Source organism: Anomaloglossus baeobatrachus, chromosome 2 (genome assembly GCF_048569485.1).
Source record: "Anomaloglossus baeobatrachus isolate aAnoBae1 chromosome 2, aAnoBae1.hap1, whole genome shotgun sequence".
Lineage (NCBI taxonomy): Eukaryota > Metazoa > Chordata > Amphibia > Anura > Aromobatidae > Anomaloglossus > Anomaloglossus baeobatrachus.
Window position 1 is genome coordinate 396,271,440 of NC_134354.1, and position 288,358 is coordinate 396,559,797.

A 288,358-nucleotide genomic window follows, 5' to 3' on the forward strand; every position below is an offset into this window, starting at 1 on the left:
CAGTATCTGTAATGGAGTGGCCAGCCCAGTCACCAGATCTCAATCCTATTGAGCTGTGGTGGGAGCAGCTTGACCGTATGGTACGCAAAAGGTATCCATCAAGCCAATCCAACTTGTGGGGGGGATTCTGGAAGCATGAGGTGAAATATCTCCAGATTACCTCCACAAATTAACAGCTAGAATGCCAAAGGTCTGCAAAACTGGAATTGCTGCAAAGGGAGCATTCTGTGACGAAAGCAAAGTTTGAAGGAGAAAATTATTATTTCAAGTAAAAATCATTATTTCTAACCCAGTCAATGTCTGGACTATATATTTTTATTCATTATGCAACTCATTTGATAAATAAAAGTATGATTTTTTTCATGGAAAAGACAAAATTGTCTGGGTGACCCCAAACGTGAACTGTAGTGTACTGTATTGTAATCATGAGTACATCACTGGTCACGTTCCCATGTAGTGAAACCACAGCAGCCTTACAGTTCAAGTGGATGTGACTTTCTGAAAACCTATGCATACTGTATGTTAAAAGACACTGGAGAATTCAGTCTATTTTGGTGCTTCCCACATGTGATTTTGAAGTTTTTTTTATATAAAACCAAGTAAAAAAAAAAAAAAAAAATTGGCAACTGCCTTTCTGCCATTATAACACTGCATAAATCACAGAAAAAAATTGACTCCTAAAATACAAAATTTATTGCGGTACAAAGTTGTAAGGAATAAAGAAAAAAAACAAAAACAAACTCTAAATAACACTAAGTGTGGAAAGAGCGCCCTCTAACCAAAAAGGAAGGGGGTATGGTGAAGAAAACCAGCTGATTGAAAGTGAACCAGTGGATGATCTATCCGAATAAGGATAACACAACACTGATTAACTTATGCTAAAATCTTTATGACCAAATTTGACAAAAGTTACCACTACCAGACAATCACCCAAAAAACATTCAACCCAGTTGATATTGCATTAGTCGGACATAGACAATCTTGTCACAAGTCAAACAGAGCAGTCTGTAATGTGTAGTCATCAATTACATAGAGTCAAGATATCAAATTTGAACATCCCCAAAAGATTAATGGGGCAAAATAACATCAAGAAAAAACCCAACGCGTTTCACCTCTCAGAAGTGGTTCATCAGGGGTATATACATATATAGAAATACTCATAGATAAGGGTCTTCTTTCTCTCTTAAAAGCAGAGATTATATAAATATGGGACCACCATAAAAAGATTATCTAAAGATAGTAGGCTAGGTGCTTCTGATGTATCAGCACCCGAAGTGCTCCTTTATAACATAGCTTGCTGGATTAGGAAGCCTCTTTTCCAGGAAAGTCCATTATCATCTCATCTCCAATAAGCAGAGTTAAAAAAAAAATCATAGATTCACTGTAACAGCCAACCGGTGGTATTTTTATTTCCTACAAGGCTTGTAACATAAATGTATTCAAAAGGAGGCTGACAGCACAGCTAACAATATGTGTACATCATAAATCCTCACAATCTGCTGTGTATCAGATCAAGCACCAGAAAACAAGAGACGGTCAGTGATACATCACTGATGTGTGCGCAGACCCATTCATTATAATGGGTCTGCGTATGTCAGCGATTTTGGTACGTATAGATGATAAAAAAAAACCCACATACGTCCCAGAATCACTGACGTCTGAAACAGGCCTTAAGCCCCTGTCACACATAGCGAGATCGCTAACGATATCGCTGAAACGTCACATATCATAGCTGTGTGTGACAAGCAGCAGCGAGCGGGCCCCTGCTGCGAGATCGCTGATCGTGACACAACGATCAGGACCGTTTTTTGCTAGTTGGTCTCCCGCTGTGCAGCATGCATCGGCGTGTGACAGCGGGAGACCAACAAGCGTCAGTTCTGAGTGTGCAGGGAGCCGTCGTTACACAGGTCGTTGGTGGCTGATGGCTGGTCGCTGTGGAGATCTGCCTAATTGACAGCTCAACAGCGACGCTCCAGCGATCCCTGCCAGGTCGGATCGCTGGTACGTCGCTATGTGTTCCAGGAACTTTAGGCTATGTGCGCACTAGAAAGTGATTATTTCTTAAGAAAAAACTGGACCCTCTGAAAGAATCCTAAAAAAACGCAACAAAATCCGCATGTGGGTTTGCCGCCTTTTTTTGCGGATTTGCCGCAAGTTGGTCCCTGCGGATTTTTACCATTATCTATGGAAAAAACTGTGACATGCTCATTAATTCCGCAGCGGAAATTCCACGGGTACATCCGAAGGTATAAAATAAAAAAAAAAAAAAAATATGCAGTGTCTGCACAGCATTTTTTAAAATCCATAGGATTTGCTGGGGAATGACTGCAGCAATATTAGACACAGTTTCTGCAGCAAATCCGCAGCAAAATCAACGGTAAATCGCAGCGTGCGCACATAGCCTTAAGCAGTAATTGGAGACCAATTGGTCTGTAATTATTTAACCCCTAAAGCTGGTGTCACACACAGCGACAACGACAACGACGTCGCTGCTACGTCACCATTTTCTGTGACGTTGCAGCGACGTCCCGTCGCTGTCGCTGTGTGTGACATCCAGCAACGACCTGGCCCCTGCTGTGAGGTCGCCGGTCGTTGCTGAATGTCCAGCTTCATTTTTTGGTCGTCACTCTCCCGCTGTAACACACACATCGCTGTGTGTGACAGCGAGAGAGCGACGAAATGAAGCGAGCAGGAGTCGGCACTGGCAGCTGCGGTAAGCTGTAACCAGCGTAAACATCGGGTAACCAAGGGAAGACCTTTCCCTGGTTACCCGGTATTTACCTTCGTTACCAGCCTCCGCTCTTGCTGCCAGTGCCGGCTCCTGCTCTGTGACATGTAGCTGCAGCACACATCGGGTTAATTAACCCGATTGTGTACTGTAGCAAGGAGAGCAAGGAGCCAGCGCTAAGCAGTGCGCGCGGCTCCCTGCTCTCTGCACTGTGACATGTAGCTGCAGCACACATCGGGTTAATTAACCCGATGTGTACTGTACCTAGGAGAGCAAGGAGCCAGCGCTAAGCGCGGCTCCCTGCTCTCTGCACATGTAGCACAGCGACGTTATGATCGCTGCTTCTGCTGTGTTTGACAGCTAAGCAGCGATCATAACAGCGACTTACAAGGTCGCTGTTACGTCACCGAAAATGGTGACGTAACAGCGACGTCATTGTCGCTTAGTGTGAACCCAGCTTAATGTGCAACAGCCAATTGTGGTCATCAGATAAGCAAAACAACTAGTAAAGGTCCAGTCACACTAAGCAACTTACCAGCGATCCCAACAACGATAGGGATCGCTGGTAAGTTGCTAGGAGGTTGCTGGTGAGAGGTCACACTGCGACGCTCCAGCGATCCCACCAGCAACCTGACCTGGCAGGGATCGCTGGAGCGTCGCTACACGAGTTGCTGGTGAGCTCACCAGCAACCAGTGATCAGCCACACGTGCAGAGAGCAGGGAGCAGCGCACACTGAGCGCTGGCTCCCTGCTCTCCTAGTTACAGCACACATCGGGTTAATTACCCGATGTGTGCTGCAGCTACATGTGCACAGAGCAGGGAGCAGCGCACAATGCTTAGCGCTGGCTCCTTGCTCTCCTAGCTACAGCACACATCGGGTTAATTAACCCGATGTGTCCTGCAGCTACATGTGCACAGAGCAGTGAGAGCTGACCCGGCACTGACAGTGAGAGCGGCTGAGGCTGGTAACAAAGGTAAATATCGGGTAACCAAGGACAGGGCTTCTTGGTTACCCGATGTTTACATTGGTTACCAGCCTCCGCAGAAGCCAGCTCCTGCTGCCTGCACATTTAGTTGTTGCTGTCTCGCTGTCACACACAGCGATCTGTGCTTCACAGCGGGACAGCAACAACAAAAAAATGGCCCAGGACATTCAGCAACAACCAACGACCTCACAGCAGGGGCCAGGTTGTTGCTGGATGTCACACACAGCAACATCGCTAGCAACGTCACAAAAGTTGTTCGTTAGCAGCGATGTTGCTAGCGATGTTGCTTAGTGTGACGGGGCCTTAAGACCCTGGTTCAGGTGCCACATCAGTAATCTGTAACATATAGATAAAGTCTGGCTCAAACCACCATACGCTAGGTGCTTGTAGGGTAAACAAATCAATATCAAATAGCAAATACCCAAGCACTCAAAGGAAAGGAGGAGGAATTGTTTTCATGCAAGTGTTTTATTGGCAAACTGCAAAAATGTGAAACTCAACAGTAGCAACACCAACGTTTTGGTTGTAACACCTTTAACAAGATTGTTGCTTAATGTAGGGAAGCTATGATGCACGGGTCTCCATGGTCAACCGTCAGTGAAGTCAAGTAGAGAGCATCACATTTTGCAGAAACAAGAGTCAGAGTGATTGAGGTAAGCTGGGAGAGAGCAGGGGTGTGAGGAAAAGGACGCCTGTTGAGGAATGACCAGGATGAGCTGTAAGGCTATGTGCGCACGTGTGCGTATTACATGCAGTTACGCTGCAATCTGCAGCGCAGCGTAACTGCATGCATCCTGCGTCCCCTGCACAGTCTATGGAGATTGTGCAGGAGCCGTGCGCACGTGGCATATTAGAGCGAAGTGATTCGGCTGCTTCCCGAATCGCTGCGTTCTAAGAAGTGACATGTCACTTCTTCCGTGCGGTTTGCATGCTGTCTATAGGGAGAGGCAGCATGCAGAGCGCACGTTCTCTGCCGGCACCATGCACTTCAGAACAGAGCTTTTCAGCTGCGCTCTGAAGCGCACCTTTTAGGTGCGGTGCAGAGCGCACACGTGCGCACATAGCCTAACAGCGGTGGTTAGTGTAGCGGATGTGCAAAATGTGAATTTTTTGGATTTGAGGATTACAACTCTGCCCGATGGCCTTTTGTCCACACAAGTTTTTCGTAAGCCCACTGCTACTAATTCGCTATTGCTTGCGTCGTCTGCTCACCCTAAAAATACCATCAAGGGGATTCCTATCGGCCAGTTTCTCAGAATTAGAAGGATCTGTTCTGATGATAACAGCTTCATGACACATTCGGAGGAACTGGCTCATAGGTTTGAGACGAGAGGCTATACTCGAAGGGTAATTAAGCATGGCTTTAAAAGGGCAGCAAAATCATCTAGGAACTCTCTTCTTTTTTTTTTAATACTATGAAAGCTAAGAATGACCAAACGGTGCGCCTTATCACAACTTATAACAATAAGTGGGATAGGCTGAGGACAATTGTCCAGAAGCATTGGAACATCCTTAGGGTAGGTTCACACACTGCGTTTTTTTGACACTGCGTTTGTGCATTTTTTCCAGCAAAAACCGCACAAAAACGCACCCGCGTCAAAAAACGCACGCGTTTTTGCCGCGATTTGGTGCGTTTTTTGCTGCGTTTTGGCTCACTGCATCTTTATGCGTTTTTTTTATCAGTGAACAATGCCATTAAAGATTGTCGAAGAAAAAAAAAAAGGTCTAATGTCATTTCCTTCTTCAATATGTTCTTAATTCTCCACTAGTGTATACAGGAGAGCAGACAGCTGCAGAACTACAATGCTCAGCATACTCCATCCAATAGTGTATGCAGGAGAGCAGACAGCAGCTGCAGAACTACAAGGCTCAGCATCCTTCATCCGGGACTGTATGCAGGAGTTTTTTTCCCCCCAAAAAAATGACGTGGGCTACGCCATATTTTTGTATGCTAGCCAGGTACAGCAGGCAGGTACGGGTTGCCCCCAATCCCCAGCTGCCTATTTGTACCCGGCTGGGAACCAAAAATATAGGGAAGCACTTTTTTTTTTATTTCATGAATTTCATGAAATAGAAAAAAAAAAAAAATGATGTGGGCTTCGCCCAATTTTTGAGTCCAGCCAGGTATAACTAGGCAGCTGGGGATTGGAATCCACAGTTCAGGGTGCCCATGCTTTCTGGGCACCCCCGCTGCGAATTGCAGTCCGCAGCCACCCCAGAAAATGGAGCTTTCATAGAAGCGCCATCTTCTGGCGCTGTATCCAACTCTTCCAGCTGCCCTGGTGACGGGTGGCTCGCTTGGTGATAATGGGGTTAGGGCTAGCTGTATATTATCAGCTGGCCCTAAGCCCGAAATTTTTTGGTGTCACGCCAATATTAGACATGGCCACCATAAATTTCTAGTAAAGATTAAAAAAAAAAACAACACACAAAAATATTTTATTAGAAATAAAACACAACACAATTAGTGACTCCATCTTTCTTGAAATAAAGCACCCCCCTCCGCAGTAATCCTGGGTCAAGGGTCCCACGCCGTCAATCCGGATCCAATATGTGCTGATTACCGGCAGCTCCTGGAGCGGAGTCTGATCCCGTCTGATCGCTGCAGGAGCTGCCGGTAATCAGTGATGATGAAGTCATCTAACGGCATCAGCTGATAGGTGAAGCCGGCCGGGCGCCGGCGTCACCGCGAGACTTACGATCAGCTCATGCATCAGCTGACTGCATCAGGTGATCCATCGCCAGGTCCTGCAGATATCGGAGGTGTCCCGGCCGTCTGCACACAGCCGGAGCGGCGGTACCGGGAGAGGAGCCAGGAGCGGGCATGGTACCGGGAGAGGAGCCAGGAGCGGGCATGGTACCGGGAGTCTGCTGACAGGTGAGTATGACATTTTTTTTTTCTACTGTTTACTTTTGTTTTCACAGCTGCCTCCACCTCCCGCCCAGACATGGCGCCGCACGGCAGCAGACATGCACAGGACTGGAGGTGGACGCAGCGGTGACGGTAGCGGGAGGATTCACGCTTCTGTATTTACTGACCGAAGGAATCCTTTTCCTGTACATGTCACTTTACTGCCCACCCCTTGCGTCTATAGCTGCGTTTTTAGTCATAGAAACGCACTATAACGCAGCTATATTTGCAATTTGCTGTTTTCATTGTGTTTTTGAACATCTCATTGAACTCAATGGGTGGAAAACGCAGTGAAAAATGCAAAAATAATTGACATGCTGCGTTTTTGTGGGCACCACAAAAACGCAGCTAAAAAAAACGCTGTGTGCAGACAGCAAAAATGAAAACTCAGACTTTGCTGGGGAAGCAAAGTCATGCAGTTTTCTGAGCAAACACACACCCGAAAAACGCGCAAAAACACAGCGAAAAACGCACTGTGTGAACTTATGACGGACCCGGTTTTGAAAAAAATCCTCCTATCACGTTCATCTATGGTGGCTAAGCGTGCCAAAAATCTAAGGGACAGGTTTCGTCCATAGCCACTATGAACCATCTCGGGTGGGCACATCTAGTCAACAGTTATCATTTGTTTTTTTCCCCCTTGCGGTTTATGCAAGGCGTGTGCCAATCTTGTTAAGACCAAGAAATTTCATAATTTTGATGGATCACGTGGGTTCGATATCAGACACCGTATCACGTGTTCCTCAAAAGGGGTAATTTACAGGATTAAGTGCCCGTGTAAAAAAGGTATATATCGGTTTGACCACGAGGGAGTTGAAAATTAGGATCCGTGAACACTGTTTGGACATAGATAAAGCCAAAAGTATAACTGATGAGAGTCTGTTAAAAACCATCCCTTGACATTTTAAAAAGTTTCATGGCTGTAACTCAACTTTGTTGAAAGCAAAGGGTATAGATTTTGTTTCAATGGGGTCTAGAGGGGGTGACTTGGGCAGGATTCTTGCCCAAGTCGAAAGCAAGTGGATATATAGGCTTGGGTGTTGACTCCCAGTGGCCTCAATGAAGATATGGTGTTTTCAGCTTTTCTGTAAGGAGTTCACCAGCCGTTATTGGGGTTGTAGTCTTGAGTCCATATGGTTCTTCTTTAAAGGGGTTATCCGGCTTCTTTTGACTTTTTTTTTTTATTACCCTATTGGGCTAGATTGGGGCAGGTAAGTAGATAGAGAGCACTTACCTGCCCTGCTGACAGCCCCTCTCCGCCGACTCAGAGTGGTCATGTGACCGCTCCTGCCGCGATTTTGCTGCTTCCGGTCATTTCATGTCAACATGGGCAGGGCCATGTTGACATGCAAATCTGGAAACAGCATGTCACCGCCCTGCTGGGCGGGTACAATACGTGGAGTCACCGCCCCCTTCCCTTCACCCTCCCACACATTCCCCCGCACCCTGTACTCTGCCCACAACCTCCCCCAGCACTGCTGTGGGGTCCGTGACCTGGCGGCGGCTGCCGTGGTGTCAGCGCCAGCACCGGGCCCCTGCTCAGAATCGCACATTTAAATATACCGGCATCACAGAACACAGATGCTGGTATATTTGAAAGCGCTGATGAGAAGCAGCGCAGCGCTGCTTCTCATCACTGTCCCGCTGTCTGTGCTCTCTTCAGCACAGCGCCGACGTCACTACTGTGCAGATATGGCCAGATCACAGACGGCGCGCGAACGTGCAGGAGCGGCGGGGACCGAGGACGGGTGAGTATGTACTCCCTACATGTGTTCCCTATGGGGGGGGGGGGCGGTCGGTGCCCAGCCCTATGTGTATGCGGTGCAGAGCGCCGTGTGTGCGTGCGGTGCAGAGCCCAATGTGTGCGTGTGTGTGGTGCAGAGCCCGATGTGGAGCTGTTATTTGCAATGCTGTAGTGAGAACAGGTCAGGTGCTGGGGCAGAATATACTGACAGGGAATGTGTGTGCAGGGGGTGGGCAGAGGGGTGGGGCTGGACAGTGAGGGCGGGCGGTGCCAGCTGTGACTGGGAGGTTTAGCACAGGAAGTTATCATGTTTGCTTGTGCTGAATGTAAACAAGGAGCTGCAGAGAATAAAGGGATAATTCAAGAGGCACAAAAGTTACAAAACAAAAAATAACAATGTAGGGGTGTTTTATATGACAATACAGCACAGATTAGCTTAAACTCAAAAATTTTTGTTATGTCGGACAACCCCTTTAAGTCATTTTGATGCGTCCTTATATAGATGTACCTGGTTTTAGTCAGGTGTTTGTGGTGGGTTTGTTTTTATGTGATTTTAATTTTTTGTTTTTTCAGTATATTAGGTTACCACATGTGCGGTTTGTCCTTATTCATGGAGTGTACCATTTTTACATCTTGAAAGACACCTTCCCGTGGCAGCTATTTGACGGCTATGAAAAGAAGGGAATTTTGTTTACTTACCGTAAATTCCTTTTCTTCTAGCTCCTATTGGGAGACCCAGACAATTGGGTGTATAGCTTCTGCCTCCGGAGGCCACACAAAGTATTACACTTTAAAAAGTGTAACCCCTCCCCTCTGCCTATACACCCTCCCGTGCATCACGGGCCCATCAGTTTTGGTGCCAAAGCAGGAAGGAGGAAACTTATAAATTGGTCTAAGGTAAATTCAATCCGAAGGATGTTCGGAGAACTGAAACCATGAACCAAAAGAACAATTCAACATGAACAACATGTGTACCCAAAAGAACAACAGCCCGAAGGGAACAGGGGCGGGTGCTGGGTCTCCCAATAGGAGCTAGAAGAAAAGGAATTTACGGTAAGTAAACAAAATTCCCTTCTTCTTTGTCGCTCCATTGGGAGACCCAGACAATTGGGACGTCCAAAAGCAGTCCCTGGGTGGGTAAAAGAATACCCCAATAAAAAGAGCCGACAACGGCCCCCTCTTACAGGTGGGCAACCGCCGTCTGAACGACTCGCCTACCTAGGCTGGCATCTGCCGAAGCATAGGTATGCACCTGATAGTGTTTCGTGAAAGTGTGCAGACTCGACCAGGTAGCCGCCTGACACACCTGCTGAGCCGTAGCCTGGTGCCGCAATGCCCAGGATGCACCCACGGCTCTGGTAGAATGGGCTTTCAGCCCTGACGGAATCGGAAGCCCAGAAGAACGGTAGGCTTCAAGAATCGGTTCCTTGATCCACCGAGCCAAGGTTGACTTGGAAGCCTGCGACCCCTTACGCTGGCCAGCGACAAGGACAAAGAGCGCATCAGAACGGCGCAGGGGCGCCGTGCGAGAAATGTAGAGCCGCAATGCTCTCACTAGATCTAACAAGTGCAAATCCTTTTCACATTGGTGAACTGGATGAGGGCAAAAAGAAGGTAAGGAGATATCCTGATTGAGAGGAAAAGGGGATACCACCTTAGGGAGAAATTCCGGGACCGGACGCAGAACCACCTTATCCTGGTGAAAAACCAGGAAGGGGGCTTTGCATGACAGCGCTGCCAACTCTGACACTCTACGGAGCGAAGTGACTGCCACTAGAAAGACCACCTTCTGCGAAAGACGTGAAAGGGAGACATCCCGCAGTAGCTCGAAAGGTGGTTTCTGAAGAGCCTTTAGCACTCTGTTAAGATCCCATGGTTCCAGCGGCCTCTTGTAAGGTGGGACTATGTGGCAAACTCCCTGCAGGAACGTGCGGACCTGCGGAAGCCTGGCTAGATGCTTTTGAAAAAATACGGATAGCGCCGATAATTGTCCCTTGAGAGAGCCGAGAGACAACCCCTTGTCCATTCCGGATTGAAGGAAAGAAAGAAAAGTGGGTAAGGCAAAAGGCCAGGGAGTAAAACCCTGATCAGAGCACCAGGATAAGAAGATCCTCTAAGTCCTATGATAGATCTTGGCGGACGTTGGTTTCCTGGCCCGTCTCATAGTGGCAATGACATCTTGAGATAAGCCTGAGGACGCTAGTAGCCAGGACTCAATGGCCACACAGTCAGGTTGAGGGCCGCAGAATTCAGATGGAAAAATGGCCCTTGAGACAGCAAGTCTAGTCGGTCTGGGAGTGCCCACGGTTGACCCACCGTGAGGTGCCACAGATCCGGGTACCACGACCTCCTCGGCCAGTGTGGAGCGACGAGGATGGCGCGGCGGCGGTCGGACTTGATCTTGCGTAACACTCTGGGCAGCATTGCCAGAGGAGGAAATACATAAGGCAGTCGAAACTGCAACCAATCCTGAACTAATGTGTCCGCCGCCAGAGCTCTGTGATCTTGAGACCGTGCCATGAATGCCGGGACTTTGTTGTTGTGCCGAAAAGCCATGAGGTCGACATCTGGCGTCCCCCAGCGGCAACAGATCTCTTGAAACACGTCCGGGTGAAGAGACCATTCCCCTGCGTCCATGCCCTGGCGACTGAGAAAGTCTGCTTCCCAGTTTTCTACGCCCGGGATGTGAACTGCGGAGATGGTGGAGGCTGTGGCCTCCGCCCACAGCAGAATCCGCCGAACTTCTTGGAAGGCTTGACGGCTGCGCGTGCCGCCCTGGTGGTTGATGTACGCGACCGCCGTGGCGTTGTCCGACTGTATGCAGATCTGCCTGCCCTTCAGCCACCGATGGAACGCCTTTAGGGCTAGGTACACTGCCCTTATCTCCAGAACATTGATCTGATCTGAAGGGAGGACTCTGTCGGAGTCCAGGTTCCCTGAGCCCTATGGTGGAGAGAAAACCGCTCCCCACCCTGACAGACTCGCGTCCGTCATGACCACAGCCCAGGATGGGGGCAGGAAGGATTTTCCCTTCGACGGAGAAGTGGGAGGAAGCCACCACTGGAAGAGAGGTTTTGGCTGCCAGGGAAAGAGAGACGTTCCTGTCTAGGGACGTCGACCTCCTGTCCCATCTGCGGAGAATGTCCCATTGGAGTGGACGCATGTTCGTCCCCGATGGCGAAACGCAAGAAGCGTTGATGCTCTGGTGCCATCGGCACATGGAGATAGGCATCCCTGATGTCGATTGATGCTAAGAAGTCTCCTTGTGACATCGAAGCGATGACAGAGCGGAGGGAGTCCATGCGAAACCGTCTGGTTCTCACATGTCTGTTGAGCAATTTGAGGTCCAAAACGGGACGGAATGATCCTTCCTTTTTTGGCACCACGAACAGGTTGGAGTAAAAACCGCGACCACGTTCCTGAAGGGGAACGGGGATCACAACTCCTTCTGTCTTCAGAGTTAATCTCAGACAGACAAGCTGAGATAGCTTGGAGTGCCCACACGGCTGCAAAGGCCGGGGCGAAAGACGCGCCTGTGGCTTCAAAGATGGATTTCATTAGGAGCTCTATCTGCTTGTCAGTGGCATCCTTGAGCGATGAACCGTCAGCCAGTGCTACTACGGATCTAGCCGCCAGTCTAGAGACTGGAGAATCCACCTTGGGTCATTGAGCCCAACCCTTGACTACGTCAGAGGGGAAGGGGTAACGTGTGTCATTAAGGCGCTTAGAAAAACGCTTGTCCGGAAAAGCTCTGTGCTTCTGGACAGCATCTCTGAGTTAGAGTGATCGAAAAAAGCACTCAGTGTACGTTTGGGAAACCTAAACTGGTGTTTCTCCTGCTGTGAAGCCGACTCCTCCACAGGTATAGGCGGGGAGATAGATCTAGCACCTGGTTGATTGACGCTATAAGGTCATTTACTATGGCGTCCCCTTCAGGTGTATCAAGATTGAGAGCAACGTCAGGGTCAGAGCCCTGGGCTGCGACCTCTGCCTCATCCTCCAGAGAGTCCTCAAGGTGAGCCCCCGAACAGCGTGATGAAGTCGGGGAAGATTCCCAGCGAGCCCGCTTAGCCGGTCTGGGACTGCGGTCCGTGCCGGAGTCCTCCACGTGATACCTAGGGGCCACCCCAGGAGCATGCTGCGGCGCAGACCGAGAGGGGCCTGGGGGCGATGACCCCGCAGTGCCTGGATCCTGTGTAAGGGCCGGTCTGGACTGTAAGGCTTCTAGTATCTTAGCAGACCATTTGTCCATAGACTGAGCCATGGATTGTGAAAGTGACTCAGAGAGTTTCTCAGCTAAAACTGCAAACTCTGTCCCTGCCGCCTGGACAGGGGAGGCCGGCGGTTCTACCTGGGCCGAGGGTCCCACCAGTGTCCGAGGCTCCGCTGAGCGAGTGCCACAGGGCCCGAGCATTGCTCACAGTGAGGGCAGGTGGAACCTGCAGGTAGCATAGCCGCACAAGAGGTACAGGTTGCAAAATAACCCTGTGTCTTGGCACCCTTGGTCCTTGTGACCGACATGCTGTTCTCTCCTAGGAGAGTAATCACTGAGGTTATATAGCCAAAGGCTAAACACTGCGGCCGAACCTAGAAAATGTATACAAATATAATATATATATATATATATATATATATATATATATATATATATATATATATATATATATATATATATACACAGTTCGGCACCCTAGGGGGACCAGCACCGTGTGACCGGTGCGGCTTACCGACCGCCCAGAGCGGTGTGTGCCCACCAGATCCCCTGCCTTGGGTCTCCCAGATCTGCAGCCATAAGTCCTCCACCGGCAGAATGTGTTTAAAACATGGCTGCCGGCGTTCTAAGGGGAGGAGGGAGCCGTGGGCGTGATCAATAAAGTGCGGGAATCTGGTGCCCCAGAGTGATGAGTGAGGGGGGAGGAGGACACTAAAGTATGCTCCAGCCCTCACAGTCGGCGTCATGCCGACCGTCCCGCCCTTACCCCTGACTGGCAGGCCCGGGGGCGGGAGTTTAATGCACTAGGCCGCAAAAGCCGGGGACTAAATTTAATACCGCGGCATCCGCTGGACGACGCAGCGTCGTTATTTTGACGCTGCATCGGGCAGATGGAACGCAGCATGTAACGTTTTTCTGCACTTGCCGGAGTGTCAAAAAACGCAACCTGCAGGAATCCGTTTGGCATCCGTTTTTATAATGGACGCCTATGGTGGCGGATTCCGTTAGAATGCGTCATTTGACGGATTCCGTTAACGCATCCGTCTTTACACAACTGCGCATGCTCAGATGTGTAAAGTCAAGGAAAAAAAAAAAACCTATAACGGATTGCGTTATTTTGTACGATCCGTAGCATCCGTTATGCCACTATATGCAACGCATCCGTTGCATGCGTCACACAACGCAATGCTACGGATCCCGTCCAACGCAAGTGTGAAACTAGCCTTAGTAGATTTTTATTTTTTTTTGTCCGTGTCTCTGTCCATTCGGTGCCTTTATGCTTATTTTTAACTGTTTTAATGATTAATAAAGATTGTTTTTTATTGCAATTTGTGTCACTCCCCTGATTTGGTCATCCATTGATGTCCAAAACTTGTGTTTGATTATGGCATTTGGAGTGCTATTTATTACTTATTAGGACATGCAGTTGTGGACCAGGCACTTGCAAATGTATTTGCTCACCCGAAGTGGTCAGGTCTTTTGTCAGTAATGTTTCATCCTGCAAGTCAGTTGGTGAAATAGAGAATCACCTAAAATTGACTTCTAACCTATAAATCATTAGATCCTTCTGTGACAGACTAAAATGGAAGGTGCCAGAAGTGACCTATTTAAAATCACGTTGGTGTTAAATGTATTTGTTAGTCATGCTACAATTTGCATTAAAAATTCATAATCTTGCAATTCTCACACTGGGACGTTTTTTTTGTTTTTTTTAAAGACTTCTTCAGTTTCAGGAAAGGCGTGTACATAGCTATAACGGTCAGACCCCAAACCCATCTTTGGTATTGAAGCATCTAATGAGCCTGTGCAAAGGTTATTGTGAAGAGAGGGGGGCAGGGGCATTGTTACATTGCCTATTGAGATTGTGGATACTGTGTTAGCAGTTGCTTATTGCAAGACAACCAAGTTTGTTTTAAAATAAAAATTAAATAAAATTGCCAACCTTTTTAAATACATAACAAAAATGGATTTCCTTAGGACACATGCCCTTTTTTTGAGGACACAATTGGGGGGGGAAGGGGGTGGTCAGATTGTTTTACTCTACAGGAGGTGTGTGTGGTGGTGTGTGGGGGGGTGAAGGAAGGTTGAATGCACACCACCGGCAGGCTGGTCAGAGAAAGGACTCTGGAGTGAACTGGAGGAGGGCCAGATGGACTTTTCTCAATCCTTTATCTTACAGATCCAGCTGAGTGGATGGATTTAGAGAAATCTCCTGCCTGCTGTGCTTCTTTCATACTCAGCGTAAAACGGACTGGATTATTTTTCAATCTCCAAAAAGTCAGTTACTTTTGTGGGTATGCTGAGAATCATGGAATGGATGGATTTTCCCCATAGAATTGCATTATATGTAGAAAATCCACAGGTACAAAACCTGTATGTTTAGTGCATTTTAGCTGCGCAAAAAAAAATATGGAAGCTGCACATGACTCAGTAAAATGTTAAAGCAACAAACCAGGAAGGTATATATAAAAAAAAATGTATATAATAAAAGGCAAATTTAACAATATCAAGAGACAAAAACAGCATTACCAATAAAAGCTCAAAAAGGAAAAAAAAAAAAAAAACAAAACTGTGGGTCCAAGTTTTCTATAAATCCTATCCCCTTTGCTAGATCCTATAAATCCTATCCCATTTGGGGAGGGGGGAATTGTGGTGTGTGTGATGTTTGTTTTGGGGCCATCTCCAGATAGATTGTTGTTATCTTGGTTATTAATAAATAACAGGTCTATAAGAAAAAAAAAAATTCAGAATGGATCTAGAGTATTTGGAGGGTGCTGAATTAAAAATGCCATTTAAGAAAATAATGCATTCCCCCAATGTGATGTGTGTGTTAACAGATGCAATAGCTTTTGACTCTATACAGCGTATTACGTAATGAAATATCCCATAGATTTGTATATCAATATATAGTCCTACAATTCTATAAGAGAGACCCTTTGAAGCCAGAATTCTGCTGTGAATTTCCTGGGGGAAAGAAGTCAGCTACAGTAAAGGTAGTGTCACACACAGCGACGACGACAACTACATCACTGCTAAGTCGCCATTTTCTGTGACGTAGCAACGACCTCAACAGCGACGTCGCTGTGTGTGACACATAACGATCAGACCCCTGCTGCGAGATCTCTGCTCGCTCCTGAATATTCCAGGTCATTTTTTGATAGTAGCTATCCCACTGCACCATGATGATAAGCTCAGCAATCCTTGTGTTTGACACCGCAGCAAGGACGCTGAAGGCAGTGACGTAGGACTGAAGGCAGAACAAAGGTGTGTTTTTGCGGTGTATTTTGCAACGCCCCTACAACTCCGATTGGTGGTTACAACAGCATTCCGATTGGGTACCTTGCCGAAGGAGTTACAGTGATTTTATTCTTTAAGTTCCATTCTTTGTTCCACTTAGTAGATTCTCTGTCTGGTGTCACTAGTGTGTCGTTCTTTGTGGATCTCAATGAAATGAAATAGAATGAAAGCACTACTGAGTCTTCCTTTGTTTAGCACGATCACCCAATCAGGCGCCGCTGTAGCGATCACCAATCGGAACAGAGGGGCGTGAAAAAAAAGCAACGCAAAACATGTCTAGGGGTAAACACCACGCCTCTATCAAGGTCTTAGTCGTCGCATAGCGACGCGTATGACACCGCACAATGACCGTCGAGGTCGCTATGATCGCTGCTTAAAATTACATGTTTGACAACTTACTAGAGATCATCTAAGGTCGCTGTTACGTCACAGGAAATGGTGACGTAACAGCGACATCGTTGTGTGTGAACCCAACTTAAAAGTTCATCAACCCAGTCTTTGCTTATACCCAAAAAGTTCTGTAGTAATAAGTATATAAATACATGTAAAAATTCTGTCTTCATCAAGAAGAAGATCAACAATCCTGACTTATTCTGCGACATCTGTGAACAGTACATGGTTGAAAAACAGATGAAACACCACAGACTTTGTTAATAGAGTGTACCTGGCTTATTTTGGGGTACAGCTTGGAGAGCAGGATAAATCTTGGGCTCCACATATGGTGTGCAAAACAAGAGTGGAGCACTTACAGGAGTGGAAGAAAAAGTTTAAACTTGTGTGTGCCAACGGTATGGAGAAAAACCAAAAAACCACCATGACGCTTGTTATTTTTGTGTTGTAAAGATTAGACTTTAATAGTTACAATAAAGCTATTGGAGATCTTGAGAATTATACGGGCTCATTCAGATTTCTGTGTCAATTGATATGAGCACGGACCACTAAAGCACAGGCGAGATATTTATAGACCTACAAAAAGGCTGCTACGCTTGGGCCTGACCACCAGCGGCCAACGATAGGACCAAAATCCACTTGGGGCTCATTCAAACAGGTTTCTGGGCTTAGAGTAACTGGACAATTACCTGACCTTTTTCATGTAAGTGAACCTGCAGTTACACATTGGTACATGATCTAAAAATTGCAAACATGATATAATTAAACAAAAAAAATAAAAAAAAATCTGCAGTTGCTCAGATTCTGTAGCTAAGAAATAAAAGTGATCTGATCATTTTTCTCCTTAACAGATTATGTATTTTTTTAGTGCTACTCTCTACGCTCTTAATTTTGTGTACAATAGTATGTGTTTAACGGGACGATCAGTACAGAATGACTGTTCAAGCCAATCAGAAGCGCTGATGCATGGCCAAATATTTATATACACCTTACCACCTATTTTCCATCTATCATCCCTCTTCTCTGTGAAGCCAGACCTGTCAATTAAAGACAGGCAGGTGGAGATTGGGGGAAACAAGCAGGTGGGAAGGCACACCTAAATGTTTGGCTAATCCATGATGCACGAGCGCACCTGTACTTTGTTTGAACAGTCATTCTGGGCTGACAGTGTCCCTGTAAGATGTTATTTTGCCTCCAGTTACAGAAATACAATGATATCAGCCTGGGAAAGCTGCAAATTCATATCTCCTACAGTTTACAAAAAGCACACCTGAACATGATTTCTACAAAGGAATTTACATGTGAAAGTAGTGTATGGCTGTATAGCCACTGATCTGTTGTACACCCATCCATACTTTATAAAAAGGTACATTACTGTAAGGATACTATATTTATGGCTTTGTGTGTTTAGTACAATAAAAATTAGTCATTGTTTTTAAACCTTTGAGTCTTCACTTTTTCTTAGCAGGGTATACCAGTCTAAAGGGATTTTTTTTATTGGTTAAAAATTATACCTTATAGTATATAGATGGGATTTTGGATCTAATAATTTTAGACTATTGTAGCAATCCATTGTACCATCCATAAAATTTAAGCCAAATGCAGATCAGGCTGGAAGTGCACTGGGATCGGGTCAATGTATTGGGAAAAAGCAGTGGCAGGCCCTGTGTGCACACTGCGTTTTTTGCTCATAACTTTCCTCCAGTCCTTCCCCAGCAAGATCTGTGAGAAATCCAAAATGCTGTGCTCACACTTTAACCTACAGGTTTCACTGCAAAATTTCAGCAGCAAAAAGAAGCAACATGTCACTTCTTTTCCACAGGTACCTGTGGTTTTGCCATAGATAATTGTTAAAAACTGCAGGGACCAACCCGAAGAAAAAAAAAGCACACCAAAAACACATGTGGATTTTGGGTGCGTTTTTTGGTGTGTTTTTTTGCCGCAGGTGCGGAATTTTGCCAGAGGGTGCAGAATGTTCTAAAGAAACGTTTTCCCAGTGCGCACAGACCCTTCGTGCACTCAGGCTAATGTGCAGTTGGCGTGTATGCCTTTGAACCCTTGCTACGTGCACTGGAAGTGATGACTCCCCATTTGGCAAGTCACCTTAACAGAGGCCATTTATTTGCTGCAGGGTCAGGATATCCTGACAACCGGCGGTCAACAGGCGCTTGAACCTGCAGTACGATGAATGAATGGATGGACAGTCATCACTGGTGGCAAGTTCAAAGAAGGTGGAGGGATGAGTTGAAGCAATACAGGCCAGTTAAAGCATTGGACAACTTAGTTGGATGTAAAGTAACTTAAAAAAAAAAAAATGTATAAAATAAAACATTACACTCCCCTCCCATGTATAAATCAATTCAATTTCCACACAATCTAAGGCTTTCAACCTATTTGTATTACTAAGGAAGTCACCAAACTGTTGCTGTAGACATTTATTTCTGACCGGAAGCAAACAGTATGTGTGCCCAAAATATATTAGATTCTAAGGTTATTTACATATCCAGTGTATGAAATCAGAACCATTCTTATTCCATTATTCAGGACGCTTTTCATCTGTATGAGGTTCAAGCTGTGCAAGCTGCAAGAGGGAACAGAAAAAGAATCAGTTACTGCATATGGAAGTAAATGTAGTAGACTTATGGAATGGTAGTCACACAGCACAACCCCCCCTCCTGATCACCCTTTACCACCACTTGGAGTAGCTCACTTCTCACTCCAGCACAGATAAGCAGCTGCAGAACCCACTGACTCATCTCATCTACAGGTAAACAAAGGATTGAGCAAGCTAAAAGCCAATCACACCCTCCCCATTTCCCCGGAGGATAGCAGAGCAAAAACACAAGAGCATATACAGTAGGTGGTATAGAATGAGAAATCTCCAATTTTGACAGAATCCTGGTGTCAAACAGCTTGAAATGATGCAACAGTCCTGACCGGCGTATACCACCACAGGGGTTCTCACCCCTGTAGGACACAGACCCGGTAACCGGAGAACAAATGCCTCCAGAAGAGCCCCTTAGGCTCCAAAAAAAAGCTGAGGCCTCGGGCTAAAAAACCCAATGACCCCAACCTAAAGCTGTCCGTCACTGTGGCATGCCACAGCATTTCTGGGTCAGGAAACCGAACTGATGCGGTAGAGAGGAGCCGCCATTTTATTTTAGTGGGTTTCCTGTCCAAATTGAGGGGGAGGACCCATCTCTGGTGGCGCTGTTGTGGCGACAGGAAAATCTCCAATTTTGACAGAATCCAGGTGTCAAACAGCTTGAAATGATGAAACAGTTGGCCTATTTTATGCCAGTCATTAAGAGGAGCATGCATAATGAGTTTTGTGCATCTAACTTAAAAGGGTTGTCCACTTGCATTCCCAGGGCTCACAGGAGGTTGTTACTAGTGTTGAGCGAGTACTCGCACATTTGTTACGAGTAGCGGACGCAAGCCAAGTACTCACTAAGTAGCGATTAACCCGAAAACTGTACTTTTCGTGCGAGTAATGAATAGTACAGCTTTCGTGTTACTCGCTACTTAGTGAGTATTTCCCATTGACTTACATTGCGCCCACTACTCGTAACGAATATGTGACTAGCGGACAGTACTTGCTAACAGCATAGAGTACGAATAGCTAACTACTCACGCAACGCTAGTTGTTACCACCAGCTTCCTTCTCCCCACCTTCGGACATACAAGCAATTAGCAAGAAGTTAGAGCTGTGGCTGGCCACTCTGTTCTTGGTAATTACGTATTTATACTTCCAAAAGGCAGGGAGAGAGAATATTGAGAGTGGGACTCAGGTGACAACCTCATGTGAGCACCAAGAACAAAAACGCCAACCGTGCTGGCAAGGGAGCAGAATATAAACTTATTTTAAAGGGGGGGGGGCAAACATGGTGAATGAGAAGGGGGTTTTCCAAGTGGCGGATAGCCCCTTTAAGTGTACAGTTCGTCACGGCTGGAGTCTGGATCAGTCAAGAAACGTGTATGGCAAGCTTTATGTTCATTTGGCTGACATTTATCTAAAGTAGCCAACCTTTCCCCCAACCTTTGGAATTGCTTATCCCATGTCAAATTCAGGCTACCCATTTTAATGCATTGTTACTTGATCACAAAAGCAGAGATCTAGGAACAATCAGGCTGTAACCTTTGTACACTGTTGGCAGAATAAATTAACGTTTCTCCAGTGTGTATATGTATATTGCATACCTGTGGTCACGTGACTGCCCGCTGCCAACATGCAGCCTATGGCGAGGATTCACAAGTCACCAGTCAGACTGCAGACTTGTAGCTTAAAGGCCCAGTCACATGAAACAACTTACCAGCGATCCCAACAACGATACAACCTGATAGGGATCGCTGGTAAGTTGCTAGGAGGTCGCTGGTGAGATGTCACATTAAGCGACGCTCCAGCTTACTGCAGATAAGGCACAAGTTGTTCACATGAATGTCTTCACCCACAGTTTTTATTGTCTCCATCCACATTTAATAACCTAATGCTACCAGCCGAAATGTTGGAATTTAAACACGTCCATCACACAATAAAAAGCATTACTAAAAAGTCTTCCATTTTCTCCATTTTTTTGAGTGCCGAAGTATAATCTCTATTGTAGTAATTTATTTTTTTTTTTACTTCTGAGCAACAACTCTACCCTAGAGAGCCAGACCTATCCTCACATTGGCAAAATGTACTTCAGTCCTCTGTGACTATGTATGCCCGAAACTTTTGTACAATTTTTCCAACATTTCAGAGGAACATGCGACTCTGCACTAAGAGGTCGCAAGACAGAAATGAAGAACATTTTCAATTTTGTGCAAGACTTAAGAACCAAGTGTGCCATTCTGATGAAGTCAGGAGACAATTAGGAATGTTAAATCCAAGAACTCAATGTTCAGTATTGTATATTTCTGCTTAGCCACAATATATGAGTGTATAGGTTTTGGAGGTGCAGTCCTCGTCTTTTCTTTATAGCTATACCAATCTTGTTATATGACATTCATGCTATCTAGTGGGGGAAGCTTCTATATCAGGAATGCTCAGCCATTTTGGAGAAAAATACAAATATATGGAAACAGAAAAAAAAAAAAAAAAAAAAAAGACGGAGAAATTAACCTTTGCTTTCAGTTCTTTATTCTCTTCTAGAACGGCCTCATATTTCTGTTTCAGTTCTGCGATTTCCAAGCGTAAAGCCTCTACATCTGGCGTTTCGGGGCCTGCAGCTCCCATGTGCTGTTTTAGAAAGCTGGATTTACTATTAAGGGTACATGCATTGTGATAAATATATATGGCCTCAAATATATAGAATACTTAGACTAGACTCCGGGGGAAAGTGGGGGGGCGGCAGGTTGTGCTGACTCGAGTCACATTTTTTTGTCCACATCAGAGAATGAAATGATAGATCAACTAATTTGTAATGGATTTGTTTTACCTGCATGTAGCTTTTTTCTTTCATAAAGGCAGAAATATATGCAATTTGACTGCAAACTTGACTATTAATGTATAATGCTGCATTTAAAGTCTATGGAGCAGAGTTCCAGCAGTAGGACACCTATTCATCGCTCATGGAGAGGTGATAAGTGTCCTTTGTGGAAAATCCTGCTAACTTCAGCTCTCCAGGCACTCCGTGTTAGCAAGGCATAGGCCTAACACACACGGCATGTAAATCGGACCAAGTGGAATGCGATAAAACATCGCATTCCACTCGGTACAATATTACCCTATGTGCCAGCACACATGAGCTATTATTTTCTCGGCCCCAATCGGACAGAGAAAACAATCGCAGGATGCTGTGATTGTAATGAGACTCTCTCTCACACTCATTCAAGTGTATGGGGAGAGAGAAAGATCACACTGCACTCGCATAACATCGGTGTACCGCGAGGGCAGGGCGATAATGGCAATAGCCAGCTACTGAGGAGAGAGGGAGATAAATCCCTCCCTTCGCTCCTCAGCGCCAGCCCACCCCCCGCAGCTGAGGTCCGATCGCATCTCAGTTGCAGTGACACTTGCATGACACTCAGCTCTGCTGTGCTGCCAGTGTGAGCCAAGTGTTATGCAAGGATCGCATTAGTCCCTGTGTGGCTCCGGCCTTACTGGCAAATACATCTGTCTGGTGTGTAGGCAGCAATTTCAAGATTTTACTGTGTCGTTTGTAAGAAGACTGGGATGAAACGCTTAGTCTAGTCATTTGTTATAGAAAGAAAGGATACTCCAATGCATTATTTGGCTTTTCTGGCTCTTCGTACAATTCAACTAATACTGAAACAGAAAATGAACATCAGTTAGCATTTTAATTACATTTCTGGAACACATTCAGTGTTACTTAAGGGGGTCGTACCAAGTTTAAAAGTTGTTCCCCATCCATGAGATGGAGGATAAGTTCCCAATTGTTGGAGGGGCAGACTGCTGGAAATCCACTAATTCCAAGAACAGGAGGCCGGGAATGGAGTGGATCATGCGCACCACTACTCCATTCATGCTTAATGGAACCGCCGAAGCTTTCCTTTCTGATAGTTTATTTTGTGTATATAGGTTTCCATAGTTTTTATGCTAGAAGACCCCAGAAGTGTATACTGTTCACCTTTAGTGAGCGTGTCCAGCACACCAGCCTTCTCCAAGTATCTTCTGAATTGTTCCCTTTTAGAATCAGCTGCCTAGGAGACAACACAAGTCACATCAAAATATTCTTTGTTTTAAAGCATCATTCCAGCAGGTTGGGTTTTTTAGCGCTGCAGTGTCATTTTAAATCTAACCCCCCTGTCATAGTCACCTTCTGGAGGCTTCCATTTTTCAGTGTTACTCCGGTCCTACAGTGCCACCTTGTCCCTATAACTTATGACAGTCCAGAAGTCAGAGGGTTACATTATAAAATGCAAGTCTATGAGAGCCATAACGATGCTCTCAGACTTACTTTGAGTTGTAACCTCCGGCGTGCTTCGCAGTGACTTAGCCTTAAACCACCACTCCAGAGGTGCAAAATAAAAATCAAAAACACAGAGGCAGGTTCTTGTATTTTTAGTATCGCTTTTCTTCAGTATGTCAATAACAAGTAGTAGAGGAATTACATAAAATAATTTTATAATATATATATTTATTATATAATTATATATACGGTACACACACAAGAATTAAGCAAATGAGTTTTGCTCACATGATACTTTTTATACATGTTGTCCTACTCCAAGCTGTATAGGCTTGAGAGCCAACTACCAATTAAATAAATCAGGTGATGTGCATCTCTGTAATGAGGAGGGGTGTGGTGTAATGACATCAACACCCTATATAATGTGTGCTTAATTAGGCAACTTCCTTTCCTTTGGCAAAATGGGTCAGTAGAGAGATTTGACGGGCTCTGAAAAGTCCAAAATTGTGAGATGTCTTGCAGAGGGATGCAGCAGTCTTGAAATTGCCAAACTTTTGAAGCGTGATCACCGAACAATCAAGCGTTTCATGGCAACTAGCCAACAGGGTCACAAGAAGCGTGTTGGGAAAAAAGGCGCAAAATTACTGCTCATGAATTATGGAAACTCAAGCGTGAAGCTGCCCTGATGTCATTTGCCAATAGTTTGGCCATATTTCAGAGCTGCAACGTTACTGGAGTATCAAAAAGCTCAAGGTGTGCCATACTCAGGGACATGGCCAAGGTAAGGAAGGCTGAAAATGATCACCTTTAAACAAGAAACATAAGATAAAATATCAAGGCTGGGCCAAGAAATATCTTGAGACTGATTTTTCAAAGGTTTTATGGACTGATGAAATGAGAGTGACTCTTGATGGGCCAGATGGATAAGCCAGAGGCTAGATCAGTAAAGGGCAGAGAGCTCGACTCCGACGACAGCAAGGTGGAGGTGGGGTACTGGTATGGGCTGGTATCATCAATGATGAACTTGTGGGACCTTTTCGGGTTGAGGATGGAGTGAAGCTCAACTCCCAGACATACTGCCAGTTTCTGGAAGACAACTTCTTCAAGCAGTGGTACAGGAAGAAGTCTATCGTTCAAGAAAAACATGATTTTCATGCAGGACAATGCTCCATCACATGCATCCAGCTACTCCACAGCATGGCTGGCCAGTAAAGGTCTAAAAGATGAAAAAATATATGACATGGCCCCCTTGTTCACCTGATCTGAACCCCATGTGGTCCCTCATAAAATGTGAGATCTACAGGGAGGGTAAACAGTATACCTCTCAGAACAGTGTCTGGGAGGCTGTGGTGGCTGCTGCATGCAATGTTGATTGTAAATAGATCAAGCAACTGACAGAATCTATGGATGGTAGGCTGTTGAGTGCCTTTGTAAAAAAAGTTGGCTATATTGGTCACTAATTTTTTGGGTTTTGTTTTTGCATGTCAGAAATGTTTATTTCAAAATTTTGTGCAGTTATATTGGTTTACCTGGTGAGGATAAACAAGTGAGATGAGAATATTTTTTTTGAAGAAAAAGACCTCACTCCTTCCACTGTGCAGGATAACTCGTTTATTCAAGTAGGTGCAGGGTAAAAGGCTGGAGGCAACCTGTGAGCCGGCTCCTAAACGACGTCGACGGCCGTTTCGCCTATTGATTAGGCTTCCACGGGTCCACATGTGGAGCTGAGACACCACGCCTTATGTAGGAGTGCGCACGGGTTGCGTCACAAACCACATAAAAACAATGGGGAATGTACGTACATATAAAATCAAGTGGTTGAGCAAAACATTAAAATGCAAATACAAAATAAAGCTCATACACCACAATAGGACATGAGGTAGAACTATAGAGTACTCAAAAAAAAAAAAAAAGTCAACGCGGTCATTTAAACCCAATGCACATATATATTTTTTTTTTACCTTACAGCCAATTCTTGAGGGTGTGTAGGGTTAACAACACTGATTATTCATTTCTTCAACAGTCATGCGATTTGAAAAGTAGGTTACAACAGAGGGGTTATCCCAATAAATTGATTAATACGGATTTTGAGAGTGAAATCCGGTCATGCCCAACCTGCCCAGATCAATCGTATCAATGTCGACAAGAACAATCCTGGGAGATTCATCTTTAGTTTCAAATTTGGACCACTGGATGAGGTCATAAGGAGGACTTTACGGAAAAAATTGGCATATCTTGGAGAAGGATTCTGACTTGACTGAAATGACGAGGTCTAACCCCCTGGTCACGTTCAGACGTAACAACCTGCGGGACATGCTAGTTAGGAACAGACTCACCAACCCCTCTACGAGGCTTGTTCGGTAATTACCCAGGCGGGCATAATTGTGTGGGAACTGTAGGTTCTGTAACCTACATCTTACTGGCTGTTCCCTGCAGGTTGGTCCACACATGCACAAGGTTCACCAATTCATTTCTTGTAAAACTAAGTTTGTTGTCTATGTAGTCTTCTGTAATTGTGGAAGGTTCTACATAGGCAAAACCATAAGATGTTTGTATACAAGATTTAGGGAACACTACAACTCCATTGCATCTGGTAAAGGCTCCCCCAGGTTGATCACTCATGTACGCGATCAGCATGAGGGTAACCCAAACGTCTTGCACGTCACTGGCCTCAAGAAAGTCACCCTTCCTCCTAAAGGGGGTGACTTACACAAACTCTTGTTACAAACAGAGGCCAAATTAAAAATTAACTATGGGGCGCAAGGCGCATTGGGTTTAAATGACAGTGTTGACTTGACGTTTTGTTTATGAGTACTCTATAGTTCTACCTTGTGTCCTATTGTGGTGTATGAGCTTTATTTTGTATTTGAATTTAAATGTTTTGCTCAACCACTTTATTTTATATGTATGTACATTCCCCATTGTTTTTATGTGGTTTGAGACGCAACCCGTGAGCACTCCTACATAAGGCGTGGTGTCTCAGCTCCACATGTGGACCCGTGGAAGCCTAATCAATAGGCGAAACGGCCGTCGTCCTAGTTTAGGAGCCGGCTCACAGGTTGCCTCCAGCCTTTTACCCTGCACCTACTTGAATAAACGAGTTATCCTGCACAGCGGAAGGAGTGCGGTCTTTTTCTTCTCACCCTGCTTCTCGTGGATTCTGCTTTGTGACTAGCACCCCGCTTTGTATTAAGAAGATCTACAGCTTTCCTCCTGAACGTACGCGGTACCGCAGGTAACACGCAGTGGTACAGGACCATTCTTGCTCTTCGTGATATATTTGGTTTTTATTAAGTTGCCTAATAATTCTGCACAGTAATAGTTACCTGCACAAACAGATATCCTCCTAAGATACCCAAATCTAAAAACCCAACTCAGACTTCCAAAAATATTAAGCTTTAATATTTAGGAGTCTTTTGGGTTGATTGATAATATAGTTGTTGATCAATAATAAAAAAAAACCAAAACTCTAAAATACAACTTTCCTAATAATTGTGCACACTGTATACACACACCCCCTATTCCAATCAATAGAAGGAGATGTACAGTAGCTGTAGCGTTAAGAGTTCGCAACTGAGCACATCACCATGGCTGATCGGTTGCCACTTGTCACATGAATAGATAGAATGCTAAAGAATTCTAAACAACGGCCATCAATATAAAAGCCCCAGACAACCCCTTTAACTGAGAATCCATCGACAGCCTGCTGTGACAGGCAAATGCAGTTAGTAAAGGTACCGTCACACTAAGACGCTCCAGCGATCCCACCAGCGACCTGACAGGGATCGCTGGTGCGTCACTACATGGTCACTGGTTAGCTGTCAAACAGGCAGATCTCACCGGCGACCAGTGACCAGCCCCCAGCGACGCGTGGAAGCGATGCTGCGCTTGGTAACTAAGGTAAATATCGGGTAACCAAGGAAAGCACTTCTCTTGGTTACCCGATATTTACCTTAGTTACTAGCGTCCGCCGCTCACACTGCTAGTGCCGGCTCACTGTTCCCTGCACTCCTAGCCAGAGTACACATCGGGTTAATTACCCGATGCGTACTGTAGCTACGTGTGCAGGGAGTCGGCACTGACAGCGTGAGAGCGGCGGACGCTGGTAACAAAGGTAAATATCGGGTAACCAAGGAAAGGGCTTCTTGGTTACCCGATATTTACATTGGTAACCAGTGTCCGCAGAAGCCTGCTCCTGCTCACTGCACATTCAGTTGTTGCTCTTGCTGTCACACACAGCGATGTGTGCTTCACAGCAAGAGAGCAACAACTAAAAAACGGCCCAGGACTAGAGATGAGCGAACCAGTCCCGGTTCGGCTCGAGGTCGGTTCGACGAACGGAGGTCCCGTTCGAGTTCGGCTCGTCGAACCGAACTCGAACTGCATAGGAAACAATGGCAGGCAATCACAAACACAGAAAAACACCCTCAAAAGGTGTCCAAAAGGTGACAAACAACTCACAACACAACACAAACACATGGGAAAGTGACAAGGACATATACTCATGCGAAAACAAAAGAGCTGGACAAGGAAAAAGAGGAGGACACACAGATATAGGCATGGCACGCCCCTCTAAAATCATGTAAAACACCGCAAGGTGACTCCAAGCGTAGTCTCCCTTTTTTCTAAAAATTGTGCCCCACACACACCCACCCCTTCAGTGGCAGCACTTGTGCCCTAGTTGTACACTTCACAGCTAGATTTGCATCAAGCACATTGAAAAATACGCTATTCTTAACCGTCCCCAGGATGACACCGGGGTAGGTAGCAAAGTCTTTCCTGATCCCAGCTCTGTTCATCTTGGCTTCTTTTAAAAACACATCAAGCAAGGGTTACTCCAAGCGGAGTCTCCCTTTTTTACAAAAATTGGGCCCCACACACACCCACCCCTTCAGTGGCAGCACTTGTGCCCTAGTTGTACAATTCACAGCTAGATATGCATCAAGCACATACCAAATCCACAAGCATTTACTCTCCCCAGGATGACACAGGGGTAGTAAATTCCTTCTGGATCCATGACTTGTTCATTTTGATGAACGTCAGTCTGTCCACATTGTCACTGGACAGACGCGTGCGCTTATCTGTCAGCACACACCCAGCAGCACTGAAGACACGTTCAGAGACAACGCTGGCAGCTGGACACGACAAAATCTCCAAGGCGTAACTGGATAGCTCTGGCCATTTTTCTAGATTTGAAGCCCAAAATGAGCAAGGCTCCATTTGCAAAGTCATGGCATCGATGTTCATTTGTAGATACTCCTGTATCATCCTCTCCAGCCGTTGACTATGTGTCAGACTTGTTGTCTCTGGTGGCCTTGCAAAGGAGGGTCTAAAAAAATTATGAAAAGATTCCATAAAATTGCTGTTACCAGCACCAGATACGGTCCTACTGGTACGGGTAGACTGTTGAAGATGACGAGACCGTCCCATGTTTGTCAAGTTACAACTGGGAGATTCACTCCCTGCACCTGCACGGTTGTTTGGTGGAAAAGCGGATCTAAGATCGAGTAACAGCTTCTGCTGATACTCCTGCATACGTGCGTCCCTTTCTATGGCTGGAATTATGTCACAAAATTTGGACTTGTACCGGGGATCTAATAGTGTGGCAAGCCAGTAGTCATCATCACTTCTAATTTTGACAATACGAGGGTCATGTTGGAGGTAGTGCAACAAGAAGGCACTCATGTGTCTTGCGCAGCCATGCGGACCAAGTCCACGCTGTGTTTGTGGCATAGAGGTGCTAACCATTCTTTCTTCCTCTGACATCTCCCCCCAACCTCTTTCAACTGAAATTTGACCAAGGTCTCCCTCACTCGCTGAGTCTTCCATGTCCATGGACAGTTCGTCCTCCATTTCTTCATGTCCTCCTGCACCTTCCTCAACATCTCGCCTGCTACCATGCGCCCTTGTTGATCCCTGTCCCCCATGCTCCCATGCCTGGCGCCTTGGTGATGATGAACGTCTGGACCTTGGTGATGTTGTTGTGTCTTGCGCATATGAATCCTCCTGTAGTTCATCCCCTTCCTGTTGTCCCACCCCCTGACTCCGAATAGTGTTTAGCGTGTGCTCCAGCATGTAAATGACTGGAATCGTCATGCTGATAATGGCATTGTCAGCGCTAAACATATTCGTCGCCATGTCGAAACTGTGCAGAAGGGTGCATAGGTCCTTGATCTGAGACCACTCCATCAGGGTGATCTGCCCCACCTCTGCATCACGTTGGCCCAGGCTATACGTCATGACGTATTGCACCAGGGCACGGCGGTGCTGCCACAGTCGCTGTAATATGTGGAGAGTTGAATTCCAGCGTGTCGCCACATCGCATTTCAGGCGATGAACCGGCAGGCCGAAAGACTTCTGGAGCGATGCAAGTCGCTCAGCTGCGGCGCTTGAACGGCGGAAGTGAGCAGACAGTTTTCGTGCCCTGTTCAGAAGGCCATCTAGGCCGGGATAGTGTGTTAAAAATTGCTGCACGACAAGGTTCAACACGTGAGCCATACAAGGTACGTGTGTCACCTTGCCCAGGCGAAGGGCCGCACCCAGGTTTGCAGCATTGTCGCACACGGCCTTACCAGGCTGCAGGTTGAGTGGAGACAACCATTTATTAAACTCGGACGGCAGAGCTGACCACAACTCCTCAGCTGTGTGACTCCTATTCCCAAGACATGTCAAGGTAAAGACCGCCTGATGCCGTTGCGCTCTGCTGCCAGCATAGTAATGAGGGGTGCGTGATTCCTTCTGCGCAGTGAGAACGCTGGTGGCCTGACCAGGCAGGCTTGGGGCGGAGGTGGAGGACCCAGATGAGGTGGAGGATGCAGAAGCAGTGGCGGAACTTGGACAGACAGAAGATTGACACACAAGTCGTGGGGACGGCAAGACTTGTGCAGCAGACCCTTCACCATCTATCACCATAGTTACCCAGTGCCCAGTGAGCGACATGTAACGTCCCTGTCCATGCTTACTGGTCCAAGTATCGGTGGTGAAATGCACCCGTTCACACACAGTTTCTCAAGGAAGCGGTGATGTTGTGTGCGACATGCTGGTGTAGCGCGGGCACACCTTTCTTAGAGAAGTAGTGGCGACTAGGCATCTGGTACTGGGGCACAGCGATAGACATAAGGTCTCTAAAATCCTGTGTGTCCACTAGGCGGAAAGGCAGCATTTCGGTAGCCAACAGCTTACAGAGGGATAGAGTCAACCTCTTAGCTTTGTCATGGGTCGCAGGAAATGGCCTTTTATTTGACCACATCTGAGGGACAGAGATCTGGCTGCTGTGTGTAGACGGTGTTGAGTAGGGTGTCCCTGGAAAAATGCAGGTTTGTGAGGAAAGTGCAGGCGGAGACATGATGTTGCCTTCATCCAAAGTTGGTGCTATCGATGTCTGAGAGAGCTGTACACACTCACTTGTTTCCCCTTCCAAAACAACTGACGACCTACCAAGCAAACTGCCTGTTGCGGTTACAGTGGTGGAAGTTGTGGGTGGAAAAACAGGTGCGACAGCTGTCCCCACAGTCCTAGAAGATGACGAGCGCGCGGATGCACTGGAAGGGGCAGGCGGTGGATGGTTCGCTCCGCTAGGCCGCATTGCAGCACGGTGAGATTCCCACCGGGCCATATGATATTTATTCATGCGACGATTCATGGAAGAAGTTGTCAAACTGCTGAGGTTTTGACCTCTACTAAGAGAACCATGACAAATTTTACAGATCATATAATTTGGGCGATCTTTTTCTATGTTAAAAAAGGAACAGGCTAGGCAAGGCTTAGAGGCCATGCGACCTGTTGATCCACCCCGAATAATGCTCAGAGGCAGAGTGGTGGCTGAGGATGCAGTTGTAGACGTGCTACCAGTACTCCGACTCTGTCCAGGAAGGCGCAAGGTAACTTCGTCATCGTTGCATCCTCCTCCACCACCTCTGTTGACCTCCTTGAGTGCCTGACTGTGGGTTGACAGTAGGTGGGATCTAGAACTTCATCATCAATTGTTGTGTTTGCACTCCCCTCCCCCTCAGACCGAGCCTCTTCTTGCCCTGACCGAATATTTAAGTTGTCATCCCAATCGGGTATCTGCGTCTCATCTTCATCAGTATGTTCCTCATTGTCTATAACCACAGGTGTTAGTTTGTGACAAAGGGTCAACATTATGCTCAGAAACTTGGTCCTCACGGCCTGAATCAGTCACAAAGGTTCTGGACATCACTGCAGACCATTTCCTGTTCTGTACTCACTGTAGCTTGGGAGCAGACCTCTGATTCCCAGGCTATAGTGTGACTGAACAGCTCTGCAGACTCAGCCATCTCAGTTCCACCATACTGTGCAGGGCTGATGGAGACTTCAGAGCTGGGAGAAAGCAAGTTTGATTGGGATGACAACTCAGAGGACTGGTGTTTTTTGGATGCGGTAGTTGAGGTGGAGGAGAGGGCACTTGTTGGACCACTTGAGATCCATTCAAGCATTTTCCTTTTTTGGCCATCATCTACCTTTGTTCCTGTTCGTGTCCGTAAAAAAGGGAGCACATCGGATTGTCCACGGTAAGTAGTAGACATCTTACTTTTGCTGGTAGATGGTCTCTCTTCAGCAGATGATAATGGAGCTTTGCCACCTTCCCCACGGACAAAACCTTTTTTGCCTTTTCCACCACGCCTCTTCCCCTTTCCACCAGCATCTGTCATTTTGCCACTCATGTTGATTGCGACAAGATTGGACTGAAAATGTGGTAGTAAAAATTGAGAGGTGGTGTAGATTGCAGTGGTGGTCTAGCTTTATTAACAGCAGAATAATAAAGAATAAATATCCCTGACAATGCAACTACGGCCCTTAAACTGGCAGCAAAAATTGCTAGTATAATGGCTTAGTTATAATGAGTTGGAGTGTGCAATGCAGGCAGAGGTGCTGCAAATGTCTTTGCACTAGTGGGACTATAGCAAAGTCCAATAGCCACGTTTAGGAAGCCACTAGGTACACTGAGTGTTTGCTAGTATAATGGCTTAGTTATAATGAGTTGGAGTGTGCAGAGGACAGGAGGGTACAGTGCCAGGATTGTGGGGCTCTGGGTAGAGGAAAGGAAGCCTGCCTTTCTATTCCCTCCTAATAGGGAAATGCAGGGAGGAAATCCCTGACCTTTGCTACACAGACGCTGTCGCTGTTTTCAGGACCTGTCACCTATGGCTCTGACCCTACCGGTTTGAGCCCTTAAAAGGACTGATAGAAAGTGCTCTCCCTAAGCTGTCCAGCGCTGTGTATGGAGCGCATACAGCTGTATCAGCGATAGGACAAAGGACGGAGCTGCGACAGTGATGTCTGACACCAAAGACGCAGAAGAGATAATGGCGTCCTGGAGGAAAATGTCCGGTTTTATAATGCAGGGACATGTGACATGGACATCCTATCACACATGCCGTTGCTTCTCTGGCTAAAAGTCCACTTAGCTGTGTGTGTGTCTGGGATTGGCTGACATGCTGGCCCGCCCCACAAGACGCACGCGCTTAGGGAAGGAAGACAAGGAAAAAAAAAAAAAAAAAAAATGGCGATCGCCATTATAGAAACAGCAGTGATCTGAAGGCGCTGTTCCCGCACACTATACACTGAAATGTCATAATAGTGTGATTCACAGAGTAACTTACACTATTACAGCGGAAACCAAGCTAGGAATTAGCTGTTTTTTTGCTGCTAGAACCGTTCTCGAACGTTTCTAGAACTATCGAGCTTTTGCAAAAAGCTCGAGTTCTAGTTCGATCTAGAACAGGCCCCAAAATCACTCGAGCCTAGAACTGGAGAACCTCGAACCGCGCTCAACTCTACCCAGGACATTCAGCAACAACCGGTGACCTCACAGCAGGGGCCAGGTTGTTGCTGGATGTCACACACTGCAACATCACTGCTACGTCTCAAACGTCGTGCCTCAGCAGCGATGTTGCTTAGTGAGACCTGGCCTTAACACTTCTGTCATCATTTTCTGAGATCCTCTCAGTTGATTTAAGAACACAGCTCATATCAAAGTTGAATGTGCAAGGAAACACAGCTTGTAGAAAACAATATTGTGCAAAGCTTTTAATTAAAAGCCCATTTAAAAATTTCTCTATAGATTGACAACCCCTTTATGGCACAGCTGATAATTCCATCACCTATGCAACACCAAGGAAATCCTGAAAACATGCACTGTTGCTGGGCCTGGAGGACTGGAGTTGGGGGGAACACTGCCTTGAATTGGTAAAGTGGCAGGCGCACGAGTTGTGCACAAGCATCCTCCTCCACTTGATTTCTCACCTAACGCTTCAAACTGTCAAATAGGAGAGAAATGGCCTCTTAAGCTCTCCCCAGGTCACCCGCCTTAAAGGGAAGGTATCGCGTTTTTTTTATTTTTGTATTAAAAATAGTGATTATGAAAGCAAGTATTTCTAATACAAAATGAAAATCGCAGCTTTAGTTTTTATGTAATTCTTATTTTACTGGAGGCACTGGGGGCTGCCATGCTGGATTTGCCTTGTGTGTAATGACAGTAACGCCTTCCTTTATGGCAGCCCCTGTGCATAGACTGATAGTCGGGCTCCGACCCCATGCCATACGTTACAGTGGGCGTCTGCTGTGACAAGGACGCGCCCCCTGGGCTGTCCAGAACACAAGAGGGAGGAGTTCAGCACCATTATTGTGGAGCTCACAGCGTGTGCTGTTTGCTCCACTTTACCCCTGTCAACCGCCGGGATGTGTGAGTACGGGCCGCCTCCCCTCCTTACTGTCTCCGATGACATCCCATCCTTCCGTTCTCCCCAGCCCCTGCTCTGCCCCAGCTACTGCCGCCGTTACCGTCCCCAATGACGCCCCCCTCCCTCCGTTCTCCCAAGTCCCCCCTCTGCGCGCGCGTGCGTGTCACAAGGGCCCCATCAGGGGTGATTGTGTGTATGTGCACGCGCGCGCCACTGCATGTGAGTACCTGTGTGTGTACCGGTGATTCTGTCTGCTGAGCCGTGTATCTAATCCTCTGTGTGATACTCCTGCTGTCCTTGGTGACATTTTAGGGTACCTTCACACTTTAGCGATGCAGCAGCGATCCGACCAGCGATCTGACCTGGTCAGGATCGCTGCTGCATCGCTACATGGTCGCTGGTGAGCTGTCAAACAGGCAGATCTCACCAGCGACCAGTGCCCAGCCCCCAGCGACGTGCAAGCGACGCTGCGCTTGCACGGAGCCGGCGTCTGGAAGCTGTGGACACTGGTAACTAAGGTAGACATCGGGTATGGTTACCCGATGTTTACCTTAGTTACCAGCGCACACCGCTTAGCGTGTGGAGGGAGCAGGAGCAGGCACTGGCAGCATGAGAGCTGCGGAGGCTGGTAACGAAGGTAAATATCAGGTAACCACCTTGGTTACCCGATGTTTACCTTGGTTACAGCTTACCGCAGGCTGTCAGACGCCGGCTCCTGCTCCCTGCACATTCAGGATTGTTGCTCTCTCGCTGTCACACACAGCGATGTGTGCTTATCAGCGGGAGAGCAACAATAAAAATAACAAAAAAAAAAAAACGAACCAGCACTGTGTGTAACAAGCAGCGATCTCACAGCAGGGGCCAGATCGCTGCTCAGTGTCACACGCAGCGAGATCGCTAATGAAGTCACAAAAAACGTGACTCAGCAGCGATCTCAGTAGCGATCTCGCTGTGTGTGAAGCACCCCTTAGGCATTTCTGGTCACCATGGAAATGGCTGTGCATTGTGTCCTTACATGTCATTCTCTGTTATCTGTTGTAAACACTCAGATTAGGAGGGGGGAGGCGACACACACAGGAGAGCAGACTCCTCCCACTTTACGGCAGGCTGTAATCTGAGCTTTTTATACAGTGGAAATTCAGTAGGATTTCAGAAGCTGCTCCCCCTAGTGTTTAACAGTGGAAAATATCAAACTTTAATTTTTTTTTTATATTTTGCACAATTAAAAAAAAATAATTTAAACAAAACATTTAAACATTTATACATTTTTTTCAGTTATTTTTTTGACGATACCTTCCCTTTAACCCTATTAGAGCGCCATCCCCCCTCCCCCCTTAATCGCTGAAAATGGTGAGCGCATGCACACTGCGCAGAGAGCAGTCTCATCTGGCACTCTGCAAGGAGTGCGTGTGCGGTGACGTCAGTGAGGTTACCACAGGTCACACTGCCCTCTGTGTGAGCCTGAGTGTGATCTGCAGTAACCTCTTTAAGGACACTGCAGACACTCCTCAGCTGCACTTCCAGTATAAGGGGATGTGTTCTCTGAGCGTGCCACCCACGTGCTGGAGGACGAGTCATCGTGGATTTTGGCAGACCTGGATTAGGGATTTTGCAGGGAAATAAAATAAATTGGTGAAAAAGACATTATACATCTCGCAGGTTCGCTTTTGGGGAGTATGTTAGAATCCCCGGATTTTTTTAAATTTATCTTTGTTTGGGAGGGGGGGTGGGGGGGGGTTATTGTGAGAAAAAAAAACATAAGTAACGGAGTGTTTTCTCCTTTTTTCTGTGTTACTAAGGTTGGGTATCCGATAGACACCTCTACATTACTAACCCCTTGGGCTTGATGCCAGCTGACATTACACAGCTGGCATAAACCCCATACCGCACCAGGGCAATGGGATGAGCCACTTCTGGAATGGCTGCAGATTGCCATGGGCCTCACCAGGCTGAATACCAGCCATAGCTTTACCTTGGCTGGTGATCCAGTTTGGGGGGGGGGGGGGGGATAAGGGGGAAGCACTTTATTTTAAAATAATTTATCTAATATAAATTGAAAAAACAATGTGTGTTTTGGATTACCTACCAGTGTGCCATCTGCCCAGGTACCTGCACACACAGGCATCCTGTCACATGCCTTGAGTGTGGCAGGTGGAGAGCAGTGCCATCTGCCAGAGAACATGCACATACAGCCCACCCCAGTCCTCCTAACCGTAGGCCCTCTGCCCAGGTGCATGTGTGTCGGGCCTGAGGCTTCAGTCGCCACAGGGTACTGTGTCTGAACTGGGTGCAAAAAACCTAAAAAAAAACATCACTATGGGGAGATAAGGTATGCACACCAGTGACTATGGAAGGGGAATACATGGAAGCAGAAACTGCTGTGTGAATACTGACATGAAAAATTCAATAGCTATTTGTATGAATGAAATGTGAAAAATGGAACCTGCATTACTGCCATGAATATATGAATAAAGAGAAATTTAGCTACTGAATTGATCAATGCAATAGAGCCCCAACACTACGCCAAAGTATTTCTCTACGTTGGGGTCCCTAGCTTGTGTGTGTCCTCTCATGCAGTTAAAAAAACTTACCGTGTATGGGAGGCTGAGACCCAGGCTATATATACGATGTGGATTGGCAATAGGTGTGTATGGGGAGGGTTCACAAACGAAAAACTACTAACATTAAGGAATAACGTTTGGAACTCCATTCTATGTCTGAACTGGGTGCAAAAAACCTAAAAAAACATCACTATGGGGAGATAAGGTATGCACACCAGTGACTATGGAAGGGGAATACATGTAATAGCAGAAACTGCTGTGTGAATACTGACATGAAAAATTCGTAGTGTTGGGGCTCTATTGCATTGATCAATTCAGTAGCTAAATTTCTCTTTATTCATATATTCATGGCAGTAATGCAGGTTCCATTTTTCACATTTCATTCATACAAATAGCTATTGAATTTTTCATGTCAGTATTCACACGGAAGCAGAAACTGCTATGTATTCCCCTTCCATAGTCACTGGTGTGCATACCTTATCTCCCCATAGTGATGTTTTTTTAGGTTTTTTGCACCCAGTTCAGACATAGAATGGAGTTCCAAACGTTATTCCTTAATGTTAGTAGTTTTTCGTTTGTGAACCCTCCCCATACACACCTATTGCCAATCCACATCGTATATATAGCCTGGGTCTCAGCCTCCCATACACGGTAAGTTTTTTAACTGCATGAGAGGACACACAAGCTAGGGACCCCAACGTAGAGAAATACTTTGGCGTAGTGTTGGGGCTCTATTGCATTGATCAATTCAGTAGCTAAATTTCTCTTTATTCATATATTCATGGCAGTAATGCAGGTTCCATTTTTCACATTTCATTCATACAAATAGCTATTGAATTTTTCATGTCAGTATTCACACAGCAGTTTCTGCTTCCATGTATTCCCCTTCCATAGTCACTGGTGTGCATACCTTATCTCCCCATAGCCACAGGGTACTGCACCTCACTTAAGGTGTGGTACTCATCCTGGATCCAGAGGAGGTAGTCAACGATCCACTACACACAAAAAACTCATACATACAAACAGGTTGCCCTCCCCATTGGGGACCGGGCTAGGGTCGGGTGTTAAGGTAGTCACCAAACATGGGGGGGGCTATCACCCACTAGTGACAGGGACCCGGGGGAGGAGCGGCCACCAGGGGGAGTTAGGAGCTAACGTTGAAGTAGAGAGTTCTCCAGCAGGAGAAGACAGGAGCGAACTGGTTTCTCGGAAGCTAATGTGGGATGTAGGAGACAATACGGTTGCCGAGGGGAGAGCTTCATTGCTCCCTCAGGACGGCGCACCTCAGGGTGCAGAGCCCTAGGTTGGAACAGACTTCACATTGTATCACCAGAATCTGCACGACAGGGGGATTGTATGTCCCTCTGGCCCCCACAAGATGCCGGAGCACAGTGGCACACAGGGTCCAGAGTCGTGATCAAGGTCAGGCCCCATCACAGATACGCGTCACCTGGACACGGGATGGGAGTCAACACAAGAACCAGGGTCCCCAAGCAGCTTCAGGCCACAGGGATCCATCTTTTAAAAGCATAAAGGAGGAAGGGCCCACAGAGAAACGTATCTGTTTTGACCTCCAAAGGATCCGGGATCAGCTGGGGCCCATGACGGCAGAGACCAGTACTCTGAGGGCAGCACTTAAACTGTGAGGAGAAAAAAAAAAGAAGAAGACGACCTGGACCCGTAGCAGCTGACTCAGCCATTTTATTACCGGCACCTCGCACTTCGGCGCCAACAGCCACTACTACCTCAATCATCCTCCCTGGGGCCCGCTCCACCTGTGTGGACAGAACCACCCTTGCTGCGACACCATCCGCCCCGGAGGCCAGCAACAACAGCAGCAGCGGCTAATCCCTGGCCGTGTACCACAGGTGGCGTCACAAGACAACTACAACTCCCCTTAGCCACCATCATGCCACCATTCCCATTCTCCATCCACCCATCACTTTTTGTGGGCACCTCGGGGTCACGTAACTGGGCAGGGCCAACCCGTGAGATCCCCTGACCCTTCACCAGCCCAGTGACAAGTACCCCCCCCCCCCCCCAGGCCCCGTGGGGAGCTCCACATGCACAAACAGGCACCCTGTCACATACCCTGAATGTGGCAGCTGGAGAGTCGTGCCATGTGTCCTGGTACATGTGAATACAGCCCTACCTAAGTACAGTCACATATAGGCACCCTGTCCGGCAGGTGGAGAGCCGTGCCATGTGTCCTGGTACATGTGAATACAGCCCTACCTAAGTACAGTCACATATAGGCACCCTGTCCGGCAGGTGGAGAGCGGTGCCATGTGTCCTGGTACATGTGAATACAGCCCTACCTAAGTACAGTCACATATAGGCACCCTGTCCGGCAGGTGGAGAGCGGTGCCATGTGTCCTGGTACATGTGAATACAGCCCTACCTAAGTACAGTCACATATAGGCACCCTGTCCGGCAGGTGGAGAGCGGTGCCATGTGTCCTGGTACATGTGAATACAGCCCTACCTAAGTACAGTCACATATAGGCACCCTGTCCGGCAGGTGGAGAGCGGTGCCATGTGTCCTGGTACATGTGAATACAGCCCTACCTAAGTACAGTCACATATAGGCACCCTGTCCGGCAGGTGGAGAGCGGTGCCATGTGTCCTGGTACATGTGAATACAGCCCTACCTAAGTACAGTCACATATAGGCACCCTGTCCGGCAGGTGGAGAGCGGTGCCATGTGTCCTGGTACATGTGAATACAGCCCTACCTAAGTACAGTCACATATAGGCACCCTGTCCGGCAGGTGGAGAGCGGTGCCATGTGTCCTGGTACATGTGAATACAGCCCTACCTAAGTACAGTCACATATAGGCACCCTGTCCGGCAGGTGGAGAGCGGTGCCATGTGTCCTGGTACATGTGAATACAGCCCTACCTAAGTACAGTCACATATAGGCACCCTGTCCGGCAGGTGGAGAGCGGTGCCATGTGTCCTGGTACATGTGAATACAGCCCTACCTAAGTACAGTCACATATAGGCACCCTGTCCGGCAGGTGGAGAGCGGTGCCATGTGTCCTGGTACATGTGAATACAGCCCTACCTAAGTACAGTCACATATAGGCACCCTGTCCGGCAGGTGGAGAGCGGTGCCATGTGTCCTGGTACATGTGAATACAGCCCTACCTAAGTACAGTCACATATAGGCACCCTGTCCGGCAGGTGGAGAGCGGTGCCATGTGTCCTGGTACATGTGAATACAGCCCTACCTAAGTACAGTCACATATAGGCACCCTGTCCGGCAGGTGGAGAGCGGTGCCATGTGTCCTGGTACATGTGAATACAGCCCTACCTAAGTACAGTCACATATAGGCACCCTGTCCGGCAGGTGGAGAGCGGTGCCATGTGTCCTGGTACATGTGAATACAGCCCTACCTAAGTACAGTCACATATAGGCACCCTGTCCGGCAGGTGGAGAGCGGTGCCATGTGTCCTGGTACATGTGAATACAGCCCTACCTAAGTACAGTCACATATAGGCACCCTGTCCGGCAGGTGGAGAGCGGTGCCATGTGTTCTGGTACATGTGAATACAGCCCTACCTAAGTACAGTCACATATAGGCACCCTGTCCGGCAGGTGGAGAGCGGTGCCATGTGTCCTGGTACATGTGAATACAGCCCTACCTAAGTACAGTCACCTATAGGCACCCTGTCCGGCAGGTGGAGAGCGGTGCCATGTGTCCTGGTACATGCACATGTCCAGGTGGCTCCACACTGTGGCGCATGGCTATGTAGGACCTGGGCCCCCCAGAAGGACTCCTCTATACACCCCCTGTGCTGGGTTTCCATCAGACACATTGCATGTATGAAGTATAACTCTAGACGTGATACCACGGCGGTGACCTGTGATATACCTGTATCTGAGCCACTTACACACATGGGCAATGCTGCAGTGTGCACCTAGACTGAGGGTCTCCAGGCAGCTGACAGAAGGAAGCCCACCACTAATACCCCTACCCGCCTCCTCCCGTCTCACCTTGTAGGTCGCCATCGGCTCTGCTGTAGCTTCAGGTTTGTTCACCAACAATCACCCCAGTAACCAACTAGGAGGGTGAACACGCATGCGCAGTTATTAGCGTCCGGTACAGAGGGTGTGTTACTGACGCATGCGCAATTAGGCGATCGAATAGCTCATTACCAGCTCAGCTGTGAAGCGAGCGCGCACTGGGTTGTCTGATTACAAGATGGAGAGACATAAGAAGGCGCAGACTGCCTGACATTGTGCCGCCATTGTGTACCGCACCGGGCGTTATATCCGGCGGCTGCAGTATAGCCTGCCTGGGGCAGAGGCAGGACACATGGCCCCGGGGTATCAGGGCTGACCACCTGGTGCTCACACAAGCACACCTGTCATTCACCCTAATGGCCGCTGCACACCTGCCTGGCTCTATACTGTGGACAGATGAGCCCTGTAGATTATGGAGTAAGAAGGCAATGCGTCCCAAAATGTTTAACCCGTGCAATACCAGGACACTGGCCCCATTCCTGACCAGGCACATTTTATTTTTCATACATGCGGTTTTAAGAGCTCAAAAATGTTATCTCAATCGGATATTCAAATAATGTGTGCACCCTTCTTTTGTTAGGCATACTTGTAGTATTGGACACCAGGCGTGGCCTATCCGGGGACTAGCGTGGTGCCCGATAAGCAACAGTCAATAAGCGTCTGGTGCCCAATACCACAAATAGGCAACGCCACCCAGTCCTGATATGCGACAGCCAAGAAGAGTCTGGTCCTCAATACTGCAAATAGGCAATGCCGCCCAGTCCCCAATAAGCGACCTCAAATAAGCATCTGGTCCCCGATACTGCAAATAAGCAACACCACACAGTGGCCGATACGCAACAGCCAATAAGCATCCGGTCCCCAATACTGCAAATAGACAACGCCGTCCTGTCCTCAACAAGTGACAGCGAATAAGCGTCTGGTCCCTGATACTGCAAATAGGCATCGTGTCAAGTCACTAATAAGTGACATCCAATAAGCATCTGGCCCCAATACTGCAAAATAGGCAGCACCACTCGGTCCCCAATAAGCAACAGCAAATAATCGTCTGGTCCCCGATATTGGAAATATGCAACACCATCCGTTCCCCAATAAGCAACAGTAAATTAGCGTCTGGTCCCAGATATTACAAATAGGCAATACTGCCCGGTCCCCAATAAGTGACAGCAAATAATCGTATGATCCAGAATACCACAAATAGGCAGCGCCGCAGAGTCCCATTATGTGACAGTCAGTAAGCGTCTGGCCTCTGATACTGCAAATAGGCAGTAGTGCCACCCGGTTCACAATAAGCGACAGCCAATAAGCTTCTGGTTGCACATAGGTAACACCACCCAGTCCCCAATACGCAAAAGCAAATTAGCATCCGGTCCCCAATACTGCAAATAGGCAACTCTGCCCGGTCCCCAATAAGTGTCTGGTCCCCAATACTGCAAACAAGCAACCTTGGAGAAAAAACAAAAAGCCAGCACCAAATGTGCACTCCAGCACTAAAAATTCCAAACTGTACTTATTATAAAATTTTGAGATGTTTGGCAAAAAAATTGCAATTTCTTGAGCTACCTCGCCACGTCACGGCAAATCTCATTTGGGGCAGTCCTACACTAAAATATTTTTATAAAATGTGCCATACGGCCTCACATATGAATAGTAGAACTGCTCTTAGCAGCACTCACCTGGTCTATTTCAATCCCGTACCCATGACTGAGTCATGGCTGTGGGCGGGACAGGTCCAAGCAAATGCTGCATGAAGTAAATAGCCTGTGGACAAAGCCTGATGACTTAATGTGAACAGTCACCAACCGCCAAAATCTAGACAGATGGAATACATCCCAAATTGGGGTGCATAGCAAGGTGGAGGTCAACCACCGACCAATTCAATGAAGAAAAAACAAAAAGCCAGCACCAAATGTGCACTTCAGCACTAAACATTCCAAACTGTACTTATAAAATTTCATGCAGCATTTGCTTGGACCTGTCCCGCCCACAGCCATGACTCAGTCATGGGTACGGGATTGAAATAGACCAGGTGAGTGCTGCTAAGAGCAGTTCTACTATTCATATGTGAGGCCGTATGGCACATTTTATAAAAATATTTTAGTGTAGGACTGCCCCAAATGAGATTTGCCGTGACGTGGCGAGGCAGCTCAAGAAATTGCAATTTTTTGCCAAAAATCTCAAAATTTTTTATAATAAGTACAGTTTGGAATTTTTAGTGCTGAAGTGCACATTTAGTGCTGTCTTTTTGTTTTTCTTCAAACAAGCAACCTTGCACGGTCCCCAATAGGCTCCAGCCAATAACCATCTGGTCCCCGATACTGCAAGTAGGCAGTGCCACTCGGTCCCCAATAGGTGACATCCAATAAGTGGCTGGTCCTCAATACTGCAAATAGGCAACGCCACTCGCTCCCAAATACTGCAAATAGGCAACGCTGCCTGGTCCCTGATGCTGCAAATATGCAACGTTACCCGGTCTCAGATACTGAAAATAGGCAACGCCGCCTAGTCCCCGATACTGCAAATGGACAACGATGCTCGGTCCAAAATAAGCGACAGCAAATAAGTGTCTGGTCCCGAATAATGCAAATAGAAAACACCACCTGGTCGCCAATACGCGACAACCATTAAGTGGCTCGATCCAGATACTGCAAATAGACAACGCCAGCTGGTCGTCAATACTGAAAATAGGCAATGCCGCCCGATTCCCCAATACACGACAACCAATAAGCAGCTGCTCCCCGATACTGCAAATAAGCAACACCGCCTGATCCCCAATAAGTAGAGCAGAATTTGGGGTGCACAGTGGAATGAATCCGAGGTGCTAGTGGACTAGTTGTAGTTTACACCTTATGATAGTTCAAAATTCACCACTGCACTCTCTATTTCTGATGCAAAGTGCAGTCTTTTAATGGATGCAGATATAAAATAGACAAGCAACAAATAGAGTTTAACATTTCGACCAGTGTGGTCTTGTTCACAAATAGTCGCTAGAAAAAGATAAAATATATACATTAAGTGTACAAAAAATTATTACAATATATACACAATTATACGAGTATCTACAAACAGATGCAGATGAAAATAAGGCAATAATAAATGCTACATGCTGGTATATTCCATTTCCTGAATGATACTCATATTGTGAGAAATTACAGCAGCTTCAATACATTTGTACAGGATTCTCCTGTGTTTTCAGATCATAAGTACTTAGTACGACGCACAAAAGAGCGCAAACACAACATCATAAGATTTTCATCATCAGAGAATATTGGAACAACATTATAACTGATATTATGACATTATAACTGATCAACTTGATTCTCACATAGTCAATAGGTACAGTGTGACAGTACCAATTATGGGATACAAGCAATATAAAATTGACATGAATGAAAGCAGTTACAGGGACTTTAACCTAATCCAATATGGACATGAATTCTGTAGAATTTTGCCTAGATGTATTAGGTATTGTACTCAAAGAAATGTTTTGGGTTTTTTTTGCAGTGACTTTTACATACAGACATGTGGGAGACCGCGATGGGGTCGAATGTGGCCCCCGCATTTACAAACCTATACAGCAATACGTTCGAAAAGATGCATATTTCAACTAACCCCCTGTATAGACAGCACACCAACTGCTGGTATCAATTTATAGATTAATTTGGTAAGACCAGAATTGACCTTCTCCCTTAATTTCAATAAAACTGAAATAACATTCCTTGACACAAAAATCCTCAAAAATGGAGAAGGCCTCTTGACAACAGACATCTTTGCAAAACCGACAGACTGCAACGGATTACTACTCTATAGTAGCTGCCACCCAAGATCCACTAAAGATAGCTTGCCACGTTCACAGTTTCATCGGCTTTCACACATAGTCTCGGACACTAACAACTTACCCCTACGTCTGAACAAGATGGCACAAAAATCTTTAGCCCTTAATTACCCGTCAAATTTATTAAAAACCAAAGCAGAAAGAACTGTACGTTTTGGACATCCGTTTGGCCGTCCATGTGTCATCTGTGTGACATTCTTGTGCCGTCCGTGTGACAAGTGTGTGTGTGACATCAATGTGACCGGTAACGGAATAAAATGGATGATACTGGAGTGAATGGTTTTTTTATGTGTAAAAGATGTGCAAAGCCAGAAAAATGATAGATACCGTAAATGCCAGATAAATAAATATATAGAGATAGATAGCTAATAGATACAGCTGATAGATACGTAATAGATAGATAGATAATTGATAGATAACTAGATAGCTTGTACAGCTTTCAGTAGAGCAAACATATAATTTTAGAAACAAGTGACGTGAGGTTCCCCCTAATTTTCATATCCAGCACAGGTACAGCAGCTGTAGGCTGCAACCCCCAGTTGTCAGCTGTCCTTTGGCTGGTTTTGAAAAAAATAGAGGGGATTCCACTCTGATTTTTTTAATTATTTGTAAAAAATAATTTAAAAAAACAATGGCATAGGGTCCCCCCATTTCTTCTAAACCAGCCAAGGGACAGCAGACAACTGGGGGCTGATGTTTTTAGGGTGGGAAGGGCCATGGTAATTTAGTCCCTCCCAGCCTAAAAATAGCAGCCTGCAATCGCCCCAGAGGTGGCGCATCTATTGGATGTGCTAAATCTGGTACTGTGCTTTGCTCTTCCTGTTGCCCTAGTGAGATGGCAAATAAGGTAATATATGGGGTTGATGCCAGCTGTGAATTGCCAGCTGGCATCAAGTCCTGGTATTAGTAATGATATTAGTAATCGGTGATCGTTTAACAGACATTCCCGTTACTGATCCAGTAGTGGAAAATAGAAAAAAAAATATTTTATTTGAACAAACACCCCATGACTACAGCCCTCGTTCACCAATTTATTAAATATGTATTTAAAAAAAGTCAGCTGTAATCCATAGTGATGTCCCACAACGTTCCCAAAAGCAAATCTGAAAGACATTAAAAGAGAAAATGATTAAAGAAATAAAGACAAAAGACACACTCATTCACCAATTAATTTCCCCTGAAAAAACCCTAATCCAAAGTCTTCCGTTATCCAAAAGGGAATCCCATGACAATCCAAGACTCACTGTCCCAGCCAATGAAGAACAGATTGTTCCTCATCATCTGGGAGAGTAGCCACTGCAGTCTCACACATTGTTCTGTGTGAGAATTACTGCAGTGAACTGAGATTACCTAATGAGATCACCCCAGGTCACAACAGCGGGCAGTGTCGAGCGATGATGTCATGAGTTCAACTCAGTTCACTGTTGGTGTCTGTTTCGCTGGTTTCCATCTTTTTAAGTGTGTACAGAGATGTGGTCGTCCACACTTGTGCACTAAAAAGACAGCTAAAATGATGGGACACCGCCAGAACAGAGACCAAAGTGTCTTCATCTGCCTCATTAGAGTGATTGCTTCCGTCAGGGTTTTGTCTAAATCGCGTTTTTTGGCCTTTACACGGAAATCCTGACATCAGTGCTCAGTGGAGAGCACAGGAAAAATGTTAACTGAGCCTTATTCCAATTTTTGTGAGGTAGAATGAACAAATGGACAGCATTTTTGCTGCATTTTGGTGCATTTTTTTCCATGCGTTTTTTTTACTATATTCAATGGAAAAACACAGGGAAAAATGGAGAAAAGAAGTGACATGCTGCTTCTTTTTTCTGCACCCAAAACTGCAGGTAAACACTGCAAATTTTGCACAAAATGCAATAACAGGCAGTCAAAACGAAGCATCTGCGCAAAAAAAAGGTAACATTAAAAACGTCAGGTCGAAACACAAAAAATAAGCCATCACTGAGCCCCAGATTACGAAAAATGAGTCACGGAAAATGGCACAAAAAGTGCTCCACTTTTTCTTGGACAAACTTCTGAATTTTTTTAACCCCTTACATAAATGTAAATTTATACAGGTTTGGTGTCTACGAACTCGTACCGACCTGAGGCATCATACTGACACATCAGTTTTAACATATAGTGAACACGGTGAATAAAATACCCCCAATACAATCGTGCAATCACACTTTTTTTCCGCACTTGGAATTTATTGTCGCTTTTTAGTACACTATATGGTAAAACAAATTATTTAGTTCAAAATTACAACTTGTCCCGCAAAAAACAAGCTCTCAGATAGCAAGTTTGACGGAAAAATAAATAAGTTACGGCTTTCGGGAGAAGGGGAGATAAACACAAAACCAAGAAAATCGGCCAGGGGTGAAGGGGTTAAAGAAAATCTGTTAGAAGGCTTTTTCTGCCTCATCTGAGAGCAGCATTATGTAGGCAAAGAGATCCTGAATCCAACGACATATCACTTGCTTTAGTGGGTGCAGCGGGATCGAACACAGTCAGAGTTTTTAGACTTAGTAATGCAACAAAGTTGAGAAAAGAAAAAAAACACAAAAGGGCGCTTCTGTGAAAAACCTTTTGCACTCTGAGGACGAGGAAGAGAGAGGTGATCATACTCACCTAAACAGGTTGCGCTGCAGGCACAACACTGTTGGGCACATCGAGGGAGCCAGGCAGAGACGTAGTTGTCGTCCTGTGCGGATGTCTGAAGCTGGAGGCTGGTGAATGGGGAGCATTGTCTCCTCAGTGATGGTAACTCCCTCAGATGACAGACAGCAATGTATCAAAATGTATCAAAATATATGTAACTCCCCCAGATGACAGACAGCAATGTATCAAAAATACTGAATCAGAATGATTGCATATCAAAAATAAAGGACAGAACTGCTAACCCGCCACTAAACAATACAATGAACCCCAATGTTAAATATGGTCTGATTACTAGCTTTAACAACTCCTACACAACCGTTAAAAAACTGGTCCAAAAGTATTTATTTTTTAGGAAAAATAGGAATCTGAAAAATCTGTTTGCTCCCAGCTGCACAGACAATAGTAACAAAAACGGTAGTACTACTCCTATCCAGGGTCCTATGGCAATGTTCCGACGTGGTCATACTAAATGCCTTTGTTCTAGCATAGAACATGGGAAAAATCTTTTTGTCCAATGTTACAGGGGAAACATTCCCCATCAAACAGTTTTTCAACTGTAACACCTCCTATGTTATCTATACGCTGGAATGCAACTGAGGCCTACAGTATGTGGGCTGCACAGTACAGACCTTGAAGAAACGCTTAAACACAGGTCCAACATTAAACAAGGTGTCTGTACCCATAGCGTATCCAAGCACTTCTTCTTGGAGCATGGAAAAAACCCTGTAGGCCTGAAAGTCATTATTCCGGAACATATTCCAGATTCTAATTCTAAGAGATTTAGAACCCTAATCCGCAGAGAGAACTATTAGATTTTCAAGCTAGTCACTTTATACCCTGAAGGCCTCAATATTAGTACAGAGGATATCAAATCAAACAATCAAATATTAAAATAATCTCACTATAATAAATGAGATTATTAAATTAAGTTAATAACATCGCTTATTGATAATATATGGTCTACACGCCATTATCCCTGATGTACTAAAATCCTCCATTCAACAATACCCCAACATATGGGGAGGAGGCAACAGGAATATTGTACATATGAATTTAATAAAGTATGTACAAACATACAAATATATTGAAATATACATAAAGTACATGTAACCCTATTCACTAAATCAATGTGCCTGCTCAGTCACAGTGAATTTAACTCTAATTACAACAAATGTTTCACAAATTACCGATGCTCCATCTAGTATGTCCATTTTGATTACTAACTGTGGCTGCCGACACTCCAATATCCGATTTTAATTGTTTGATTTGATATGCTATCGTCTTTCCTCTACACTTTTTCTTCATTTTCATTTTCTCCATTTTTAATTTCTATATTATATTTTATAGTATTTGCATATTGATGTTTTTATATACTCTATATATTTTTAATCAATCGTTCGTATTACTATAATGTGTTTTAAAAATGTACACACACACACATATATATATATGTATATATATATATATATATATATATATATATGTGTGTATATACACATATACAGTACAGACCAAATGTTTGGACACACCTTCTCATCTCTAGAACAACTGTTAAGAGGAGACTTTGTGCAGCAGGCCTTCATGGTAAAATAGCTGCTAGAAAACCACTGCTAAGGACAGGCAACAAGCAGTAGAAACTTGTTTGGGCTAAAGAACACAAGGAATGGACATTAGAACAGTGGAAATCTGTGCTTTGGTCTGATGAGTCCAAATTTGAGATCTTTGGATCCAACCACCGTGTCTTTGTAGAAAAGGTGAATGGATGGACTCTACATGGCTGGTTCCCACCGTGAAGCATGGAGGAGTAGGTGTGATGATGTGGGGGTGCTCTGCTGGTGACACTGTTGGGGATTTATTCAAAATTGAAGGCATAGTGAACCAGCATGGCTAGCACAGCATCTTGCAGTGGCGTGCTATTCCATCCGGTTTGCGTTTAGTTGGACCATCATTTTTTTTCAACAAGACAATGACCCCAAACACACTTCCTTGCTGTGTAAGGCTATGTGCGCACTTTGCTTTTTTTTACCTGATTTTCCATTGCTTTTTCCACTGCAGCGTTTTCATGCCAGAATGCTTGCATTATGCTTTTCAAGCAAAGTCAATGGGACATTGAGCTTTCTTGTGCACACTTTGCTGTTCAAAACGCTGCATTTAATTTGCATAAATTTGGGCAAAAACTCAGTGTTTAAAGAAGCAACATGTCAATTGTTTTTGCCATTTTGGCTGCGTTTCCTATCCATTCAATTTATTACAAAACTGCAGAGTTTCTAAAAGCACCGGAAAAGCACTAAAAACTCATGAAAACCGCAAGGTGCGCATAGGCTACTTTCTTTGCATTTTACATGCATTTTTAAAGCCAAAAGCATTGTCCTTTCTGCCAGGGGATGCTTTTTGAACTGCAACTACCTCAACGCAAAGTGCGCACATAGCCTAAGGGCTATTTGACTAAGAAGGAGAGTGATGGGGTGCTACATCAGATGACCTGGCCGCCACAGTCACCAGACCTGGACCCAATCGAGATGGTTTGGGGTGAGCTGGACCGCAGAGTGAAGGTAAAAGGGCCAACAAGTGCTAAGCTTCTCTGCGAACGCCTTCAAGACTGTTGGAAAACCCTTTCCGGTGACTACCTCTCTTGAAGCTCATCAAGAGAATGCCAAGAGTGTGCAAAGTAGTAATGAAAGCAAAAGGTGGCTACTTTGAAGAACCTAGAACATAAGACATATTTTCAGTTGTTTCACACTTTTTTGTTAAGTATTTCATTCCACATGTTTTCATTCATAGTTTTGATGTCTTCAATGTGAATCTACAATTTTTCATGATATGTCATGTCATGACATGTCATGAAAATAAAGAAAACTCTTTGAATGAGAAGGTGTGTCCAAACTTTTGGTCTGTACTGTATATATATATATATATATATATATATATATATATATATATATATATATATTACATATATACACAAAGGGAGAAAAACCGGGCACAGCTGATCCAAGACAAGTACTGCTGTTAAATTGTTCCTTATAGCAAGGGCCGGGTGCACATCCCAGAGCATAAGCCATACATAAGATCCAAAGGGAGACAGAAGCAGACGGCACTCATCAGCATCCAGGTAGCGGTATTTAATTAAATATAAACATGCAGGGGTACAGGTTGTGTGGGAGGGTGAGGAGGGCTCACAACGCCGGACGACGGCGGGCCGTTTTGCACTCCATGTGCTTCCATGGGTCCAGTGATACATGATGTCAGATCCTATCCTTTTTAAGTATAATGCGGATCCTACGTTATCTAGTGATTAAAATACAATTAAGTAACAAAACAGTTGCAATTTCAAAGATTGAACAACAAGAAAAATTAATTTGACATTTCTGTACAGGTTACATTCTAATATTCTAAAGAAAAACTGATAGATCGCTCTTCTCATTCATTCCCAAGGGGCCTAAAGCTTTTAAATCCATTAGGAGTCTGGATTCTTTTTGTAGCAAGAGGCGATGGGTGTCACCTCCTGCTGGACGGGGATTAACCCTTGTAATACCTGCGAATTTTAAAGAACCAGCATTGCCTCCATAACAATTATGTATATGTTTTATTAGGCGGGGTGACGTTATTCCAGAGGTGATGGACTTATAGTGTTCCCTGAACCTAGCATATAGCGGTCTAATTGTCTTTCCTATGTAAAAACGCTGTGACGCGCAAAAAATAACGTAAACCAAGAATTTAGATTTACATGAAATGAAATAATTTATTTTAAAAACTTCATTTCCAATTTTTATAGTGTCAACCGTGCAGTCATATTCACAGAAAGAGCAATTGCCGCACTTGAAATTTCCCACAGCTCTATCGTAATCCAGCCAAGTTTTTTCCTTTTGTGTTACATAGTGGTTATTAACTAGGAGGTCGTTCAGATTTTTACTTCTTCTATAAGAAATAAGTGGACCATCAGTAGCTATGTCCGAAAGGTCCCTATCATTTTTTTATCAGGTGCCAGTTTTTTCGGATGCTGGATTTTATAGCATCATATAAAGAGCTAAATTTAAAGTTAAATACACATCTCCCTAAAGGAAAGTTTTTATTTTTGCGTGGTTCTTGTCTCACAAGTAGTGTTTTTTGATAGGCTGCGTTTATTACTGCAGAGAGATAGCCGTGTTCTAATAAACGTTGTTTTAACTCATAGGCTTGATGCATGAATCTTTCAGGATCATTATTCACTTTTTCCAAACGTAATAATTGGCTATATGGAAGTGCTCTCCTGGTATGGGATGGGTGTGCGCTATCAAAATGTAGTAATGCGTTCACTGCAGTGGGTTTTCTGGAAATTTCTCTAATGATTTTACCTGTTTCCACCGTTAGCTTCACATCGAGAAAATCCAATTCCTGACCGCCAAACTTAGAGTTCAAAAGCATATTATACGAGTTAGTGGTGTTAAGATAGACTACAAAGCCATCAAACTGTTGTTCAGTCCCATTCCATACCAGGAAAGCATCGTCCACATATCTAGCAAAATTTTAAAAAGGGATTTTTAATACTATAAATAAGATCTTCCTCCAATACAGTCAAAAAAGGTTTTAAAAAATGCAAGCTGAGGGGGTACCCATCGCAGTACCCCCGCATTGCAGAAAACATTGCTCATCAAATTTGAATGCATTATGGTGCAGAATAAAGTCGAAAACCTCGGTTATATAATCTATCAAGGCTGGATCCTGATTGAAACTCTGTAATTCTTGCCTAATTGTTTTAACGCCCAAATCTTGAGGGATACGCGTGTACAAACTTTAAATATCCAGCGAGGCTAGGGCTTCCTCCGTTTTCACCTGGAAAAAATGTAATCCTAGTAATTTTCCAAATAGAAAATTCCATTCTCCTAAAAATTTGAAGAAGGGAGCCAATAAGGTTTTTAAAAAAGGTGCATGGACTACCGATTCCGACTCGAGCGGAACAGATGAGATAGCACCAACTAAAAAGGCAAAAACACCTGCTGATCTACAAGCTTCCACATCAACCCTCCCTTTGGGAAACGCATCACGAGAGGAGGGAGATGGAGAAAGAGAAGAGAGACCAACTCTAGGGAAGAGAAAGCAGGTCTTTTCTTGCCATAATACAAATTCTAACAGTCTATTCAGTAGGACTATCAGCTGTGTATCCACCAGACTTCTGTACAACACAACTGATAGTCCCAACCCCAATTATAAGGCAAGAAATCCCACTTATTAAACCTGACAGGGCACACCTGTGAAGTGAGAACCATTTCCGGTGACTACCTCTTGAGCTCATCAAGAGAATACCAAGAGTGTGCAGAGCAGTAATCAAAGCAAAAGGTGGCTACTTTGAAGAACCTAGAATATAAGACATATTTTCAGTTGTTTCACACTTTTTTGTTAAGTATTTCATTCCATATGTGTTAATTCATAGTTTTGATGCCTTCAATGTGAATCTACAATTTTCAGAGTCATGAAAATAAAGAAAACTCTTTGAATGAGAAGGTGTGTCCAAACTTTTGGTCTGTACTGTAATATTATATATAAATACTGTATACACACACACACACACACACACTGCGTATACATACAATGTTCATACCAATTTCTTGTTGTTTTTGGGGGTTTTTTAAAGAGGCATATGCCTGTTCTGAAGGTCTGCTAAATTACCCAATTGTTAATCTTTCCGTCAGGCAATTATCTCTCTACATGGATCCAGGTATATATAGACCCTTGAATTGTCTCTTCTGAAGACACCTGAGGAAGGGGACAGACCGTCCCAGAAACGCGTAGTGTCTGTATAGCCTCATTGTTATTTTATTTAATTACCATTTAAACCACTATTTTTACTTCACCCTTTTTCATCCCTGTGTCGGTATTAGATTGGTTACGCATCATTAATCCTGCCTTTTTTCTCTTATCTCTGCTTGCTAAATTGAGAAAGTGGCCTTCACCCCCACCAGGCTCTCTGTATACAATGTCTATAGTCAGTGAGCTGCTAATCACAGAAGGGGGTGTGCCGGACTAGCTGACTAGTCTGGCAATGATAATCTTCTGACGCTAAAACAAACATTGTAGGTAAACAACAGCACAGCCCTTGATGTGTTAAACCCCCACAGCATGCTGTCTTCAGATTACTTAGCAAAAACCTGTGCGGCACCCACGCATTTCAGCTACTACTGGGCTGGAAGTTCTCAGATGCCGCCACAATAAAGCAGCTACATTTCTATTTACATTTACATTTCTATAGTGATCAATACTGCAGATCAACCCTATTTAAATTAATAAATATGTAAAATTAAAGTGTGCATGGGCACAGCAACTATAGATTTGCCAAAGCTGCTGTGTTCCAGCAGCATCCAAGAACTTCCACGGGCAATAACTAGTTGGCGGGGGTGCCAGTTGTCCCATTCACATTGTTCAGATATCGATGGCTAAAATAGTAGTGGCCTCTATGATATATTTTTTTCTTAAGCACCTATATGTATAAATGATTGTGGATTTGGCTATACACAATTATTTAAAAGCTCTTCTGGGAAAGAATGTCTAAAGTTCTAAAGTCTAAAGGTCCTCACATAGCTTTCTCATGAGCCAGATCAGACACCCCATACTTTGCACTGACGAGGGGCAAGCACCCCGAAACACCGTGTCTGCAAATTGGGATTCTGATCTGGCTTATATATCCTGAGTCATATTGCAAAGGATTGTTAAAAATCCACTTGTGACTTTTAGGATTGCTACCTCCAATAGGTGGCGCTGTGCTAGAGTTTGTCTCCTTTACTGGAGAGACAATTTAAAGTAGTAGTTTTAGAATGAAACCTTCATTTTAATACTAGATTTCCATAAATTTTATGTTTAAAAAAAAAAAAATAAAGATTTTTTAAAAGGCATTGATTTAATGTAGAAAAAGGCCTCCTTTCTAGCAAGAGTGCAAGTATTTAACTATCTTATGAGAATGGAACATTTTTCTACTGAAGAGCCCAGAAAACCGAGACTTAGATACAAAAGAGCAGACATTTTGAAAAATAAAAATTTACTTTATTTTTACAAAATTATTGATCATAAAAATATCAGCCATCGTCATACAATGTCAAACACCCTAAAATTCTATTGAAACACAAAGTGCAGACAAACCACAATATTTTTATAAAGGAAGCTGATCATATCACTCACTCAGGTTCTCAGATCTAGGTAAATGTGAAAATGCAGTGATCATGAGAACACAGACGTGATGTACTACTGTCAGTCTTTTAATGGAAGAACCACATAAGGAATGGAAGAACCACATAAGGAATGGAAGAACCACATAAGGCATAGGGTGCTTTACACACTGCGACATCGCTAGCGATCTCGTTAGCGATGTGACACGCCAGATCGTATCTGCGATTTGGCGTGTCACATCGCAAACGAGATCGCTAGTGATGTCGCAGCGTGTAAAACACCCTTTAGTAAAACATAACATGGCTGATAACATAGAACAATACATTTCATTCCGCAGCACTGTCAATAACATAGGTTTGTCAAGGTTTGCGCTCCCTTTTATTGAAGAACAATGTTGTTTTTTTGCAGGGCGAGATAACGTCTTGTTTATTGATACCTTTTTGGTATTGGTATGATGTTTTCATCACTTCTTACTGCATTTTTGTGTCATTTTCGCCCCCCACTCTCCCCCACAAACAAAATTTTGCTATGCTGAATTTTTTGTCTTTCCTGATCAGGGTTGTCAGTTTTCTATTTTTACTGATTGGACTTTTCTGGACGTGGTGATACCACATGTATGTATTTTTTATAACTTTATTTTAATGGCAGAAAAAGGGGATGATTTGAACTTCTATGGGTTTCTTTTACATAGTTTTTTAATTCCTAATATATGTCATATATATATATATATATATTATTTCTTCGAGGACTTATTATCTTATCATTTGTACTACATATATATATATATATATATATATATATATATATATATATATATATATATATATATATATATATTTCTTCGAGGACTTGAACATGTGATTATCTTATCATTTGTACTATATACAGCAATTCCACAGTATTGCTACATATAGTAGAAATCATGGTCTCCTTTGAAGCCCGACCATAAGCAGGGTTTCAAAGGAGCTCTGTGATGACCAGTAAGGAAATCTTGAGCAGACCTCTAACTGTCAAATCAACCTATCAGCACCACGCAACCACATCATGGGGTGCATGACATGACGTACCCCCATGCCGACACGCTCAGAGATTAACAGGGGCAATTAACAGATGAACAGTCACAACAAAGCTACGCTCCAACCACGGCAGTTAGAAACAGATCCTGGCTGTATGTCACAGTCAATATCTCCTGGGTAGGTATGAGGCAGGTTCATCCAGTAAGCCCATTCCATACACCTGCTGTGGACATGTGCCATACATGTACAGCATATATCGGTAATTAGTTAATGCCTTTTTGTTTAAAATCCTAGCATATCTGCATGGTTAAGGGGTTTTCTCATGTTCGTAAATGGTGTACATTACAAAGGTCTTGTAATGACAAGAAACTTTGCAATTTACTTATTAAAAATTATTTCTGTTCTCAAGAATAGAGGGTTTTTCATTCTACAGTTTACCTTCCACCTCTGCAGGTGCCCATTTCCTGAGCAAGGAGCGTGCACTCACAAGCTGTTTGCTTTACAGCTTACAAGTGCAGCCAACTTCTTACAAGAGCACCTACACTTTTCGGAGATGCTGCAGAGACAAAGCAACCTCTACACGCTACTCTGAGGAGCACACCATTTAGGCCTGCAACGCAGCAATGCCACCAGTCCAAATAGTTGACAGCACACCGACCCCAGCAAGCAGGAGACCAGAAGAACTGCGCTGCGCTCCTGAAGAACAAGCTTGAGACAAACCCTTTAATATTACAAACAACAGTTTTCAAATTATAGATACATTTTTTTGCTATGTGCTGAATTAGAAAGATTACACCACAGTCCAGGAAGACACAAGATTAGGATATTCGGAGTCTGTAAGAAAGTTCGGTCATGTTTCCTGTAGCTTGTACAGTTACGTGCAGCATTTTTTCATTTCTTTTAAGACCATTGGCCTATAAACTTGCTCTAGACTTTCCATGAATTCCAAGTAGTCGCTAACTTTAAATCCATGTATTGCTTCTTCCTGTAAGGACATAATACAAAGTATTACCATGCTGTCTTCATATCAATACTCTATTCATCCTATTTAACGGAGGAGTTCTCTAGGACTAATCCTAAAGATGACTGTACAAATTAAATATTTTTATTAGGTAGAGTGAAAGAAAGATTGTCCAGTGAACGATCATTATGCAAACGCAGCCATGTACATTTTAGTTCATATTGACAATTAAAAACTAGTAATACACAAGTACAAGCTAGTAATACACATTCAGTGATACTACTCGTAAGAAATTATTTTTCTTTCCAGATGATGATCATATATCATCGATCAGTCGAAATTCTTGGTTTCCCTTAAATTTAATTTAAACTCGTAAAATCATCTATTTGCGGATTTGATCGTATTTAGATTTATGTATATAATCAACTTTTTAGAAAAGTTCATCAATGTTTGTTTGGTGGGAGTCTGACCGTTGAAACCACTTGTATATATCAGTCATTGTCTCTGTGTAAAAAATAAAGGAGTGTTGGACTTTCACCGATAAAACACTGATGGTCTATCCAAGAAGTAGCTTTTTGGTTCTCAACGTAAAATCTGTTTCTTGCAGTTTTCATTATGGGACACAGAACCATGGGATAGTCTGCTGCCACCTGGAGGCGGACGCTATTATATGTAAATAAAATTCTTCTCCCCAGCAGACCTTGCCTGCCAGTGTTAGGGCACCTCAGTTTTGTGAGAAAACAGTAAGAGGAATAAAAAAAAGGTAAAATAATTAAAGAGAAGAAAAAAAAAACATAACCGCATGCCCAGTCGGGCAACCAAAGGAAGGAGCTGTGTCCCCCGATGAATACTACAAGAAGCAGATTTTACGGTGAGTACCAAAAATCTACTTTAATGTTAGTCTCATTGGGGGACACAGAACCATGGGAAGTCCTAAAGCTATCCCAAGGGTGGGGAAAAAATAAATATCATACTGTTAGCACCTAGACTTCTGATCCAATTCAAGCAAAAGTCTGGGCTACTGCCGCCAGTAGTATCTTCCTACCAAAACTTGCATCTGCCGATGAAAAAGTATGTACACTGTAAAACTTAGAAAATGTATGCATCGATGTCTATGTAGCTGCTTTACAGAGCTGCAAAGCCGATGCCTGATGACACACTGCCCAGGAGGCTGCTACCTCCCAAGTAGAATGTGCTCTAACCCTAAATGGAGCCACCCTGGCCTTAGCTTGGATAATCACAATCTTGATCCAACGGGCAATGGTTGCTTTAGAAGTGGCCTGATTTTTATGGGGACCCTCTGGTATAATAAGCAAGGAATCAGAATGCCTGAACAAGGCCGTAGCAGATAAATAGTACATGGATGGTGCGGGACAAAATAAAATTTTAAATAATTTCCTAATTTAGGTGAAAACTTGAGATAACCTTTGGAAAAAAGACATAACTGGACTCGACACTACCTTATCTTGATGAAGAACAAGGTAGGGAGTGCGAAAAAAAGTGAACCGCCAGCTCCAAGACTCTCCTAATCAAAGTGATGGCTAGAGGGAATGCAACCAAGAAAGAAAAAGTATAGCAATCTCTTTGATAGGCTCAAAAGGTGGGGGAATAAAGAGCTTCCAAAACAAGATTCAGATCCCAATGCTCCACGGCAACTTGACAGGGTAGTCTCCACTCCCGGGACCTGGAGGAAGGTCTTAGCCTGAGGTTTAGAAGCAAAGAAGCAAACTCTCTAGAAAACAAAATAGCCAGGGAAGACATCAGACCTTTGAGGGAACTAAGCGCTAGCCCTGTCTCCAATCCGAACTGCAAGAAGGAGAGCAGTGCTGGCACGGAAAAGGACATTGGCAAAGTACTGGTAGATTCACACTAATGGAAATAAGCCCTCCATGTGCTATGATTAACACAATGAACATGGGTCCTGGGGCCTAGTCATAGCCTACTTAACAGATTGAGACAGACCTGCAGCCCTCAAAATCATGGTTTCAACAGCCACGCCATCTAATTGAGCGTTCGTAAATTCCGATGGAAAAATGCACTCTGCAAGAAAAGGACCGGGCAGAACGGAAAAGCCCATGGGACGTCCACCAAGAGATTGACTACCTTCAAATACCAGGCCCCCCGGGAGCCAGTCTGGAGCAATGAGAATGAGACTGGAACTGCCCTGATCTTTTTGAGAAGTTTGGGTAGAAGAGGCAGGAGGTAGAAACAGGTAAGACAGAGAGAACTGGGACCCGAAGATTACTAAGGCATCGACTGCGAACGCTTGAAGGTCCCTGCATCTTGTCACATATTTTGGTACCTTGTGGTTCAGTCTGGATGCCAAGAAATGGACATCTGGAGTAGCCTACCATTGACAAGTTTGTTCGAATACTTCCAGTGGGAGACCACTCCGTCGCAGGTATCCGCTGACTACTTCCCAGTTGTCCACCCCTGGTATATGAAGAGTTGAAATTAACCCCTTCACTCCTGGGAAATGTTCTGTTTTTAGTTTTTCCATCCCTTCTTCCAAGAGCAATAAGTATTTTATTTTTGAGTCAATAGAGCCATATTTTCGAGACAAGTTGTACTATAGAACGACACTATTCATTCTGCCCCATATTGTACTGGAAAATGGGAAAAAAATTCTATGTGGTGAAATTGCAAAAAAAACCCCTCAAATTCCACAATAGTTTTTTGGGTTTTTTTTTTGCTATGTTCAATATAGGGTAAAACGGACCTAGTGATAAGATTCCTCAAGTTAGTACAAGTTCGTTGATACCAAACATGTATAGTTTTACTTTTATCTAATTGGTGAAAAAAATTCTAAAGTCTAAAAAAAAAAATAAAAAAAAAATAAAAAAATTGCGCTTTTACATTTGATGAGACCTGTAGCCTTTTCATTTTTCAGGTTCTCAGAATCAGTGACGGGTTATTTTTGCATCTTGAGCTGATGTTTTTAATTTTACCATTTTTGGGTAGATTAAATATTTTGAGTGCCTGTTTTAGTGCAATTTTGCGGCAAGCAAAAACCCGTAAATTTGGTGTTTTGATTTTTTTTTTCTTGTTACGCCTGTTGCCCGTTGCCAATCAGATTAACTGATTCTATATTTTGATAGATCTGGAATTTCTGAACACGGTGATACCAAATATGTGGGGAGTTTTTTATTTTCAATGGGGCAAAAGGGGGGGGGGTGATCTGAACATTTAGGTGTTTTTTTTGTTTTTTGTTTTTTTAATTTTACTTTTTTTTATTGATTTTACTAGTCCTCCTAGGAGACTTTATGCCTGCACACTCAGATCGATTGTGCTTTACCATCGATTTAAATAGCAGAAATGTTGACCTCCTGTGAATGCGGAGCTCTGCCGGGATTCACAGGAAACACATCACGACAGCAACAGGAGACATCAGCTGACCCCATGCTGTCATGACAACTCACTTGTGCTCCCTTATCGCATCAGGGGGCCACCAATGGTGGTGGGGGAATAGCGCCATCCTCGCTGGAGCGCATTAGGTTGCACTGTCAGAGTTTGACAGTGCGATCTCAGGGGTTAACAGATGCAGATGGATCATGCTGCACATGTCTGCTGATCAGGGAATAGTGTGGGTTCACTGAGCGAGCCTGCATTAAAAGAACAGACACGGCCAAGAATCTATATATATATATATATATATATATATATATATATATATCCTTGGTTGTGAAGGGGTTAATGGAATTTTGTCTTCTGCCCATTTCAAAATCTCTGCAACCTCCATCATGGCAAATGAGCTTTGTGTGCCTCATTGGTGATTGATAAAGGCCACTGCAGTAGCATTGTCTGACTAGTTTCTGATCGGCAACCCTCGGGCTAAGTGCAAATGTAAAAGGGCAAGAATAACTACTCTGAGCTCCAACACTTTGATAGGGAGAAGTTTCTCCTGACTGTTCTAAAGTCCTTGGACCATCAATTGATGGAAGGCCGCTCCCCAGCAGGAAAGACTGGTATCTGTGGTGAGCACCTGCCACTGAATGCTGCAAAACGACAGCCCTGAAGTAACAAGGGAGACGTTCACTACCACTTCAGCGACCACCAACAGTAAAGGGAAAGATGAATTGGCCAATCCAGGGACAGTATTGTCCCAAGAGGCTAGAAGCGTGTTCTGCAGAATTCTTGACTGAAACTGAGCAAATGGAACTTTCGTGAATGCCGCCACGTAAACTGAAGAGCATGCTTGCCCGGAAGTCTCAAGACCCTGATGGAATACTGAAGAGATAATCTCTTCTCCTTCAGAAGAAATACTGATGCTTGAACAGTGTCGAACACCATACCCAGAAATCGTAACTGCTGTGTTGGAATCAAAACAGACTTTGTCCTGCTGACAACCCAACTCAATTGTTCTGGGGTCTGAAGAATGATCTACTGACTTTCTGCAGAAAGGAGAAAACCTGTAAGGTTCCAGCTTCTTCATGACATTTATTGTCTGTTTGCCCTCGTTCAAGATGGAGTCTGTTGCCTCATCCAGCCCTTGAATTTTCTGTCTGCCCTGCTTATAAGCCCCGATCCGGGGTCCATTCCCTGCCTGTGTATTTTTCACTACTGACTCCTAAGTCATGCTGGCTTGCTCTGGACTTACTGCGGCTACTGGAGGGCTTAGACCCTGATCCAAAAGGGTGTCCAGCTGGTGTGGATCTAAAGGTAGCCCCTTCTATGCTCCTGAGGGATCTTCGGTCTGACCTGCTGACCCGACTCCTCATGTGCTGCAAACTGACTAAAGAGGCAAACCTGAAAAAACCCACCCTCTGAAAGGAATAGCTGGTCATGGACTGAGAAAGTAGGGTATTTCTGCCGCCTGTAGCTTCAGAAATGATTTTATCTAGCCTGGTTCCAAATAAGCAAGAACCCTGGAATGGCAGACCTGTTGGTGATTTCTTTGAAGCTATATCCGCCTTCCACACCTTAAACCAGAGCATATGGTGGATCGTCACGCAATTACTTGCCACCTAGGCAGAGAACTGTGCTGCATTTAAAGATGCTGGACAGAGATATTTCCCTGCTTGCACAATCTGATCAGAGATTTTGGCCAACTCGAGATTCTGAGAGCCGACCAAAAAACTTAGAAGCAAATGCTTAGCTCATGCCGTCATCGCCTTGGACAGCCTTGTCGCAGAAAAAGCTGGACAAAGGGTAAAACCTGCTAACTCAAAAGCAGACTTTGCCACAAATTCTATACATGTATCAGTCGGATCTTTAAGAACTGCAACTTCCACCAACAGCAAAGTGGTCACTTTGGATAAGCAACATACCTGCGTGTCTACGAACGGTAGTGTAGAGGCCACCAGCTCTGCTGGGAAGGGATTTAACATCTCTGTGAGACTACACTTCTGAAAGTGTTTCTCGGGGTGCTCCCAAGCTCTCTAAAAAAACCTCTGAAAATTCTTTATGGTTATAAAAAGACCTAGCCACTCAAGTAGCCCTCCTAGAAAAAAAACCACTTTTGTTTATGGGAGGGGGCTGCATAGCTGTTACTGATACAGAGGCATCAAGGGCTGACACAAAACTGTTTACCATCTCCCTCAGTTTTCCCACTTGATATGGATCTTAAACAGGCTCCGAGCTAGAACTGGAATCTGAGTGTTGAGGAGAGTCTCATGAGCACTTGGGTGCAGGATAATGGGAAGAGGATGAAACTCAGAGTCGCCTGGACTGCATTCGCAACCTGCCATACTGATGTAGCTTGGCTCTCATTCACTCACCAGCTCCTGGGGCAGCAGCAGTCAAAGGAAATCAGTCCACAACCAAAACCAGCGTCTTGGACACCCTGGTTAATTTGGCTACAGATTGAGCTAAATCACGAGCTAAAGGATGGGCCATATTCTCCACCGATGTCATAAGGTTCCCTTATGCAGCAGCCAGCAGAGAAGCAGGTGGGGAACAGGCTGTGTAATAGGCTACAGCCTGATCGGTGGAAAACTTAGTATTAAAAGTAAGGGGCACTTTGCACACTACGACATCGCAGGTGCGATGTCGGTGGGGTCAAATTGAAAGTGACGCACATCCGGCGTCGCAGGCGATATCGTAGTGTGTAAAGCCTTTTTGATACGATTAACGAGCGCAAAATCGTCGTAATCGTATCATCGGTGTAGCATCGGTCATTTCCATAATTTGTGGCTATGTGTGCAGGGAACAGGGAGCTGGCACTGGCAGTGTGAGAGCGGCGGACGCTGGTAACGAAGGTAAATATCGGGTAACCAAGGGAAGGGCTTCTTGGTTACCCGATGTTTACTGTGGTTACCAGCGTCCGCAGAAGCCGGCTCCCTGCTCTCTGCACACGTAGCAGAGTACACATTGGGTAATTAACCCGATGTGTACTGTGGCTAGGTGTGCAGGGAGCCAGCGCTAAGCGGTGTGTACTGGTAACCAAGGTAAATATCGGGTTCGTTACCCGATATTTACCTTAGTTACCAAGCGCAGCATGCTTCCACGTGTAGCGACGCTCCAGCGATCCCTGCCAGGTCAGGTTGCTGGTGGGATCGTTGGAGTGTCGCTTAGTGTGACATCTCACCAGCGACCTCCTAGCAACTTACAACCTGATAGGGATCGCTGGTATCGTTGTTGGAATCGCTGGTAAGTTGTTTAGTGTGACTGGGCCTTTAGAGTGCTTATTATCAGCCTTTAGTCGCCAACAGCCTACCCCATCCACATCCCATCCACACAGGGTTGTCTTTTTTCCATCTAAATATTGTATTTTCTATAACTGTTACTTGTTTGTATATGATCCTCCTGAATTGCAAAGCGCTGCGGAATATGTTTGCGCTATAGAAATAAAGATTATTATTATTACATAACAAGATTCTGTTGCACCTGTGAGTTTGAAGAGGAAAACATCGAGGTGCTTCTGTGCCCCACACCACTTAAAAAGTGCCATGCCATAAGAAGGTAGAGGAATAGGCAGAGCCACTTGGGCAGGAATATAGCATGCTGAGACACTGCGGCTGATTGGCTGTAAAAAAACGGCAGCACTGATAGGACGAATGAAACGCGGATACCAATTGGTTGAAAATGTCCCGCTCAATAATTGACTGGGACAGCCAGCTGATTGGCTGAGAACTCCAAACAGCCACATGTGCTTGCGGACTACCTGTAGGACACTACGACAGTGTCCAGCCCACTTCTTCCGGACACAGAGAAAGAGAGGCTTGGAGCTGCATGGCATGGTCCCACTGAGCAGATATTCCAAGCTCAGAAATGCAAGCAGGACAACCAGCAGCAACACCAGTCTTCTGTGTACAGACCGCCCCCAACTCCAGTAACTATCACCCGAAGGAAAATAATAGGGGGGGGGGGGGGGCAGGAGGGAAAGGGTGACTTCTGACATGGCCATACTTACCTGTCCTGAAGATCCAGAACTCCTTATCTTTTGGTCCATGCATACGCGGGTAAGAGCTCATTGGCTTACGGACGTCTGCCAAAGTACTCTACTACCAACAGTGTAAAGGTACAAATGGTCTGGCCACGCCAACAGGAGAAGATCTGGACTGAATAATAATAGCCTATACTCTCCACCGCTATGTGGGTGAAACAGGGTACACAATTACACTCTGTTACCCATGAGCTATCCATCTGAACAACACAAAGCAAAAGAAAAGTTAGCGCATAACCTAAAACACGTCTGGGACAGACCTTGCCTCCAACTGACACTACTAGAAACTGAGGAAGCCTGACTCCGGCAGACGAGGTATAGTCTGCCAGGGAGGAGACCATTTTATTTAAATGCAATAATAGTGTCAGCCTCTAGGTGGCAGCAGACTATCCCATAGTTCTGAGACGAACAAGAAAAATAAATGATTAGTGATCAATTGTGGAAATCTCATTTAATCTTTACTGAATGACCGAAATGTATTATACATTACATTCCCATAACCTACTTCTGTCAAGTGCTTGCAGCATTTATTCATTTACCGAGAAGTTACTCTAACAACTTCCATGAAGATTTGTTATTTGTCTATTCTAGACATAAGATCCCTACATTTTTTAGGATTTAAACTCCCACAATCATATAAAAAGCTGACCTGAGAAAATAACACTTACATAAACATCGCTGTATAATATTAAAAAGCATATTAAATATGCAATAATTAGTAAGTCAATAATTGTCATAATCAGACAGATAATGATCCTTAGCAAAGTTAGGTGTATGTCATTTAAAACTGATAGCTAATAATCTGCATGGAGAACAAGAAAGAGAAAGAATATTGATTCCATTATTGCAGTTATCACAGATACGGAGTACCCAGCTTCAAGCTGAAATGCAAAGTCCATAAGGGCCCCAGATATTATGCGACATTGGGACATTGGTATCAGGAGGACCTTTGGGTTCCCCCAGGCACCAAGAAGTTGGTGCAGCTTCTACTTTTACACTGTTTATTCCCACCTAACCATGTAATTTTGTGCATTGTGATACCACACTGTAATATCCAATTGTTTGGCCATTATTCATCACATAGTTTATACTAAAAAGGGTTGTCACCTTTTACAAGACTTTCTATTATAAGGCGCAGTAGTTCTAAAGAAAAAACCCAAAACTGAATATTAATTACCCTTGCTATTATTTTCAGCTGCAGCTATTTGCCGCTGCCATCACATTGCACATTGTCTGCAGCGCTGATGTCATATCGACAGAGCTGCAACCAATCAGCGGCTCTGCCAGTGTACATCGCACGAACCGCTGAGCTCTGTGATTGGCTGCTGCAGTGTTGTCGCTACAGAAAACAACAAACCCCGGGGCAGTGGCAGAGAGCCAGCGCTGGAGACGGGAAAGATAATAATACTCTGTATTTATAGAACCACGTCAGATTACAGCAAAAAGGGGACAAGGAATGGATCACTTTGATGTTTAATAATTGAGCTAGATACTAATAAATTATTTTCTGATTGTGTATTTTTTAAATACATTTTTTGTACTTTTCGGCTTATAGTATCACCATCTTGCCTGAGTGGTGGTTAACAGCCTTCGTAGATATGCTTTACGCCAGCTACATGGGCCATAGGAAATAGACAGGAAAATAATCTCTACAAATCCAATTCATGTGAATGAACTTACTTTAAGGAAGACTTGTAAATCTTGGGTTTGTGTGTGCTGTAGGATTTCTTGCTGAAGGTGTCTGAATACTGCGATGCACGTGTAGACCTGGTAATCTGCTCCAAGGAAAATACACACTCCCAGGTAATGACAAATCTCAGCCCAGTCCAAGTAGTTCCAGAAACACTGACTTAGCCAGTGTTGACAGATCTAAAACAGAGGACACTCCATTAGAGGCAGGGTTACATTATCAAAACAATTAGACTTTAAACAGATAATCAATGCGTAATGTGAAAAAATTGGACATTTTCATACATCACCCAGTAAGAACTGGAAACGGCATGAAAGCATCACTCACCTGCAGGTGTAAAAAGATGCCTAAGAATGTGGCCACATATCGCACCACAAGAAGACCCAAGTCTGATCCCAACAGACAGGAACGATGTGACTACTCCTAGACTAGCACCCCATGTTCTTATCCTACTGCAGAGGTGCCGTACCTTTGATTTCTTAAGGGTGGCACGCCACGGTGGCTCAGTGGTTAGCACTGCAGTCTTGCAGTGCTGGGGTCCTGGGTTCAAATCCCACCAAGCACACCATCTGCAAGGAGTTTGTATATTCTCCCTGTGTTTGTGTGGGTTTCCTCCAGGTTCTCCGGTTTCCTCCCACACTCCAAAGACATACTGAGAGGAACTCTAGATTGTGAGCCCCAATGGGGACAGTGTTGACAATGTATGTAAAGCGCTGTGGAATTAATAGGGCTATATAAATGAATAAATAAATATATTATTATTATTATTCCTTTCACAGGACACCTTTCTATGAACAACAGATTTGTATCTATACAACTTTCAATTAATGGATTCTTGTTTGTCAATTCTATCCACTTTCTAATTTTGCTATTATTATTATTATTTTCTCCCATTATTTGTTTCCAAATTATCCCAAATTCCATTATTTTTTAAACCCTACAGTTTATTGGTTGTATGTGAAAAAACTAAAAAGGTAATATATTAGTAATCGGTTATATCCATTCATTCTCTCTACCCAGCGCCATGACCTCTGCACAGTGTGTAAGCTCTCTATAGATCACTGTGGCTTTCTGTTATAAAAAAAACAAGAAACAATCACTAATTATATGACCAACTTAAAAAAAAGGCAAAAAAGATGATCAAACATTATTACCTGGGAGGGTGTGAAGCCAGACATCCGAAATGCTGAAAACACAAGGGGTACCTCTGTCTTCATCAGCATCTCTACATAATAAGCAGTGCAAGAATATATGGGATGGATTCCTGCTGCTCTTATATCCACGGGCAAGTGTTTCTATTTCAGAAAAAAAAGGAATACATGGTTAATGGGAGCCAGAGTTTGAAGATCATTCCAATGTCAGAGGAAATGATACTTCACCATGCAAGGTCACTAGAGGACTGACAAGTAATTCAATTACATGATTAAAAAATAGGCTTTTTACAGCCATTCCAGTGGTGTCACTTAGTGGGCTGCTTGTTGTCATTTTAATAAAATCACTGTTTTATCAGTAAGAAAGGATTGGTAGACCTGCTGCCATGCAGTCCTCCATATTTATGAGGTCTGTATAATCCTGACTGATTGCCTATGTACAGTGGACACATATAGGTGCAGAAAGTCTCCAGACATGGGGTTAATTTGCAGATAATAACGTTCCGATGTTGTGCGGCTGCCACATTGAGAGCCCCCCTGCAACAAAGAAATGAACTTTATTCCTCCCCGCAGCCTTGGAGTTTCAGTCATAAAGGTGGTGTCAATGCAGTTTCAGTTACAGTTTAGTATATACTGACCAGCGGCTGTTACCGCACACCGACACTGACTGGCAGCTGGGTGAGCATTGCATCAGTACAAAGCCGGCTGCCAGTCAGTCCCGGGGTTGTGCTCACTATGTACTGAACAGTAACTGTAAATGTGCCACCAGTGCCCCTATGACTAATAGCCTGAGGCTCCTTGGAGGGATAAACTTAATTTCCTCCTGGCAGTGGGGCTCTCAGTGCAGTGGCTGCTTATTATCAGAACGCTATTAACCTGCAAATTAAACCTATATCTGCATAGCGTGGAGCAATTGTAACAACATACAGTCATGACTGAAAGCGTTAGCACACTTGACATTGTTGCAGAATATGAAGTATCTCTCCAAGACAATTATTGCAATCACACACGTTTTGTTATACAAGTTTATTACTTTTGTGTGTATTGAAACAATACATAAAAAAATGAGAAAAAAAGGAAAATTGGACATAATTTCACACAAAACTCCAAAAATGGCCAGGACAAAATTCTTGGCACCTTCAACTTGATATTTGGTTGAACACCCCTTGGAATAAACAACTGCAATCAATCGCTTTAGATAGCTATCAACAAGTTTCTAAAGGGGGCTTTACACGCTACGATATCGTTAATGTTTTGTCGTCGGGGTCAAGTTGTTAGTGACGCACATCCGGCGTCATTAACGATATCGCAGCGTGTGACACTGACCAGCGACCTTAAAAATGGTGAAAATCGTTCACCATGGAGAGGTCGTCCCAAACTCAAAAATCGGTGAGGGTTGTTTATCCAGGTGGTTCGTAGCTCATGCGGCAGCACACATCGCTATGTGTGACACCGCAGGAGCGAGGAACGTCTCCTTACCTGCCGCCGGCCACAATGCAGAAGGAAGAAGGTGGGCGGGATGTTACGTCCTGCTCATCTCCGCCCCTGCACTTTGATTGGCCGGCCGCTTAGTGATGTCGCTGTGATGCCAAACGTCCCTCCCCCTTGAAGGAGGGATTATTCGGCAGTCACAGTGACGCCGCCGTCCAGGTAAGTATGTGTGATGCTGCCGTAGCGATAAAGTTCGCTACGGCAGCGATCACAAACAATCGCATGCGCGACGGGGGCGGGTACTTACACGCTCGCTATCGCTACAAATTGCAAGCGATATCGCTACCGTGTAAAGCCCCCTTTACACCTCTCACCCGGAAATTTTGAACCGCTCTTCTTTTACAAACTGCTCCAGGTCTCTCATATTGAAGGTGCCTTCTCCCAACATCAATTTTAAGATTTCTCCACAGGGGTTCAATGGGATTTAGATCCAGACTCATAGCTGGCCATGTCAGAACTCTCCTTTGGCAATTTTCATATTTCATGATGCTTGCACACAGTCAAGGCAACTAGTTCCAGAGGCACTACAAAACATCTTTGAACCTCCACCACATTTGACTGTAGGTATTATGTTCTTTTCTTGGTAGTCTTCATTCCATTTTTCGTAAACAGTTAAATTATGTGCTTTACCAAAAAGCTCTATCTTGGTCTCATCTGCCCACAGGACACTTTCCCAGAAAGATTTTGGCTTACTCATGTGCACAGTCTGGCAAACTGCAATCTAGCATTTTACAGTGGGTATGGAAAGTATTCAGAATCCTTTAAATTTTTCACGCTTTGTTTCATTGCAGCCATTTGGTAAATTCAAAAAAGTTCATTTTTTTCCTCATTAACGTACACTCTGCAACCCCATCTTGATAAAAAAAAAACCTAGAAATGTAGATTTTTTTGTAAATTTATTAAACAAGAAAAACTGAAATATCCCATGGTCATAAGCATTCAGACCCTTTCCGCAGACACTCCTATTTAAGTCACGTGCTGTCCATTTCCTTGTGATCCTCCTTGAGATGGTTCTACTCCTTCATTGGAGTCCAGCTGTGTTTTATTAAACTGATAAGACTTGATTTGGAAAGGCACACACCTGTCTATATAAGACCTCACAGCTCACTGTGCTTGTCAGACCAAATGAGAATCAAGAGGTCAAAAGGAACTGCTCAAGGAGCTCAGAGACAGAATTATGGCAAGGCACAGATCTGGCCAAGGTTACAAAAGAATTTCTGCAGTTCTCAAGGTTCCTAAGAGCATAGTGGCCTCCATAATCCTTTAGTGAAAGATGTTTGGGACCACCTGAACTCTTCCTAGACCTGACCGTCCAGCTAAACTGAGCAATCGTGAGAGAAGAGCCTTGGTGAAAGAGGTAAAGAAGAACCCCAAGATCACTGTAGCTGAGCTCCAGAGATGCACTAGGGCAGACCTGGGCAAGGGGCGGCCCGCGGGCCACATCCGGCCCGCCTACTCTCTGTGACCGGCCCACCCATCTTCAGCCGGTGCAGTGGGCTGCTGCGTGCCGGGCAGGGAGCGATCCTGCAGCTCCGCACAGTCAGTGCAGGCAGCAGAATGCAGGAATCTCTCCTGTGTTCCCTGCCGGCACTTTCTCTGTGACACACGCGCATGCGCTCTGATGTTGTCAGTAATGCGCGGCGTGTGTCATTTCAAAAGTTCCCGTCCGGCAGGAAAAGAAGTGGCACAGCATTGGACTTCCCAGAGAAAAGCGGAGGCGGGTCCCCTCGCAGAACAGCATCGGCGCAGCCAGGGCCCGTACATGAAAAGGAGCAGCTCAGCGGGGGGCCCGTACGGAGGTTTCTGAGGACGGAGACGATAAGAAGGGAGAGGTAAGTAGTGACTAATAAGCTGAGGAGGGGCAATGGGGGAGGGGGGACTGGTGAGTAATACTGGGGGTGTAATGGTGTGGTTTTACAGGTGTATATGGTGTTGTGTATATAGTGGTGTAGTATATAATGGTGTAGTACATGGGGTGTAGTGATGTAGCTTTATTACAGGTGTAGTATATAGTGGTGTAGTAAATGGGTGTGTAGTGATGTAGTATATTACAGGTGTAGTATATGGGGGTGTTGTATATAGTGGTGTAGTATATTACAGGTGTATTATATGGGTGTGTAGTGATGTAGTATATTACAGGTGTATATGGGTGTGTAGTGATGTAGTATATTACAGGTGTATATGGGTGTGTAGTGATGTAGTATCTTACAGGTGTATATATGGGTGTAGTGATGTAATATGTTACAGGTGTATATAGGGGTGTAGTGATGTAGTATATTACAGGTGTAGTATATGGGGGTGTAGTGATGTAGTATATTACAGGTGTATATGGGTGTGTAGTGATGTAGTATATTACAGGTGGATATGGGTGTGTAGTGATGTAGTATATTACAGGTGTATATAGAGGTGTAGTGATGTAGTATATTACAGGTGTATATAGGGGTGTAGTGATGTAGTATATTACAGGTGTATTATATGGGGGTGTAGTATATTACAGGTGTAGTTTATGGGGGTGTAGTGATGTAGTATATTACAGGTGTAGTATATGGGGGTTGTAGTATATTACAGGTGTAGTATATCGGGGGTGTAGTATATTACAGGTGTAGTATATGGGGGTGTAGTATATTACAGGTGTAGTATATGGGGGTTGTAGTATATTACAGGTGTAGTATATCGGGGGTGTAGTATATTACAGGTGTAGTATATGGGGGTGTAGTATATTACAGGTGTAGTATATGGGGGTTATAGTATATTACAGGTGTAGTATAGGGGGGTGTAGTGGTGTAGTTTATTACAGGTGTAGTATATGGAGGGGGTGTAGTGATGTAGTATATTGCGTAGAACTGAGTTAATTATATTAGTCCGGCCCTCTAAAACCATCCCAATTTCTCATGCGGACCCATGGGAAAATTAATTGCCCACCTCTGCACTAGGGAGATGGGAGAAAATTGCACAAAGTCAACTAGCACTGCAGCCCTCCACCAGTTGGGCCTTTATAGCAGAGTGGCCGACGGAAGCCTCTCCTCAGTGCAAGACATATAAAAGCCCGCATAGAGCGTGCAAAAAATACAAAGAGGACTCCTAGACTATGAGAAATAAGATTCTATGGTCTGATGAGACAAAGATAAAACTTTTTGGTGATAATTCTAAGCGGTATGTGCTGGCTTTTTGTTTTTTCTTCATTGAATTGGTCGGTGGTTGACCCCCACCTTGCTATGCACCCCAATTTGAGATGTATTCTACCTGTCTAGATTTTGGCGGTTGGTGACTGTTCACATTCAGTCATCAGGCCCTGTCCACAGGCTATTTACTTCATGCAGCATTTGCTTGGACCTGTCCCGCCCACAGCCATGACTCAGTCATGGGTACGGGATTGAAATAGACCAGGTGAGTGCTGCTAAGAGCAGTTCTACTATTCATATGTGAGGCCGTATGGCACATTTTATAAAAATATTTTAGTGTAGGAGTGCCCCAAATGAGATTTGCCGTGACGTGGCGGGGTAGCTCAAGAAATTGCAATTTTTTGCCAAAAATCTCTAAATTTTTATAATAAGTACAGTTTGGAATTTTTAGTGCTGAAGTGCACATTTAGTGCTGGCTTTTAGTGATGAGCGAGTATGCTTGTTACTACTCGGTACTCGCACGAGTATCACTGTACTCGGGCTACTCGGCGGGTACCGAGTAATTTCGCGATCCTCGTGCTGTACTCGTGGTCTTCATCCCTGCATGTTGGCGCTCTTTTGAGAGCCAGCCCTCATGCAGGGATTGGCTGGCAGACCACTGCAATGCCACAGCCCTGTTAGTTGTGGAATTGCAGTGATTGGCCGGCCTGCACAGCGTGACCGAGCCTTTATACCGGCGGGCGCGCTGTGCTCTGCACACAGCCATCTCATATTCCATGCTTTCCACGCCCACAGGCGCCTATGATTGGTTGCAGTGACACGCCCCCACGCTGAGTGACAGGTGTCTCACTGCACCCAATCACAGCAGCCGGTGGGCGTGTCTATACTGTGCAGTAAAATAAATAAATAAATAATTAAAAAAACCGGCGTGCGGTCCCCCCAATTTTAATACCAGCCAGATTGTAATACTTATATATGTTCTGAGGATTTCGATAGCGTAGGGCAATGACAATCAGAGACGAGTTCTTGGTACAAGATATTTTATAATATGTAACCACGGTAGATACACAACGGAAAACACAGCGGTACAAATACACACAATACCTTCCCGAAACGGAGCGAAGGGAATTCCCGGGGCCACGCACCGGACTCCCCCAGGGAGACCACCAGAGCGAACCCCTATACAGGGACTGTCCGGCAATCACCCCGGAAGGCCTAAATGCGCAGCAGCCGGGACACAAGGGGCAAGCGGTAAAAGTCCAGGAGTGTCCGTACGGGATGAATGTCCAGAGTGGTTACGAACCAGAGAGAACCGGGCAGAGTGCTGACCGAAGATGGCAGACGGAATCCGGGCACAGCTTGAGAAACCGGGTAAGGTCCAGAGTCGGTCGGTCGGTAGTCTTTAGGAGGATCCAAAGGCAAACAGGATTAGCAGCAGCAAAGCAGGAGCACACAGCAAGCAGTATACTCAGGCACTGGACTAGGCTTAGAGGCGGCCTTTTAAGCAGCTGGACAGGAAGTAGGGCAACAGAACAGTAAACTCCATGTTAACCGAGGGCAAGCTCATTCAAAAGAGAACTGGAAAACCTGGAAACCTGACACAGATAAAGCCATACAGCTGAAGGCTGGTATTCTCAGGATGGGGAGCCCCACGTTATGGGGAGCCCCCAACCCTAACAATATCAGTCAGCAGCCGCCCAGAATTGCCACATACATTAGATGCGACAGTTCTGGGACTGTACCCGGCTCTTCCCGATTTACCCTAGTGTGTTGGCAAATCGGGGTAATAAGGAGTTAATGGCAGCCCATAGCTGCCACTAAATCCTAGATTAATCATGTCAGGCGTCTCCCCGAGATTCCTTCCATGATTAATCTGTAAATTACAGTTAAAAAACACACACACCCGAAAAATCCTTTATTTGAAATAAAAAACACTAACAAAGTCCCTCATCACCAATTTATTAACCCCGACAAACCCTCCATGTCCGGCGTAATCCACGGACCTCCAGCGTCGCGTCCAGCTGTGCTGCATGAAGGTGACAGGAGCTGCAGAATACACCGCCGCTCCGGTCAGCTTCACACAGCAACTGAGGTGAGTAGCGCGATCAGCTGCTGGATCCAGCGGTGCCGCGATTAACCTCAGTGACAGCAGCTGATCGCTATACTCACCTCAATTGCTGCATGGAGCTGACCGGAGCGGCGGTGAGTAGCGCGATCAGCTGAGCTGTCACTGAGGTTACCCGCGGCCACCGCTGCATCCACCGCTGGATCCAGGTAACCTCAGTGACAGCTCAGCTGATCGCTATACTCACCTCAGTTGCTGTGTGAAGCTGACCGGAGCGGCGGTGTATTCTGCAGCTCCTGTCACCTTCATGCAGCACAGCTGGACGCGACGCTGGAGGTCCGTGGATTACGCCGGACATGGAGGGTTTGTCGGGGTTAATAAATTGGTGATGAGGGACTTTGTTAGTGTTTTTTATTTCAAATAAAGGATTTTTCGGGTGTGTGTGTTTTTTAACTGTAATTTACAGATTAATCATGGAAGGAATCTCGGGGAGACGCCTGACATGATTAATCTAGGATTTAGTGGCAGCTATGGGCTGCCATTAACTCCTTATTACCCCGATTTGCCAACGCACTAGGGTAAATCGGGAAGAGCCGGGGACAGTCCCAGAACTGTCGCATCTAATGTATGCGGCAATTCTGGGCGGCTGCTGACTGATATTGTTAGGCTGGGGGGCTCCCCATAACGTGGAGCTCCCCATCCTGAGAATACCAGCCTTCAGCCGTATGGCTTTATCTGGCTGGTATTAAAATTGGGGGGACCGCACGCCGTTTTTTTTAATTATTTAATTATTTATTTCACTGCACAGTATACACACACCCACCGGCTGCTGTTTGGGTGTAGTGAGACACCTGTCACTCAGCGTGGGGGCGTGTCTCACTGCAACCAATCATAGGCGCCGAAAAGCAGGAAAGCAGGGAATACGAGATTGTTTAATCTCCGGCTTTTTCAAAAGAGGAAAAGCCACCGGAGTTTAGTGAACACAGCTGTGCAGCGCCGCGGCAGTGATCGGGGAACGGTAAGTAAGAGAGAGGGGGGAGAATGACCGACAGACTGTGAGAGGGGGACAGACAAGACAGAGAGAGACCGACAGAGCGAGACCTACCGACGGGAGATAGAATGAAAAAAAAAATGACCGACATCGCTAGTAAAAAGCACAAAACGTGCGTTTAGGACATCGGAGTGTCACACAATGTTTTACGTAAAATCTTTCATGTATTAATCTCAAAAAGTAACATACACCAGCTCTATCTCACTATTGGGTATGTGCCCTTAACATTTCTGCCATGAAAATTCATTTTGGTGTCATTTTGGAAGGTTTTCTGGTGAGTCCGTAAAAATGGCGTAAAACGCGGACAAAATTGTTCACAGCTGTGACTTTTGAGTGATAAATGCTTCAAGGGGTCTTCCCCATGCTGTTGCCATGTCATTTGAGCACTCTTCTGAGACTTTTGTGACATTTTTAGGGTTTCTACATGCTGCCGGGGGTCATTTCAGAAAAATACTCGGGTCTCCCATAGGATAACATTGGGCTCGGTGCTCGGGACGAGTACACGAGTATCTTGGGATGCTCGGCCCGAGCCTCGAGCACCCGAGCTTTTTAGTACTCGCTCATCACTACTGGCTTTTTGTTTTTTCTTGGTATGTTTGGAGAAAACCAGGTACCTCGTCACAGTGAAACATGGTGGTGGCAGCTTCATGCCAGGGGGGATATTTTTCAGCTACAGGGACAAGACAACTGGTTGCAATTGAAGGAAAGATGAATGTGGCCAAGTACAGAGATATCCTAGAAGAAAACCTCTTCCAGAGTGCTCTGGACCTAAGACTTGGCCGAAGGTTCACTTTCCAACAAGACAATGACTCTAAGAACACAGCTAAAATAACAAAGCAGTGCCTTCAGAACAACTCTGTGACCATTTTTGACTGGCCCAGCCAGAGCCCTGACCTAAACCCAATTGAGCATCTCTGGAGAGACCTGAAAATGGCTGTCCACCAACGTTCACCATCCAACCTGACGGAACTGGAGAAGATCTGCAAGGAAGAATGGCAGAGGATCCACAAATCCAGGAGTGAAAAATTTGTTGCATCATTCCCAAGAAGATTCATGGCTGTACTAGCTCAAAAGGGTGCTTCTACTCAATACTGAGCAAAGAGTTTGAATACTTATGATCATGTGATATTTCAGTTTTTCTTGTTTAATAAATTTGCAAACATATTTACATTTCTGTTTTTTTCTGTCAAAATGGGGTACAGAGTGTACAGTAATCAGGAAAAAAATGAACTTTTTTGAATTTAGCAAATTCCTGCAATGAAACAAAGCGTGAAAAATTTAAAGGGGTCGGAATACTTTCCGTACCCACTGTATGTCTATGTGTCAGCAGTGTGGGCCTCCTGGGTCTCCTGCTATAGAGTTTAATTTAATTCAAATGTTGACAAATAGTTTGGGCTGATACTGATGCACCCTTAGGCTATGTGCACACGTTGCGTACTAGCCCTGCAGAAATTTCTGCAGCGATCTGAAGAGCACACGTGCGCTTCAAATCGCTGCAGAAAATATCCATAGAGAAAAAGCGCAGCGTAACTGCATGTAATTACGTTACGTGCGCACATAGCCTTAGCCTGCAGGACAGCTTAAATCTCTTTGGAACAGACTATCCTGCATTGCAACCTTTCATCAATTTTTCTCTGCCATCCACGTTCAGGGAAATTAACTAAAGTGGCATGGGTTGTAAACGTCTTGAAGCAGGAGAGAAGCAAAGTCCTGCACCACCGCAGATTACCTGCAATATCGCTTGCGGTACCGCCTGTGCCTGTGCTCGGGTGGAGAGCCTGGAGGGTCCGACGATCCAAGAGCGGGGTGCTGGTCATAAGGCAAGGTCCATTGATGAAGCGTGAGAGTAGAAAGAGACCGCACTCAATCCGCTGTGAAGGATATCTTTATTCAAACACATGCAGAGTGGAGGGCTGGAGACACACTGTGAGCTGGCTCCTCAAGAATGGACGACAGCTGTTTCGCCCAAATTGGGCTTCCACAGGTCCACATGTGGAGCTACGGCTACACCCCTTTTAAAGGAGTGCTCACAGATTGCCCCAGACCACATAAAAACAAATAGGAGATTTGTGTATGCATATAAAATACATGTATCCATTTCCATGCATGAATTTACAACAAATGTAAACATATAAAAGAACACACTTAAATAAAATGAAGCAATGGGTGATAGACAGGCAGAACTATCATAGGAACACAGATAGATCCACACGATCGTTTAACCCTTGGGGGCCCTGTGCCCCATAATTAATAATCAACCTAGCCTCCTCTTGTAGCAACAATTTGTGCAGGTCGCCCCCCTTCAAAGGGAGGGAGACCTTTTTAAGGCCGGCAAAACGCAAAACATCGGGGTCACCATCATGACAATCATGGATATGGGAAATTAATCTGGGGGAACCTTTCCCTGATGTTATCGAACTGTAATGTTCCCTGAATCGCACATATAAGCATCTTATAGTTTTGCCTATGTAGAACCTGCCACAAGGGCAGAGCACTACATAGACCACAAACTTGGTTTTACACGAAATGAATTGATGGACAGTGTGCAAGTGCGGGCCGACTTGTACGGAGCGACCTTTTAAATGCTGGCTGCAAAAACGACACTGACCGCACCGGTAATTCCCTGGTGGGCAGCATTTGTCTAGCCAGGTTGTCGAATTGGTAAGTCTGTTCCTCACAAGTCTGTCCCACAAATTGCCGCATCGTCTGAACGATACCAAAGGATTGGACATTGTCCTATCAGATAAAGTCGGATCATTCCTCAAGATGTGCCAATTTCTGCAAAGAGCAGTTCTAATGGCATGCTCCAGAGGTCCAAATTTGAAATTAAAGACAAACCTACCCAAATTGTCAACACATTTTCTGGTGCGGTTTTTACGGACAGACGTGGCGCCGTCTGATCTAGCTCTCTCACAGGCTGAATCAATCAGTTTTTTTGGGTAACCTCTTTGATGCAATCTAATCTTCAACTCCTGAGATTGTTGAAAAAAAGATTCCTCTGAACTGTTTGCTCTACGTACTCTCAGGAATTGGCTGTAGGGCAAACCCGTCTTAATGTGGAGTGGGTGAGCACTTTGATAATGAAGAAGGGAATTAGATGCCGTCGGCTTTCTGAACAACCTTGTACAAATATCGCCCTCCTTGATAGAAACCTCAATATCTAAAAAATTGAGAGTATCGCCACCATATGAGGAAGTAAAGGACATATTCATAGTGTTACAGGTGTTAAGATAAGACACGAAATCTGCAAAAAGGACCTCAGTGCCAGCCCACACTATGAATATGTCGTCCACATACCTCAAAAAATGGCGAATATATTTCAAAAAAGGGTTGGTGTCAGAAAAAACATATTTGCTTTCAAAGGAGCCCAAAAAAATATTGGCCATGGCACAAGAGACAGGGGTACCCATGGCGGTACCCCTGCACTGCAAGTACCAACTGTCCAAAAACATGAAAGCGTTTTTAGATAAAACGAAATCAAGGGCTTCCTCAATGAAACTGCAAAACAACGCACCTTTTCCAGTCTGCGCCACCAAATCCCTAACAGTCTGTATACCCAAATTCTGAGGAATGCGGGTATACAGACTCTCCACATCAATCGAGGTTAAAGCAAAGCCCTCCTGCCATGTCATACCCTTTAGCAGTGTTAAAAAATCACTGCTATCCTTAACATAAGAGGGGATATGACTCATGATTGGTCTTAACAGCCAGTCCAAATAGTGCGACAAAGGCTCTGTAAGAGAGCCGATGCCAGCCACTATTGGGCGACCCGGTGGATTATCCCTACTCTTATGTATCTTTGGTATGCAATACCAGTGGGGCTTCGTAGGAAAAGGAGGAATTAGTTTATCAGCCTGTGAGCGAGACAGAAAACCCAGCCCCACGTATTTGTCCAGCAACCGCACCAAAGATTTCTTAAAATCTTGAATAGGATTTGCAGAAAGAGGACAATAGGTAGATCTGTCCATTAATTGTCTATTGCATTCCTGGATGTAATCATGTTTAGGAAGGAGGACAACGTTGCCCCCCTTGTCGGCCTCGCGGAACACCGTGTCCTCCCAACCCTGCATGATACATATCGCAGCCTGTTCTTTTTGACTTAGATTCTGGATCGGTCTGGCGTACACCAATGACTCGACATCCTTCAAGACAGCTTCCTGATATAAATCAATCAAATTTCCAGGTACAGTAGGGGGACAAAAATCCGATTTTATCCCCTTAGTAAACCTTTCCAAACCTGGACTACTACTGAAACCCACAATATCAGTTGAAACATTTGGCTCATTCAAGCTGAGCAACAACTCAGCGTCTTGAAGGATCCCAGAATCAAAAGCCCCTATCAGACCGGTCCGAGAATCAGCTATATTGCACGGAACATGTCCAGCAGGCGCTGCATGAGCTGTATTAGGCGCCATTTGGTAATATTTGTGCAGATGGATCTTTCTAATAGCCTTAAAAAGATCCATCTTGAACTCAGCAAAATCGAACTTTTCCGGAATGCAATATTTAAAGCCTTTCATTAATACAGAGACCATATCTGGAGTAAGAGTATGGGATGTTAGATTGATGATCGCATCGGTAGGGGGACAAGAAGTAGATTGGAAACCTAATTCCTCCAAGTTAAAGACTTCCTCTTGCGACCTCTGCCCCGTGTGCCTTTTCCTGCCCCCCCATCGGATCCGTTTCCTAAAGGGGTGGTGGGTGCAGCACCATGGGGATTAATACTAGAGGGGCCTGAGATCACGTCCTCAGATCCACTGGATTCCGAGTCCGTGGTCCAGTACCCCCTGTTAGAGCCAACACTACCTCGTTTTTTTATGTGCGCTCTCTGTCTATAATTATGTGCCCCATCCTTTGTCCAACAAAAAATCTGTTTCTTTTCATAATCCTTCTTGTCCCTCAGGAACTTTTCCCTTTTTCTATGTTTTATTTCCGTCTGTACGGTCACCAAACGTTTATCCAGCCTCTGACTAAAGGTGTTCCAATCATCCGCTGACATCCGTGCTTGGGTGTCATGCTTCAACGTATCTAATTCAGCAACCAATGCAGCATAATTATCTTTGTTTTTGTCTAATACTAAATGCAGTAATTTTCTAGAACACTCTAACTGAATGTTTTCCCACTGCACAGTAAACGTGGGATCCTCCTGAAAATGAGAAAGAGTCTTTATGACCCGGAGTCCACGTGGCACACGATCACAACCGACATATGACTGCAGGGATTGAACAGTCCAAAACAATCTGACTTCTTTTTCCGCCAGAGTCTGTATCTGGAATTCCAGAGTTTTAACACCCAAAACTTCAGTGTCTTTCTTAAAATTGCAATCTCCAAAAAAGGAGCCAGCATCGGCACGTCCAGCTAGTAAGCCCGTGGTAGTGGACGGTACACCACCGCTGCTCTCCATATCCTCCATGTCACAGGTTAAATCACAGTGCGGTAATTGAAAAAACCGCAACAAACGCGGAAAGTCCCGGAAATTCCCAGCGGTGTGCAACAGGGACTGGAAACAACAAATAGTGTAATAAAGCAGGAGAGAAGCAAAGTCCTGCACCACCGCAGATTACCTGCAATATCGCTTGCGGTACCGCCTGTGCCTGTGCTCGGGTGGAGAGCCTGGAGGGTCCGACGATCCAAGAGCGGGGTGCTGGTCATAAGGCAAGGTCCATTGATGAAGCGTGAGAGTAGAAAGAGACCGCACTCAATCCGCTGTGAAGGATATCTTTATTCAAACACGTGCAGAGTGGAGGGCTGGAGACACACTGTGAGCTGGCTCCTCAAGAATGGACGACAGCTGTTTCGCCCAAATTGGGCTTCCACAGGTCCACATGTGGAGCAACGGCTACACCCCTTTTAAAGGAGTGCTCACAGATTGCCCCAGACCACATAAAAACAAATAGGAGATTTGTGTATGCATATAAAATACATGTATCCATTTCCATGCATGAATTTACAACAAATTTAAACATATAAAAGAACACACTTAAATAAAATGAAGCAATGGGTGATAGACAGGCAGAACTATCATAGGAACACAGATAGATCCACACGATCGTTTAACCCTTGGGGGCCCTGTGCCCCATCAATTTTTCTCTGCCATCCACGTTCAGGGAAATTAACTAAAGTGGCATGGGTTGTAAACGTCTTGATCATGTTGTGCACTGTGAACAAAAAGCATCAAGATCTCTCTGGACATGGACTTGTGAGCTTGAGAATGTTCATATTTTTCAACAATTTTGGTTCTTAGTCCTCAATCAGTCCTCTTCTCCTGTTTCTGTTCTGCATTCTTCTGTTCTCCATGCAGACACACAATGCGGAGATTGAGTCATCTTCTCCCCTTTTAATCTGATTTCAGGTGTGATTTTCATTTTGCCCACACCTGTTACCTGCCTCAGGTGAGTTTGCACTAGCATCACATGCTTGAAGCAAAGTTGTTTACCCACAATTTTGGAAAAATGGCAACAATTTTTTTCAGCACATTTTGGGGGGTTTTGTATGAAATGATGTTCAATTTGCCTTTTTTTCTCTATTTTTGTGTTGTTCCAATACATATAAAAAAAATAAAAATGTCTATAACAAAAATGTGTAATTGCAATAATTTTCTTGGAGAAATACTTCATTATCTGAAACAATTTCAAAGGTGCCAAAACTTTTGGCCATGATTGTATTAACACGCTTCTGTAGCTCAGTGAAAGTTAACTGCTTTTCTATTCTTTTAAAGTGTCCCAGGTTCATTATATAGTTCATTAGATTTACATATATGCTAGTCTAGGGAGGTCTTCTGCCTGGACAAGTAAGCACATGCACAATGGTGGTAAAGGTGTAGAGGGTTACTTACTGAAAGATGAAGACGTGGAAGCCACAGGTATGCTGAGGTGAGAAGGCTCGAGAATTTCTGTAGACATGTGAATGTTTTTTCGGTGTCTCCTGACATAATCAAGAACATAGAAGATGCAAACCAATCATGACCAGGATATCCTCCTTGTAAATATTCTACAGCAAGAACTGTTAAGGAACATGTAGCCTGGGCATGATGCAAAAGTAAAGTTATAGGACCAGGAGCATCCAGAAATATTACCTGATATAAAGAATTGGTAACACAACATACAAAAAAATAAGAAAAAATATTTTTTAGTATCCATTTATTTATTGCATTATCAGTGACTTATGTCGCTTCGGTCACTGCTCCTGTGCTTGCACAACAATATTATTGCTGTTATTAGCACACAAACAGCAATCATTACTCATTAGTAGATAAGCAGTAGGATTAATAAAAATATCCACAAGATCAGACACAACAATAAGACTCATTCTTCTTCCTCAGCTAGAGCATGTTAGTTGACATTTATGTTAAAATGGATTTTCCATTTTGGAAAATTCCTCTTCCCAAGCTGCAGTTTGTTTAAAAAATACAAACAAACTGTGCTTTACTCACCCTCTCCAGGTCCAGTGGTTAGTATTTGTACTCTTATTGTCTCATGGGCTGACTTCACATTGGCTGCAGCGCTGCAGCCAATCATTGACTTCAGTAATTCAGTTCAACATTATGTTGACGACATAATCTACTCTGACCCACCAAGCTCAGTCACTGGCTGTAGCTGTGTTAACATGATGTCAGTGCTTCAGACAGTAACAGATACTGAGGGTAGCAGCGGAAAATCAGCACAGAACCAGGGATAGGAGAGTAATCTACAGTTTGTGGTCATAAAACAAACTGCATCTGGGGGACAAGCATTTTGCCGAAACCAGAAAACTCCTTTAATGGAGAATGATAATGACAACTCAGGTATTTGTGCGATGAGCAACATTTGGAATTATTCTTGTTACCTCTACGAAGAAAAACTCAAGAAATTGGAAAAGGATTACATTATTAAACAAGGTCTGCTTCCAGACGATGAAGACATAAGTAATCTTAGGCGGGCTTTGCACACTACGACATCGCAGGTGCGATGTCGGTGGGGTCAAATTGAAAGTGACGCACATCCGGCATCGCAGGCGACATCGTAGTGTGTAAAGCCTAGATGATACAATTAACGAGCGCAAAAGCGTCGTAATCGTATCATCGGTGCAGTGTCGGCGTAATCCATAATTACGCTGATGCGACGGTCCGATGTTGTTCCTTGCTCCTGCGGCAGCATACATCGCTGTGTGTGAAGTCGCTGGAGCGAGGAACATCTCCTACCGGCGTCACCGCGGCTTCCGTAGGATATGCGTAAGGAAGGAGGTGGGCGGGATGTTTACATCCCGCTCATCTCCGCCCCTCCGCTCCTATTGGCCGCCTGCCGTGTGATAATAATAAGGAGGCGGGTCGCCGGCCAGAGCGACGTCGCAGGGCGGGTGAGTCCATGTGAAGCTGCCGTAGCGATAATGTTCGCTACGGCAGCTATCACAAGGATATCGAAGCTGCGATGGGGGTGGGGACTATCGCGCTCGGCATCGCAGCATCGGCCTGCGATGTCGCAGCGTGCAAAGTACCCCTTAGACTGTGAATCCTTAGCAATCACACTGACAATGTTATGGAAAGATTGTGGTTGTTGGATGTATCACCAGTAACAAGACTATCAACTTTTTGTCAACACCTTGCGGACAGTAGATAAGTACATCCCCCATCTCAGGCTAAAGAAGTGCTTAGATTTTTATTAAGTAAACATTTAGGCGAGAAAGTTCTTTAGGATATTTTGGAATATAAGGATACGTAATGGAGAATTGACAGTAGTTTGATGCTGTTGAAGGAAACTTTCACACTGTTGAAGAAGCCGCGTAAGATCTTGCTCTTTGTTACCAGTCAGAACACCGAGATGTCTACCATACCTGGGCAAACAGAAAAGAGAAGGCTCAAGTTAATCTCAGGAATGTGCACAAAAAGCTTATAACTATTTTCTACCTAAGAATTCTTAAAATGCGAAAATCATGAAAAAAGAGAATTTTGTTTACTTACCGTAAATTCTTTTTCTTATAGTTCCGACATGGGAGACCCAAACCATGGGTGTATAGCTTCTGCCTCCGGAGAACACACAAAGTACTACACTCAAACGTGTAGCTCCTCCCTCCGGGCTATATACACCCCCTGGATGACAATCTAACCAGTTCAGTGCAAAAGCTGAAGGAGGACATCCACCCATAAGTAGAGATAGAGTAAAACTCGGAAAGACCAGAACTCTGTCTACTAACAACAGCCGGTGAAACACACGGAACAAAAAACTGCCAACAGGCAACAGGGAGGGTGCTGGGTCTCCCATGTCGGAACTATAAGAAAAAGAATTTACGGTAAGTAAACAAAATTCTCTTTTTCTTTATCGTTCCTTATGGGAGACCCAAACCATGGGACGTTCCAAAGCAGTCCATGGGTGGGAAATAAACCAAACTGAGAAGTAGGCAAAACCTAACTTCACAAATGGGCGACAGCCGCCTGAAGAATGCGTCTGCCCAAGCTCGCATCTGCCGAAGCATGAGCATGTACTTGGTAGTGCTTCGAAAAAGTGTGCAGACTGGACCACGTGGCAGCCTGACAAACCTGCTGAGCCGTAGCCTGGTGCCTGAAAGCCCAGGAGGCACCGACAGCTCTGGTCGAGTGCGCCTTAATCCCTGGCGGAGGAGGCACCTGAGAACACTGGTAGGCATCGGAGATAGCCGACCTGATCCAACGAGCTAGGGTCGGTTTAGAAGCAGCGAGACCCTTGCGCTGACTAGTGGTTAGCACAAAAAGTGAGGTGCACCGCCTAAAAACGGCGGTACGTGACACATAGATTCGGAGCGCCCGCACCAAATCTAAGGAATGCAACGCCTTCTCAAAGCGATGCACAGGGGCCGGACAAAGAGGAGGCAATGAAATCTCCTGGTTAAGGTGGAAAGGAGACACCACCTTAGGGAGAAAGTCCGGAGTCGGACGAAGAACCACCTTGTCTTGGTGAAACACCAAAAAGGGGGATTCCGAAGAGAGCGCAGCCAAATCAGAAACTCTCCTGAGAGAAGTTATGGCTACTAGAAAAACAACTTTCTGTGAAAGTCTAAACAAAGGAACCTCCCTGAGAGGCTCAAAGGGGGGTTTCTGTAAGGCCGTGAGGACCAGATTAAGGTCCCAGGGATCCAAGGGCCGCCGGTAAGGAGGAATGATGTGAGATGCGCCATGCATGAAGGTGCGCACCTGAGCCAGTCGGGCGATACGCCGCTGGAACAATACCGACAGAGCCGACACCTGTCCCTTGAGGGAATTGAGGGACAGTCCTAGCTGTAGACCGGACTGTAGAAAAGACAGGATGGTCGGCAAGGAGAACGGCCAAGGAGCATGGTCGGAAGAGCGACACCAGGACAGGAAAATCCTCCAAGTCCTGTGGTAAATCTTGGCCGAGGAAGACTTCCGAGCCTGAGTCATGGTGGAGATGACCTCAGAGGGAATGCCTGAAGCCGTCAGGATCCAGGACTCAAGAGCCACGCCGTCAATCTGAGAGCCGCAGAATTCTGGCGGAAGAACGGACCTTGAGAGAGAAGGTCTGGGCGGTCCGGGAGATGCCACGGCACCTCTACGGACAGACGGAGCAGGTCTGGGTACCAAGCTCGCCTGGGCCAGTCCGGAGCAATGATTATGACTCGACGGCCCTCCATTCTGATCTTGCGCAGAACCCTGGGCAAGAGCGCTAGAGGGGGAAACACATAGGCCAGACGGAACTGAGACCAATCTTGAACCAGTGCATCTGCTGCGAAGGCTTGAGGATCGTGGGAGCGAGCCACGTAAACCGGAACCTTGTTGTTGTGCCGGGATGCCATTAGATCCACTTCCGGAGTGCCCCACTTGCGGCAGATTGATCTGAACACTGACGGATGCAGGGCCCACTCGCCGCTGTCCACGGTTTGACGGCTGAGATAATCGGCCTCCCAGTTTTCCACGCCTGGGATGTGGACTGCAGATATGGTGGACTTGGAGTCCTCCGTCCACTGGAGGATTCGTTGAACCTCCAACATCGCCAGACGGCTGTGAGTCCCGCCCTGGTGATTGATGTAGGCAACCGCTGTCGCGTTGTCCGACTGAACTCGAATGTGCCTGCCCGCCAACAGGTGGTGGAAGGCTAGGAGAGCTAGAAACACAGCTCTGATCTCCAGCACATTGATCGAGAGGGCTGATTCGGACTGAGTCCAAGTGCCCTGTGCTCGGTGATGGAGAAATACTGCTCCCCAACCGGAGAGGCTGGCATCCGTGGTGAGGATCACCCAGGACGGAGTCAGGAAGGAGCGTCCCTGTGACAGAGAGAGGGGCCGAAGCCACCACTGAAGGGAGCTCCTGGTCTGTGACGACAGAGCTACCAGCCTGTGCAAGGAAGAGATCCGCTTGTCCCAACAGCGGAGAATGTCCAGCTGCAGGGGACGCAGATGGAACTGGGCAAAGGGAACCGCTTCCATTGACGCCACCATCTGACCCAGCACCTGCATGAGGTGTCTGATGGAATGAAGGCGGTGCCTCAGCAGAGAGCGCACCGCCAGACGAAGGGACTGCTGTTTGACTAAGCGCAACTTGACAAGTGCCGGCAGAGTCTCGAATTGCATCCCTAGGTACATAAGCACCTGGGTCGGGGCCAGAGTGGACTTGGGCAGGTTGACAAGCCACCCGAACTGAACGAGCGTGGCGAGAGTGAGAGAGACACTCCGCTGGCAGTCTGCACTGGATGAGGCCTTGACTAGAAGGTCGTCCAGGTAAGGAATCACTGCCAACCCCTGGAGGTGCAGGACCGCAACCACTGCTGCCATGACCTTGGTGAATACTCGAGGGGCCGTGGCTAAGCCGAAGGGGAGAGCCACGAATTGGAAATGTTCCTCTCCGATTGCAAAGCGTAGCCAACGCTGGTGTGAAACCGCAATAGGCACATGCAGATAGGCATCTCTGATGTCGATGGATGCCAGAAAATCTCCTTGGGTCATTGAGGCAATGACCGATCTCAGAGATTCCATGCGAAAGTGCCGCACCTGAACATGCTTGTTGAGAAGCTTGAGATCCAGGATGGGCCGGAAGGAACCGTCCTTCTTGGGGACTAGAAAGAGGTTTGAGTAGAAACCGCTGAACCGTTCCCGGGCGGGAACCGGAACAATTACACCGTTGGCCTGCAGGGATGCCACGGCCTGAGTCTTTTGAGGACGCGGCTTTGCGCGCCAGTTGGATTTACGATCCTTGGCTGCGGTAGTGGACGAGGTCGAGGGCTTAGAGGATGACCAGTTAGGGGAACGAAAGGAACGAAACCTCGATTGGTTCCTGCCCTGGACAGGTTTCATGGTTTTAGTTTGTGGCAAGGAAGTACTCTTCCCGCCAGTAGCTTCCTTAATTATGTCATCCAGCTGTTCCCCAAACAGCCGGGACCCAGCAAAGGGGAGACTCGCAAGGTACTTCTTAGAGGAAGCGTCTGCTTTCCACTCTCGAAGCCACAAGATCCTGCGGATCGCGAGGGAGTTAGCGGAGGCCACCGCCGTGCGGTGAGAAGCCTCCAGGATGGCAGACATGGCGTAGGATGCAAAAGCCGAAGCTTGAGAAGTTAAGGCATCCATCTCAGGAATAGAGTCCCTGGTGAGGGAATGGATCTCCGCCAGAGAGGCAGAGACTGCCTTAAGAGCCCACATTGCCGCAAAAGACGGGGAGAACGAGGCTCCTGCCGCCTCATATACAGACTTGGCCAGAAGGTCAACCTGGCGGTCAGTGGGATCCTTAAGAGAAGTGCCATCAGCCACAGCTACGACTGTGCGGGCTGAGATTCTGGACACCGGAGGGTCTACCTTTGGGGACTGGGCCCATTCCTTAACCACCTCTGGTGGAAAAGGAAAACGGTCATCCGAACTACGCTTCGGAAAACGTTTGTCAGGACAGGCCCTGGGCTTGGTAACAGTGGTCTGAAAGCTGGAGTGGTTAAAAAACATACTCCTAGCTCTCTTAGGTGAGGTAAACTGGTGTATCTCTACCAGAGAGGCTTGTTCCTCTGACTCTGGTGGGTTGAGGTTCAGTACGGAGTTAATGGACGCAATCAAGTCACTAACATCCGCATCACCCTCAGACAAGTCAATGGGGTACATAGAGGTAGCGTCTGAGCCCACAGTAAACGAATCCTCCTCGCCCTGCACCTCGGCACGAGAATCAGAGCCGTGGGAAGAGGAAGGAGAAGGGTCCCTGCGTCTCCGTTTAGGGGGACGGGGTCCTAGGACATGCTCTGAGAGCTCTGCAGAGCTCAGAGCAGCAGGGGCACCCTGAGAAGGGGGCTGATGCATGGTCAGCAGTGTCCGGGACAGCTGCCCCATGGAGTCGGCAAAAGACTGGGAAATAGCTTGTGAAAAGGATGCTACCCAAGCCGGGGGTTCAGCCACCGGGGTTGGAGCAGCCGGAGGGACCCCTGAGGAGGCTCCAGGCTGAGACACAACCATATTAGCACAGGCATCACAATGTGGGTATGTGCTTGGCTCTGGCAGAATGAGCTTACATGCAGTGCATATAGCGTACATGTTTGCAGCCTTGCTTCGGGTGACAGACATGCTGCTGAGGTGGAAGCTCTGCAGCAAGAATACACTCCTGTAGAATGCCCTGAGAGTGTATAATAAAAAGCCCACAACCAGAGGTTGTGGCTTACCAGACCGCTCTCTGTGTGCCCTCCGGATTCCACAGCTCAAAGCCCCAGTGAAGCGTCAGCCTTCCTAAACAGCAGCAGCTGCAGCATCCAGCGCCGTCCAGTGTAAGAACGCTGAGAAAATGGCGCTGGAAGGAGGAGGGGGGGAGGGTATTAGCCCAAGAGCGGGAAAACGGAGGGCCAGGGAGAGATACAGGGGAGGGAACATCTCCCCAGAGAGGAGTGCCCTCCCCTCTGCTGGCCGGGCGGTGGGCGGCGCCACGCTATGCATCCTGTATGCATGACATGCAGAGAAGCCGAAACTAGGCCCAAACTGAAGCCGGGGCCTAGATTTTAACATGCGGCCGACGAGCAGGCACCTTCGGCGCGGTTCTCAGGGGAAACCCCCAGAACCGGCCGGAATTTACAGTAAAGATAAAACACATACTGTCCCCCTAATAAAAGTACCCGGGACCCCTGAAAAATGTCTCAATACTTAGCTTTTGAGACGCAAGGCCAGTCCCTGAGGGGGGGTTGAACGCTCCTTCCAGCAGGAACCAGACAGGGCTGCGGATGGAGACCGGTCTCCTGCAAGCAGAGAGGACCGTGACAGCTCCCAATTCAAACCAGAGCCTCTCAGAGGATGTGAAGGAGCGCGGCATGTGAAGGCTCCAGCCTTGTAAAGTCAACCTTAACAGCACCGCCGACAGAGTGGGGTGAGAAGGGACATGCCGGGAGTCCAGACTGGACCCGCTTTTCTTCCAAATCTTTAAAATCAAAATAAAAATGAAAAAAATATCAGCGAATGCATGTGTGTGTGTGATCCTCCTGACACAAAGCATTGAACTGGTTAGATTGTCATCCAGGGGGTGTATATAGCCCGGAGGGAGGAGCTACACGTTTGAGTGTAGTACTTTGTGTGTCCTCCGGAGGCAGAAGCTATACACCCATGGTTTGGGTCTCCCATAAGGAACGATAAAGAAAATGGCTTTTAGCCTTTGCTGCTTCTTATACTGACTGCCATCAGTTCCCGTCTCACCCAAGAGCACTTACAGAACTGCAAGACTTGTCACCTATTGGTCTTGCTCCAGCCTCCGAGCTACACTCCTCAAAATCCACATCATGGTCAATACACCACACCAATACTTAACTCGGCGTGTGAAAGGATAGTGGTGTGTTAACTGATTCCTTCAGGAATCTTGGCAAAAACCTCATTGTGAGAACATGGCCTATGGCTGCAAGATAAATGGTAAATATCATGGCTTGAATTCTGCTAAGTGCTTTTACCCTTCTATGTTGTCAGAGGGTGCTCAGAAAGAATGGTTGCTTAGGACACACTGCCTAATGGTCCATTTACATTACCCGCATGGCGGCATTAATGATTGCCGATTGCTATTTGTTTGTTGATCGGAGGTCATGTTATAGCCTGTTTACACAGGCAGACAGTGCCTCAGAGGCTCACTAATTACACAGTAATGGGAAGTTCAGTGCACGCAGGCAGCCATTATTCTTAGAAGTGCAGGTCCAGTTTACACAGGATGATGCGCTACCAAGAACGATCATTTCTTTTGTGCAATCTAGAAGATAATTTCACCTGACGAACAAGTGTTTTGCTCCCTTGTTGGATGATTGTCAGCCTGTGCACACAGCAAGATTATTGTGGAAAGAGTGTTCACGGTACCCTTACAGTCTGAATAAACCTTACTGTGTAACTGATGGTCAGGCGATGTATAGAATCAAAGAAACTCACCTCTCCTCAGCTCTCCGAGAAGAGATGATCTGGAATAAAGTGGCCAAGCGCTCAGCTATTTATTTATGATTTCTTATATAGCGCCATTTCTAGTCTGCTACTTTATAGTAAAGATCAGTGGTGGATTCGGCACTCAGACCCCAACTGAGAAGTCACTTTCTTATGACAAAAGTTTTACAATTTAGAATTTCACAGGCCGCAGATTTTATAATTTAGAGCCATCTTCTTCTATCTTGATTTTACCTGATCACAATTTTTACGCCCAGCTGCTGGAATGGAGTAAGGCCTTCATTTGGTATATGTGAATCTAGATAAAATAGAACCAATATGATATTACAAATCCTGTTTTACCAATCTAGTTCAAACATTACAGTTTCTAACTAAGAACTTTTGGTTGGGACGCACATAATGTGAACAATCAGTCATGTTCTGCAGTGCACCCATCAACATCCAAATGCCCCCAAAACTGTACTACGAAGACTCATGAAATAAAGCAATAATTCATGAAGATTTAATTTCAGGAACTTTACTAATAAAAATAACGTACCTTTATATTCTGAATGTTGAAAAGCACAGTTGGAAGGAATGTCATAGATGTAGGATATAAATTTCACCAATAGATCTCCATACACTATGGGAAGCAAAATAAATGCAAGTGTATAGTTATTTAATAGCAGGACATACGACATAATAACTTATAAATGCAAAACCTCTCCTTAGTCTCTTTCTTTAGATCCGATTCAGAATCCGCGGCCATATAAATCAATGGGGAACGGGATCCGGGACGAGAGAGAGAGGGGGAGAGGGAGAGAGAGAGAGAGAGGGAAAAAAAAAAAAGGATCCGGATCGTGCACCCCGGATCCCGGGTACTGGTCGGACTCGGATCGGAATCTCGAACCATGCGGATCCGGATTTTTCAGAAAATAGGTATGGAAAGCTCCAGTAGACCCCACTGACATGGTAAACCACTAGTACCCCATGATCAGGAAGGAAGCCAGTGAGTGCTCTATTTAAATGGAACCGTCAGAGATTGACAGCAGCATCTAAATGTTAAAGGGACTCTTATCAGCCCAAAATGATTGTTCAAACCAAGTATAGGTGCGTCTGTGGGTCAGAGGTGTCTATCGGGAGCACATATACCACCCTCCATAGAGCAGGCCATACAACAGGCCAGTTAGGAGAGGACAACTTTACCAAGTGTTATATAAACACTACTGCCTATATATATTATAGCCCACATCACTTACCTGATCCTCTTAATACACCAGGCTTGGATTTAATAGTTCTACAGAACAGTCTTTTACAATTATCCAACCAAGCTACTTTTTGGTCTGTGCCTCCAGATGAGAGAAAGCTCAAGAGTTCATGGTCTAAGAAAATAAAAAAAAGTCCACCATTAAAAACATGTTACTTTTTATTCACACCACGTTAAATAGGTGTTGCACATGAAAGTCTGTGGTAGGGACCGGGTGGGCTACAGCGGCAGGAGTGGGATGGATGGGAGTTGTAGTTCTAATTGGTGGGTCCCCATGGCTTGAAGCGTTTTGAGGTCCCCTAATGGTCTCACAATCATAATAATAGTTTATCCGGCTCTTTGAATTTGATGATCAATCCTTAGGATAGGCTAACAATGCTAGATCGGCGGGGTCTGACTGGCTGTATGAAGGGCCCAAGAAACTCCACAATTTTCACTGAGTTGTATGGAAGCTCGTTTATCCTTGCAGCAGCTTGCACAGATAAGCCATCATCACCATTCCCCTCCTACCACCCTCATTCACTGGCAAAACATGTGATACAAACTGCACCACAAAACAAAGAAAAACTTTACACCATTTTATGTTTTTGCAGAATCACTTTAAATTTTGTGATTTATTTTTTGGTCGTGATTAGTGATGAGCGAGCACTACCAAGCTTGGGTGCTTGGTACTCGTAATGAGTAGTGATGAGTGAACACTACCATGCTCAGGTGCTCAGTACTGGAATGGAGTAGTGATGAGCAAGCACTACCATGCTTGGGTGCTCAGTATTGGTATTGAGTAGTAATGAGTGAGCACTACCATGCTCGAGTGCACGGTACAGGTAACGAGTAGTGTTGAGCAAGCACTACCATGCTCGGGTGCTCGGTATTGGTAACGAGTAGTGATGAGCGAGCAATCAATACCATGCTTGGGTGCTCTCTACTGGTAACGAGTAGTGATGAGTAAGCACTACCATGCTCGGGTGCTTGGTGCTGGTAATAAGTAGTGATGAACAAGCACTATTATGCTCGTGTGCTCGCTATTAGTAACGAGTAGTGATGAGCGAGCACTACCATGCTCGGGTACTCTGTACTGGTAACGAGTAGTGAGTGAGTACTACCATGCTTGTGTACTCGTTATTGGTAACAAGTAGTGATGAGCGAGTACTACCATGCTCGGGTGCTCAGTACTGGTAACGAGTAGTGATGAGCAAGCACTACCATGCTCAGGTGCTCGGTACTGGTAATGAGTAGTGATGAATGAGCACTACCATGCTCAGGTGCTCGGTATTGGTAAGGAGTAGTGATGAGCGAGCACTACCATGCTCGGGTACTTGGTACTCGTAAAAAGCAGTCGTATGCTCGGATGGGCTCGACTTGTGTACCGAATATAATTGAAGTCAATGGGATACGGAAGTGTGGCGCCCCTGAGGCTTCAGTCATCACAGGGTACGACACCTGATTTTAGGTGTTGTGCTCATCCCGGATTCCTGGGTGATCAGTGCTGGATCTACACCACACTACAAACTACACTCTACAAACTTCCCTCCCCAATTGGGACTGGGACCAGGGTCGGGTCACAAAGGGAGTCGCCACAGCGGTTGGATCTATGGGATGCCACTGCACTTAGGGACTCCCGACCTACTGGGTCCGGGACTCCGGGTCAGGGAGGAGGCGTCACCAGGGAGTGGGAGGAGTCTAAAGAACCATTAGAGAGAGTTTGAAAAGTCAGTCAGCGGGGGACTTTGTGGAGGGAGGAGCTCACCAGCTGACCTAGTGACTTCGGTGGGACAAAAGGAGTACAGTCGCCGGGAGAGAACGGTGTCAGTACTCACAGGACTGAGCACGGATGGGGTGCAGAGACCTAATACAGGAAGACGCTTTAGGCTCACCTGTTAAATCTGCCAGGTGAGGGAATCATCAAGGTTCCTCACCGACTTTAGTGTCTGGGGCACAGCAGCAAAGAGGGAATCCGGGAATTGGGACAGAGGTCCAACCCATTAAGAAGTTCACACTGCCTGCCATACGGGCCAGGATTGTGAGACCATTAGGGGACCTCAAAACGCTTCAGGCCACGGGGACCCACCAATTAGAACTACAACTCCCATCCATCCCACTCCTGCCGCTGTAGCCCACCCGGTCCCTACCACAGACTTTCATAACGGTTGCCCTGGGGTTAACCGCTCCACCTGTGGGGAGCAGAAACACCTCAGCTTCCACAATACCAGCCCCAAAGGTCCCGTCCAGCAGCCGTGGCCTCTTTGCTGCAAAATCACAGGTGGCGTCACAAGCTTTATTTATTTCTTTATTTGCTACAATCATCATCTCCCCTTTAATCATTTAATTGACAATGCCAGGGTCACGGAGCCGAACACCGCCACCGCTGCCGTCCCAGGACTAGTCCGGCCTGGTTCCGAGTACCCTAAGGCCCTGGGTGGGCGTGTCAGAAGCAGTTATCTAGAAGATCTTCTAGAAAAATGCTTGAGTTTTCCATTGACTTCCAATATACTCTGGTACTTCAGTTGAGTCCGTCCGAGCATCCGACCTTTTATTTACAAGTACTAAACACACAAGCATGGTAGTGCACGCTCATTACTAGTAGTGATATTTTACCAATTAAACCATAAAATAACCCACCTTGTTTTGGATCCTCGGTTCCAGTTACTTCTGGTATGTAGCATTTTGGTAATGGATAGGATGAAAACATTGGCCAAGGATATGGATCGGTACTCTACACAAACAAATTACAGATAAAGTTAATTAAAAAAATAATTCAAAATATTACTATAAACATTAATACAGTATAGTAATAATGGTATCTATTTTCTGGCGGCACAGAAGAAACAGTGAATGTGCCAAATATCACTTTTGAACATTATGATCCTAAACTATTGTGGTAACAGAACGCTACTCAGAATAAAGTGATTTTATTTACAGAGAAACTATGGAAAAACTATAAAAGAGACAGTCAATGTACAAAATGTGCTTGAAGGTACGAGTTTGCGTTTCCTATTGTTGCCGTTATACCATTTTAAGCTCCACTTTTGCCATTGTGGATTCAAATCACTATCCTCATCCTCATCCTCAAAATCAATCCAAGACCCGACAGATTAGTAAAAGTACAAGATGCAATGACTGTTAAGCAGACTTAAAAATCATTGCTGTCGGCAGCACACTGTCTTGTGTAAAAAGAACATGCTGCCAATAAAATTATATTGCTTACTATCATTCTGCGGAAACAGAATTTTGGTCAGTAAACCTCATTATTCTTCCCTAGTTTGTATTCATAGGCACATCGATATTACATTGAGAAACAAGGTTTTTCTCAGATACCTTGTGTTGCCAATAGTGCCTGTGAACGGCGCTATTGTGGTCCACTCATCCCCTTCACGTGCCCCCCCCCCCAGGCTCCGTAACTTCTGATGTCCGGTGATGTCACATCAACTTCCTGTTGACCTGACATCACCGCAGCTGGCCCCAGTCTTCCTGACTGATTGAGCTTTCGGCAGCGTTTCACCGCTCAGCACAGCTCAGTGTTACAGCCCAGCATCTCCCTTCTCCCTCCTTCACTGCATAGCACCGCAAGCAGGGGCGATGCTGGGCTGTGATGAGCGGTGGAACGCCACCCACAGCCCAGTCACTCAGGAAGACTGGGTCCGGCTTTGTGATGTCAGGTCAACAGGAAGTTGACGTGACATCACGGGACATCAGGGGTCACAGAGCCCGGCGAGTCATGCGAATGGGATGTGCAGAGCACAGTAGCGCCGCTCACAGGCATTGGCAACACAAAGTATTTGAGAGAAGCCTTGTTTCTCAACATAATATCGATGTGCCTATGAAAACTAACAAGTGAACCACCCCTTTAAGGATCTGTTGGACCAGAAATAGTCAGTCATTCACAAGGCTGCAATATTTATAATTAATGTCATTATGAACACCATTTACCATTGAGGTATTGATAAACGTCATTTTTTATAGACGCACGATCGATAAAAGTGTAACTGATTCTTTATGCTGGCCAAACACATAAGATAGTTGTACATTGATGTGAAAATATGAATAGTCTAAGTAGCAGTAATGTAATTCATAAATTCAATGTTTGCATGTATCTTTGTGCACTTTGTAGGTTATAGCAATGCTGTCATAGCAGCCTGCATCTATAGGTATACAGTCATGGCTGAAAGTGTTGGCACCCTTTAAAATGTTCCAGAAAATGAAGTATTTTTCCCAGAAAATTATTGCAATTACACATTCATAAATCAAAAAGAAAACAGAGAGAAAAAAAAAGGCAAACTGGACATAATTTCACACACAAAAAGAAAATAATGGGCTGGACAAAATTGTGGGTACCTTTCAAAAATTATGGGTAAACAACATTGTTTCAAGCATGTGATGCTCATTTAAACTCATCTGGAAAGTAACAGGTATGGGCAATATGAAAAATCACACCTGAAACCAGAGAAAGGAAAGAAGTTGACTTAAGATGACTAACTCTTTGCACTGTGTGTGCTACACTAAACATGGAGAACAAAAAAGGAGAAGTGAAATGTCTGAGGACTGGAAAACCAAAATTGTTCAAAAATATTAACAATCTTAAGTTCACAAGTCCATGTCCAGAGATTGTGATGCTGTTTCAAAATCACCTGTGGCATGTAACAGGTGTGGGAAATATGAAAGTGACACCGGAAAACAGACAAAAAGAGAAGTTGACTCAATCTTTGCATTCTGTGCCTGCATGAGAACAGAAAGAGGAGAAGAAAAATGTCTGAGGACCTGAGAAGCAAAATTGTTGAAAACATCAAGAAAAGAACACATTACCTACAATCAAATATGGTGGAGGTTTTAAGATTTTTGGGGTTGTTTTGCTGCCTCTGGAACTGGGTGCCTTGAGTGTGTACAAGACATCATGAAACCTGAAGATTACCAAAGGATTTTGGGTCAGAATATAGTATCCAGTGTCAGAAAGCTGGGTTTACATCCTAGGTCATGGGTCTTCCGGCAGGACGATAACCCCAAACATACTTCAGGAAGCACCCAAATGGATGGAAACAAAGTGCTGGAGAGTTCTGAAGTGGCAAGCAATGAGTCAGGATTTAAATTCCATTGAACACCCGTGGAGAGATCTTAAAATTGCTGTTGGGAGAAGGTGCCTTCAAATATTATAGACCTGAAGCAGTTTGCAAAACAAGAGTGCTCCAAAATTTCAGTTAAGAGGTGTAAGAAGCTTGTTGATGGTTATTGGAAGCGATTGATTGCAATTATTTATTCCAACGGTGTGCAACCAAATATTAAGTTGAGAATGCCAACAATTTTGTACACCACATTTTTGCAGTTTTGTGTGAAATTATGTTCACTTTGCCTTTTTTTCATTTTTTGTTTTGTGTTTTTACAATATACACAAAGGAAATAAATGTGTATAACAAAACATGTGTAATAGCAATACATTTCTAGGAGAAATACTTCATTTTCTGGGACAATTTCAGGGGTGTCAACACTTCTGGGCATGCCTGTATTTCATGTGACTAGGAGATACGGAATTTACGGTAAGTAAACAAAGAAGGGAATTTTGTTTACTTGCCGTAAATTCCTTTTCTTCTAGCTCCTATTGGGAGACCCAGACAATTGGGTGTATAGCTACTGCCTCCGGAGGCCACACAAAGTATTACACTTTAAAAAGTGTAACCCCTCCCCTCTGCCTATACACCCCCCCGTGCATCACGGGCTCCTCAGTTTTGGTGCAAAAGCAGGAAGGAGGAAACTTATAAATTGGTCTAAGGTAAATTCAATCCGAAGGATGTTCGGAGAACTGAAAACCATGAACCAAAAGAACAATTCAACATGAACAACATGTGAACACAAAAGAACAACCAGCCCGAAGGGAACAGGGGCGGGTGCTGGGTCTCCCAATAGGAGCTAGAAGAAAAGGAATTTACGGTAAGTAAACAAAATTCCCTTCTTCTTTGTCGCTCCATTGGGAGACCCAGACAATTGGGACGTCCAAAAGCAGTCCCTGGGTGGGTAAAAGAATACCCCGATAAAAAGAGCCGACAACGGCCCTCCTCTTACAGGTGGGCAACCGCCGGATGAAGGACTCGCCTACCTAGACTGGCATCCGCCGAAGCATAGGTATGCACCTGATAGTGTTTCGTGAAAGTGTGCAGACTAGACCAGGTAGCTGCCTGACACACCTGCTGAGCCGTCGCCCGGTGCCGCAATGCCCAGGACGCACCCACGGCTCTGGTAGAATGGGCTTTCAGCCCTGAAGGAATCGGAAGCCCAGAAGAACGGTAGGCTTCGAAAATCGGTTCCTTGATCCACCGAGCCAAGGTTGACTTGGAAGCCTGCAACCCCTTACGCTGTCCAGCGACAAGGACAAAGAGCGCATCAGAACGGCGCAGTGGCGCCGTGCGAGACACGTAGATCCGGAGTGCTCTCACTAGATCTAACAAATGCAAATCCTTTTCACATTGGTGAATTGGATGAGGGCAAAATGAAGGTAAGGAGATATCCTGATTGAGATGAAAAGGGGACACCACCTTAGGGAGAAAGTCCGGGACCGGACGCAGCACCACCTTATCCTGGTGAAATACCAGGAAGGGGGCTTTGCATGACAGCGCTGCAAGCTCTGACACTCTTCGGAGTGATGTAACTGCCACTAGAAATGCCACCTTCTGCGAAAGACGTGATAGAGAGACATCCCGCAGAGGCTCAAAAGGTGGTTTCTGAAGAGCCCGTAGAACCCTGTTGAGATCCCAGGGTTCCAGCGGCCGCTTGTAAGGTGGGACTATGTGGCAAACTCCCTGCAGGAACGTGCGGACCTGCGGAAGCCTGGCTAGACGCTTTTGAAAAAACACGGAAAGCGCCGATACTTGTCCCTTGAGAGAGCCGAGAGACAAACCCTTGTCCATTCCGGATTGAAGGAAGGAAAGAAACGTGGGTAAGGCAAACGGCCAGGGGGTAAACCCCTTATCAGAGCACCAGGCTAAGAAGATCCTCCAAGCCCTGTGATAGATCTTGGCTGACGTTGGTTTCCTGGCCTGTCTCATAGTGGCAATGACGTCTTGAGATAACCCTGAGGACGCTAGGAGCCAGGACTCAATGGCCACACAGTCAGGTTGAGGGCCGCAGAATTCAGATGGAAAAATGGCCCTTGAGACAGCAAGTCTGGTCGGTCTGGGAGCGCCCACGGTTGACCCACCGTGAGGTGCCACAGGTCCGGGTACCACGACCTCCTCGGCCAGTCTGGAGCGACGAGGATGGCGCGGCGGCAGTCGGACCTGATCTTGCGCAACACTCTGGGCAGCATTGCCAGAGGAGGGAATACATAAGGCGGTCGAAACTGCGACCAATCCTGAACTAATGCGTCCGCCGCCAGAGCTCTGTGATCCTGAGACCGTGCCATGAATGCCGGGACTTTGTTGTTGTGCCGAGACGCCATGAGATCGACGTCCGGCGCTCCCCAGCGGCAACAGATCTCTTGAAACACGTCCGGGTGAAGAGACCATTCCCCTGCGTCCATGCCCTGGCGACTGAGAAAGTCTGCTTCCCAGTTTTCTACGCCCGGGATGTGAACCGCGGAGATGGTGGAGGCTGTGGCCTCCGCCCACAGCAGAATCCGCCGAACTTCTTGGAAGGCTTGACGACTGCGAGTGACGCCCTGGTGGTTGATGTACGCGACCGCCGTGGCGTTGTCCGACTGTATGCGGATCTGCCTGCCCTCCAGCCACCGATGGAAAGCCTTTAGGGCTAGATACACTGCCCTTATCTCCAGAACATTGATCTGAAGGGAGGACTCTGTCGGAGTCCATGTTCCCTGAGCCTTGTGGTGGAGAAAAACCGCTCCCCACCCTGACAGACTCGCGTCCGTCGTGACCACAGCCCAGGATGGGGGCAGGAAAGATTTTCCCTTCGACAGAGAAGTGGGAAGAAGCCACCACTGAAGTGACGTCTTGGTTGCCAGAGAAAGAGAGACGTTCCTGTCTAAGGACGTCGACCTCTTGTCCCATTTGCGGAGAATGTCCCATTGGAGTGGACGCAGATGAAACTGCGCAAAGGGAACTGCCTCCATTGCTGCCACCATCTTCCCCAGGAAGTGCATGAGGCGCCTCAAGGGGTGTGACTGGGCCCGAAGGAGAGATTGCACCCCTGTTTGCAGCGAACGCTGTTTGTCCAGCGGTAGCTTGACTATCACTGAGAGAGTATGAAACTCCATCCCGAGGTAAGTCAGTGATTGGGTCGGAGTCAATTTTGACTTTGGGAAATTGATGATCCACCCGAACCTCTGGAGAGTCTCCAGAGCAACGGTCAGACTGTATTGACATGCCACCCAGGAGGGTGCCTTGACTAGAAGATCGTCTAAGTACGGGATCACCGCGTGGCCCTGAGAGTGTAGGACTGCCACAACGGAAGCCATGACCTTGGTGAAGACCCGTGGGGCTGTCGCCAGGCCGAAAGGCAGTGCCACAAACTGAAGGTGTTCGTCCCCAATGGCGAAACGCAGGAAGCGTTGATGCTCTGGAGCGATCGGCACATGGAGATAGGCATCCCTGATGTCGATTGATGCTAGGAAGTCTCCTTGGGACATTGAAGCGATGACAGAGCGGAGGGATTCCATGCGAAACCGCCTGGTTCTCACATGTCTGTTGAGCAATTTGAGGTCCAAAACGGGACGGAATGAACCGTCCTTTTTTGGCACCACGAACAGGTTGGAGTAAAAACCGCGACCACGTTCCTGAAGGGGAACGGGAATCACAACTCCTTCTGTCTTCAGAGTGTCCACCGCCTGAAAAAGTGCAACGGTTCGCTCGGGGGGCGGAGATGTTCTGAAAAAACGAGTCGGAGGACGAGAGCTGAACTCTATCCTGTAACCGTGAGACAGAATTAACCTCACCCATCGGTCTTGGACATGTGGCCACCAGGCGTCGCAAAAGCGGGAGAGCCTGCCACCGACCGAGGATGCGGTTTGGGGAGGCCGAAAGTCATGAGGAAGCCGCCTTGGAGACGGTGCCTCCGGCGGTCTTTGGAGGACGTGACTTAGACCGCCATGCAGAAGAGTTTCTCTGGCTCTTCTGTGGCCTGTTGGACGAGGAGGATTGGGATCTGGCTGAAGGCCGAAAGGACCGAAACCTCGCTTGAATTTTTCGTTGCTGAGGTCTCTTTGGTTTGGGCTGGGGTAAGGACGAGTCCTTTCCCTTGGATTGCTTAATAATTTCATCCAATTGCTCGCCAAACAGTCGGTCGTCAGAAAAAGGCAAACCGGTCAAGAACTTCTTGGAAACAGAGTCTGCCTTCCATTCGCGTAGCCACATGGCCCTGCGGACTGCCACTGAATTGGCGGATGCTACCGCTGTACGGCTAGCCGAGTCCAGGACAGCATTCATGGCGTAGGATGAAAATACCGACGCCTGAGAAGTCAAAGACGCTACTTGCGGAGCAGAGGTACGGGTGACCGCATTAATCTCAGACAGACAAGCTGAGATAGCCTGGAGTGCCCACACTGCTGCAAAGGCTGGGGCAAAGGACGCGCCTATGGCTTCATAGATGGATTTCATTAGGAGCTCTATCTGCCTGTCCGTGGCATCCTTGAGCGATGAACCGTCAGCCACTGCTACCACGGATCTAGCCGCCAGTCTAGAGACTGGAGGATCCACCTTAGGACATTGAGCCCAACCCTTAACTACGTCAGGGGGGAAGGGATAACGTGTGTCATTAAGGCGTTTAGTAAAGTGCTTGTCCGGGAAAGCCCTGTGCTTCTGGACAGCATCTCTGAAGTTAGAGTGATCGAAGAAAGCACTCCGTGTACGTTTGGGAAACCTAAATTGGTGCTTCTCCTGCTGTGGAGCCGACTCCTCCACAGGTAGAGGCGGGGGAGATAGATCTAGCACCTGGTTGATGGACGCTATAAGGTCATTTACTATGGCGTCCCCTTCAGGTGTATCAAGATTGAGAGCAACATCAGGGTCAGAGTCCTGGGCTGCTACGTCCGCCTCATCCTCTAGAGAGTCCTCAAGCTGAGACCCCGAACAGCGTGATGAAGTCGGGGAAGATTCTAAGCGAGCCCGCTTAGCCGGTCTGGGACTGCGGTCCGTGCCGGAGTCCTCCACGTAATAACTAGAGGCCATCCCAGGAGCACGCTTCGTCGCAGACCGAGAGGGGCCTGGGGGCGATCCCGCAGTGCCCGGGGCCTGAGTAAGGGCCGGTCTGGACTGCAAGACTTCTAGAATCTTAGCAGACCATTTGTCCATAGATTGAGCCATGGATTGTGAAAGTGACTCAGAGAGTTTCTCAGCTAAAACTGCAAACTCTGTCCCTGCCACCTGCACAGGGGTAGCCGGCGGTTCTACCAGGGCCGAGGGTCCCCCCAGTGCCCCAGGCTCCGGCTGAGCGAGTGCCACAGGGCCCGAGCATTGTTCACAGTGAGGGTAGGTGGAACCTGCAGGTAGCATAGCCGCACAAGAGGTACAGGTTGCAAAATAACCCTGTGTCTTGGCACCCTTGCTCCTTGTGAACGACATGTTGTCACCCAGGAGAATGATCACTGAGGGATATATAGCCACAAGCTAACAGTACAGCAGAACCGAGACAATGTATACAAATAAATATATATATATATACAGTTCGGCACTCTAGGGGTACCAGCACCGGGTGACCGGTGTGGCTTACCGACCGCACAAGCGGTGTGTGGCCACCAGATTCCCAGCCTCGGGTCTCCCAGAGCTGCAGCCAGAAGTCCTCCACCGGCAGAATGTGCTTAAAAACATGGCCGTCGGCGTTCACAGGGGAGGAGGGAGCCGTGGGCATAACTACAAAAGTGCGGGAATCTGGTGCCCCAGAGTGATTAGTGAGGGGGGAGGAGGACAGCTAAGTGTGCTCCAGCCCTCACTGTCGGCGTCAGACCGACCGTCCCGCCCTTTCCCCTGACTGGCAGGCCCGGGGGCGGGAGTTCAATGCACTAGGCCGCAAAAGCCGGGGACTAAAGTTAAAACCGCAGCCGGCAAGCAGGCGCGGTCGGCGCGGTAGTCCCGGTCTCATACCAACACCGCAGTCGCTGCAGCGTCTGAGGCCAAGGTGCTCCATGCACCGTCCCCAAGGGGACCCAGAGTACCTGTAGATGCAGGGCCATGTCCCTGATGATACTCAGTCTCCTGTCCGTCAGAATCCCACAGGGGCTGCGGAGGGAGCCCGGTCCCAGTGCCTGGATGACCGGATAGGATCCCACTTCTCCCAGAGCCCCTAAGGGATGGGGAAGGAAAACGGCATGTGGCTCCGGCCTGTGTACCCGCAATGGGTACCTCAACCTTAACAACACCGCCGACTTAGTGGGGTGAGAAGGGAGCATGCCGGGGGCCCTGTTAGGGGCCCTCTTTTCTTCCATCCGATACAATCAGCAGCTGCTGCTGACTAAAATGGGAGCATGAGTGAATGTGTGCCTCCTTCAACACAAAGCATAAAAACTGAGGAGCCCGTGATGCACGGGGGGTGTATAGGCAGAGGGGAGGGGTTACACTTTTTAAAGTGTAATACTTTGTGTGGCCTCCGGAGGCAGTAGCTATACACCCAATTGTCTGGGTCTCCCAATGGAGCGACAAAGAAATTCCCTTCTTCTTTGTCGCTCCATTGGGAGACCCAGACAATTGGGACGTCCAAGAGCAGTCCCTGGGTGGGTAAAAGAATACCTCAATAAAAAGAGCCGAAAAAACGGCCCCCTCTTACAGGTGGGCAACCGCCGCATGAAGGACTCGCCTACCTAGACTGGCGTCTGCCGAAGCATAGGTATGCACTTGATAGTGTTTCGTGAAAGTGTGCAGACTAGACCACGTAGCTGCCTGAATTCAGCAGCTGCCGCGGCTTCCGGGAAGAAGGTGCGCTCCCTGCACAGTCCCCTATGGGGACACAGAGTACCTTTGAGTTGCAGGGCCCGGTCCCTGAGGTTGAAGAGGCTCCGGTCCGGCAGGTTCCCACAGGGGCTGCGGATGGAGCACGGTCCCAGTAAATGGTTGATCGCTTAGGATCCCACTTCTCCCAGAGCCGCTTAAGGGATGGTGAAGGAGACGGCATGTGGCTCCAGCCTCTGTACCCGCAATGGGTACTTCAACCTTAACAACACCGCCGACGTAGTGGGGTGAGAAGGGAACATGCCGGGGGCCCCGTGGGGGCCCTCTTTTCTTCCAACCGACATAACTAAGTTGAGAATGCATGAGTGAATGTGTGCCTCCTTCCACACAAAGCATAAAACTGAGGAGCCCGTGATCCACGGGAGGGTGTATAGGCAGAGGGGAGGGGTTACACTTTTTAAAGTGTAATACTTTGTGTGGCCTCCGGAGGCAGAAGCTATACACCCAATTGTCTGGGTCTCCAATTGTCTGGGTCTCCCAATGGAGCGACAAAGAAATACAATATTTGACAAGGTATGTTCGGTATACATTTGGAGATAAATGGCTCCCTCCATGTTGGCTGAGCACTCCTCCATCTGTCAAAGGCTCTTCAATTAGAGCTAGATCATACCTGGCTTTTACATTTGTAGGCCTAATCCCAGGAGAGGTAAGACTTTTAGTGTATGTTCCTGTCTTAAGAGAGTTCTTTGTTGCTGGCAGATGGGCTCACGCAATTTAATCAAAATTTGCTCTAACAACCAATATATAAGTACAGTCTACATAGCAGTAATGCACGGGTCTCAAACTCGGCTGGGTGTATGGGCCGCACATAGAAAAAAAATTATTTGGGGGAGCCGCATTCTTTGCAGGACAAAGAAGGGAATTTTGTTTACTTACCGTAAATTCCTTTTCTTCTAGCTCCAATTGGGAGACCCAGACAGTGGGTGTATAGCTACTGCCTCTGGAGGCCGCACAAAGAACTACACTTAAAAGTGTAAGGCCCCTCCCCTTCTGGCTATACACCCTCCCGTAGGAGTACGGATTCCTCAGTTTTAGTACCAAAGCAAGAAGGAGGAAAGCCAATAACAGTTTCAAAAACAAATTCAATCCGATAACAAGATCGGAGAACTTAAGAAACAACATGAACAACATGTGCACCCGAAAAACGAAACCCTAAGAACAAATAGGGCGGGTGCTGGGTCTCCCAATTGGAGCTAGAAGAAAAGGAATTTACGGTAAGTAAACAAAATTCCCTTCTTTTTCGCTCCTAATTGGGAGACCCAGACAGTGGGACGTCCAAAAGCAGTCCCTGGGTGGGTAAAAAGATACCACATGAACGGGCTGTCAGACAGCCTCTTCCTACAGGTGGGCCACCGCCGCCTGAAGGACCTGTCTACCTAGGCTGGCATCTGCCGAAGCGTAGGTATGCACTTGATAGTGTTTGGTAAACGTGTGCAGACTCGACCAGGTAGCCGCCTGGCACACTTGCTGAGCCGTAGCCTGATGCCGCAATGCCCAGGACGCACCCACGGCTCTGGTAGAATGGGCCTTCAGTCCAGATGGGATCGGAAGCCCAGCAGAACGGTATGTGTGAAGAATTGGTTCCTTGATCCACCGCGCCAGGGTGGATTTGGAAGCTTGCGATCCCTTATGCTGACCAGCGACTAGGACAAAGAGCGCATCAGAACGGCGTAGAGACGCCGTGCGAGAAATGTAAATCCTGAGTGCTCTCACCAGGTCCAACAGATGTAAACCCTTTTCAAATTGGTGAACTGGATGCGGACACAAAGATGGCAAAGTGATATCCTGATTGAGATGAAAGGAAGAAACCACCTTGGGAGAAAACTCTGGAATTGGACGCAGTACTACCTTGTCTTGGTGAAACACCAGGAAGGGAGATTTGCAAGATAACGCCGCTAGCTCGGACACTCTTCGAAGAGACGTGACCGCCACAAGAAAAACTACCTTTTGTGAAAGCCGAGAAAGGGGAACCTCTTTCAAAGGCTCGAAAGGCGGCTTCTGGAGAGCAATGAGAACCTTGTTCAGATCCCAGGGTTCCAATGGCCGTCTGTAAGGAGGAACGATATGACAAACTCCTTGGAGAAACGTGCGTACTTTAGAAAGCCGTGCCAAGCGCTTCTGAAAGAATACGGATAGCGCGGAGACTTGACCCTTAAGCGAGCTAAGCGACAAACCTTTTTCCAACCCAGACTGCAGGAAGGAAAGAAAAATTGGCAATGCAAATGGCCAGGGAGAAAACCCTTGAGCCAAGCACCACGCTAAGAATATCTTCCACGTCCTGTGATAGATCTTAGCTGAGGATGGTTTTCTAGCCTGTCTCATTGTGGCAACAACTTCATGAGATAAACCTGAGGCCGCTAGGATCCAGGACTCAATGGCCACACAGTCAGGTTCAGGGCCGCAGAATTCAGATGGAAAAACGGCCCTTGAGACAGCAAATCTGGACGGTTTGGTAGTGTCCACGGTTGGCCTACCGTGAGATGCCACAGATCCGGGTACCACGACCTTCTTGGCCAATCTGGAGCGACGAGTATGGCTCGATGGCAGTCGGACTTGATTTTCCGGAGAACTCTGGGTAACAATGCTAGAGGTGGGAACACATAGGGGAGTCGGAATTGCGACCAATCCTGAACCAAGGCGTCTGCCGCCAGCGCTCGGTGATCGTGAGACCGTGCCATGAAAACTGGGACCTTGTTGTTGTGCCGTGACGCCATCAGATCGACGTCCGGCGTCCCCCAGCGGCAACAGATCTGCTGAAACACGTCCGGGTGAAGGGACCATTCTCCTGCGTCCATGCCCTGGCGACTGAGAAAGTCTGCTTCCCAGTTTTCCACGCCTGGGATGTGAACTGCGGATATGGTGGACGCTCTGCTTTCCACCCACGTCAAAATCCGCTGGACTTCTTGAAAAGCTTGGCGACTGCGTGTTCCCCCTTGGTGGTTGATGTATGCCACCACCGTGGAATTGTCCGACTGAATCCGAATCTGCTTGCCTTCCAGCCATTGTTGGAAGGCTCGCAGGGCAAGATAGATTGCTCTGATTTCCAGAACATTGATCTGCAGGGTGGACTCTTCCTGAGTCCACGTCCCCTGAGCCCTGTGGTGGAGAAACACCGCTCCCCACCCTGATAGGCTCGCATCCGTCGTGACCACTGCCCAGGACGGGGGAAGGAACGACTTTCCCTGTGACAATGAGGTGGGGAGAAGCCACCAACGCAGAGAGTCCTTGGCAGTCTGAGAGAGGGAGACAGTCCTGTCGAGGGACGTCGATTTCCCATCCCATTGGCGTAGAATGTCCCATTGTAGAGGGCGCAGATGAAACTGCGCGAACGGGACTGCCTCCATTGCTGCTACCATCTTTCCTAGGAAATGCATGAGGCGCCTCAGTGAGTGCGACTGGCTCTGAAGGAGAGATTGCACTCCAGTCCGTAGCGAGCACTGCTTGTCCAGTGGAAGCCTCACTATCGCTGAGAGAGTATGAAACTCCATGCCAAGATAAGTCAGAGATTGGGTCGGGGTTAGATGAGACTTTGGAAAGTTGATAATCCACCCGAAACTCTGGAGAGTGTCTAGTGCCACCTTCAGACTGTGTTGGCATGCCTCTTGAGAGGGTGCCTTTATAAGCAGGTCGTCTAGATACGGGATGACCGAGTGACCCTGCGAGTGCAGAACAGCTACTACTGCTGCCATGACTTTGGTGAAGACCCGGGGGGCTGTTGCCAGACCGAAAGGTAACGCTACGAACTGTAGGTGTTCGTCGTGTATGACGAAGCGTAGGAAACGCTGATGCTCTGGTGCAATCGGCACGTGGAGATACGCATCTTTGATATCTATTGATGCTAGAAAATCTCCTTGAGACATTGAGGCTATGACGGAGCGTAGGGATTCCATCCGGAACCTCCTGACTTTTACGTGTCTGTTGAGCAACTTTAGATCCAGGACGGGTCGCAAATGTCGCCAAAGTGGGAAAGCCTCCCACCGACCGCGGGTGTGGGAATCGGAGACCGCAAGTCAGGAGGACGCCGTCTTGGCAACGGTTCCTCCGGCTGTCCTTTTTGGGCGTGACTGAGACCTCCAAGAATCTGAGCGTCTCTGGTCTTTTTGAGTCTTTTTTGACGAGGCGAATTGGGACCTGCCCGGTCCTCGAAAGGACCGATAACCAGACTGACCCTTCCTCTGTTGGGGTTTGTTTTGTCTGTGTTGCGGTAAGGATGAGTCCTTACCCTTGGAGTGTTTGATGATTTCATCCAAACGCTCTCCAAACAATCGGTCACGAGAAAAAGGCAAATTGGTTAAGCACTTCTTGGAATGAGAATCTGCTTTCCAATGTCTGAACCACAGGGCCCTACGCAAAACAACGGAGTTGGCTGACGCCACTGCCGTGCGGCTTGTAGCGTCAAGAACAGCATTAATCGCGTACGACGCGAATGCCGCCATTTGCGAGGTCAATGGTGCTACCTGCGGGGCAAATGCACGTGTGACTGAGTCGACTCGCGCAAGCCCGGCTGAGATAGCTTGGAGTGCCCATACGGCCGCAAAAGAAGGCGCTAATGACGCTCCAATCGCTTCATAGATGGATTTCAGCCAGAGCTCCATCTGCCTGTCAGTGGCATCTTTAAGTGCCGCTCCATCTTCAACTGCAACCAAGGATCTAGCTGCAAGCCTGGAAATTGGAGGATCCACTTTTGGACACTGGGTCCAACCCTTGACCACCTCAGGGGGAAAAGGGTAGCGTGTATCTTTAAGCCGTTTAGGAAAACGCCTTTCAGGATAAGCGTGGGGTTTCTGGATTGCGTCTCTAAAGTCAGCGTGGTCCAGAAAAGTGCTTAATGTACGCTTAGGGTATCTGAAATGGATTCTCTCGTGCTGCGAAGCTGACTCCTCTACAAGAGGAGCTGGTGGGGAAATATTGAACATCTTATTGATGTTAAATATAAGATCATTAACTATGGCGTCACCATCTGGTGTATCTAGATTGAGAGCGGTCCCAGGATCAGAATCCTGATCAGTTACGTCCGCCTCATCACCCATAGATTCATCTCGCTGGGATCCTGACCATTGAGATGAATGTGAAGGCCCGTCATAGCGAGCCCGCTTAGGCTGCCCGGGGCCAGCGTCCGAGTCAGAGTCTTCACCCTGAGGTGTATATGCCCGTCCCGGAGCTTGGAGGTAATTCAGCTGAGGGGGACCAGGGGGCAATGATTGCACAGTGTCCGTGGCCTGAAGTACAGGCCTAGCTCGCAATGTGTCAAGAATTTGTGACATAGTGAGAGACATTCTGTCAGCAAAAGCTGCAAACTCAGTTCCTGTCACCTGGACAGCATTCACAGGTGGTACACCCTGGGTCACGTCCAGCAGAGGTCCCGACTGTGCAAGCGCCGCAGGGGCCGAGCACTGCACACAATGGGGGTCCGTGGAGCCTGCCGGTAGAAAAGTCCCACATGCGGTGCAGGAAGCATATAATGTCTGTGCCTTGGCACCCTTGCGTTTTACGGACGACATGCTGCTGGCTCTCTGCAATGTGAGAGAGTCTATAGCCAAAGGGCGACCAGCGCTATGTAATACCAAGTATTTGTAGAAACAAAATACTAAGAATACTACTGGCACAAGAGGGGGTGAGCCCTGAGGGCTGCTTACCGCCCGCTGAATAGCGGGTAAGAGGCGCAGAATTCCTTGTCTGGGTCTCCTCGGCTCCCCTCTGCAGCTCAGCGTGTCAGCAGGAATGGCTGCCGGCGTCTGTGGAGAGGGGCGGTCCGTGGGAGTTTCCAAACAAAAGTGCGGGAAACAGTGTCCCCTCTGTGCCGATTGTGAGGGCTGGAGTATGTAAAAACGACTCCAGCCCTCGGCGCTGATGCACTGGCCAGCGTCCCGCCCCTCTCCTGACTGGCAGGTTTGGGGGCGGGAACGAACGGAAGCAGGCCGCAAAAGCCGGGGACTCGAGTTATCAGCGCGGCCGCCGTAAAAGCGCGGGCCGCGCTGAAGTCCCCGGCGCACCACAAGTGCCAGCCGCGCCGCAGTCCCAGCGGCCGGCGCGACCGATTCCCAGAAGTGGCCAGCGTCCCGCCCCTCTCCTGACTGGCAGGTCTGGGGGCGGGAACGAACGGAAGCAGGCCGCAAAAGCCGGGGACTCGAGTTATCAGCGCGGCCGCCGTAAAAGCGCGGGCCGCGCTGAAGTCCCCGGCGCACCACAAGTGCCAGCCGCGCCGCAGTCCCAGCGGCCGGCGCGACCGATTCCCAGAAGTGTGCCTGCTTCAGCGAAGCTGAATGAGGCCATGGCACAAGCGCCGTAGCGCTGATGTCCCCCGGCGCACTACAACACCCAGCATGCTGCGGTGTGAGCGCCAAATGCACGGGGACACAGAGTACCTTGAGGAAGCAGGGCCATGTCCCTGATGTACTCCGCTCCATCCAGCATCTTCTCCAGGGGCTGTAGATGGAGCACGGTCTCAGTGCCTGGAGACCAGTAAATCCCACTTCACCCAGAGCCCTGTAAAAAGGGATGGGGAAGGAATCAGCATGTGGGCTCCTGCCGCCGTACCCGCAATGGGTACCTCAACCTTACAAACACCTCCGACATACAGTGGGGTGAGAAGGGAGCATGCTGGGAGCCCTGTATGGGCCCTCTTTTCTTCCATCCGACATAGTCAGCAGCTGCTGCTGACTAAAAACAATGGAGCTATGCGTGCGTGTCTGACCTCCTGCGCACAAAGCTAAAACTGAGGAATCCGTACTCCTACGGGAGGGTGTATAGCCAGAAGGGGAGGGGCCTTACACTTTTAAGTGTAGTTCTTTGTGCGGCCTCCAGAGGCAGTAGCTATACACCCACTGTCTGGGTCTCCCAATTAGGAGCGAAAAAGAAGTGACATTTTTAGTAATACCATATAATTTTTTCTATACACCTTCAGATCACTTTTTTTAAATTTTTTGCTCGTTTTTGTCTTTTAAAATGGTATTCATCGTATTGGTAATGGTATATTTTATAGCTTGAGCCGTTACAGATGTGGCAATAACATGCACTTTTTTTGTTTATTTTAGTTTATGTATAAAAAAAAAAGCATTTTTTAAAAGGTAAAAATAAATTTCCATGCTTTATTTAGAATTAATTTTTTTACTTGTTTTCTTACATTTATCCCTTTTTGTAAGTAATATTGTTTTACAATTAGCACCATATAGTAATTTTGGCCAACATCTTGTGGTAATTTTCCCATGGGGTCATCATCATGTAGTAATGTCTTCATCCTTGTCTCCATCCTGTAGCAATGTATCCATCCTAGTCCTCTTGTAGTAATGTGCCCCATCCTTGTCCCCATCCTGCAGTAATGTGTCCATCCTGGTCCTCTTGTAGTAATTAACCCATCCTGGTCCCCATCCTCTAATAATGTTCCCATCTTTGTCCCCATCTTGTAGTAATGTGCCCATCCTGGTCCCCTTCTTGTAGTGATGTGCTCATCATTGTTCCTTTCCTGTAGTAATGTGTCCATCCTGGTACCCATTGTGTACTAAAGTGCCCATCCTTGTCCCCTTCTAGTAGTAATGTGCCCATTCTTGTCTCATCCTGTAGTAATGTGTCCATTGTGCCCATCGTGGTCTCCTTCTAGTAGTAATGTGCTCATCATTGTCCCCTATAGTAGTAATGTGCCCATCCTGGTCATCTTGTAGTAATGTGCCTATCCTGGTCCCCATCCTGTAGTAATGTGCCCATCCTGTAGTAAAGTGCCATCCTGGTCCCCATCCTGTAGTAATGTGCCCATCCTGGTCTCTTTGTAGTAATGTGCCTATCCTTGTGCCCATCTGTCACAAACCACCGGGGGGGTCACTCAGAAATCCCCCGCGCTGGCTACCAGTACGTCACAATCGGGGGGTAACAAGTGGGGGTCACCCCTCCTTTATACCTCCCGACCGACAGACAGAGCACGTGACGCGCTCTCTAGCGCCCCTCTTATAGTCAGGCCAATTATGGAATTGCCCGACAATAAGCAAGGAGGCCGCTATACTACTTATGCCGATTATTGAAGGGTCCCCGGTGAGAGTAAGGTATATATTCCCCCGACCTCCGCGGGCGGAATATATAAAATCTCCCCGAATCTCACTGGCCTCCCCACAATAATCCTTGGCACAATTCGCTGCCACCAACCGCTTCACGGTAACTATTAGCCGAACACACAGACGTAGGATTCAAGATCGAGATAACAGAACAGCCCAAGATTAATTATATAATTTAATCAGCCTAAAGCACACTAGAAACTACAATATATACAATAGGGAATCTACAGAATATACATATGTCAGAGTACAGTTACAGTCAAAGCATGGGTTACAAACAGGCATACACAGTTCCAGCAGTTACCTTGTTGCGTCTGGCCACAGGGGGGCGCTGTACCCAGGTTTCTAGGATCCTTCCCACAGATGTTTCCTACACGTGCCCCCAGCGAAAAGAACACTGGAAAATGGCCGAAGTAGGGTTATCAACCTGGGCAATCCAGGTCCCCTCCTACCTTAGTGACCTCACAGGGAGCACTGCTCCACCCCTGGCTGGAGTTATGGACAAAATCCACAACATGGAATATGGCCATAACTTGGCCTGGGAGCGTCGTAGGCGGACGCCAATGCTCTCATTGTGACAGTTATGAATTTAGCTACAGAACGAGGGGACTCATGACCTGCCTGCCAGTTCCCCATTGGCTGATATCACGCCTGGGGCATTTCCCAATGTCCTGCTCCCATAAAAAGGGTGTGCCGGCATCGTCCGCATGCGGAGACACCATTTTTATGGTTGCCATATTTATCGGAAATATGGCTTGCGAGATATGAACCATTTTTTACTGGAGTCGTTCTGTCTGCTAGTTCCATAGCCTTGCTAATGAGATACAACTCTTGTTACAGGGTGACGGCAGGGAGTCATCCTGTGTCCATTGTTCCCACACCACCTCATCTCCATATCACAGGACATGGCCATGGAGGTGTAAGTGGAACACTGAGAACAAGAAGGGAGGGGGCACTGCCAGGGAGTGATGAGGGATTATGACTGGAGTCATAATTCATCTTCATATCCCGGGATTTGCCTCACACCTCCCCCCTTTTGAGGGCGCTAGGGGGCAGCACACTCCGGTGTTCCCCCGTGCGCCCGTCCGCGACCTCTCCTTGTCGGGACAGCCCGTCTGCGTTACCGTGGTCACGGCCCCTTTTGTGGCGAATGGTGAAGTTGTATTGCTGGAGCGCAAGGCTCCATCGCAACAATCGCCCATTCGTCCCAGAGACGGTGTGCAACCAGCTGAGGGGATTGTGGTCCGTCTCCACGATGAAGTGGCGCCCGTATAGATAGGGTTGCAGACGCTGCAGGGCCCACACTATGGCCAGGCACTCCTTCTCCATCGTGGAATAGGCAACTTCCCTTGGTAACAGCTTCCTGCTCAGGTACAAGACTGGGTGCTCTTGGCTCGCAGAGTCCACCTGGCTGAGCACCGCACCGAGGCCGAAGTCACTGGCGTCGGTCTGTACTACAAACGGCCGCGTGAAGTCGGCTGCCTGTAGCACGGGCGGGCTGGACAGGGCGTCCTTTAGGGCCCGGAAGGCTGTCTCGCAGTCCATTGTCCAATCGACTGCAGAGGGCAGCTTCTTCTTGGTGAGGTCCGTCAAGGGCTTTGCCAGGCTACTATAGCATGGAACAAACCTCCTATAGTACCCAGCGGTCCCCAAGAAGGACATCACCTGCTTCTTGGTCCTGGGGGTGGGCCAGGATGCGATGGCTTCCACTTTCTCAGGCTCGGGCTTCAGTGTTCTCCCACCTACCCGGTGACCGAGGTACTGGACCTCGCTCATGGCCAGCTGACACTTTCCCGGCTTGATGGTCAAACCTGCCCGGTGGATCCGCCTGAGCACCTGTGCTAGATGCTCTAGGTGGTCCTCCCAGGTGGGACTGAAGACGGCAATGTCATCCAGGTACGCGGCCGCGTACCCTTCAAGTCCCTTGAGCAGGGTGTTGACCATCCGCTGGAAAGTGGCAGGGGCATTCCTCATCCCGAATGGCATCACCGTGGACTCGTACAGTCCAAATGGGGTAATAAAGGCAGAGCGTTCCCTGGCCTTGCGAGTCAGGGGGATCTGCCAATATCCCCGGCTCAGATCCATGATGGTCAGGTACTGAGCCCCGGCCAACTGATCGAGCAGGTCATCGATGCGTGGCATTGGGTACGCATCGGCGACCGTGACAGCATTGAGCCCCCTGTAGTCCACGCAGAACCGAGTGGTTCGGTCCTTCTTAGGGACGAGGACTACAGGCGAGGCCCAAGCGCTGTTGGATGCCTGGATCACCCCCAGCTTCAGCATCTCGTCAATCTCCTGGCGCATGTGTTGCTGCACCTCCAGGGAGACCCGATATGCTGAACGCCGGATCGGGGGATGATCCCCAGTGTCCACGTGATGGACAGCCAAGTCAGTCCTTCCGGGCTGGTTGGTAAACAACCCCCGGAAGGGGTGTAGGGTGGCCCACAGCTGGGACCGTTGGTCCTCCAAGAGCTGGTGGCCAACCTCCACATCCTCAATGGATCCGCCTGCCCTAACCTGGGCTAGCATATCCAAGAGGGTTTCCGCTTCTCCCTCCTCGGGCAGGTTGCACACGGGGAGCGCACATGCCTCCCGCTCATGATGTGCCTTCATCATGTTCACATGGAAGGGCTTCCGCCTTCCACGGGCAGGGTCCAGGGTGACCAGGTACGTTACAGGGTTGAGCTGCTGGTACACGAGGTATGGGCCTTCCCAGGCTGCCTGAAGCTTGTCCTGTGGTACGGGGACCAGTACCCACACCTTTTGACCCACTTGGTAGGTCCTCTCACAAGCGTTCTGGTCGTACCAACGCTTCTGATCGGCCTGGGCTTGAGCCATATTGTCGTGTACCAGTTGCGTCAAGGCCTGCATTTTGTCCCGGAAGCGCATGACATACTCGATAACCGACACTCCAGGGGTGGCCAAATCCCCTTCCCAAGCCTCTTTCACCAGAGCCAGGGGGCCCCGCACACGTCGCCCGTACAGGAGCTCAAACGGTGAGAATCCTGTTGAGGCCTGTGGAACCTCCCGGTAAGCAAATAACAGGTGTGGGAGATACCGCTCCCAGTCACGCCCATGGGAGTCGACCAACATCTTAAGCATCTGCTTTAAGGTGCCATTGAACCGCTCGCACAGGCCATTAGTCTGTGGATGGTACGGGCTGGCCACCAGATGTCGCACCTGGACTTGCTTACAGAGGGCCTCCATCAGCTGGGACATGAATTGGGTCCCCCGGTCAGTGAGCATTTCCTGGGGAAAACCCACTCGGGAGAAAATCTCCAGCAATGCGGTGGCCACCTTGTCAGCCCGAATGGACGACAAGGCCACTGCTTCTGGGTACCGGGTGGCATAGTCCACTACCGTCAGTATGAAGCGTTTCCCGGAGCTGCTGGGGATGGCCAGCGGGCCGACCAGATCCACAGCCACCCTCCTGAAAGGCTCATCGATGATTGGCAGAGATACTAGTGGGGCTTTGGGGTGTGGCCCCGCCTTCCCCACTCTCTGACAGGTTTCACACGAACGGCAGTAGGCAGCCACATCGGCCCCCATTTTTGGCCAGTAGAAATGCTGGTTTACCCTGGCCTTGGTCTTAGTGATCCCTAGGTGTCCGGCCATCGGAATCTCATGTGCGATCCGCAACAACTCCGTCCGGAACGGATAGGGTACCACCAACTGTCGGTCCCTGGGCCACGCCTCCGGTGAACCCTGCTGGACCGTGGCCCGGTACAGCCGTCCTTGGTCCCAGACCACTCGCTCCGGGTCCGAGTCCGAGGGAGGCTGTGCCGCCTGCTCCTTAAGAGCTTTCAGGCTGTCGTCAGCTTCTAACGCTGCCTGAAACCCCTGACTAGATGTGGCCAGAATCGACGAGACTGTCACATCTTCAGTCAGTACCCCGGGACCTGTGTCCTGGCCTCCACCTGACTCGGCTGCCACTTGGTCAGAAGGGGAAGAGCTATCGGACCTCCGGGAGGCCCCTTGGCTTCCAGCACTCCCACTGCGGGTGACAGCGGCCACAGCCGCTGCGACCGTGGGTCGTGCCTGCTCCTCCTCCGTTCCTGACCAAGTCGCCGGTTCAGGCAGACCTACCTGGCTTCCTGACACCCCGGTTGTGGGGGAACCATGCACCGAGATCTTACCTGGGAGCACTTCCGCTCCTGGACCGGCCCCAATCTCACCTGCCTGTTCCCCTCCTGCAGCAACAGAACCCCGCTGTGAAATCTCTGGGGACCCCACATTTGCTGTGGTAGCCCCCACCCCACACACTGGTCCTCCCCCTGCAGCACCCTGCTCTCTGCTTATCCCTGCAGAGGGCAACAGATCCCAGCTCACAGGCTGGTTACTTGTAGAGGCATTGTCACACCTTTCTCTGACCCCCTCCCCTGTCACAGCTGCAGCTGAGTGTGTGTCTATGGTGTCTATGCAAGCAGAAATATCAGAGTTCACTCCCTCCTCCCTTACATCATTCATAGATAACACATTAACATTGTTAGGAGTCATGTCAGTACGGGCTGAAGGTTCAGCCCTTGGGGGGGGCCCAAACTGGGAGGTTATCTGCCCCAAATCTGTCCCAAGTAGCACGTTTGCAGGGATCCGATCAGTTACCCCCACCTCCCTCACCCCTCGCCCTGCGCCCCAGTCCACATAAATGTCAGCAACAGGCAGCGCCGGGTCAGTGCCTCCAATCCCGGAGACAGCGAGGGTTTTTCCAGGGATCAAGTCTTGGGGGGACACCATCTCAGGCCGCACCAGAGTCACCTCCGAGGCGCTGTCTCGCAGTCCTATGGTCACAGACCGGCCGACGGTGACAGGTTGGAAGCTGTCCAGGGACCTACCACCACCCCCACCCACACAATACACCTTGGGCGGCCCTTGGGACGGGGACGGAGCCGGGACCTTGGGACGCTGAGGGCACATGGCCTTGAAGTGTCCAGGTAGGTTGCACTGGTGGCACCGTCTTGGTTCCGCCACGGGCCTGGAGAGGGGAGTTGAGGGGGACACCCCCTGCAGTCTAGGGGCAGGTGGGGCAGTCGCAGAATTCATCTTCCCCCCTCTCCAGGTGCTGCTGGTGGCCGCTCTCCTGGCCTCAGGGGCCCGGTTGTTGGTGTAGTCATCGGCAAGGGCAGCTGTAGCCGTGGACCCCTTTGGCTTCTGGTCTCGGATGAACTGGCGGAGATCCTCAGGGCAGTTCCACAAGAGTTGCTCCGTGATGAACAAGTCCAGGATCTCCGGTCCGGTGGAAAGCTGCAGGCCTTGGGTCCAGTGGTCGGCAGCTCGGGCAAGTGCTCGCCGGTGGTCAGCCCAGGAGTCCTTTGGTCCCTTCTGTAGGCTCCGGAACTTCTTGCGGTAGGACTCTGGAGTGAGGTTGTACTGTTGGATCAGGGCCCGCTTGATGGTGTCGTAGCCCTGATCTGCCTCAGCAGGCAAGTCCCCAAGGATATCCAGGGCCTTACCCCTTAAACGGGGGGTCAGGTATTTGGCCCACTGGTCCTTGTCCAGATGGTGCTGCAAGCAAGTCCGTTCAAAAGCAGTCAAGAAAGAGTCCAAGTCTCCATCCTTCTCCAGCACTGGGAAGTCCTCAACACGGACCTTTGGAAGTTTGGTGTCTCGAAGGTCACATGTGGCTGATGAGGGCCGGAGCTGAGCTAGCTGCAGCTGGTAGTCACGGTCTGCCTGTCGCTCTCGCTCTTCACGCGCTGCCTGCCGCTCTCGCTCCGCAGCCTCACGCTCTGCGTGCCGCTCCGCAGCCTCAGCGTCACGCGCTGCCTGCCGCTCTGCCCTGCGCTCTGCCAGGAGTTCCTTGTAGCCCTTCTGGTCTCCAGCCTGGAGAAGGGCCATAGCCATTTGAAGAAGGCTATCCGAGCCTCCCAGGCTCGGTGGAATGGCACGTGGTGATCTGCGGCACGCTGCAGAGCTAGGCGATTCACTGTCCCTTTCAGAGCGGAGGGCTGGCATCTGGCTCGTTGAGGAACCTTGGGTGAGCTCCTCCTCATCTTGTCCAGCAGTGCCAGGTTGCGCAATGTCCTCGGCAGAACGGTTTTCTGGCGTCGAGCTCCTGGAGGACTCGTGGGCAACCTCCTCATTGCTGTCCACAGCACCGTCCTCCCTCTCTTCGGCTCCTGCCTTAGCATTGGCCAGTTGCATAGCTCTGCTCCTGGTGCCATCAGCCATTCTTGCAGACTTTTGGTCACTGACACAGAACTGACACCTGATGCCTCCACACACCTTAAAGTATCTGCACTCTGACACTCTAGTGTTGAGCTAGTCTGAAGACCCCAGCAGCCACAGCTGCTGCAGGCAGTCTTTAGTGTCTGGGAGTATGGGTCTCACACTCACACACACTATTATCTCGATCCCACCGCTATGCCACCAATATGTCACAAACCACCGGGGGGGTCACTCAGAAATCCCCCGCGCTGGCTACCAGTACGTCACAATCGGGGGGGTAACAAGTGGGGGTCACCCCTCCTTTATACCTCCCGACCGACAGACAGAGCACGTGACGCGCTCTCTAGCGCCCCTCTTATAGTCAGGCCAATTATGGAATTGCCCGACAATAAGCAAGGAGGCCGCTATACTACTTATGCCGATTATTGAAGGGTCCCCGGTGAGAGTAAGGTATATATTCCCCCGACCTCCGCGGGCGGAATATATAAAATCTCCCCGAATCTCACTGGCCTCCCCACAATAATCCTTGGCACAATTCGCTGCCACCAACCGCTTCACGGTAACTATTAGCCGAACACACAGACGTGGGATTCAAGATCGAGATAACAGAACAGCCCAAGATTAATTATATAATTTAATCAGCCTAAAGCACACTAGAAACTACAATATATACAATAGGGAATCTACAGAATATACATATGTCAGAGTACAGTTACAGTCAAAGCATGGGTTACAAACAGGCATACACAGTTCCAGCAGTTACCTTGTTGCGTCTGGCCACAGGGGGGCGCTGTACCCAGGTTTCTAGGATCCTTCCCACAGATGTTTCCTACACGTGCCCCCAGCGAAAAGAACACTGGAAAATGGCCGAAGTAGGGTTATCAACCTGGGCAATCCAGGTCCCCTCCTACCTTAGTGACCTCACAGGGAGCACTGCTCCACCCCTGGCTGGAGTTATGGACAAAATCCACAACATGGAATATGGCCATAACTTGGCCTGGGAGCGTCGTAGGCGGACGCCAATGCTCTCATTGTGACAGTTATGAATTTAGCTACAGAACGAGGGGACTCATGACCTGCCTGCCAGTTCCCCATTGGCTGATATCACGCCTGGGGCATTTCCCAATGTCCTGCTCCCATAAAAAGGGTGTGCCGGCATCGTCCGCATGCGGAGACACCATTTTTATGGTTGCCATATTTATCGGAAATATGGCTTGCGAGATATGAACCATTTTTTACTGGAGTCGTTCTGTCTGCTAGTTCCATAGCCTTGCTAATGAGATACAACTCTTGTTACAGGGTGACGGCAGGGAGTCATCCTGTGTCCATTGTTCCCACACCACCTCATCTCCATATCACAGGACATGGCCATGGAGGTGTAAGTGGAACACTGAGAACAAGAAGGGAGGGGGCACTGCCAGGGAGTGATGAGGGATTATGACTGGAGTCATAATTCATCTTCATATCCCGGGATTTGCCTCACACCATCCTTGTCCCATCGTATAGTAATGTCCCATCCTGTAGTAATTTCCCCCTATATATTGTTTTTCATATACACATTAAAAAAAAAAGGATTCTTCTCACCTGTCCTCAGTTCCCTCGGTGTCTTGTTTTCTGCTTCTTGCGGCCCGCAGGCTCATGACGATCGCGGCTGGGGCCTGCATTAGTCAGCGCTTTATTTCATTTCAATGAGCTGTTGGTGCTGTGTAGCGCTCTCTGCATCCCTAAACCAATGGCAGCCACTGGCCAGAGTCCAGCGCTTGACATCATATCACTAAATCAGCTGCTGGCCTGTGTGTAGCTGGCGGCTACCTTAGGTATAGTTCTGCACTGCAGAGAGCTCTGTGCGGTGCTAGCAGTTCATTCAAATGAATTAAAGCGCTGACTACTTCCTGCGGCCACCAGCACCGGCCGCGAATGTCATGGGATCCATGGGCCTGCGGGCTGCAAAAAGAAGTCTGAGGAGCCGCATGTGGCCTGCGGGCTGTGTGTCTGATACCCCTGTAGTAATGCAATTCCAAACTGATATATTCAATGTTTGCATACTCCTTAGCCACATTTTTGCATATAGAACAGCTTGCCACAAAATTTCCAACATTCTGATAGCAAAAAACTGACATAAAAACCTTGATAAATTTCCCTTATAAACACGGTTCTTTATTGAGAATAGTTCTTAGAGATATTTCCAGGTATAAGTAAAAAAATATTTATATATTTTCTCTTAGGCTGGGGCAACACGGGGACTTCTGCGATCCTCGCATGACACTCGGCTCACGCTGGCAGTACAGCAGGAGCAGAGTGTCATGCGAGTGTCATTGCCACTGAGGTCCAATCGTGCGATCAGACCTCAGCTGTGGGGGGCGGGCCAGGACTGAGGAGGGGATGGCCGGCTGTGCGGAGGGGCGGGCAGGTGCTGTGGAGGAGAGGAGGGATTTATCTCCCTCTCTCCTCCGTTGCTGGCTATTGCCATTTTTGCTCTGCACTCGCATTACGCCGGTGTAATGCGAGTGCAGTGTGATTTTTCTCTCGCCCATAGACTTGAATGGGTGCGAGAGAAACAAGGATTGCATTGCACCCGCAGCATGCTGCAACTGTTTTCTCCGTCCAGTTAGGGCTGAGAAAATAATCACTCATGGGTGCTGGCACATAGTTTAATATTGGTCCGAGTGAAATTCGATATTTTATTATTTATTATTTTCAAGCCATGTGTCTTAGGCCTTAGATGACCCCTGTTGTCATTAAAATATTTTCAAAATTGCAGTGTTAAAAAATAGTAATTACTATGTATCGGTAAGTAAAGGTATAATCTAGAACTTATTCTAGAAGTTACTGGTCCAGAAATGTATCACCTGAAGCATCACTCTAGATGGTAAAACGCGCTCATGTGGTCCTCCGATGACATTCATCCTCACCAGAATATGGTTTCTCTCTACAGACAGTCCATCAATAATGATATTCCTGCAAGTGAATGCAAATGGTAGCAGTAAATACAGTAAGCACATTTAGGTACAGTGATGAGGAAGTATCACTAGAGACAAAATCGCTAAGACTGCACTAGCATTATCCCAATCAAAGGAGAGGTTACTGTCTCCAACAAGATCAGTATCCCTATCCTGAGATATTGTGAACTACCATAAAAGTCTTGTTACTTCCAAAACTCCCCTGCTCCTATGCTGACACGATCATACAGTTCATTGCCTTCGATAAGATTAGTACAATGCGGTCATAAAATTTTCTGTATTGATTTGGAACTCACTTTTTTCATATTTGCAAAGAAAGTGGGAATGGGAATAATAAATAAATAATTGACAATTAGTAGGGTTGCCTGGAAAAAATTAAATAAAACATAACTGGGTAAATCCCCCACTTTTTCGGTTCCAACAGCAATGATGTGCCAAACTAGTACTACATGGCATGTACCACTGAGAACAGTGGTGTCACATGCCACTATATTACTACTGCAATGGGACGGCAAGAAGTACGGTATTTCAGGTCTGGAGCATCAGTGATGAAACAGTGGGGATTGAAAAGCTGATGGCTGTCCGCAATCTGCTTGTCGGTCAGTGGTCATTTAAAAAAACTGTTTACACAGGCCAAACCAGCTTCAGATCTGCACCGGTAATCTGAAATAGATTGTCCTGTACACAAAGGCTTCCATTGTTCTCGGCAGCACAAGTCTTGTTTACACAGATGGATGGTGCTGCCGAGAATGATGATTTTCTGTACAGCACTAAAGATCATTTCACTTGAAGAAGAAGCATTTTGCTAATTGGTCATGTGACCGGAAGCCTGTTTACACGGTATGATAATCATGTACAGGAACGCTCATTCACAATAATCGTGCAGTGTAAATGGACCTTTAGTTTCAGAAGTTTAATCTATATGTTATTCCACATGAATATTTTTCCTGACACTTACTGTGAACCCGTAGAAGGGTCTGTAATGTTTTCACTTTGGGCATTAAAAAGCATCTCACATACTTTGTACTGGGACTCCAGAAGTAACAGAGTATCGAGACTGCAGCACATGACATTTAATAATCTGAAAAAGAGAGAAAATGTGTATCCTATGCATTATCATTTAATATCTAGTGCTTCAAGCAACAAGCTAGCACAGATGACATCTGCTAATTCTTGTGTGCAACAAGTTTAGAAATCAGAGAAAAATGTAACAATTTCCATCAGTGTCTGGTTTAATAAAGTCATTAGGTATTAGCAGGAACCAACATCCGAGTGGTAAACCCTGGTTCACATACAAGTGCATCTTAATAAATTACAATATCCTCCAAAAGTTAATTTATTTCAGTAATTCACTACAAAAAGGGAAACATATATATATTATATAGAGTCATTACACACAGAGGGATCTATTCCTATATATTATAATATAATAAACCTTGGACCACTGAGCAACAGTCCAGTTCTTTTTCTCCTTGGCCCAGGTAAGATGCTTCTGGCGTTGTCTATTGGTCATGAATGGCTTGACACAAGGAATGTAACAGTTGTAGCCCATGTCCTGGATACGTCTGTGTGTGGCGACTCCAGCAGCAGTCCACTCCTTGTGAATCTTCCCCACATTTTTAAATGGCCTTTTCTTAACAATCCTATCAAGGCTTTAGTTATCACAGTTGCTTGAGCACCTTTTTTTAACCACACTTTTTCCTTCCACTCAACCTTCCATTAATATGCTTGGATACAGCACTCTGTGATCAGCCAGCCTATTTAGCAATGATCTTTTGTGACTTACCCTCCTTGTGGAGTTTGTCAATAATGACTGCCTTCTGGACATCTGTCATGTCAGCAGTCTTCCCCATGATTATGCAGCCTACTGAACCAGACTAAGGGACTATTTTAAATGCTTAGGAAGCCTTTTCAGGTGTTTTGTGGTAATGATTCTAATTTTCTGAGATAATGACTTTTGAGTTCTCATTAGCTGTAAGCCATTATCATCAACATTAACAGAAATAAACACTTGAAATAGATCACTCTGTGTGTAATGACTCTATATATAATATGTGCGTTTCTCTTTTTGTATTGAATTACTGAAATAAATTCACTTTTGGGGGATATTCTAATTTATTGAAATGCATTTGTATGACCTTGTCATGTGCATACAGGGTGCAACAGAAGCCACAGCCTTACTATTGTAAGAATATCTAACAGATGATCAAAATTAAAGAAATCCTTCTGATGTAGTGTCTTAAAACACAAAAATCTGCAATAGACAAAATTACTGTATGGTATCTACAAGATTCATAGAAAAGCAGACACATAATGTTTCCCTACCTTAATCCGAAAGTGTGTGACTGATCATAGTTAAACAATGAATTAATTTTAGCGACTGAATTTACAATGACAAGCCGATCAAATACATCCTTGAAGAAAAAAAAAAGAAAATTATCTACAATATATTTATTCTGTTGTATGACAGATATAATCAAATCCGAAAATACTTTCACGCAATTATATATTGTTGCGAAAGATCTATGTTAATTCTATGATTTCCCATAATCATAAACTGGATATTGATAAGCAATTATTTCTACAAATGTCTTACTTACAACAAAAGATGTAGGGATTTCTCGGAGAGAGTATTCTTCTTTTGATAGCAATTGCTGCTTTCCTAGTAGCTCATAAACAGCATAGTAAGATGACATCAGGTTTATCAAAGCCAGAAAAGACTGGAATTAGAAAAAATTCAGAAATCTATAAGATTTGTTAGATGGGCAAACAAACATACTGCTATAACTTATTCCTATTAGTGATGAGCGCGTACTACCATGTTTGGGAGCTCAGTACTCATAATAAGCAGTCGGATACTTGGATGGGCTCGACTTGAGTACCAACTATAAAGGAAGTCAATGGGGGACTCGAGTATTTAGGAAGTGGGTAACATAACAAAGACAAATCCTTGAAGTGGAATGTAGGTATGTCCGCCCATACAAAAATACAAGGTGTATATAGGGGATTCCCATAGCCTTGTCTATAGTATTGGGAAATGCGTCACATAACTTAACTCGTTAGTCCTGAAAAAAGAATTCCAAACGGAAAAAGGTTTTTCTTTTTTTAATTAGCAATGTCTTATAACCTTCACATTTACCTTCTGGCAGCTCCTGTCTATAGGATCCACAGGAGTCGGTTTGGGATGAATAACTCTGACATCATCCCTTCCACATTCAAGAGCAGCCCACAGCTCGGATACAAAAGTCTGGATAAAGCCTGCAAGAAATGGTAACAACACTGTTCAGTGAGCAATAATCTAATATATAAAGCTGAGTGTATGTGTGTGTGTGTGTGTGTGTGTGTGTGTGTGTGTGTGTCCGCTAAAGGAATCCGCAGCGTCGCATTTACAATCAGAAAATTTTGCACAGACTCCTCATGTGACCCAGGGAGCGTCGTAGACTATGTTTTGATGGGAAAATGTAACCCCGGGCTTTACAGTTACTCTCCAAAAACATGCCTCCATTAAAGTCAAAGGAGCTACAACCTATTAGGTTATTAATAGGAGATGTGATTGGTTGCTATAGGAACAAAATAAACTGTTAGTATAAGAAGCTTATGTGTGAGGTAATAAGATGTCGGTGGGGAGACGGATAGAGAGAGACAGAAAGACAGACAGACACAGATAGACAGGGAAAGAGACAGGCAGACAGGGAAAGAGATAGACAGGGAAAGAGACAGCGATAAGTAAAGAGACTGGGAAAGATACAAAGACAGCCGGGGAAAGAGACAGCCAGGGAAAGAGACAGAGACAAGGAAAGAGACAGACAGATGGGGAACGAGACAAGACGGGGAACGAGACAAGACGGGGAATGAGACAAGACAGGGAACGAGACAAACATGGATCGAGGCAAACATGGAACGAGACAAACATGGAACGAGACAAACATGGAACGAGACAAACATGGAACGAGACAAACATGGAACGAGACAAACATGGAACGAGATAAACATGGAACGAGATAAACATGGAACGAGACAGACCTGGAACGAGACAGACCTGGAACGAGACAGACCTGGAACGAGACAGACCTGGAACGAGACAGACCTGGAACGAGACAGACCTGGAACGAGACAGACCTGGAACGAGACAGACGGGGAAAGAGACAGACAGAAAGAGATAGAGAGAGACACAGACACAGAGATAGAGAGAGACAGAAACAGAGATACAGAGATAGACAGACACAGAAATAGAGAGAGACAGACACAGAGATAGAGACAGATAAAGAGACTGATACAGAAACAGACAGAGAGACTGATACAGACAGACAGAGACAGACATCGGAGACAGACAAGAGTCTGGGAGGGAGACAGAGAGATAGTTACTATTCCGGGCAACGACCGGGTACTCAGCTAGTGGTTTAATATAGAAAAGTTAAAGTCTGGTCCCCATGATCTTTATCGCACAGTCTTCATTTTCTGTGCAGCCCCCTAAACAAATGTATGAAGTAGTGTACATTAATTCTTCAGAACTACTGAAAAGGAGGAGAAAGTGGAAGCATCAGCCAGTTTTTATCAGTTTATAGGCAACTTATAGATGTCAGACTAATGAAAAAGGCTGTTCTATTTATGCAACCTCTTTACCACTGCTGGGACCAGAGACAAACCATACTTCATGAAGGGAATTTGGTGGTCTGTATAAGGAAAAAAGAGCTCCAACTGCCATAAAGATATAGGGCCCAACTCATCAAGATGAGGGGCCATTCTGGAGTCAGATGAGAATTTGTGTGCACCCCACCACTAATCTTACTCAATTACTTGCTGGGGTAAGATTTGTGGCATAACGAGCACCCCCGCTCACCATGAATTTGACGAGTGGCAGTCACCACGATGCCATCCCACCATAGCTCTTCTTACTTTGTCAGAGCTGGGCAAAAATGGTGTGAGAACGCCAAAAGTCACATAATTTTCGCTCAGCCAATAGTCACATCAAGTTTGAAAGACTTTTCAAAGCTTTTTATGCCAAAATACTTGCATAAAAGCTTTGATGAATTGGGCCCATGCTGGTAAATTAAATTGGTGCTCTGTAGCGGCAATTGTCCTGGTTCCTGTGGGCTGGGGTGGCCTGGAGCTGTAGGGGCCTTGCTTTGCAGAATAGGTGCTAAGATGCACCAGGGTTGCTCCCCCTGCTGGTACAGTATCACGTTGGCCATATTCACCATGACGTGGCAGTGGGCTTCAGATAGTCTTATCATAATGTTACATGTAGAATCTCATGTTCAGTTTTGTAAACTTTAGCTTAGCCAAAATAGATCAGTGAATTTGTTTTGTATGCGCAATCCATGTTTTTTTTTCTACAGTTACATTAAATGAAAATAAGGATTTTGTACCTACAGTGCTTGCGAAAGTATTTGGCCCCCTTGAATTTTTCAACCTTATCCCACATTTCAGGCTTCAAACATAAAGATAAAAAATTAAATTTTATGGTGAAAAATTAACAAGTGGGACACAATTGTGAAGTTGAATGAAATTTATTGCTTATTTTAAACTTTTTTAAAAAAATAATAAACTGAAAATTGGGGCATGCAATATTATTCGGCCCCTTTAAGTTAATACTTTGCAGCGCCACCTTTTGCTGCAATTACAGCTGCAAGTCACTTGGGGTATGTCTCTATCAGTTTTGCACATCGAGAGACTGAAATCTTGCCTATTCTTCCTATGCAATTAGCTCAAGCTGAGTGAGGTTGGATGGAGAGCGTTTGTGAACAGCAGTTTTCAGCTCTTTCCACAGATCCTCGATTGGATTCAGGTCTGTTCTTTGACTTGGCCATTCTAACACCTGGATACATTTATTTGTGAACCATTCCACTGTAGATTTTGCTTTATGTTTTAGATCATTGTCTTGTTGGAAGACAAATCTCCATCCCAGTCTCAGGTCTTTTGCAGACTCCAACAGGTTTTCTTCAAGAATGGTCCTGTATTTGGCTCCATGCATCTTCCCATCAATTTTAACCATCTCCCCTATCCCTGCTGAAGAAAAGCAGTCCCAAACCATGATACTGCCACCACCATGTTTGACAGTGGGGATGGTGTGTTCAGGGTGATGAGCTGTGTTGCTTTTACGTCAAACATATCGTATGGCATTGTGCCTAAAAAGTTTGAATTTGGTTTTATCTGACCAGAGCACCTTCTTCCACATGTTTGGTGCGTCTCCCAGGTGGCTTGTGGCAAACTTTAAATTACACTTTTTATGGATATCTTTGAGAAATGGCTTTCTTGTTGCCAATCTCCCATAAAGGCCAGATTTGTGCAGTGTACGACTGATTGTTATCCTATGGACAGACTCTCCTACCTCAGCTGTATATCTCTGCAGTTCATCCAGAGTGATTATGGGCCTCTTGGCTGCATCTCTGATCAGTCTTCTCCTTGTTTGAGATGGAAGTTTGGCTGGCCGGCCGAGTCTTGGTAGATTTGCAGTGGTATGATACTCCTTCCATTTCAATATGATCGCTTGCACAGTGCTCTTTGGGATGTTTAAAGTTTTGGAAATCTTTTTGTAACCAAATCTGGATTTAAACTTCTCCACAACAGTATCACGGACCTGCCTGTTGTGTTCCTTGGTCTTCATGATGCTATCTGCGCTTTAAACAGAACACTGAGACTATCACAGAGCAGGTGCTTTTATACAGAGACTTGATTACACACAGGTGGCTTATATTTATCATCATCAGTCATTTAGGACAACATTGGATCATTCAGAGACCCTCAATGAACTTCTGGAGTGAGTTTGCTGCACTGAAAGTAAAGGGGATGAATAATATTGCACACCCCAATTTTCAGTTTTTTATTTCTTAAAAAAGTTTAAAATAAGCAATAAAGTTTGTTCAACTTCACAACTGTGTCCCACTTGTGGCTGATTCTTCACCATAAAATTTAAATTTTTATCATTATGTTTGAAGCCTGAAATGTGGGAAAAGGTTGAAAAAATCAAAGGGGGCAGAGTACTTTTGCAAGGCATTGTATTCAGATATCAAATTGTATATAGAATAAAATCAATCAAATCGATCAGTAAACATTGAGGAAATGGTGACTGTGAAGGAAGAAGCGCACAATAGGCTATAACCCTATTATATGAGAGGTAGTATAAAAACTATTTTGCTCACCTTGGGTGGTTATGTGAAGACACAACCACTGTAAAGGTTAAAATACCCAGGTGATGCTGCCCCATGGCTGAGGAAAAATTCACCAGATGGAAATCAGCACAAACAGGGTAAAAACACGTGTAAAAATTGGCTGTGCTGCTGGAAAGAAGTCTCTTGCTGTAGTATTCTTTGAAGGTTCTTTATTATCCACTTCTTTGTGAAAACAGACTTTTTACATCAAAACTATGATAATTGCAAAAAAGCAAGTAATTGTTTTATACAAATACTAGCTGTAGTATCCGTCGTTGCCAGGGATAGTATCTGTCTGTCTGTTTTTCTATCTGTCTGTCTGTCTGTATCTGTATCTATCTGTATCTCCTTGTCAATCTGTTTCTATCTATCTGTCTGTCTCTTTCCCTGTCTTTGTCTGTATCTATCTGTCTGTATCTGTCTGTCGTCTGTCTCCCGGTCGGTCTCTCTATTTGTGTGTCTGTCTCTCTCTCTCTTTCCGTGTCTGTCTCTTTCTCTGTCTATCTGTATCTTCCCTATCTGTATCTTCCCTATCTGCCTCTTTCCCTGTCTGTCTGCCTCTGTCTGTCTCTTTCCCTGTCTTCTTTTGTCTGTCTCTTACTCTGTCTGTCTGCTTTTGTTTGTCTTTCCCTGTTTGTCTGCTTTTGTTTGTCTCTTTTCCTGTCTGTCTTTTTCCTGCCCGTCTCTTTCCCTGCCCGTCTCTCCACCGAAATCATATTATCTCACACATAAGCTTCTTATGCTAACAATTTCCCTCGTTCCTATAGCAACCAATCACAGCTCCTATTAACTGTAGCTCCCAGCTCTATTAACTTTAAATGGAGGCAGGTTTTTTGGAGAGTAACTGTAAAGCGCGGGGTTAAATTTTGCCCTCAAAACATAGTCTATGACGTTCCCTGAGTCACATGGGGTGTCTGTGCAAAATTTCATGATTGTAAATGTGACGGTACGGATTCCTTTAGTGGACATACACATATATGCGCGCGCGCACACACACACACACACGCCTTGATATATTAGATTACCTGATTTTTGGAGGGCTACTGCACCAGGCGCTGTCGCTGCTACCTGTGTTACCAAAACCCCATAGCCAAATTTTTCACTTCTGTTAACCTGCAATAAATAGATCAAAATATGTATTTCAGAGCCATGGTACTACTAAGAATGTGTTGGATACTGACGCATCATAAATACTTAACTAAGAAAATATCCAGTTGGCCACTTTGTAAAGCTCCACCATAAAGGCACTACTATAACTGATGTATGCTGCTTAGCTGCAGTGTATGATAAAAGTCTGAGGACACAGCTCAGCGTCTCATTACTAGAGGGGCCAAACACCTTAGATAGCTGTGCTACTCCCAGCCCCCATATATAGACGCCCGCTCATCATCTTGAAAAATAAAGCTAAGGAAAGGACAAAGTACAGGAGGGCTATGATTTCAAGCAAAAGCTATAAATATTCTTATTCCCACAAAGTTGATGTAATCCACTGGCCCATTTTTAAAGTCTCCCTCTTAATTTAATGTTGGTTCAACTTACCTGTAGTTTTTTGGTAAATCTGCCAAACATATAATGTATGCACTCATTGATGGCTCCAGTTTGCTGGAGAAGGAGAAGTCCTCGTGGAGTAGATGCAAAATTTAACAAGCTGTCCAGTATTGATTCCTCCCAAACCAATCTATGGTACAAAAAAAACATTACAATACTGAAACAATACAGTGTATCACAAAAGTGAGTACACCCCTCACATTTTTGTAAGTATTTTATTATATTTTTTTACTGGACAACACTGAAGATATAACACTTTGATACAATATATAGTAGTCAGTGTACAGGTTGTATAACAGTGTAAATTTGGTGTGCGCTCTAAATAACTCAACACAGACATTAATGTCTAATCAGATGGCAACAAAAGTAAAGTAGGTACACCACTGAGTGAAAATTGCCAAATTGTGGCCAAAGTGTCAATATTTTGTGTGCCCACCAATATTTTTAAGCATTACCTTAACTATTTTGGGCAGTGGAGTTCCTTAGAGCTTCACAGGAGCCACCGGAATCCTCTTCCTCTCCTCCATGATGACATCATGGAGCTGGTGGATGTTAGGGTATGTCTGCATGCTGCATTTTTGTGGTAAAAAAAAACGCATCTTGTGGCCAAAAAACTCATGCACTTTTGATGTGTTTTTCAACCATATGTTTCTTATGTGGCTTTTATGATCACCAATGAGTGAAAAACGCAGGGAAAACACAAAAAGAATTGACATGCTGCATTTTATGGTCACCACAAAAATGCAACCAAAAAAAAGCAATGTATTCACATCAAATCTGAAATTCCATAGACTTTGCTGGGAAGGAAAAGCATGCAGTTTGTGGGGACTAAAAGGTCACCACAAAATGCATAAACAAAAGCATCAAAAACTGCAGTGTGCGCATGGGGGGTTAGAGACCTTGTGCTTCTCCACCTTCCAATTGAGGATGCCCCACAGAGGCTCAATAGAGTTTTGGTCTGGTATGTACATACTAGAGTTGGTGCAAACTGGTTCACAATACCCATTGCAGCAGCCAGCTCGGTAATCTGTGGCCGCTGGATGACTGCCCCGAGAACTGCCTCCTACCTCCCAGCATCCATGGCTCCTTTTTTGATTAACTGGTCTGCACAATGTCACATGCGTGTCACTGCACAACGATAATCAAAAGAAGAGATAGATATTTATTTGCAACTAATACCTAGTTGTCAATAAATAGCCAGGAGTGATAACAGAAGAACATCACATTTTATGAAAAAAATGCCCCAGAATAGAATTATTTGTAGGAAAAAGAAACACATATTAGGATTGGTAATAGGTCCTCTTTATTTAGTGTTAAACCACATTAGAATGTATGCATACTTGAGTACCACAAAGAATTCGCATAGTAGCCACTCTAATAGGTTAGTTGCCATTTTCTTAATGCTACATATTATATAGAAAACAAAAACTCCTACCATCGTTAGATTGACGGGTTTGATCATATGCTTTGCACCTTAGTCCACGTTCCACAATTAGTATTTTTGAAGTTGCAGATTTTCTGAAGCATGTAAATGAGGTTCCTTGTGGGGGTTTTAGTTGCGTTTTTATCACATATTTGACACTGCTGTATTTGTCTCTTTTTGGGGTCTCATACTTTAAATAAAGCTGTGTTGTTTTTAATACTTTCTGGTGTTTGGGTTTGCCAAAACTTTATTGATATAGTCATGTACGGATTACATGTTTTTAGTGCAATAATGCAGCGGAAACGCACTAAAAACATACATATACTTTCTTTACCTGATGATTTTACGTACCTAATGCAAGTCTAATGGGAAAGTCTGCACATAAAACACAGAAAAATTGACATATCGTGGATTTGAAAAATACTCCGCAGGCCAGATTACACTGTACTATGGACAGAAGAATTCTCTAAATCCCATCCACTGTGCTGGAACTTTAATACGCCACACAGCGAAAATACGCACGGTCAAAAACTCATCAAGGGAACTTAACGTTACTCTGACAATGCGATCCTCTGTCACGTTTCAATGGCCTATTAGGGAGTCCTAATATTGGAAAATATACTTACGCCCCTTGGGAATCCTGACTAACAGATGATAGAGACATAGCTCCAGCGACAGGGGTTGGAGTTCTTTCAGAAATTAAAACGGTCTGTGAACAAATAATAGTACTAATAGTGTTAGAATATCTATACAAATTGGTCAACTGAAAACATAGCTTTGCAAATAAACTTTACAGATATAAGTAAACAGAATACTCAACCCAATACAGGAGATCCATTTATCAGGACACAAGGTTAAAAAGGCTCTCTGAGGAATGTGATCAAATAAATACATTACATAAAATACTTTTAAATTGTAAACATTATTTAGCAAAAAGTTACACCTTACCTATTGCACTGACAGGATTTTAAAGATGGCAACTACCATCTATCAGTGTGTAGGCCGTCTTAGATTTCAGAGGACACGAAGTAGGATGGGATGTGTGACAAGCATCTACAAAACAGATGTCTGATCTGATGTATGTCTTGAGTAGATGAGTATGTACAGTGCCTACAAGTAGTATTCAACCCCCTGCAGATTTAGCAGGTTTGATAAGATGCAAATAAGTTAGAGCCTGCAAACTTCAAACAAGAGCAGGATTTATTAACAGATGCATAAATCTTACAAACCAACAAGTTATGTTGCTCAGTTAAATTTTAAGAAATTTTCAACATAAAAGTGTGGGTCAATTATTATTCAACCCCTAGGTTTAATATTTTGTGGAATAACCCTTGTTTGCAATTACAGCTAATAATCGTCTTTTATAAGACCTGATCAGGCCGGCACAGGTCTCTGGAGTTATCTTGGCCCACTCCTCCATGCAGATCTTCTCCAAGTTATCTAAGTTCTTTGGGTGTCTCAAGTGGACTTTAATCTTGAGCTCCTTCTACAAGTTTTCAATTGGGTTAAGGTCAGGAGACTGACTAGGCCACTGCAACACCTTGATTTTTTCAATCTTGAACCAGGCCTTGGTTTTCTTGGCTGTGTGCTTTGGGTCGTTGTCTTGTTGGAAGATGAAATGACGACTCATCTTAAGATCCTTGATGGAGGAGTGCAAGTTCTTGGCCAAAATCTCCAGGTAGGCCGTGCTATCCATCTTCCCATGGATGCGGACCAGATGGCCAGGCCCCTTGGCTGAGAAACAGCCCCACAGCATGATGCTGCCACCACCATGCTTGACTGTAGGGATGGTATTCTTGGGGTCGTATGCAGTGCCATCCAGTCTCCAAACGTCACGTGTGTGGTTGGCACCAAAGATCTCGATCTTGGTCTCATCAGACCAGAGAACCTTGAACCAGTCTGTCTCAGAGTCCTCCAAGTGATCATGAGCAAACTGTAGACGAGCCTTGACATGACGCTTTGAAAGTAAAGGTACCTTACGGGCTCGTCTGGAACGGAGACCATTGCGGTGGAGTACGTTACTTATGGTATTGACTGAAACCAATGTCTCCACTGCCATGAGATCTTCCCGGAGCTCCTTCCTTGTTGTCCTTGGGTTAGCCTTGACTCTTCGGACAAGCCTGGCCTCGGCACGGGTGGAAATTTTCAAAGGCTGTCCAGGCCGTGGAAGGCTAAAAGTAGTTCCATAAGCCTTCCACTTCCGGATGATGCTCCCAACAGTGGAGACAGGTAGGCCCAACTCCTTGGAAAGGGTTTTGTACCCTTTGCCAGCCTTGTGACCCTCCACGATCTTGTCTCTGATGGCCTTGGAATGCTCCTTTGTCTTTCCCATGTTGACCAAGTATGAGTGCTGTTCACAAGTTTGGGGAGGGTCTTAATTAGTCAGAAAAGGCTGGAAAAAGAGATAATTAATCCAAACATGTGAAGCTCATTGTTCTTTGTGCCTGAAATACTTCTTAATACTTTAGGGGAACCAAACAGAATTCTTGTGGTTTGAGGGGTTGAATAATAAATGACCCTCTGAATAAACTTTTCACAATTTAAAAAAAAAAAAATAAAAAAATAAATAACATTCTTTTTTGCTGCAGTGCATTTCACACTTCCAGGCTGATCTACAGTTCAAATGTCACAATGCCAAGTTAATTCCGAATGTGTAAACCAGCTAAATCTGCAGGGGGTTGAATACTACTTGTAGGCACTGTATGAGTAGATGAGTATGAGTAAATGTTCTTTACCCAGCCCGCCCTACTGTGTAACAACTGAAATCTGGGATGGGTAGTAAACTGATAGATGACAGTTGCCATCTTTAAAACCCTAACAATCCTGGCTAAGTAAAGGTATTTAGAAACATTTTTAGATTTAAATATGTATTATTCATTTTAGAAAATTTCTCAGAGAACCCCTAAGGCTATGTTCATATTTCTGTTTTTTTGCATCAGTCACCTGCGTTGCTTGACGCTTGTGACTGATGCGTTGTACAACGGGTGACAAGAAATGGAATTGATTGTCAGGAGAAAGCATATTCCTTTGGTGAAATTATTTCAGTATAGAAACAAGAGAGAGAGAGAACGATCAGCTGATCACTATGAAAAGCCGACCACCGGGAGATCAGCTGATCGCGCTGAAAAGCCGGCTTTTCTGAGCGATCAGCTGATCGCCCGGCAGCCGGCTTTTCAGAGCGATCAGCTGATCGCCCGGCGGCCAGCTTTTCAGAGGAATCAGCTGATTGCCTGACGGCGGCTTTTCACGATGATCAGCTGATCGCTCGGCTTTTCAGAGCGATCAGGTGATCGCCCGGCGGCCGGCTTTTCAGCTGATCACTCGCAAAATCCAGCCGCCAGGAGATCAGCTGATCGCCCGGCGGCCGGCTTTTGAGAGCGATCAGCTGATCATTCTCTCTCTCTATCAGCTGATCGCTCTGAAAATCCGACCACCGAGCGATCAGCTGGTCGCTCTGAAAAGCCGGCTTTTCAGAGCGATCAGCTGATCGCACGGCGGCCGGCTTTTCAACGCGATCAGCAGATCGCCCGGCGATGGCTTTTTACAGCAATCAGCTGATCGTTCTGAAAAGCCGCCCACCGGGCGATCACCTGATCGCTCTGAAAAGCTGGCATTTCTGAGCGATCAGCTGATCGCCCAGCGGCCGGCTTTTCAGCTGATCGCTCGCAAAAGCCGGCCGCCGGGAGATCGTTTCAGTTTAAAACCTGCGTGGGGGGGGGGGAGAGAGAGATAGGAACTGATTTTACATGAATTCGGGCGTTCTGCTGGACATGCTGGGCGTGCTCAGTAAAACGTGTTGGGTTCCTGCACTGGAATCTGTAGCGTGATGCAGGATAATGGAATCTTGCACCATAGACTTACATTATGCCTCCTGAGGGATTCCAACGGAATCCTGCAGGGTGCGTTTTTTTGCCACAGCAAAAAACATTGCATGCTGCGTCACTCCCACCTGATGGTCAGTCAGTAAACGACTGATGCGCCGCACAGTGGATGCAACGCAGGGTCATCAGTCACAATCCACCGCTCATACAAGTCTATTGGAAACAACGGAATCCGCCAAACGGATTGCGTTGTTTATCAGAGCGGCGGATTGTGGCTGATCCTTAATAACGGAAATGTGAACATAGCCTTAGATGTCATGACACTTGGACATTGAGAGGACCCTTATTGCATTGTAGATTCGCCACTTCACTAGAATAACCACCATATACAATGGGGGAAATAATTATTTGATCCCTTGCTGATTTTGTAAGTTTGCCCACTGACAAAGACATTAACAGTCTATAATTTTAAGGGTAGGTTAATTTTAACAGTGAGAGATAGAATATCGAAAATTAAATCCAGAAAATCACATTGTATAAATTATAGAAATGTATTTGCTTTTGCAGAGAGAAATAAGTATTTGATCCCTCTTGCAAACAAAACTTAATACTTGGTGGCAAAACCCCTGTTGGCAAGCACAGCAGTCAGACTTTTTTTGTAGTTGATGATGAGGTTTGCGCACATGTCAGGCTGAATTATGGTCCACTCCTCTTTGCAGATCATGTCTAAATCATTAAGCTTTTGAGGCTGTCGCTTGGCAAGTCGGAGCTATAGCTCCCTTCATAAGTTTTCTATGGGATTAAGGTCTGGAGACAAGCTAGGCCACTCCATGGCCTTCATGTGCTTCTTTTTGAGCCACTCCTTTGTTGCCTTGGCTGTATCTTTTGGGTCATTATTGTGCTGGAAGACCCAGCCACGACCCATTTTTAATGTCCTGGCAGAGGGAAGGAGGTTGTCACTATGGATTTTACGGTACATGGCTCCATCCATTGTACCATTGATGCAGTGAAGTAGTCCTGTGGCCTTAGCAGAGAAACACTCCGAAAACATAATGTTTCCACCTCCATGCTTGACAGTGGGGATGGTGTTCTTTGGGTCATAGGCAGCATTTCTCTTCCTCCAAACATGGCAAGATGACTTAAGGCCAAAGAGCTAAATTTTTGTTTCATCTGACCACAGCACCTTCTCCCAATCACTCTCAGAATCATCCAGGTGTTCAATGGCAAACTTCAGACAGACCTGCACATGTGTCTTCTTGAGCAGTGGGACTTTACAGGCACTGCAGGATTTTAAGTCATTACTGCGTAATGTCTTACCAATGGTTTTCTTGATGACTGTGGGCCCAGCTGCCTTGAGATCATTAACAAGTTCCCCCATGTAGTTTTAGGCTGATCTCTCACCTCATGATCCTGGATACCCCATGAGGTGAGATTTTGCATGATGCCCTTGATCAATGTTGATTGACACTCATTTTGTATTTCTTCCATTTTCTTACTATTGCTCCAACAGTTGTCTCCTTCTCACCCAGTGTTTTATTTATGGTTTTGTAGCCCATTGAAGTCTTGTGCAGGTCTATGATCTTATCCTTAACATCCTTAGAAAGCTCTTTGGTCTTGCCCATGTTGTAGAGGTTAGAGTCTGACTGATTAATTGAGTCTGTGGAAAGGAGTCTTACACAGGTGACAATTTAAGACCGCTGACTTTAATGCAGGTAACGAGTTCATAAGGAGCGTCAAAGTGTCTGTAGGAACCAGAACTCTTATTGGTTGGTAAGGGATCAAATACTTATTTCTCTGTGCAAAATGAAAATTAATTTCTATAATTCATACAATGTGATTTTCTGGATTGTATTTTGGATATTCTCTCACTGTTAAAATTACCTACCCTTAAAATTATAGACTGTTTATGTTTTTGTCAGTGGGCAAACTTATAAAATCAGCAAGGGATCAAATACTTATTTCCCCCACTGTAATGCTATACTTTCACTTCCAGTTACAACAGTGGGAAAATGTGTACTACCAATTCTTAATGATCGCACAGAAACTGGAACTGTGGTGATCAGCTGATGACTGTAACCGCAATATCGTTCTTTGGTAGCTATCTAGTGGTATAGTTGTTCTCTTTTTATATATATCATATATAAGTTGCATCAAGTATTTAATTGAAATTGATGTTACCTTTCTCCAGGCTCCTGCAATGCATACATGTAGTTGGTAAGGAACCAACACTTGGAGACCGTCACAGGTTTGGTACATTTGACGACACACAAATAAGAATGATCCTTTCAGGACAGGCAGGAGATCCGATTCCGTTAAAATAGTAATATCGTCATTGAGAAGTTTCTTGGAAAATTGAGCAATCACATGAGCCCCTGCTGAACTGGAATCATATATGCAAGGTTTACAATTGGGTGATTACATGGGGATCTGCAGTGCTGGCATCATACATACACATTTAATCAGCAGAGACATCACTGAAAGAGTGAAATGACTTATGCAATGAAGACAAGAATGCTTTGCCTCATTGTTTCAGTGCTGAAGACAGATTCTTACAAAGAGACAAAACAGTTGGTAAGGTAAGTCACATCAATATGTTCCATGGATGTTTCTGGGGTCTAACGGGTGAGCTATATAGTCAATCCACTTGTTCTTGGATGGCAGAATATCAGGTGCTGTCTATAACAGCATAGAACACCAATGCTCTGGGGCAGCACATGCTGCATAGCTTTATGGCATAACAAAATGCTTTATTGTAGCATATAAAAATACACGAGGGGCTGCTGATAAGTCTTTGGCTTTGTGATATTTTTTTGTTTCTATGGTAACAAATGTTACATCACATCACATGAAAGCCTTATGTGTCTAATATACTGTACGTTTTGAAAATTTTGTGTTTGTTGCTTATGGCAGCAGTGTTCTACGCAAATGGCGGAGTCTAATGCAATATTCACAGCAACAGAGAGCAGAGGAGTGATAAAATTATTGTTTCTGCAAGGAAAGTCCGAAAGGATATTCATGGTGATATGTCACAGACATTGGGGGATCAATGAACTTCATATTCCACAGTTAAGAACAGGGTTGCCAAATTTAAAACAGGCCACTTCAGCACCAGTGATGAGGAACGTCCTGGACGACCGAGACTGGTTGTTGTTCCAGAGATGGTCGATGCTGTGCACAACCTCATACTGGAGAATTGACGAATTTCAGCTAAAGCAATAGCAGACATCATGGGGATTTCCCATGAATATGTTTGTGTCATTATCCATGAACATTTGGATATGAGGAAGCTATCTGCAAAGTGGGTCCCCAAATGTTTGACAACAGATCAGAGAAGCATGAGAGTGAAAACTTCCCGGTCCATTTGTCAGTGTTTCCGGACTGATAAGAACTTCCTGGATCGACTGGTCACTATAGATGAGAGCTGGATTTATTTGTATGATCCTGAAAACAAGAAGCAGTCAAAAGACTGGAGGCACAGTGGTTCTCCTGGTTCAAAGAAGTTCAGGGTGCAAAAATCAGCCACTAAGGGGATGGCGTCTGTGTTCTGGGATAAGCAGGGTGTGCTGCTAGGGGACTACCTTCAAAAGAGTTCCACCATCAATGCAAGGTATTACATTGAACTTTTGGACCAATTGAAGGCAGCTCTGAAGGCCAAAAGGCGCGGCAAGCTGTCCAAAAGAATCTTGTTCCTGTAAGATAACACCTCCGCTCACACTGCACAAGTGACCACAGCAAAACTGGCAGAGCTGGGCTTCCAGCTGGTTGACCACCCACCTTATTCACCAGATCTAGCTCCCTGCACCTATCATCTGTTTTCAAACCTAAAGAAACACCTCAAGGTTACCAAATCACACCATTTCTGATGCCATGGCTGCCACAGATGCCTGGTTTGAGGCACAACCGAAATCCTTCTTTTTGCTAGGCTTACAGAACTTGGAATACAGATGTAAGAAGTGTGCTGATAACAGTGGAGAGTATGTGGAATAACAGTAAAGTTTCATAATCCAATTTCGTTTCTTTCTGGGTAAAGCCAAAGACATATCAGCAGCCCCTCATACAATGCTGAAACCACCACAACTTTGTAACAGTCACGGGGGCTGTGAGAGTAGCCAGGTACATATAAAAAAAACTTCTATGGTCCGGTAATGACCAGAAATGGCTGGTATAGGATTATTGGGATGAGCATTAAGGTCACAAACAGAAGGAGAAATGTGAGGCAGGAGGGTTGTTAAAATACGGGCTAAGGTCAAAGCACAGAAATCAAATAAGCAAAGTAGAGACAAGCAACCAGTGGTGAAAGTCAAAGTGATCAACTGTAAAGGATCAACCATCCTAAGCTATCTATATGGGCATGTAGGTCATAAAAAAAAGTTGAATAAAATGATACCTTGACATCCGTGATCTGATATTTTATTCTAGCATAAGCCACGTTATTCTCAATATGTAAATGAGTAATTAAGATCTTTGGGCAGGACACAGATCTCTCTTAGAGTGTGCCCCTTGAGACATGTACTTTTTCCCCCTTTATGACACTAAAGAATCATAAGCAGGCAGATAAATGCAGGGGAAAGAAAAACACATACATTCAATAGGTTAGAACAGGCTTTTTCAGTGTGAAACATGTAATGACAAACAGTCATTGCAGCATCGCAATGTCCTCCTGTCTGCCGGCTGGTGTGTGGAGAGCGCGCACAGCGATGACGTCATCGCTGTGCTCACCGCTTGCTACACAGATCAGCTGGCCGTCAGACAGGAGGAGATTGCGGTGCTGCAGGGGAACGGTGACGAGCGAGTGTACCGTACTTATTCACTGCCCCCCGCGCTGACGATGATGCGCGGGGGGCAGTGAATACAGCCGCACATGTTCACTCCAGGCTGTAGTTGCCAGGGGTGATCACGGCCGGCTGTTTAATATGCGCGCACCCCCCGCCCGCCCATCATTTCGCCCACCTGTCAGCGCCGGCTTCAGCGCTGAGAGATGATGGGCGGGATGATGGGCGTGCAAATGTAATGAGCGTGCCCATGTGGTCACGGCAGGCGCTGCCACAGCCTGCTCGTGCCGCCGATGACTCGCTCCACTGCAGCACCCTCATTCCCGGCTGCAGCCCTATATTCAGACCATAAGACGCACCCCCCACTTTCCCCCAACATTTGGGGGGAAAAAAGTGCGTCTTATGGTCCGAAAAATACGGTGTGTTCGAGTAGCTATGCTCACCAATCAAATTCATTGGCAAGCGCCAAATTAGTGGAGAAATGACTGCAGTACTTTTCTGGCACTGGAGCATGCCTGGTGCCTTTTAATCAATAAGGCATTTTGTACTCCCGCAAGCTTCTTAATTAAGACTTGTGTGTACAACAAAACCTAAGAAATTGACTCCATAGGGTTTATTTCTTAACTGGCTTGGCTGGAAAAAGAGTACATGAGGATGACAGCTTGTATGTATTGTGGATCAAGTGCAGCACAGAGGACCGTGAGTGGTGAAAGGCAGTCTGATCTGAGAAAAGTGGTGTACCTATATACTGGGTAATGGATTCCCTCAGCTTAGGAGACCAAGCCACCACTTTATATCATTGGTCTGACATGGAGACTAATGTTCCAGCAGAAACTCACCCATCTTTACTAGAATCTGTCTTTTCTCCATAGAGAAGTAAGGAGAGCCCTGCTTCATTAGAGGCAATCCTGGCCAAAATATCAGCAAGAAATGTCAGTGTGCATTCATCACAGTTCTGGTGAACCTGAAAACACACAAATCAGAAGTGACTTTACATAAGTACAAACCAATACATGTCCCCACAAAATCTAAATATCCCCAGTAAAAAATATGTTTTGGTTGTTGTACCACAATCAGTAAAAGCTATGGTTGAATATAAACGTCAACCAACATGGCTCCCATTACAGCTCCCACATGAGTTGTCACCTAAAGTAGAAGGGGGCTCTAAAAATGCTATAATGGCTACCATCTATATTTCTATATTTAACATGAGAATATGTTAATTTAAAATTTCTAGACTAAGGGGTACTTTGCACGCTGTAAGCGGAGAAAAAAGGGGTAGGCAAAAAGCACTCAGCTCACTGAATAATATACAAATATGACAAGAGTTTTATTAAGAAATCATTCAGTGCAAAATATTATAAAAACATTTAAAAACATGACACTAACTCCACGACCTGAAGAATTAATGCTGGAATAGAGCAAAATAGGCACAGAAATAACAGGAAACTACCCACAGAACTGACTGCAGCAATATGGGTTAGTACAAAGCCCAAAAATGCCAACCTGAGTAAAGCCAGCCGCCTGTAGGAAACCAAATAATATGGTATCAGTACAATATAAATCACAGAGCCGGTCACCAAGGCAAGAATAGGGCATAAAAACAGAGCCTAGCACTGTACATCCATATAGGACCCAAAATACTGGGTCTAAGCAGAACAATAGAATATACACATACCAGCAAGGGAATAATAACCCAAAAGAGGTCCGAGGAGAGTTATACCTAAATAAGGGCAAGGTGAAAAGCCATATGGAAGTGTCAAAAAATAGAACACCGCCCGACGCGTGTCGCTCACAAGAGCTGATGAAGCTCTTGTGAGCGACACGCGTCGGGCGGTGTTCTATTTTTTGACACTTCCATATGGCTTTTCACCTTGCCCTTATTTAGGTATAACTCTCCTCGGACCTCTTTTGGGTTATTATTCCCTTGCTGGTATGTGTATATTCTATTGTTCTGCTTAGACCCAGTATTTTGGGTCCTATATGGATGTACAGTGCTAGGCTCTGTTTTTATGCCCTATTCTTGCCTTGGTGACCGGCTCTGTGATTTATATTGTACTGATACCATATTATTTGGTTTCCTACAGGCGGCTGGCTTTACTCAGGTTGGCATTTTTGGGCTTTGTACTAACCCATATTGCTGCAGTCAGTTCTGTGGGTAGTTTCCTGTTATTTCTGTGCCTATTTTGCTCTATTCCAGCATTAATTCTTCAGGTCGTGGAGTTAGTGTCATGTTTTTAAATGTTTTTATAATATTTTGCACTGAATGATTTCTTAATAAAACTCTTGTCATATTTGTATATTATTCAGTGAGCTGAGTGCTTTTTGCCTACCCCTTTTTTCTCCGCTTACATATTGCTTGGTAGGGCTGCACCCTCACTTTTTTCTATTTTTCTTTTGGTATTATAGCTGTGCAGCTCTGTCTCTTGCTTTGTACTTTGCACGCTGCGACATCGCTAGCATCGGCTAGCGATGCCGAGTGCGATAGTACCCGCCCCCGTCGCACATGCGATATCTTGTGATAGCTGCCGTAGCGTACATTATCGCTACGGCAGATTCATACGCCCTTACCTGCCCTGCGACGTTGCACTGGCCAGCGACCCGCCTCCTTCCTAAGGGGGCGGGTCGTGCGGAGTCACAGCGACGTCATACGGCAGGCGGCCAATAGAAGCGAAGGGGCGGAGATGAGCAGGACATAAACATCCCACCCACCTCCTTCCTTCCGCATAGCCTGTGGAGGCAGGTAAGGAGATGTCCCTCGCTCCTGCGGCTTCACACACAGCGATGTGTGCTGCCGCAGGAACGAGGAACAACATCGTATCTCCTGTTGGTGCGACATTATGGAAATGACCGATGCTACACAGATCACCGATTTTCGACGCTTTTGCGATCGTTTATCGGCGCATCTAGGCTTTACATGTTGCAACGTCGTTACTGGCGCCGGATGTGCATCACTTTCGATTTGACCCCGACGATATCGCAGTAGCGATGTCGCAACGTGCAAAGTACCCCTTAGGGTAGGTGCACAAGACTGTTTTCTCCACATCAAGAAAAACAGTCCGATTATGCTGACCGGAGCTGGAGCAGAGTCTGATCCGAATGGGGTCAATTTTTTGGGGAGGTGGAGAACAAGAAAACAAGTTTCTCCACCTCCTCTTTTCTTAAATGTAGGGATTATCCAAGGAGACAACCCCTTAGAATAACAAAATAAACGGGAATGCTATGATGATGGGGTGTCAGACTAGGAACACTCCAGACAAAGCTGATTTTTCTGTTTTGTTCCAAGGTACCCTACAGGCTAGGATGTGTATATTGGATTACAATGATTCCAAGCACTGACCTTTTTTCCTTTTAGCAGCTTTTGGATTGGAGACAGCAGACTCGATATAACAGCCCCAGTGTACAGACATTCACTGGCGCATTCTTTCCGATCACACAGCATTTGGAGAACTTCCATAGCTAGATGTGCTGGGGCAAAGCTGCCTGGGAGTACAACAATGCAAGTTACCAAAAAATAGAATAGAACTCATTATATATAGCATTTTTGATCTTGTGACATCCCTACCTGTGAAGATCCATTACAAAAGGGGAATTCTATCTGAACCTTATCCATAAAGTCTAATATGATATATGGAGGGGAAATGAACTTAAATCGATACAGATTCTCTAAACACACCGGCATCAGTACTATGCGATGTCTGAACCCCATCCGTAACGTAGGAGATATTTGCCACTACAACTCTCAGACAGAAATAAAACAATGGACTTTTACAGAGTGTTGCAGCCCACTGTAGAAAACCATCCATATGGACCACAGTAAAGTAGAAAACGGCCAGCTCCGTGCACTATGATGCGTCAGATAATCTTGTGTGCAGATGTTTTGACACTTGGTCAGACAGTCAACATAGCAAAGAAAAATCCCAGCAGAACAACATGTCTTGCTAATATATCTACGGTAATTTCCAAATTCATAAGAATGCAGAGCCTTCCTATGCATTCAGACTGGGGTGTCCTTACTCACGGCCCACATAAGGACATACAAGAATGACACACATGAAATGGCTTGATGGACTTTTCATAATTTGGAAATAATCATGGTTGTTTTAATGATTTTTGTTTCCGGTTTATAGAACTTTTTTTTTTTTTATCAATGAGGATATCCATGTTTATATGTGAAATTAATCTTTATTCAGATTTCCCAATGGATGGCCCTATTTTATTACCAATACAAGTCATGGCGGGCAGGTGACACCATGTGAGCTCCATGCTCTTGTCGAGATTGGCTATATCCCTCATATTCTCTACAAGTGGTGGCCATGCCAAAGTGAAGATCTACCTATCTATAGCTGTCACACACAAATACAGATGAATCATCTTAATACATTAACAATTAGAAATGTAGTATATTCTGATATAGCCATGACTCTTCCCTCATGTGCAGGGCATTGCAGCTTAGGTATCCATGGTTACAACCACAAGCAACTAACTCACTGTCACTATGTGACTGAACATAAACATGGATACCTGAGCTGCAATGCCCTGCACATGAGGAAAGAGACATGCCTATATCAGAGAACTATACTACATTTCTAATTGGAGGTAATTGATAATATTCTTATTATTACGCCAACAATATATTGCGATATACACGTCTTCATAGCTGTGTCAATACTAATCACAGATATGGGAGCAGTGTGTCACGGCCATCTCTCTGTATTTTGAGATTAGTGACAGGATCAGGACTAGAGTCTCTCATTATTATCTGATACTTTACATATTAAACGTGTTTTCTTTATTTGGGTCTAGCATGGGTTTTTGCGGTTTGGACCACTCCCAGTCCCATTATATACCCTCTGATTCCTGCAGAGGGTGCTGGTTATTATCTTTGCCATTTGGATTCTGAGCCTGGAGGTGGAAGGAGCTGCTGGAGTCCTTGCTCTTGGATACGGTGTACGCTGCAGTACTGGTGTCCGATTGCAGCCTAGTTGTTGGAATTACTCTGTTGTTGTTTCCCCTCTGTCTGTCTTGCCTTCCCTTGGTGTGTTATTTAGTGCTGGGGTGGGACTAGTGATCCTTACCTTCCCATTCACTAGCCAGGGTTTAATGCAGGTCCCTCAGGGCATCAGGTTCCTGATAGGTGACAGGTGAGGAACCTGTATAGGGACTGGCAAGGAGTGCAGGGTGCAGTGGCAGTTAAGTGGAGGAAGTGTCCATCTTCTCTCTCACTAGCATCAGGGCCTACTGTTGTTATTGTGTCCCTGATGTATTCCTTGTTTGTCTTGGTAAAACCCCTGTCTGTTGTGCATTTTACCTCACGCCAAACCTTCCCTATGTCAGTGTTGTGACAGAGTGTGCCAGAATCGCCCTTCTATACAGCAGGTTACAGACTTATTAACAGGGTATATGCACTAAAAACATCAGGAGGACCTTATAAACATTTCAGTAATAAAAAACGTTTGATTGAAGACTTGCCAACTTTAGCCAACTGGTTGGAAAAGTATTTCCAACTGTATAAATACAGCTCTAAATTCTTGTTTATTTCTGAAACCTCCACTAGGGGGAGGTCCATGAATATGAATTTAGTGAATACGTATTTGTTATCTACCAGTGAACTTAGTGGAAGCTGAAAAAAGTGACTTGACGGACGCTGGGCAAATCTAGTCGACACATGCCCGCCTGTATGCACATCGCGTACTTGCAGACAATACCGGTGAATTCTAATGGTTGTGCGCACTACAAGCTGTCAGGATACAGAAGTCTACAATCACATAGAGTGACTGTAAACTTTTTTTTAGAATACAAAACAACTCCTTTAAGATCAGAAAACCTCAAACGTCTGTATAATATAAGGAAATACAAAATATAAAAATTGTTACCTGAATAGGTTGTTTTCTGTCCATTTGGGCAATATAACATAATATGAGTAAACAGTACGACCAGGTCACAGAGGGACACGGATTCTGAAACATCAATTATTATAAAAAAAAAGACTAATAAAAGAGTCATGAAGTTTCAAAAAGATCATAAAATCTATCAATTCAGACTATTCATAATCGCTCTTTTTCTCAAACCAGAATGAATGAGTGGCTATCAGTAGCATAAATGACAGTAGAATCTTATTGGAAGGCCTACTAAAATCAATGGCTAAGGGTGTTGGAAGATCAATCTCTGATTATCGTGCTTGTGATACACATTGAGAGCCACATCACCTGCCATTCATACAGTCATGGCCAAAAAGTGTTGGCACTCTTGCAATTGTTCCAGAAAATGAAGTATTTTTCCCAGAAAAGTATTGTAATTACACATTTTTTGTTATACACATGTTCATTTTCTTTGTGTGTATTGAAACAACAACAAAAAAAAACAGAGAAAACAAATTCAAATTAGAGATAAGTTCACACAACATCCCAAAAATGGGCTGGACGACAAAATTGTTGGCACCCTCAACTTAATATTCGGTTGCACACCCTTGAATAAATAACTGCAATCAATCGCTTCCTATAACCATCAACAAGCTTCTTACACCTTTCAACTAGTATTTTGGAGCACTCGTCTTTTGCGGACTGGTCCAGGTCTCTCATATTTGAAGGCGCCTTCTCCAAACAGCAATTTTAAGATCTCTCCACATGTGTTCACGATGAGATTTAGATACAGACTCATTGTTGGTCACTTCAGAGCTCACTAGAGCTTTATTTCCATCCATTTCTGGGTGCCTCTTGAAGTATGTTTGGGGTCATTGTCCTTCTATAAGACCTGTGACCTAGGACGCAAACCCAACTTTCTCACACTGGGCACTAGATTGTGATTCCAAAATCCTTTGTTAATCTTCAGGTTTCATGATGCCTTGCACATAGTCAAGGCTTCCAGTACCAGAGGCAGCAAAACAACCCAAAAACATCTTTGTACCTCCACCATATTTGACTGTAGGTACTAAGCTCTTTTCTTTGCAGGCCTAATTTCGTTTTCGGTATACAGCAGAATAATGTGGCAAAAACAAAGCAAACATCGCCAGCACTCACTTCTACTGATCCAGGAAATTAGTCCATGTGCCTTCCACCTCTGACCACAGGTAAACCATGAAAAAAAGTGTGTAGGACAGGCACCAGAATAAAAGAAGAAAGTTTATTGCACAAAAATATCAAAACATTTTAAAAAAAAGCATGCTGGTTCTCATACCTGTTTCAAGCGCAAAGTGCACTCTTAGTCATAGTCTATGACTAAGAGCACATTTTGCGCTTGAAACGCATAAGAGAACCAGCACACTTTTTAAAAATGGTTTGATATTTTTGTACAATAAACTTTATTCTTTTATCCTGGTGCCTATCCTACACACTTTTTTCACAGTAGAATGATGTGCTTTACCAAAAATCTCTATCTTGGTCTCATCTGTCCACAAGACAATTTCCCAGAAAGATTTTGGCTTACTCACATACATTATGGCATACTGCAGTCTAGCTTTTTCATGTCTGTGTGTCAGCAGTGGGGTTCTCCAGGGTCTCCTGCCATAGTGTTTTATTTCATTTAATGTCAACAGATACTTTGCACTGACACTGTTCCACCCTGAGCCTGCAGGACAGCTTGAATTTCTTTGGAACTTGATTGGGGCTGCTTATCCACCATTTGGACTATCCTGCGCTGCAACCTCTCATCAATTTTTCTCTGCCGTCCACGTTCAGCGATATTAGCTCCAGTGCCATGAATTGTAAATTCTTGATTATGTTGTGCACCGTGGACAAAAGGAACCTCAAGATCCGACTTGTAACCTTGAGATTGTTGATATATTTCTACAATTTTGGTTCTCAAGTGCTTAGACCTTTCTTATATAGTTACATAGGTTGAAAAAAAACCTAGGTCCATCTAGTTTAACCTTCCTTCTCCAATTATATATTTTGTCACTAAATCATTTATAACGGACAATGTTGTGTAAACTGGGGAAATCATCCAGCTGTTTTTTAAAAGCTGTTATAGTATCTGCCATTACTACCTCTTGTGGTAGGGCATTTCACAATCTGACTACTCTAACTGCAAAGAACCCTTTCCTATTTTGCTGCTGTAATCTCTTTTTTTCCACTCGCAGGGAATGATCCCTGGTCCTTAGTATTTTCCTTGGAAGGAATAAGTCTTGTGCCAGTTCTTTGTATTGACCACACATGTATTTATACATAAAAATGAGATCTCCTCTGAGACGTGTTTTTTCTAAGCTAAACAAATTTAACTTTTTCCTCCTCTTATCATATGGGAGGCCTTCCATTCCTTGTAACAATCTAGTTGCCCACCTTTGAAATGACTGTAACTTCCTCTAACTTTCTTTTTAATATGTGGAGCCCAAAACTGGATCCCATATTCCATATGTTCTCTTCTCCTCTTTCTGTTCTCCATGCTTCGTGTACCACACGTAGACACACAATGCAAAAATTGAGTCAACTTCTCCCCTTTTTATCTGGTTTCAGGTGTGATTTTCATATTGCCCACACCTGTTACTTGCCACGGATGAGATTGTTCGAGCATCACATGCTTGAAACAAAGTTATTTACCCACAATTTTGGAAATGTGCCAACAATTTTGTCTGTCTAATTTTGGGGGGGTTGTGTGAAAGTATGTCCAATATGTCCTTTCTCAGTTTTTTTTTGGGTTGTTTCAATACACATGAAGGAAATAAACGTGTATACCAAAACGTGTAATTGCAATACATTTTTAGGAGAAATTTTCTGAAACAATTTAAAGGATGCCAACACTCAGCCATGACTTTAAATCATTTTTTACCTGCATAAAGTTTGTGTAACACTTTAGATTATTATTGGTCAGTATGTGGCCATTTAATCATGCGTCAAATTTTATGATCTGAATGACTATACTGGCAAATCAGGTACAACAGTGTAAAAGAATGGGCCTGCGTAAAGTACAGAATCATAGAACGTGCTTTTACAGTTTAAGCTGATAGTGGCCAAAGTATCCAACATCACTGATTACATTTCATTACATTACAAAAATCTGTGTAGGTTGGAGACAAACTACCCAAAATCTTCCCAATGTATACCAAGTCCATATGCTGTAAACGTATGATGAATTGACTTTTGAACTACATTTAGTGAAGAAACTAATGTAAAGTTTACACTTTCATTCTGGATCATAGTTTAATAGTTTAGTTACCTTTTCGGTTTTTCAGTTTTATGGGGAACAGTTTTCTGCCGTGTTTATAGATCAGTAGCCTCCCGAGAACGTTAAGTGAATGAACAAAGTACAAATACTGCAGCTCTTTTCTTGAGTAGAAAGTCTTCTGTTTAATGCCTGGTAACAATCAAATATTGAAAAAAAAAAAAATCCAGGGAAACTTCATGAGACAAAAGAAGACCAAAATAATACCCCTTCTCATATACTTTTCATTAGAAAAAGTAGCAAAAGTATCAAATTTCCAGACATAATGATATATACAGTCAGGGCCAGAAATATTTGGACAATGACACAAGTTTTGTTATTTTAGCTGTTTACAAAAACATGTTCAGAAATACAATTATATATATAATATGGGCTGAAAGTGCACACTCCCAGCTGCAATATGAGAGTTTTCACATCCAAATCGGAGAAAGGGTTTAGGAATCATAGCTCTGTAATGCATAGCCTCCTCTTTTTCAAGGGACCAAAAGTAATTGGACAAGGGACTCTAAGGGCTGCAATTAACTCTGAAGGCGTCTCCCTCGTTAACCTGTAATCAATGAAGTAGTTAAAAGGTCTGGGGTTGATTACAGGTGTGTGGTTTTGCATTTGGAAGCTGTTGCTGTGACCAGACAACATGCGGTCTAAGGAACTCTCAATTGAGGTGAAGCAGAACATCCTGAGGCTGAAAAAAAAGAAAAAATCCATCAGAGAGATAGCAGACATGCTTGGAGTAGCAAAATCAACAGTCGGGTACATTCTGAGAAAAAAGGAATTGACTGGTGAGCTTGGGAACTCAAAAAGGCCTGGGCGTCCACGGATGACAACAGTGGTGGATGATCGCCGCATACTTTCTTTGGTGAAGAAGAACCCGTTCACAACATCAACTGAAGTCCAGAACACTCTCAGTGAAGTAGGTGTATCTGTCTCTAAGTCAACAGTAAAGAGAAGACTCCATGAAAGTAAATACAAAGGGTTCACATCTAGATGCAAACCATTCATCAATTCCAAAAATAGACAGGCCAGAGTTACATTTGCTGAAAAACACCTCATGAAGCCAGCTCAGTTCTGGAAAAGTATTCTATGGACAGATGAGACAAAGATCAACCTGTACCAGAATGATGGGAAGAAAAAAGTTTGGAGAAGAAAGGGAACGGTACATGATCCAAGGCACACCACATCCTCTGTAAAACATGGTGGAGGCAACGTGATGGCATGGGCATGCATGGCTTTCAATGGCACTGGGTCACTTGTGTTTATTGATGACATAGCAGACAAGAGTAGCCGGATGAATTCTGAAGTGTACCGGGATATACTTTCAGCCCAGATTCAGCCAAATGCCGCAAAGTTGATCGGACGGCGCTTCATAGTACAGATGGACAATGACCCCAAGCATACAGCCAAAGCTACCCAAGAGTTCATGAGTGCAAAAAAGTGGAACATTCTGCAATGGCCAAGTCAATCACCAGATCTTAACCCAATTGAGCATGCATTTCACTTGCTCAAATCCAGACTTAAGACGGAAAGACCCACAAACAAGCAAGACCTGAAGGCTGCGGCTGTAAAGGCCTGGCAAAGCATTAAGAAGGAGGAAACCCAGCGTTTGGTGATGTCCATGGGTTCCAGACTTAAGGCAGTAATTGCCTCCAAAGGATTCGCAACAAAATATTGAAAATAAAAATATTTTGTTTGGGTTTGGTTTATTTGTCCAATTACTTTTGACCTCCTAAAATGTGGAGTGTTTGTAAAGAAATGTGTACAATTCCTACAATTTCTATCAGATATTTTTGGTCAAACCTTCAAATTAAACTTTACAATCTGCACTTGAATTCTGTTGTAGAGGTTTCATTTCAAATCCAATGTGGTGGCATGCAGAGCCCAACTCGCGAAAATTGTGTCACTGTCCAAATATTTCTGGACCTAACTGTACATTCCCTATATTTGAACTATAGTCATACATTTTTCAAAGAATTAATTATTCTGAGTAGAGATTATTGTCAAAAAATTCTTGCATGTTGCACTATGCTAAGCACTTTACATGTACAGAATGTATGAATCCTTATGTAACTGACCAGCAATATTTTTCATGTGAACATGATATAAATTTTATACATGAATTTGTGTTGAGCACACTACCCTGTGTTGAGGTTTCCCTCTAATTGTTTTATATAGAAATTTTAATATTTTTTCACTTCCTTGCACTGTGTGATACCCATTCATATCTATATTTAATAAAAATAATTTTTTGACAATAATCTCTACTCAGAATAATTAATTCTTTGAAAAATGTATGACTATAGGTCAAATATAGAGAATATTTGCTAATAGGGATCTAGTCTAGAAACATATTGTTAAAATGGATATATTCTATTTATAATAATAATGATATAGACATCCTGGTAGTATGGTCTCTCCTTTTTGGATGGTGCCCAACCTGACGCGCATTTCGACAATCTACCTTCATCTGGGGGTGGTGTCATCAAGAGGGCAGCTGTTTAAATTGTGCAGCAAAATTGTGAAATTTGGGCAAAAAAAAATCGAAGCACATGTCCCATTGATGACGTCATATCTAGACGAAGTCAGATTGCCAAAATGCACGTCGGGGTGGGCGTTATCAAAATAGGGGAGACCACACTAGTAGGGTTTGCGTCCCAATCTTTCACTGCATACCCATTTTTTTTGTACCTTCCTTACTATATTATAAAGATTATTCAATTTTATGTATCTATAATCTTATTTATGGACTGGAATGTTGGCCTTTTTTCACTTCTATAAGTTTTATTTTCTACCTACTGATTTCTCCATCTGGCACACTGTCCATTATTCTTTATGTTCTTATATAATATAATATTATTATTTCTTGATATCGAACCCTATATCATACCATTCAGTCACACATATACACTGAGTATATGAGTCTGCAGATTTACTGAGGTATAACTTTCTCCTATGTCTCATCTGATCCTAGGTGATAATGAGCCTGCTATATACATGCATGGACCCATGATGGGGGACATACATACCAGAATGAGGGACATATACACAAGGATAAGCAACATGTATACCAAGATGAACCCAGGATGAAGGTACATATGTACCAGGATGATGGACATATATACAAGGATGGGGGACATATATACCAAGATAAGGCTATAATGAGGATCATATATACCAGGATGGGAAACATATATACCAGGATAGGGCACATATTTACTCGTATGGTGGACATATATACCAGGATGGGGAAGATATATACCAGGATAGGGGATGTATTTACTAGGATTGGGGACATATGTACTAAAATGGGGGACATATTTACCAGGATGGGCCACATACACTGAACAAAAATATAAATACAACACTTTAAGTGAGACACGCGCATGCATGAGATTTCCATGAGCCTGCGGTGACGTGGAAATCATGTTATTGCACCCACAGGGGCGTCATAACACAGAAAGAGGGCAGACTAGTCAGGGCAAAACAAATGCACCTGCGACTAGTCACAGCCCTCATTAACATAGGGAAAACAAAACTTATAAATCATTTTTATAAACATTGCTTTTACACAATATTATTAAACAGGGATGGTTAGGCAGGGATTTTTGGCGCACACATGTGCTTGCTGCTAGGTTAGAGGGCATATGGGACTTGACAGGTTCCCTTTAAGGTGTTTCAAATCATGAAGCATTTAAAAGAAGTGGCATGATCAAAGTGGTGCAACTAAAAGCTGCTTTACAGGCAGCGACATCGCTAGCGATGTCGCTGGTGAAAGCACCCGCCCCCGACGGTTGTAAGTTACGGACAAATCACTGCCCGTGGCGCACAATATCGCTAACACCCGTCACACGGACTTACCTGCCTAGCGATGTCGCTGTGGCCGGCGAACCGCCTCCTTTCTAAGGGGGAGGTTCGTTCGGCGTTACAGCGGCGTCACTAAGCGGCCGCCCAATAGAAGCGGAGGGGCGGAGATGAGCGACCGGAACAACCCGCCCACCTCCTTCCTTCCTCATTGATGGCGGACGCAGGTACGATGTAGTTCCTCATTCCTGCAGTGTCACACATAGCGATGTGTGCTGCCGCAGGAACGACAAACAACCTGCTTCCTGCAACATTTGGGATTAGAACGACGTGTCAACGATCAACGATTAGGTGAGTAATTTAGTTCGTTAGCAGTCGTTCCTGCGTTTCACATGCAACGACGTCACTAACGAGGCCGGATGTGCGTCACGAATTCCATGACCCGAACCACATCTCATTAGCGATGTTGTTGCGTGTAAAGCCCCCTTTACTCCAGAAATGTATGCCAGTCCATGGCATACAGAGAGAGTCCAACGCGCTGCTTAATGAATCAAATCAGTGTACTCCAGAGAGCGCTTTATTAAGACTGCCATGCTCAATGCCAGTCTTAATAAATCTCCTCCATTATGTACATATCCTAAAGGCCACTTTACATGCTGCGATATCGGAATCAAAATCGCTAGCGAGAGTACCCGCCTCCGTCGGTTGTGCGTCACGGGCAAATCGCTGCCCGTAGCGGACAACATCGCTTACACCCGTCACATGGACTTACCTTCCCTGTGACCTCGCTGTAGCCGGCGAACCGCCTCCTTTCTAAGGGGGCGGTTCATGCGGCGTCACAGCGACGTCATACGGCAGCCGTCCAATAGAAGCGGAGGGGCGGAGATGAGCGGGCGGAATATCCCGCCCACCTTCTTCCTTCCTTATTGCCGGCGGCCGCAGGTACGATGTAGTTCCTCATTCTTGCGGTGTCACACATAGCGATGTGTGCTGCTGCAGGAACGACGAACACCCTGCGTCCTGCAACAGCAACGATATTCGGGAAAGGAACGACGCGTCAACGATCACCGATAAGGTGAGTAATTTTGATCGTTAACAGTCATTCCTGCGTTTCACATGCAACAACGTCGCTAACGATGCCGGATGTGCGTCACGAATTCTGTGACCCCGACATCTCGTTAGCGATGTCGTTGCGTGTAAAGCGGCCTTAAGACCATATGCCCACATTGAATACTTGGTGACTTTTTTTACCTCAGTATTTGTAAGCTAAAGCCAGGAGAGGAACAACCAAAGGAAAAGCATAATAGGAACACGAGCACCACTTCTGTATTTATCACCCACTCCTGGTTTTCACTTAAAATACTGAGGTAAAAAACTCACCAAATATTCAACGTGTGCACGTGGCCTTACTAATATTGAGGTAAAAATCTTATCAAATACCCAACATGTGCATGTGGCCTTACAAATACTGAGGTAAAAAACTCACCAAATACCAAACGTGTGCATGTAGCCTTACTAATATTGGGGTAAAAATCTTACCAAATACCCAATGTGTACATGTGGCATTACAAATACTGAGGTAAAAAAACTCATCAAATACTCAACATGTGCATGTGGCCTCACAAATACTGAGCAAAAGTGCATGTGGCCTTACACATAATGAGGTAAAAAAAACTCACCAAATACTCAACGTGTGCACATTGGCTAAAAAGACCCATCACATGTTCCATCTACTCAATCAGGAGGACAAACAAAGAAAAACATGTATACTTATTATACTGACCAGGATACGGCTGGGAAGATGACGTTTTAGTGTTTTCATCAGCTCCTGACTGTGAGGATTCAAAGTAAGCAAAGCACTGCTCAATGGCTGCAATTATCTGGAAGAAAGCACAATTTCAGGGTTTATCGCTCTCCATGGAGTACACTACCAGCTAAGGAGAAGGGTTTTTTTTTTAGTAAAATAAATATAAAAAGTATAGGAAGAGTTTTCTCAGTCTTTTTGGAATGAACATTTGAACATAGCGTAAGGAAGAGTATGTTGACACAAGTTGTTTTTTTAAGTGGATCTACTATAAAAAAGTTCCATGTGAACAGTCCCAAAAACTCCTAAGAGTATATTTTAGACGCCGGCGTATCCGCATTGTTTCTACTGCAGAAAATGTTCCAGGGAATCCTCCACAGTGTTTTCCTTGAAGCGTCTTTCCTGACGTCTTGTCGGACATATTTTGTAGTGGTGGCTTTATTTTTATTACATATACAGTGTGTACACCCATATCTTGTCCACATCCATTAACTTGAGAAAGGTGGCAGCTGTAGGCATAGAAGTGGTGTCTAGGTATAGTAAGGGGTGCTTCACACACAGCGAGATCGCTGCTGAGTCACGGCTTTTGTGACGCAGCAGTGACCTCATTAGCGATCTCGCTGTGTGTGACACTGAGCAGCAATCTGGCCCCTGCTGTGAGATCGCTGCTCGTTACACACAGCCCTGGTTCGTTTTTTTTATTGTTGCTCTCCCAATGTGACGCACAGATCGGTGTGTGTGACAGCGAGAGAGCAACGAAATGAAGCGAGCAGAGAGCAGGAGCTGGCATCTGGCAGTCTGGCAGCTGCGGTAAGCTGTAACCAGGGTAAACATCGGGTAACCAAGGTGGTTACCCGATATTTACCTTCGTTACTAGCGTCCGCCGCTCTCGCTGCCAGTGCTGGCTCCCTGCTCTCTGCACATGTAGCTGCAGTACACATCGGGTTAATTAACCCGATGTGTACTGTAGCTAGGAGTGCAGGGAGCCAGCGCTAAGCAGTGTGCGCAGCTCCCTGCTCTCTGCACATGTAGCTGCAGTACACATCGTGTAATTAACCCGATGTGTACTGTAGCTAGGAGAGCAGGGAGCCACGCTAAGCAGTGTGCGCGGCTCCCTGCTCTCTGCACATGTAGCGACGTTATGATCGCTGCTGCGTCGCTGTGTTTGACAGCTAAGCAGCGATCATAACAGCGACATACAAGGTCGCTGCTACGTCACAGAAAATGGTGACGTAACAGCGACGTCGTTGTCGCTGTCGCTATGTGTGAACCCAGCTTTAAGTAGCCATGCGCTATGCAATGAAACCACCTATTGCGCCACCTGGTGGAAAACAACGGAGTTAGCATTTTTATCTTGAAAACGGAACAAGATAGAGAAAAAAAGTGAATTACAAAGCTGTAGGGCATCATCAACTCAATACGAATCGACACCTTGCATACAGAAATGCTATGATTCAGGGTGGATAAAAATCAATGTTTTTTTTAAAAAAATTAAAAAAAAAAAATCGGATTTTTTTGATTTAAATCGGATTTTTTTGATTTAAATCGGATTTTTTTCAATAAACTGCTTTTTGAGGAAAATATTTTACCATCCAAAGGTTCTTCCATCATGAGATAAAGCTGAGTTGTTTAACTCAGTAGAATAAAGGCTGTATATGTGTAACATTTACAATGCCATGCTCTTCCAGAGGTTTCTGTAGGATTAGTGGGCAGTTTCTCTCCTATATTATCACAGACGCTCGCTTTACTTACGCAGTTCTCAAAACTGAATTTGACTCCGCAGAGGTCTCAGCCTCTTCTTCACGGCAAAAATATTACAACATGAACAGAGTTGAGAAAAAGACCTTAATCCTATTGTTCTACAAACCTATGAATACAGAATCAACCCCTTCAGTGCCAAGTCCAAGAAGTTAGACAATATGTTTCTGATTGTTTGGAGTGGAATAGATCTGCACAACACAAGAAGAATGTGAATCTAAGTGTGAGGAGGAGGAAGGGCAAGCAGACAAGAAAATGAAAGTGAAACTTTGAGCACAATACTGCAGCATAGCCACAGACAGACAAGTCTGGATCTGTTTGTGTGCACGATCTGAGGTTTATTACATTCTTTCCTTATAATGGCAGCAGGCCGTAAAAGAGACCCAGTTTGGGAATATTTTAATGAAGCTCCTTCGCCTATCGGTAAGGCAGGCATGCGTGCAAAATGCAAACGATGCAACAAAGAGATGCAAGGCCTGGTGGCGCGAATGAGGCAACATCATGAGAAGTGCGGTGATGAAGATGACCAAAGAAACACTTCTGAACAGGCAGGATCCTCAGGTTGGTAAACATTTTTATTGAATCCTATTTCTAAAGACTGAACTGTCATGTGTGAGAATAATTATATTTCTTATTATTACTGCATGTTACTGTCATTTGGTACAGTTATGAAGAAAAACAAATATTCCTTTTGGGGCAGGGGCAGTGATGTGTTGTGTACAATAAGCAGAAATTGTATAATAAACAATAAAATAACAACATTGACTTTTTTTGTTTAGGGGAATTCATGGATTTTGGAAACTATCCACCTCCAAGATCACCATCATCCTGTTCTACAGTTTCAGAGTTATCCATCCAGGATAGTGCTTCATTAGCAGCAGCATCATCATCAGACACCCACAGCCACATATCACCATCACCCAAAAGGAAGAAAAAAACCTTTACCTCCTGGAACCACCATAGATAGGTTTGTGATAAGAACTAGCAGATTAGAAAAAGAGTTGATTGATGAAAAAAATTGCCCAGTTTATTTATGCAACGAACTCTTCTTTCCGTCTGACTGAGACCCCACATTTCATTAATATGGTTCAGTCACTGAGACCAGGATACAGTCCACCCAGCAGAGCTGATGTTGCAGGGAAACTGCTGGATCAAGTGTATGACAGAGAAATGGAGCAATGTGCAACAGCTCTGGAGGGTAAAATTGTTAACCTAAGTATTGATGGGTGGAGTAATGTCCACAATGATCCTATTGTATGTGCTTGTATAACAACAGAAGAAGGTAAAAGTTTTCCTTGCACAAACAACTGATACGTCAGGAAATGCACACACAGCAGAATACTTACAAGAAGTGTCAATAAAAGCTATAACGACATGTGAACAAAAATTCAAATGTCTAGTACGCAGTTTGGTCACTGACAATGCTGCAAACGTATCCAAGATGAGAAGAGATTTAGAAGAGCAGGGAGGGAATACAAAGCTGCAAATAACATATGGTTGCAGTGCTCATTTGCTGCACCTCTTAGCCAAAGACTTAAGTGTTCCAGAAATAAAGGCCAATGTTGTTGAAATTGCTAAATACTTCCGTAATAATCATTTTGCTGCAGCAGCTCTGAAAAGGATGGGTGGAACCAAGCTAATGCTCCCACAAGATGTTAGATGTAACTCTGTGGTGGACTGTTTTGAGCAGTATATCAAAAACTGGCCTATTCTGATGACACTTTGTGAAGAAAATCGAGATAAAAGAGATGGCACTGTCACGGCCAAAATCCTCAACATTGGGCTTAAGAGAAATGTTGAACATATTCTGAGCTTCCTGAAACCCATCTCTCAAGCTTTAAACAAAATACAGAAAAATAGCTGTTTTATTGCGGATGCTGTTGAAATTTGGAAGGAACTGAGTGAACACTTAAAAACAGAACTACACATGGACAGAATTAAATTACAAGCAGTAAACAAACGAATGGGACAAGCGCTGACTCCAGCTCATTTTTTGGCAAATATTGTCAATATCCAATATCAGGGTCAAAACCTAAGTGCTGAGGAAGAGGAGTTAGCTATGACATGGGTATCCAGCAATCATCCATCTTTAATGCCAACTATAATAAACTTCAGAGCTAAGGGGGAACCATTCAAGAAATATATGTTTGCTGAAGATATTTTAAGAAAGGTCACATCAGTAAACTGGTGGAAGTCACTTAAGCGCTTGGATTTAGAGACTGTTCAAGTAATGATTTCACTTTTAACAGCAGTAGCTTCTTCTGCAGGCGTTGAAAGAATATTCTCTTCCTTTGGACTCATTCATTCTAAATTGAGAAATCGGTTGGGACCCAATAAAGCAGGAAAGCTTGTTTTTCTTTTCCAGATTATGAATAGGAACAAAGAAGAAGATGATGATGAAGATGACGACAAGTGAGCTACAGAGGACAGCAGGGACAGTAGTATTTAAGTTTTTCATGTGTCGGCTGGGCTGACAGTCTAAGTTTCTTAAAATATATATATATTTTGTTTAGCTAAATTAGTTAAGCATGGATGTTTGCTTAAGCAAATAACTTATGCTGTAATGTTGTTATTGTTTCAGTTGAATAAATCTATTTAAATTGTTATTAAGGTCAGGATTATTTTTCTCCTTCCTAAGTACAACAGAACAGTGGTGTCCAAATATGAATGATTAACCCATTAAACTGGGGAGAAAAAAGTAATATAAAAAGTGATTCAAAAATCTTCATCTACTTGCATGTTAAAGTAGCAAGAACTAGTTTAGGTAGAAACTTTGATTTAAATCACTGATTTAAATCAAGCCTTACTGACTAGTGATTTAAATCGTGATTTAAATCAGTTAGATTTAAATCAAATCCACCCTGCTATGATTAGAACGTGTAGAAATCACAAAGTAGTGGACGTGAAGCAATACCTCATGGAGACCTTCCTACAAGTCATTGAGTATGGTGGCTCGTGGAGTGACCTGATCCCTTTGGACTTCTTTCTGTGAGGTCACATCAAACAGCAGTTGTATGCAACCCATCCAACATTGCAGGACCTACGACGACGTATCACAGATGCTTGTGCAAACGCGTCATCTACCATATTGCACAACGTGCAGCAAGATACAGTATGCTGTCCAGAGTCCAGATGTGCATTGCAGCTGACAGTGGCCACTTTGAGCATCAAAGTGAAATGAGCGCTATATGCGTGACCAGCATTCAATGTTTTACGGGGGGGGGGGGTTATGGGTTTCATATCATAGCATTTCTGTATGCAAGGTGTCGATTCGTATTGAATTGATGATGCCCTACAATTTTTTAATTCACTTTTTTTCTCTATCTCGTTCCGTTTTCAAGATAAAAATGCTAACTCCATTGTTTTCCACCAGGTGGCGCTATAGGTGGTTTCATTGCGTAGCGCATGGCTACTTTACTATACCTAGACACCACTTCTATGCCTATAGCTGCCGCCGTTCTAAAGTTAATGGCAGTGGACAGGATATGGGTGGACACACTGTATAACCTAATGGAAGCAGCCAGAAGAGTGTTCAGGGCACTTCTGTTTGCCACTTCAAGACTTTTAAAGCCTGAAGCGGTTAAAAGAAGTTACAAAAGAAGGAACAGATGTACATCAAGTCGTTTTGTCATTGCAAAGCATATGTTCATTCTTTGTGCCATTTTTAGTGCTTTTTCAGGTGTGTTCCGGGCAGAACTTGTCCAAAAGATCTTTTGATAACAAACCCTTAGGCTACATTCCCATGATGAGCTTTTGGTGAATTTTTGATGCTGTGTACTTTCGCTTTGTCAAAAATGCAGCATCTTACAGTTCCAGCAAAGTTGATGGATTTATTGAAATCCCCTGCCGGCTGTATTTCAGTTTTATTCAGCATAAACTGACCTGCGGTGCGTGATTCAGATGCACAACATGTCAATTTCTCTTAGGCCCCTTTCACATTGCGTTTTCACCTAGGTTCACTGATCCCATCAGGGCATCCGTCCTAACCCCCCCCCTGCAAAACGTGTTTCGGACGCATACGCCAAAGGGGCCATTGACAATAATGGAGCAGATTTTGTCAGCGTGTGCTCGGTCTTGCTCCATTTTTGGGATAATACGTTTAATGCAGGGGGATACCTGAACGTAGTCTACTACGGTGTACTACTAATGGAGCAAGACAGAGCACATGCTGACTCCGTCTGCTCCATTATAGTCATTAGCCCCTTCGGCGTATGCGGGGGGGGGGAGGGAGGGTGTTCGGACAGATGCCCCGACGGGACCAGTGAACATAGGTGAAAACGCAATGTGAAAGTGCCCTTATGGGTACACTGAGTTTTATGTGCACATTTTTCAAAGACTTGCAAAATCAACAGATAAAAAAGGAAAATGCTTTTTTAGTGCATTTCTGAGGCGGAAACGTATCAAAAACACATGTGATCCACACCTAAGTATATCAATACAATGTTGTTGAAGCCAAATACCAGAAATTATCAAAATAAAAGCAGCTTTATTTAAAGTATAGTACTACAAGAGACAAAAAAAACGCAATAAAAATAGATGTTAAAAAAAAACAAAACAAAAAAAAAAAAGGAAAATGCAAGTAACAGGTGCAGAAATTCTGCAAGATCAAAAACTCCCCAAAATCTCATCGTGGGAACATAGCGTAAAGGAGCCAATTTCATTCAGTAGAATTCCACACAGTAATAACTACAAACGCTCTATTCCCCCTGACAGTGATCTGTAGTCTGCTATGTGACCACGGACTGCAGAACATTATCAGCTGGGTGGTAGTTTAACAAGTAGGTAAATGAATACTCACCAAAGATTTGTATTTTTTCTCAAGAAGACGCAACACCACAGTCCTGCTGTAATAGGCGTGCTGGAGGGGAAACAGCAGAGATGACAGGAGAAGATAAAACAGTGTGAAAAACATATTTACAGGAGTAAACAGAAGTATTTTAGTCATTCGTTTTCATCGTGTTGTTAAACATGAGATTTTCCTGTCAGTATAATATGGATTTCTTACAAGGCTTGTTATGTAGCTTTAGAAGACTCTTAGAAGGCAAATCTACCAAATTACGTAGCGATGTGACCCTTTATTGCTGTATAATTAGACACAATAAGGGTTTGTGCACACAACTGCATTTTCGGTCCAACTCAGATCTGACAAAACTTCAGATTGCACTTGGACCGTTGTTATTCTATGGGACCGTGCGAAAGTCCTAATTTTTTCCCCAGATCGAGACTGTCCAAGAAAAAAAATCAAACCTGTAAATCAGATAGTACTCAGCCATGAAAGTCAATAGGTTCATGAAAAATAAATCAGACCGCACTCGGATGACATCTGAGTGCAGCCCGATTTTCACAGACTGACAAAATGAAGAAGACGGAGAATTTTTTTTCCACATCTCCTCCACATCCAAGAAAATCGGATCACACTCTCATCAGAGTCCTATAGCATAATCGGACTGATTTTCTCAGATGAGACAAAATATGGTCATGCGACCCCCTAGGGTGTGTTCACTCTACCTTTACCCACTACAACCTTAACCATATACAGCAGATATAACAATGTAATAATATACTATTTTCACATTTATTACATTAAAATAATATTTTATATTAGCTTACATAATAAAATCAAAAATATATATGTAAAATATAATAAATAACAAGAATTTTTGCTATTGTACTGAATACAGCTTTAGGAGATGTTTCTTTAAAGCACCACTCTAGTGTTTTGTTCTATTAAGAATTGGAGTGGTGCCTTTAATACATGGTCCCTGCCCCCAGTAATTTACTCATTCTCCAGCACCTTCACCTTTTACTGATACCGCTCCGGTCCTGGAGCGCCACCTTGTGCCCATAACTTCTGACTGGACAGAAGTCAGAAGTTATATCACAAGCTCTAATTGCAACTCTGTGAGAGCCAGAATGAGCTCTCTTGCACCCTATTGCTCCAGGGTGTTGTGTTATTGCCATTAAAAAGAACCTGTCAGCATGATTTTGTAGTGTAAAGTAAATACATGAAGGTTGAACTAGATGGACCTAGGTCTTTTTTCAACCTTAGTAACTATGTAACTATGGCTGTAATTCTGATTAAATTGATAAGTTTGGTGCACAAATCTGCTTTGCGGTTCTTCTTTAATCTGCTAATTAGATTTCGGTGCATAGAGCATGGGATTTCTCCTCCCTGCCTATGATTCCCCATACATTCTTCCTGCCTCTGGTGTGTGAATTACCTGCCTCCTTTGTTTGAAATGTTATCAGTGACCTGTCATTCACAGACTGGAGGCAGGCACAGGAGCTGGGGAATCACAGACAGGGAGGGGAAGACCTAATTAGTAGAAAACTTCAAATACTTATTACAGAAAAACCACAAAGCAGATTTCTTCACCCCAGGTATCAATGTAATCAGTAGTACAGTGTGTTTACAGACATATCTTTACTTTATATTACAAAAGTAAAGATACTTAGTGGAGCAACAGTTAGCTCTTCATAAACATGCTCTCAATTAGAATAACCATCCACATCCATTTTGTCCACTAGTAATGAAGAATGGCTACTTAGTAATATATAACCTCTTATCCAATGTGCTGGTTGGAGACTGAATACAGTGGGGCCACATGATTATAATTTACCATCCATTTCTTGAACCACACAGCCTTGGTATCGATCATTGACAAGTAGAAAACTGGATCAAGGAGCATTTGTGAGCTTGATTCCTGAGTTACTGATAGAAGAGACAATGTGCTTTCTACAATTTCTTCCATATACCTAGAGAAAAATGGTGCTTAGTATTTGGACAGCAAGAGACATATATGATCACATAGAATGGGATATGAGTGGACACACTGTATACAGTATTCTAACATGCTGTATATAAGAGCACAGGCCGCTGTGTGGAACATAAAAAATACTTTATAATAATACTTACCTAAATGGTCGGTGCGGAGCAGATGGACGGCTATTGATGATGACGTCGGAGCGTTATTCACACTGGCTTCAGAAGAAGGAGGACAAAGATGGCCGAAAGAGGAGGCGCCGCACCCGGAGAACGGAGACACCCATCTGACCCATCTGCTCCGCACCGACAGTTTAGGTAAGTATTATAAAATGTTTTTTACGTTCTACACAGCGGCCTGGGCTCTTATATACAGCATGTTAGAATACTGTATACAGTGTGTCCACTCATATCCTGTCCACCACCATTAACTTAAGAACGGCGGCAGCTTTAGGCATAGAATTGGTGTCTACGTAAAGTAAAGTAGCCATGTGCTTAGCAATGAAACCACCTATTGCGCCACCTGGTGGAAAACAACGGAGTTAGCATTTTTATCTTGAAAATGGAACGAGATAGAGAAAAAAAGTGAATTACAAAGTTGTAGGGCATCATCAATTTAATACGAATCGACACCTTGCATACAGAAATGCTATGATTAGAACGTGTAAAACTCACAAGGCTGTGGACATGAAGAGGTACCTCATGGAGACCTTCCTACAAGTATTGGGTATGGTGGCTGTGTGGAGTGGCCTCTACACTCACCTGACCTGACCCCATTGGACTTCTTTCTGTGAGGTCACATCAAACAGCAGGTGTATGCGACCCCCTCCACCAACATTGCAGGACTTACGATGACGTATCACAGATGCTTCTGCAAACGTGTCACCTACCATATTGCACAACGTGCAGCAAGATACAGTATGCTGTACAGAGTCCAGATGTGTATTGCAGCTGACAGTGGCCACTTTGAGCATCAAAAGTTAAATGAGCGCCATATGCGTGACCAGCATTCAATGTTTTGGGGGGGGGATCATGGGTTTCATATCATAGCATTTCTGTATGCAAGGTGTCGATTCGTATTGAATTGATGATGCCCTACAATTTTTTTAATTCACCTTTTTTCTTTATATCATTCCGTTTTCAAGATAAAAATGCTAACTCCGTTGTTTTCCACTAGGTGGACAATAGGTGGTTTCATTGCGTAGCGCATGGCTACTTTACTATACCTAGACACAACTTCTATGCCTATAGCTGCCACCATTCTCAAGTTAATGGTAGTGGACAGGATATGGGTGGACACACTGTATAAGAGCCCACTGGTGGTGGCCGCAGCTTATAGGCCCCAAATCTGGTGACAGGTTCCCTTTAAGTGTGTCATGTTTTAAACTAACCTGCTTTGATCTTGATACATCTTGGTATCTGGCTTTGATAAAACTTTATTGACATACTCATGTGCAGATCACATGTGTTTTTGATGTGTTTCTGCAGCGGAAATGTTCATTTTTACTCGCAAATGTTCTGCATATAATGCAAGTCTATGAGACGAATCCGTACATAAACTCCAGCATACTCGCAGGATAGATTGCCATTCTGTGGATTTGAAACACGCACCGCAGGTCAGATTATGCTGAGTAAAAACGAAGCACAGTGGGCGGGAGATTTCTATAAATCCCATTCATTTTGCTGGAGGGGTAAGATGTGGCGTTTTTAACACAGCAAAATATGCAGCGTCAAAAAACAATAACCAAAAACATATCCTTGGCAGACAGCCTTAGGTTTAAAAAATGCAAATAGTGTGTAAACAAAGCTGAAGATACAGAATTCTGTAATAAAGAAACAGTGCTCAGAACAACGCTCTTCTTCATTCAGAACAACGCTCTTCTTCATACGTATTTTTCTTATTATTTACTATATCATAAGGAGAATAGCACATACTTTTCAGGATGTCTAATCCAAAAAGATGGCACTTCCTTCTGGTAATCATTCAATAGGCGAATCTAAAGAAAAAGATTATAATTGTGAATTAACTGAAAAATGCAAAGATGAATATATAACATAAAGGAGATAGTATAGAACTTTACCTTTTTCAATGTTCGCACAACTTCGGGATTGTTAATATCAAGACCAGTTAATAATATTGGTTTGTGATTTAAAACAAAGGATGATTCTAAATGTTTGGCTGAAATAAACAAGAGAATGCATTTCTTAAAATGAATGTATGATTCATTATAAATATTTTTGTGTTACATTCTTGGTAGTGATTTTTTCTTTATGTAACCATGCATATTAAAAAAAGAAATAGAAAGCTTCCACTTTTCATACCAGCCACTGGAGTACATGTGATAAACATTTTCATTTGCTGCAGGTTACTTTCTAGTTTTACTGTGTAGACTAGGGTAGAATCAAGAGTCAGCTCAATATCATCAGTTTGTGGAATGTAAAGACAAATGGCAGCTTAGAGCCCCCTTAAAGGGTTATTCTCAGTATCATGACTGGTTAAAATTGTAAAGTGCTTGTAAAGTGTGCAAATTACTTATTAAAAATTGTCTCCTGTCTGAAGCATGTAGGAATTTTTTATTTTGTTGTATGCAGCTAAGTGCCTAGATTACCAGCCAATGCTGCAATTTCAGTTTTGACTTGTCTCCTAGGCATGAAGTACAGTGCTTACAACCTCTTTCCAACAGAGCTTGCAGGCTCTATGCTGAAGCTGGCCTAAACAATTGATTCTGGACAGACTTAGTGCCTCTGCGCTCCTCTGATGTATGTGCTGAAGCTGGCCTGAACACTGGATTCTGGCCAGACTTAGTGCCTCTGAGCTCCTCTGATGCATGTGCTGAAGCTGGGCTGAACACTGGATTCTGGCCAAACTTAGTGCGTCTGCGCTCCTCTGATGCATGCGCTGAAGCTGGCCTAAACAATTGATTCTGGCCAGACTTAGTGCCTCCGTGCTCCTCTGATGCATGCGCTGAAGCTGGCCTGGACACTGGATTGTGGCCAAATTTAGTGCCTCTGCGCTCCTCTGATGCATGCTCTGAAGCTGGCCTGAACACTGGATTCTGGCCAGAGTGAGTGCCTCAGGGCTCCTCTGATGTATGCGTTGAAGCTGACCTGAACATTGGATTCTGGCTAGAGTTAGTGCCTTTGCGCTCCTCTAATGCATGAGCTGAAGATGGGCTGAACACTGGATTCTGGCCAGACATAGTGCCTGTGCGCTTCTCTGATGCATGCTCTGAAGCTGGCCTGAACATTCGATTCTGGCCAGATTTATTACCTCTGCGCTCCTCTGATGAAGTAAATGCAAAACTGAATTTCCTTGTGACATCGTAGTACACACAGTTTTGGCTAGCGGCACAAGCCTTTATATTGTGAACATGTTTGTTTTTGGTAGGTAACACTGCAGTACAGGAGACAGAACACATACCCAAGCTTGTGTAGACTTCTCGTGCCATATTCAAAGGAGATGAAGAAAATGTTTTAGCATAAAAGCGCAAAATTCTTTCCTGAAAACAATCAAGAGATCCGTTACTTGAAATAAATTACAGAGCAGGAACTTTAAATGATCTACCTCTCAAAGGTAAAATACACACAGATACATAAGAAGATTGTTTTGGTATGGGTATAGATGACTAAAATACCAAAAGTCGATAGAATAAAGTGTGACTACAGTGGGTACAAAACTACAGTGGGTACAAAAAGTATTCAGAGCCGTTTAAATTTTTCACTCTTTGTTTCATTACAGCCAGTTAGTAAATTCAAAAAAGTTCTTTTTGTTTCTCATTAATGTACACTGCACCCCATATTGACAAAAAACTGAAATGTAGAAACTTTTGCAAATTTATTAAACAAGAAAAACTGAAATATCACACGGTCATAAGTATTCAAACCCTTTGCTCAGACACTCATATTTAAGCCCCATGCTGTCTATTTCCTTGTGATCCTCCTTGAGATGATTCTACTCCTTCACTGGAGTCCATCTGTGTTTAATTAAACTGATAGGACTTGATTTGGAAAGGCACACACCTGTCTATATAAGACCTCACAGCTCACAGTGCATGTCAGACCAAATGAGAATCATGAGGTCAAAGGAACTGTCCAAGGAGCTCAGAGACAAAATTGTGGCAAGGCACAGATCTGGCCAAGGGTAAAAAAGAATTTCTGCAGTATTCAAGGTTCCTAAGAGCACAGCGGCCTCCATAATCCTTAAATGGAAGAAGTTTGGGACCACTTTAACTAGACCTGGCTGTCCAGCCAAACTGAGCAATCGTGGGAGATGAGCCTTAGTGAGAGAGGTAAAGAAGAACTCCAAGATCACTGTGGCTGAGCTCCAGAGATGTAGTAGAGAGATGAAAGGAAGTTCCACAAAGTCGACTATCACTGCAGCCCTCCACCAGTCAGGCCTTTATGGCAGACTGGCCCAACGGAAGCCTCTCCTCAGTGCAAGACATATGAAAGCCCGCATAGAGTTTGCAAAAAACACAAGGAGGACTCCCAGACTATGAGAAATAAGATTATCTGGTCTGATGAGATGAAGATAGAACTTTTTGGTGATAATTCTAAGCGGTATGTGTGGAGAAAACCAGGCACTACTCATCCCTGCCCAATACAATCCCAACAGTGAAACATGGTGGTGGCAGCATCATGCTAGGGGGGGGGGGGGTTCAGCTGTAGGGACAGGACGACTGCTTGCAATTGAAGGAAAAATGAATGCGACAAAATACAGAGCTATCCTGGAAGAAAACTTCTTCCAGGGTGCTTTGGACCTCAGAGTTGGCCGAAGGTTCACCTTCCAACAAGACAATGACCCTAAGCACACATCTAAAATAACAAAGGAGTGGCTTCAGAACAACTCTATGACCATTCTTGACTGGTCCAGGTAGAGCCCTGACCTAAACCCAATTGAGCATCTCTGGAGAGACCTGAAAATGGCTGTCCACCAACGTTCACCATCCAACCTGATGAAACTGGAGAGGATCTGCAAGGAAGAATGGCAGAGGATCCCCAAATCCAGGTGTGAAAAACTTGTTGCATCATTCCCAAGAAGACTCATGACTGTACTAGCTCAAAAGGGTGCTTCTACGCAATACTAAGCAAAGGGTCTGAATACTTATGACCATGTAATATTTCAGTTTTTCTTGTTTAATAAATTTGCAAAAATGTCTACATTTCTGTTTTTTTCTATCAAGATGGGGTGCAGAGTGTACATTAATGGAAAAAAAGAAGGGAATTTTGTTTACTTACCGTAAATTCCTTTTCTTCTAGCTCTAATTGGGAGACCCAGACAATTGGGTGTATAGCTACTGCCTCCGGAGGCCACACAAAGTATTACACTTAAAAGTGTAAGGCCCCTCCCCTTCTGGCTATACACCCCCCGTGGGATCACGGGCTCATCAGTTTTAGTGCAAAAGCAAGAAGGAGGAAAGCCAATAACAGGTTTAAAGACAAATTCAATCCGAAGAAACATCGGAGAACTGAAACCATTCAACATGAACAACATGTGTACCCGAAAAAAACAAAAATCCCTAAGAAAACAGGGCGGGTGCTGGGTCTCCCAATTAGAGCTAGAAGAAAAGGAATTTACGGTAAGTAAACAAAATTCCCTTCTTCTTTGTCGCTCTATTGGGAGACCCAGACAATTGGGATGTCCAAAAGCAATCCCTGGGTGGGTAAAATAATACCTCGTAATAGAGCCGTAAAACGGCCCCTTCCTACAGGTGGGCAACCGCCGCCTGAAGGACTCATCTGCCTATGCTGGCATCCGCCGAAGCATAGGTATGCACCTGATAATGCTTGGTAAAAGTGTGCAGACTCGACCAGGTAGCGGCCTGGCACACCTGCTGAGCCGTAGCCTGGTGCCGTAATGCCCAGGACGCACCCACGGCTCTGGTAGAATGGGCCTTCAGCCCTGAGGGAACCGGAAGCCTAGCAGAACGGTAGGTTTCAAGAATTGGTTCCTTGATCCACCGAGGCAGTGTGGATTTGGAAGCTTGCGATCCTTTACGCTGACCAGCGACAAGGACAAAGAGTGCATCCGAGCGGCGCAAGGGCGCCGTGCGGGAAATGTAGATCCTGAGTGCTCTGACCAGATCCAACAAATGCAAACCTTTTTCAAATTGATGAACTGGATGAGGACACAAGGAAGGCAAGGTGATATCCTCATGGAGATGAAAGGGGGATACCACCTTAGGGAGAAACTCCGGAATCGGACGCAGAACCACCTTGTCCTGGTGAAAAACCAGGAAGGGAGATTTGCATGACAGTGCCGCTAGCTCGGACACTCTCCGAAGAGACGTGACCGCCACTAGAAAGGCCACTTTCTGTGAAAGACGAGAAAGGGAAACATCCTTCATAGGCTCGAAAGGCGGCTTCTGGAGAGCAATTAGAACCCTGTTCAGATCCCAGGGCTCTAACGGTCGCTTGTAAGGAGGGACGATATGACAAACTCCTTGCAGGAACGTGCGTACCTGAGGAAGTCGTGCTAGGCGTTTCTGAAAAAATACAGATAGCGCTGAGACTTGTCCTTTAAGGGAGCTGAGCGACAAACCTTTTTCCAACCCGGATTGCAGGAAGGAAAGAAAAGTAGGCAATGCAAAAGGCCAGGGAGAAACTCCCTGAGCAGAGCACCAAGATAAGAATATCTTCCACGTCCTGTGGTAGATCTTGGCGGAGGATGGTTTCTAGCCTGTCTCATGGTGGCAATAACTTTTCGAGATAATCCTGAAGACGCTAGGATCCAGGACTCAATGGCCACACAGTCAGGTTCAGGACCGCAGAATTCAGATGGAAAAACGGCCCTTGAGACAGCAAGTCTGGTCGGTCTGGTAGTGCCCACGGTTGGCCTACCGTGAGGTGCCACAGATCTGGGTACCACGACCTCCTCGGCCAGTCTGGAGCGACGAGGATGGCGCGGCGGCAGTCGGCCCTTATCTTGCGCAGCACTCTGGGTAACAATGCCAGAGGTGGGAACACATAAGGTAGCCGGAACTGCGACCAATCTTGAACTAGGGCGTCTGCCGCCAGAGCTCGGTGATCGTGAGACCGTGCCATGAAAACCGGAACCTTGTGGTTGTGCCGTGACGCCATCAGGTCGACGTCCGGCATCCCCCAGCGGCGACAGATCTCCCGAAACACGTCCGGGTGAAGGGACCATTCCCCTGCGTCCATACCCTGGCGACTGAGGAAGTCTGCTTCCCAGTTTCCACGCCTGGGATGTGAACTGCGGATATGGTGGATGCCGTGTCATCCACCCACGTCAGAATCCGCCGGACTTCCTGGAAGGCTTGCCGACTGCGTGTTCCGCCTTGGTGGTTGATGTATGCCACCGCTGTGGAGTTGTCCGACTGAATTCGGATCTGCTTGCCTTCCAGCCACTGCTGGAAGGCTTGTAGGGCAAGATACACTGCTCTGATTTCCAGAACATTGATCTGAAGGGTGGACTCTTTCTGAGTCCACGTACCTTGAGCCCTGTGGTGGAAACACTGCTCCCCACCCCGATAGACTCGCGTCTGTCGTGACTACTGCCCAGGATGGGGGTAGGAAGGACTTTCCTTTCGACAATGCGGTGGGAAGAAGCCACCACCGAAGAGATTCCTTGGCCGCCTGAGAAAGGGAGACGTCTCTGTCGAGGGACGTCGACTTCCTGTCCCATTGGCGGAGAATGTCCCATTGTAGTGGACGCAGATGAAACTGCGCGAAAGGGACTGCTTCCATTGCCGCTACCATCTTCCCTAGGAAGTGCATGAGGCGTCTCAAGGGGTGCGACTGGCCTTGAAGGAGAGATTGCACCCCTGTCTGTAGTGAACGCTGTTTGTCCAGCGGAAGCTTCACTATCGCTGAGCGAGTATGAAACTCCATGCCAAGATATGTTAGCGATTGGGTCGGGGTTAGATTTGACTTTGAAAAGTTGATGATCCACCCGAAACTCTGGAGAGTCTCTAGCGCAACGTTCAGGCTGTGTTGGCATGCCTCTTGAGAGGGTGCCTTGACCAGTAGATCGTCCAAATACGGGATCACAGAGTGACCTTGAGAGTGCAGGACTGCTACTACTGCTGCCATGACCTTGGTGAAGACTCGTGGGGCTGTCGTCAGCCCGAAGGGCAGAGCTACGAACTGAAGGAGTTCGTCTCCTATAACGAAGCGTAGAAAACGCTGGTGCTGTGGAGCAATCGGCACGTGGAGATAAGCATCCTTGATGTCTATAGATGCTAGGAAATCTCCTTGAGACACTGAGGCGATGACGGAGCGGAGGGATTCCATCCGGAACCGTCTGGTTTGTACGTGCTTGTTGAGCAGTTTTAGATCCAGAACGGGACGGAACGACCCGTCCTTTTTTGGCACCACAAACAAATTGGAGTAAAAAACCGTGACCTTGTTCCTGAAGAGGAACGGGGGTCACCACTCCTTCCGCCTTTAGAGTGGACACAGCTTGTCGCAGAGCATCGGCTCGGTCGGGAGGTGGAGAAGTTCTGAAGAAGCGAGTTGGAGGACGAGAGCTGAACTCTATCCTGTACCCGTGAGACAGAATGTCTCTCACCCAACGGTCTGTGACCTGTGGCAGCCAAATGTCGCCAAAGCGGGAGAGCCTGCCACCGACCGAGGATGCGGAGAGAGGAGGCTGAAAGTCATGAGGAAGCCGCCTTGGTAGCGGTTCTTCCGGCTGTCTTTTTTGGGCGTGACTGAGTCCGCCAAGAATCTGAGCTCCTCTGATCCTTTTGAGTCCTTTTGGACGAGGAGAATTGGGACCTGCCTGAGCCTCGAAAGGACCGAAACCCCGACTGTCCCCTCCTTTGTTGGGGTTTGTTTTGTCTGGGTTGAGGTAAGGATGAATCCTTAGCCTTGGAGTGTTTAATGATTTCATCTAAACGCTCACCAAACAGTCGGTCACGAGAAAATGGCAAACTGGTTAAACACTTTTTGGAAGCAGAATCTGCCTTCCATTCTCTTAACCACAAGGCTCTGCGTAAAACCACGGAGTTGGCGGACGCCACTGCCGTACGGCTCGTAGAGTCTAGGACAGCATTAATCGCGTAAGACGCAAATGCAGACATTTGAGAGGTTAAGGATGCCACCTGCGGAGCAGATGTACGTGTGACCGTGTCAATCTGTGTAAGACCAGCTGAAATAGCTTGGAGTGCCCATACGGCTGCGAATGCTGGAGCCAAAGACGCGCCGATAGCCTCATAGATGGATTTCAACCAGAGCTCCATCTGTCTGTCAGTGGCATCTTTAAGTGCCGCCCCATCTTCCACTGCAACTACGGATCTAGCCGCAAGCCTGGAGATTGGAGGATCCACCTTGGGACACTGGGTCCAGCTTTTGACCACGTCAGGGGGAAAAGGATAACGTGTATCCTTAAGCCGCTTGGAAAAACGCTTCTCAGGATAAGCGTGGTGTTTCTGGATTGCCTCTCTAAAGTCAGAGTGGTCCAGAAAAGTACTTAATTTACGCTTGGGATACCTGAAATGGAATTTCTCCTGCTGTGAAGCTGACTCCTCCACTGGAGGAGCTGGGGGAGAAATATCCAACATTCTATTGATGGACGCTATAAGATAATTCACTATGGCGTCACCATCAGGAGTATCCAGATTGAGAGCAGTCTCAGGATCTGAATCCTGAACAGCTACCTCCGCCTCATCATATAGAGAGTTGTCCTGCTGGGACCCTGACCAGTGTGATGAAGTGGAGGGCCGCTCATAGCGAGCCCGCTTAGGCTGTCTGGGACTGTCGTCCGTGTCAGAACCGTCACCCTGGGATGCATGTGACACCCCCGGAGCCTGAAGCTGTTCTAACTGAGGGGGACCAGGGAGCAATGAGTCAACAGTGCCCATGGTCTGAGTTACTGGTCTAGACTGCAATGTTTCAAGAATTTTAGTCATAGTCACAGACAATCTGTCAGCAAAAACTGCAAACTCCGTCCCGGTCACCTGGACAGTATTCACAGGTGGTTCTCCCTGGGTCACCTCTAGCAGAGGCCCCGGCCGAGCAAGTGCCACAGGGGCCGAGCACTGCACACAATGGGGGTCAGTGGAACCTGCCGGTAGAGCAGTCTCACATGCGGTACAAGCAGCATAGAAAGCCTGTGCCTTGGCACCTTTGCTTCTTGCGGACGACATGCTGTTGTCTCCTCTGAGTAATCTAGGAGGGAGTATAGCAGAGAATCACCAGCGACCGTACAGTGCAATGTATAGCATGCAAGCATAAAAATACAAATGTACACTTCGGCACTAGTGGGGGTCAGCCCTTGAGGGCTGCTTACCGCCCGCTCAAAAGCGGGTGTGTGGTCGCCAGAATCCCGTGTCTGAGTCTCCCAGTCCCCCTTCTCCAGCTCAGGCTGCACACAGGAATGGCTGCCGGCGTCCTGTGAAGAGGGGCGGACCGTGGGCGTGCCTCAAACAAAGTGCGGGAAACTGGCGTCCTACTGTGCCCAGTGTGAGGGCTGGAGTATGTAAAACAGACTCCAGCCCTCTGCGCTGATGTTCTATACAGCGTCCCGCCCTTCCCCTGACTGGCAGGCCTGGGGGCGGGAACGAACCGAAACTAGGCCGCAAAAGCCGGGGACTCGAGTAATAAGCGCGGCCGTCATATATGCACGGCCAGCGCGGAAGTCCCCGGCGCACCACAAGTCCCAGCCGCGCCGCAGCGAAAAAAACTGAGAACAGCGGCCGGCGCAGCAGTTTCAAATGCATGTCCCCACTCAGCAGAGCTGTAGATAGGAATGGCACCAGCGCGCAGCGCTGTTGTCCCCGGCGCACTAACACACCCAGCAATGCTGCAGTGTGACTGTGCGCGGTCTGTGCGGGGACACAGAGTACCTTGAAGTAGCAGGGCCCTGTCCCTGACGATACTCAGCTCCATGTCCAGCAGATTCCCCAGGGGCTGTGGATGGAGCACGGCCTCAGTGCCTGGAGACCGGTAAGATCCCACTTCACCCAGAGCCCGAAGGGGGATGGGGAAGGAAAGCAGCATGTGGGCTCCAGCCTCCGTACCCGCAATGGGTACCTCAACCTTAACAAACACCGCCGACAAAAAGTGGGGTGAGAAGGGAGCATGCTGGGGGCCCTAGTATGGGCTCTCTTTTCTTCCATCCGACATAGTCAGCAGCTGCTGCTGACTAAACAGTGGAGCTATGCGTGTATGTGTGCCTCCTTCGCACAAAGCATGAAAACTGATGAGCCCGTGATCCCACGGGGGGTGTATAGCCAGAAGGGGAGGGGCCTTACACTTTTAAGTGTAATACTTTGTGTGGCCTCCGGAGGCAGTAGCTATACACCCAATTGTCTGGGTCTCCCAATAGAGCGACAAAGAAAAGAACTTTTTTGAATTTACCAAATGGCTGCAATGAAACAATGAGCGAAAAATTTAAAGGGGTCGAATACTTACCATACCCACTGTATATAGTGAAAAGCAGTTAAAGTTAATGAAAAGTCTGATCTATCTCCCCAACTTCCCCATGCATAGGAATAATCAGCTTGGTCAGGCGTCCGAGAGAGAGCCACTACCAGAATCATCTGGCTTATGTCCCAAAGAACAAAAGGATTGGCTATTGGAAATCCAATAGGTCGTATATATATTCTGGATGCCCCTATACACAATAGAGTGTCAGCCAATCCCATTTGTATCAGTGAGTTTGGCAGAATTTAATCTATTATGTTTGGTGGCTTTTACGATGCAATCGTCTCCCATACCGCTATGATAGGTGCCGTAATCCTTTAATTGCTTTTACACATTCTTACTGTGAATGTGGAGTCCGGATCAGCCAGAGCCAAGGTGAGCTTTTTATGTAGAATATTCCAACACTCACAATTGAGGACATCTGATGGGGGAGCAGAACACAAAGTTTGCATGGCCTCTTTCCGGATCTTTAGAGAGAAAGGGGAATTGAACAATTGAAACATACTATAAAACAATATAGCAGAAAATGCTCAAAATAAATCACAAGGTTGGCAGAGTCAAGGTACATAGGAATTTGCAATCTCAGCATATAAAATAACCTTTATTCCTAAACTTGTAGGAGCAACAAAATTCACTCCAAGACACACAAGTTAGGTACTGAAAGCCATCACTATGAGAGGTGAGTAAACACCCTGGTAATGTCGGTTAGCCCAAATAGGCAGGCGCCCAGAGGGGTCGCATATAGTGATGGCCAATAGAATAACAAACACATGAAAAAAAACTAAACAAACATAAAGGAAATTAGTGTTGTTTGTAGGCAAAGGACAGTGGTCCAATTGGCAGAAAAAACACAACATACAAAATAATACCTAAAAAAACAATCAAAGTCCAATGCACTCCATTTGCTGACAGTGGTCAGTCATACAGATATACGCAATGTAATCAATTTTAGGCATTAAAAAAGGAATGGTCTCACCCAATCCCTTTTGATGGAGGGACACGCAGTCTCTAGATCCTGAGTAGTGGATATGTCCGCCATGTACTGGCCCTACCACCTACCAGATATAAAATAACAAAAGACTGCTGCCCCAGACTTCCGTCCTGACAAGGACGGACCACAACTAGGTCTCAAGCTGGACCCCTATGCTGACCCTGATGACATCCCGGCGTCCCGACGCGTTTCGTCACTAAGACTCCTCAGGGGACATGATAGTCTTCAGTCAGGTCCTTGCTGCCAGCCCTCACCAAACCAATGACACATTGGTTTGGTGAGGGCTGGCAGCAAGGACCTGACTGAAGACTATCATGTCCCCTGAGGAGTCTTAGTGACGAAACGCGTCGGGACGCCGGGATGTCATCAGGGTCAGCATAGGGGTCCAGCTTGAGACCTAGTTGTGGTCCGTCCTTGTCAGGACGGAAGTCTGGGGCAGCAGTCTTTTGTTATTTTATATCTGGTAGGTGGTAGGGCCAGTACATGGCGGACATATCCACTACTCAGGATCTAGAGACTGCGTGTCCCTCCATCAAAAGGGATTGGGTGAGACCATTCCTTTTTTAATGCCTAAAATTGATTACATTGCGTATATCTGTATGACTGACCACTGTCAGCAAATGGAGTGCATTGGACTTTGATTGTTTTTTTAGGTATTATTTTGTATGTTGTGTTTTTTCTGCCAATTGGACCACTGTCCTTTGCCTACAAACAACACTAATTTCCTTTATGTTTGTTTAGTTTTTTTTCATGTGTTTGTTATTCTATTGGCCATCACTATATGCGACCCCTCTGGGCGCCTGCCTATTTGGGCTAACCGACATTACCAGGGTGTTTACTCACCTCTCATAGTGATGGCTTTCAGTACCTAACTTGTGTGTCTTGGAGTGAATTTTGTTGCTCCTACAAGTTTAGGAATAAAGGTTATTTTATATGCTGAGATTGTACCCCATCTATATTTGGATTGCTATTTTACTACATAGGAATTTGCACCTTACTTGTTTTATGTTGTCCACTTTCTTTTTAAATAGAAATTATAAAATAAGAATCCTTTAATGGAGTTGTCTAGAGGTTAAGTTTTCCCCTATCCTGTGCATAGGGGAACTTACCAATTGCTGCTGGTCTGACTGCTGGAACCCCAACACATAGGAATTGATTGGATGTGCACATGATCAACTACTGCTGTAGTCACATGCCCCAGGATAGGTAGGGATCTCAGTGGTCAGACCTTTAGTGATCGTGATGTTATCCCCTAGCTTTGATAACTTGCAACCTTCAGATAACCCCAAGTTGTCCACAATTAATATTCATTTACCCATAGGTTTTCAAAACATAAAAAATTAATACACCAATACTGAGGTATTGGTAGGGTACACTGAGACTGCTGTGTATATGTATATATATATATATATATATATATATATATATATATATATATATATATATATATATATATATATATATATCACATGAGAGACAATGAGAAAATACATCATACAGGAGACACTGAGACTGGTGTATATATCACATAGATATGAGACGGTCATATAAACATCCCATGGCAAATATGAGACTGCTGTACACATCACATAGGAGACACCAAGACTGCTGTATATACACATTGTAAAGAAGACACTGACACTGCTGTATATACATTATCATTATATAGGAGACACTGAGGCTGGTGTATATATTACATAGACATGAGACTGCCATATATACATTACATAGGAAACACAGACTACTCTCTAGATCATAAAAAACACTGAGGCTGCTGTATATACTCACCCAAAACTTGGACATGAAAAGAGCTGTAATGGTGTGAAGGGGACATCTCCAGCCACAAAGAATGTCCTGGCAGTGGTTGTCGGACTTCAACACAAAACACTGTGCGCACATAGACCGTTCTCAAACTAATTAAAGGGATGGAACTGAAAAACTACGCCAGCGTCCCACTGTACCTTGAAATCTGTCTTTGGCCGCATTAACAGCCATCCTGCATGGCATGCTGCCCGTAGGTTGGACACCCACACCCCTTCTTTAGCGTAAAGAAACAGTTGGGCTTCTATACATACACTGTAATCCATTCTAATTATCTATACTGGTAGATATTTGATGTAAGGAAGACATAGTTATCCTTGACAAAATTGCATTTGTACAATGACCTGGTAGGAAATATCACCAATAATAAGTATCACGTATACCCTGTACCTCCTCGGGCTGGCTTGGATCCAGCTGCTCAGCGATTAGCTGTAACTGTTCCCGATTCATGAATGTATAGCTCTGAAAAATGTAAAAATAAAAGTACAGAAACTGAAATATGTGCAAAGGTCTTGAAATTCATATAGTCAGTGACATTGAAAGCACTGTATATCCTCTATACATCCAATAATAGCAAATGAATATCAAAGCTTAATATTTTTGGAAGTTGGAGTGGGATGTTTTTAGATTTGGCTATCTTAGGAGGATATCTGTTTGTGCAGGTAACTATTACTGTGCAGAATTATTAGGCAACTTAATAAAAACCAAATATATTCCCATCTCACTTGTTTATTTTCACCAGGTAAACCAATATAACTGTACAAAATTTAGAAATAAACATTTCTGACATACAAAAACAATGTTACGTCACCGCCGGAGTCTGCTCCAGCGACTTCTGCTCCGATCGCCAGGCGACGCCGTGTTCCTGCCGTAGATGGTGCTGGTGATGGGAGAGAAGTCGATGCCAGCGGCACCAGTGGGCGCAGGCTCCGATCATCCACTGGGCTGGGTTAGCTTGGGATCTGCAGTACCACTGGCTGACTGTGGGTGGCATGTATCTTCCAGCTGAAGTTGCCAGCGTTCAGCTACAGCCAATGGGAAGACACCACACTCTTCTTATTTTCCACTCCTGTCACATGATTACTGCCAGATATAGTTCTGATTTTCCTGGCTCCTGTTACGTCCTATTCTGTTGGTGATTCCTGTGTTGACTTCTGCGTGTTTTGACTACTCTTCTGCCTACTGTTTTTATACCTTGCTGCCAGACCCGGATCTGACCTCTGCTACGTTTGCTGACTACGTCACTGCCTGCCGATTCTGTCCCTGTTCCGCTATTCCTGGTTTGACCCTGCCTGACTACTACTCTCATCGGACTGCAGCCTTCCACAGGTAGTGATCTCCAGTTCCCTGTGTAATTCCAAATCCCTGTATAGGGGTTAAAGGGTTTCAGGTTTCTGGGGGTCCTACTTGGTGAGTGGCTTCCCTCTAGCTTCCCCGTTACAGCCCATCTGAGTCTGTGGATCCAGGCAGGCGTTACAAACAAAAGCCAAAAAAATGAGTGACCAATATAGCCACCTTTCTTTATGATGACACTCAACAGCCTACTATCCATAGATTCTGTCAGTTGCTTGATCTGTTTACGATCAACATTGCGTGCAGCAGTCACCACAGCCTCCCAGACACTGTTCCGAGAGGTGTACTGTTTACCCTCCCTGTAGATCTTACATTTTACGAGAGACCACAGCTTCTCTATGGGGTTCAGATCAGGTGAACAAGGGGGCCATGTCATTATTTTTTCATCTTTTAGACCTTTACTGGCCAGCCACGCTGTGAAGTAGTTGGATGCATGTGATGGAGCATTGTCCTGCATGAAAATCATGTTTTTCTTGAATGATACCGACTTCTTCCTGTACCACTGCTTGAAGAAGTTGTCTTCCAGAAACTGGCAGTAGGTCTGGGAGTTGAGCTTCACTCCATCCTCAACCCGAAAAGGTCCCACAAGTTCATCTTTGATGATACCAGCCCATACCAGTACCCCACCTCCACCTTGCTGGTGTCTGAGTCGGAGTGGAGCTCTTTGCCCTTTACTGATCAGCCTCTGGCCCATCTATCTGGCCCATCAAGAGTCACTCTCATTTCATCAGTCCATAAACCATCAGTCTTAAGATATTTCTTGTCCCAGTCTTGACGTTTTATCTTATGTTTCTTGTTCAAAGGTGGTCGTTTTTCAGCCTTCCTTACCTTGGCCATGTCCCTGAGTATGGCACACCTTGTGCTTTTTTATACTCCAGTAATGTTGCAGCCCTGAAATATGGCCAAACTGGTGGCAAATGGCATCTTGGCAGCTTCACACTTGATTTTCCTCAATTCATGGGCAGTTATTTTGCACCTTTTTTGCCCAACACGCTTCTTGCGACCCTGTTGGCTATTTGCTATGAAACGCTTGATTGTTTGGTGATTACGCTTCAAAAGTTTGGCAATTTCAAGACTGCTGCATCCCTCTGCAAGACATCTCACAATTTTGGACTTTTCAGAGCCCGTCAAATCTCTCTTCTGACCCATTTTGCCAAAGGAAAGGAAGTTGCCTAATAATTAAGCACACCTTATATAGGGTGTTGATGTCATTACACCACACCCCTCCTCATTACAGAGATGCACATCACCTGATTTACTTAATTGGTAGTTGGCTCTCAAGCCTATACAGCTTGGAGTAGGACAACATGTATAAAAATTATCATGTCATCAAAATACTCATTTGCCGAATAATTCTGCACACAGTGTATGTTCACCAAGATTTCTCTAAACTAAAGATTCACTTAAACCCAGTATTTTCCAATTAAAGTTGTGTAAAAAAAATGTTAGGACTACTACCCAAGACATTATTGTGTTTCCCCAAATATAAGACAGGGTCTTGTATTAATTTTACTCCGAAAAATGGGCTAGGGCTTATTTTCAGGGGATTTTTTTTTTTTTAATGACCAACAATACACATTTATTGTGGAACAGAAAAATCAAGATTTATTCAAATATAATCAAACTACATTCTGGAACATCAACACAACTGTCCAAACTGTGTGTAACACATGTGTATCTATCTATATATCTCTTATCTATCATCTATTTATCTGTCCATCTAATATCTATCTATTATCTGTGTCTCTATCTCTTAACCACACACACACACACACACACACACACACACACAGTCTCCTCTTCAGCTTTATATTCCTGCAATGACCTTTAGTCCCCGATGTGATCTTACAAAGGTCCTAAGGCAGTGTTATCATCAGGTTATAAAGTGGGGCCCCTAAGAGAGTTGGTGCCCTGTGAAACTGCCCAGTTTGCTCTCCCGTTCCCCTAATGTCAGTCCTGCATACCAGTCTGTCTCCTGTTCCGTTCTTTTACACTTCTGCAATTAAAAGACATTTGGTCACATGACTGTGAAGTTACCAAAGGTCCTTAAACATTCTTAATCTGGGAATACAACTGCTGGGGTCCCTAAGAGATTGCAAAGTCATACTCCCCCTATCGCTTGCCCTAACTGTAACTAGGATTGATTTTTGGAGTAGGGCTCATAATTCAAGTATACTCCAAAAAACTGTAAAATCATGCGAGGGCTTATTTTCGGGGAAACACTGTGTATAAGCTTACTCAAATATCTAAATTGTGGAGTTGAGGAGAGCATTAATCAAGTCTAAGTACATAGGTGATCTGAACCTTACAGAGTGGATTTCTTACTTATACCCCACATCCAGTGTTTGACAGATAGATATACTGTAATTAAAAAAAGAATATGAGGTGGAGAAGGGGGGAATCAAACTGTGCTAAGTTAAAGGGAATTTGTCACCAGGTTTTTGCTGAGTATTCTGTAGGGGCAGAGATCCTAACTCCAGTGATGTGTCGATTACTGGGCTGCTTTGTGCTGTTTTGATAAAATCACTTTTTTCTCTGCTAAAATCTACCAAGTCCTGAGCTCTGTATAACCCGACTAGACTACTGATTTACAGCTTTCTGTGTACACTGTGCATAGGCAGAAAGTTACCAATCAGAGGTGGAGGTGGGGTTTTACAGAGCAGGAGGACTACATGGCATGAGGCAACTAATCCTGCAGTGATAATTTCCTGCTGATAAAACACTGAGTTCACAGAAACAACAATAAGCAGCCCAGTAAATGACACATCATTATACTCAGGGTTTTTGCCCTTACATAATGCTGCTCTCAAATTACATGCATATATCTGCTGACAGATTTTCTTTCAATAGGTTTGTTCTACAGGCAAGTGCCCTTTTAGTAATTTTGAATAATTTTAATTTCTTTTTTATTATAGTTATGGATGTTTTGCGACTACATAAGACCATTATTGTTCACACTGACAGTGAGTACAGTCTTCATTGGTCCCATCAGGAGATTGGATTATGGTAGCTATTATATGAAGAAGTGGTGAATACATGAAATAGTAAAATAAATTGTACCTGATTAAAAGAGGAATCGCTGTCCGAGCAGTTATCAGTGAATCTACTGCTGTGCTGCTCATGAAAAGCTTTCCTCTGCATCTCTCGGTTCTTGGCCTGATCCTCTTCAAATTTATTGAGAAGAGTCTCCACCACGGCCATCATCACATTCTTCAGTGACAGCATCATCTCCGTGTACCTTAAGTAAAATCAATCATTTGGAGCCAATTGGTTCATGCCAGTAAGCTATTCAGACTCATTTTTGCTATTGGAGCCCAATTTTAAAAATCAATTTAATTCAGCATGTCTCCCAAAATTAGCAGGTGCTATTAGTACTGCTGATAACACCCCAAACAATCAGCTGTCAGATGTTTGCCACCCTAAGGGTATGTGCCCATGGTCCTGGACACAGCGGGTCCTGACCTGCGGGGCCGTGAGTCTCCTCCACAGGAGACCGCAGCTGCTCGTACCAACGATCAGGGTTCAGTGCGCTGCGATCTATCGCTTGTGTTCTCCCTATGGAGGATGCATGCGAATCAGCAGCAAACAGTTGACATGCTGCGGTCTGGAAAGACACACCGCAGATCAGTGTTTGCTGCGGAAAAAACAAGCACAGTGGGCGCTGGATTTCTAGAAATCTATCCACTTTGCTTGTACTGTACAACGCAGCGTTTTGGACACAGCTGAAGCACGCTACATCCAAAACACTGCAAACACTCATCGCGGGCACGTACCCTAAGAAATCAAATGCATTCATGGTGTCAACAATACTCCAAAATAATAACCTTTTTATTCCATTTTGATAAATAAAGCGAGATAATGGAGTTCTTAAGGGGGCTTTACACGGTAGCGATATTGCTAGTAATTTGTAGCGATAGCGAGCGTGCAAGTACCCGCCCCCGTCGCGCATGCAATTGTTTGTGATCGCTGCCGTAGCGAACATTATCGCTAAGGCAGTGTCACACGCACTTATCTGGTCGGCGTCATCGCTGTGACTGCCGAACAATCTCTCCTTCAAGGGGGAGGGACGTTCGGCATCACAGCGACGTCACTGCAACGTCACTAAGCGGCCGGCCAATCACAGCGGAGGGGCAGAGATGAGCGGGACGTAACATCCCGCCCACCTCCTTCCTTCCGCATTGTGGCCGGCGGCAGGTAAGGAGACATTCCTCGCTCCTGCGGTGTCACACATAGCGATGTGTGCTGCCGCATGAGCGATGAACCACCTGGATAAACAACCCTTACCGATTTTTGAGTTTGGGACGACCTCTCCATGGTGAACGATTTTCACCATTTTTGAGGTCGCTTAAGGTCGCTGGTAAGTATCACACACTGCGATATCGTTAATGACGCCGGATGTGCGTCACTAACAACGTGACCCCGAAGATAAAACATTAACGATATCGTAGTGTGTAAAGCCCCCTTAAGTGTAGCCCCATTTATAGAGTATTAATAGTCGTTATCTAATGGGGGCAACCTTTTAAAAGGGGCTGTCCAGTGGGTAAGTGATGGGTGTCTGAACATTGTAGGCCATACTGCAGGACCTTCATCTATGACCATGAATGGATTTGGATTTGTACTAGCCAAAAGTAAAAAATTCTCATGGTAACCAAACCCGGAAAAAATAGAAAATAACTTTAAAATTAAGTTAAAGAGCATAAAAAAAATAAAGTAAATCCATTCTAAATATCACTTGATCATTAGAGATTAATATCAAACTTCACACCTAATTTTATATACATTATACAGTTAGGTCAAGAAATATTTGGACAGTGACACAATTTTCGCGAGTTGGGCTCTGCATGCCACCACATTGGATTTGAAATGAAACCTCTACAACAGAATTCAAGTGCAGATTGTAACGTTTAATTTGAAGGTTTGAACAAAAATATCTGATAGAAATTGTAGGAATTGTACACATTTCTTTACAAAGACTCCACATTTTAGGAGGTCAAAAGTAATTGGACAAATAAACCAAATCCAAACAAAATATTTTTAATTTCAAAATTTTGTTGCGAATCCTTTGGAGGCAATCACTGCCTTAAGTCTGAAACCCATGGACATCACCAAACGCTGGGTTTCCTCCTTCTTAATGCTTTGCCAGGCCTTTACAGCCGCAGCCTTCAGGTCTTGCTTGTTTGTGGGTCTTTCCGTCTTAAGTCTGGATTTGAGCAAGTGAAATGCATGCTCAATTGGGTTAAGATCTGGTGATTGACTTGGCCATTGCAGAATGTTCCACTTTTTTGCACTCATGAACTCCTGGGTAGCTTTGGCTGTATGCTTGGGGTCATTGTCCATCTGTACTATGAAGCGCCGTCCGATCAACTTTGCGGCATTTGGCTGAATCTGGGCTGAAAGTATATCCCGGTACACTTCAGAATTCATCCGGCTACTCTTGTCTGCTGTTATGTCATCAATAAACACAAGTGACCCAGTGCCATTGAAAGCCATGCATGCCCATGCCCATCACGTTGCCTCCACCATGTTTTACAGAGGATGTGGTGTGCCTTGGATCATGTGCTGTTCCCTTTCTTCTCCAAACTTTTTTCTTCCCATCATTCTGGTACAGGTTGATCTTTGTCTCATCTGTCCATAGAATACTTTTTCCAGAACTGAGCTGGCTTCATGAGGTGTTTTCCAGCAAATTTAACTCTGGCCTGTCTATTTTTGGAATTGATGAATGGTTTGCATCTAGATGTGAACCCTTTGTATTTACTTTCATGGAGTCTTCTCTTTACTGTTGACTTACAGACAGATACACCTACTTCACTGAGAGTGTTCTGGACTTCAGTTGATGTTGTGAATGGGTTCTTCTTTTTTACCAAAGAAAGTATGCGGCGATCATCCACCACTGTTGTCATCCGTGGACGCCCAGTCCTTTTTGAGTTCCCAAGCTCACCAGTCAATTCCATTTTTCTCAGAATGTACCCGACTGTTGATTTTGCTACTCCAAGCATGTCTGCTATCTCTCTGATGGATTTTTTATTTTTTTCAGCCTCAGGATGTTCTGCTTCACCTCAATTGAGAGTTCCTTAGACCGCATGTTGTCTGGTCACAGCAACAGCTTCCAAATGCAAAACCACACACCTGTAATCAAGCCCAGTCCTTTTAACTACTTCATTGATTACAGGTTAACGAGGGAGACGCCTTCAGAGTTAATTGCAGCCCTTAGAGTCCCTTGTCCAATTACTTTTGGTCCCTTGAAAAAGAGGAGGCTATGCATTACAGAGCTATGATTCCTAAACCCTTTCTCCGATTTGGATGTGAAAACTCTCATATTGCAGCTGGGAGTGTGCCCTTTCAGCCCATATTATATATATAATTGTATTTCTGAACATGTTTTTGTAAACAGCTAAAATAACAAAACCTGTGTCACTGTCCAAATATTTCTGGACCTAACTGTATATATATATATATATAAATATATACAGTTAGGTCCAGAAATATTTGGACAGTGACACAAGTTTTGTTATTTTAGCTGTTTACAAAAACATGTTCAGAAATACAATTATATATATAATATGGGCTGAAAGTGCACACTCCCAGCTGCAATATGAGAGTTTTCACATCCAAATCGGAGAAAGGGTTTAGGAATCATAGCTCTGTAATGCATAGCCTCCTCTTTTTCAAGGGACCAAAAGTAATTGGACAAGGGACTCTAAGGGCTGTAATTAACTCTGAAGGCGTCTCCCTCATTAACCTGTAATCAATGAAGTAGTTAAAAGGTCTGGGGTTGATTACAGGTGTGTGGTTTTGCATTTGGAAGCTGTTGCTGTGACCAGACAACATGCGGCCTAAGGAACTCTCAATTGAGGTGAAGCAGAACATCCTGAGGCTGAAAAAAAAGAAAAAATCCATCAGAGAGATAGCAGACATGCTTGGAGTAGCAAAATCAACAGTCGAGTACATTCTGAGAAAAAAGGAATTGACTGGTGAGCTTGGGAACTCAAAAAGGCCTGGGCGTCCACGGATGACAACAGTGGTGGATGATCGCCGCATACTTTCTTTGGTGAAGAAGAACCCGTTCACAACATCAACTGAAGTCCAGAACACTCTCAGTGAAGTAGGTGTATCTGTCTCTAAGTCAACAATAAAGAGAAGACTCCATGAAAGTAAATACAAAAGGGTTCACATCTAGATGCAAACCATTCATCAATTCCAAAAATAGACAGGCCAGAGTTAAATTTGCTGAAAAACACCTCATGAAGCCAGCTCAGTTCTGGAAAAGTATTCTATGGACAGATGAGACAAAGATCAACCTGTACCAGAATGATGGGAAGAAAAAAGTTTGGAGAAGAAAGGGAACGGCACATGATTCAAGGCACACCACATCCTCTGTAAAACATGGTGGAGGCAACGTGATGGCATGGGCATGCATGGCTTTCAATGGCACTGGGTCACTTGTGTTTATTGATGACATAACAGCAGACAAGAGTAGCCGGATGAATTCTGAAGTGTACCGGGATATACTTTCAGCCCAGATTCAGCCAAATGCCGCAAAGTTGATCGGACGGCGCTTCATAGTACAGATGGACAATGACCCCAAGCATACAGCCAAAGCTACCCAGGAGTTCATGAATGCAAAAAAGTGGAACATTATGCAATGGCCAAGTCAATCACCAGATCTTAACCCAATTGAGCATGCATTTCACTTGCTCAAATCCAGACTTAAGACGGAAAGACCCACAAACAAGCAAGACCTGAAGGCTGCGGCTGTAAAGGCCTGGCAAAGCATTAAGAAGGAGGAAACCCAGCGTTTGGTGATGTCCATGGGTTCCAGACTTAAGGCAGTGATTGCCTCCAAAGGATTCGCAACAAAATATTGAAAAAAAATATTTTGTTTGGGTTTGGTTTATTTGTTCAATTACTTTTGACCTCCTAAAATGTGGAGTGTTTGTAAAGAAATGTGTACAATTCCTACAATTTCTATCAGATATTTTTGTTCAAACCTTCAAATTAAACCTTACAATCTGCACTTGAATTCTGTTGTAGAGGTTTCATTTCAAATCCAATGTGGTGGCATGCAGAGCCCAACTCGCCAAAATTGTGTCACTGTCCAAATATTTCTGGACCTAACTGTGTATATATATATATATATATATATATATATATAAAATCAGTATTAAGCGTAAATGAAATTCCTAATAAACATAAACCAAATTCCCAGCAGTGTAAGAGCTGAAAACTCATCAATAACCTATTAGTGGTTACAGTATCATGTAATATATTTCTTATCTTTAAACAAGAAAGTATTACGTTACCACACCTTGCATTTGAAGACTATATAAAGAAGCTAACAATTGTTATTACATAATATATTGCTGGTTCTTAAAGGGAATATGTCAGCAGGTTTTTGCTATGGAATCTGATAGCAGCATAATATATAGATTGAGAGCCTGATTCCAGCAATATATCACTTACTGGACTGCTTGGTGTAGTTTTCATAGAATAACTGTTTTCTCTTATGTAGATGTAGCAGAGCTAAGACTTCTGAGCCCACCCACACCCCTGACTGGAAGCTCCCTGTGTACACTGTGCATTGTTGGCAAGCTGCCAAAGACTGGTGGGGGCGGGGTCATATAAGCCTGATTTGTCTATATGTGAGACATAGTCCTATAGTGATAATCTCATGCTGAGAAAACACTGATTGTATTGAAGCTATTGAAACAGCCTAATAAGTGATACATCTTTGTAATCAGGGTCTCTGTCCTCACAGTATACTGCTCTCAGATTAAATAGCATAAACCTGCTGACAGATTTCCTTTAAAGGGAACCTGTTATCTTGAAAAACACTATTAACATGCAGATATGGTGTTAAGGCCCCGTCACACACACAGATAAATCTTTGGCAGATCTGTGGTTGCAGTGAAATCATGGACATATTGTTCCATTTGTACACAGCCACAAACCTAGCACTGATTGTCCACAATTTCACTGCAACCACAGATCTGCCGCAGATTTATCTCTGTGTGTGACAGGGCCTTTATTCTGCAGGTAAATAGTGCTCTAAAACTGCTCAGCTGCAATGAAAGTCCGGTTCTTGGGAGGAAATGAACTTTATTTCTCCTGGCAGCCTCTGGCTTTCAGTCACTGCTCATTACATAGTGAGCAGTGGCTGTAAGCACATCTGTGCACTGCCTGACAGCTGGCACTGCACTGATGCACTGCTGAGCCTGATGTCAAATCAGTGTCGGGAACGTGGTTACAGCCGCCACTCACTTTGTACTGAGCGGTGACTGAAGCTGCTGCAGCCGCGCCTCTATGACTGAAAGCCTCTGAATGATTTTATATTTTGGTCTCTTTTTACATTAAGCTGTTTTCCAGGATGTAACAGGCCATCTTTAACCTTCAGTTTTGACACTGTTTGGTTAGTTGATAGCTGCAAAACCACAGAAGAGAAGAAGGTGGATAAAGCTGAGCCTATGTGCAGTCAATAAAACTTTATGGGAGTAACAGAAACAGCTGAGAGCAGCACACTTATCCTCCCTGTTTTAGGAAGATTACAAAAATACAGGGGCTACTAGTAAACGGGCAGATCACAGCAATGCAGAAACTCACTCCTTGGATTCTCGAGTCCGTTTGGTAACACGTTGTACGAGTGTGTCATAACCGGATCCCTCTCCTTGTGTCTGAGCGGAGGTACACCTCTCCGTTTCCTCATCAATCACTGAACCCAGGGAGCTCTTGATGTAATGTCTCAAGTACTTCACCAGCTCATAGCTATGAAAAAGGGCAGCCAAAAAATACATTAGATAACACATTGTATATGGCCTCAGGCAAATCACATGTCATTGTATTCTATGGAGAATGAAGCAATAAGTGGCTAATTCATCTAACGGGTACAATAAATATTGGGCAGAGGATTACCCGCACTTGACACACATCTAGAACACTTACTTGTGAAAATGTTCATCCGTCTCCTCTAGATGCAGCAGGATCTCCTCCGCACATTCTGCCGATGGTGCACCAGCCAGCTTTTCCTTCACACTTTGTAACAACTGCCTAACCATGGACTGGAGCGAGACCTCATCCTCAGCTGAAAAGCTCGCCATCATACACGTCCGTCAGTGCCACTCACAAGCGCAGCTGCAAACTAGATGGAGAAAACGATAAATTACTTTTTCAACTTTTTGGAACTTCGGCCGTAACTGGTGAGATGTGGAATACCAGTACCAAGAGCCCACAATTGATTATTGGAGGCATTGGCAAGAATTTTTTTTTTTAGCATGGGGGTCAGACTTTCTTTTAGGGCTTGATTCCACTTGCGCATAGCTTCCGATGCAAGATATGCTAATCACCCTCTGCTGTGAGTGTGAGCCAATGGCCATGCGACTGTGATGTGATCTTACGATCGGGTCACAGCTTTGGAAAAGATGGAGGGAACACTTTCTCCCCATCTCCTGCTCTGCATTCCTCGTACTGCAGTCGGATGACATGGGAGTGCAGTGCGAGGTTTCACACGCACCCATAGACTTGTATGGGGTGTGTGTGTGTCAAGACTCACTGCCAAAAGCCAACATGGCATGAGAAATAAATCGCAGATCGACACTGCCCCATAGTTTTGCACTGGTGGGAGTGCAATCCAATACTTTATCGGATGGGGCTCGTCTGTGCACAAAGCAAATGAAACCGAGGCCTTACTCTTATGCTTCTTTTTTTAATATTGAAAGGAACCTTGTAACCATATAACAAATGTGCCCCTACTATGTACTGTGTAATGGTTGTGTCTGACCGTTCAGGGATATGGTCTGAGACTACCAACAAGCACAGTGACTACAAGATACACTTATTTATATGGGACATGTGTTCATTTCCCTGTTATCTGCAAATATTCCATGCTCATTCCCTTCATAAACAGTACCTTACCTGGCTGATTATATCGTCTGCCATATGCATCCACAGAGCAGCACTTGCAGTTTCACATCACTGATCCGTCACCAACAGAACAGACAACATACACAGCTCAACTCTGCGCTACCTAGTTATTACAAAAGCTCAATTGTAGAGAGCTGCAGAAGACTTGAGCTATGCTAGAAACCAGCTAATGAGGCAATACCACACATGCAACTAAGCTGAATTACGTGGCGGAAGATAAAATCGATTAGACAAAGTACAGTACAATAGCACAGAGTGTAAAGAAGCATAAGGGTAATTCTACAGATATATAGCTTGATGATAAATCAGGGTGGGTCTAGTCAGGAGAACACAAGAGAGGAGGAGAACACTGAAGAAAAGCAGGGAAATGTGGTTTAAGCAAATAAGAAAATGACCATCTATTCAGCTATGTGAAGCTAGATGCAACGAGGGGTAGAGAGATAAAAAAAAAAAGATACAAAGTTAAAAAAAGGAAGTTCATGTAAGGCTTAGGCTACATTCACACTTACATAGTTACATAGTTACTTAGGTTGAAAAAAGATCTAGGTCCATCTAGTTCAACCTTCCTCCACCAGTTCTACATTTGGTCACTAAGTCACTTATACCCAACAATGTTGTGTGTAGTGAGGAAATCATCCAGGGCTTTTTTAAAAGCTGTTATAGTATCTGCCATTACTACCTCTTGTGGTAGTGTATTCCACAGTCTGACTGCTCTAACTGTAAAGAACCCTTTCCTATTTAGGTGTCGGAATCGCTTTTCTTCCACTCGCAGTGAGTGTCCCCTGGTCCTTAGTATTGTCTTTGGAAGAAATAAGTCATGTGCCAGTCCTTTATATTGACCACACATGTATTTATACATATAAATGAGATCTCCTCTGAGACGTGTTTTTTCAAAGCTAAACATATCTATCTTTTCCAACCTGTCATCATATGGAAGGCCTTCCATTCCTTGTAATAGTCTAGTTGCCGCCTTTGAACTGACTCTAACTTCAGAATGTCCTTTTTAAAATGTGGAGCCCAAAACTGGATCCCATATTCTAGATGTGGCCTTAGAAGTGATTTATAGAGGGGTAACAATACATTGGGATCACGGGATCTAATCTCTCTTTTTATACACCCTAAAATCTTGCTTGCTTTAGCAGCTGCTTGACATTGAGTGCTGCTTCCGTTGTTTTGAATCAGTCACAATCCGTTTTGTGACGGATGCGTTGGAGATTGTGGTAAAATTGAGGCGACGGATCCGGTAAAAAAACTAATCCCTTGTAGCAGTTTGTACCGAGAATCCAGCTGTGGCCGCGGGTAACTTGAGTGACGTCACCGCTGACAGAGCGAGTCACTTCAGTTGCTCTGTGGAACTCACAACGAGCGACGGTGTTCTACTGCCGCTCGTGTCAGCTTCCGATGTAGCAGAGCTGAAAGCATCGTGGGACTTCGTGAGGATTACGCCAGACCTGGAGGGGTATTTGGGACAATGTCCTCAAAAATAGGAGCACAGGAAATAAATGGGAAATTTTTAAATCGGTATTAAACACCCACTGCGAGCAAGCCAGACCGTACGGAAATAAAAGGGCTAGGAACAGGAGAAAACCAATGTGGCTAAATAAGGATGTAAAAGGGGCAATAAATAATAAGAAAAAGGCATTTAAGAAGCTAAAACAAGAAGGAAGAGAAGAAGCATTAAAAAGTTATCGAGAAAAAAATAAAATGTGTAAAAAACAAATTCATTTAGCAAAAGTAGAAACTGAGAGACTCATTGCTAAGGAAAGCAAAACAAATCCCAAACTATTCTTTAATTATATAAACAGTAAAATGATTAAAATTGATGGTGTCGGCCCTTTAAAGAACAACAAGGGTAAAATCATAGAGCGACGTGGGAAAAGCAAATGTTTTAAATACTTTTTTCTCAACTGTGTTCACACAGGAAAAGCATATGCCACGGGAAATGCAGAGTGATCATGTAAACGCTTCATTAAGTATGACCTGCCTAACCCAGGAAGAAGTGCAGAACCGACTTAGTAACATTAAAATTGACAAATCACCAGGCCCTGATGGCATTCACCCTTGGGTATTAAGGGAGTTAAGTAATGTGATAGACAGGCCTCTATTCCTTATATTTAAAGACTCTATAGAAACTGGGTCTGTTCCACTGGATTGGCGGCTAGCAAATGTGGTACCAATATTAAAAAAGGGGTCTAAAAGGGAACCTGGAAACTATAGGCCGGTAAGCTTAACATCTGTTGTGGGTAAAATTTTTGAAGAGTTTTTAAGGGATGCTATTATGGAATGTCTCAATGTTAATAAATGTTTAACTCCATATCAGCATGGATTTATGAAGAATCGCTCCTGTCAATCTAAGCTGATCAGCTTCTACGAGGATGTAAGCTCTCACATAGACCGAGGAGAATCATTGGATGTCCTTTATCTCGACTTCGGTAAAGCATTTGACACTGTCCCACATAAAAGATTGATAAGCAAAATTAGAAAGCTTGGGCTCGGGGAAAATGTGTGTAGATGGGTAGGTAGCTGGCTCAGTGATAGAAAACAAAGAGTGGTTATTAATGGTGCATTTTCAGATTGGGCCACGGTTACTAGTGGGGTGCCACAGGGGTCTGTACTGGGCCCTCTACTTTTTAATATATTTATTAATGATCTGGTGGATGGCTTACAGAGTAAAATATCAGTATTTGCAGATGATACAAAACTATGTAAAAATAGTTAACACAAAGGAGGACAATTTGCAAATACAGAAGGATTTGAGTAAATTGGAGAATTGGGCTGAAAAATTGCAAATGAGATTTAACTCAGATAAGTGTAAGGTTATGCACATGGGAAGGAGAAACAGATGCTATGATTACCTACTAAATGGGAAACTGCTGGGGAAATTAGACATGGAAAAAGACTTAGGCATCTAAAGCGGGCTTTACACACAGCGACATCGCTAGCGATGTCGCTGGTGAAAGCACCCGCCTCCGTCGATTGTGCGTCACGGGCAAATCGCTGACCATGGCGCACAACATCGCTTACACCCATCACACATACTTACCTGCCTAGCGACGTCACTGTGGCCGGCGAACCGCCTCCTTTCTAAGGGGGCGGTTCGTTCGGTGTCACAGCGGCGTCACTAAGCGGCCGCCCAATAGAAGTGGAGGGGCGAAGATGAGCGGCCGTAACATCCCACCCATCTCCTTCCTTCCTCATTGCCGGCAGCTGCAGGTACGGTGATGTTCCACGTTCCTGCGGTGTCACACATAGCGATGTGTGCTGCCGCAGGAACGACGAACAATCTGCGTCCTGCAACAGCAATGATAATCGGGATTAGAACAACGTGTCAACAATCAACGATTAGGTAAGTAATTTTGATCGTTAACGGTCATTCTTGCGTTTCACACGCAACGACATTGCTAACGAGGCCGGATGTGCGTCACGAATTCCGTGACCCCAACGACATCTCGTTAGCGATGTCGCTGCGTATGAAGCCCGCTTTAGTCAATAAGAAGCTAAACTGGAGTGCCCAGTGTCAGGCAGCTGCCACCAAAGCAAATAGGGTCATGGGATACATTAGAAGAGGTCTGGGGGCACGAGATGAAAACATCATTCTCCCTCTGTACAAATCACTCGTCAGACCACACTTGGAGTATTGTCTGCAATTTTGGGCGCTGGTGCTTGAAAGGGTTCAGAGGCGGGCAACTAAAATAATAAATAGAGTGGGTGCATTACAATACCCAGAAAGGTTATCAAAATTAGGTCTATTTACTCTAGAAAAGAGAAGACTTAAGGCCGCTTTACACGCTGCGATCTCGCTAGCGAGATCGCTAGCGTGCGTTCCCGCCCCCATCGTTTGTGCGTCACGGGCAAATCGCTGCCTGTGGCACACAAAATCGCGCGGACCCGTCACACTACTTACCTGCCTAACGACGTCGCTGTGACTGGCAAACCGCCTCCTTTCGGCGTCACAGAGACGTCACTAAGCGGCCGCCCAATCGAAGCGGAGGGGCGGAGATGAGCGGGACGTAACATCCCGCCCACCTTCTTCCTTCCTCATTGCCGGCGGCCGCAGGTAAGGTGATGTTCCTCGTTCCTGCGGTGTCACACGTAGCGATGTGTGCTGCCGCAGGAACGATGAACAACATCGTACCTACAGCAGCAACGATAATTGGGAATAGGGGGGTATGTCACCGATTAGCGATTTTGAACATTTTTGCGACGATTCAAAATCGCTCATAGGTGTCACACGCAACGACATCGCTAACGCGGCCGGATGTGCGTCACAAATTCCGTGACCCCAACAACATCGCTTTAGCGATGTCGTAGCGTGTAAAGCTACCTTTAGGGGAGACCTAATAAATATGTAAAAGTATATCAGAGGGCAGTACAGAGATCTCTCCCATGATCGGTTTGTACCAAGGACTATAGGGTGCTTTACACGCTGCGACATCACTACTGATATATCGTCGGGGTCACGTCGTTAGTGACGCACATTCGGTACCGGTAGCGACATCGCAGCGTGTGACACCAAGGAGCAACGATCAACGATCGCAAAATCGTCCAAAAACGGTGATCGTTGACATGTCGCTCCTTTCCTTAATATCGTTGCTGCTGCTGGTATGAGGTTGTTTGTCGTTTCTGCAGCATCACACATCGCTATGTGTGACACCGCAGGAAGGACGAACATCTCCTTACCTGCGTCCACCGGCAATGAGGAAGGAAGGAGATGGGCGGGATGTTAAGTCCCGCTCATCTCCGCCCCTCCGCTTCTATTGGACGGCCGCTTAGTGACGTCGCGGTGACGTCGCGGTGATGCCGAACGCATCTCCCGCTTGAAGGAGTGATTGTTCGGCGGTCACAGCGACATCGCTGCACAGGTATGTGCGTGTGACGCTGCCATAGCGATAATGTTCGCTAAGGCAGCGATCACCAAATATCGCATGTACGATGGGGGCGGGTGCTATTGTGCTCGACATCGCTAGCAATCGCTAGCGATGTCGCAGCATGTAAAGACCCCTTATGACAAGAACAAGGGGGCATTCTCTTCGTTTGGAGGAAAGAAAATTTCTGCACCAGCATAGAAGAGGGTTCTTCACGGTAAGAGCAGTGAGGCTCTGGAACTCTCTTCCTGAGGAAGTGGTGATGGCCACCTCACTGAATGAATTTAAGAGAGGAATGGATGCTTTTATTGATAGCAAAAGTATAGAAGGTTATAAATAACATTATATTACAGGTAGATAGTTGACCTAGCTTAGGAATCGGGAAATAGTTTTTTTCCCTATGGAGAAAACTGGCTTCTACTCTGTGGGTTTTTGCCTTCCGCAGGTTGAACACTGGAGAACAGCGGCACTAAAAATAGGCTGAACTAGATGGACATAAACTCTTCCTGCAGCCTTAGAAACTACAGTGCCTACAAGTAGTATTCAAGCCCCTGCAGATTTAGCAGGTTTGATAAGATGCAAATAAGTTAGAGCCTGCAAACTTCAAACAAGAGCAGGATTTATTAACAGATGCATAAATCTTACAAACCAACAAGTTATGTTGCTCAGTTAAATTTGAAGACATTTTCAACATAAAAGTGTGGGTCAATTATTATTCAACTCCTAGGTTTAATATTTTGTGGAATAACCCTTGTTTGCAATTACAGCTAATAATCGTCTTTTATAAGACCTGATCAGGCCGGCACAGGTCTCTGGAGTTATCTTGGCCCACTCCTCCATGCAGATCTTCTCCAAGTTATCTAGGTTCTTTGGGTGTCTCATGTGGACTTTAATCTTGAGCTCCTTCCACAAGTTTTCAATTGGGTTGAGGTCAGGAGACTGACTAGGCCACTCTTTCCCATGTTGACCAAGTATGAGTGCTGTTCACAAGTTTGGGGAGGGTTTTAATTAGTCAGAAAAGGCTGGAAAAAGAGATAATTAATCCAAACATGTGAAGCTCATTGTTCTTTGTGCCTGAAATACTTCTTAATACTTTAGGGGAACCAAACAGAAATCTTGTGGTTTGAGGGGTTGAATAATAAATGACCCTCTGAATAAACTTTTCCCAATTTAAAAAAAAATAAAAAAAGAAATAACATTCTTTTTTGCTGCAGTGCATTTCACACTTCCAGGCTGATCTACAGTCCAAATGTCACAATGCCAAGTTAATTCCGAATGTGTAAACCTGCTAAATCTGCAGGGGGTTGAATACTACTTGTAGGCACTGTATGTTACTATGTTTGGGGATTAATAAAGTGATGAAAGAGAATGTTTTTTGTCTTTTATTTCAAATAAAGGATTTTTTCGGGTGTATGTGTTTATTTACTTTCACTATAGATTAATCACGGGGGATGTCTCATAGATGCCTGACATGATTAATCTGGGACTTAGTGGCAGCTATGGGCTGCCATTAACTCCTTATTACTTCGATTGCCACAGCACCAGGGCAATTCGGGATGAGCTGGGTAGAGTCCCGGGACTGTGGCACCTAATGGATGCGGCAATTACAGCCGGCTGCTGGCTTATATTTTTAGGATGGGGGACTCTCAATAACGTGGGTCTCCCCAGTCTGAGAATACCAGCCCTCAGCTGTGTGGTTTTATCTTGGCTGGGTATCAAAATTGTGAATCCTGTTTATTTTTTACTTATTTATTTAGTGTACTGCACGATATAGACCCACCCACCGGCGACTGTGGAGAGAGAGAGAGAGAGAAAAAGAGAGAGAGAGAAAAAGAGAGAGAGAGAAAAAGAGAGAGAGAGAGAAAAAGAGAGAGAGAGAAAAAAGAGAGAGAGAGAAAAAGAGAGAGAGAGAAAAAGAGAGAGAGAAAGAAAGAGATTCTCCGCAGCTGTGATCCGATCGCAAAATCAGATCACAGATGCATGACCCTTAGCTGATGCTCAGAGCAGAGGGTCATTCCCTGTGCTTGTTAGGCTATGTGCGAACTAGAAAATGGACTTTTCTTAAGAAAAATCAGCACCCTTTGGAAACGCACTCGCGTTTTTGCTGTGGTTTCCCTTGGTTTTTCCTCGGGTTGGTCTCTGCGGTTTTTTACCATTATCTATGGCAAAAACCGCAGGTACCTGCAGAAAAGAAGGGACATGCACATTCTTTTTGCTGCAGAAATTCTGTAGGGGGAAAAAAACAGTGTACGCACACCATATTTTTTTACCATAGGTTTTGCTGGGGAATGACTGCAGAAAGTTTATGAACATTTTCTGCAGCAATTCATGCAGCAAATCCACGGCAAATCCGCAGCGTGTGCATAGGGCCTTAGGTGGGGAAATCCTGATACCAGCAAAGTCAATGAGAATTCTGAGGTGCTGTGCACTTTCAGGAATTTTTCCTTGCAGATTTTGTTGCAGAAAACAATCTGCAGCATGTCAATTCTTTCTGTGTTTCTCCTGCGTTTTCACCATTGAATGCAATGAAAAAAAACGCATAAAAAATGTGGCAAATTGCAGCACAGCGGTTTTTTTCCGCAGCTTTTTTTCTGCTAGAACATGCAGATCTGTTTGCAGACAATGTGTGCACCGTGGTCTGCAGAACATACCAGACATATACAGTATATACCGTGCTCTGCAGAACATACCAGACATATACAGTATATACCGTGCTCTGCAGAACATGCCAGACATATACAGTATATACCGTGCTCTGCAGAACATACCAGACATATACAGTATATACCGTGCTCTGCAGAACATACCAGACATATACAGTATATACCGTGCTCTGCAGAACATACCAGACATATACAGTATATACCGTGCTCTGCAGAACATGCCAGACACATACAGTATATACCGTGCTCTGCAGAACATACCAGACATATACAGTATATACCGTGCTCTGCAGAACATACCAGACATATACAGTATATACCGTGCTCTGCAGAACATACCAGACATATACAGTATATACCGTGCTCTGCAGAACATACCAGACATATACAGTATATACCGTGCTCTGCAGAACATACCAGACATATACAGTATATACCGTGCTCTGCAGAACATGCCAGACACATACAGTATATACCGTGCTCTGCAGAACATACCAGACATATACAGTATATACCGTGCTCTGCAGAACATACCAGACATATACAGTATATACCGTGCTCTGCAGAACATACCAGACATATACAGTATATACCGTGCTCTGCAGAACATATCAGACACATACAGTATATACCGTGCTCTGCAGAACATACCAGACATATACAGTATATACCGTGCTCTGCAGAACATTCCAGACATATACAGTATATATCGTGCTCTGCAGAACATACCAGACATATACAGTATATACCGTGGTCTGCAGAACATATCAGACACATACAGTATATACCGTGGTCTGCAGAACATATCAGACACATACAGTATATACCGTGGTCTGCAGAACATACCAGACATATACAGTATATACCGTGCTCTGCAGAACATACCAGACATATACAGTATATACCGTGCTCTGCAGAACATACCAGACATATACAGTATATACCGTGCTCTGCAGAACATACCAGACATATACAGTATATACCGTGCTCTGCAGAACATGCCAGACACATACAGTATATACCGTGCTCTGCAGAACATACCAGACATATACAGTATATACCGTGCTCTGCAGAACATACCAGACATATACAGTATATACCGTGCTCTGCAGAACATACCAGACATATACAGTATATACCGTGCTCTGCAGAACATACCAGACACATACAGTATATACCGTGCTCTGCAGAACATACCAGACATATACAGTATATACCGTGCTCTGCAGAACATATCAGACACATACAGTATATACCGTGCTCTGCAGAACATACCAGACATATACAGTATATACCGTGCTCTGCAGAACATTCCAGACATATACAGTATATATCGTGCTCTGCAGAACATACCAGACATATACAGTATATACCGTGGTCTGCAGAACATATCAGACACATACAGTATATACCGTGGTCTGCAGAACATACCAGACATATACAGTATATACCGTGCTCTGCAGAACATACCAGACATATACACTATATACCGTGCTCTGCAGAACATACCAGACATATACAGTATATACCGTGGTCTGCAGAACATATCAGACACATACAGTATATACCGTGCTCTGCAGAACATACCAGACATATACAGTATATACCGTGCTCTGCAGAACATACCAGACATATACAGTATATACCGTGCTCTGCAGAACATGCCAGACACATACAGTATATACCGTGGTCTGCAGAACATACCAGACATATACAGTATATACCGTGCTCTGCAGAACATACCAGACATATACAGTATATACCGTGCTCTGCAGAACATACCAGACATATACAGTATATACCGTGCTCTGCAGAACATACCAGACATATGCACTATATACCGTGCTCTGCAGAACATACCAGACATATACAGTATATACCGTGCTCTGCAGAACATATCACACATATACAGTATATACCGTGCTCTGCAGAACATACCAGACATATACAGTACATACCGTGCTCTGCAGAACATACCAGACACATACAGTATATACCGTGTTCTGCAGAACATACTAGACATATACAGTATATACCGTGCTCTGCAGAACATACCATATACAGTATATACCGTGCTCTGCAGAACATACCAGACATATACAGTATATACCGTGTTCTGCAGAACATACCAGACATATACAGTATATACCGTGCTCTGCAGAACATACCAGACATATACAGTATATACCGTGCTCTGCAGAACATACCAGACATATACAGTATATACCGTGCTCTGCAGAACATATCACACATATACTATATATACCGTGCTCTGCAGAACACACCAGACACATACAGTATATACCGTGCTCTGCAGAACATACCAGACATATATAGTATATACCGTGCTCTGCAGAACATGCCAGACACATACAGTATATACCATGCTCTGCAGAACATACCAGACATATACAGTATATATACCGTGCTCTGCAGAACATACCAGACACATACAGTATATACCGTGCTCTGCAGAACATATCACACATATACACTATATACCGTGCTCTGCAGAACATACCAGACACATACACTATATATACCGTGCTCTGCAGAACATACCAGACATATACACTATATACCGTGCTCTGCAGAACATACCAGACATATACAGTATATACCGTGCTCTGCAGAACATACCAGACACATACAGTATATACCGTGCTCTGCAGAACATACCAGACACATACAGTATATACCGTGCTCTGCAGAACATACCAGGCATATACAGTATATACCGTGCTCTGCAGAACATACCAGACATATACAGTATATACCGTGCTCTGCAGAACATACCAGACATACACAGTATATACCGTGCGCTGCAGAACAAACCAGACATATACAGTATATACCGTGCTCTGCAGAATATACCATATACAGTATATACCGTGCTCTGCAGAACATACCAGACATATACAGTATATACCGTGCTCTGCAGAACATATCAGACATATACAGTATATACCTCTGCAGAACATATCACACATATACAGTATATACCGTGCTCTGCAGAACATACCAGACATATACAGTATATACCGTGCTCTGCAGAACATATCACACATATACAGTATATACCTCTGCAGAACATATCACACATATACAGTATATACCGTGCTCTGCAGAACATACCAGACATATACAGTATATACCGTGCTCTGTAGAACATACTAGACATATACAGTATATACCATGCTCTGCAGAACATACCAGACACATACAGTATATACCGTGCTCTGCAGAACATACCAGACATATACAGTATATACCGTGCTCTGCAGAACATACCAGACATATACAGTATATACCTCTGCAGAACATATCACACATATACAGTATATACCGTGCTCTGCAGAACATACCAGACATATACAGTATATACCGTGCTCTGCAGAACATATCACACATATACAGTATATACCTCTGCAGAACATATCACACATATACAGTATATACCATGCTCTGCAGAACATACCAGACATATACAGTATATACCGTGCTCTGTAGAACATACTAGACATATACAGTATATACCATGCTCTGCAGAACATACCAGACACATACAGTATATACCGTGCTCTGCAGAACATACCAGACATATACAGTATATACCGTGCTCTGCAGAACATACCAGACATATACAGTATATACCGTGCTCTGCAGAACATATCACACATATACAGTATATACCGTGCTCTGCAGAACATACCAGACATATACAGTATATACCGTGCTCTGCAGAACATACCAGACATATACAGTATATACCGTGCTCTGCAGAACATACCAGACATATACAGTATATACCGTGCTCTGCAGAACATACCAGACATATACAGTATATACCTCTGCAGAACATATCACACATATACAGTATATACCGTGCTCTGCAGAACATACCAGACATATACACTATATACTGTGCTCTGCAGAACATATCACACATATACACTATATACTGTGCTCTGCAGAACATATCACACATATACAGTATATACCGTGCTCTGCAGAACATACCAGACATATACAATATATACCGTGCTCTGCAGAATATACCAGACATATACACTATATACTGTGCTCTGCAGAACATATCACACATATACACTATATACTGTGCTCTGCAGAACATATCACACATATACACTATATACTGTGCTCTGCAGAACATACCAGACATATACAGTATATACCGTGCTCTGCAGAACATACCAGACATATACACTATATACTGTGCTCTGCAGAACATACCAGACATATACAGTATATACCGTGCTCTGCAGAACATATCAGACATATACAGTATATATACCGTGCTCTGCAGAACATACCACACATATACAGTATATACCGTGCACTGCAGAACATATCACACATGTACAGTATATACTGTGCTCTGCAGAACATATCAGACATATACAGTATATACCGTGCTCTGCAGAACATACCAGACATATACAGTATATACCGTGAACTGCAGAACATATCACACATATACAGTATATACCGTGCTCTGCAGAACATACCAGACACATACAGTATATACCGTGCTCTGCAGAACATATCACACATATACACTATATACTGTGCTCTGCAGAACATATCAGACACATACACTATATACTGTGCTCTGCAGAACATATCACACATATACACTATATACTGTGCTCTGCAGAACATATCACACATATACACTATATACTGTGCTCTGCAGAACATATCACACATATACAGTATATATACCGTGCTCTGCAGAACATATCACACATATACACTATATACTGTGCTCTGCAGAACATATCACACATATACACTATATACTGTGCTCTGCAGGACATACCAGACACATACAGTATATACCGTGCTCTGCAGGACATATCACACATATACACTATATACTGTGCTCTGCAGAACATACCAGACATATACAGTATATACCGTGCTCTGCAGAACATATCACACATATACAGTATATACCTCTGCAGAACATATCACACATATACAGTATATACCATGCTCTGCAGAACATACCAGACATATACAGTATATACCGTGCTCTGTAGAACATACTAGACATATACAGTATATACCATGCTCTGCAGAACATACCAGACACATACAGTATATACCGTGCTCTGCAGAACATACCAGACATATACAGTATATACCGTGCTCTGCAGAACATACCAGACATATACAGTATATACCGTGCTCTGCAGAACATATCACACATATACAGTATATACCGTGCTCTGCAGAACATACCAGACATATACAGTATATACCGTGCTCTGCAGAACATACCAGACATATACAGTATATACCGTGCTCTGCAGAACATACCAGACATATACAGTATATACCGTGCTCTGCAGAACATACCAGACATATACAGTATATACCTCTGCAGAACATATCACACATATACAGTATATACCGTGCTCTGCAGAACATACCAGACATATACACTATATACTGTGCTCTGCAGAACATATCACACATATACACTATATACTGTGCTCTGCAGAACATATCACACATATACAGTATATACCGTGCTCTGCAGAACATACCAGACATATACAATATATACCGTGCTCTGCAGAATATACCAGACATATACACTATATACTGTGCTCTGCAGAACATATCACACATATACACTATATACTGTGCTCTGCAGAACATATCACACATATACACTATATACTGTGCTCTGCAGAACATACCAGACATATACAGTATATACCGTGCTCTGCAGAACATACCAGACATATACACTATATACTGTGCTCTGCAGAACATACCAGACATATACAGTATATACCGTGCTCTGCAGAACATATCAGACATATACAGTATATATACCGTGCTCTGCAGAACATACCACACATATACAGTATATACCGTGCACTGCAGAACATATCACACATGTACAGTATATACTGTGCTCTGCAGAACATATCAGACATATACAGTATATACCGTGCTCTGCAGAACATACCAGACATATACAGTATATACCGTGAACTGCAGAACATATCACACATATACAGTATATACCGTGCTCTGCAGAACATACCAGACACATACAGTATATACCGTGCTCTGCAGAACATATCACACATATACACTATATACTGTGCTCTGCAGAACATATCAGACACATACACTATATACTGTGCTCTGCAGAACATATCACACATATACACTATATACTGTGCTCTGCAGAACATATCACACATATACACTATATACTGTGCTCTGCAGAACATATCACACATATACAGTATATATACCGTGCTCTGCAGAACATATCACACATATACACTATATACTGTGCTCTGCAGAACATATCACACATATACACTATATACTGTGCTCTGCAGGACATACCAGACACATACAGTATATACTGTGCTCTGCAGGACATATCACACATATACACTATATACTGTGCTCTGCAGAACATACCAGACATATACACTATATACCGTGCTCTGCAGGACATACCAGACATATACAGTATATACCGTGCTCTGCAGAGCATACCAGACATATACAGTATATACCGTGCTCTGCAGAACATACCAGACATATACAGTATATACCGTGCTCTGCAGAACATATCACACATATACAGTATATACTGTGCTCTGCAGAACATACCAGACATATACAGTATATACCGTGCTCTGCAGAACATACCAGACACATACAGTATATACTGTGCTCTGCAGAACATACCAGACATATACAGTATATACCGTGCTCTGCAGAACATATCACACATATACACTATATACTGTGCTCTGCAGGACATATCACACATATACACTATATACTGTGCTCTGCAGAACATACCAGACATATACAGTATATACTGTGCTCTGCAGAACATACCAGACATATACAGTATATACCGTGCTCTGCAGAACATACCAGACATATACAGTATATACCGTGCTCTGCAGAACATATCACACATATACAGTATATACTGTGCTCTGCAGAACATACCAGACATATACAGTATATACTGTGCTCTGCAGAACATACCAGACATATACAGTATATACCGTGCTCTGCAGAACATACCAGACATATACAGTATATACCGTGCTCTGCAGAACATATCACACATATACAGTATATACTGTGCTCTGCAGAACATACCAGACATATACAGTATATACCGTGCTCTGCAGAACATACCAGACACATACAGTATATACTGTGCTCTGCAGAACATATCACACATATACACTATATACTGTGCTCTGCAGAACATATCACACATATACACTATATACTGTGCTCTGCAGAACATACCAGACATATACAGTATATACCGTGCTCTGCAGAACATATCACACATATACACTATATACCGTGCTCTGCAGAACATACCAGACATATACAGTATATACCGTGCTCTGCAGAACATATCACACATATACACTATATACTGTGCTCTGCAGGACATATCACACATATACACTATATACTGTGCTCTGCAGAACATACCAGACATATACAGTATATACTGTGCTCTGCAGAACATACCAGACATATACAGTATATACCGTGCTCTGCAGAACATACCAGACATATACAGTATATACCGTGCTCTGCAGAACATACAAGACATATACAGTATATACCGTGCTCTGCAGAACATACCAGACATATACACTATATACCGTGCTCTGCAGAACATACCAGACATATACACTATATACTGTGCTCTGCAGGACATATCACACATATACACTATATACTGTGCTCTGCAGAACATACCAGACATATACAGTATATACTGTGCTCTGCAGAACATACCAGACACATACAGTATATACCGTGCTCTGCAGAACATACCAGACATATACACTATATACTGTGCTCTGCAGAACATACCAGACATATACAGTATATACCGTGCTCTGCAGAACATATCACACATATACAGTGCTCTGCAGAACATATCACACATATACAGTATATACTGTGCTCTGCAGAACATATCACACATATACACTATATACTGTGCTCTGCAGGACATATACTCTGGACCGGAGGTGGAGACCATGTGCCCAGTACATTCCCTCTGTCATACACTTGGCTTGGAGCCTGGAGTAGATACACAGTGATTCTGACAGAACTTTTATGGGTCACATCAAAGGGCAGAGCCTGGAGGCCCCGGGGTTGCTATGGTGACAGTAGAGCGTCAGTCCCGCCGTGTTCCGAGGGCCGATAATCCCATCCGTATCAATAGGAGGCACAGCTCGCCCCTATCTATATCGCCGGCTCGTAGCCACGCCCCTCAGACGCACTGTCATTGGAGCAGTCCAGAATGCCATTCTCCCTCTGTAGATGTGACGCAGCCCATCCATACACTGACGCACTCACTGCGGTCACTGGTCCCGGCGGCTCTGCTGCGGTCACTGGTCCCGGCGGCTCTGCTGCGGTCACTGGTCCCGGCGGCTCTGCTGCGGTCACTGGAGCTGATCACATGACCTCCAACCAGACCCGAGATACTGAGAGAGATAAACAATCCGTATCTTAGCTACATCCTGACGTCTCCCGGCAGCTCCGAGGCAGATCATCAGCGCTACGGAAGCCTGTCAGGGCCAATACTGTGCTGCGTGATTTGCCTTTCCCTCCAGACAGTACTTATTTCTATTACAGTGGTGTATTTAAATTATTATTATTTAACCCTTTGGTGCTTGAAGTCAGTTTTGCCCCTTATGTTAAGATGATTTTTATGTTACTTTTGAGTCTCAAGAACAGTAGCTTCTTTTTTTTTCTATGAACATGTTTAACCAGTTCAATACCACAACAACTACCTTTGTTCCTATACAGGGCCATTTTTGCATACACGTGGTTAAAGAAGTTAAAGTAGTTTTATATCTTTTTTTTTTCTTGATATGTGGGGCTTTATTTCTATGTCACTGTTATATTCTCTTTTTGTCTTTATTTTTTATTAGGACATATTAAAAGAATGAAGAAAAGGAATGAACAAAAAGAATGAACATAACGTATTGGTTCCAAATTATAGAGATGAATAATGAGTTTCTTAGACATCATAGGCATGGAATATACTGTATGTAGATATTAGGGAAATGTCCACAAATCCCAGTAAAACAGGTGTATATTTTATTCCCTGAGCTTCTTGGGTGAGGAATGAACTTGGAATATATGTAAATAATAGGGAAATGTCCACATATTCTATATAAACAGGTGTATATTTTATTCCCTGTGTTAGATAGGTGGGGAATGAACATGGAATATACAGTGCCTTGCGAAAGTATTCGGCCCCTTGAATTTTTCAACCTTTTCCCACATTTCAGGCTTCAAACATAAAGATAAGAATGTTAATGTTATGGTGAAGAATCAACAAGTGGGACACAATTGTGAAGGTGAATAAAATGTATTGCTTATTTTAAACTTTTTTAAAAAAATAAACTGAAAATTGGGGCGTGCAATATTATTCATCCCCTGTAAACTAATACTTTGTAGCGCCACCATTTCCTGCAATTACAGCTGCAAGTCGCTTGGGGTATGTCTCTATCAGTTTTGCACATTGAGAGACTGAAATTCTTGCCCATTCTTCCTTTGCAAACAGCTCGAGCTGAGTGAGGTTGGATGGAGAGCGTTTGTGAACAGCAGTTTTCAGCTCTTTCCACAGATTCTCAATTGGATTCAGGTCTGGGCTTTGACTTGGCCATTCTAACACCTGGATACGTTTATTTGTGAACCATTCCATTGTAGATTTTGCTTTATGTTTGGGATCATTGTCTTGTTGGAAGACAAATCTCCGTCCCAGTCTCAGGTCTTTTGCAGACTCCAACAGGTTTTCTTCAAAAATGGTCCTGTATTTGGCTCCATCCATCTTCCCATCAATTTTAACCATCTTCCCTGTCCCTGCTTAAGAAAAGAGGGCCCAAACAATGATTCTGCCACCACCATGTTTGACAGTGGGGATGGTGTGTTCAGGGTGATGAGCTATGTTACTTTTGCGCCAAACATATCATTTGGCATTGTGCCCAAATAGTTTGATTTTGGTTTAATCTGACCAGAGCACCTTCTTCCACATGTTTGGTGTGGCTCTCAGGTGGCTTGTGGAAAACTTTAAACAACACGTTTTATGGATATCTTTGAGAAATGGCTTTCTCCTTGCCACTCTTCCATAAAGGCCAGATTTGTGCAGTGTACGACTGCTTGTTGTCTTATGGACAGACTCTCACCTCAGCTGTAGATCTCTGCAGTTCATCCAGAGTGATCATGGGCCTCTTGGCTGCATCTCTGATCAGTCTTCTCCTTGTTTGAGATGAAAGTTTGGATGGATGGCTACTCCTTCCATTTCAATATGATCGCTTGCACAGTGCTTCTTGGGATGTTTAAAGTTTTGGAAATCTGTTTGTAACCTAATCCGGCTTTAAACGTCTGCACAACAGTATCACGGACCTGCCTGTTGTGTTCCTTGGTCTTCACGATGCTATCTGCACTTTAAACAGAACACTGAGACTATCACAGAGCAGGTGCATTTATACGGAGACTAGATGACACACAGGTGGCTTATATTTATCATCATCAGTCATTTAGGACAACATTGGATCATTCAGAAATCCTCAATGAAGTTCTGGAATGAGTTTGCTGCGCTGAAAGTAAAGGGGATGAATAATATTGCAGACCCCACTTTTCAGTTATTTATTTTTTAAAAAAGGTTAAAATAACCAATAAATTTCGTTCAACTTCACAATTGTGTCCCACTTGTTGTTGATTCTTCACCATAACATTAAAATTCTTTTATGTTTGAAGCCTGAAATGTGGGAAAAGGTTGAAAAATTCAAGGGAGCCGAATATTTTCACAAAGCACTATATCCAAACAATTTAGAGTCTATTCAGTGCTATTCAGGTAGGTAATGGAGCAGATCCACCTGGAAAAGATGTTGTGTGCACATACACTTAGTCTGATTTACCAGTAGAGGACATGACACGTTAAAGTGGCTAGGGCATTATGAATGCCAAATATGGCCCTGCCTGTCTTCTGTAGCGCCCCACGGGGCAGGTGGTTAACTTAATCGTCACCGTTTTGGGTCGGGTCAGGTGATGTCATGGGTTGCCTTGCCCGGTTCTGTTGCCCCAAGGCGTAGAGTAAATGGTGGAGAAAGCGGGGTATTTGGGAGAGTTTCTCATGATGCCACCTGTGGTATGTGGCCAGGAGTAGCTGCCACTGCAGGATTCCTTGACAAGGCAGGTGTTAAGGCAGCCGGGATGGTATCGCTCCACACAGGAGAAGCGGGCCCGGGTGGATGAAGAGGGAAGGTGATGACAGTTGGCACCTAAGCGCTGGGCGGCGACGCCGGTAAGGACAAGGCAACACAGTCTCTGCGGGTTCAACGTGTAGTTTACTCACAGCTTCAGTCACCAGCTCAGTAGCACTGGTCACTGCCGTGATGGGCTCAGGTCGGATCCGTGGGAGTTTAGAACCGATGCGGTAGTCTGTGGGCCCATCCTCACTGCTATGTAGTGCGGGTCCCTGTGGCTTGAAGCACTTAGAGTCCCTTCCGTACTATGTAGAGTGCTGTTCCCTATGCCAGTAGCATAGATCCCCTTGAGTCTGACCGTGATCGAGGCCCCAGAATCCTAGGTGCCACTTGGCTCTGGAAACTTGTGTGGTCGGAGAAGCATGGAACCTCTCCGTCCGTCAGAATCTGGTGATGCAACGTGGAATTACAGCACCCTAGGGTACTGCACCCTGAACAGCGCTGGTCCCAGGGAAGCTGACACAGTATCCTCCACAGCGACCGTTAAACTCCTATGTCCCACAGGAGCTACCGGGAAAGACGTCCACTCACTTTCACTCCTGCTGGAGAACTCTCTAAATGTACTGCGTGTGTGACTCTTAACTCCCCCTGGTGGCCACTCCTCCCCCTACCCAGGTCCTAAGCTAGTGGATTGGAGCCCCTGTTGTGATGGCATCCTGTAAATGCCAAAATGTTGGCAAACCCTTTGGTACCTGACCCTAGCCCAGTCCCTAGTGGAGAAGGGGCAACCCATGTTTGTACGTGGTTGTATATGATGAAACCGGCACCGAACTCCCTTAGATCCATGATCAGCACTACACCCAAAGTGGAGTGCGGTACCCTGTGGCGACCTGAGCCTCAGGGGTGCCACACTTCCCTGCCTAAATTGTCCTCAGAACTTGTCCCCTTTTATCATCTGTATCCAAACAGTACATGCACTCAATAGCACTTTGTATCTGGACTTATACAGATACAGGCTGATGATCGGTTCATGCAGATTTATTTGAATATCCTTATCTATTATAATTATGTCACTTTTACCTTTTGTGTCTCCCGTATTTCCTCATATATTGTAAGCTTACAAGGAAGGTCTTCACTCCTTTTGCTAATTAATGAATGATCTGTTACTCTGTAATGTCTTACATTGTCTGTATATATCCCTTCTAATATGAAAAGAACTATGGAATAGGTTGGCTTTAGAGAAATAATATTGTTATAATAATAATAATAATTAATATCTTTTCTGACTTCACACATATAGGGACAGCCTTTAGTTGTATTTTCACTAGTAGACTGAACAGAACATCTGTAGATGTCCTGGCTCGAAGTCAGACTTGTGAGGAAGATGCTTCAGGACATGCTGGATTCCTGGAGCATCTTTTATGACATCTTTAAAACTAGTGACCAGCTTCCAAGTGGAAGCCACCTGAAGAAAAGTCAGGTCTCTTCTTTTAAGGCTGGGGCCACACGGGATTACTGCGATCACCTCGCATGACACTCGGCTCACGCTGGCAGTACAGCAGAGCTGAGTGTCATGCGTGTGTCCCTGGGATTGAGGTCCGACTGTGAGAGCGGACCTCAGCTGCGGGGGACGGGCCGGCACGGCGGAAGAGAGGGACGGATTTATCTCCCTATCTCCTCCATAGCCGGCTATTGCAATTCTTGCTCTGCACTGGCGGTACACCGGTGTACCGCGAGTGCAGTGCAATTTTTCTCTCACCCCATACACTTGGATGGGTGCGAGAGAAAAGAGTCTGGCATTACAATCGCAGCATGCTGTGATTATTTTCTCAGTCTGATTAGGGCTGAGAAAATAATCGCTCATGGGTGCTGACACACAGGCCAATATTGGTCCGAATGGAATGCGATGTTTTATTGCACTCCACTCGCACCGTTTTTCTCGCCGTGTGGCTTAGGCCTAACACCTTGGGTTTTCGAAAACTTGAAGAGGTTAAAAGAAGCTCTTAAGACCAAGGAGATGAGCAGCAAGAAATTTTTACTTTTCACTACATATGTTCATTCTTTTTAGTATTTATGTAGAACTTTTTCGGGCAGGTTACAGAAAAAGATGTTGTGTGCACATACCCTTACGTTGATTAGCTGACTGCCACAGATACAGTTTTTCTTACACAGACAGCCAAGAAATCTTGTTACTTGCCGTCATATTGTGACTGCAACTGTTAGAGCTGCTTTTTTCTTATATTCAAACTAGCTGATATTTGTTGTCATGCTACAAGATGGAGGGGAGAGTGGAATGTAGACCCACTGCTCTCAGAACCAGGCTTTCCCCAGACTAAGTTCATACCCAGTCTGCACCAGAGCTTCTGATGGTGAGGTTGTAGTTAGCTGACGAAAGGCACCACGTACCACACCGAGGCATTTACTGGTTGATATGCTCCACCAAGGAGCTGGTTAGTCGGAGATGTGATGGGAGGAATTAATATACTGCCACTAAGGAAGAATGGGGAGGAATAGGCCCTGAACTTTTGCATGAGCAACCCTGAGCTCCTTGACATCCCTAGACAGGTTCATAACGTTCCTATCCCTGTCTTTCTCTGAGCACAACCCTGATTAGTGAGCAGGGCAGCAGGACTTTTTAGATTGCTACTTCCAATAGGTGGCATGAGAGTTTGTCGCCTTCCTCCTTGAAGAGACAATTAGAGTACAGGTGAAGCAAGGAGTTGTTCTAGTGAAGCTGGTGTGGTGTGAAACAAATAGCACAGAATCAGCAAGAAACTGTTAAAATGAACCTGTTGGAGCAACAGTGGTCCCATTGGCAGACGAGCTGGAAGAGACCAAAGAAATGTAAGAAACCAAGAATATAGTGAATTCATTGTATACCAGTGGTGGGCACACTGGTGAAGTGAGGGTGCTGCCCAGCTGAGAAGCCAAGGAAGAGGGAAGCGGATCACTGCCTGTGGCTGTGGGTGCAGGATACTCAGCCAAACATATTGATCCGTGGATTCCAGGGCCACAAAGATGAAGTGCTTATTTAACATGCGTGGCTAAAAGAATGTTTACAAGTGCCACCATTGGAAACTGCAATGATTGTGTTTCTGTGTTATACAGAAGATACCATGAAGTGTGCTGCCTGCTGTATTCTGTGAGCAAGTGTGAGGCCAAGTAAAGACTACTTTGTTGTTATGAATATGTTATTTATATTGTGATTGCGATTGTTGTCCTGGGACAAGAACTCTGTCCTCAAGTGGATGCATTATATACTACAGTCACTGTACTGGAACAGGCTATCTACGAGTATGAAATAAATGTCTAAGTAATGGAAGTTCCCATATTTAGGATTACCACCAAACCAATCAGGTAGAGAATAGGTGGACACTCTTGTCCAATTTACTCTCTATTTGCAGCTATGGAAGGTACAGAAGAAGCTGAACAACTTGTACATACATGGCCACCTATCCATCAGACATAATTACTAGCCTTGTATTTCAGTTTGATGTATTGCAGCATTCAGAAGTCCTAACATTTATACAATGTATACAAATAACTAAGTGTTACATAATATAAAGAAATGAGAAGACAGATCATTCAGTTTTGAACTCTTTATTAAATACAGTCTCTACCTATACCTAAAGCCATCGATCCAGAAGAAGGCAAAAAACCTGGACACGTTCAGCCAATTTGTGCCACAGGGAAAAAATTCCTTCTTGACCCCGAGAAAAGGCGATCAGTTCAAGAACCCTGGACCAAGGCTATACTACAACTAACTACCGTATTTTTCGGACCAAATTTCGGAGGAAAGTGTGGGGTGCGTCTTATGGTCTGAAGCTGCGGGGTAGGTAGCTGTGGGGAGTCAGCGCTATGCAGTGGGATCACAGGAGGCAGGGAGGGTCGCTGCTGCAGGAAGCCGGCACTGGAGAAACCACGTGTGCCCGCTGCTTAAAGCAAGTGAATATTCATTAGCTGCTCCCCGCCCACCTCTCTCTGCAGTCAGCGGGGGTGAGGAGCAGCTAATCAATAGTTTAATGTAAACAGCGGTCACACGTGGGTTCTCCAGACGCCGGCTTCCTGCAGCGGCTGGGGAGACTATGTTTCTGCTGTTTAGGAGGCAGGACCAGGGTGCCGCTGCAGTCATGTCTTGCCCGGAGGAAGTGCAGATCACTGCAGTGTCCGGGCCAGAGCACGGCATACCTTCACAGCACAGCCCGCAGTCTCTGTGCTGAGGGCTCAAATTACTATCACTTTGCTCCTGCTGCCTCTGCACTAGAAACAAAGTCTCCCGTAGCTGACAAGGACCACAGTGATGTAATGCAGAGGGGTGGGCCAGAACAGCACAGAACAGCACAGTGCCCGCCTCTCCATTACATCACTGCAGGTCCTTGAGATATGGGAGACTTTGTTTTAGTGCCAGGACCAAACTGAAGCATGGTCAGCGTCACATCAGTAAAAGTAAGGCAATAAATAATATAGTATATAAAGGCATTACTGTACACCTGTATGGGGTTGGATCATATATATATTACACACACACTATATAACTATACACACACACTATATAACTACTGTATATACACACACACACACTATATAACTCTATATATATACACACACACACACACACACATACACACACACACACAGTATATAACTCTATATATACACACACACACACACACACACACAATAAGGTACCCAGAATGGGGGATATGAGGACAGAATTTGGGGATATTATTACCTCAGTAACACTGTCAGCAGTATAATAACAGTGTGTCATGACCACATTCTTTTACTTTAATTTTATTTTTTTTCTATTTTTTCCTCCTCTACAACAAGGGTGCGTCTTATAGTCCGAAAAATACGGTAACTAACTGAAATATAGGACAGTTATATCATATCAGATCCCTTATGTAGCATTCATAAGCTCTCAACAGAAGAAATGGAATTAGGCCAGTGGCAGTATAAGACGCGTTTAGGCCTGTTGTTTGAAGACCAGAAATAGCTTTCGCTATTGCCCCAGACTAGGACAGATTTTATATGTCACCCCACCACAAGGACCACTCCTGTGTAATCCCTGAAGAATGAAATCATCCTAAGTGATGTAGTGAGTGACTACACACCCCCCTGTGGCTTTAGGGCATTGACTCTTCAATCTGTTGGGGTGCAGCTGTGGGACCCTATTTTCAGAGATGATGTCCTCCACCCAACCCTCAAAAAGCTGAAAGGGTCTTCAGGAGAGATGGGTAGTCGAGCTGGGCCATCAGACGGTCGCCTCTGTAGCTGTTGTGTCATTTTTCCTATAGTTCCAATGTGAAATTAAAAAAAAGTGCCCGTTTGCTATGATGTCCAAGATGGAGACCAGGATGTGACATAATAACAAAATAGGGAACATGATATTAGACATTTCTATAATACATTTTTTCATTATCTATCTAATAGGATGACAACAGCTCTCCAGACCTGCATCCCACCAAATGTTAAGAGAAAATAGACACCATCAACTTGTATGTAAACCAAACTAAGTCTAGGTTCTATAGATGCAATGCCCAGATACCAAGATTCAACATACTGCAAAACAAGCAGATGGATAGGGATTATGTATACAAGTGGTGTCATCTCACATGCCAACTTTCCGTACAAGAATACAAAGAAATGGCTGTAACAGAATGCCATAAAACAGAGTCCAGATTTTGTTCTGTATAATCAGTGTGTGATGACACATAAGGCACCAAATATAATATACCGATAGTCCTATAATCCAAAGGCCCTGTCACACACAGATAAATCTGTGGCAGATCTGTGGTTGCAGTGAAATCATGGACATATTGTTCCATTTGTACACAGCCACAAACCTGGCACTGATTGTCCACAATTTCACTGCAACCACAGGTCTGACACAGATTTGACACAGATCTGACAGATTTATCTGTGTTTGTGACAGGACGTTAACACTAATCAACATCATGACCCTTTCTAAATTCTTCAGTCTTGCTTTCTGGATCCAGATATACTCCCTAGAAAGAAAAAAAAAATAAGTGTCAGGGAAAGTCCTAGAAATCTGAAGACTAATGTAAAAATGGAAGATGGACTTCAATTGGTTGTGTTTATATGTGATCTGAGGTCCTTAAATTAGATTGTGACTAGATGCCCCATATGTGCACATATGTGAGAACAAATAACGTACAACAATCCCCCACCTACCAATTTTTCAGATTTTAATGACAAATTACAATGCATAAGTTACAACATTCCAAAATGTAATGGTCTCAGTGATTAAAAATGGCGTCATTTGCTCCACATTTTTCTGTATCACTCACTTCAATATCTTCCAATCCATATATTTTCAATTTTGCACCTTAGTGATAAACGTGGAGCAAATTCTGCCAGTGCAGGTTATCAAGCATGGTAATGCACTTCCCAATGTTACATGAGATTAATGTGTCATATTTTTCAAGTCAAGAAAAAAAAATATTTTTTAGAAAACTGGTATTTTTTAATCTTGTTAAAAATGGTTGGAATAGAAACGTATTTGATGTATTTTTTAGGACAGTTGTTACCTGTCTACATTATGTGTTACCTTTATGTAGAAGTGCAGCATTAAAAATGTCATATTTCCTATCAGAAAAGTTACCTATGTCCCGACTCTTTTATTTTTCAGTTTTGGAATAGGTGATTAAAAATGGTGTAATAAATGGCTTAAAGCTTTGAAAAATATCGCTTAAGTATTTACAACAATGAAATGTTGCAATTTGAAAACAAAATACATAAAATGAAGCAAATGGTCCTGTATATAGTATATTCCCGAATGTATGAATACAAAACCCGCTTCCATATGATGGAATAATGGGAATTTCTTCTCCCATAAAATCTGAAATTAAGTAACAGAATCACCAACAATCTGCACCAACCACAGTTACCACTGGTAGAGTCACTGACTGAAGTCCCCACTGTGGTGTCTCCCTCCCAGGCGCCATCTTTGTGCTTACATCTCCATATGGTGTCTCCCTCCCAGGCGCCATCTTTGTGCTTACATCTCCATGTGGTGTCTCTCTCCCAGGCGCCATCTTTGTGCTTACATCTCCATATGGTGTCTCCCTCCCAGGCGCCATCTTTGTGCTTACATCTCCATGTGGTGTCCCCCTCCCAGGCGCCATCTTTGTGCTTACATCTCCATGTGGTGTCTCCCTCCCAGGCGCCATCTTTGTGCTTACATCTCCATGTGGTGTCTCCCTCCCAGGCACCATCTTTGTGCTTACATCTCCATGTGGTGTCTCCATCCCAGGCGCCATCTTTGTGCTTACATCTCCATATGGTGTCTCCCTCCCAGGCGCCATCTTTGTGCTTACATCTCCATGTGGTGTCTCCCTCCCAGGCGCCATCTTTGTGCTTACATCTCCATGTGGTGTCTCCCTCCCAGGCGCCATCTTTGTGCTTACATCTCCATATGGTGTCTCCCTCCCAGGCACCATCTTTGTGCTTACATCTCCATGTGGTGTCTCCCTCCCAGGCGCCATCTTTGTGCTTACATCTCCATATGGTGTCTCCCTCCCAGGCGCCATCTTTGTGCTTACATCTCCATGTGGATGTCTTCATGTTTGCTGCATGGAACTCTGTGTCCAACATTCCTCCTTGTGACCTCACATAGCCCCTTCATCCCCCAAGTCTACAGATTGTAACAGCAAAGACTGATACAGTATAGTACTTTCCAGCCACAATCAGGAGAGTTGGAGGATAAGGCTATGTTCACACAGGTTGCTTTTGGTGTGGGTTGTTTTTTTTTTGCTTTTCTTATTGGTTTTATGCAAATACATGCTAATAAAAAACTGCTTTTTACCATATTAGCAAAACCTATGAGATTCCAGAAAACACATGCACATACAGACACCAACTTTTTTTTCCTTACTGAACTGGCAAAATGCTGCGTTTTTTAAAGAATTCTATTCTTTCAGCATTTGTTTTTGCTGCTTTTTTTCACTATTGAAAGCCATGAGAGTGAAAGAAACGCAGAAGTGCATTTTTGGTTTGTATGTACTGTAAACAAATGACACACCAAAAACCCAATAAAAACTGTGGCAAAAACTCAGCACAAAAACACAGCTTTTTTTTACTGCCAAGAGATCAGATTTTACTGCTAAAAAGAAGCAGCAAAAATGCCCAGTGTGAACAGAGCCTGAGCGTACATGTTGGCACAGGTTTAACTGATTGAAAACCCAGTAAAGTTCCTTATTTACCTGTGTCCTTGATCCGGGATCCTCCGCTCTTCCCTTCTTCACCGTCATCAATCCTGGATCCACCGCCCTCTTTGTCTTCTCCTCTTGATCTGAACATCTGAGTCCAATAACTTCTATAGGTTCTCAGACATTGTGACATCATGCTGTGAGGTAACAATGGCCGCCTGTATCACATGATGTCACATGTGACCTCTCCTGTTATTATTGTTGATAAGTAGTAATTATATGGGAGAACATATTGGTTAGGATCAAGGCTGTGAGGACAAGGTGATTAAGTCTTCACAAAAGGAAAATGTGAGAAATATAAGCCACTTATAATAATGGACGTCTGCGCCAGATTACGAGCACCTGAACTTTTATGCCTCAAGACAACAGATTCCTCCCTTCCAACAGTGGCAATGTTTCCACACTTCATGCTGCATCCAAATGTAGACATGTGGCTCCTGCCACCAGACACTGACTGTAGCCATGAAGTCATGTAGTGTAGCCATGTGCTCATGGTTATGGAAGACATTCTCATAATACTGGCAGTCAGTGCTTTTTTTGTAAAATAAATATTTGCTGGTACGCATCTCTGAGGCTAGGAGCGGGGATGGGGGGGATTGGGGGGACTGTCAGGCGCGCTGCCGGCCGACATTGAGGAGCGGGATGGCGGCGGGGTGTGCCGGATGCCAGTGGAGAGAGTGGAGAGAGTGGACGAGCTTGTGAGCACAGGTATGAGATTTGTATACTTCTGGCCACATTCTGGTTTGATGTGTCCAGCCTCAGTCAATTCATTTTCATTGAGCATGACTGTTCAGCACGGGACCACATCTATGTGAATCGCATACTTGCAGCTTCATAACCTCCCACTCTCAAATAAAAAGGAAATGAAAATACCTAAGCCATAATAAAAGGCGTGCTTCATGGTGGTGACTGACTAAGTGGAGGGAAAGAAAAAGTACTAGCATATGTATATGTAGAGCACACCACTAATAATGACAATGAAAAAACTTTATTAAACACCACCCATGTTACATAGTTACATAGTTACTTAGGTTAAAAAAAGCCCCTGGTCCATCTAGTTCACCCTTCCTCCACCAGTTCTACATTTAGTCACTAAGTCATTTATAACCAACAATGTTGTGTGTGCTGAGGAAATCATCCAGCCCTTTTTTAAAAGCTGTTATAGTATCTGCCATTACTACCTCTTGTGGTAGGGCATTCCACAGTCTGACTGCTCTAACTGTAAAGAACCCTTTCCTATTTAGCTGTCGGAATCGCTTTTCTTCCACTCGCAGTGAGTGCCCCCTGGTACTTAGTATTGTCTTTGGAAGAAATAAGTCATGTGCCAGTCCTTTATATTGACCACACATGTATTTATACATATAAATGAGATCTCCTCTGAGACGTCTTTTTTCTAAGCTAAACATATCTAACTTTTTCAACCTGTCATCATATGGAAGGCCCTCCATTCCTTGTAGTAGTCTAGTCGCCCGCCTTTGAACTGACTCTAACTTCTGAATGTCCTTTTTAAAATGTGGAGCCCAAAACTGTATCCCATATTCCAGATGTGGCCTTGCAAGTGATTTATAGAGGGGTAACAATACATTGGGATCACGGGATCTAATCTCTCTTTTTATACACCCTAAAATCTTGTTTGCTTTAGCAGCTGCTGCTTGACATTGAGTGCTGCTGCTCAGCTTATTTGTAATGGGAATACCCAAGTCCTTCTCCTGTTCTGTAGTCCCGAGTTTACTTCCATTTAATGTATACGCAGCTGTAGGATTACTCCGTCCTAGGTGCATTACTTTACATTTATCAACATTAAATCTCATTTGCCAAGTATCTGCCCATTCTGACATCTTATCCAGATCTTTTTGTAATATTGTACAATCAAGGCCAGTTTTTAAAATCCTACATAGTTTGGTGTCATCAGCAAAGACTGACACTTTACTATCAATCCCATCCACAAAGTCATTAATAAAGAGATTAAAAAGAATCAGTCCTAGCACAGATCCCTGCGGCACCCCACTGCTGACTATAGCCCATTTAGAGAATGTACCATTTATGACTACTCTTTGTTTCCTATCTTTTAGCCAATTCCTCATCCAGTTGCATATAGTTTCTGGAGCTTTAGTATAAGGCTATTATGTGGTAAAGTATCAAATGCCTTTGCAAAGTCAAAATAAATCACATCAGCTGCATTACCAATATCCAGGTTTGCACTTACCCCCTCATAGAACCCCAACAGGTTGGTTAGACACGACTTATCTTTCATGAATCCATGCTGTCTGTCAGTTATTATATTATTTTCTGCAATATATTTTTGCATGTCATCCCTTTAAATGCCCTCTAAAACTTTGCATACTACTGATGTCAGGCTTACTGGACGGTAGTTGCCTGGATCTATCCTCTTACCTTTCTTACATATCGGTACCACATCAGCCATCCTCCAATCCTGAGGCACCAACCCTGTTACAAGTGAGTCTAAAAAGATGAGATACAGCGGTCTGTCGATTACGGAGCTCAATTCCCTCAATATTCGTGGATGAATGCCATCTGGCCCTGGGGATTTGTCAATGTTTAATTTACTCAGACGTAGGCGTACTTCTTCTTGTGTTAAATTAATTATATCGGGTGGTGAACTTTGATTTTTCACTTGTTGAATGATCCCTGGTACAGTCAGTTCCTTGGTGAACACAGATGAGAAATGCCTATTTAATATTTCAGTCTTTTGTTTGTCCTCTATAACTAACTTGCTATTATATTTTAAGGGGCCAATACTATCCTTTGTTTTCCTTTTGGCATTAATGTATTTAATTTAATATAATAATTTAATATGTAATTAACTTATGTTATAAGTATACAAATAAAACCATTTAAAACCACGGGCATGAATCTCCAATAAGAATATCAGTCACCCAGCCACAATACAAATAATGGGGAAAAACTGGAACCCCAGAAAAGTCAATAATGCAGCACAATACACAATGCAAATATAAAGGCATCAATAGTGTGTAAGGCACATACAATCAAATAATCATGACTACAAAATCAGGTCTGTTACACCCAAAATCCACGATATGGAATATTAACTAACATAACCAAGGGTCACATTGAGAATGAAATGCCCTATGATACCTCAAGGTGTATATGGAGACCAGCAAAATGAGGAGGTCCTCATATAACAATGGCTGGGGGCTAACCCAATGCGTATTGTTTAATGTGCAGAATTATTGACTTTTCTGGGGTTCGAGTTTTTCACAATGTTTGCATTGTGGCTGGGTGACTGATGGTCTTATTGGGGTTTCATACCCCTGGTTTTAATTTTTTTTATTTGTATACTTGTAATAAGTGTAGTGTTTAACAAAGTTTTTTCATTGTCCTTTATTAGTGGTGTGATATATATATATATATATATATATATATATAGATATAGATATATATAGTGTGTATATATATATAAAAATATATATATATATAATATATAAAGCTGAGTGTATGTATGTATATATGTATGTATTTATGTACAGTATGTAAAGCATGTATGGATATCCGCTAAAAGAATTCATACCGTCGCATGTACAATCACGATATTTTGGACAGACACTCCATTTGACTCAGGGAACGTCATAGACTATGTTGTGAGGTGAAGTTTTAATCCCCCGCTTTACAGTTATTCGACAAAAAACCTTCCTTTATTAAAGTCAATGGAGCTGGGAGCCACAGTGCAGCCAGAAATTCAGAAGAATGCGCAGCCATGCCCTTAGGCCCTGTGCGCACTAGAAAATTGAATTTTCTTAAGAATATTCTGCAGGGACTGAAAGATTTCCGCACCCGCAGAAAAAAATGCAAAAAAACCGAACCGAAATCCGCATGCGTTTTGTTGCGGTTTGGGTGCGGTTTTTCCGCAGGTTGCATTCAATGCAACAAAGCACATTGAAAAAGAAAAAAAAGGTAATTTCATTTTGAGATAGATAGATAATGGATAGATAGATGAATAAATAGATAGATAGATAGATAGAAGAATAGATAGAGGGATAGATAGAGAGATAGATAGGTAGATAGATAGAGGGATAGATAATCAATAGATAGAGGACAGATCAATCAATAGATAGAGTCCCTGTGAGACACTACAGTTCTCATGAGCGGTAATGTGTTCACATTACCGACCGTGAGAAATGACCTGTAATTACCTCTGCAGTCTCGTTGCGAGGCTGCATTCAGTGCAGTGTGTCAGTCGCGGCTGGATCAGTCTGCAAGCATCATGGGACCTCGGTGGATTACGCCGGAGCTGTATGTTGGGAGGGGTTAATAACGGGGTGAAAGAGGGGCTTTTTTGTGTTTTATTTAAAATAAAGGATTTTTTTCGGTGTGTGTGTGTGTGTGTTTATTCACTTTACTTACGGGTTAATTATGTAAGCTGTCTCATAAACGCAGCCATGATTAAGCCTGGACTTAGTGGCGGCGATCCGCCGCCATTAACTCCTTATATTACCCTGATTGCCACCGCATCACGGCAATCTGGAAGAGCCGGGGACACTCCAGGACTGTCGCATAATGGATGCGACAGTCCCGGGGCAGCTGCGGGCTGATATTCTCGTCTGCAGGAGGGGGAAGGGCATTAACCCTGGCCCTCGCCCTCCCCAGCCTGAGAATACCGGGCCGCCGCTGTGTGTTTACCGCGGCTGGACGGTAAAAATACAGCGGAGCCCAGGTTTTTTTTTTTGTTTTTTTTATTTGTAATATGTACGTTTGATTTCTATGTGTATTCTATATGTCTGTGTTTGTGTGTGAGTGTGATCTGTGTGTATTCTATATGTCTTGTGTCTGTGATGTGTGTGTTTACGCTCTGATCCGCTTCCTCTTCCTGTCATAATGACATCACTTCCCTGCAAAACGCAGGCAGTGATGAACATTATGTCCCGAAAAATGCGAAATACGGCAGGGAATAATGCAGGAAAATGCAATGAACCACACAGAATTTGCTGCCTGTGTTATTCCCTGCGGGATTTTACGATTACATTACAGTCAATGGAGTGAAATCCCGCAGCTACCTGCGGAAAAGAAGTGACATGCAATTGTTTTTGCTGCGGGAATCCCGCAGCAAAACATGCAGCTGTCAAAATCCGCATAGTGTGCACAGCTTTTTTTTCCCATAGGATTTGCTGGTGAATCACTGCAGAGATGTTATGAACATTTTCTGCAGCGAAACATGTAGAAAATCTGCAGGAAATTCGCGGCAAAAACCGGCAAGTGCGCACAGGGCCTTAAAATGGAATGTTGGCGTGTCACAATGCAGCCAGGGAACGAGACAGACAGACAGGTAAATAGACAGACAGACAGACATGCAAAGGGACAGACAGACAGGCAAATAGACAGACAGACAGCAGAGTAAGAGATAGAAAGACAGGGGAAGAGACAGACAGAGACAGACAGGGAAAGAGATAGAGAGAAATACGGGAAAAGAGACAGACAGAGACAGGCAGGGAAAGAATAGAGAGACAGACAAGAAAGAGACAGAGACAGAAAGAGACAGGGAAAGAGACAGAAAGACAAAGAGATAGAGAGATACAGAGAGAGAAAGACAGACAGACACAGACAGAGAGAGACAGATAGAGGGGGATACAGACAGAGACTGAGAGAGAAACAGAGAGACAGTTACTATCCCGGGCAACGCCAGATGCTACAGCTAGTATATATACAGGGGTTGGACAAAATAATAGAAACACCTAACGTTTTGGCATCATAACTGCTACCATCGTCGCTCAAAGAACCGGAGGGTGTTTTAACTGCAGAATGGGCTAAAATTCCTTTGGAAACAACTCACACCTTGTATGAATCCATATCTCAGAGAATTGAGGCTGTAATCGCCGCAAAAGGTGGACCTACACCATATTAAACTAACTTTTGTTGATGTTCCCAGGTGTTTCCATTATTTTGTCCAACCCCTTGAGATATATATATATATATATATATATATATATATATATACATATATATATATATATATATATATCTACTGGTGCTTTTTTCTCTCCCTTCACTGTGTGCATGGATGTGCCTGTGTGTCTATGTATGTATGCATGTATGTGTTCGTTTTTGGGCATGTGTTTGCCTGTCTGCATGTCTACATATGTGTGTGTCTGTATTCGTGCATGTGCCCGGCTGCGTTCTTGTGCATATCTGTATGTGTGCATGCATCTATCTGTCTGTGTGGTTATGTATGTGTGCATGTCTGTACGTCTCTATGTGAATATATGCATTTGTCTGTCTAGGTGCACCTATCTGCATGTGTATATGTTTTTCTCTGTGTGTGCATGTCTATGTGTCTGCCTATGTGTACGTGTGCCTGGGGCCTGGAACGGAGGAACATAGGGGTCTAGGATGGGAGACATTATTAAATAAAGGGAGCCAGGAAGGGAGACATTATTACATAAAGAGGGCCAGGATGGGAGACATTGTTAAATACAGGGGGCCAAGATGGGGGACATTATTAAATAGAGGAATCCAGGAAGGGAGACATTATTAATTAAAGGCGACCAGGATGGGGGCATAATTACTATATAGGGCTAGATTGAGGAACATACATTACTGATTTATGGTGGCAAATGGTGGACATAATGACTGTAGGTGCAAATTAGGGGACATTATTACAGCTGTAATTTAATTGATACTGTCTTCCATGGGGGGAACAAAAGTCTGACGTAGTGTAGAAATTGGGGAAAAAATGTAGCGTGTGCTATGGGAGTGATCAGCTATAGGTTACTGTTATTGTGTGCAGATTTGTGTCATGGCAGGAAGAAGTGATGGCGGTCAGCGCCAGATGAAGAGAAAAACAACACAGAGCTAACCCCTATACAGGGACTGTCCGGTCACCCCACCAGAGGGCCTAGGTGCACGGTTGCCGGAGCACTAAGCGGGATAAGGTCAGAGTCCTTTCCGGAAGCTGGAATGAGGAAGTCCCTGGGGACAAAGAGTTCCTGGTGCCAGGTGTGATGACGGTGCCCGGGTACCGGTGGCAGGTAGAGACGTCAGACGTGAGCAGAGTCCAACCGGTAGAGGAGGCTGAGGTCACCAGGTGAAGCCGAGGGTAGAAGGCAGATTCAGACTGCAGAAGATGGTGGCGTCTCAGCTGACAGTCCCCGTAGGACCACTCGGACAGGTTATGGTCAGGACCAGGTTTGCTTGGTAGAACTGGTTCTGTGGAAGACATAAAGTGAGAACGAGGCACAGCAAAGGGGACCTGAACTCCTAGCTACAGAACTCGTAGAACAGGCGACACCCTAGAGGCAGGAAGCTCCTAATATACCTGACCCTGACTGATGCAATATCCTGTTTAGGAGTGCTGGGTCTTTAAGAGGAGGTCAGTGACCACGCGCGCGCCCTAATGTGCATGCGCGATGCCCGGGTGCCGGAGGCCAGAGCAGGGAGCGGTGCCGAGGATGCAGGGGAGACAGACAGGGTGTCCTGGGTCGCAGAGGAGCGCCGGGAACGGGAGCCCGGGAGCCTGGAGGGTGCCGAGGAGGATGTGTGGCTGGAGACAGGGGACCCGGGGGCCGGAGCGGTGAGTGGGGAATGGCGTCGGGGCCCGGGGAGCGTGACACCTGTACACTGACACTATATACAGAGCTCCTGTATATAATGGTACTGATGGTAATATTAGTGTTATTAGTATTGTGGTTTTCATGATCACTATTGTAGTATTATTCAGTCACTATGTGGTCTGGTCATGGGGTGTTGGTATTTGACCCTTGTATGTGGTTGTTTTCAGTCACTATGTCATGGTAATATGTGGTCCAGTCATGGTATGGTGGTATTTCTCTCATGTATGTGGTATTATTTGGACACTATGTGGTCTGGTCACTGTGTGGCGGTATTTCTCCCTTGTATATTGTTGTATTTGGTCACTATGTGGTTGTAATATGTTGTCTGGTCACGGTGTGATGGTATTTCTCCCTCTGTGGTATTATTTGGCCATTATGTGATCTGGTCATACTGTTACGGTATTTCTCCCCTGTATATGGTAATAGTCGGTTACTATGTGGTCTAATTATGGTGTGGCAGTATTACTCTCTTGGATGTGGTTGTATTCGGTCACTGTGTGCTGGTAATATGTTGTCTGGTCACACGGTGTGGCGGTATTTCTCCATGTATGTGGTATTATTGGTTTTGGTATAGCGGATTGTGTTGTGTTTGGAGGTCACATTTTTTCTCTATCAATAAGGGAAAGTTATTTCCAGTAGAGATTAAATACTTGAACATTTAACTCCTCCCTGTCCTGTGACTATTACACTACAGCAAATATGCACTTACAGAGGTTCTCCAGTCAAAACAAGTAATCACCTATTCTAAGGCCATGTGCACACGTTCTGTATTTGGTCAGTATTTTACATCAGTATTTGTAGCCAAAACCTGGAGTGGAACAATTAGAGGAAAACTATAAGGCTAGGGTCACATTTCCGTTGTTTTTCATCAGTCACATGTGTTGCTTGACGCTTGTGACTGATGCGTTGTACAACGGATGACAAGAATAGAATTCATTGTCGGACTCCGTTGTAAAAGAGAGAACAATCAGCTGATCGTTCACAATAGCCGGACGGCTTTTGAGAGCAAACAGATGATCTCCCGGCGGTCGGCCAATGAGAGCGATCAGCTGATCGCTCACAGCAGCCGGCCGCCGGGTGATCAGCTGATCGCTCAAAGCAGCCGGCCGCCGGGTGATCAGCTGATCGCTCACAACAGCCGGCTGCCAGGTGATCAGCTGATTGCTCACAGCAGCTGGTTGCCGGGCGATCAGCTGATCGTTCCGCCGCCGAGAATGTGTGCGGGCAGCGTAGTGCAGGGTGGGTGGAGCCGAGCGGTGCCATGGCGCTGAGGACGTCAGTGCCGGGGACTGCATGGCTGGGGACAGGTAAGTGTGTGTTTGTGTCTGCGTGTCTGTGTGTATGTGCGTGTGTACATGCAGAGGGCGGGAGGGGGTGGAGCTGAGCAGGGAAGTGTCGGGCTGCCTGCAAACGTAGCCAGGGTAAATATCGGGTAACTAAGCAAAGCACTTTGCTTGGTTACCCGATATTTACCTTTGTTACCAGTGTACACCGCTTAGCGCTGGCTCCTTGCACACATAGCCAGAGTAAATATGGGGAAACTAAGTAAAGCGCTTTGCTTAGTAACCCGATGTGTACCCTGGTTACGTGTGCAGGTAGCCAGAGAGAGCATGCGCAGCGAAAGCCTACGGATTGCGCTGCTCAAAAAACGTTACAGGCTGCATTCCTGCCGCCCGACGGTCAGTCGTTCCATGACTGATCAGTCGGGCGGAGGATGCAACGCAGCGTCATCAGTCACAATCCGCCGCTCATACAAGTCTATGGGAACAACAGAATCCGCCAAACGGATTCCGTTGTTTATCAGAGCCGCGGATTGTGACTGATACAAATTGACGGAAATGTGAACCTAGCCTAACAGAAACACGGGCGCCACTTCTGGATTTTTCACCCACTCCTGGTTTTGGCTATAAATACTGAGGTAAAAAACTCACCAAATACTGAACGTGTGAATGAGGCCTAAAGGCCACTTTACACACAGAGATAAATCTATGGCAGATCTGTGGTTGCAGTGAAATTGTGCACAATCAGTGCCAGGTTTGTGGCTGTGTACAAATGGAACAATATGTCCATGATTTCACTTCAACCACAGATCTGCCAAAGATTTATCTCTGTGTGTGACGGGGCCTTTAGGATAAATTATATCTTATTCATCAGTGAGGGTCTGATTGCTGGGACCTGCACTGATCGGCAAAATGTGCAACATTTACAGTCATATGAAAAGGTTTGGGCACCGCTATTAATGTTAACCTTTTTACTTTATAACAATTTGGATTTTTGCAACAGCTATTCCAGTTTCATATATCTAATAACTAATGGACTGAGTAATATTTCTGGATTGAAATGAGGTTTATTGTACTAACAGAAATTTACCGGTGCAAAACTATGGGCACCCTTATCAATTTCTTGATTTGAACACTCCTAACTACTTGTTACTGACTTACTAAACCACTAAATTGGTTTTGTAACCTCATTGAGCTTTGAACTTCATAAGCAGGTGTATCCAATCATGAGAAAAGGTATTTAAGGTGGCCACTTGCAAGTTGTTCTATTTGAATCTCCTATGAAGAGTGGCATCATGGGCTGCTCAAAACAACTCTCAAATGATCTGAAAACAAAGATTATTCAACATAGTTGTTCAGGGGAAGGATTCAAAAAGTTGTCTCAGAGATTAAAACTGTCAGTTTCCACTATGAGGAACATAGTAAGGAAATGGAAGAACACAGGTACAGTTATTGTTAAGCCCAGAAGTGGCAGGCCAAGAAAAATATCAGAAAGGCAGAGAAGAAGAATGGTGAGAACAGTCAAGGACAATCCACAGACCACCTCCAAAGACCTGCAGCATCATCTTGCTGCAGATGGTGTCAATGTGCATCGGTCAACAATACAGCGCATGTTGCACAAGGAGAAGCTGTATGGGAGAGTGATGCGAAAGAAGCCGTTTCTGCAAGCACGCCACAAACAGAGTCGCCTGAGGTAAGCAAAAGCACATTTGGACAACAAAGTTACATTTTGGAAGAAGGTCCTGTGGACTGATGAAACAAAGATTGAGTTGTTTGGTCATACAAAAAGACGTTATGCATGGAGGCAAAAAAACACGGCATTCCAAGAAAAGCACTTGCTACCCACAGTAAAATTTGGTGGAGGTTCCATCATGCTTTGTGGCTGTGTGGCCAATGCCGGCACTGGGAATCTTGTTAAAGTTGAGGATCGCATGGATTTAACTCAGTATCAGCAGATTCTTGACAATAATGTGCAAGAATCAGTGACGAAGTTGAAATTACGCAGGGGATGGATATTTCAGCAAGACAATGATCCAAAACACTGCTCCAAATCTACTCAGGCATTCATGCAGAGGAACAATTACAATGTTCTGGAATAGCCATCCCAGTCCCCAGACCTGAATATCATTGAAAATCTGTGGGATGATTTGAAGCGTACTGTCCATGCTCGGCGACCATCAAACTTAACTGAACTGGAATTGTTTTGTAAAGAGGAATAGTCAAATATACCTTCATCCAGGATCCAGGAACTCATTAAAAGCTACAGGAAGCGACTAGAGGCTGTGATTTTTGCAAAAGGAGGATCTACAAAATATTAATGTCACTTTTATGTTGAGGTGCCCATACTTTTGCACCAGTCAAATTTTGTTTAAATGCGGATTGCACATTTTCTGTTAGTACAATAAACCTCATTTCAATCCAGAAATATTACTCAGTCCATCAGTTATTAGATATATGAAACTGAAATAGCTGTTGCAAAAACCCAAATTGTTATAAAGAAAAAAGGTTAACATTAATAGGGGTGCCCAAACTTTTTCATATGACTGTACCCCCCATCACATATACAATATATTACAATATAATACACACCTGTTTATATAGGATAAATGTTCATTCCGCTGTAATTCCTTGTTCATTGCCCACCGATGAAGCACAGAGAATATAATATACACTTGTTTATATGGGATGTGCTCATTTCACTATTATCTGCATATAATCTTTGCTCATTCCCTACATACAGCATGAAACACATGGAATATAATATTCACCTGTTTATATGGAATATATGATCATTTTCCTGTAATCTACATATATTCCATGTTGATTCTCCACCTAAGAAGCATAGAAAATATATAATACATCTGTTTCTATGGGATATATGTTTATTTACCTGTTATCTACATATATTCCATGTTCATTCTCTACCTAAGAAGCTCAGGGAATAAAATGTACAGCTGTTTACGTGGGATATGTCTACATTTCCCTATAATCTGCATATATTTCATGTTCACTCTCCACCTCAGCAGCATACAGAATTTAATATTCACCTGTTTATATGGGATATATGTTAATTTGCATGTAATCTACATATATGTTATGTTCATTCCCTTCCTAAAAAGCTAAGGAAAAATAATATACAACTCTATATAAGGAATATGTCCTCATTCTCCTGTAATCTTCATTTTTTTTTCCATGTTCATTCCCCACCTATCTAAAACACAGGGAATAATATATTCACATGTTTCTATGGGATATATTTTTATTCCCCTGCAATCTACAATCATTCCATGTTCATTCTCCACCCATCTAACATGGGGTATAAAATATACACCTGTTTGTATGGTATATGTGTACATTTCCCAATTATCTACATATATTCCATGTTCATTCCCCATTTATCTAACACAATGAATAAAATACACCTGTTTATATGGAATATGTGTACATTCCCCTATTATCTACATATATTCCATGTTCATTCCCCAGTTATCTAACATAGGGAATAAAATTTGTGACTATCCATCTTCCTCTTGATTAAGTTCCAGAGAATTTCAATGGGGTCAGGTTTGGAGATTGGGCTGGCCATGACAGGGTTTTGATGTGGTAGTCCTTCATCCACACATTGATTGACATAGTTGTGTGGCATGATGCATTGTCCTCCTGGAAAAAAACAGTCCTCAGAGTTGGGGAACATTGCCTGAGCAGAAAGAAGCAACTGTTATACTGGAAACAGTATAACCTTGTATGCGACTTAAGTCATACATCCTTCACAAAGTTTAATCTGCCCAATTCCAGCCTTGCTGAAGCATCCCCAGATCGTCATCGATTCTCCACCAAATTTCACAGTGGGTGCAAGACACTGTGGCTTGTACGCCTCTCCAGGTCTCAGCCTAACCATTAGACAACCAGGTGTTTGGCAAAGCTGAAAATTAGACTCATCAGAGAAGATTACCTTACTCCAGTCTTCTATGGTCCAATCCTTATGGTCTTCGGCAAACTTTATCCTGGCTCTCCTTTGCTTCTCATTGATGTAAGGCTTTTTATAGCTTTACATGACTTGAGTCCTGTCTCTAGGAGCCTGTTGCGAACTGTTCTTGACATGCACTTCGCCCCACCTGCCATTTGCCATTCCTTTTGTAGGTCACTGTCATGGCCAGCCCAATCTCCAGATCTGAACCTGATTGAAAACCTCTGGAATGTAATCAAGAGAAAGATAGATAGTCGCAAGCCATCAAATAAAGAACTGCTTACATTTTTGCACCAGGAGTGGCATAAGGTCACCCAAAAGCAGTGTGAAAGACTGGTGGAAAGCATGCCAAGACGCATGAAAGCTGTGATTAAAAATCATGGTTATTCCACAAAATATTGATTTCTGAACTCTTCCTGAGTTAAAACATTAGTATTGTTGCTTCTACATTATTATGAACTTGTTTTCTTTGCATTATTTGAGGTCTGAAAGCAATGCATTTTTTTGTTATTTTGACCATCTCATTTTCAGAAAATACAAAATTCATTGCTTGGAAATTTGGAGACATGTCAGTAGTTTATAGAATAAAAGAACAATTTACATTTTACTCAAAAATATACCCATAAAGAGAAAATATCAGAAAAACTGAAAATTTTGCAGTGGTCTCTTAATTTTTGCAAGAGCTGTATATTCCATGTTCATTCCCCATCTATCTAACAAAGGGAATAAAATGTAAATCTGTTTTTATGGAATATGTGTACATTTCCCAATTATCTACATATATTCCATGTTTATTCCCCACTTATCTAACACAGGAAGTAATAACAAAAAAGAAAAAACAAAAAAGAGGGGAGCCTGCACTCCTTGAGAATGGCATGCAACAAATAAAAGTGTAAATTCACAAATTCATTCCAACTGTACTATAATGGAAAATGAAATTGTTAGCAAAAAATTGATCAGTTTTTTGTGCCACCCTTGCCACGTCACAGCAAATCTCAATTTTTAAGGACTCTTTTGCTTTTAACGCAGTCCACCGCGTAAAGTTTCCTCCTTTTGTTGGTACACCGCTTGGTCTCCACAGTACCTTTTTAATGATGGAAATAAAGATTTTGATGCTTTTATAAATACGAATGTGCCGGATCCTTCCTTCCATTGCTTCTTACCCTTCCATCAGCCTGTACCTGTCACCAATCCCTCACTCTACCTGGTACATCAGCCTGCACGTCTCGCTGGACCCGGACCCCGTCTGCTGTTTGTAACGCCTGCCTGGATCCGCAGACTCAGACGGGCTGTAATGGACAGGCTAGAGGGAAGACACTCGCCAAGCAGGACCCTCAGAACCCTGAAACCCTTTAACCCATATACAGGGATTTGGAATTACACAGGGCCCTGGAGATCACTACCTGTGGAAGGCTGCAGTCTGAGAGAGTAGTCATCAGGCAGGGTCAAACCAGGAATTGCGGAACAGGGACAGAATCGGCAGGCAAAGACGTAATCAGAAACAAGCAGAGGTAAAAACCGGAACGGGCAGCGAGGTACAAAAACAGCAGGCAGGAGGGTAGTCAGGAAACAAGCGGTAATCAGCACACAAAATCACAGGACGAAACAGGAGCCAGAATTCTCAGAACTATCTCTGACAGAGGTCAGCAGACAGGAGGGGAATTAAAAAGGGTGTGGCATCTTCCCATAGGCTGTAGCTGAATGATGGTACCTCAGCTGGGAGACACCCGCCACCTACAGTCAGCTAGTGGCACTGCAGATCCCCAGGAAACCCAGACCAGTGGATGAACGGAGCCTGCGCCCACTGGCGCCGCTGGCATCGACTCCTCTCCCATCACCAGAACCATCCACGGCAGGAACACGGCGTCACCTGGCGATCAGAGCAGAAGTCGATGGAGCGGACTCCGGTGGTGACGTAACACTGTTGCTACCCGGTACCTGAACCCGGTCCCAGTCATCCGTCCTGCCTACGGTGCCCTTGGACTCAGAGAAACCCCTCGTGCTCACCTCCGTGGATGGAAAGCCCTTATTCGAACCTGTGTGGTTTATTACCGAACCCGTGGAACTCAGTGTTGGTGCTTTGCATAACGAAAAGATCGCTCTGTATGTAATCCCTAAAATGGCACACTCGCTTCTGCTGGGACTGCCCTGGTTACGAGTACATGAACCCATCGTGAGTTGGTGTTCTGGAGCGATCTCACGTTGGGGCCCGTTTTGTCACGAAGATTGTCTACAGTCCGTACAGCCCGTCCCTCAGTCACTGGCACCGGAGTCCTTCATTCCAGTGGAACAGGAGGAAGAGACGAACCAGTTTATCTTCTGTCCCAGTATGCCCATCCCGGTGGCCCCAGTCACTCTGGCACTGATACCTCCTGGGAAGACTTTCGTGACGGAGAATGACAGATTGAGAGTCATTCAATGGGGGCATTCTTCGAAAGTACATGCCGGTCAGAAGAAAACCTGGAGCGCTGTTAGCCATCAATATTGGTGGCCGTATCTCTGTAAGGATGTCAATTCTCTCGTCTCAGCTTGTTCGTCCTGTGCCCGGAATAAGACACCCAGACACCTGCCCTATGGCCGTCTCCTGCCTCTACCGATTCCCTCTGTTCCAGGGCAACATATTGTCATGGATTTTATCACGGACTTGCCTTTGTCTTCTGGATATACGGTCATTTGGGTCATGGTGGACCAATTCTCTAAGATGGCTCTCTTTGTCCCCATGGTCAGCCTACCCTCGGCCCAGGAACTTGCCGATGCCTTCATTCAACATGTCTTTCATCTGCACAGCTTTCCATTGCATATAGTGTCCGACAGGGGAACTCAATTCACCTCACGCTTCTGGAGGGTGCTCTGTGACCATCTGGGAGTGTCTTTGGATTTTTCCTCGGCCTACCCTCCCCAGTCTAACGGCCAAGTGGAACGTGTCAACCAGGTCCTGACTTTCTTGCTTCGACACTTCGTCAACGTCCATAATGACAACTGGTCCACGCTACTTCCTTGGGCTGAATTCTGCCATAATCATCACGTCAGTGAATCCTCCTCCAGCTCACCCTTCTATGTCGTCTACGGTCTTCAGCCTTCCATTCCGTTGCCGGTATCCTCGACTTCCGATGTTCCCGTTGCTGATGCCCGGTCCAGAGACTTCTCTAATATATGGAGTGCGGTTAAGACCTCTCTTGAACGTGCTTCCGCCCGGATGAAGAAACATGCGGATTCTAGACGCCTTCCTCCTCCTTGCTTCTCTCCTGGGGATTTGGTGTGGCTTGCCTCCAAATACATCTGGTTGAAAATTCCCTCGTACAAGTTGGGTCCGCGGTACATAGGTCCTTTTCAAGGTTATTGAACGGATCAACGAGGTCTCGTACAAGCTGCAGCTCCCTGCCATGATGCGGATCCCGAACTCCTTCCACGTCTCCCTGCTCAAGCCAGTCGTCCTTGGTCCCTTCTCCTCTGATGCCGGTACTCCTCCTCCTATTGCTGACGACGATGTGTATGCGGTAAGGGACATAGTGGCCATGAAGACTGTGCGGGGTAAGCAGTTCTTCCTGTTGATTGGGAGGGCTACGGTCCCGAGGTCCGGTCCTGGGAGCCCCGGGAGAACATGGGCACACCTCTGCTGCGCGACTTCTTGTCCCGGTTGCGAGGAGGGGGCGTAAGGGGGGGTACTGTCACGTACTGGTACTGTGACTTACTGCTCCGGTCCCCGGTTCTCCTGCCCGCGCTGGTCCCTCTCACTCCCCCTCCTGTGCGTCTCCTGTGCCGCCCATTCGCCGGTCCCAGCGTCCTCCTACGCCTCCGGATCCTCTGCCTGGCTCCCCTGCACCTCCTGCATCTTCCCCGCTGCTTCCTGCTCTGGCCTCCGGCTCTCGGGTCTCGCGCATGCGCATTAGGGCGCGCGTGCACTCGCTCACCTTCTCTTAAAGGGCCAGCTTCCCTGGAACAGGATATGGCTGATACAGGTGCAAAGTATATAAGACTTCCCTTTCCATGTGGGCGGCGCCTGATCAACGTGTTCCCATAGCTAGGTGCTCAGGTCCCTTTGTGCTTTGTCTCCCTTTAACACTGTCTCGTCCACAGAGTCCGTCCGCTGGTCCTGACTATTGGTTCTCCAGGAGGTGTCCCGGTGACCATCTGCTGAGGATCCTGCCATCTTCTGTCAGCCTGTACCTGTCACCGATCCCCGACTCTACCTGGTACATCAGCCTGCACGTCTTGCTGGACCCAGACCCCGTCTGCTGTTGCTACCCGGTACCTGAACCCGGTCCCAGTCATCCGTCCTGCCTACGGTGCCCTTGGACTCAGAGACATTCCCTGCAGATCCCTGGGAGGACTCGTACCCCTAGTGTTCCGGCTACCGTGCATCAAGGCCCTCTGGCGGGGTGACCGGACAGTCCCTGTATAGGGGTTAGCTCCGGGTTGCTTCTCTGGAGGAGTCCGGTAAACGGTCCAGTGAATCCACATCCATGACGTTACAATATCCCTAATATCTACATATATTCCATGTTCATTCCCCACTTATCCAACACAGGGAAAAAAATATACACCAGTTTATATGGGATTTGTGGACATTTCCCTATCATCTACATATATTCCATGTTCATTCCACACCTAAGAAGCTCAGGGAATAAAATATACACCTGTTTTTCTGGGATTTGTGTACATTTCCCTATTATCTACATACAGTATATTCCATGTTCATTCCATGCCTATGATGTCTAAGAAACCTATTATTTATCTCTATAATTTGGAACCAAGAATTTATGTTCATTCTTTTTGTGCATTCCTTTTCTTCATTCGTTTTAGTATGTCCCTTTTTAATTACCACAAAGAATTCTAAAATCCATTTAAAAATGTGCTCCCTTTTCTGTAAAATGTTTTTTTATTGGGTATGGTTTTTTTTTACAGCAACAGACTAGCAAGAGCAAGTTGGAATGACAGTGACTTTTTTATTTATTTGTTTTTACTTGTATTTTTATTATTTCTTTATTTTTCATTTTTTTTAAACACACTACCCCTCCCCCCTCTTTCCCAACTCTTCAATGTCAAAAATGGAACTGCATCCTCCTGGCTCCGCAGCAGAGCTCTATGGGTTTCCTATCACCTGTAGGGATGTGAACTGAAGTGTTCAATCGTGTTATTGTATTTTCATGTGAACTGTGTCCTGCCTCTTTGTAAATAATGTAATATGTGAATTGTGATCTAATATTATAGGTTATGATATTTTCATGTATGATATTGTGCACTGTCCTGTTAGAGGGTTGAGTTCTGCCCAGCAACAGACTGTGAGCAGGGTTAGAGATAGTTAAGTGTTGGGACTAACCCACAATGGGAGCGGTCAGTTTATAGGGAGAGATGTTTTTTTCTAGAAAGTTAGTCAAGACCAGGGTCGGACTGGGGTATCTGGGGCCCACCACAGGGAATTGACTCTAGGGGCCCACCCCAATGCTGCCCTCAGAAATCCCCAATGGATTCTGTCAAAGGCTTTCTCAGCATCGATGGCTAGGAGACCCAGCGGGATCGAATTGCTTTTAGCTTTAGCAATAAGAGACAAAGTTTTAATTGTATTGTCTCTTGCTTCACAGCCTTTGACAAATCCCACCTGATCTGTGTTAATGACGGAGGGCAGAAAAGGGGACAATCTATCAGCCAAAATCTTAGAGTAAAGTTTTAGATCCACGTTCAATAATGAGATAGGGCGATAGCTTGCAGCTAATAATGGGTCTTTCCCCGGTTTGGGGATCACGCTAATGTGTGCTTCCAGAGACTGAGGGGTTAGCCTTGTGTCTTCATCAATAGAATTAAATGTTTTGGCCATTATCGGGGCTAATTGGTCCTTAAGCAATTTGTAAAAAGCCGGGGTGAACCCGTCAGGGCCAGGGGATTTACCTGAGGGAGTAATTTGAATTGCGTTACAGATTTCGGATTCCGATATATCCTCTTCCAGGGTCTCTATAACATTGCTATCTAGGGAGGGCAAGGCTGTCTCTTGTATATACCTCCTGATTTTATCTGCCAGGTCAGTGGGTGGAAGCTCCGCATACTGCCCTTTAATATTATATAGGTCTTTGTAGTAGGACTGAAAGACCTCCAGGATCTCTGTTGGATCATATGATTCTTTGTCTCCTTTGGTGTTGATGCATGGAATGTATGAAGTGTTGGCCCGTGGATGCAAAAGTCGTGCCAAAGGACGACCACATTTGTCAGATAAATTATAATAAAAATTTTTGACTCTCTCTATGGCAGAGAAATTTCTGGTCCAATAGGGTTTTTTAGTTCGCTCGTTTAAGGACGAGTTCAGCCAGAACTGTGGGGGTACGTGTCAGTTTATGTGTATTTTCCAACTCATGGATCTGTGTTAACAAGTTATCAATCTCTTCAGCTCTTTTCCTCTTGATCCTAGAGCCATGCTTAATCAGTATTCCACATAAGACACACTTCAAGGTCTCCCATTGGGTAGGCTGAGAAGTTGGGTCAGACCTATGGACTTGCGTAAAGGAATCGATTGAATCCCTCAACTCCGTTAGGCAGAGATTGTCTTTGAGTAAGTTGTTGTTTAACCTCCAGATCCATGAGCGTTGGGGGAGGGAGGGTACCTGAAGGGATAGATAGACTGGGGCATGGTTGGACCAAAAAATTTCCCCTATCTCTGCAGTGGGATGCCAAGCCAGTACTCCGTGGCTTACCAGAAAAAGGTCTATCCTGCTGTATGAGTTGTGTGGTGAGGAATAGTATGTGTAGTCCTTACCTTGAGGGTTTAGGGTTCTCCATACATCAATCAGTCGGAGGGCGTGAAAAGTCTGCTTTAGGGCACGAAGTTCCTTAGTGTGGACATTGCTTCGTCCAGAAGAGGAGTCCATGGCTGGGTCTAGAGTAAAATTGAAGTCACCGCCAACCACCAATGTCCCCTCTGGAAAATCAGATAGTTGTGTCAGAAGGGCTCTACAGGTAGAGATCTGATTAGTGTTAGGTAGGTACCAGTTTGCGATTGTAAACATCGAATTTGCGACCTTCAGTTTAAGAAATATATAACGACCCTTCTCGTCTATACAGGAGTCGACTATGGTGTGCACTAAGTGTTTATGGAGTGCAATCGATACTCCTTTAGATCTGGCCTCTGGGTTAACGCTGTGAAACCATACTGGATAAAACCTATCTCGTAGTATGAGTACATGATCTTTCTTGAAATGCGTCTCCTATAGTAGAAGAATCTGAACCTTTTTTTTGTGCATAGAATACAGGACCTGTGAACGCTTTTGAGGAGTATTAAAACCCCGTATGTTAATAGAGCAAAAATTGAGGGTGGTCATGTTGGTCCAAGGACTTCAGAGAGCGTGAAGGGATCCGGGAAAGGTAGGGGGAGGGAGACAAGGAGACGTGGACAAAGATAGAGAAGAAGAGGAGGAGGAGAGGGCGGGGAGAGAGAAGAAGGAGAGAAAAAAAAAGGGGGAGGGGAAAAAAGGGGGGCCTCAAAGAAGGTAAGATGTGTAAGATAGATAGGATAGTCTACTAAGAGACAAAGAAGGCACAAAAAAGGAAAAGTACAGGTAAATCAACAATCGGGGGGTTAGTATAATCTACACCTGCCCGCAGTGTGTAGACACCCAGAGGGAAGTAGGCTTTCAACGGAGGTCTGCTCCTCCCGGGCTGACCCACGACCCAGTTTAAGAATTGTACAAAGTACTGAAAACTGAATAAAACAGCAACACAACTAGCTCCATCAATTCCTGAATAGCTTTTGTAAACATTTAAACCTCTAAACATTCAAACGTTTAGCCCTTTAAAGGATGTTTAGCCTAGGATAACTATCTGGGCATGTGAGATAAGGAGATATATCAGGGCAAGATTTTATCCCAAAGCCATTTTACGTGGACCTTTAAAGACCATTTTTCACACCTAGCGCCGGACATAAGCCTATATGGGAAAGAAACAATAAACTCAATAAACTGAGTCTCCAGATGAGGCAGGAGGGATAGACTCCTTTTCTCTTCTTCTCTGCGAACCTCGATTCCTCCTACGTGCCCCATCCCATTGTGGCAGGGGGACATTGGCCTCCATCCCAGAGGTACCGTGAACATAAGGCCAATCTGTAACCGGAATGTGTACAATGGGTATCTCAAGGGCCGCGCAAAAGCTTGGAAGATCTTTCAAAGAATGAAGCACATGTAGGAGTCCAGCATGTCGGACCTGTAATTTGAATGGAAATCCCCATAAGTATAAGATATTCCTTTGTCGGAGGGCATCCAGGAAAGGTCTCAGGACTTTGCGTTTCTGTAGTGTATGACGGGATAAATCTGGAAACAGTTGGACTGGTGTATTTTTAAACAGAATGGAGTCCTTCTGTCGAGCCTTGTTTAAGATCTCTTCTTTTTTTTATATTTATGCACTCTGCAGATGACATCCCGTGGGTTGGAGCCTTCTACTGGTTTAGGGCCCAGGGATCTGTGTGCCCTATCTAGTTCCAGATGAGAGTCTCATGGGAGGCCTAATATGGAGTTGAATAGGCGCCGTAGAGATTCATCCAGATCTTGGGGGGCAAGAGACTCAGGGAGACCCCTTACCCTAATATTATTACGCCTACCTCTATTTTCTAAGTCATCCAGCAGATCTGTCAAATGCTCAATCTAAAGAGCTTGCGTAGACAGGGCCTGTGCTTGAGAAGCAAGTTGTGCTGAGATAGAAGCCGTGCAGGATTCAGAGGTTGCCATGCGTTCATTTAGCCGTTTCATCTCTCCTTTTATAGACGCTGACTCTGCTTTATATGAGGCCTCCAATCTGGTTATGTAATTTTCCATTTCTTCTCTAGTTGGTATGGATCTAATTCGTGCCTTGAGGTCATCCCATACACAGTCCTCCTGAGTATCCATTTGTGCATCTCCATCTGTGAGGCTGTGTGGAGGAGATCTGAGAGCAACAGGAGTTGTGCCTCTTTCTGGGGAGGAAGGGGTCTCTTGTAATAAGACACTGCCTGACATATCTGGCAGCGTAAGAGGAAGTCCCAATGTTACCCGTCCAGGGTGTTGCATATTTGGAGCCAGTAAGGGGCCACACAGTGCAGGGCGAGGTGCATTGCCAGTGAGACAAACGGCAGCAGCAGAGTGTTTATTCTGAGCACCAGAAGCACTCTCCAGCTTCATTGGTGCAGTAGCTATGGCAGGGGAGCTGGATGTCTGCTCTGGCTGCTGGGGCTGCAGTGGCATAGCTGCTGCTTTTATTACTGTTGTGGACTGCGATCGCTGAGGCAGCAGGGGTTCTCCCTGCATCTTACCCCTGTCCCACGTGTCCTGTTTGCTGTTCTTCTGCTCCATCAGATGGTGAGGTGAACCCCCGTCCAGTGCGGCCATCTTAGGTAAGAGGGATTTCCCTCATGTCGTGTCTCTCTCCTGAGGCTGGGCTGCTGCTCACCGCCGCTTGGTCTCTGAGAGGCTGTCTGCTGCGGGGGTCCCGGGTGTCTGCGGACGTTCTGTGTGTCGGGTCTCTTCCCCGCTGGTAGATGAAGGGGCTGTAGCTGGAGAGGACGCTGTCGCCATTTTGGGATCCGATGGAGCCAGGCCCGAGCTCCTAAGGAATCTCTGAATACTTGCAGGGGAAGGCACCGGGTGGTCACTCCTCGGTCTGCTGTAATCTCTCTTCTTCCTGGCCGGCATTGAATGTGTTTGGAGCAGGGTGTGTAGCTTTACAATGGGTGTAGGGCCACTCCGGGCACGGGAGCTAGAGTGATCAGTGTCCTCACTCCTCCATTGCCAGACCACGCCCCCAATTACAGTATTATATATCAGACAAAATATTGGCAGAAAAACGTACTATGCATTTTATACAATTATACTAAAAAATACACAGAATATATTATGAAAAAGTGCAGGTTGGAGCTGGAAAATATCGTGATGTATAATTTATTCCATTGAAGAAAAAGCCTCACTGCTCACATCAAATACGCATGGCCTGAAAGTTTAGAACAAGGAAAGAGAAATCTAAAATAAAAGGTACAAAAGAGGAAAATATTGAAACCAAAGCATAAAAACCTAACATTAAAAAACCTAAGTCCCTATGGAATCAATACCCATAACAATTAACTCAATTATAGGTCTAATTAATTTATGACGAACACTAGATGGAAAATTATTAGTAATTTAAGGGGCAGATCACATTAGTACAAAATACAGACCAGTGGGATACACCTAAACAATTTAAACCAAGGACTACAGTGTCATTTATTATAGAAAGGACGCGAACCCAAAGTTTTCATTGAGTCCCTTCAGGAACACTGTATCTAATCTATAGATCCAACGGCTCTCTGTCTGGGATAGAATCCGAAAAAGATCACCTCCTCTATTGCCCAAGGAGACTTGATCAATGGCCATGATGCTTAGTTTGGAGTCATCTGAGTCGTGAAAATTTTTAAAGTGTTTGGGTAGTGTTTTTAACTGCTCAAAGGTCTGTGCAGATTTTGCTTTCTCTATGTCCCGTATATGCTCCCGAACTCTGATCTTCAGTTCTCTAGTTGCCATGCCAATGTATATTTTTTTACAGGTACACGTGGCATGATAGATTACCCCTTTGGAGGTACATGTCATATGATGGAGGATTTTAAACATGCGGGTGCCCTCAGAATTCAAAAAGTTCTTACTCTTTATGAGATTTTGGCATGCTTTGCACATTCTGCATGGAAAGAAGCCTTGATTTTCAGAGGGTAACCTGTGTTGTGGACCTGCCACGTAGTGGCTCTTGACCAATAAGTCCCCCAAATTTGTAGACCGCCTTGCCGTAATCATTGGTTTAGGTGTCAATATTTTTTTCAAAATGGGATCTGTGAGAAGTATGTTCCAATGTTTATTGACTATTGAACAGAATTCCCCCCACTGACTGTGGAAGGTCGTAATTAATCTCACATAGTCATTGGTCTTTTTTGGTGTGTTTTCCCGATATAGCAAATCATCTTTTAAAGCTTTTTTCGCCTTATTATACCCGTATCGAATTGTTCTGTGGCTATGGCCACGGGCTCTGAATCTTTGGTATAGCTCTCTAGACTGTCGCTTGAATTCATCTTCATTGGAGCACACCCTCCTCACTCTGAGGAATTGACTATAGGGAATTCCTCTGATGGTACTACGTGGATGTGCTGAATCAGCCCTCAATATACTATTCGTTGCGGTGGGCTTCCTGAAAATAGATGTCTCTAGATATCCTCTGTCAGTTCTTTGTATATCTACATCCAGGAAGCTCAACCTGCAACCAAATTGATATGTTAATCTTACATTAATAGAGTTTTGATTCTGCAATTCCATGAATAGTTGAAGTTCGGATGATGTGCCCTCCCACAGAAACCAGACATCATCGATGTAGCGTATCCAATTGTGGACACGCTCCATCTGGTCTGACGGGTTGGTAACAAATAGATCTCTCTCCCAAGCTCCAAGAAACAAATTTGCATAAGAGGGGGCACAAGCCGCCCCCATTGCTGTTCCCTGGAGCTGGAGATAAGTCTGATCTTTAAATGTGAAGCAGTTATGCGTGAGTATGAATTCAAGCAAGGTTAAGATGAGCTCTACAAGTGGTCGATCAAGATTGCTATTGTTTAAAAACCAAGATACTGCTTTTAATCCATCTGCATGGCATATTGACGTATATAGGCTTTCTATATCTGCAGTGATCATAATCATGTCATCCTGCAGATATATATTGTCAAAATTTGCGAGAGCAGCTGTGGTGTCTTTTATATACGAAGGGAGACTAGATACAATGGGCTTCAAATAGTACTCAATGAGTTGGCACACACTTTCACAAAGTCCACCATTACCAGAAAGTATTGGTCTTCCTGGAGGATCTGACATGTTTTTAGGTAATTTTGGTGTTAAATAAAAGGTTGGAAGTTTAGGCTTAATGGAAATAATAGCATCACATATTTTTTTTTTTTATATATATATAATGCCCTTATTGCAGGCCTCTATTATGATGGCATTTAAATCCCGTTGGAATTTAGGTAATGGATCACTATGTAGTTTCCTATAGCACACCTGGTCTGAGAGTAGCCTAAAAGCCTGCTTCTCATAGAGGCACCTTGGCCAAATGACCAAGTTGCCTCCTTTGTCCGCAGGCTTGAAGACAACGTCAGACCAGGTAGCTAGTTCTGTAAATGCTTCTCTTTCCAACGCAGATATATTGGACTTCTTTTTATGAAAGTGTTGCAGATTTTCAATTTCTGTGGTGACAGCTTTAACAATGTCCACAGCTGGACATATATTTAGGCTGGGGAATTTTTTAGATTTTAAACCCAATACTGTAGATAGTTCACTTACCCCATGATCTTGTTCTTCATTGGCCAAACTCTCCAATATGAGAAGTGCCTTTCTTTCTTCAGTGGTTTAAAAAACCGTCTCATGTGTATCCATCTCTTTCTCAAAATGGCGTTTGAATACCAGTTTTCTGGCAAATAGGTGAAGGTCCTTTACAGCCGTGAACCGGTCTAAGTGGGAGGATGGAGAGAAAGTAAGACCCCTCTGTAACACACCCTCCTGAACATCTGAGAGAAGATGACTAGATAAATTAATTACCTTAGGCTGGTTCACAGCACCAAAATCCGCATTCTTCCCCTGTGGTTGTTGTCGTCGTCCACCATTTCTGGTGCGTATGGATTTATAATTAGAAGATTCAACTTCAGACATACTTGCACTAGACATAGAGGATATGGATGCGGCTGATGGGGATCTGGTTAGATTTTTTCTAAAGGTACCCTTCTTAAATTGCCATCTGTATATCCGATTCATAGTCTTTTATGCCTCTTTAGTATTTTTTCTGTTTTTGTGTGCAGATCTCTTTCTCATACGTCCGAGCTTCATCATCAAGTTCGACTTAATGCGCATGCGCCGCTATACCCGCTCATGTGACCATTTTGGTACAGCCTCCAGAACTGTGACGTGTGCGCTCCACCTAATAATCTTTGTGGAACGCAAGATTTATCAACAACGCTAATAGGTTGGGAATCACTTAACCGCCCCCTAATACGCACGTCATGCTCACATCAAAACCCTTGAATTGCACACAGCTAATTAGATAGACATGTGTTGTCTAATCTCAAATGTATACTTGTGCTATATATGGTCATTTATGCCCGGTACTTATTTATATACCCACTGGAATTTTCCCTTCTGTGGCATACATGACCATATGCACCACAACATAGTTCAGCAATTGTGCATGACTGCGTATCTATGCTGACTAATTTGTATACCCTGCCTTATGATATATATTACTCTAGGCTAGCAACTACATACTAATGGAATGTGACCATCTGTGAACTTTAATTATTTGGTAATACCACCTTGATTATAATTGGCCACATCCATACGTATATTTAATTAAACCACCACATATGGATATAAGCAGCTCTGTGTTTGTTTTAACATAAATGTTTTCTTTTGTATGTCAAATTATTTTTTGTCAATAAAATACACAACTTTTTAGCCCAATACTTGTGTGAGTAAAATTGTGTGTAATGTACCATAACTGGGATGTATAATTACAGTAGTTTGCAGTAAAGGGTCTTTGGTGGCAAGTTATCACCGATCCACAGGTTAGGTTGGTGATAACTTATTGATCGGTGGTACCAAACTAGTGGAAACCGCACCAATCGGAAGAATGCTGAACTTTTATCCCCATTATATAATGCAGCAGCGGCAAGTGGGGTGGGTGACCGCAGCTCCATTCATCCTCTTTGGGGGGGTCAGATGAAAACAAGCACAGCGCTCGCAGCCACTGAGGGAATGAATGGATCAGGGGTCGAGTCGGACACGAGCTCCAGTGTAATGGGGGATAAAGGTTGCACAATTTGCAGATCAGTGCAGGTCTCAGCAATCGGACCCCACTGATGAATAAGTTATCACTTATCCTTAGGCCATGTTCACACTTTCAGTATTTGGTCAGTATCTTACATCAGTATTTGTAGCCAAAATCAGGAGTGGGTAAAAAAATACAGAAGAGGTGCCCGTGTTTCTATTTTACTTTTCCTCTGACTTTACCGCTCCTGGTTTTGGCTTCAAACACGGAAGTAAAAAACTCCCCAAATACTGTGTGCACATGGTCTTAGAACAGGGTACTTAATTGATTTCACTGGAGAACCTCTGTAAGTGGATATGTGCTACAGTGCAATAGTCACAGGACAGGGAAGGGTTAAACGTTCAAATATTTAAACTATTGGAAATAAAGAATCTTCCCCATATTGATATCAGAGAGAAAAAGTGACCTCCGTACACAACACAATCCACTATACAAAGACAAATAATACCACATACAAAGGGGAAATACCGCCACACCGTGACCAGACAACATATTACCACCACATAGTGACCGAACACAACCACATACAAGACAAGAGAGTAATACCGCCACCCCATAATTACACCATATAGTAACCAAATATTAACACATACAAGGGAGAAATACCACAACACTATGACCAGACTACATAATGACCAAATAATACTACATACAAGAGACCAAACCATGACAAGACCACATATTACTACTGCACAATAACAAATACTACAATAAATGATCATGAATAAAAACCACAATACTAATATTACCATCAATGCCATTATACACAGGAGCTCTGTATATAGTGTCAGTGTACAGGTAATAGAATGATCACCGATGACTTTATAAACAGGAGATCTGTATATAGGTAATACAGTGATCACCAGTGACATTATACACAGGAGCTCTGTATATAGTGTATAGTGTGTGTGTGTACATGTAATACACTGACTTACCAGTGACGTTATTCATCTTCGCTTTTCCTCTTCATCCGGCACTGACCGTCATCACTATTTGCTGCTATGACGCGACTGTGCAGAAAATAACACACAGTCACCTATAGCTGACCACTCCCAGAGCACATTCCACACTTTTTCCCCAATTTCTACACTATGTCAAACTTTTGTTCCCCCATGGAAGACAATATCCTCAAAATTAATTTATATTACAGCAGTAATAATCTCCCCTAATTTGACCCTACAGCAATTATCTCCACTTGCCACCATAAACCAATAATGTATGTCCCTCATTCTGGCCCCTTTTATTTAAAAATATCTGGGGGAACAAGTGGAATCAGAAGGGGTTGTTAATTGCTTCCTGCACAAAATATCCCCCCACACACTGCTCCTCCCCAAAATAGGGCCACAACCTGACCTTTTCCATAATGTACCCCCAAAAGCTTGCCCTTTCTAAAATATCTCTCTGCATAAAATCCCCCTTCTCCTCATTATACTATGCTGCCTGTCACAATCACCTTCCTAATTGCCTCATAATGATCCCCATTTCCCCATAAAGCCCCCAATGCCCCATAATGTCACTTGTAAAGTAATACCTCTTCTCCCCCACCAAGGCCCCATCATCTCAAATTACCGTATATACTCGAGTATAAGCCGACCCCAGTATAAACCGAGGCCCCTAATTTAACCACAAAAAAACTGAAAACTTATTGGCTTGAGTATAAGCCTAGGGTGGGAAAAGCAGCAGCTACTGGTATATTTCCAAAATAAAAATAGACCCCAATAAAATGTAATAATGAATGACAATGGAATTCAGCTCACCCACTGCAAGTCTCCAGGCGCTCTCTCTGCAGCACGGACAATCGGCCGGGCAGCTGCAAGCATGTGAGATGAGATCCAGCGCAGGAAAGAAGGCACTCTTCAATATAAATTTCCTTATGGTTTATTCCATGTGCACACATATGAAGGTAGGTACAGACAGCCCCTAAGCAGGGGAAAAATGACTAGCAAGGAAATTTATATTGAAGAGTGCCTTCTTTCCTGCGCTGGATCTCATCTCAAATAAAATGTAATGCCCCCATAACTATGCCATGCCATGTAACAACGGGCTCCGCCATCCCTGTGCCGTGTAGCAATGGGCCCCCCCATCCCTGTGCACTGTAGCAATGGGCCCCCCATACTTGTGCAGTGTAGCAATGGCCCCCCCATACTTGTGCAGCTTAGCAATGCCTCCCCCATACATGTGCAGTGTAGCAATGGGCCCCCCCATACATGTGCAGTGTAGCAATGGACCCCTCATCCTTTGGTAATGTCCTCATTCCAGTCCCCTTATTGTCCCCTATTATTCCGTTGTTTACACACAAACAAAAGTTATTCTCACCTGTCCTCCGTTCCTGCGGTGTCCTTACCTTACCAGTCCGCAGGCTCATAGACCCCTGCAAGACCTCGTCCGGTGCACGGAACCGCCGCCGCAGGATGCCATCATGGCTTTACTGCAGTTAAATGCTTTGCGGCGCCGTAAAGCATTTAACTGCAGTAAAGCCATGAAGTCAGCCTGCAGCGATGGCTCCGTGCAGCGGACGGGTCACTGAGGGGTCTAGGTGTCATGCGGTCTGGAGCACCGTGGGAACGGAAGAGGATAGGTGAGAATGATTTTTTTTTTCTTCTGCTCCTCTTGAGCGCTTACCTGCAGCCCTGCGCATCCTCTTCTCTACGGCCCCGGCGGCAGTGTGATGACGGCCGCTGTGTCAGTGCGGGGCTGAGCAGCTCCTCCGTCTCCTGTCACTGGCTGCACTGTTCAAAGGTACGCGCGTTTGCTGTAATATAAGTTCATTTTGAGGATATTGTCTTCCATGGGGGAACAAAAGTCTGACATAGTGTAGAAATTGGGGAAAAAGTGTGAAATGTGCTCTGGGAATGATCAGCTATAGGTGACTGTGTGCTATTTTCTGCACAGTCGCGTCATGTCAGCAAATAGTGATGATGGTCAGTGCCAGATGAAGAGGAAAAGCGAAGATGAATAAAATCACTGGTAAATCAGTGTATTACATGTACACACACACACTGTACACTATATACAGAGCTCCTGTGTATAATGTCACTGGTGATCACTGCATTACCTATATACAGATCTCCTGTTTATAAAGTCATCGGTGATCATTGTATTACCTGTACACTGACACTATATACAGAGCTCCTGTGTATAATCGCGTTGATGATAATATTAGTATTGTGTTTTTTATTCATGATCATTTATTGTAGTATTCGTCATAGTGTAGTAGTAATATGTGGTCTTGTCATGGTTTGGTGGTATTTGTCTCTTGTATGTAGTATTATTTGGTCATAATGTAGTCTGGTCATAGTGTTGTGGTATTTCTCCCTTGTATGTGTTAATATTTGGTTACTACCGTGTTTTTCCAAAAATAAGACACTGTCTTATATTTTTTTTTGCCCCCCAAAAAAGCACTAGGGCTTATTTTTGGAGGAGGTCTTATTCTTGTAGAAACACGGTTGGGGGTAAGTTTACCCCCCAAAAAAGCAGACCCCACCACTTCCCAGGAGACTCATACTCACCAGACCAGGACGTCTGCGTAGTTCCAAGGTCCTCCTGTGATCTCCGGTCGGTGCTGCACCCCGTCCTATCCTGCTGCTAGCTGACACACACAGCAGATCGCAGGCACACACAGCAGATCACACACACACAGCAGATCTCACACTCACACACTCACACACACAAACACACACACACACACACACATACATACACAGATCACACACAGCAGATCGCAGGCACACACAGCCGATCACAGATACACACAGCCGATCACAGATACACACATCTCATCACAGGCACCAACACACAGCAGATCGCAGATATACACAGCCGATCACACACAGCAGATCGCAGGCACACACAGCCATCACAGCTACACACATCCGATCGCAGGCACACACAGCCGATCACAGATACACACATCCGATCACAGGCACACACAGCCAATCACAGATACACACATCCGATCACAGACACACACAGCCGATCACAGTACACACAGCCGATCACAGTACACACATCCGAACGCAGACACACACAGCCGATCGCAGAAAAACACAGCCGATCGCAGACACACACACACACACACACATCACATCACATCACATCCAGCACTTACGGCAGCAGGGAATGAGAGCAAGTCACGTGTCTGGCCGCAGGTCCTGTTCGTCGCGCTGCACCGCCTCTCAGGATTCTCCCGGCGAGAAGAGATCTGTGTCACTGGATGAGGTGAGTGTGTATGCGATCCGATGTGTGTGCGATCCGATGTTTGTGTGCGAGATCTGGTGTGTGTGATCTGATTGTGTGTGTGTGTGTGTGTGTGTGTGTGAGAGTGTGAGAGCTGATGTGTGCGGGTGTGTGATCACTGCAGGTCCTGCTGCTCGGCGTCTGGTAAGTGTGATTGCCGGGTGCCGCTGTGTACAATGAAGTGTCCTGCAGTATCTGTAACTTTTTTAGCTGCACGGACACTTCATTATTGATCCGGGACTAGGGCTTATGTTCGGAGGAGGGCTTATATTTGCTTAATCCTTTCTCCGAAAATGCTGAAAATCCCTGCTAGGGCTTATTTTTGGGTGAGGGCTTATTTTTGGAAAAACACGGTATGTGGTGTAATTATGGTGTGGCGGTATTAAGGGTGCTTTACACACTGCAACATCGCTACTGATATATCGTCGGGGTCACGTCGTTAGTGACGCACATCTGGCACTGGTAGCGACATCGCAGCATGTAACACCTCTGAGCGACCTAAAACGATTGCAAAAGAGGTAAAAATCGTTGGTATTGGAGAGGTCGCTCAAATACCAAAAATCGTTGACAGGTGAGTAACGATGTTGTTTGTCATTCCTGCGGCAGCACACATCGCTATGTGTGACACCGCAGGAACGAGGAACCTCACCTTACCTGCGTCCCACCGGCAATGAGGAAGGAAGGAGGTGGGCCGGATGTTACGTCCCACTCATCTCCACCCCTCCGTTTTGATTGGGTGGCCGCTTAGTGACGTCGCTGTGACGCCGAACGAACCGCCCCCTTAGAAAGGAGGCAGTTCGCCAGTCACAGCGACGTCGCTAGGCAGGTATGTGCATGTGACGCTGCCGTAGCAATAATGTTCGCTACGGCAGCGAACACCACATATCGGCCGTACGACAGGGCGGGTGCTATCGCACTCGACATCGCCAGCAAATGCTAGCGATGTCGCAGCGTGTAAACACCCTTTACTCTCTTGTCCTGTATGTGGTTGTATTCGGTCAGTGCCGGATGAAGAGGAAAAGTGAAGATGAATAACGTCACTGGTAAGTCAGTGTATTACATTTACACACACACACACACACACACACACACACACACACACTGTACAGTATATACAGAGCTCCTTTGTATAATGTCACTGGTGATCACTGAATTACGTGTATACAGATCTCCTGTTTATAAAGTCATCGGTGATCACTGAATTACCTGTACACTGACACTATTTACAGAGCTCCTGTGTATAATGGCATTGATGGTAATATTAGTATTGTGGTTTTTATTCATGATCATTTATTGTAGTATTTGTTACTGTGTAGTAGTAATATGTGGTCTTGTCATGGTTTGGTGGTATTTGTCTCTTGTATGTAGTAATATTTGGTCATTATGTAGTCTGGTCATAGTGTTGTGGTATTTCTCCCTTGTATGTGTTAATATTTGGTTACTATGTGGTGTAATTATGGTGTGACAGTATTACTCTCTTGTCTGTGGTTGTGTTCGGTCACTATGTGGTGGTAATATGTTGTCTGGTCACGATGTGGCGGTATTACCCCTTTGTATGTGGTATTATTGGTCTTTGTATAGTGGATTGCGTTGTGTATGGAGGTCACTTTTTCTCTCTGATATCAATATGGGGAAGATTCTTTATTTCCAATAGTTTAAATATTTGAACGTTTAACCCTTCCCTGTCCTGTGACTATTGCACTGTAGCACATATCCACTTACATAGGTTTTCCAGTGAAATCAATTAATCCCCTCTTCTAAAGGCGGCGTTACACGCTACGATATATCGGGTGATATGTCGTCGGGGTCACGGATTCCGTGATGCACATCCGTCATCGTTCGAGATATCGTAGTGTGCGACAGCTACGAGCGACTATTAACGAGCAAAAATACTCACCTTATCATTGGTCGTTGACACGTCGTTCATTTTCATAATATCGGTCACATTCCTGGATGCAGGTTGTTCGTCGTTCCTGAGGCAGCACACATCGCTACGTGTGACACCCCGGGAACGACGAAAACAGCTTACCTGCGGCCGCCGGCAATGCGGAAGGAAGAAGGTGGGCGGGATGTTACATCCCGCACATCTCCGACCCTCTACTTCTATTGGGCAGCCGCTGTGTGACGTCTCTATGACGCTGAACGTCCCTCCCCCTTCAGGAAGAGGATGTTCGCCGCCCACAGCGAGGTCGTTTGGGAGGTAAGTATGTGTGACAGGGGTAAACTAATTGCCCGTGACGCACAATCGACGGGGGTGGGTGCGATCGCTTATGCGATCGCATAATATATCGTCCGGTGTAACGGAGCCTTAAGGCCACATGCACACAGTATTTGGGGAGTTTTTTACCTCCATGTTTGAAGCCAAAACCAGGAGCGGTAAAGTCAGAGGAAAAGTAAAATAGAAACACGAGCACCTCTTCTGTATTTTTTTACCCACTCCTGATTTTGGCTACAAATACTGATGTAAGATGCTGACCAAATACTGATAGTGTGAACGAGGCATAAGCATGTGATAACTTATTCATCAGTGGGGACTGATTGCTGGGACTTGCACTGATCTGCAAATTGTGCAACCTTTATCCCCCATTACACTGGAGCTCGTGTCCGACTCGAGCCCTGATCCATTCTTTAAGGCTAAGTTCACACTTCCGTTGTTTTGCATCAGTCACAATCCGTAGCCTTGAGGAATTACGGTATCCTGCAAAATATTTTGCAGGAATCCTGTTTTTCCCCATAGGCTTCTATTAGTGACGGATTGTGACTGATGATGCTGCGTTGCATCCGCTGCGTCGCGGTCAGTCGTTTTTTAACTGACCGCCGCATGTAACGTTTTTTGAGCAGCGCGATCCGTAGGATTTCGCTGCACATGCGCTCTCTGGCTCCCCGCCCCGGTAACCAGGATAAACATCAGGTAACCAAGCAATGCGCTTTGGTTAGTTACCCGATATTTACAGTGGTTACGGGTGCAGGGAGCCCGCGCTAAGCTGGTATCCAAGATAAATATCGGGTAACCAAGCAAAAAGTGCTTTGCTTTTAGTTACCCGATATTTACCCTGGATACAGTGTGCAAGGAGGCCGACACTTCACCACTTGGCTCCGCCCTTTCCCGCACTCCACATGTGTACACACACACTCACTCACACTCACACACACACACACACACACATACACTCACACACACACTCACACACACTCACTCACTTGTCCCCAGCCCTGCAGTCCCCGCGGCACTGACGTCCTCAGCTCCACGGCTCCGCTCGGCTCCGCCCCCTCGCGCTCCGCCCCCTCCCACACTCCACATGTACACACGCATGTAGACAGACACACACACACACATATACACACATACACACACACTCACTCACTCACCTGTCCCCAGCCATGGAGACCGCGGCACTGACGTCCTCAGCTCCGCCCCCGAACTCCGCCCCGAACTCCGCCCCCGAACTCCGCCCCCAAAACTCCGCCCCCCGCACACAACGGAGTCCGACAAAGAAATTCTTTTCTTTGTCACCGTTGTCATCCGTTGTACAACGCATCAGTCACATGCGTCAAGCAACGCATGTGACTGATGCAAAACAATGGAAGTGTGAACTTAGCCTAACTCAGTGGCTGCGAGCGCTGTGCTTGTTTTTATCTGACTGCCCCAAAGAGGATGAATGGCGCTGCAGTCACACATCCCCACCTGCCGCTGCTGCATTATATAATGGGGATAAAAGTTCATCATTCTTCCGATTGGTGCAGTTTCCACTGGTTTGGTACCACCGATCAATAAGTTATCACCTACCTAACCTGTGGATTGGTGATAACTTGTCACCAAAGATCCCATTACTGCAAACTACTTCAATTATACATCCCAGTTGGGCGGGCTTTGCACACTACGACATCGCAGGTGCGATGTCGGTGGGGTCAAATTGAAAATGACGCACTTCCCGCATCGCATGCGACATCGTAGTGTGTAAAGGCTCGATTATACGATTAACGAGCGTAAAAGCGTCGTAATCGTATCATCGGTGCAGCGTCGGCGTAATCCATGATTACGCTGACGCGACGGTCCGATGTTGTTCCTCGTTCCTGCGGGAGCACACATCGCTGTGTGTGAAGCCGCAGGAGCGAGGAACATCTCCTACCGCCGTCACTGCGGCTTCCGTAGGATATGCGGAAGGAAGGAAGTGGGCGGGATGTTTACATCCCGCTCATCTCCGCCCCTCCGCTCCTATTGGCCGCCTGCCGTGTGACGTCGCAGTGACGCCATACGACCCGCCCCCTTAATAAGGAGGCGGGTCGCCGGCCAGAGCGACGGTCGCAGGACAGGTGAGTCCATGTGAAGCTGCCGTAGCGATAATGTTCGCTACGGCAGTTATCACAAGGATATCGCAGCTGCGACGGGGGCGGGGACTATCGCGCTCTGCATCGCAGCATCGGCCTGCGATGTCGCAGCGTGCAAAGTGCCCCTTAGGGTGTACAGGAGATGTCCAGGAGCTGCCTGTGCTTTACAGTCAGTGCTTCACTATTACGGGGATAGTGGCTAATAGGTATTTGTATGTAGCTGTAGTGTGGGCCACGTGATGGTGGCAGAGAGGTGAGTGAGATCATTCTGTGACCCTGCACATTCATTACCATATTAGCATGCCCACAGGAACATACTAACTTGCTAATGGGGGTGACTGGCCGGGGAACTAATGCCCAGGGGACTAGTCCCCGCGCTCATTAGCATACGGTAAAAGATCTTTAGAAATACTTTTTCTAAAGATCTCTTTATCTATGCTAGTGTATACAGGGACGATTAGGCAGGGATTAGCAATATACATCCAGAACTGCTCGTGGTTCTGGGTGCATATTGGACCTGACAGGTTCCCTTTAAAGAAGGACAATTATACTTACCAAGTTTCCAGGTCCGCTCATGAAATTTTATGGCTATTTACTGCTTCCCCCGCCCACCCATGGCGTCTGTGATTGGTTGCAGTCAGACTACACCCCCACTCTTTGGAGCCGCGTCTGATTGGTTGCCCTCACATGAGTTGACTGGGTCCACGAAGAGGAGTGTAAAAATAAACAAACAATTGGAAAAGATGACATGGGGTTCTCCGTAAAATAAAGAATAAAGCAGGACCATGATACTTACTTACCTTCCCCATGGCTATAACACAACAGCCATTACCTATCGTACATATTCACTGCTTCCCCTGCCCACCATAAGTCCTAGTGGCTGTGATTGGTTGCACTCCCACCCTGCGTGACAGTGTCTGTGATTCATTGAAATCACACATGCTGGTGCGTTCCTATAGTTGTGTAAAAATAAATAAATTTAAAAAAATAGCGTTGGGTCCCCCACATTGCGATACCCAGCGCAGATAAAGATGGCTACAGGCTGCAGCCCTCAGCTGTGTGCTTGTCTTGGCTGTGCTTCAAAATAAGAGGGACCCTATGCAGCTTATTTTGTTATTTAAATAAATAGTTTTAAAAAACGGCCTGTGCTCCCCACCCCATGTTTGATACCCAGTCATAATAAAGCCCACAGCTCAGGGTTGGTATTCCCAGGCTGGGGAGGCCCATGGTTATTGGGCCCCCCAGGAAAAAATATCAGCCCACAGTTACCCAGAATTGTTGCAGCCATTAAATGCAACAATTCCAGGACTTTACGCAGCTCATCCAGATTTCCCTGGTGTGGTGACAATCAAGGTTATGTAAGTTGTTAATGACAGTTCAGAGCTGCCACTAAGCCCTAGATTAGTAATGGGTAGGGGTCTATGAGACCCCTCCCATTGTAGCCCCAGCTTCCCTAGTGGGCTGGCACTGCGTGGCATCCTATCACCATGTCTCTGCTCCCTCCTCTTTCCTGCACAGCCATCGTCATGCTGCGCAGTCCTCTGTTTACCTGCATGGCCATCCTTGTGTTGCTTGGTCCTCGACCCGCCCCCCTCCAACACCCGTGTCCACCCACATGTCGCGTGGTCCTCTGCATTTACTTTTTTTGCTGTCCACATGTATTGCCTGTCCCCAGGGTTGGTCACGTGTATCAGTCTTCAGCTCCTGCCTAGGCCACTGACCCTGCACATGCTGGTGGGGTTTCCTGGTCTTCAGCCTAGAGGGCGCACAAGCATGCTTCCTGTCCCTTTAAGAGGAAGCGTTCACATCTTGATAGGTGTACCCAGCCTATTGCTGGGAGGCACCAGGTATTTAAGGGTGTTCCGCCTGATGGGAGGGGCCAGAGCAATGCATTAGAATTTTGATCTTAGCCTGTGTGTTGGTCCTGTCTGTCTGCTCTGGTTTTTAAGCTTCCAGCACCAGTCCTGCATGCTACCAGTGCTGCTCTGCTGTGTCTGTCCTGTCTGTTTCCTTGGACATGTTTTGTCTGTTCCCTGGTATCATCCTCTGTTCTTCTCCTGTGTCCATACCCACCTGCACCTGTCGTCCTGTTTGCCATAGCCATCCTGGTTGCACCTGTGTCCAATGTCCTGTTCCTATGTCCAGTGACTGGTGATTTGTGCCTGATGACGTGGACCCTGACGACCAGAGTGTCATGCCTGATGATCTGGATCCTCATGACTGGAGTTCCTCCTAAGGTCCTGTTCGAACTGCACCTATGTCCGATGTCCCTTGCCTGGTGACCCGAGCCTGATGACCCATGCTGGAAATTTCTTACCTGCCCCTTCCTGTCCAGCTGTTCCCCATTCAGACTAACTCATGTTCTGCCCTGTTTGTCCTGCCAGTGTCCGTCCTGCCTATGACTGTGTCCACCTGTCCTGCTGTCTCCCTGCACCACTCAGCTGCAACAGTCCCGTTTACTGCCCAGGGAGTGGCACCTGGCGTACTGCCTTGTGGCAGGTGCTTAGTTGAGCCTCTGTGATGAAAGGGTAAGCCTGGGTCATCCCTGTGGTCAAGTGGGTCCTCTCCCGCTCTTCGTCTTTTCCAGTGGTGAGTGTTACACCCATTACTAATTCTGTAAGTGAAAAGAAATAAACACAAACACCAAAAAAATCCTTTATTTTAAATCCAATTTATTAACCCCCCAAACATCCAGGTCCAACATGAGCCACACAAAGTCTCACGACGATCCCGGCTCTGCTACATACTGAAGTCGCAGGACACTGACACAATAGACAACATGACCGTCCACTGCACTTAGAGGCAAACAATGACAGCCGCAGCTGTTAGCGATATTACCTGTGGTCACAGTTGGAGGTCCCAAGGTTCCCCACCTGTGACTGCAGATAACCTCATCTCAGGTGAACTGATTGAACTCAGTCATCTCACCTCAGGTGAACTCTGATCAGTCAGACCTGCATCTCCTTGCAGATAACCGCATTTTTTATTTTTTTTTGCTAAGAGATGCAGATTTGGTACTGGAATTTATACACAAAATTTCTGCAACAAATTTGCATCTTTTGAAAAACAAACAAACAAAGGAATCCATGGAGGTGACATGTGAGAGGGGACCTATGTGGCTGGCTTCATTTCTGTAGAGGTCGCTGGTGTCCCAGTTTTCAGTTGCCACTCCTGAACCTATGCAGGTGGTCAAGATGCCCAAGCAACGTTGAGGACATCATCGAGCCAAGGGTCTCTGTTTCTACTGGAGAGCTGCGGAACACTTCATCCATACATGTTCCGTGAGGACTTTATTGCTTATGGCTGGTGGGAGGCACTAACCTAAGAGACAACAAATCCTCTTCCTTGTTGACCCTGTCTATATCCATATTGTATGGAGGTATTTGGTTCTCTGGGTGGTCAGCTTGCACCCTCCTCTGCCCCTCCACTGCCGTACACGTGTGCTCCTGCTTTCTCCTGCTTCTGGGATCTGCACACACCGCACAGGTCCCCTGGGAGTGCACTTAGTGCGCCCGCATACACTCCCTGCTCTTAAAGGGCCAGTGCACTATTACTCGTAAGTGCCTCAGCCTATGGCTGAGCGCCACTAGGTATTTAGAACATGTTCCCACTAGGGGAGGTGCCTCTGCAACATGTTTAGTTAGTTACCCACTTACTAGTTAGTTGTCAGATCCCGTTTCCCTGTGTCCGTTACCTACAGTTATGTCTGCCTTCCCATACCTGTCTGTACTTGCCATACCCTTCATACCTGCCTGCCTGCCTCAGCCATCTCAACCTGCAGTAACCCTCAGTCCACCATAGCATCGCACGACCCGTTCTACCCTCACTTACTGTATCCTCCTTTGAATATTGTACTTGTCTATGTATGCTCCTTTTCATATGTAAACGCCATGGAATAAATGGCGCTATAATAATAAATAATAATGACCCGTTGCACCTGCCTGCACTAGAGACTCTACCTGTCCATACCTGAGCCCGTCCACACGGCCCTGGGAGTGGCACCTGGCGTCTACAGGCAGCCAAGCCAATCCTCACCATCTGCAACTTTGGCAATTATTCGGTAGGCGCTTAGTTGCGCCCCTTCCATGTCAGGGTAAGCCCGGGTCCCCACTGCGTTACAATCCCATGGCAGTAGAGATGTGGGAGACACAGTTTAGATTTTACATTGTGTTTCCCATGCAACTGAAGTGGCCATTTTGGTTACAGAGAACTGGCCACAGGATTTGTAAACAGTAACAGTGGGGATAACAAGGAGGGCACACCAGGTATAAAATTTATACATCAGTAAAGAATGGGAAAATTTTGTATCTAGTCTATATGTAGACTGGAGGGCCACTTTTTTTTATAAATTTAACTTTTATTAACCTGAATAATAACACAAGAAACCCCGTATTGTACAAAATAATGCACAATGTCAGAACGCAGGCATTGTATCTAGATATTGTTAACATATCGAATCGGTAGGCCTAAAATATGGGGAGATACAAAAATCAAGACTATATCAACAACGATGATGCTGTAACCGACTACTGTCGAAGGATCAACATACCTTTGTATACTATATAACGAGATCACCTTAGAGGAATGAAGAAAACCAGGGCCGTAACTCTAGTGTGAGTTGGCAGCATAGAAGATACTGACTAAAACGTGAACAAGAAAGAAGAGAGAAAAGAAAGTCAGAGAAAGAAAAAGGTGGGAGTATTGGGGTCAAAAAGGGTAGGTGACTTTGCCAGGATGGGGTGAGGGGGCAGGTTCTACACACTGACATAGTGCAGATTCAACCAGACTCCAGCAGTGAAATGTAATCATCAGATCTCTTAAACTCTGTCCAGTAATACCAGGTTCTAACAAACCGACCTTGAGAGTTGTGAATTATGGAAGTGAGGTCTTTGAGCAACATTGTCTCATTTATCCTGGCGAACCTCATGGAGCAACATCGTCTCTTTTATCCTGGCGAACTATATCGAGCAACATTGTCTCATTTATCCTGGCGAACCACATAGCCATCGTAGGAGGGTTATTTTTTTTCCACAAGCGAGGTATGCAAGTGTCGCGGGCGGGGAGGGGACGCTGCGCTTACCCCCTGCTCGGGTCCGGCTGCTGCTGCTGCTGCTCGGTGGTGGCTCGAGCGGTGGGCCGGATCCCGGGGACTCGAGCGGCGCTCCTCACCCGTGAGTGAAAAGGGGGAATGGTTGTGGGGATTTATTGTCCATGCCACCACCCACGGTTGTGGTGAGGTTGTGACACCACCGATGGTCTGGACGGGGATCCCGGGAACGATGACAGGGAGCACCTAAGTTGTTGTTTCTCCCCTCCGTGGGTAGGGGGGTTTGGTTGTCCCGGGGCCCGGTGAGGGAGGAATGTGGCAGGTGGGTTACAGGACCTGGTGAGGTGCAGGATCGCGGGGGCAGCGCGGTGCCGCACGGCACAGTGGTACTCACTCAGCCAATGATGAATACAAAGTCTCCGGTAAAACAAACAGCTGGATGGACGGGTCCCACAGACGGCTGCGGTGGTTCTTCTCCCGGTAGGTTGGCGGTGACTGCCTTTCCCTGCACCTATGTTGTGTTCTCGGTTCTGGTGGCTTCCCACCGGTAACCCGCTCCCCAGCTTGGATGGATGCTGAGGGAGCCCCTTTTGCCCGCAGGCTCTGGCCCTGGGAACTGTAGCCTTGGCGGTGACTGTGTTTCCCTTCACGGTGTGAGCTGTTGCCTTCTATCGGATCTTGACTGCTGGGAAACCCCGGAGGTTCCCTTCGCTAACGGATTTGACCGGTTTTACGGCGACTCCAAGCCTGGTCGGGGTCCGTAGGCCCTGCCGAATGGTGCTGGCTTCTCTTTGTTCCCCGGTCCGGTACCGGCGGGCCACCACCCGTCCTCAGTCCTTACGGTTCACTCCAATCGGCCTCGCCTGCAGACAGTCACCACCGTCTGCCAACCTTGCTGTATGTGCCCGGGCCACGCACCCGGACACGGTCAGTCTCCTCTACTCCTACTTCACTCTCTAAACTGCACTCAAACTCAACTGCCTTTTCCCGCCTCCAGGACTGTGAACTCCTCGATGGGTGGGGCCAACCGCCTGGCTCCACCCCCTGATGTGGACATCAGCCCCTGGAGGGAGGCAACAAAGATTTTTGTCTGACTTCGGTGTGCCTAGCCAGGGTGTGGGGTGTGTTGTTGCAGTACCTGTGACGACCTGGCTTGTCCAAGGCGCCACACAAGCTCTGGCTGCCGTAATTAAGTGTCGTATTAACAAATTCTTGTACCTTTTCGTTGAGATGTCACAATAATGTAAAAAGACAAGGGTCAATCCACAGCGGTGGTCAAGCTAGTGACTTTATGTATAACTGTTTGTACATTCTCCCAAAACAGGGCAAGGCGCTTACATGACCAGAAAATGTGTATCAGACTACCCTCTTCCTCACCACATCTCCAGTAGAGCAGACTCATTTCTGGGAAGATTGAGTGCAATCTAGTAGGAACTCTGTACCATCTGGTGAGCAACTTAAAACTCGCTTCCTGATCACGGGAGGAGATAGAGGATCAATGGGTCAGAGAACATATCTTTTCACATTGGGCCTCAGAAAACTGGATTTGAAGATTGTCCTCCCATTGTGCTTGAAATTTGGTTTGTGTTCCCATAGGGTGTGTTAATAAGATTATAAGCCATAGAAAGGGTACGTCTAATTGGGCCCGTGCTTATACATTCCTTCTCAAAAGGTGTCATAGAGTCAGAAAAATGGGATCTAGGAGAAAGGAATTTCAACAAATGTGTTGGCTCTCCATACATTGAGGGCACAAGAAGTTTGAGAGCTCATAAGTTGCTCCTTCGTTGGCCAGGTGTTTCCACTACCGAAGTGTAGCACTCTGTAGTAGCCCTCTCTCATAATTGACCGGAAAATCCGATGCTCGGGCCACTTTAACATTAAATAACAAATTGTAACGATATACGAAAATATATAATTTGCTTATAAGCTACTTTTGACTCAAGCCATATGTTTATGGGTTATGTTTTTGCCATTTTCTGTATGTATTAAAACTTTAATATACTTCAGTTAAAAAACAAAAAAAAAAAAAAGAAAATAGAAAAAAGATAACTAGTGGTACTTACCTTTTAGGTATGTTTCCCACAAGCAGATTACAGGTGCAGTGTCAATAACGTATTTTAGATGTTACTGTCAGGGGTGTGTCAAGATTGACCAATAGTCCTGTGGTGTCCAGCTGTAGAAGGTCACAGTGTTTGGCTACACAAACTGCTTCCTGACATTCTATTGTGGTTAATCCCTTTCCTTTTAGGACCCTGCTCATATCCTAACCTTTCACCTGTTGATCATCATCACTTCTCTTTGTGTCCTTAAATACCCACATTTCCCCTTGGTGTTTGCTGGGGATAGCATTATATTCTTATATAAGCCATAGCTGTAAGCAGTCAGCTTGTATTCATCTGAAGAAACGTTGTTTTTGCTATACCTCTAGCAGAGTCATCTTGGAAATAAGTTGTATACTTACCCTGTGTGTGGTCCCTGTGTGTTCGTTAAAACTTAGTGAGGTTAACTAAGACCTCATCCCATTCGTTCCCTAGCTGGGGCCCAGTTAAGTGTCAGCCATTATCAGGTATCCTGCTCGGTGCATAGGTGTGGAACCTATCTAGGGTGGTCAGGGAAGCCAGATGCCAGCAGAAGGTTTGGTCAGGGGTTACCATCCCCCCCTTCCCTAGACACAGGGTTTCCCTTCCCTGTTGCCGTAAGCGTGGTACTTCCTCATACATAGCGTGACAGTTACTTCATGCATCAATGTATGCATGTATGCATGTAGGTTCCAACCATCATCTTATTTCTAAATATAAAGAATAAAATTTCAAAAGGTTTATCAAAAATTTGAAACACATTCCCTACTTGACTCTGGCAATACATAATACTACCCATGTAGTTAGAGACAAAATGTATTATTATTACACAAGTTGTGGTGACATTTCTTAGCCCAGTTTCATATAAGCGTATATTTGTGCCTGTATTATAGCTTAGTTTCCTGGATCAATCATGGATTTAAGCTAGATTCACACTTGGCTCAATATTACTTTCATGCCTCCCATTCAAGGTTTCTATCTGAATCCCTGAAGAATAGAATTCATACATGCCCCTTTCGGAGTCATGCAACACAACGAGACAAATACAGTTCAAGTCGACCTCATTTGAGCTCTTTTGTGGTGGTGTTTATCTTTTCAATAGAAGCACAAGAATGTAATATATTCTTTTGCCCCTCTGAAAAGATGGACGCACCGTAAAGAAGGACAATTGGAGTCCATTTGAACTTCATTTGCATCATTAAAATGATAGGCTCCATCAGATGAATCTCGTTTTCCAGGGATTCACATAGAAGCTCTGGATGGAAGCCATGAAAGCACTGCTCAGTGAAATGTGAATTTAGCCAAGCTCACATTTATCCCATGCTCTACCCTGACCATATCAAAATTCCTAAAAAACATGAGGATTCATACTGAACCTGCAGTGGAACATTCAGGTTAATTCCTCACTTTGAACTCTATTTGGCTACTGGTCCGGTGTTTTTTTTTTTTCCAAACAGACACATAAGCATAGTTAACCACACTTTTGTGTCCACCTGAAAAATGTCACTCTGTACTAAGGGAGACGCTGAAGCTACAAGCAGTGTAGCTTCAGAGTTCAGTTAGCAGGCAAACCACCAGAGGGCAATAGAGTAGTCAGTAGACCAGATCAACAGCAGGAGGTCTCGTCCATAGTACAGGGATAATAAAATCGTGGTCAGGTGATAGCCGAGGGTCAGAAGCCGGGAAGTCACGTATGCAACAGAGGGGAGAGACAGAGCCGAAGTTATGAATGAGAATACAGGTCAGATGCCAGGAAGTCCAAGTACAAACAAGGGCGGAGGACAAACAGGTCTGGACCGGGATAAGACAGACAGGGAAGGGTACACAATAGACATGAGCGGGTAGTCAGGGATCGGCACAGACGGACGAACAAGGAGACTACGGGTCAAAACAAGGTAGCTGGGAGGCAGGATAGATCAGGTAACTCACCAGAACCAGTAACACATGATGCAGAGCATAAACTATCACTGGCACTGAACCAGAGGTGCAGCACCAGGATATAGTATCCTGGAAACAGGAGTGAGGCAGGGAGGAGTTAACCCCTGACATGACCAGGCCAGGGCTGGGTGACATAATCAAACCACAGCAGCTGATACAGACCTTGATCATGACAAAAAGATGGCAAATTAGTTCTACATTTTAGGATGAAGGTTAGAGGCAGATATAGAAGATATTTTATATTGCAAGTAATGCAATCTCAGCAAACAATTTACTGACAATGTAATAGTGTTGGTTAAAAGATGATTTTCTGAGTCTGCTCCTGGTGCATTTCCTAACCATTGTAAATCAAACAAAGGCTAAACTTCCATCTCCATTACTGTCGCTGGCTCCAAGGCATATGTGAACTTTGTGAGGCTTCCATTATACAACAGAGAGCAAGTTACAAAATATTACATTTATTCTTATCAGCCCTCTACAGTGTTCATTGAAGGCCTTAAACAAATATTACAGAAGTTTAAATCTACAATACGCCATATTTAAAGCCATAAAAAGAGTAAACAGAAAGAATTTGAATGTAGAAGGTGCAAATACCGTAGGTTTTTCATGTTTATTAAATGTATAATATAGCAGATTTACTGCATTTCACAAATATTCTCACTGAAAATGTCTTTGTTTTATTGGTTAGAAATGCCATTTACAAATACTTTTGCCTTATTGCTTTGCTTTTATCAATTTCTCCTCGTTCGTGAGTACAACTGCAAGGACAGCAACCTTTGGAATAAAAACGTACAGAAAAATCTATGTAAAACAGTAACAAAGGCACACTACACATTACATGTTCAATGCTCGCAAGCAACCTTATCTGTAAAATGACTATATTTCCATTATTATTGGCCATGTAACACCCAGATTCACTGTAGTCAATTAAAAGTGTAACGAATGTGAAATAATATTGCTTCAAATTGTGCTTACGTGCCATCTCCTAGTCTTCTGGTCTACATCCACAAGTCTGCAGTCACTCTATTTGTCACTCTATGTGACTGCCTACTTATGAATCCTCCCAGTGCACAAACTGTGCGCTGTGAGGATTCGCCGGTTTCAGAGTCGGGGACGGCGATCACATGGACGCGAGTATGTGATATACATGTTCCCGACTAGATGTCTGCAGCAATACTCAATACACTTGTATGTCGCATACTCTCAGCTATGTGACTGCCGTTCCCGACTCTGAAACCAGTGAATCCTTACAACGTACAGTGCATGCAATGTGAGGGTTCACAGGTCTGCAGTTACATAGATTGACTGCAGACTTTTGGATTTAGACTAGTCCACCACTTTAAGCACCTTCAGGTGGTGCTAGGCAGGAAACAATGTGGAGGATTGATGCTCTATCTGGAAGTTGACCCACTCTCAATGCACTTGCAACCTCATTTACATGAGGATTTAAGCTGTGTGCGCACTTTGCGTTGAGGTAGTTGCAGTTCTAAACGCATCCTCTGGCAGAAATTGCCTTTGCCAATTTTGGTACGGATCTCCAAAACGCTATAAATACGCTTGCGTTTTTACCGCGTTTTTACATGCTTTTTCATAGCTTAAAGTCAGATGCGTTTTGATCACAAAGACCAAACTAAAAAAGTTTAAACATACAAACACTGGAAAAAAAAGGAAAAAAATGATAACAAATTTCAAAATTAAAATCATACCGCAAATAGTTATATTTAATATAATTATAGCGGTTTGCTAATATTTATGTTAAAAATAACGAAAAAATATTAATTTTCATTAATTAAATTGTTGGACTATGTGTGTGTGCAAAGGGACATATCATGCCATTATTTTGATGTCATAAATGCATGAGTTTATTTTGCCAAAAAAAGCATGTTTTCTGCATCCAAAAAGCATGTAAAATGCTAGAATTTTGAGATAGGATGCGTTTTGTAATTTTTTTATTAACTTTATTGATGGCAAAACACAGCCAAAATGGCAAAAACAATTGACATGCTGCTTCTTTAAACGCAGAGTTTTTGCCACAAATTATGCCACAAAAAAGCAGCGTTTATAAAAGCATAGTGCGCACAAGAAATCACAAAATCCCATAGACTTTGCTGGGAAATCAAAACGCATGCATTTTGGCATTAAAACACTGCAGTTGAAAACGTTGCGGAAACGCAGGTAAAAACGCAAAGTGCACACATAGCTTTAAAGCTGATATTGTCAGATCTGGAAAAATATACCAAAAGGTGTTTAAGTTTGTTTTTTAATATGGCAGTCACAGGCTGTGATATTTCCTTGTGCCAATGTGATGACTTAGGTCATCAATATCAGATGGGTGGGTATCTGACACCAGGCACCCCACTTATAAGCTGCTATATGCTACTGTGGTAGCCGGATTTAAATGCCTTGAACAGAGTTGCAGTGAGCTGATCCATTCAATATGTAGCAGCCACTGTCAGGTACTGTAGATCAGCAGCTACTGATTGGCTGCAGCAGTCACATGACTCAACAATGTCAAATGAAAACGGGGGAGCACATTTTTACTTTATGATGAGCAGTGTAGCTGTTAAGGATTTATCCAGTAGGGGACAATCTCTTTCATGTTTAAATTCATTTAGCATTGTCCACCTTAGCCAATAGATGTAACAGTGTCAGATCTATTGGAAGAAGCAGCCATGTGATGAGTTATGCTCCATATAATGTATGTGCTGAGGAGAGACTGCTTTGTGTAAATGATGTTGACAAAAACAGCCTGATCATATAAATAAGGCAGGATAATTTTCAAATCAAGTAACTCAGTAAGTTACCGTATTTTTCGTTTTATAAGACGCACTGGATTATAAGACCCAGATAAAAAAAAGTACAAAAAAAATAGGGTCCATCTCATACTCCAGTATTGTCTTACCGGAGGGGGGTGGCAGCGGTGGTGGACTGGAGACACAGGTTGGAGGGGCAGTGCTGGTGGGGTCTGTGCTGGTGGGGGTCTGTGCTGGCAGCGGTGGGTCTGTGCTGGCAGCGGAAGTTGCAGTGGCTGTGTGGAGCAGGCCGGTGCGGCAACTGTCACAGATGCTCTGTCAGCGGTCCCGGGCTTCAAAGAAACAGCACCTGGAGCGGCACGGGACAGATGGAGCTTTCTCCAGACGCGCTGATTCCGGATGCCATCATTTGAAGCCAGAGCATCTGGGATACCTGCTGCACAGCCATCGCAGCTTCCACTGCCAGCACAGCCAACGCAGATTGCACAGCCAGAGTGCCGCCTGCACAGTGAAGCAGCCAGCCTGACGCTCGCCTGCAAATAGAGGCAGCTGGCCACCCACACAAAGAGGCAGCAGGCCGCCGGCACAGAGAGGCAGCCGGCCGCCCGCACAGAGAGGTACCTGGCCGCCTGCACAGAGAGGCACCCGGCCGCTTGCAGATAGAGCTACCCACACAAAAAGGCAGCCGGCTGCCCGCACAGACTGCCCCCTGCGCCAATTCTCCAAATCCCAGTAAGCTACAGTATATTTGGATTTTAAGGCGCACCCCTCATTTTCCTTCAACATTTTTGGGAGGAAAAGTGCGTCTTATAATCCAAAAAATACGGTACTTTTTTTTATTGTTAACTTGGCCGTGTATTGCCAAAACTAAAAAAATGATTTCATCGTGGAGATCCACATCGATCCTTGGTGCTGTTTGAGGTGCCCAAACTTTTCTGTTTTGTGCGTCTGCAAAACTAACATGAAGGGAACATTGTAGTCACTGCTGAAATGATTCTACAAATTTTAAAAAGGTGTACACTTTATGTTAGCAAATTAAATTCCTAACAAAATAGTGGTTAAAGAAGAATGACCACTAGTTCCTTATTTTCACAGATGTGTTTTAGATCTGATTCTGCAGCACTTACTATTATATCGGTATGACAGATTCTCCTCCTGCAGATGTTGGTACAGTTTTCCTCACACACTGCACAGCGCTCCTGTTCTTCAAATGCATTTTTCAGTTGATGTACAGGTCTGGTCACATTCCCCTCCATCAATGGCCATTTTGTGTACAGCAGAACAGTGCATTCTGTGTGAAAGGCTGTATTGACAAGGGCAGAAGGAGAACCTGACATACCTATTTACTAGAAAGGGCCACAAAATAATGTCCTCAAGACATCTGTGAAAATACAGAAAAAGTAGACAACGACTTTAAGCTGTCATTTCTTCCTTAACCACTATTTTGTATGAAACCGATTTTGATGGTGACCAAAGTATTTACTCCATAGGGGTTCAAAAGGTAAAGGGAGAGCTATGTCAGTCATTTACTGCAAGAATTACGAATTAGATAATTCAACTCTAAAGGCCGCTTTACACGCTACGACATCGCTAAAGCGATGTCGTTGGGGTCACGTAATTTGTGACGCACATCCGGCCGCGTTATCGAGGTCGTTGCGTCTGACTCCTACGAGCGATTTTGAATCGTCACAAAAACGTTCAAAATCGCTAATTGGTGACATGCCCCCCTATTCCCAATTATCGTTGCTACTGAAGGTACGATGTAGTTCGTCATTCCTGCGGCAGCATACATTGCTACATGTGACACCGCAGAAATGAGGAACCTCACCTCACCTGCGTCCCGCCCGCAATGAGGAAGGAAGGAGGTGGGCGGGATGTTCGTCCGGCTCATCTTCGCCTCTCCGTTTTGATTGAGCGGCCGCTTAGTGACGTCGCTGTGACGCCAAACGAACCGCCTCCTTAGAAAGGAGGTGGTTCACCGGTCACAGCGACATCGCTAGGCAGGTAAGTACGTGTGATGGATCCATGCGATGTTGTGCGCCACGGGCAGCGATTTGCCGTGACGCACAAACGATGGGGTTGGGTACGCACGCTAGCGATTTCGCTAGCGAGATCGCAGCGTGTAAAGCAGCCTTTAGAGTAAACCACTGAATATACTTCTGATAGAGAAAAGTAAAGGAAGATGTTCATATGCAGCTTGCAGTGTGAAAAGTTTAGACTATGCCATGTGCCACCAATATTTCTCTTTTGTAGGTAAAGTGACTCCTAAATTTGCAGATCAGTGGGAACTCGTCGGCTGCTAGCATTACTTGCCAGTGACATCTTTCGATCTGGAGAGAAAGTTATAGGATCATCACGTTCTTTATACTGCTGACGTTCTGGACTTTGTTCTCCAATAGTATCCGGCGTGCTCGGCCGGCTGCTTTGCTTCAGGTCAGACCATGATCTACCAGAAATAAAGCTGTAACGACCTCTAGTACTGCATATTGAATCTTGTGTGAATGAACTCCTCTCACCCACTCTAGAGCAATGCCATGGAGCACTTATTCTTCTATTTTTTCTGTTTGCATTGCTGGTTGAAGAATACATAAAATTTGTGTTGGAGCAATCCTCATTGTCTTCAGAAGGTATCTCAGTCATTGTTCCCATTGGTATACTTGGTGCACTTTCGGCACTTGGATAATTACATCTTATGAAACCACTTTTCCGCTGTGGGTGTTTTTTTGCTGGCTTGTTGTCCAAAGGAAGAGGTTTACTTATCTTTTCATTATTGTTAGAACTGCTGTTGTTAAGATGGCTTTCTGCTGTATTTGTAGAGTTTACCTCATTAACAGATTTGGTTTCCTGCTCATCAAGAATACAAGTATTACTATTAGACGTGTGTAAATCTACAATGGGTTGGAATCCACAAGGAGGATTTAATATTGGATATACAGTTGGGTCATTGTGTTTTTCCATTAGCAATGTGTAGTTGCTGGGAGCTGAAGGAAGGGTCTTTTGTGGGCTAGCAGATGTACCAACACATGTATGAGTAGCTGTGGAATGTTTCTTAGACTTATTTCCATAAAATTCATCAAATTCGTCTTTCAGTTTATATCTTACTAAATATCCTTTCCTTATTTTTTTCACCCCAAGGTGTCCTATTTCCAAAATATTGAGAAATAGAGAAACCCCTGCTATGCTCTGCATAAACAGCATGAATGCTGTCTTCTCAGTTGGTCTTGAGACAAAGCAGTCAACCACATTGGGACAAGGGTCTCTTTGGCATTTGTAGAGTGGATTCAATTTAACTCCATAAAGTAAATGTTGACCTACCATGAAACCAACCTCAACCGCAGATCTAGTTAATATATGTATGATATAAGTGAAGAGGAGGGAACCACGGAGTGGAGCCTTGTTGAGTTTTCTTTGGTCCAGTTGTCTTAGTTCACGCTCCAATCTCTTGCGGTCCTCCGTTAAATCATAGTCTACACCCTCAAGTTCCCCTTTCAACTGAGCTTTCTTTTTGTGTCTTTCTTTCTCAATAGCTCTTAGTCTATAAATTGCATGGCCCATATATACCAATGATGGGGAAGACACAAATATAACTTGCAGAACCCAATATCTAATCAAAGATATAGGAAATGCTTGGTCATAACAAACAGTTTTACATCCAGGCTGGTCTGTGTTACATACAAACTGTGATTGTTCATCATTCCAAACTTCTTCAGCTGCTACACCCAATACCAGCATACGGAATATAAAAAGAATGGTAAGCCAGATTTTTCCAACTATTGTCGAGTGAATATGAACTTCCTCCAGGATGACCCCAAGGAAATTCCAGTCTCCCATCTTTAGTCCACCATCTCAACACTGTTGGACAAGGAAAACAATTCTATAGTAAAAAAATGGTCATAAAAACATCAACCAAAACAGCAGAATGATACAGCCGTCATTTAGGTGTGTGCTTAACCCTATACTGTTTTTGTTATTTTCATGTCTTGACTTGACTTTTCGTAACTTGACTGTGTGTATACAGTATATATATATATATATATATATATGTATATATATATATATATATACTGCAAAGGGGAACACTAAAATACCATTGTGCTGTTTAAGTGCTCCCTTTGTTTTTTGAGGAGTATATATATAGTGTGCGTGTGTGTATATATATATATATATATATATATATATATATATATTACATCTAGATGTAAACTGGTAGATCCAACTGTCTTGGCTCATTGATTGTTTAGATTTGCCAATTGTAGCCCAGCAATGCACCTTAATGGGCGCCGATAGTTCCCACCATGTTTAACAAGTCCAATGGACAATGATGGGGAGAGAATAGTGGCTAATATAATAGTTTTCTCCACAGCTAGTATCATGTTATAGTCAGCACATCTCCATGTGCTGTCAAGAGCAACAATTATTTTGACGGCATAAGTAATATGATCACCCAAAGAATGAGCTGGTTACATGTTTGTTGAAAGATTGCTGTCATGTTTACATGGACAGAAAATTAGAAACTAGAGTCTAAATGTACCATAAAGAATCACCATTGAAGAGTTACATTGTCTAGTTTAAAACCACTTACTACTTTGTAGCGGCTTATAAATGTGGAGATGTAGTGTAAAGGCCCCGTTACACGCAATGACATCGCTAACGAGATCTCGTTGGGGTCACGGAATTCGTGACGCATATCCGGCCTCGTTAGTGTCGTCGTTGTGTTTAAAGCGCCCGTTATTCTATCAAATTGCTTAAAAACACACAATATAATACAGTACTTTCGCTTAAAATATACTTGGTTACTGTTAATACTTCTTAAGTTGGTAACATATCTTTATGAAGCTCGTCAATGGAACATTGTGAACCGTGAGACAACATTGTTCTTTACGATTTCAGTTGCCATTTGAAGTATACAAATAACAAGAATGCACCTGATATCTCAGGGAAGCGATCATCAATATCGTAATGTTTATCATAATAGAATTATTTCTAAACTACCAGAATCTACATCCAATCGGATAACATAGGCTATCGGTACAGAGCATATCGGCATCAGGTCTTGAGGTCACTGGATATTAAGTAGACCTTATCGAAGAGCAATATTTAATTTCTTCTGGAACATAACATTTGGCATATCATACAACATGAGCTTTATATTGTAGGTAACAATTACGCCAGGAACCTTTCACACCTTGTCTCAGTTTTCCATATTATTCTGTGTTGGTATTCCATGTTAGTATTAAGGTATGCACTAAATTTCTGTTATCCTCTATTACTTTCTAAACATATTGACTAGAATCCATTATCCAGACTACTAGAGGCTACGTTTCTGTAGAGATGTCTGCATGTAGTATGTATAACATTTTCCAGGTATTAATTACAAGTTTTCTATATAGTAAAGGTCATACCATACCTTTTAGTTTTGCTCAGCCTCAGGTAGGGTTCCATGGAGTAAAGCGGGCTCTGTCCTCTAAAGCTATCATTGTGATGGGAAGAGGAGGGAAGGATAGTACTGTGTTCATCTTACACTCTGCATATAAAAATCAATGTGTGTGCAGCCTGACATTGCTTCCAGCAACATTTAAATGGCTTAGGTAACCCACTCCATTCCAGAGGCTTGTCTCCATCCCATCCATAGCGGATAGAAACAGTGACTTGATCTTTGCATCTTATTCCCCTGGTAAATTACAATTGTAAAATGTTAGTCTAAAAGTATTTCTCTAATTTAATGCTTGTTTGCATTGCTATTAGAACATTTCATGAAAGCAGCTCCCCTATGTATTAGAAAAAGAATCTGTCTGTACTATATCTACATATTTATAGATCCATTCTCCATTCTAGATTGTTGCTGAGTACACATTTCTGTACATTGAGCTATCCACCTACTAATTTAATTGTTTTAGCCATGTCAGTGCTTAGACATATAAATGATGTACCTTTAAAGGGCTTGTCTCATGGCAGCCCATTTTATCATAATGGCATAGCGAGGTTGAATAGTTCAAGCTATTTTGGTACAATGTTGATACGGAGGACAGACGTCAATTAAATTAAAATGAATGACTGACCATGTTATATGCGGATTGGCTGGGTTACGATGTTAATATTATTTCCAAAAAGGACATACAGTGCCCTGCGAAAGTATTCGACCCCCTTGAATTTTTCAACAATTTCCCACATTTCAGGCTTCAAACATAAAGATACAAATTTAAATTTTATGATGGAGAATCAACAACAAGTGGGACACAATTGTGAAGTAGTGCGAAATGTATTGCTTATTTTGCTTATTTTAAACTTTTGTAAAAAATAATAAACTGAAATTTGGGGCATGCAATATTATTCATCCCCTTTACTTTCAGTGCAGCAAACTCACTCCAGAAGTTCATTGAGGATCTCTGAATGATCCAATGTTGTCCTAAATGACTGATGATGATAAATATAATCCACCTGTGTGTAATCAAGTCTCAGTATAAATGCACCTGCTCTGTGATAGTCTCAGTGATCTGTTTAGGTCCCCTTCACACGACAGTGAAAAACACTGACGTTCTTCACTGACGTGTAAAACATGCACATGTCCCTCCATGTTCCGTGATTCACGGCACACGTGGGTTGTCCATGTGCAATCCATGATCCATGATCCGTGATTGCAAATGGACATTACTCCCCTGGCTTCGCTCCTGCTGTCCATGGTGCTGAACTCCTCGGCTCTGTAGCGTCCGCCCACCGCTGTCTGCAGCTACTTCCGGGTCGGCTGTTCCTGCTTTCATGAATATTCATGAGCCGGGCAGGAGCTGCAGAGAGCGAAGGCTGCACAGTGAATCGCTGGAAAGGTTAGTTGAAAATGTTTATTATTTAATATGTCAGTGTTTTTCTGGTACGTGTTTCACGGATCACACCATAGTGTGGTCCGTGGGTCATCAGTGATGCCAGAAAAAAACGGACTTGTCTCCGTGCAGAATCACGGACACGCATGAAAAATCACTGATGTGTGAGCAGACCCATTGATTATAATGTGTCTGCATATGTCAGTGACTCTGGTACATATAAAAAAAGCACATATGTACCAGAAACACTGATGTGTGAAGGGGGCCTTAAAGCACAGAGAACATCCTGGAGACCAAGGAACACAACAGGCAGGTCCGTGATACTTTGTGGAGAAGTTTAAAGCCGGATTTGGTTACAAAAAGAGTTCCACAACTTTAAACATCCCAAGAAGCACTGTGCAAGCGATCATATTGAAATGGAAGGAGTATCATATCACTTCAAATCTACTAAGACCCGGCCGCCCCTCAAAAATTTAATCTCAAACAAGGAGAAGACTGATCAGAGATGCAGCAAAGAGGCCCATGATCACTCTGGATGAACTGCAGAGATCTACAGCTGAGTTGGGAGAGTCTGTCCATAGGACAACAATCAGTCGTACACTGCTCAAATCTGGCCTTTATGGAAGAGTGGCAAGAAGAAAGCCATTTCTCAAAGATATCCATAAAAAGTGTAATTTAAAGTTTGCCACAAGCCACCTGGGAGACACCCCAAACATGTGGAAGAAGGTACTCTGGTCAGATGAAACCAAAATCGAACATTTTGGACACAATGCCAAACGATATGTTTGGCGTAAAAGCAACACAGCTCATCACCCTGAACACACCATCCCCACTGTCAAATGTAGTGGTGGCACCATCATTATTTGGGCCTGCCTTTCTTCAGCAGGGACAGGGAAGATGGTTAAAATTGATGGGAAGATGGATGGAACCAAATACAGGACCATTCTTGAAGAAAACCTGTTGGAGTCTGCAAAAGACCTCAGACTGGGATGGAGATTTGCCTTCCAACAAGACAATGATCCAAAACATAAAGCAAAATCTACAATGGAATTGTTCACAAATAAACGGATCCAGTTGTTATAATGGCCAGGACAAAGTCCAGATCTGAATCCAATCGAGAATCTGTGGAAAGAGCTGAAAACTGCTGTTCACAAACGCTCTCCATCCAACCTCACTCAGCTCGAGCTGTTTGCAAAGGAAGAATGGGCAAGAATTTCAGTCTCTCGATGTGGAAAACTGATAGACACATACCCCAAGCGACTTCCAGCTATAATCGCAGCAAAAGGTGGTGCTACAAAGTATTAACTTAAAGGGGCCGAATAATAATTGCACGCCCCAATTTTCAGTTATTTATTTTTTATAAAAGTTTAAAATAAGCAATAAATTTCGTTCACCTTCACAATTGTGTCCCACTTGCTGTTGATTCTTCCCCATAACATTAACATTTTTATCTTTATGTTTGAAGCTTAAAATGTAGGAAAAGGTTGAAAAATTCAAGGGGGCCGAATACTTGCACAAGGCACTGTATGTGATAATCAATATGGTGAACAATTCTGTTATGGTGATACTCAATAGAATTAATGAATTTGGAAGTTGCGGTTGTTTGAGCAGAATGTCTTGTTAGTTGTTTAAATGCATAAAATGAGTTTTAGCATTAGCAATCGAGCCTTCGTCAGGTACATTAATAAAATGAAAAAACACAAATAAATATATGTTCAGCTCACCACTCTAGAGTAGGTATCTCCAGCCTCTGGTCCGGTGCAAGGAACAAGTGGTTTGGCTTCCACAGCTGAGTAATCAGTACCATCAAGAGGAACAAGGGAGGAGAGAGAATCCAGCACCGCAGTAGTAAAAATATTTTCTTTATTTAAATTTCATAAGATGAAAAATCTGACCAAGTGCAGAGTATAAATACGCTTAACGCGTTTCGGAGAAAAACAGACTCCTTATTGCTTATGAATAAGGAGTCTATTCTTCTCCGAAACGCGTTAAGCGTATTTATACTCTGCAGTTGGTCAGATATTTCATCTTATCAATTTTGAATAAAGAAAATATTTTTACTACATCGGTGCTGGATTCTTTCTCCTCCCTTGTTCCTCCTGATGGTACTGATTACATTAATAAAATGCAGCAGATTCATAAATCATAGTGAGAGAGTGGAGACATTTTTAAATTTTTCTACTCTACAAAAGCAGTTTATAAAACAGAAGAAATTAATTTTTATTTAATAATTACCACATAGAATGGTCCAAATATAAGTATGTAAGTAAATCGTAAAATGTAAATTATTTTTGTGTTTGACCATTACAGGTGAATGATGATTTCTTCTGGCCCAACCAGTTATAATGAATGCATTTTTTATCTTGTAAAAAAACACAATTTATAAAATCTGTGGAATCTGCAATACACAAGACAACATATAAAATCCTTAAAAACATAAATTTGTCACTGTTTTTATGACAATCCATTTTGGGTACAATGCATGCCTTGACAACCCTACAGCTATGGAAGCCACCAAAGTGGCATTAGCCATTTAAAATTGATTGTATGCTAGTAGTGGAATAACCGGAGATTACAGTCATATGAAAACGTTTGGGCACCCCTATTAATGTTAACCTTTTTTCCTTATAACAATTTGGGTTTTTGCAACAGCTATTTCACTTTCATATATCTAATAACTGATGGACTGAGTAATATTTCTGGATTGAAATGAGGTTTATTGTACTAACAGAAAATGTGCAATTTGCATGTAAACAAAATTGACAGGTGCATAAGTATCGGCACCCTTATCAATTTCTTGATTTGAACACTCCTAACTACTTTTTACTGACTTACTAAAGCACTAAATTGGTTTTGTAACCTCATTGAGCTTTGAACTTCATAGGCAGGTGTATCCAATCATGAGAAAAGGTATTTAAGGTGGCCACTTGTAAGTTGTTCTCCTATTTGAATCTCCTATGAAGAGTGGCATCATGGGCGCCTCAAAACAACTCTCAAATGATCTGAAAACAAATATTATTCAACATAGTTGTTCAGGGGAAGGATACAAAAAATTGTCTCAGAGATTTAAACTGTCAGTTTCCACTGTGAGGAACATAGTAAGGAAATGGAAGAACACAGGTACAGTTCTTGTTAAGCCCAGAAGTGGCAGGCCAAGAAAAATATCAGAAAGGCAGAGAAGAAGAATGGTGAGAACAGTCAAGGACAATCCACAGACCACCTCCAAAGACCTGCAGCATTATCTTGCTGCAGATGGTGTCAATGTGCATCGGTCAACAATACAGCGCACGTTGCACAAGGAGAAGCTGTATGGGAGAGTGATGCGAAAGAAGCCGTTTCTGCAAGCACGCCACAAACAGAGTCACCTGAGGTGTGCAAAAGCACATTTGGACAAGCCAGTTACATTTTGGAAGAAGGTCCTGTGGACTGATGAAACAAAGATTGAGTTGTTTGGTCATACAAAAAGGCGTTATGCATGGAGGCAAAAAAAGAAAAGCACTTGCTACCTACAGTAAAATTTGGTGGAGGTTCCATCATGCTTTGGGGCTGTGTGGCCAATGCCGGCACCGGGAATCTGGTTAAAGTTGAGGGTCGCATGGATTCAACTCAGTATCAGCAGATTCTTGACAATAATGTGCAATAATCAGTGATGAAGTTGAAGTTACGCAGGGGATGGATATTTCAGCAAGACAATGATCCAAAACACCGTTCCAAATCTACTCAGGCATGCGTGCAGAGGAACAATTACAATGTTCTGGAATGGCCATCCCAGTCCCCAGACCTGAATATGATTGAACATCTGTGGGATGATATGAAGCGTGCTGTCCATGCTCGGCGACCATCAAACTTAACTGAACTGGAAATGTTTTGTAAACAGGAATGGTCAAATATACCTTTATCCAGGATCCAGGAACTCATTAAAAGCTACAGGAAGCGACTAGAGGCTGTTATTTTTGCAAAAGGAGGATCTACAAAATATTAATGTCACTTTTATGTTGAGGTTCCCATACTTTTGCACCGGTCAAATTTTGTTTAAATGCACATTTTCTGTTAGTACAATAAACCTCATTTCAATCCAGAAATATGACTCAGTCCATCAGTTATTAGATATATGAAACCGAAATAGCTGTTGCAAAAACCCAAATTGTTATAAAGAAAAAAGGTTAACATTAATAGGGGTGCCCAAACTTTTTCATATGACTGTATCAGATCATATATGTACATGATAAATATAACAAAAGTTGTATATATTCATTTGCATGGAGAATTATTTAGATTCATTTGAACAGATTATTTCAGATGGAAGGGCATTGTTTATACACTTATTAAGATATAACAGATAAAACTGGAGATGTAACTTTCCTTTAACATATCAAGGAAACACAAATAACAAAAACACTAAATACAAACTGGTATGTTCTCAAAGAAAAACTTGCCAAAATAGCCTGTAATCATTTTTTGAAGGGGATCAATAATCGAGTACGTTATTGCACCAAGCATACTGAGAATGAGGGGAGCACAATATTTTAAAGGGAACCTGTCACTTTATCGGCAACTATAGGGTTTAGTCTAAAGTTCATTGCTCCATGCACATCCCATGATTGGCAGCTCCAGGGAGGAAATAATTCATGACTTAGGAAAGTCTGACTGATGGCCCTATCTTGCCGTACTGACCCAAACCAGTTATCCACCTTTTACCGCTTCTCAACCAAAATAAGACACAGACTGCGTGACATTGGATGTAAAAGGCCACAGCAGCCTCGTTTATTATCATCAAAATAATCAATAACATTTTATTCATAAATATAATAATAACTCCATAAAACATAACCACCAGCAAAGGAGGGGGGGTAAGTGAAGAGTCCCGATGTACATGATTGCAACACCAGCTCCACGATGTGCCCTCAGCTGCGCCACACCGGCTTGAGGACACCCAGCCGAGTGTTGCTCCACCATGTGCCCTCAGCCGCATCACACCGGCTCGAGGACACCCAGCACATTAACATGCCCTGCTGTGACCCAGCACAGCAGGGTCCCACGTTAACATGACCCGCTGTGACCGAGCACAGCAGGGACCCACCAACCATACCATTGCACCACCAGGGGTAACCCGTTCCTGCACTGGGTTCGCCCCCGCTCTTTGTGCAATCCACCGACTTCAAATACCACCCTCCTTTACGCCGACTGCTGTGACAAGGTCAATCCTCCTCGTCTCTCCATGTCGATCTCCAGAAATCTTGAAAAGGGCGGGTGGGCGGGACAATTCCGGACGTCTTCCAGGTACTGAATGAGCCTTCCACCTCATAATTAGGCCCTATATATACTCCCCTATAACTGACTACACCCTGACCAATTACATGGCCCTACAGCCCTCATAACTCCACCTCCCACTTTTCCCGCACAAAATGCCCTACACCTTAACCCCTTGCTATCCCTCAGGCCTACCATCCCTCCTCAGTCATGTTGCCCTCCCTTGAGCCCCTTCAGGGCAGGCGTCCGGGCTTTTCTTTTTCTTTTTGCAGCTGCACTTTAAGTAAAATGGTAGAACAAAATTTTACTGCTATTTAACTGCAAATTAACCCTATATCTGCAGGTAAATAACATTTACTAAAGTAACATGTTCTCTTTAATCAAGTGTAAGTTCACTATAACTAATAAAAACAAATGTTCAAGAACAATGTGAAAAATGTTGATGTTACAGGATCCTTAATCACCACGTTGCACATTGTTTCTACTATTAGGGAATCCTTCAAGGGACAACCCCTGCTTAATCACTTCAGGGCCCATAGGAAATAAAAACAATCTATACTCACTTTTCCTCCCTTGTCGATGCTGTTATTCCCAGCAGGCCATGTGATGTTGTTGGGTCACTCAACCGCTGAAGCCAATGAAGATATGATGGCTTAAACATCCGGCATGGCTCCCAAAGCATCACAGATTTCTCAATAAGAGACAGAAGAAATAAATTAAATATACTGTATGTAACCCAATATCTGCAACAATATAAATGTGTAGAATTACCACTAAACACAGGCCAACCACAAAACTTTAAAAAAAAAATATGTTTTAAGGAAGATTCCCCAATTGAAAATATACATTTGAAAACAACTCTGTTTACCCTTTTCCTCATTTTTCCAGACATTTGCACTGTTGAAAAATTGAACATTATGTGGGAATGATTTAGGGAAAAATTAATTTAGCATTGCTGAAAACCATTTTTTTAATTAAGTAATATTGTCAGGCCGCCAGCAGGGGGAGCTAGAGTCCTGCAGGGAAAGACATTACACGGAGCCAAATGAGCAAGGAGGGCAACTCCCAGTGTGTGCTAATGCAGTGTCTGCCAGCATCGGCCGGACAGCTGAAGCTGTGGAGCATGTGGGGGATGGTCAGACGGGTCCGGGTCATACACAATACGGGCAGCAGGAAGACCGGAGGAACTAGCAGTGGAGGAGTCGAGATCGGTACCAGAGGAAACAACCGAGTGGGTAGGTAGGAGAGAGGGAAACAACCAGGGCTATTGTGGGAAGGAAGGAGGTGGGACAGAGGAATGGCAGAGCGACTAGGGGACAGAACAAAGACAGAGGCTTGAGTAAGAGCTCCTATGAGCTTGAAACGCGTAAGGACGGATAGACATGTGTTTTTAAAGGATAAAATATTTTTTTAAATATGCACAATAAAAAATATAATTTTATCTAAGAAAGTTTTTGTGGATTAAAGAAATATATTGGACGTGCTGGACAAAAACCCATTGAATCGTATAGAACCTTCATCCAGGAGCCGGCCTGCCTTATGCCCGTGCACTGACCACTGAACATGGACTTGTAATGGGTGAGCTGAATCCTTATTTTTTCTTGTTTATCTATAGGCTTATAAACCACCTGGTGAGAGCATTTTACGTTTTTGCTTCAGAAAATGCTAATATTTTATGTATAACCAGGCCGCAGCCTATAAGAAAAATGGGAGAATAGGTTTCAAAAACAAAAAAAGAAAACCCCAATACATTTGTGATGCATTTTTTTACCAGGATTTTCAAAAGATGCTGTAAAGTCGCAAATTAATTGTGTGAAAATGGCATAAACTTTTTTAGCTTTTTTTGAAGTGTTCTGAATATTTTTTATTTAGCTTTTTTTGTGGTTGAGAGATGTTTGGATGGTTTTTGACTTACATTATGGAATAAGTAAACAAAATATTATTTCAAAAACAAAAAAAGAAAACCCCAATAAAATATAACTTTTATTCTTAATACTAAAAGGTCAGAGACCAAATTCACAAACAAACATGGATAGATAATGTGCCAAACGTGAAATAACAAATGCTAGGAAGGTGGATGATCACACAGACTGGCGCTAAATCAGCCCTAGTCAGCCTCTCCCTACCTAGCAATGGAGGGTATGATTCTCTCTAATCAGTCAAAGTAGAGGTACAGGTATCCTTTTTACACCTCTGCTTTGACTGATTAGGGAGGCTTTTGCATTGGCGGTCCGCTCTCTGTTTGTCCCCTGATGATTCCCTGGTACCAGTGGGATGAAACGCGTCGGTACGTCTTTTTAGGACAACATCCCAGATAAGTCTACTTGGCTCACCCTCTGATTGGGATGGAGAGTCTCTGTATTTATTAAATGGTGTTTGTTTGTGCTGTGCAGGGCCTATTAGGGTCATGCAGAGTTTCCTGTTGGTGAATGGGGGCGCGATAACCCTAGGACGTCATAGCCTCCATTGCTAGGTAGGGAGAGGCTGACTAGGGCTGATTTAGGGCCAGTCTGTGTGATCATCCACCCTCCTAGCATTTGTCATTTCACGTTTGGCACATTATCTAACCATGTTTGTTTGTGAATTTGGTCTCTGACCTTTTAGTATTAAGAATAAAAGTTTTATCTTATTGGGGTTTTCTTTTTTTGTTTTTGAAATAATATTTTGTTTACTTATTCCATAATGGAAGTCAAAAACCATCCAAACATCTCTCAACCACAAAAAAAGCTAAATAAAAAATATTCCGAACACTTCAAAAAAAGCTAAAAAAGTTTAGGCCATGTTCACACAATTAATTTGCGACTTTACAGAATCCTTTGAAAATCCTGGTGAAAAAATGCATCACAAATGTATTGAGTGAACACCACCTTTAAGAAAGCATTAAAAAAAATAAAACAACACTTCCATAAACATAAACAAAACGTTAACGAAAACGCTTCACGATAAAAAAAAAAAATGCGAGCAATTCCAAGTTCTTACTTTAAGCCATGTTCCAACATAGCGTAAATCCTGGAATTTTTTAATGCATTTTTTTGTACACAAAATTTGCAGTATTTGACTGATTGAAGCAAACTGGATCTGGTTTAATGGAAACTGCTGTCCTCTATGTTTAAAAACACTCTTGAACTGTGCTTTTTTGGTGCATTTTTTCTATATATGGTTCTATAAAGATATACAAGAAGTCAGGATGGTTCTATTAACCCCTTCAGCCCCCAGCCTGTTTTCACCTTAAAGACCCGGCCATTTTTTGCAATTTTGACCAGTGTCACTTTGACAGGTTATAACTCTGGAACACTTCAATGGATCCTGGCGATTCTGAGATTGTTTTGTCGTGACATATTGTACTTCATGTCAGTGGTAAATTTAGGCCGATATGTTTTGCGTTTATTTGTGAAAATTTCGGAAATTTGGTGAAAATTTTGAAAATTTAGCAATTTTCAAAATTTGAAATTTTATGCCCATAAATCTGAGAGATATGTCACACAAAATAGTTACTAAATAACATTTCCCACATGTCTACTTTACACCAGCGCAATTTTTGAAAAAAAAATAATTTCCGTTAGGAAGTTAGAAGGGTTCAAAGTTCATCACCAATTTCTCATTTTTCCAACAAAATTTACAAAAAAAAATGTTTTAGGTACCACATCACATTTGGAGTGATTTGAGAAACCTAGGCGACAGAAAATACCCAAAAGTGACCCAATTCTAAAATCTGCACCCCTCACTCTGCTCAAAACCACATCCAAGAAGTTTATTAACCCTTTAGGAGCTTCACAGCAACCAAAGCAATGTAGACGAAAAAATGAAAATTTTACTTTTTTAACACAAAAATGTTACTTTAGCCATAAAAATTAGTATTTTCACAAGGGTATCAGTAAAAATGCATCATAAAATGTATCGTGCATTTTCTCCTGAGTACGCAGATACCCCATATGTGGTGGTAATCAAATGTTTGGGCACACAGCAGGACTCGGAAGGCAAGGAGCGCCATTTGAATTTTTGAGTGCAAAATTAGCTGCACTCATTAGCGGACACCATGTCGGGTTTGAAGACTCCCTGAGGTGCCTAAACAATGGAGCTCCCCCACAAATGACCCCATTTTGGAAACTAGAGCCCTCAAATATTTTTTCTAGATGTTTGATGTGCACTTTGAACCCCTGGGGGCTTCACAGAAGTTTATAACGTTGAGCCGTGAAAAGAAAAAAAAACTTTTTTACCACAAAACTGTTGCTTCAACCAGGTAGCTTTTTTTATCACAAGGGTATCAGGAAAAAATGCACCATAAAATGTATTGTGCATTTTCTCCTGAGTACGCAGATACCCCATATGTGGTGGTAATCAAATGTTTGGGCACACAGCAGGACTCGGAAGGCAAGGAGCGCCATTTAAATTTTTGAGTGCAAAATTAGCTGCACTCATTAGCGGACGCCATGTCGGGTTTGAGGACTCCCCGAGGTGCCTAAACAATGGAGCTCCCCCATAAGTGACCCCATTTTGGAAACTAGAGCCCTCAAATATTTTTTCTAGATGTTTGATGTGCACTTTGAACCCCTGGGGGCTTCACAGAAGTTTATAACGTTGAGCCGTGAAAAGAAAAAAAAACTTTTTTACCACAAAACTGTTGCTTCAACCAGGTAGCTTTTTTTATCACAAGGGTATCAGGAAAAAATGCACCATAAAATGTATTGTGCATTTTCTCCTGAGTACGCAGATACCCCATATGTGGTGGTAATCAAATGTTTGGGCACACAGCAGGACTCGGAAGGCAAGGAGCGCCATTTAAATTTTTGAGTGCAAAATTAGCTGCACTCATTAGCGGACGCCATGTCGGGTTTGAGGACTCCCCGAGGTGCCTAAACAATGGAGCTCCCCCATAAGTGACCCCATTTTGGAAACTAGAGCCCTCAAATATTTTTTCTAGATGTTTGATGTGCACTTTGAACCCCTGGGGGCTTCACAGAAGTTTATAACGTTGAGCCGTGAAAAGAAAAAAAAACTTTTTTACCACAAAACTGTTGCTTCAACCAGGTAGCTTTTTTTATCACAAGGGTATCAGGAAAAAATGCACCATAAAATGTATTGTGCATTTTCTCCTGAGTACGCAGATACCCCATATGTGGTGGAAATCAAATGTTTGGGCGCACGGCAGGACTCGGAAGGCAAGGAGCGCCATTTCACAGCAAAATTGGTTGGAATTATTAGCGGACGCCATGTTGCGTTTGGAGACCCCCTGAAGTGCCTAAACAATGGAGCTCCCCCACAATTGACCCCATTTTGGAAACTAGACCCCTCATGGAATTTATCTAGCTGTTTAGTGAGCACTTTGAACCCCTGGAGGCTTCACAAACGTTTGTAATGTTCAGCCGTGAAAATATTTTATTCTTTTTTTTACCACAAAATTGTTTTTTCAAACAGGTAGCTTTTTTTTCCACAAGGGTATCAGGAAAAAATGCCCCACAAAATGTATTGTGCAATTTCTCCTGAGTACGACGATACCTCATATGTGGTGGAAATCAATTGTTTGGGCGTACGGCGGGGCTCAGAAGAGAAGGAGCGCCATTTCACAGTAAAATTGATTGGAATTATTAGCAGACGCCATGTTTCATTTGGAGACCCCCTGAGGTGCCTAAACAATGGAGCTCCCCCACATGTGATCCCATTTTGGAAACTAGACCCCCCCCCATACAAAAAAAATTAGTTTGGCGAAATAAAAATTACAAACATCAGTAAAAAAAGAAAAAAAAAATGAGCGCCTGCCACTAAGACCAGTGCCAAACGTGAGAGCAATGCACGAGTCTCGCATCGCATCATCCACTGCAGTCTGGAAGCGAGCAACTGCGCTGGATAATGCGATGCGAGAGGGCGGGGCGGCAGATGAGAAAGGGCGCAGCGGATGGAAGATGGGAAAGGGCGCAGCGGGTGGAGGAGCGGCAGAGGATGGGAAAGGGCGCAGCGGATGGATGATGGGAAATGGCGCAGCGGATGGATGGGAAATGGCGCAGCAGATGGAGGAGCGGCAGAGGATGGGGGGGGGTAGGTGAGATGGGGATACCTACCTTACAGGATGGATCTAGGCAGCAGGATCACAGCAGACAGAAGAGGCAGCAGATGAAGGAGGCAACAGATCGAGGAGGGTGACAGGGGGCAGTAGATGGAAAATGGGAGAGAGCAGGCAGCAGATTGGGGAGGGGGGCAGAGTCTGATGGGAGAGAGAGATGGCACATGGAGGAGGGGGGGCCCCGGGGGGGGAGGGTGGCTTGCAGCACATGTAGGGGGAGGGTGGCTTGCAGCACATGTGGGGGGAGGGTAGCTTGCAGCACATGTGGGGGGAGGGTGGCTTGCAGCACATGTGCTGCAAGCCAGCCACCCTCCCCCCACATGTGCTGCAAGCCAGCCACCCTCCCCCCACATGTGCTGCAAGCCAGCCACCCTCCCCCCACATGTGCTGCAAGCCACCCTCCCCCCACGTGGGGGGAGGGTGGCTTGCAGCACATGGAGGGATAGGAGGTGTGGCGATGGAGAAGGGGCAGCCGATGAAGGAGGAGGCGGCGGCGGCCGCCGATCGGGAACAGTGGGGGCCGATTCGGGGGCAGCAGCGGCTGAAAAAGGTGGGTGCGACGGCGGCGGGGACAGTGGCGAGCATGGCGGCGGGGACAGCGGTGGATCGGGAGCGGCGGCGGGGACAGCGGTGGATCGGAAGCGGCGGCGGGGACAGCGGTGGAGCGGGAGCATGGTGCCGGGGACAGCGGTGGAGCGGGAGCGGCGGCGGGGACAGCGGTGGAGCGGGAGCATGGCGCCGGGGACAGCGGTGGATCGGGAGCGGCGACGGAGACAGCGGTGGAGCGGGAGCATGGCGCCGGGGACAACGGTGGAGCGGGAGCGTGGCGCCGGGGACAGCGGTGGATCGGGAGCGTGGCGCCGGGGACAGCGGTGGATCGGGAGCGGCGGCGGAGACAGCGGTGGAGCGGGAGCATGGCGCCGGGGATAACGGTGGATCGGGAGCATGGCGCCGGGGACAGCGGTGGATCGGGAGCGTGGCGCCGGGGACAGCGGTGGATCGGGAGCGGCGCCGGGGACAGCGGTGCATCGGGAGCAGCGGCGGGGACAGCGGTGGATCGGGAGCGTGGCGCCGGGGACAGCGGTGCATCGGGAGCAGCGGCGGGGACAGCGGTGGATCGGGAGCGTGGCGCCGGGGACAGCGGTGTATCGGGAGCAGCGGCGGGGACAGCGGTGCATCGGGAGCAGCGGCGGGGACAGCGGTGCATCGGGAGCAGCGGCGGGGACAGCGGTGCATCGGGAGCAGCGGCGGGGACAGCGGTGCATCGGGAGCAGCGGCGGGGACAGCGGTGCATCGGGAGCAGCGGCGGGGACAGCGGTGCATCGGGAGCAACGGCGGGGACAGCGGTGCATCGGGAGCAGCGGCGGGGACAGCGGTGCATCGGGAGCAGCGGCGGGGACAGCGGTGCATCGGGAGCAGCGGCGGGGACAGCGATGGAGTGGGAGCATGGCGCCGGGGACAGCGGTGGATCAGGAGCGTGGCGCCGGGGACAGCGGTGGATCGGGAGCAGCGGCGGGGACAGCGGTGGATCGGGAGCAGCGGCGGGGCAATCGGAGACAGCGGCGGGGACAGCGGTGGATCGGGAGAAGCGGCGGGGCGATCGGGGACAGGGGCAGGCGGCGGGGACAGCAACTTACCGCTCTCCTCGGCTTCCAGGGACGGTCACAGGCCGCAGATCCACATTGATTGGAGAGAGCGGTCACAAGACCGGTCTCTCCAATCAGAGCTGGGGGCGGGTGAAGCATCGATCACCCAGCTCCAGCCAATGGCCAGTGCTACAGCAGCACTGATCAGGGCTGGATTTCAATGTTCCAGCCATTTTCTCCTACTTCTAGACCTATCCTCAGCCTTTGACACTGTTGACCACTCCCTGCTACTACAGATCCTCTCTTCCCTTGGTGTCAGAGACCTCGCTCTCTCTTGGATCTCTTCATACCTCTCCAACCGCACTTTTAGTGTCTCCCATTCCCACACAACCTCTTCATCCCGTTCTCTCTCTGTTGGTGTCCCTCAAGGCTCTGTCCTGGGACCCTTACTTTTTTCTATCTATACATTTGGCCTGGGACAACTCATAAAGTCCCATGGCTTCCAGTACCACCTATATGCCGATGACACTCAGATCTACCTCTCTGGTCCAGATGTCACATCTCTGCTGTCCAGAATCCCAGAGTGCCTATCTGCTATATCTTCCTTCTTTTCCTCTCGCTTCCTAAAGCTCAATATGGCCAAAACTGAACTGATCATCTTTCCTCCATCTCCCCTGCACTCTCCACCTGATCTATCCATTACAATTAATAACATCACGCTCTCCCCAGCACCCAAAGTTCGGTGCCTCGGAGTGACCTTTGACTCTGCCCTGTCCTTCATACCGCACATCCAATCCCTCACCACCTCCTGCCGTTTTCAACTCAAAAATATCTCCAGAATCCGCCCTTTTCTCAATCCCCAATCTACAAAAATTCTAGTGCACGCCCTCATAATCTCCCGCATCGACTACTGCAACATCCTCCTCTGTGGTCTCCCTGCTAACACACTCGCCCCTCTCCAGTCCATCCTTAACTCTGCTGCCCGACTGATCCACCTCTCTCCTCAATACCACCCCGCTTCTCCTCTCTGCAAGTCCCTCCACTGGCTCCCAATCTTCCACCGTATCCAATTCAAATTACTAACACTGACCTACAAAGCTATCCATAATCTGTCTCCTCCATATATCTCTGAACTAATCTCTCGCTACACTCCAAAACGTAACCTCCGGTCCTCCCAAGATCTCCTTCTATCCTCCTCTCTCATTCGCTCCTCATGCAACCGACTCCAAGACTTCTCCCGAGCATCCCCAGTCTCCTGGAACTCACTGCCTCAACACGTCAGACTATCTACTACACTTGCAAACTTCAAACGGACCCTGAAAACTCATCTGTTCAGAAATGCCTATAATCTACAATGACCTCACCGCCCCACCACCGTGCGGAGCTGCCGCCCCACCACCGTGCGGAGCTGCCGCCCCACCACCGTGCGGAGCTGCCGCCCCACCACCGTGCGGAGCTGCCGCCCCACCTACACCCCACCTACTGTCTCCTCCCCAAAATCCTTTAGGATGTAAGCCCGCAAGGGCAGGGCCCTCTTCCCCCTGTGCTAGTCTGTCTATTGTAACGTGTACATGTATCCTGTATGTAACCCCCTCATGTACAGCACCATGGAATCAATGGTGCTCTATAAATAAACAATAATAATAATAATAATAAAGAAGAAACCGGGTAGTGCTGCAGCTCCTGCCTCCCCCACGGCGTGCCAGAGCTCCCAGGGGAGCATATCCAGGTACCTGGCGGCGTCTGGGACTGAGCCTCCGCTGGCGGCCCGAAGCAAGATGGCGCCGGTGGGCTCGCGGCCCCCTCCGACGGGGAACTCCCCAGGCGCGGTCCGGCGCCCTCCCACAGCCAGCAACTTTGCACCGGAGACCAGCGGTGGGGACGAGCGGCGCAGGGACCCGGCACTGGCACAGAAGGGAGAGAGCTCAGGTAGGGAGGGCTGGAGGGGTGGGGGGGGAACCGCGCAGCATTCCTCGCGGCCTGCCTCCATACATGCTGCTGCGGGGGAGGCGGAGACCTCGGCCCCTGGGGGATCATGCGATCCGGGAATACCTGCCATCCTCTGCACCCAGGGGTCCCCCCCCCCCGCTGGAGCGCACTGCGCCCCTGTCCTTAACGAGCACCCTGCCCTCTGGCCCTCCGCAGGAAGACATAAATGCTCTCAGGGAGCTTATCCTAGCCCTCCCCAGCAAAAAAGACCTAGAAGATGTAGTGGCCAGAATTGAATCCTCCCAGCAGATGGCGCTGTCCAGCCTGAGAGAGGAAATGGTGGTGCTGGAGGACAGAATTCAGGCAACGGAGCAAGCACAGGAGTCCCTGGAGAGTAGGATGGAGCGAATTGAAAGGGACTGTGAATCTTCTAATGCCCACATCAGAGACCTAGCCCTGCTCCTGGATGACCAAGAAAACAGGAGCAGGAGAAATAATGTCAGGCTGAAGGGTATACCGGAGGACTGGCCCCAAGCTCTCCTGCGATCTAAAGTCCTGTCCATTTTCAACATGGTGACAGATCGTCCGCTGGAGGCTACTTATCTTTTTGACAGAATCCACAGGGTTGCCAGACCCACGCCCTCCTCCAGGGATGTGTTATGCCGCTTACATTACTATGGAGACAGAGAAAGGATCCTGCAGGGGGCCTGGGCACACGGCCCTGTGAAAATAGACGGTGCTATGGTAAAGTTGTTCCCGGACGTATCCAGCCGCACACTGTATATGAGGCGTCTGCTGCAACCTCTCCTGATCAGAATAAAGGAAGCGAACGCCACCTATAGATGGGGCCATCCCTTCCACCTGATTGTGCGTAAGGGGGACTCGGTGTTCCTTCTGAGGAGGCACTCGGAGCTCCCGAATCTCTGTGCCTTTCTGGATATTTCGGACTGCTCGGTTCCGGACTGGACGGCTTGGGAGCCTCAGGCCTATATGGAGCAGAGGAGGAGAAAGGGGGGAGCCACCCCTGCTCAAAGGGAGGTCCCGTGAGAATGAAGGCTCTATTCGAGCAAGATCTGAGTAGAGGAGTGCCTACAACGGAGGCAATGCTGGTGGTGAAGGAGACGGGAGCTGGGAAGGTCTCCAGCGAAAAAAGAAAAATGACAATCTAGGCGTTAAATCAATTCTATTGGACACAGTGTTCTGGGGGATGTCTAAAACATTTGCGATAGCGGGCTGGGGGGGGGTGGGGGGGGGCAATGTTTATATAAGCTTGTTCTGGGGGGGGGGTTAGCGGGAGGTTATTTGGCGGACCCTTCCTTAGGTTTGGGAGGGAGGGGCCGGCCAGCAGGAAAAAGTAGGGCGCGGGGTAGCGCTCTGGCCGTGTGTCGGTTCGTGTCCCCGTTTTTCCCTTAAGTAGTCCCTGGGCTGGTCCCCGGCTCTACGAACAGTATATTAACTGTTTCTCTACTTTCTGGTTATCTTCTTGAGTTTCTCTTTTCTCTCTTTTCTAATCTCGAAGTTTTCTTCTTCCCCTTTTTCTCCCTCTCTCTTCTCCCCTGCCCCTTCTCACCCCCCTCCCCTTTTTTTTTTTTTTTCCTCTCTCTCGCCCCTCCCCCCTCCCCCCCCACCCGGGTTCCTGTGACAGAGCATGGTGAAACAAAAGCACCATGAGTTACGAGTGGGCTCATTGAATGTCAAGGGACTCCACAGCCCGGAGAAACGCTCTATACTACTGAACCTCCTATGGAGAAACCGAATCCAGGTCGCCTTTCTTCAAGAGACACACTACTGCGAATCCAGACCATACAGACTCACGGACAGAAGGTATCCAATAGTATTCCACTCACCCTCCCCGGATCCTAGATCAAGGGGCACAAGCATCTTGCTGTCTAATACGCTCCCCTGTAAAAAAAAATATATAGCGCATGTGACAAGTACCCGATGGTCTAGGGTTAGATTAAGGAGAGTTTGAATTTGCTCACCTGGTGAGGTTGTGCGCCCTCGCACAACCTCGGTGTTGGCTTATTAGATCCTCTGGATGGATGGGGGTTTGAATCCTTGATATCAATGCTGTTAGGTTGTAGTCTTTAGTGGAGATGTCCGGACTCAGGACCGCTGGTTCCTCCTAGTATCCCCGGCACTATGGGTCTTGGAGTCTGCAACGATCCTCCGTTCTCCAGCTGAAAGTTCCGCTTTGGAGTGGGTAACCTGTGTCTTTCTGCAGCTCTCACCGATTCCCTCTAGGGGATTGAGCTTATGGTGAAAAGGTGGAATATCGGTCTTACGAGCGCTGATAATGCACTGGTTCCATTGAAGGTTAGATTGTTTTATTGTTAAAATATTTTTTAGATATAAAATATACAATTCTCCTGTTGGTTAAATCAATACAACGCGTTTCAGCATTACATCAATGCTTTCCTCAGGTATAACAGGAGTAAATAACATGCAATAAATTTATAGAGGTCCCACAGGTGGAATTCCTGTGGGTGTGCCGTTAATTAGGTTTTTTGTTTCCTTTAGTATTATGGTGATATAAAATTTAATTGATTTATATAAAAATAATTGTTATACGTCCCTTTAGGGGTATTAAAAATATAATATTTAAAAAATATGTAGTTTATAATGAAATTTATGATAAAATTTATTGTATATAAAAGTTGTTCAAAATTAGTAAAAACAGTATTATAAAAGAATTTTTCCCCTTTTTTTTTTCCCCTTTTTTTTTTTTTTTTCCCCCAGAGTTATTTCTATCCTGATTATATTAAAACTGTATTCTCCATATTTCTGCTATGTATACATATATTATAAAATCTTTGTGATTATAAAAAGGATTCATTTGAAGATTTTTTCTTTTTTTCCTCTTAAAGGGATTTTTTTACTTGCTTAAAGGATCAGACATTTCATGATCTTATTTAGCTACATTCTCCAATGTTAAGTTGTGTCCTTCTGGGGCCAACGTGCCCAGTTTAAAAATCCAATAACTTTCTCTCCTATTTAATTTCATTAATGCTTGCGGGTCTTTACTATCTATGGAGTCTATAATTGTAAGAGTCATTTTATTGTAATCTCTATTATGCTGGATATTGTAATGTTTTGAGATACTATGCTTCATATAGCCAGTTTTAATATTATGACGATGTTTGTTAAGTCTGGAATGCATTTCTTGTATTGTTCGACCCACATATTGGATGCCGCATGGGCATTCTAACAGATAGATTACATATGCAGATTTGCAATTCAAAGTGTATTTTATTGAGAAGGTTTCCCCAGTGGTTTTGGATGTAAAGGTTTTGGTTCCTTTTTTCATCGCTTGGCAGCAGAGGCATTTAGATATTTTACAGGGGTGACATCCCCAGAGGTTCGGGTTATCTGTTTTAGTTATTTTTGGTTTTATAGTTGTGTTGCTGGGTGCAACCATATTTCCTATGCTCTTGTTTTTCCTGTAGATGAGTGATGGTTTATAAGGTATATAGTCTGTCAGAATAGGATCGTTTTTTAGAATAAACCAATATTTGTTCAATAATTTTTCTATGTGGGTTCTTGGTTGGCAATAAGTAGTGATTAAACTCCATTTTGAATAGTTATTTTTTCTTTCTTTTTCCATTATATTCTCTTGTTTAGGTTGTAAGCATTTTTCCTGAGTGAGCAATTAGTTTTTTTAAAAGCATCTTGGATGAGTTTTTTTGGGTAGCCTTTTTCTGTAAACCGCTGTTTTAGAGTTTTAGATTCGTTTTTATAATCTTCATCAGCCGTACAGTTTTTTCTAATTCTCCTGTATTGTCCATATGGGATGTTACGAATCCACCTTGGTAGGTGTCCACTGTCAAATTTCAGATAGCTATTGACATCTACAGTCTTAAAATGTGTTGATGTTGTAATATTACCATTTTCATTACGTGTGATCTGTATATCTAGATATTGAATGGTTTTATCTGAATGGCTGGATGTAAAGGATAGACCCCAATTATTTTTGTTTAATTCTTCTGTAAATTCTTTTGCTTTTGTTAATGGACCCCTCCATAATATGAAGAGGTCGTCGATAAAGCGACGGTATAAAACTATATGATCTCTGTATTTAGACTGTGCGATGGAGACGGACTCAAACGCACCCATGAATAGGTTTGCATAACTAGGTGCGAATCGCGTCCCCATCGCACAGCCCTTAATTTGTCTATAGTAGGATCCCTCAAATGTAAATACATTATTCTCCAGTATGAATTTTATTGCTGTTAATATAAACTTTCTTTGGATTGGGGGGATTTCTAAATCTTTTTTCAATGTTTCCTCAATAGCGTGTAGTCCCCTAGCGTGTGCTATGTTATTATATAGAGCGCACACGTCCAGTGTGATTAAAATGCTGTCCTTTAAGGGGGGTATGTTCAATAGTTCTTTTATTAGTTGGGTAGAGTCTTTTAAATATGAGTCCAGTTGGACTACATATTCTTGTAAGAATAGATCTACATAGTGGGAGAGGTTACTGGTGATGGAGTTTATCCCTGAAATTATCGGACGTCCTGGTGGGTTTATTGGGTCTTTGTGAATTTTGGGTAAATAGTAAAAATATGGTATCATAAAATTTGTGATATTTAAAAATTTCTCTTC

General features: G+C 44.9%; 3 protein-coding genes across 4 annotated transcripts; all 3 read right to left on the reverse strand.

Annotated features, from left to right (window-relative positions):
• Positions 1-18,690: 18,690 nt before the first annotated feature.
• Positions 18,691-40,500, reverse strand: MYCBP (MYC binding protein). Its single transcript, XM_075334106.1, has 5 exons — positions 40,387-40,500; positions 22,843-22,915; positions 22,472-22,520; positions 21,375-21,504; positions 18,691-18,851 (listed from the first exon to the last, which is right to left on the reverse strand). The coding sequence occupies exons 1-5, from the start codon at positions 40,399-40,401 to the stop codon at positions 18,807-18,809; spliced, it is 312 nt and encodes a 103-aa protein (XP_075190221.1). The 5' UTR covers positions 40,402-40,500; the 3' UTR covers positions 18,691-18,806.
• A 13,445-nt stretch (positions 40,501-53,945) lies between these two features.
• TBC1D32 (TBC1 domain family member 32) lies at positions 53,946-204,155 on the reverse strand. 2 transcript variants are annotated; one of them, XM_075336069.1, is made up of 34 exons: positions 203,986-204,155; positions 187,068-187,263; positions 186,729-186,890; positions 180,192-180,369; positions 176,169-176,240; positions 173,308-173,433; positions 165,000-165,078; positions 163,660-163,757; positions 163,514-163,575; positions 161,436-161,571; positions 159,614-159,673; positions 153,037-153,133; positions 147,453-147,590; positions 144,179-144,262; positions 141,643-141,785; positions 139,142-139,266; positions 135,709-135,910; positions 130,336-130,418; positions 128,278-128,416; positions 127,764-127,851; positions 122,727-122,845; positions 122,188-122,307; positions 121,913-122,001; positions 120,546-120,668; positions 119,477-119,585; positions 93,164-93,257; positions 90,537-90,659; positions 89,837-89,920; positions 89,533-89,596; positions 82,664-82,779; positions 80,807-80,961; positions 66,246-66,386; positions 65,082-65,270; positions 53,946-56,041 (listed from the first exon to the last, which is right to left on the reverse strand). In XM_075336069.1, exons 2-34 carry the CDS (start codon positions 187,223-187,225, stop codon positions 55,931-55,933), a joined length of 3,867 nt encoding a protein of 1,288 aa, XP_075192184.1. In that variant the 5' UTR covers positions 187,226-187,263; positions 203,986-204,155; the 3' UTR covers positions 53,946-55,930. The 2 variants fall into 2 exon arrangements, with proteins under 2 accessions (XP_075192184.1, XP_075192185.1); XM_075336070.1 differs by lacking the exon at positions 147,453-147,590.
• A 60,228-nt stretch (positions 204,156-264,383) lies between these two features.
• Positions 264,384-265,949, reverse strand: GJA9 (gap junction protein alpha 9). The gene has a single exon (XM_075334107.1). The coding sequence runs from the start codon at positions 265,947-265,949 to the stop codon at positions 264,384-264,386; it is 1,566 nt and encodes a 521-aa protein (XP_075190222.1).
• Between the last annotated feature and the right edge of the window lie 22,409 nt (positions 265,950-288,358).

Excerpts from the sequence above, each read along its gene's own strand:
- MYCBP (XM_075334106.1), bottom strand. Across the intron at positions 21,505-22,471 it reads AAGCCAAATAATGCATTGGA|CTTTCTAAAACAGCACATGG; the intron begins GTATCCTTTCTT and ends TAGTAAATCCAG. Across the intron at positions 18,852-21,374 it reads ATAAAGAACTGAAAGCAAAG|CTTGCACAGCTTGAACCTCA; the intron begins GTTAATTTCTCC and ends TCCCTCTTGCAG.
- TBC1D32 (XM_075336069.1), bottom strand. The coding sequence starts at position 187,225 with ATGATGGCGAGCTTTTCAGCTGAGGATGAGGTCTCGCTCCAGTCCATG. Across the intron at positions 173,434-176,168 it reads ATCCAAGCCAGCCCGAGGAG|ATCCGGAAAGAGGCCATGCA; the intron begins GTACAGGGTATA and ends TTCTCTCTAAAG. Across the intron at positions 119,586-120,545 it reads GACCCTTCTACGGGTTCACA|GAATATCATTATTGATGGAC; the intron begins GTAAGTGTCAGG and ends ATTCACTTGCAG.
- GJA9 (XM_075334107.1), bottom strand. The coding sequence starts at position 265,949 with ATGGGAGACTGGAATTTCCTTGGGGTCATCCTGGAGGAAGTTCATATT.